The 243,793-nt window shown below is 37.4% G+C and overlaps 8 protein-coding genes and 2 long non-coding RNA genes across 13 annotated transcripts; 5 read left to right on the forward strand and 5 right to left on the reverse strand.

The window, feature by feature from the left end:
* Positions 1 to 506: 506 nt before the first annotated feature.
* drd2 (dopamine receptor D2) lies at positions 507 to 56,782 on the forward strand. Its single transcript, XM_005801055.2, has 8 exons — positions 507 to 884; positions 26,284 to 26,594; positions 39,737 to 39,846; positions 47,774 to 47,910; positions 48,645 to 48,853; positions 49,773 to 49,859; positions 50,603 to 50,987; positions 54,744 to 56,782. Exons 2-8 carry the CDS (start codon positions 26,316 to 26,318, stop codon positions 54,938 to 54,940), a joined length of 1,404 nt encoding a protein of 467 aa, XP_005801112.1. The 5' UTR covers positions 507 to 884; positions 26,284 to 26,315; the 3' UTR covers positions 54,941 to 56,782.
* Positions 56,783 to 80,303: 23,521 nt separating this feature from the next.
* ankk1 (ankyrin repeat and kinase domain containing 1) lies at positions 80,304 to 89,716 on the reverse strand. The gene is made up of 9 exons (XM_014469518.2): positions 89,430 to 89,716; positions 88,702 to 88,984; positions 88,474 to 88,625; positions 88,075 to 88,124; positions 86,711 to 86,866; positions 85,988 to 86,112; positions 85,373 to 85,406; positions 83,241 to 83,481; positions 80,304 to 81,755 (listed from the first exon to the last, which is right to left on the reverse strand). The coding sequence occupies exons 1-9, from the start codon at positions 89,612 to 89,614 to the stop codon at positions 80,708 to 80,710; spliced, it is 2,274 nt and encodes a 757-aa protein (XP_014325004.1). The 5' UTR covers positions 89,615 to 89,716; the 3' UTR covers positions 80,304 to 80,707.
* Positions 89,717 to 96,424: 6,708 nt separating this feature from the next.
* LOC111612057 lies at positions 96,425 to 105,276 on the reverse strand. The gene is made up of 4 exons (XR_002754381.1): positions 105,195 to 105,276; positions 101,492 to 101,717; positions 97,299 to 97,428; positions 96,425 to 97,035 (listed from the first exon to the last, which is right to left on the reverse strand). It is a non-coding gene; the product is annotated as an uncharacterized LOC111612057 (long non-coding RNA).
* Positions 105,277 to 112,866: 7,590 nt separating this feature from the next.
* ttc12 (tetratricopeptide repeat domain 12) lies at positions 112,867 to 133,654 on the reverse strand. Its single transcript, XM_023351009.1, has 21 exons — positions 133,514 to 133,654; positions 132,312 to 132,466; positions 132,049 to 132,070; positions 131,194 to 131,271; positions 130,972 to 131,093; positions 130,130 to 130,189; positions 129,473 to 129,544; positions 129,003 to 129,063; positions 127,542 to 127,730; positions 126,375 to 126,444; positions 125,525 to 125,613; positions 124,436 to 124,607; positions 123,934 to 124,029; positions 123,002 to 123,065; positions 122,785 to 122,919; positions 122,535 to 122,627; positions 121,968 to 122,036; positions 118,896 to 118,997; positions 117,659 to 117,758; positions 116,227 to 116,455; positions 112,867 to 113,136 (listed from the first exon to the last, which is right to left on the reverse strand). Exons 1-21 carry the CDS (start codon positions 133,566 to 133,568, stop codon positions 113,058 to 113,060), a joined length of 2,112 nt encoding a protein of 703 aa, XP_023206777.1. The 5' UTR covers positions 133,569 to 133,654; the 3' UTR covers positions 112,867 to 113,057.
* A 6,646-nt stretch (positions 133,655 to 140,300) lies between these two features.
* Positions 140,301 to 141,154, forward strand: LOC111611944. Its single transcript, XR_002754312.1, has 2 exons — positions 140,301 to 140,468; positions 140,784 to 141,154. It is a non-coding gene; the product is annotated as an uncharacterized LOC111611944 (long non-coding RNA).
* A 2,174-nt stretch (positions 141,155 to 143,328) lies between these two features.
* Positions 143,329 to 165,864, reverse strand: LOC102224940. The gene is made up of 34 exons (XM_023351711.1): positions 165,548 to 165,864; positions 165,277 to 165,464; positions 163,923 to 164,084; positions 163,363 to 163,542; positions 162,978 to 163,098; positions 162,764 to 162,844; positions 162,433 to 162,649; positions 162,182 to 162,344; positions 161,715 to 161,903; positions 161,453 to 161,627; positions 160,255 to 160,394; positions 159,319 to 159,495; positions 158,214 to 158,344; positions 157,956 to 158,113; positions 157,404 to 157,631; positions 154,252 to 154,590; positions 154,026 to 154,174; positions 153,367 to 153,625; positions 152,531 to 152,725; positions 152,294 to 152,451; positions 152,017 to 152,157; positions 151,654 to 151,795; positions 151,400 to 151,551; positions 151,111 to 151,236; positions 150,717 to 150,906; positions 150,500 to 150,574; positions 148,584 to 148,694; positions 147,298 to 147,357; positions 147,063 to 147,179; positions 146,738 to 146,889; positions 146,410 to 146,496; positions 144,158 to 144,304; positions 143,838 to 144,020; positions 143,329 to 143,658 (listed from the first exon to the last, which is right to left on the reverse strand). Exons 1-34 carry the CDS (start codon positions 165,648 to 165,650, stop codon positions 143,542 to 143,544), a joined length of 5,313 nt encoding a protein of 1,770 aa, XP_023207479.1. The 5' UTR covers positions 165,651 to 165,864; the 3' UTR covers positions 143,329 to 143,541.
* Positions 165,865 to 168,066: 2,202 nt separating this feature from the next.
* LOC102225199 lies at positions 168,067 to 171,118 on the forward strand. The gene is made up of 4 exons (XM_014470667.2): positions 168,067 to 168,176; positions 168,268 to 168,326; positions 168,415 to 168,508; positions 169,497 to 171,118. The coding sequence occupies exons 2-4, from the start codon at positions 168,278 to 168,280 to the stop codon at positions 170,347 to 170,349; spliced, it is 996 nt and encodes a 331-aa protein (XP_014326153.1). The 5' UTR covers positions 168,067 to 168,176; positions 168,268 to 168,277; the 3' UTR covers positions 170,350 to 171,118.
* Positions 171,119 to 171,284: 166 nt separating this feature from the next.
* On the reverse strand, positions 171,285 to 175,343 carry LOC102225459 (zona pellucida-like domain-containing protein 1). Of its 2 annotated transcripts, none has more exons than XM_023350720.1 (11): positions 175,236 to 175,343; positions 174,828 to 174,954; positions 173,799 to 174,025; positions 173,520 to 173,710; positions 173,355 to 173,427; positions 173,189 to 173,286; positions 173,008 to 173,091; positions 172,746 to 172,917; positions 172,045 to 172,144; positions 171,928 to 171,951; positions 171,285 to 171,830 (listed from the first exon to the last, which is right to left on the reverse strand). In XM_023350720.1, exons 2-11 carry the CDS (start codon positions 174,919 to 174,921, stop codon positions 171,715 to 171,717), a joined length of 1,179 nt encoding a protein of 392 aa, XP_023206488.1. In that variant the 5' UTR covers positions 174,922 to 174,954; positions 175,236 to 175,343; the 3' UTR covers positions 171,285 to 171,714. The 2 variants fall into 2 exon arrangements, with proteins under 2 accessions (XP_023206488.1, XP_005804194.2); XM_005804137.3 differs by having other exon boundaries at positions 171,285 to 171,833.
* A 6,982-nt stretch (positions 175,344 to 182,325) lies between these two features.
* Positions 182,326 to 188,628, forward strand: LOC102225720 (chondrolectin-like). Its single transcript, XM_023352114.1, has 7 exons — positions 182,326 to 182,587; positions 184,756 to 185,062; positions 185,156 to 185,313; positions 186,162 to 186,206; positions 186,723 to 186,794; positions 186,911 to 187,031; positions 187,205 to 188,628. Exons 1-7 carry the CDS (start codon positions 182,515 to 182,517, stop codon positions 187,521 to 187,523), a joined length of 1,095 nt encoding a protein of 364 aa, XP_023207882.1. The 5' UTR covers positions 182,326 to 182,514; the 3' UTR covers positions 187,524 to 188,628.
* Positions 188,629 to 191,260: 2,632 nt separating this feature from the next.
* Positions 191,261 to 242,459, forward strand: sik2 (salt inducible kinase 2). Of its 3 annotated transcripts, XM_023351414.1 has the most exons (16): positions 191,687 to 191,770; positions 191,853 to 192,048; positions 197,263 to 197,379; positions 203,188 to 203,251; positions 216,346 to 216,507; positions 222,023 to 222,147; positions 223,407 to 223,530; positions 227,113 to 227,339; positions 228,714 to 228,866; positions 230,145 to 230,303; positions 232,524 to 232,755; positions 232,833 to 233,126; positions 236,092 to 236,249; positions 236,969 to 237,082; positions 237,299 to 237,390; positions 238,338 to 242,459. In XM_023351414.1, exons 3-16 carry the CDS (start codon positions 197,338 to 197,340, stop codon positions 238,978 to 238,980), a joined length of 2,589 nt encoding a protein of 862 aa, XP_023207182.1. In that variant the 5' UTR covers positions 191,687 to 191,770; positions 191,853 to 192,048; positions 197,263 to 197,337; the 3' UTR covers positions 238,981 to 242,459. The 3 variants fall into 3 exon arrangements, with proteins under 3 accessions (XP_014326143.1, XP_023207181.1, XP_023207182.1); XM_014470657.2 differs by lacking the exon at positions 191,853 to 192,048 and having other exon boundaries at positions 191,261 to 191,770; XM_023351413.1 differs by lacking the exon at positions 191,853 to 192,048 and having other exon boundaries at positions 191,261 to 191,770; positions 237,302 to 237,390.
* Positions 242,460 to 243,793: the final 1,334 nt, after the last annotated feature.

The following is a 243,793-nucleotide window of genomic DNA, read 5'->3' on the forward strand; positions in this document are numbered from 1 at the left end:
CTGATTCAGTCTTATATGAAATGCTGTTTTCATTTGATGTAAGAGTCAAATCCTCACAAAAGGAATGAAGATTTGAAAATTATGTAGATGTAATTAATCTATGCAACTGAACTGCTGAAATAAATGAACTTTTCAAAAATATTTGAATATACTGAACATGGCTGGATATCCTTCTTTGAAGGACTTAGAAGTTGACATGCTGTGCTGATCTGTCTAATTGTGACCCTGATGAGGAGCTTTTTCCTCACACCATCAGCACAAGTAAGAATCTATCGAAAAAGAAAATGCTTTTAATACATGCTGGAATTTCTCATCTATAAAGAGTAAAGGTGGTGCTCACTCCAGCTTGGAGAGTCTGAAACAAACATTAGGGACTGAGTCTCACACGACGGTGACATTCACAGAAGCATGATTCCCCGCGGTGGATTAAACAGATGTAACCCCGCCTTGATTTTTCCACACTTCTTCACAGTCGCCGCGCCTCCCGCCTCCATCAGTACCGAAGGTAACTCCGCTGCGTGCGTAAAGCTCCTGGACACTCACGCATCGCGCTCACAGTTTCAACGTCTGCTCTACTTCTTCCGAGATTTAAGAAAACCAATCTTCGGCTGATATTAGACTTACGTAACAAAAGAGAGAGACCAATTTTCCAGCATTTTGAAAACATTGTCGGCAGCGCATTTTTTTTGGGGGGGGGGCACATTTTCGGATCAGCTTGAACTAAATGCATCGCACTCCAACTGACGCACTACCGATCCGGGTCGTTCAAGTTGAGAGTAAAAATGTGTAAAGCAAATAGAAGATACAGCGGGAGCTAACTGGACTTCTTTGGATTTATTTGTCGGTGCCTTTATAAGGGATTCAATCAAACTTATGGCGTGAAGGTAAGATAGTTTTCTTGTTTTTTCTTGTGTCCCAAAGGTTATTGTCGCTACAAAACTTTTAAAAAACATACCTTTAACAAAGGCTACTTTGATGAACCGTTCATCTGACTCTTGCAAAATTCCATTTTCTGTGGATGAGTGAGCGCACTGACGGTTCAGGTGAGAATTTGTATGAAAGTGCTGCTTCAAAGATAGATTCTTGCTGGATGCGATACTGAGAGGAAACATTTAGGTTATTTCCTGTGATGATCCAGGACTTCGAGTGTTTTTTTCTTCTTCGTTTCTTTCAGTTCTAAGCCTGCCTCCCCACTCTCTGCTTGTTCCCAGCTGGCAATCAGAGCTGGACTCTTATTACAGGGGTAGCGGGTCCTTAGCGCCGCAGAGACAGAGAGACTCTGCGGCGGGCAGGTGGGAGCTGCTCTGACTGCGCAACCTCCCCCCCCTGGTGCCCACTCTGAGCCGAGGGCAGGTTTTAACAAGCAGGTGGCAGAAGGCTACATAAATGTGAAGGAAATAAATTGATATTTTAATTTTGCAGCTCCCTCAGAACAACTTGTGATTGCTTTCAAGATTATACAAGTTGGGTTTTTTTAAAAACTGATTTCATTTGAGCATTTTTTTTTATTGCATGGAAAACTACATCCAGCTTTTTCTCTTAACAGCAAATATAGCTCTTATGTTTGATATTTTTCTATAATTATTCCATCCTCTTGAAGGCACTAATCATATCCCCCATTTCCTCCTTTAAACTGGAATGTTCTTTTGAACAGCATTTGCCCATTACCAGTATTCTGGTCTGCACAGTTTAGGTTGAAATAGAACCAGTTTGGGAAACTGGTGCAGAAAAAAAAGACTTTTCTTCCCCCAATAAATTAGCAAAATCATAATTTCAATGCTTTCTGAACACAGGAAATTTATCTTCTAATCTCAGCGAATGCATTTTCAGGTAAGTATCAGGGGATAAGCTGAGACTGGCTACGTGCGTCTTATGTGTAGGCGTGTGTGTGTGCGTTGTGTGTGTTCAGTGTTTATCTGGTGACAGCGCCCAGACAAATATTGAATTCTACATACTCCTGTCTCTTATCTGTTACTCTCCTTTGCGAACAAAACAGCTTCAACTGAGCAGCCTGATGCAGTTCTTGTCAAGACATGAATGCTTTCAAGAAGTGCCCTCTTAGAAAGAAACATTAAAGAAAGGGTAACAATTCCGTTTCTCTTTGCGTTGTTAATAAATTACTATCCCTATGAAGGATTTACGTTTTCAAACAGGTGCCAATTACAAAAGTACTTTTAATCCATGTAAAATAATATTATAAAAGATGCCCTATTACATATTTCTTCTGTTTTTGTACACAATTTAGTGTCTGAAAAGAGTAATAGGAAGCTAATCAAAAGTACAATTTTTAAATGATGATTAATTTCTTAAGTGAAACAAGCTGTCCGCACCAACTTGCCCTTATGCAGAAAAAAAATAATTGTCTCCCTTGATAAATTATGAGGTAACTGTGATTAACCACAATGTTTGGCTTAATTTTAGGTCAGGCTTGATTACCTGTTAACCGGTGAAATCACTAAGCCACTTAAATACAAATTATCTGGTAGCGTGAAGTTGCCTAAAATATTTTTAAAAAGCATCACATCACATCCTGATTGAAAGAAATTCCAGAACAAATGAAAAACAAAAGCATTGTCCTGTGTGATTCTGGAATGGGTTAGAAAGGCATTTCTAAAGCTTTGGGATTTCCAGCAAACCACAGTGACAAGCTATTTTTCCTAAAAGTGGCCAGCTCATTGAAAAGAAAAAAACAAAACACAACAAAAAAAAAAAACTAGATGTTTGTTTAAAAGGCTTTTGGTTTTTAACACAGCTTTAATATTTAAATTGACACATGAACAGCTTCATGTACATCACAAATGGACTTGACAAACAGTTGTGTATGATAGAAATTGGGTCAGGTTTGTGCTAGTACAAGTAAAGATTTTAAAGCTGAGACATACAAGCCTTCGAGGATCAAATAGTCCAGAAAGCTTGCCTGGCATCACTAGACAATTCAAAATTAGCTTAGACGTCCTCTGTCTTAATTTTCAATTTCCAGCAGATGATATCTGCTGCAAACTAAAATGTCTTTGGACACAAATGAAAAGACCTGCAGTCAATCAGAGTAACAACGTGTGCGATGAAGCGCAGGATTATTTGCTTCAGCACTGCTTCAATGTACAGCGTTATCTTTTCAAGCCCCCCCCCCCCCCCCTCAAGTATTAGATAAACAGCCATGATTGCTTGCCCAGCACAAAGCGGAAATCTGTCTGAACCGAGTGAGGGCCAGCTGCAGTCTGCCAGAACAAATAAAATATGTATTCAGATTTGCCTGTTTTTTGAGTTAACAGAAAGCTGCCTAAGCCCGTTCTGTCACCAGTGACATGACATCACACTGTTTTGTTCAAACTACTTTAGCTAAAAGATGTCTCACTACAAAAACGCTTTACTGATTAATATTCTCTTTGCAAGGCATGCCACTAAAGGTGGACAGTTATCTTTTGGTTTGCAGTTTTTTCAGTCTCTTTTAATTATCGGATGATGGACTTCGTAGAAATCTGCACGGTGGTGCAGCTGCTAGTACTATTGCGTTGTTTTGAGAAGGTTCTTGGTTCAAATCCTGACCCGGTGTCTTCCTTCATGAAGTTTGTATTGCATGCTTGCTCCCAGGATTCTTTGCACAACACTTTGACAGTGAATGGCTAGATAAAAAAGCCAGTGGATTTATGAGCTGGTTATGTGAAGGTGAGGAAAGTTGACTTTTCTATTTTATAATAAGTATCTTATGTTGCTCTTTTTAGTGAAAAAAAGCCTTTGCCACCTTAGGAGTGTTCAAGATTGATTTTATGTTACTGTTAAAGTGTTTTTTGCTCTTGTTCTTACAATTCTGCACTTTTTGTGGAGCATATGTTGCTAGATATAATTTATCACAACAGTTCCTCAGTGTGATACACACATGTGTGAAACAGAGTAACCATTAAAACAGATAAAAATAACTTTTATCACAACAGTGCGCTACCGGAGTGAAAAAACAATAACATGAAAAAACAATAACATAAACAGCCCACTGGTATCCATCATTTAAAATTCAGTTAAAACTCAAGGTGCTTAACAATAGACCTGCCCACAACTCTCCATTGTAACAGTTCTCTGCAAAGGTTAACACTGGTATCCACCCAATCTTCTCATGAGAGGTGTGAAAATGTTTGACAGTCAAGTGTCTCTGTTAGTGCACATCACAGCTTTTACTGTGATCATATTTGCACGTGTGTATTAAATACAGAAACACAATGCCGACACGGGAAAGCTCAAAATGCCCTAATTGGCTGTAGACGCACAAGAGCTTCATATAAATTCAGAGTTGATGTCTTAAAAACTCGTCCGAGGTCACCACCGGGGGAATTGCTTAAATGAACAATCTGGACCAATAAAAAGAGACGTATTGTTGTGGAAGTGTCGAGATGACTATTAAACAGAGGCGATGGAATGAGGATTAATAGCAAAGCTAGAGAGAAAGAACAGAAATTCCCAGGAGAGTAAAAATCCTTCCCTGTTATCTTGCTGTTGTGTGTTGGCTCCGAATGCCTTGAAACATGAAGACATTGACATTCAACACTTTATCTGAATAGCTTAAAAACAATATTACCAGCAGATCCCTAACATCTGAACTCCATAAGAGGATACCCAATACGTAATCCCTTTAAGCGAGTGTTTACATGTAGAAATTGCCACTCAAAAGTTCATTAGAAGTGTCACTTTACATACTCATGGTCATGAATAGTCGTCATAAATTAGTTTTTAGCTTTTTGCTCACCCAGTGTTGAATGATCATACAGTAAACTGACTGACTTCAAAAACAATAATGGAATGCACAAGCATAAATTAATTTGGCATTTTCTATTCTTTACAAGGTCAAAGTTATTCATACAGGCTCACAGTACCACAGAGAAATAAATGGACTTTTATACATTTGTTTGGTTTTGCTTTTTCATTTGACATTTTAATGTTTCTGAGCATTAGGAAAGTTGTTATATCAATAACAAATAAACACATTTCATCTGTGTGGAGGAATTTTGGTTCAGGTTTTTTCACAGAAGTAGTTTTATTTAACCAAATTGCAAATGTTGTCAGTTGTTTCCATCATGGGTGAAACAACCAGGCAATACCTTTAGAAGGCTATTACTTTGGCACATTGGGCCATGTTGTTTGAAATAGTCTTACTATGATTATTAGAAAGCTGTTGTTTTTTTTTTTGTTTACTTAGGTCGCCTGGTATTAAAATAAGTTTGATCGTCAGTTTCTACTCAAGTGTGAAAAAAGCAAAAACAGTAAAAAACATTTAAATAAAATAAACAAACATCTACAAGGGAAAAATACTTTCTGTTACTTCTGTTACATCTCCAACAATTTTTGATGAAAAGTTGCTAGCGGCAGCAGAAAGCTGCTGCTAGCAAGCTTTAGCATAATTCTGACTGTGTTTTTGACATCCCTTTCTGGCACTCTTGGTGGATTTACTTTAAAGTGTTTGGTTTTAGGAAAGTTAATATTAATGGCTGCCCATGTCCAGCAGCCATTGAGCAGGAGATGGGCTACAATGTGGACAAGTTGCCAGTCCATCACAGGGTCAAAAATCAAACGATTAATTTAAGGAGGGTGGTCAAATAGTGACCACCTTTCTGGATGGTGATGAGTCAGATTTCATAGGGGCGTGACAACAAACATGCATCACAATGAAAAATGTTCTCCTCTCAAGCACTGTGAAATGATAATAAAGAAAAAACAGCCCCTTCCGTGACATTTTCCCTAACCGCCTGTGACTGTCATGTCTTAAGAGCAATCCAAGATCCTATATGACCTTTTGGTCCAAGCTTTAATAAATTATTGTCTCAACATATCCTTCTGTATCTGCTTCACTAATGGCTGAATATAGCCAAGCTTTTAACAGAACCACAATCAATCACAATCAGGAAAACCACTTTTGATATATTTTATCAAGTCGATCAGTCCTGCTTACAGAGGTAGCTTCGATCTCTTTGAAAAATAACCAATCTTCTGCTTTCATGCTTGGCACAGCCTAAACGTATTGCTTTGTCTGTCTAATATAGATTTCATGGTTTCTGACCGAATTAGTGAGAGAGCAGATAAGGAAGGGACACATGGCTGCTTCAGAAGATGAGCAAACATCTAGATATATATATTGTCTTCCAAACAATTAGAACTGTAATAAATATTTCAGTTTGCAAAAACTAAAAGTGTGCAAAATTGGACATTTTACTCTAACATGTTTGTTAGTGGGTTGTTTCATCATAGAAATAGAAAGGTTCATTATGCACTTGAGTGGTTCATAAAAATATATATTTTTAGCTTGCTGTAGTTTATTCCTAAAATAGTTATCTCTGGTGGCTTTAGAGACAATGACAAATAAATTCTCAGGTGATCTTATTAGCCTGGCAACCTAAAAACTGAGCTTTTCCTCCTGGTAGAGGTAATAAAATAGAGGGAAAACAGCTGTTTTAGCTCATTGTCAGTTTATTTCTTGCAAAAATTAATTTTGTAGTGACAAAAAAACAAAACATTTGTGCATCTCAATAAGCTAGAGAGTAATCAAAGAAATTATATATTCTTGTAATTTATTCATATTCATCTAGTTCATTCATTACATAGAGTCATCAAAGAGAGAGTGATACATTTCAAACATTTATTTTTATATTTCTGAGTATGGCTTACAGCTAATGCATACCCAAAATTCAGTTTTATAGAAAATTAGATTACCAATAATTAGAAATAAAGTGATTGTATATTATGGCCAAAATAATGGGGACAATATTAATTTGATAGTTGTCCTGACACACAGATATATCAAAAACAGTTGTTAAATTCTGTGTTTAGCTACTCCTGAGCTAGAAACAAGATCAGAAATGTTTAATATGCCATGTGAACAAAATTATTGAAATAATTATATTTTCCTGAAATTGTGCTGCCCTAATAGAATTCAAGCTGCTTGAGAACAAGTGTGAGGTTTCCACAGTCATTGATGCTTTATGGAGCCATGTCAGCAGCTGGTGTTCGTCCACTGTGTATTTCTTTTTCTTTTCATGTCCAAAGTCACGTAGTCATATGCCAGGAAATCTGTGTTCACTTCATGGTTCTCCTGACAAGCCCTATGAAAATTATCATTTCAATTTCCAGCAGGACTTGGTATTGGCTAACACTGCCATAAGATCTGCATTAATGACCAGGATGGATGATGTGTCCCTAAGTTGTTACTCTAAGATGGATCTTTCATAACATTTTATTATGAAAATGGTTTTTAACATGTTTTATGTACATCCTACTTGGTCAAACCAAATGGAAATTGACATGTATTGGATTATGCCTTGCCTTTGACTCTTTACATCAAACTGTTTGTCAGTGGGCTTATTCACTCAAAGCAACCTGAGGTTAATTCTGATTGCGTACATGCAATAATACATTCACAATGTAATTCTTCCAAAAAGATCCCCTAACACTAGGCGCATATACTGTACAGTATATTGATATATACACATTACATTTCTGTATATAACAGGTTTTATGTAATACTCAGTTGTTCTGATTGATTCTGAATTTTAAAATTTTGATTGGATTTAAGGCCAGAATAACTCAATTAAAGAGAAATAAACATTTGAAAAAATAAAAATACACAAACTGACAAACAGGCAGACCCAAACCTATGCTTGAGCTGCAGATTTTGTGACTCAATGCTTTGTATTTGAGAAACATTTATGTGTTTACCTCGGCAAGCAATAGGATTTATTTAAAGACTTGTTGCTTGATTTCATAAACTTTAAAGATGATATTATTATTATTTAAAATATTTCTCATCCACATCCCAGTTGTTGTTGCTTTATCTACTTTATGTCTGAGTTTTCTTGTTGTTGTAAGCTTGGATAGGCACATCTGTCTTACCTGCCCTCTTCGTCTCCTTGTCAACCATCATTGTGTCTGGCTGGTTTGCCCTCAGCTACTTGTCAGTCTGGAAGATGAACTCTCTTAGGGTTTTAAGCTCTGTTGTTGTCAGCTAATTTGTGGCGTGCTCCTATTGGGACTTGTGGGACTTCCAAGCCATACTAGGCCCTCATATCCCTGCACACTATTCAAGCTACTTGGTTGTGCCTGTCAGAATGCACTATCTCGGTGTTTGACTTACACCTTACTACAGTGTGATGGGAAGACTAAGGGTGATCCTTGCATGGCCCACTCTTTGGGCAATGTCGGCTGCAGCAGACATTTCCCAATCCTACCTTGATAATATGGTTCTAAGGGTCTATTCTTTCTGCTGCTATGATAGTAGTCTTTGCACTGTCCTCCAGGTCTGCCACCTCTTATGAGTGCTAAGATTCCTCAGCCCACACCTCTTGCATCCCTAGTTCTACTTTGAAACTTTGGCAAGCTGCTTCCCATGTGAGTAGTCTAAAACGGCGTTTCCCAATTCCGGTCCTCAGGCCTCCCTGCCCTGCATGTTTTAGGTGTTTCCCTTCTGCTACACACCTGGATTGAATATATGGGTGATCAACAGGTTTCTGCAGCACTTGATGGTCATGCAATCATTTGAATCAGCTGCTCTGGAATAGAGGCACATCTAAAACATGCAGAGCAGGGAGGCCTGAGGACCGGAATTGGGAAACGCTGGTCTAAAACATCCCAAATCAACAAGATTATTGTTCTTCTAATATAACATACAGTAGTTTCACAATGTCAAGAAAATTATTACAGATTTTGCCATCTTGTAAAACTTGTAACCAATATGGAAATTTACATAAGTGATTAACATATATTTTTCTCTAATGTAGTTTACAGATTCATTCTGAAATGGTTGATATATTTCGAGCTTTTGCTTTAGCCAATTTTAATGATTATGGTTTACAACTAATAAAAACTCCAAATTTAATTCTCAGGATTAGAACTTTACAATAGGCCAATAGGAGCACAATTTTAAAACAGTATTTTATTTTATTATCATAGCTTAGCCCACAAAATTATTGGTAGATTGTTGACTGGACTGTTGTCCAGAACATAATCAGAGACTCTTAGTAAGGGTGATAAGCCATGAAAAATGATAGCTTTTCACTCTTGGTTACACAGTTCTTTATTCAAGAATCCTAATGGGCATGAAAGCAGTAAAGCACACTACGGTCATAAAGCTGCTGGCATAGTTAGCAACAATAGTCAGGTAGGCTGTGGCATTGATGCAATGCTCATTTGGTAATAAGGGGTACAATTGTTTTCCATAGACTTTACTTGTCCCTTCGAGAAAATTACCCATAACAGCATCATCTCCATTTTATAGATATTATAAAATTTTAGAATTATAGATACCAATTTTAACCCACATAGAGCACCTGCCCAGAAACAGTTTCTAAAAGACTGAGATGATTCCGTCTGGTAGCAACGAACATGGTGAGTTCAGTCGCTTAAATCAGAAGTTTTCTTCACCAGATATACACAACGAGTCACTGCCTTGTGATCGGTGAACTCCTGGTATGTATTGACAAACAACTGAATAGGTTTTCCATAATAAAGTAATAAATTAGTGCATGAGTTTCAATATTTGGAGATATTTAATGACATAAATTCAGTTTTCTGATATGTTTTATTTTATTGACATGATCCAGATATCTGAAGGTTAGTAATGGCAGATCTCTATCCGGTACAGTAAAACAGTGCTAAATTGACTTAAAAGATTTCCTTTTCTAAATACAGACATAAATGTACTGAATTCTAGAATTATTTGATAACTCTGCAGCAGTACAGCACACTTAAATGCACCTATAGCTTCATAAGCTAGGTCAAACATAAAACCATCACAATTCTAATCTGGCTGTTATATTCCTAATTGCACTGACAGAACAATGTAAAGTAAAAAATGATAAAGAAACTTAAACTGACAAAAACAGAAGGTTGACTACCCTGGTCAAATGTAAAAAAATAAACTGCAACAAACCTTCTTTCAAATGGTTAAGAAAGTTCAATTATTAATTCTAAATATAATTTAAATAAATAATACTGCATGACATTGCTCAGAGCACAAAGCATAGAATTAGAGTGAACAGATCTGCCCTTATGGATTGGACACATTGACATCGACACCCAATCCAGAAATGCTTCCAATATTGGGATTGATGCAGGTCAATCCATCTCCATCACGTCGTTTGTTAAACTACATTAGACTGAAATTATTTATGCATAAAAAAACAAATTGTTGGTATATTGACAATTACTGAATAATATTCAATACAGAGAGGAGTGTGAAGCTTAATCTCCTCTTTCTTGACATTTGCTTAAGCTAAGTGTGATTCTTTTTCCTCCATATCTTTCATCCTGCCATGATCAAGCTACGGTTGGGATTCTTGCAAGATTATAAACTGCCTGATTTGACTGCGAATTAAGTTGAGACACAGATAAAAAAGCTAGAAACCTACTTTTATTTACTTATTCTGTACACAAGACAGTCGCAGCCAAACAGATAGCGTGAGAGCTAAAGAAGCAACTGATTTATCAGAGGCTTATGAGTCTCTTCTGAGTATTGAGGAAAAAGCAGAGGCAGAGCCACTGTGCATGCTGATTTACTTTTTCCACACACCTGCATGCATTGCTTGCCTGTATGTCTTTTGTGGATCACAATGTGCAATGGAAAACTGGCAAGGGGTTTGTCTGAGTGTGTGAATGTGTGTGTTTGCCTGTTTGTTTAGGTCCTATGCACAAGAGACAAACCTAGTTGTTTAGTTGGAGATTCTCTAGAACCTAATGAGGTCAATGGAGGTTTGTTACAAACATCTCTGTCCTCTCTTTCCACTGGGTGAATGTCCAACAATTTATATCCTAATGGGTGGATTTTTATTGCAACTGTTAAGACAAGAGTCCGTCCTGATGTGGTCTTGATTCAGACTTTAAGTCAGACTTTTATTTTCTTCCATCCATTTTTTTGTCTTCATGTGGGCTGTGGTTGGCCGCAATTTAATCCTGTTTCCACCATTTCCTGTCTGCATTCCAATGTAACGGCTCCAATGTATGTGTCAAATGTGTACATTAAATTCAAATTCTGAGGTGTAGGTTTAGGAATATATCATTTAAGGGGGAGGGCATTATGTATTTTCCTGGCACATAGTGCCATTTTATAGCACAATCAAGTAACTATTTTACCTTCAGTTATAAAAATGCTGCGTACATCAAAGACAAAAGAAATTAGATTGTACAATTTTACGCCTTGAAATTGGCCTCTGTCTCTTTGAGAAGTTGTTGGTCTTTTCCGATGCTGCGCCTTTAGCATGTCATCACTACAATGTTCCTCCATTATGCCATTTGCAGTTGTTCTTAGGAGTGAGAAATAGTTTGTAAGCTCAGCAGATGTGCAGTTTTGCCAGGTTTTTGGTAATTGTTGCTGTTGCTAGTCTGGAGGAGCTGTTTGGGAAGGCCAAGAGGAGCGGTTCTGTTGCTTGAGACCTCAGCTCTAGAAAGGAGCTTTGTGTGGTCAAGCATTTACGCACCCCCAAATGTTTGCCATGCTATTCAAAATACAGAAACTGCACAAAATGTTAAGTTCTTTTAAGAGCAGTACAAAAAAATTGAGTACCCTTGGTATTTTCTATGGTTCAGGACACACAGCCTTTAGTTTTAAATGCCAGATTTATAGTTAGAAATAGATTATAACAATAAAACATTATTGTACAAAAACAGCAATACCTCTAGGGGGTAAATGCTGTGACTCTTTCCTGCATAATGAAACTATCCTGAAACCTTTTTAATTTACAAGTTCCACATAGAGTGCTCTTTGAAGATGCCTGGGAGAGCTTTACTTAGTTCGTCCTGATACAAAGCTGTTCTATTAGGTTGAAAAAATATCCCCAAAATTTAACTCACAAAGGAAATTATAAGATATAAGAGCAACCAGCTCTCTGTAAAATCTGTAAATCAGTGGAACATGCTGCCAGATAATGCCAAGAGACGGAGAAGTTTTATTGTTTCCATAAAATCTAATCTGAAATATCCACCAAAGATTGCTCCGCTTAGTGTTATGGTCAATGGCTAGCATGAGTCCTGAACATCCAGAAATTTGCTGAGAAAAACACTGCAAATTGCATTCTTACCCTCGGTTGAAAATAATAAAATATGGAATGCAACTCAAGAAAAGAAAGCGTAAAGTCAGTAAGCTCATTTTCCTCAACTGCTATTTCTAATTTAACCTTAATATAGATCCAAACCATCCTATTGTTTTTGATGCGAGACAAAACATCGAACTAACCTTAAAATTTTCAATTGAATTAGTCTGGCTGTTTTCTATTATTCTGCCTGGCCCCAGAGAAAAGCAGCTATTTGCCAAGCAAGTGCAGTGGGCTTTTAGAGTCATTGATATGTTGGCGGTTAAAACAGAAAGTACTGACTGCGCTGTTTGTAAACTAGCTCCTGACACTGTGGTGGAAAAATTTCCTGTAAGGGAATTGTTTCTATGGAGTCCAGCTCATGGGAACAAGGAAATAAATAAGATCTCTGTGGAGATCCAGTCTTTCACTATATCCTATGTTATTGGTAGGTTTGTGTGTACAGTTGACCAAATAAACACATACACAGGCAGTAATTTGTTGAAGAATATGTAAAAAAAGAATTTTTTTTTTAGAGTTTTGGCTTTGAACTTAGATGGTAAATGAGATATTTTTTAAACACAAACCCACATCCTACAATAAAAAAAGATGGTAAGCCCTATTGTTAGGGGAAAAAATATATCTGAGCTAGAGCAATACATTTTTAGCTCTATGAGATGTTTTTGCAAGACAAAAATAAAAAATCTTTAAGACATGTATAATTGTCCAGTTGATTCTACGTAAAACAGAAACGCACCACATTCCCACTGCCACAGAAATAATATGCAACACTGATTACTGTAATTCTAATTTTGTTATTTCCAACAAGTTATAAGAAGACAGTTGGGTCCCTGGTCTGTGCAACAACCTTCTTCTACTTCTTCTAGCTGAAGAAGTCTTACCTCCCACTTTCACTTTAAACATTTCCCACATATTTCCCACATAACACTTTCTGTTCCCCTTTTCCATCTCTGTGTCAATCACATTTCATCATTGTACATTTTAGTACAATAAACCCAAAGCTAATTCTGAGAAATCCTCTCCTGGCTGTTCAGATAAATACAAACATTCATATGCAAGCTACTGTCCACGAGTATCCATACGAAATAACATCCCATTTACCTATTTAATAAAGATATTGCATAGGAAACAAATGCTTTTTAATTATTATTTTTCATTTTATTTCCTAAGTGTGACATTTCCAGACCAGGCGATGATGGAAAATGTTAAATCAGTTCTAAAGAGACTTTTCTTGTCTACACTAAAAACCTGCAACTTAACAACAGTCAGTGGAGGCTCTTTTTAAAGTGAAAGTCACCCCCAAATCAACTCTTTTTGCTGATATAAGGTCTAAATAAGTCATTTGGGGGTTTATTTTTATCTTTCTGTGCAAATTTTGATGTTTTTGACCAATTCTTTTGGTTTTGCATTATTTTGCCTAAAACCATCTCACCATCTAGCGTCTTCGGTCAAACGGTTCTTAGGCAATTGAATTTTCCTGTTGGTTGCAGCGATACAGCTTGGCACAACTTCATCACTTCGGGTATAGAATTACAGTGATCCTCCTGACCATCCGATGACGTGTCAGGGCTTGGCATAGTGAGCATTGTTGTGGCGACTGGCGAGCATTAATCGCCGAAGAAGCTAATGATGGCTAATGGCTGGCTGCTCGCTAAGACAGGCAGCTTGCACCCGAGCTGCAGAGCATTGTCGCCATAAGAGTCTCAAACAACACAGAAAAAGAGTCGTTAGTCTTATCATGAGTTGTTTTGAAAAAAGGTCACTAGAGGAGTATGAAAAATCGATAAATATAGCAACAAAGTGAGTAAGTTGACCACAGTGCTTCTTTCATCCTAATCACAGCCACATTCAATACCTCCGCTCATCCCCACAATTGGCCGTGTTGCTTGGCTCCGCCCACTTTGCAACATTTGCTTGAGGCATTGCTTAGCTTTCAGATGGGGGTTAATTACACTTTAAAGGCAGATATTTACAACGCTGTAAACTTACTGTACATCTTATAGCAGTTCCAAAGTATTTATATTCTTCCACAATCCCATTGTTTACACTGTTAATTTTGATTTCCAATGGAGGAGAAGCCTTTGTTTTCTGCATTGTTGAAGTATAGCTAGGCTTCATCACACCATTTGATAAGGTCCCCCACCACAGAGCAGTGCTTGTCCTCATTACCATTCAGCAGACTAACTATAACTGTATCATCTGCAAATTTAAGGACTTGCCTGTAGTCATGGAAACTCCTGCAACAATCAGTGTAAAGGATGTACAACAAGGATGACAGAAAATATCCTTAGGGAGAGGCAGTGGGTCTGGAGTTCATCAAAATACCAGTTAAAACATGCAAAAACCTGCATGGCTTGGTTTCAAAACTATTACTGTGTTTTATGATTGTTTTGAAAAATAGATGTCTTATTTCCTGTCAGAAAAAAAAACCGTCTTAGTTCAACAGGAATAATTTTGGAACTTAATCTGGCACAGTTATGAATTATTTTGGTCTCAACTGTGCATTTGTATTAACTTGTAGCTCAATGCCATCTTCCTCTCTCTCTCTCACTCACACACACACACCCCACCCCCTACACACAGAGACTTCCTCTGCTGCCAGCTCTGCGATGCAGTAGTGTTAGATCACTTAACCCTCTTCATTTTACCTTAGTTATATACAAAATTACACTAAACCATTTTTCAGGCCAGTTTTCAAAGTATCAGGTGCTTTGGGCTAGCAACTTTATTATTATTCATCCAAGCCACAGGAAACATTGTTTTAGATAAAATCTGGTTGTAGCTCATTTAAACTTTTTTGTGGGAGAAAAGTAGTAAAAGGAACAGATAGTTCCTAATCCAAAAACAAGCAGTTTTGCATTTTCAGAATCAGGGTGATAAAGGACTAAACATTTAAAATATTTTACAATCATATAGTTTTTAACAGATTAATCTCAAAAACAGTCAAATAAAACTGTGATCGTTGCATGTTCCTTTCAAACAAAAAAAAAATCATCACTTTGAAAATATAATTAACAGAGATTCATTTTCCATTTAAAGCTAAATGCACCTTGATGGGTTTTACTTGGGGGAGGAGGGGGGACACCTTCATGATGTTGAGTGCAGAGAAAAGCGCCCATAATTGCAGTGGCAGGATAATGACACAGTAATTGGTACACTGAATGAGCAGGTTTATTTTCGGCTCTGTAAAAGTCATAGCAGCCACCTCCTACACAGCTAGCCAGTAGACAGGGACTTTACACTTTTACATTGATTTTTGTCTGGTTCTCTAGGACCATATCTCTGTGACAGAAGGTAGGACATCGGACAGTCATTGACTTTGACCAAAATCAGTCATTCTTACCTGGGTGCTGAGATTCTGACTGATAGTAAAACAGATGAGGGAGAAAGCTGTCATGCTGTCATAGGGTAAAATTAAATATTATTGACTCAATTATATCAGTGTCAGAGACATTGTACTTCAACTCTTTAATGATATGATTGTATATGTTTTACAGAAAGTGAAACTTCTCCAAAACGTCTAGTGGTCTTCTAATTAAGCATCTTGTTCTGAATGGCTGAATTCACAGGTGATTCTACCCAACTTCCATTCAGAAGAAACATGTTGGTAAAATTAAAATATTACTTTCAAACTAAAACTGCCAAAAGTATGAAAAAGGCATTTATATAAATATAATCATTTATAAATGTTGTACGGCATACAATGTAAATAGTTGTACAACTTCTTGTGCTTTACCAAAGGAAATTCTACCTGAAATAAGGTAATACCTGAAGGCCAATCTGTTAATTGTGGGGGTTTTATTGTGGTGGTTTAATAAATTGACAAAGCAGTGCCATCTGTACTCTGGAGCAAGCAGACACATTGGTAATTGGTTTTCTCTGGCTTTTATCAGTCCACGACTCCTACATATATGCTGAATCGGATGGCAATTTAACTGGTAGATTGATCAATGAAGAGATTAATCAAAATTTGTGATAATCTCCTTTCCATAATCTAGCTCAATTTAACAAAAAAAACCGATGAAAGCATTTTTTTTAAGTTAACTGGGATTAATTAGTGGAGCTACAGAGAAAACAAAACATCTTTATTTTCCAAGAACGGATTATGAACTGATTAAGGTTGATGTGTTTAGATAATAGATAGTTATAATTGCTGGATAAATTAAAATCTGTTTTGAACCACTGTAGCAGAATAATTGCACCTTGTAATTGTTTTTTAAGTGCTCTCCTAATTTTATTAAAGTCTCTTTTGGTTATGATCTCACACAGTAACTTGGGAGTTATTTCTGTCATGATTTGGGTGGTGAGGCAGCAGACCCAGGGTAAGATGAATAAGATGGTTTAATAATGAAAAAAGTCCAGAAATCCAAAAACATACAAAGTCCAGGCAGCACAAAGGAGCGGATGCAGAAGCTCGCAGATAGTGACAACAGGTACTGGACAAACACGACAAGGACCCGACGAGGAACACAGATGGGGTTAAATACACAGAAGGTAATCAAGGAGACAAGAAACACCTGGGAACAATCAAGGGGACACAGGACAACACAGAAACTCAAAATAAACACAGAAAAGGAACAGATCCTGACAATTTCAGGTGATAGAGCACAGTTCCCACTTTACAAGACATGCCATGATTGTACATAAAGCAAAAATGCTATTTTTAATGTAAATATTTTTTAAACTGCCTCTCATTTAAGGGCTCAAGGGTGGTCGCTCCACACTCTGCAGAGAAAAGACTTGTCATCCAGTATAGCATGATAACACCCTCCTTGCTCTCGTAGATCAGTGCTGGGGTCGACCGGTAATAAAAATATGCAGTAAGATGTGAGAGCAGGATTGTAGGTAGGAGGAGCACTCAGGCTATTTAAGTATTTTGTCCAGGAGAGGTCAACTGCTCATGATCCAGGGGTCATCGGCTGGGGTATTGTGCCATTTAACCCGTTTAATGATGAGAGGTGGCTACGCTGTGGCTGCTGCTCTGTGATCCGCATCTTTAATAATGTAAAGCTTGCTCTACAATTGTTATTATGTAGGAGGAATGTCTCATAGTTGAACATCTCTTAGGTTGTAATATGAAATCTTTGCAGGTCTCTGTGGACAGTAGCTGCACGGTCTGAGAGAAAAGAAACAAAAGGACATTTGCTTGCTTTGCATATAAATTTAAAGGTTTGAAGCAATTCCATTAAAATAGACAATAGAGAGGATCCAGCCTTAACCATTTCTTTATCCTTATTCCAGTCTTTCAGCTACATTATGCCAAGCATCTTTTCACTCTCACACAACGTTCTTCCTTGGGCTTCTTTGGTGCATTTTGTTAAATGCTAAGCAAGAGAATGAATTCTACATTGCGGAGTGAGTCTGTAGTAGTTTAAGGAGGCTAACCTATACGGATGGTTGATCCCTTTCATCCCATTGTGCCCAAATGGCACAGATTCAAAAGCAATGCAGAATTTGGCTGCAAAATGTTTTTTGAACAGCTGTGTATTTTTTCAGGATTTGCAGACTCCAAACTGACTATATGTCTGAGCCCACTCATTATCGATCTGCTGATTCAGGCTCCGTGGTCTTGTGTTGCTGCAGGTGATACTTTTGGCTCATTTTACTCCTGAAATGATAGGAATACAGTCCTCTTCCATGGTCACTTGTGTATAAAATCCAGCACATGGGCATGCACACTACTTCTGCAAACATTGGAAGAACAGGTTGCTCTCAGGAGCTCAGTAAATACCAATGGGCAACTGTAATTGGATGCCACTTGTTCAATGTCCACAGCTAAAATTTTCTTGCTGCCAAATATACCACAATCAATTGTTAGTTGGTGAGCTGTGCTTCCATTCCACTTCATTATAAAACCCAATATGATGGGTAACTTTAAACATGCAGATTGTGATTCCAGTTGGATCTTTGGTAACTTCTGGGGGCTTTTGGTATTTTTCTATATTATTGTTTATTTGGCATAAACAATATGCCAAATATTGTTTTTTTGGCATATTGTTTTGTATAACAATATTTGGCATATTGTTATATTATTAAGTCATGAATATAAATAAATACATTTAAAAATGTTAATCATTATAGTCATAAATGTAAAAAAGGTTAGAATGAATCCAATTTAATAAGTCTACCTATGTTTCCAACAAAATGCAACAAAAAAAGAAAAAAATAAGAAAATGTAAATTTGGGGTGATTTCATTAATTGGATTGGAGTAAAAGTCCAAAAGTAACCGCTGTTTCAGAGAACAAAGTTTGGAGTGAGAGTATTTAAACCCTGTAACAGGTTTTAATTGATTTATTATTTACTGTAATTGAAAGAAGATTATTTTCACTCATGAACAAACCCTTTTGCATACTTAATCCAGGGAGAAAATATTTGCGTTGCTGGCCACTGCCAGGAAGGAAGTATATGTATATGGCCTGTAGATAGGAATTTATGGGAAATGCCAGAAGATGGTCATTTCATAACCTGCAGCTTGCCTAATGAAGTTTGTATAGCAATCAGAAGTAATAAAAGGAATTGAGTGAATTCTAACTGGATGAAAGTCCAAACTGTTTGCCTAATCAATTTTGGTACACTTAGCACTGTTCACTACTAAGGAAGGAGGGCAATAAGTCAACAAATGACTGGAGGGCTGGAAACGCATGAAGGTGTGAAAGAAACACTGGTTTTGTACTGGCAGAGAGTAGCACAGGTGAGGCAGGGAGACAATTAGACCTGGCACAGGTGGGCTGAATGAGGCTGATTAGAGAAGAGGGATTTGGCAGAAATATGCATGGGAAAAAATGTGAATCATTATAGCGAAAATACATTCAGGTTTGGGGTTATAACAAAGCCAAATGTGGAAAGGTGAGGGACTTTACACTTTTACATGTAAATCTACAAAGTTCAAAGTGTGCATTCCTATACGGCCTATTTTAAGGCCTCAATATCTTACAGATAAAGATACTTCACACTTCATAACTCAGACAGTAATAACTTACATAACTGGTGCAATAGTTTCGCATAATTCCATCAACAATGCTCCACTTGGTTTCGTCATAGCTTTCACATTTAGTTTGCTGAAATAAATGTGAAACTTTATTTACTGGTTGCTAGGTTTGCATAGATGAAAATGGAAAATACCTCCAGGCTACTTCAGTTTTTATCAGGGAAGTTATAGTTGTACCCTGGTCACTCTTAGTTTATGTGTGTTTTCCTACCAAAAACCATATTTACTATTTTAGTTATTTGTGCTTTTCAAATACCTAGCAGCTCCTGAGATGAGGGGAGTAAAACACAATACAGAGGACTATAATACCCATAATGGGTATCTTCTGCCGCCTGCTGTGCCTTCAAATGGGCAGGATAAAAAAAGAAAAAAAAAATCATTCAAGTGTCAAAGAAGAGAAGCAAAAAGGTGGTAATTGCTGCTGCACCTTAAAGGATTAAATATCATAAAAGCTGCCAAAAATAATGGTCCGTGACAAGGTTAGCTGCTTTTGAAACCTCCATTTTCTTTGTTTGAGAATCACAATGTGATTCTTGTTGAAAGGAAACAGGGAAAATATGAAAGGTGTTGTGCAAGCAGGAAATGGTGGTGCAGCAAAAATGATTACAGAGAAACTGGTATCGATTAGACACACATTGAAGCCTTTGCAGATATGAGATGGAGGAGAACTTCTGTTTGTTAAAACTCTGACAATATTGCTTTAATTTGTAAGTTACATTAATAACAGTAATAATGTAGTAACCAGTGTTGAAAGGTATAATTCAACATGTAATACCTTTCATTACTTTTGTTCATAATAAATATTCTGTTTCAGAATTAAATGTACTTTGCATTTTTTTAAATTTATTTTTAGACCTATTTGGCTGCTGATCTTCCAAGTTGACTTGTTACCTAATTAAGAATAAACTGCAAATAAAATTTGGTTTAGTTCAATTTAATTTGTATCCTTAGGGATGCCGATAATTATGGCACTGGCAATCAAACTTTTCTTCTAGCCTTGGATAATTTCCCCCATAAAATGAACGTGCAAATATTTGCTAGTACAATAAATTTTAAGGCGTGCCTTTACTATGAGTGTCAATAAATGTGAAGTGCACTACATTAATAAAAGGATTATCACAGACAAAGTCCAGGTGGCAGCCTGGTGTTATGAAGATGCAGAATGTAATTTAGTTCTTTTCACACGCCTTAGACTGATTTACGGTGCTGCTCAATGTCATTTCAACTACACAGTGGTTAACAGTAAATCTGAATTGCATAAACATCTTCTTAGAAAATATGGTTGCATTGATTAAAAATATTTAATAAACAACTGTGCTATTTTACTTAATGGTTGAGCTGTGCGGCTTTAAAACTTTGGCTCCCAAGTTCAAGGTGTAAGCTCCCCAGCTTTTCACTGTCTTTCCGTTAGAGAAATACAGCACAAAGTTGGGAAAGTTTACAGAGACGGCAGATAAATCTTAAATCTGTCATCAGTGCTTAGGTGTTTGCACAGCATTTCCAAGACCTTTAGCTCATTTAGTAAATTCAGAGAAACAGCAATGCTTGTCCGAATGTTTGACTTCTGGCTGAAGCCCAATACTCTGGATTTCAGAGGTCACTTGGAGGGTCACTGTGGCTGGCTTGAGGCATTAGATGCTAGTCTGAAAATCAAAGCTTTAGATTTCCTGTAACCACAGTCCATACGGTGAAGTGGTGTTTTAAGGAAGATGGATAACCCTATATTATCTCTAGTACTGCATTCATAGACAGAAAAAGAAATACATTTGAGTGAGAAAAAGTGACTGTGGAAGACAAGAAATGCTCTAAATAGATGTAGGAAAGAGAAGAAAATGATTTTCCTTCTATGTTCAGTTCAAGGAATTTTAGTTATGACGTTTAATCTGAGTAAAAAGCAAAACATTGTAAAGCCTCTTAATCTCACTAGTAAAAACAATGCCAAGACTACTGGCATTTGAAAAAGGAGCATTGAAAGATCAGTCTTAGTGTTCAACATGTATGTTAGAAACTGTGCGTGCAAAAAAGCTTTTCCCGTTTAGACGACTTACCCTAACTTCTGATTTGTCCCTCAGATTGGTCTGTCCCTGATACAAGCATACAAGTCTTCAAAGACAATAAATAAGAAACGATAAAGTCACGGCACAATGAAAATAACCATCTGTCTGTCTTAAGGCACAAAATTACATAATTTTTCACAGGTTTAGAAATTATTTACATCTATCTTCAACCAGACAAAACAGATTTTGCCATGTTATAATTTATTAAATAAATAAGAAAATGGGGCATAACATTAGGACCACCTGCTTGATTCTAAGCTCATTGTTTTGCATCTCAAACCCTGCCAGAACCATTTATGCTGAAAGAGTCCATGGCAATCAGGGAATATTATTTTTAAAGAAATGGTGTACCAGGAAAGCTGCAATGCTCAGGTTAGTGGTATGTGGCATCAACATGAATGACAGTACCCAAGGTTTCCCAGAAGAATGTTTTGCAACAAAATCAATGCACTGCCTCTTCCCATTAACCTTTTATCCTTTAGTTTTTTCAGTAAGTCAGGCACATTTGGTAAACTATCCTTGTCATGTGAAAGAAAGCGTGAGTCATGTCACATCCATCTCTGCTCTGAACAATTTTAGTGGACAGTGATCAGCATTAGCATCCTAACTGGTCTGCAGCAGTTTGATCAATGTCAGATCGTCTCCTGGTATTGTAAATATTGATAAATCTAACATAGACTTCCAAAAATAAATATTATAAAAAAGTAACACATTCTGTAGTTAGAGTTGCACAAACTTTTCTTCTGCAACCAACTGGTGAAGACAGGCAGAATTAATCCACTGTTAACAAGATCTGCAGTGAATGGCAAGCTTGCCTATTTTTCCTGCTTCATCAACTATTAGAGCAAACTATAATTTTTTTTACCTTATTAATACCACCAACCAATTCGTGTAGCGCTGATGAGATATTCAGTGTTCCTCCCTTCGCTCATCAGTGGTAGTAGTGGTATTCCTTATCTAAATACTTAAAATCCTAGGGAGTGTTCTGTCTTCTTTGCTGTACTCTGCAGAGATTCAAGACATTAGAAAAAAACCAATGATGTTTGTTCAGGAAAGCACTACCTACCAGGTCAGCAGTGAGAGATATTTCAAATATTGCAACGAAGGAAGTAGATTGAGCAAACAAATAAGATTAGACAGCGCAGAGCATCTGCAGGGCACACACACACAGGCAGCTGCCTCAGAGCATTGCTTACATGTCCTAACGGGAACATGCTTTTTCCCTACTCCAATTCCCTTTCCTTCTTCTACTGCCCCTCACTTAATCCTTCTTCATCCCCCTGAGACTTTTTTAACCTTCGATAGCAGCTCCTGCATGGAGCTAAATAATACGTTTTCAAAGAGAGTTGGTTGAATAAATGAACTTTTAACTCTAACACAGTTTTCCTTAATTCATCAGTTATACTCAAGGCCAAACACATCATAATAACATCTTAAAAATGTGAATAATTTCATCAGTTCTGCTGTGGATTAGATGTACCAGACACTATTAGGAACTATCTGTCCTTTGTAATGCTGTGATCAATGGAGATTTTCAAGGACCTTAAAAATAAAAACAAAGGGTGCTTGTATTATGGCTGCAAAGGTCACACAAGAATACATAAAGGTCTGGCCTTTACAAGTCAGTGGTTCACAGCAATGAAGCTCAGGTCAGTTACCAATCTCCCTACAACTTACAAGATAATTCAGAGAAGTGAAATGAATAAAATATGTTTAACAATGACACCACAAACACATAAAGCTGAGTTTTTGTTTGGGTTTTTTTGTGCATATCTCTGGGCATTGAGGTTGTAACCCCCCTTGTGGTGATTTAAGGATGTTACAACTTCAACAAAAGCAGAGTATTCGTGTTCAAAGATGTTTACACAAGATGCTATCTGTTAAATGCTATTGATGAGAAACCATGTCCTCTTCTGACTCATCTGTTTACACTTACCTTAATGCAAATAGTACATTACAGCAAATTGCTTCATGCATTTCAGATGCAAGCAGTTTGAAATGCTTTTCAATTGTTGTGGGATAGCTTATGCTTTGCTTATTGTATTTTGCAACAACTTTGTATACAATTATTGAAGTAAGTATGTAAAATGTTTGGTGATGTTGTCCCAAAGACGAGAGCTTTAACTTTTGGTTGCCACCCTCATATAAGTTTCTCTACTAGCAAGTTTTTTGCAGCTGTGAAACTCTACTGCAATAGTGTTGGGCCAGTTAGGAGAAATGCAAAGTAGAAGATTTGAGTATTCCTCAAACAGCGGCTTAGGAGTATTGAAACCAATGCAGATAGATGTGAAGAGAGATACAATAGTAAAAAGGATTTATGCTGGGGAGATTGCTAAACACGTCACAATTCATAAGTTCAAGAAAAGATTTCTGAAAGGAAATTTTTCTAAATATTTGACGTTATTTGTTTTGGACTAAAAAGAATCTATAAAAAAATCTCCAAAAAAGGTTTTGCCGTAAATTCTTATTTTTGTAATTGATAAATGATGTTCCACAATCATTTCAAGTTCAAAAAGAACACTTAAAAAACATAAACATGCCAAACGTGATGTCCATGTCAGTGTTGAGTGTGTGTAAGCTTTTCACTGGAATGTGTATTTGAACAAGAGCTATCCCTAAAACTAGAGTGCATACAAGGTTGTGCTGAAGTAGGAATAAAAGAATGGTAATACAAGAACTAAGTAGCTTTTTGTTTAATAAAACCTCAACTGGGAAAACCTTGATGTTTATTTACAGTCATTTTCCAAATGACTGTAAATCAAACATTTGATGCATGAAATAAAAAATCATTCACTCACACATGAAGGAAATATGAAGAAACATTGCTATTTTAAGTTCTTTTTAAGTAAAACTTTATGTAACAAAAAGGCTTTGTTTTTCCACCTATTTTTTTAAAGCAAACCCAGATCAAATATGCTCAACATTTAGAAGAGATTTCTAATTAGAATTATTATGAATTATGTAAAAACACACATTGTAAAAACAGAATTTTTATTTACTTAGCCAAACAGATTCTGCTGTTTGCTATCTTTACAGGGGAAATGAATACAATTATCTATAACAGTTATATCTTGCCATAATGAAACTGCAGGAACACTTTCACAAGTAATACAATTATTTTTTAGCTATGAAATCATTTAAATTTGCTAAGCTAAAATGGCTTGGTTCTAGTTGAGGATGGAAAATCATTTTGCTTCTTCCTCCGCGTCAGACTACAAATCTGTTTTTCCAATCAAAGTGCCGATAAGGGGTGAAGAACAGATTTAGTTGAAAAAAGCGTAGCATGTCATAAAGCATGCATCTTCACAGACACAAGGGAAGTTTATGACTCTTTATTTTTATTCAAGTTTATTACAAAACAATGTCATACACCTTTGATAGGCTTGCAGGGAAAGGAGTGTCCCAGCAGCAGTGTCACTTTGATCCAGTAACAAATAAAGCAAAGCACACATCAAGGTAAACTGACTTTTTCTATAGCCCATAACCATCTGGTATGTGTCAGATCCCAGTCAGTGAACAAGCAGTAAAGCGGTTTTGTTTACATCAAAAGCTCAGAAAATCTGTCCCAGGGAAAAATAAGATAAGAAAACAGAAGCGATTGTCATGAGGTTATTCTTGGGGGCTCTGAGATTCCATGCAATGCAGTTTTTGGTGGCTGGTCTTTGATACAGATCTCAGGCACCAAGTCATATTTTGTACGACTATTATCTTCTTTAGAATACTGTAGTATCTCGAATATTTAAGATCGCTTTTGTTTTAAGTAAAAGATCAATCTAATTTGGTGCAAGTTATGAATGAAATTTTATTGTAACACATTGACTTACCAATATCATCCATTTCAACGTTTCTTAAAATATTGTAATTAATTCAGCAGCTGTGTTTAATTAATCCATTAATTTTTATTTTCATGTGTTCCAATTTCAAAGTAATCATGACTTTGTGTTGCTTGTTGCTTAGAGCCGACAGAGGAAAACTGAAGGCCACCTCTTGATTGTTGTTGCTAGATTTAATGTGTGGGATGCACTGATGACTGGCTGTTTAGTTTACACACGGACCATTAAGGCAAAAACATCCTGCAGACGAGCACTGATGTGATATGAGCAGTCAGTCAATATAAACTGATCGGCCTCGGTGTTAAAACTACCAACAGGGAAAATGACAAGTATTGACAATGTCATTGAAATGTTCCGCTCTGCCGGGAAACCTTGTGTCTTGGCATGCTTCAGGCTCTCCAGCAGACTACTATGGCTTTATTTGTCTGCAAACATGCTTTAAAATGATCAAGCCTCAATCACTCATAGCAGGCATCTGATTCATTCAGTAGAAAAATATCAAGAGGGGAGCAGAAAACCTGCATGAACAGTAGAGACAGAACAAAAGCAAGCTCAACCTGCATGGGAGTTGTAGTTATTAAAAGAGTTGTGCTGTTAGCTGCATTTAAATAGTTGCAGAACTGCAGACGTCCAAGAGGTGACGTGATTGGTCAATGGTTTAACACATTCCGCGTGTCCAGTTGTGTAATTCTGTATGTAACTTTTTTTTTTTTTTAAAGTATGTCACATATTAAAACTATCACTATATGCAACAGATAATCTGTGAAAAAATTGAGCTCCTTTGCCTTCTATCTATGACTCTGCTGCCATCTACAGAAATACAGAAAAAAACAAACATCAGAGCCAGAAGGAGGGTCTTCATCCTGTCAATCGGCACACTTGCAATAACTTTTTACTTTTGTGACGTACAGCTGACCACCAAAAAGTGGTACATATAAAGAAATATTTTAGTGGCTGTTTGTTTCACATGCTGTGTAAATATACACATGAAAATATGAGTGTGCATTAATAAGCACATGAGTCAAACTACTAATATTGATATATGTCACATTTTCCTGTGAGGAATGCAAACCTTTACTCAAAGCCACATCTATAATCTCTTAATTGTCTACTTTGTTGTCACTTTAACTTTATTGAACCTGTCATGGTTTTGATTCCAATCTCCACCACAATTTGAAATCAAGTCCAATCTCATTACTGGGCTCAGCAGGGTTTAAAAGATCAATCGAGAAAATGCTTTTGTTCTGCATTTACTAAAGGATTAAAGATTATCTAGGGACTGTCTTCCTGTTTGCAAACAATTCGCTGAATTCAACATTGAAATACTGTCTCACCTGTTTTGCAGGGCCACTTCCTGGCCTCCATCACTCACAGCTAATGGATGTCTTTGGCCAGTATGCCTACAATGACAGTTTCAACGATAACGGAACATGGCACTTCAACGAAACAGAGCAAGAACAGAGGCATCCTTACAACTACTATGCCATGCTTCTCACGCTACTCATCTTTGTCATCGTCTTTGGCAACGTTCTGGTGTGCATGGCTGTGTCGAGGGAAAAGGCTCTGCAGACCACTACCAACTACCTGATCGTCAGCCTGGCTGTTGCTGATCTTCTGGTGGCCACATTGGTTATGCCCTGGGTTGTCTACCTGGAGGTAGGATGATAGAAATGCACAAACACAAACATACACACAGCCACAAAAACAAACACATTTCACCCATATTTCTTTGGAATGAGACATAAAACGTGACATTTCGTATCCCAGAGACATTCTCTCTCTCTTCCCTGTACATTTTATACTTTTTCTCTCTGTGTATTACATCTGTAAAAAACAACAACAAAAGAATAAAAAGAGTAATGGTTAGAAAACTGAGGCATCTGCAGCAGAGCAATACCCCTGCAACAACTATGTTTATTTCCAGTGTTATAAGTGACTGAAACACTTGGACAGCACTGAAATGATGAAGATCCAAACACAACACATAATTTAAAAGACAAAATTCACAACTGGAGGGTAAAACATGTCAGAGCAGATAATGGATTTAGATTAAATATAGTTCTGGTGAAACTCTGGCGATAAAAGGCTTCGATAAAGCGAGCTGCACACTGCAGCTGCATCGTCAGGTCACAGGAACAAGGTAAAACAAGAGTGAAGGTTAACATGTTCACATCAGTCTTGTAAACAGGAGCCATGCAGTGGTCAGAGGCCTGTGATTTAGCAGATATGTGACAACAGCAAAATGTCAGACTAACCATTTTTATTAGAGGTCGTTGGTTTATGAATAAATCTTCCTGGGTGCCTTTAATCCAGTGTAGCTCAATTAATATCTATTTTTTTAAGATTCCTAAAAGCCCACAAAAAATGTTTGCTATAGCGTAAAATGATCTAATCAGTGATCAATGGGAGTTTATGTTGTTTGAAAACCTCTATGTTTGCTTGTACTGTGATGTGCAGTTGTTTTTTTAAGTCATTGGCAAGTTTCAATGCCTGGAAGCTTTTACAGAAACCAAGACCATTTTTAGAGCCATTATTTTTTTCTTATAAAATCTACCAGATATATATTTGGGTATCTGGGTTGACGTGTACTCTCAATAAGACTCTTGAAGTGAGGTGGTACTTGAAGATTTGTTCTCAGTCACAGAGAAAATGCAGTGGTGCAAAAATGTGAAGCTTAAATTGTTATAATAGGTAAAAAATTTCTATGTATCAAAAATGTTGGAACCACTCCAAATTAACATGAAAAACCCAGTCAAATTTGTTTTCACTTTCTAGAAAGTGAGGAAAATAATTATTCAAGAAAATATGCTTGCATTTTTTCTAGTACTGTATATTGATTTCCATTTTTATTATTTGAGATCTGTCTTTGCTCATCAGCTTATAGTGGCATTGGACAACAACAATTTTTAACTTGACTGTACTCACAGCCCATTAGGCCATGAGTAACCAGGCAGTTTTTTAGTGCGTTTACTCTTTTTCGGTTGCTTGGGGTTTTTACTATATTAGTTTATTCATCTCTGTCTCAGTAAGATTTCACCTAATTAGTTAATTCCTTGTCTTTACCCTCTTTTAAAAATTTTGTTATGTTTATGCATTTAGTTTATATTTTTTTGAATTAGTGTTAGAGAGGTTTCCCTTTGTGTCTATTATAGCTCCCTCCATCTTACCTGTGTTTATTATTATTAGTCTCTCTCTCTTTCCCTGCCTTGTTCTCTCCCACAGCTGTTTGACCTCCCCTGATTAGACTCACTTGGTTCCCATTTCACTGAAGCCATTTCTGTCTGCATTTGTTGACAACTGGTTTCTTCAACATACATATGATCTATTCCTGTCCTGTCCTCCTCGTCCTTGAGTATTTTGTCTGCACTCTGCTCCAGCTACAACCTTTGAACTTATAACAGACATGGTACAAGGGATTAGAGGAATTAGACGAGATGAGATTTATTTATTTTTTTTGACGAAATTCATTATGAGCCTGATTAAAAAGCAGCTTGACAAAAAAATTGTTTTTTTTAGTTTTGTTATTTTTCCCAAGCTATAACTATTCTGTAGTAGGAGCAGCGACTTTTCCAGCAGACACAATTTACTTAAACTGCACAGTTTTGTACACCACAATAGAAAAGACACAGAAGCGATGTTCAAGATAAAACAGAGGTCTCCAGGAAATTAAGCCCTGGGGGGAAAATTTTTTGAGTCACATAGTTGGGCATAGACAACATTAGAAACACACCTATCAGACTCTTTTTTTTTGTTCTCCATGATCCATTAGAACAGCTCTTAACTACCTTTTAGTGATTGCTGTGAGCCGTAATACAGAGCAGAGTGTTCATACCTTGTTTTTATCAAAATTATTTACTTCTTTCTCTGTTGTTGTGGGCAGCTAGCTTCTCACAGAGGGGGCCACATCAAAGCATGCCATAGAAGTTGGAGCTGATTTGCTGCCGGACGCATTTCAAAGCACCAAATGACACCATAACACTTTCTCAATAGAAAATTGTATTTGATGGCATACCAAAGACTCAAAGGAGAGTCTTTGAAGGTGTAAAGTGGTTTAATTGCATGTAGGTGTTCAAAACTAGCTTTGTTTGTTTAAGGATGGCACTTTGGAGTGTGCTAAAAGCAATCACTTTGAAATATTTATCAAATACAAGTAACAGCAAGCTTTTGGCTATAGGTTTGACAAGCATAAATCCTATATAGACAGCATCAAATTACAAGAATGCTCAATATATCCTCAAGGTCTCTGTCCTTTTTGTGCCAATTTTGTTTCTCTGCTGGCAGGATCATAAAAACCTTGTTATGTCAGTTTAATGAAACTTGAAGAGCTGGAGTATGTGTAGGGGGAGATAAGGGACAGCTCATTAAAAATTAAATATCTGCAACCCAAAACACTGCAGTTATTATAGTGGGTCAGAGTTGTCCTTTTGACTACACTTTAAGCATATTCCCTGTCTTTACAACTTCTCAATTCACAACTATTCAGTCCATAGTTGTTACATTGGCCACTACATGAAGGGTACAGCTAATTGCTTTTCCGTCTATTTTCAGGACACAGCCAATTAACCAGACAAGATGGATAGCAGTACTAGGATCCAAAACAAACACATAAGAGCAAAAGTTCCAAAAAATATTCTAGAGTAATTCAAGTTGCAGCTAACAAGATACGATAAAATGCGAACAAAATACTTAAGATTTGTTTGCTCTGCCTTTTTAGCATGATATAACGATATATACCATTACAACCTGAGAAAGTAAACGCTGAGTTGAAAGTTTACATTGAGTGTGCACGAGTCGAGCAAACAGTGTGACTTTGTCACTTTGACTGGCGGAGGCTCAGTGTTTAAAAGGAGACTTAGCAAGAAAAGTAAGTCAAAGTGAATTTATTAAAGAAATGCAGATTTGCACCAACACCATTACAGAGTGACAGAAAGAAGCTGGCTTTTATATCTTGAGTAATTTCAGCAGACATACATACAAAAAAGAAATAAACATTAGTTACACAAACCTAACACCAAAACGATAAATGGTACCAATAAATATTTATATGCATTACAGTAAGCTAATCTGAGGTCAATCCCTCTGCTGCTTCACTCTGCTGATGAGACACACCAAGAAAGGTAAGTGCTCATTCAAACAATTGTTGAACTTACACCAATAGAACCAATAGAAGAGCTAAGAAACAGATTGACACATTTATGTCAGTCTGTACAAGAAGGATAACCAGTCCCTCTGCCTACAAGAATGCTCAACTAAATATCAAAATACAACGGAAATAAATAATTGAAACAAGAAACATTAGGTTTCTTGTTCAGGGGTCGTCCTGCCCGAAGTGGATGAGTTTAAATATCTCAGGATCTTGTTCACAAATGAGGGAAGAAGAGAGCGGGAGATCGACAGGCAGATTGGCGCAGCGTCTGCAGTGAAGCATGCGCTGTACCGGTCTGTCTTGGTGAAGAGAGAGCTGAGTCAAAAAGCGAAGCTCTCGATTTACCTACCCTCATCTATGGTCATGAGCTTAGGGTCATGACTGACAAAACAGTCGGTCGAAATGGGTTTTCTCCATAGGGTGTCTGGGCTTTCCCTTAGAGATAGGGTGAGAAGCTCAGTCATCCAGGAGGGACTCAGAGTAGAGCCTCAACTGTCGAGAGGAGCCAGTTGAGGTGGCTGAGGCATCTGGTCAGGATGCCTGCTGGATGTCTCCCTGGCGAGGTGATCCGGGTCCCCTCTCACCAGGAGGAGGCCCTGGGGAAGACTTGGCTGGAGGGACTATGTCTCTCGGCTGGCCTGGGAACGCCTTGGGATTCCCCCGGAGGAGCTGGAACAAGTGGCTGGGGAGAGGGAAGTCTGGGCCTCACTACTGAAGCTGCTACCCCTGCAACCTGACCCCAGATAAGAGATAGATAGATAGATAGATAGATAGATAGATAGATAGATAGATAGATAGATAGATAGATAGATAGATAGATAGATAGATAGATAGATAGATAGATAGATAGATAGATAGATAGATAGATAGATAGATAGATAGATAGATAGATAGATAGATAGATAGATAGATAGATAGATAGATAGATAGATGATCTTTCAGTTTCATTAATAAGGAAAGACAGGTTTGGTTAAATTGATTTATTTTTATCGTTTGAATATTCTGCATTGCTGAATTAAGCTTCACTCACCCCAGGCAAGGCATTAATAATTAAAGAACCATATATAATTGTAGAGAAATGAGAAAGACAGTTAATGGGTGTGGACTGTGTTGACTGTGGGGCTACTCAGTCTGACTAATGTATAGAAAGAAGAGTGGTGAGGCACTCAGATGTGGGTCATCAGAGGCCAAGAACACCTGAATAAACCAAAACTAATTGGAAAAACATACTGGTAGATAGTACAAGCCATTTAAAATGTACCATGATAAATTTATTGGAATCATGTCACTAAATTTACAACTGGAAACTATGAGTAGATGATCCAAAATTACTTTAAATCTCTGGCATGGACTTTTTCATGTCAGTAAAGGCAGAATACTAAATGACCAAATCTAAAAAAGCTTTGGAGAGGTGAAAAAGGCAAAATGATACACACTCAAACTGAAACCAGTTTAGGAGACACATTACATGCATATGAATAAAACACAGACCCTAGGGTGGATTTCCTTCTCTTCTGAAAAATAAAAACCTTTTCATCACTGAAGTGGACAGTTATATTAAATAAACTAGAATATATATTAAAATGAGGCTTGTCTGTCTGTGTTAAGCATACTTTTCATTAAGCCTACATTTTAGATTTTTTTTTTATTGGGCTGATGTAATATTCTAATGCTAAATGCAATGTTTTCATTGGATACAAACTCATTTCCACTTATATGTAAGTAGAAACTCATAATTAAGAGAAATAAAAGCTTTAAAACATCAGTTTGTGAGTTAAAGGCCAGTTAATTAAGTGCATTTAATTAGCACTTAAATGCTAATTAAATGTATTTAAGTGCACTGGCTCGTACTTTTCTTAATTATGTCCATGAAAGTGGTTTGGTTTTTGTTTACAAAGTAGTTTGTGTTTAGATTTAATTTATGATATGATTACATTTAGATAGCAAACCACCATCATGTTCATCATGTCTGAACATAACCTCACTGAAATCTTCAAGGTGAATATGCCAACAAAGTAGAATAAAAGGAACTAAAAAAGCTTAAAAGTTCAAAGTTCAATACATTACAATTAAATTAATGTTTTTTCCCTCAACAGTCTGAACTAAATTCCGACATAAAACATGAAATAATTCTTGAACCATTTTTTGTTCATTGCCATCCAAATCCATAAAGCATCGGTTTAATTAAGTACTCTTCACTTTGCTCCATTAAACTTTATTTTTTTTAATGTGGCAAAATTCCCAATAAATAATATTGTCATTCTCATATTTCCAGCTTTAGTCTACTAGTAGTCTTCCAGCTGTAACACTTCATCTGACTGTACAAGGTTGGTGCTTAATTAAAAACCAAACCTTTAATATCTTGTTGAAGTACATCAGTTAACAAATATTAGACACAAAAGATAAAAATATTTGTAGTGGTTTTTGTTTTTTTTGGTTCTACCTTTGATATGATCAAACAAAAATGTTTGATTTTTGAGAATGTGCAGAATGCAGCTTCCTTTTCCAGCTCTTCTCTGCTGTACCAGAATGGAGACTCATAGTCAACACCGAAAACTAGGGATGAGACATTTCCTCTTTTCAAAGATTTTGCTTTGGATCCGTTAGAAAAGTGAAGAGTTTTGAAATGGCTCTTTATTCTGCATCATTCCCACTGGCTTGTAGGTGCTATGAAGTTTTTTTTTTTTTGTGCTGGTAGGTCAATAAAATTTTTTATTGCATCTTTTGTTTTTTGTTTATTTGAAAACTTGAAATACTTTATACTATTGAACATTTTAATCAAACTATTCACCAGAAAACTGAAGATAGAAACAAACGTGTGATCTAGTTTGTTGCTGCCCTCGCCCTGATGTATATTTTGATAATTTAATAATCTGCTCTCAGTTTTACTGCCTTCAATATCAGTGAAATACATCCAGATGCTACCACTTTTTCTCAGCTCTCAGATGCTAGCTTTTAAATCCATCTACCTATTGTTCTATTGCTCTTTGTACCTGGCCCCGAACACCACACTCTTTCACATCCCTTTTCTTTTTTTTCACATCATGGTTTGCCTATCGATGGGGTGGTGTACGTAATTTGAAGGTGAGACAGAGACAAGCACTCTCCACACAAAGCCAACAACACACATCCCAGCCAACCTCAAGTATTCAACTACTACAGTTCAATGAGTGTTTACCACCTTGGACATCTCTTTGCCTTTTTGTCACATTTAAATGTTTCAAATGACTTATGTCTTCTTAATCCGCTTTAGGCTGACAGATTTTAATAGTTGTTTTTTTTTCCATTTGTTCTTGTTGTAATTTTGATTAAAGAATAATGTTTTACTTTTTTAATCTTTTTAACGTACGTGGTTTAACAAGACTGATTCTGTTTTACTTATTTCTTGCATCTATCAGAATGGCAAGTGGAACTGGTCAATTATAGCTACAAATTAAAAATAATAATTTCTGCATATGGTCAGGTTGTTTTTTTATAACTTTTTCTTTTTCGTTACATTTTCAGAACATTTTACACTAGCTTTTATTGTTTTCGTTAGTATGTCTTGGATATAATATAATATTATGTGAATGTATGGAAAATAGAAAAAAATGACAAAATGGAAAAGGGAAAATGTGTATAGAGCTCTGCATGTGTAGTATAGAGGTATACAGTGTATCTGCAATAACAAAAACAACAACAAAGACAGACACTGTTTTGGTAGATGGTCAAGATCTACCAACACCACACCTTCTTCCAGTAAATGTTGTTTTTGATTTCATCTGTCACTGTCCATTATTGTTGGGGCTTAATGTATTTGACATTAAGCTCAAATTTTTTAGAGTATCTGGTAACTCCTGGAGCATAGACCAGATTTTTTTTTATCATTCACCTGTATTTTTTTAAATTCTGGTGTCACTGACCATGTCTGTGACCAAGGCTCTTGTGTTAATAATGTTTTAGCAAATCTTAGTCACAGAGGGTGGGCAGAGCATTCAACTTGCCCTTTATTATTAAATGCTAGATTTGCATTAATTACCACCGTTTTTGCTTTTTTTCCATGTGTGACTGATTTTTGGAGCCCATGGAAGGAAAATTATGCGTGATCTGAATTGGTGGAAAGACACTTAGAATAAATGTTAATTATCATCTGCTACAGCACACATGCTTAAGCAGCAGTGCAGCTTTTATGTAAGTTCCTGGAAAAAGTAAAAACTAATTTACACTCACATTTCTATTATAACTTATTATTATAAGGCAAATTGTTTCACATGTAACATTCACTGTGTGCCATTTACAAAAGCCCAAATTTATGTTACAATATATTTCCAACTGTGATTTCAGTTTCAGTGTATTTGTCATGCATGTTTTTCAGTTTCATTTTTGCAAGGCTTCCTTTTTGCTTTGTTGTTTTCTCTTAGAAGTCTCTATCCTTGCTGCACCTGATGAGCAGTAAATGTTCATTATCATGTAGAACCTTATTATAATCTTCAATTCTTCAAGTATAGAAAATTCTGTTTCTCACCCTTATTGATAGTGGGGAACTGCTTCAGCAGCTGAACACAGATTAAACTGGTCTTCTTTTTAACAAAACAATTAAGTAGATAATATATCAAACATATCATTTTGGTTGCTCCTCTTATCTTGTATAAACTTGCTTTCATATCACTGTTGACTTTTTTGAGATATATTATTTTTGAGTTCAGAACAGCCGTATGATTGTAATTTAGAAAACAGTGTTACATTGTTTGAACGCAGAGTGATATTCATTCACACTCTATGAAATAATATAGCATAATCAGCTTTAACCTGCCATGTGTCCATTGGCAAGGATCTATTGAAAAACAAACCAAGGTAAATTTGTATGTTTACACTTTTAAATCAAATGGGATAAAGAATGACAAATGATTTTAGAATAACTTCCCTTATCTTATATGAGCGTTCTTTGTCCTATGTGTAAAAATTAAGCTACAACTTGCACTAGTGATGACAGCATTGCAACAAAACACTCTAAACATATTTTTTTATTGCTGTAATATTCATGAACATAACAGCAGGATGTGTTTATATCCAGAGCCATCAATCTGCTCTATCAACCACCTCCCAATTGCAAATTGAAATTCTAATTGCATATCAATCATGGATTCTGACAGCAATAGCTATAGCCCTTAAGTGACCATGTTATGAATGACCTTAGATACCAACAGCAAACTTCCCTTTCTACATTTGAGAAAATTACCAGATCTTAGTAGGAGACAGCGAAACAACCAGTTCTTACTTTTGTTCTATTTTTGTTTTGTTTGTTTGTGCTTTTGTTTCGTTTTCTTTTTCCTCCATGTCGCAAATGGTGTTGTGGTATTGTGTCTGAATTCACATTGTTCGTTGTTAATGTGAAAGCAGGAGATTACACTTTTCTGTTCTCTCTCACAAGTGTTTGTGCAAAGGTTGTAATCCCAGATGTGGTTTGTAGTGTGAGGGAAACAGAAGAGCTGGATTTGGCACGTTGCCTAATTTTTCCTCACAGGCCTTATGTTGTAAAACAAGAATGTTCTTACTTTTCCGCATAGATCAAAAGGTAGACCTTATGAAGCTATTGTATTACAAGAGACACATCTGACTGCAAGCAGGTTTTTTTTTTTTTGATATACATGGAAGTTTATGATCCTTAAATCCTAGAAAAGCCTGTACAAGCCTAGTTTTGTGTTGCAAAATGCAATATGAAGTTGACAGGCAGAGTTTTAAGTGGACAACAAACGGTGTGGATGTGCAGTGGACTGTAACATCTAAAGCTTAGCTCAAACCCAAAACAGTTTTTTCTGGCTTTAGAGCGTAGCAAGCAATTTTTATATAAGTGAGAAACCACCATCTTTACCCATCAGTTTCTAAAGTACATTCTAAAGTAAAGAAGAACTCTCGATATATATAATTTCCTTCCTTCATGCATATTTGAATAACGTTTTGAAATTAGTGTTCAAAGACGGAGAACTACAGTGACTGTTTGCTTAAAAGCAGCCTGCCGTACATCACAAGTATGGACGACTGAATAGATTTCCTTTTAAAGTCTCATTTACATGTCTCTTTCTGCCAGCTGGCTAGCTGAACAAGCAGTTGGACGAACATTTACAAAGAAAAAGTGCACTGCTAAAGTCAGTCTGAATTCACAATACCTAATTAGTAAACTTATACTTTACTGAAGAGGGTAAAATCGTTTATACTACCAATGACATCTAAGTAACTAACAGGGCACAACCATTACTAATCCTCAAGGTGACTAAGTCAAAAATTTTTACTTTCTTTTATATTTTTTGAATGATTAGAAAGTAAGTACAAAAAACTGAGAGAAATAAATAACTTTTAGTAACTGTAAATGTATTTAAAATTAAAAAAGATTATTTTTGTGAATTTAGGTGACTTCTAATTTTGGTTTTCCAGTGGTCAAATTCATTTACAGTATTGTCCATGTTTATTGACACCCTGATAAAGATGTGTGTGCATTTTGAAGAATGGTTAACAAAATTAGGCTTCTGTAGTCTGAGATTTAAACTTTACAATTTATTAATAGTCAAAACTGCCATGACATACAGTACTTCCAGTGAGTAAATGCAAGCTGCCATTTTTTATGTAGCAAAACAAGTCGCCAGTGACTATACAGTACACTGTAGGCAGTTTAATAATAACAATTCGATAAAATGAAAAATGCAGTTTTTTTCGCAGTTTATTACCCATTACCATAAATGACGTGATGCTTAAATTAAAAACATCCATATAAATCCAAAAGATTTATATGCATGGGTTTGTAGAACACACTTTATGTCAGGTATGTGCTGCCTCTGCCGATTTCTTAAGAAATTGAGGTGCACACCTTTATGGTTCTTTTATCCAGCTTCAACATGGACAGACATTATTTATAAATGATCCTCATGATCATGAACATTTTTTAAGTTTTAGACCTCACTTTATGATTTTTCTCTGACTGAAGTATTTACATAACATTGTTGGCTAGATCATTATTTGAATATCATTTTCTCAATGGGTTTGCATAAGGTTTTCCCTTTCATTTTGCTTTAGATTGTTCAATTTTATTTAGCAAAGTGACACACTTTGTAGAGATTAAACATCAATTGTCAGCTTTATTGGAGCTGGCAAGCCTAAAAAACACAGTTGACATTTAATTTACTGACAAATATCTATGATGAAATTTTTGCCCTGTTAGCCTCTCTGTTATGTAGCAGGTAACACCTTTTTACCTGTGCAGAGCTGCTATTTTACCATCATCCATAATCAGATATGATAATCTTGTTTTTTATTTACTTACATTTTCAAAATAAGATAATCCTGAAGACCCTGACAACTTGCCAACCATCTTTATTTAATAAAATTTAATAAAATTAAATAATGACTGGTAAATTTAGAACAAGTTCTACTTATCACAAAATATGTTTCCCTGGAAATGCAACATCAATGTCTGCCATTTTAGTTTCCTTTTCTTGAGCAATTAGTGCTGTGAAATGCCACTTAATTTACCTTTCTAAACCACGTGCTGTATGCTCTTCTGAACTTCTTTGATTTTAAATATCCATATTGTTTTGTGCTCTAAGACTACTGAGAATTCAAGATTAAACAGCTGCGTTGAAGGGGTTTTGAGAAAAGTGTATCCTCATATATCTGCTTACTGCTGTTCCAGAGTAGGAAGCCAGGTGATGACAGAAAAGAGCGCACGCTCAATCAATGCAGAGGGCATTATAATTGTTTTGAGATGCAGAGGAGGGAAATGTCAAGTGCAAACGGTTTGTGTAATGTTAGAGCGTAAAAGAGCCTTTGAGATGTGAGGCAGTCATGGCTTGGTTAGATGGTTCTCCGTAGTCTAATCCCACCCGCATCAACGTACAGCTTTTAAATGATGGATCTTAATTTTCTGAAAACAGATCACTGAGACAAAGATAAATTTTCAACAGGGAGGCAGGAGGTGCCCCGTGACACTTACATCCCCCTTACCCTTTACACAGCTGTGGGAGGAAGCAGGTAGGATTTTGTGCCAGCTGGGGTGGGCGTAATCCGAGCTGTCAGCGCATCACCGGTGAGGTTGGTTTCATCATTTGACCAAACCATGGCGACCAACTCTGGTATAGATATAAATAGGTTGCAATGTTGTTCGTGAGAGGAGGCTATACAAATTGTAATGTATGTTGTAGGATTTTTAGCTCACGAGCATTTAAGATATGCAAAAATTTGTTACAAGGGAGTTCTTTAAAGCCTTTTATGACAAGCCAATGTTTGAAATAAATCTGTTTGTTATAAACATTACATTACAAATTATCAGTTTACTTTTCAGAAAATGACAAAATGGAGAGGGAGGGGTGTAGATTGGATCCCATCAAGAGATTGTTTAGGGTGCATTCACACAAGACTTGTTTAGTCTGCTTTAATCAAACTGATGCGGACCAAAAATGCAAACTCTGGTCCGCCTAAAAACGTAGGTCTCGGTTCAGTTGCAGTGAACTTTGGCGCGGTTCAAATGCAGGTGAACGTGGACCGGAGACCGCTCCAAAAGCAGGAAGAAACGGCTCATTTTCTTCTGAAGGTGCTCATTGTCTGGCACCTTCAGACATTTTCGTGTTACACTGTCATACTTGGCATCATCAGTTGTAAGGACTTTGTGAACTGGTGTCAGCAGAACCACCTCCTGATCAATGGAGGAGAAAGCAAGAAGTGGTGGATTTCTGAAGGCACAGACCCACCCCACTGACACCGGTGAACTTCCAGGGAGTCGACATTGAAATAATGGATACTTATAAATATCTGGAAGTTCACATAAAAAAATAAATAAATCAGAGTTGACTCATAATATTGATGCCCTTGCAGGAAGAGTCAGATTAGACTTTGTAGAGTTAAAAAATAATTCTACTTCATTGCACATTCCTTGGATCAGAATACACTATTTTACATAACTGGACAGATTTTTATGTTATCTTGTGATTACAATGACATGTTTTAAAATGTTTTTGTGTATTCTGTACAATACCTGGGTCCTCTGGTAATTTAAAGTGCTTTGTACATTAAGCTAGATTGGATTGGAAACCTGTTCTTTATTGATCCACCATATTGAGGGACAAAATATTCAGCTCAGGGCATACCTTATAAAAACTGATCCCTGCATGTATTAAATGTGTTTATGAGCATGTAGAAGTTGAGCATGTTGTTATTAAGGTCCAAAAATAAAAATTATAGAGTTTTTTGTTCTTGGAAGTGGCAAAGATAAAAGAAAATTGTTTCAAAATTAGTTGATTTTGATAGTAACTTGAAATACTCTAAGACTCTGGAGTTGTCCACACAAAAATTATCTCAATTTTCCAAAGGCTTTACTTTAATCAACCCTGCTTTATAATTATGCCCCCTTTTTTTTTTTTTTTTAACTTTTTTGCTTTTTCAAGAAACCATGCTTGGGTTGTACTTCAGCAGAAATAAAAATTCAAAATGTTAACTGTTCACCAATACTTGATTTTGGTCCTTTTTCACTTACCAGGGAGGAAATAACATGTCAACAAATGTACGAATGCTTAACAATTGCTTCTTTTGAAGATAAAGAGATTATAATATTGGTGTTAGAGATTTGTGTAGATGTATTTTGCTGACATTCAGTAAACTGCAAATGCTTCATGTCTTTTTTCACTAGGTAGTGGGAGAGTGGCGCTTCAGCAAGATCCACTGTGACATATTTGTCACCCTTGATGTGATGATGTGTACAGCAAGCATCCTCAATCTATGTGCCATCAGCATTGATCGGTAAGTCTGATGTTGTAGATTTGCCAAGTGTGGTCACTCATGATTGCAACATGGAAATCAATGGAAATATTTAGCTTTTGAATAATAAAAAAATAAATCCCTACCTCTTGGTGCATGACTCGCCAGGCCGTTGTGCCTATTTACAGAGTAAATGGCCTTTTCAGACATGAATTTCACTCTGCACACAGTCTGAAAATGAAACATTTGCTTTTAATTAGGGACCGCCAGATGTCCTACAGATATAACATGAATAGACCTTTTTTTTAAAAAAAAAAGCTTTTTCAATTATGAAGAGAGCATAAGCCAATGAAAATGTCAGGTATCACAAAGTATCTACCAGTAAATTTAAAAGCATTTTTTACAAAAATGATCTTATATTGTAGACAAAATCATGTGAAGGAGTTCAAACTTTGGAAAAGGAAAAAAAAAAATTAATACACGATTTTTAGTTCAGCTGTTTTTCAGTTTGAAACATTGTCAGGCAATCACAACTATCAAAACCTAAATCAGAATCTTTTGGTATTGAAATCAAAAGTCACACCCAGAGCTTTAGAAAACAAGACACTGACTAAAACATAGATCATAATACAAAATTTTGTTTTTTACAAGCAGAACTGTAAATTAGGGCTTATAAAATAAATTCTGACCAAAAATCTAAGGCAAACAATCTAGATAGCTACAAACCAGCAACATAAAAAATAAAATCCAAACAAACAAAATAAAAATAAAAATTTAATCTAAAACCTGGGTCACTTTAAAGCTACCAAGCCAACAAACAAAACACAGCAGAACAACACAGGCCATAAAATGCCACGCCACGTCAAAGCTACCACAACACCAGCACTAAAACAAGGCTAACAATTTTCAGACTTTGACACATTAAAGTCTCGCTTTCTACTCCTTTATTTTTCACATGTACACTGCTCTTATTGCCTCGTGTAGAAAAGCTACAATTACATTTATTTCTTGTGTATGCCCTTTTCTGTGCTAAATATCAGATTCATTAATTCACTGGTACAGTATACTGCCCATTTTATAGTAGTGTTTAAGATTTCATTGCTTGATTTGAAAAGACTTTTAATTCAAGGGCAGCTCTTTACATGACTGAACCTTCAAAGTCCCACATTCTCACCAGAACACAGTGGATGAAAAATCTATTTCTGATTTTTGTGGATTCAGGCTGAAAGGTAGAGGTGGCAAAATCCTTTCTGTGGTGGCCTTTAATCTGAGCACCTGCCTTCCCTTTTAAACGAGAGCTAGTCAGACCATTTAAAACCAATTTCTTCTCTCCCTCATTTAATCCTAGCAGAGCAGTATATGTAGGCTTTTATTGTGCATATTCATTGTTTTTTGCTTAGGTGATGCTTTGTTTATTGCAGTAATGTGTTTTCACTTATTTGGAATTTGTCTATACTATATTTCACACAACAAACCATGTTGTGTTTGGCTGGAGCTGCTTTAAAATTTGATTTTGAAAATCTCTTTTATGGGGTCGATCAATAATTATTTGCAATAAACAAAAGGTAAGTGTGGTAGGGTGTGAACAGCTGGCATGATTTTGTGTAATTTTGTGCTAAATTTACACTATTTCTACTTGGCAGAGCTTTAGCCAGATGGCCTTAAAAAATTCAGTCATTAAATAGTCTGGTCCTGCTCAACTGTTTCATGCAAGTTGCATCAATAATTGCATCAGTACACATTCTATGATTTCCAATTACCTAATCCCAGAGCGTACAACTCTTTTACATGCTCAAAATCTAAGAAAAGGAGACAAAATGAAAATTAATGTATTTTTCTTTTGCTGAATTCTACTGTAGGGATACAGATTAAAAACATAAAATAGCATAAAACAGCTTAATACTTTGAAGCCATCATACAGACTCATTAAGTAAATTTGAATATTACTGAAAAACCTGTTTAGTTCAAGAACGTTATCACTAAGTGAAACACATTGTAGAGATTAATTACACATAAATGGATGTTTGAAACCCATGTATATGTTAATTATAACAATTTTACACTTAAATGTAAAGAAAACGTGACATTTAAAATTAGAATATTACATTAGACCATTAAAAAACATATTTAAAATAGAAATGTGGGCTTACTGCAGTTAAGCAAGCAAAGTATGTTTAATACTAGATCTTAAGCATATTTTATTAATAATAAGTATGTGTAAAAGCAATCTCAAAGGTTATTATTATCATCAAAAGGTGCTTTTAGTATGACATTCTAATTAAAATGATATCACAGTATGTCAATAAAACTAAGAAACCTCCTTATTGATTATATTAGACTTAATATAATTATTCATTTTGAAATTTCCAAACAGCATGGACTATTTTCTTCAGGATCAATCTGAGAGAGCAATTTTTTAAATGTGGACACTGTTGGGCAGGTGAAAGAAGGACGTCCTAGAAACTTGCTTTATTTGCATGTTAAAGGACGTAGCCTGGTCAAAATAACTAGTGTTCCCTTACAGTGGCTTCAGATGGTCATATCAGTCATTATTGGTAGCATAATATACCACCTATCCTCTTAATTAATATTATTCAACTAATCATCTTAAAATACTCAAAAATGTTATCATTTGATTAAAAAATACATGGTTCTGAAGTAAACAAAATAACTGATGACATTTCACTCTTATTCATTGTGGGCACATTGAAATTGTATCACTGAGGGAGTATTTTGATTTTTCTCCTTAGTCATAATAAAGCGTAGTACAAACTTCCTTCAGCCCCAGTAAAGCATCCCCAGAATTAAAAGTGTCATGGTTTTTAATTCTTAAAATCTGAGAATTCATCCAGAAATTCAGATTAAGACCTGAGTGGATGCTAAAAATGTCCCCCTTTCCCCCACGTTTTATTTCAATAAAACAAACTAAGAGAAACTCTCAACTATAGATTGTTGCTGGCAATTCTCCTGAGTTAGTGGTTCAAGATAGCTCAAAACCAGGTTGACACAACCAATTTTGTGTAAGAAAGAGAATCAGAAATATAATGATGAATTTCTAGTGATTAATAAATTACATTAAAGATTCTTTTGCTCTTCAAGTAGAAGAAAAGCAATTTAATAATATAATAATTTTCTCCCGTTGTGCTGATTTTTGATTCATTTATTCTAAGCTGTCGGGGATCAGATATGGTCTCAGTGAGGTTTTTTAGTGGATGGCAGGAGTGAAGAAATAGCAGAGATGTGTGTAAGATTAAGACTCTTTCTCAGTTTTAACGGTAGGTTGACATCCTTCAGAGAAATACTAAAATATATACAAAATATACGATGTAGTGGGAAGCTCACAAAGGTGGAACTCACATTACAGCCATGATTTATTAAAAAAATGATTTATTGCAGTAACTTGGTTCAGCAATTCAAACATGATATAGATTAATTACACTGAGACCAATGTTTTCAAGCAGTTCTTTCTGCTAAAGATGTAGATTTCCTGCTTTTGGGTGATGAAGCTAAGACAGGTTTATTTGTGCAGCACATTTCCTCAACAGGGTAATTCAAAATGCTTTACATGATGAAAACAAAGGAAATCAGACAAACATTACTTTGGAGAGGCATAATAGAGAAAAGTAATAGAAAATTGGAATACAGGAAAAAAATAATGTAGTAAAGAATATCAAGCTCAAGGTGCCCAGCAAAATCCCAAGTTTAAATCTAAAATATAATAGTACTAAAATAAAAAGTGTACTCTTTAAAATAAGGAATATGGTGGCACACCAATTTGTGGTTAGGTTGCTGCTGTTCCAAATCTCTTCCCCTTTGTTGTAATTTCCCTAAAACTAACACACATTTAGCTGTGAGAAGATTGAAGAACTGGATTTGTTGCGCAGGAGGAAACTCACCACAGCACCATGTAGAAATCCACTGAGCTCCGGAGAGTGATCCATTCTTTCACAAATATTTGCATAAGCAGCTTGTCAAGGTGCTGGATTTCTTTCCCCTGTAGACATGGAGATAGTTTGTAAACCTAATTTCCATTTAGATGTTCAACTGTGAATATTAACTAGCTGATTTTAGCCTGGGTGAATTAAATTTAGAGCTTGAACAATACTGATTATAGCAGTTCTTAAAGTACATTTTCTACCTTGGTTAACAGTAACACTCTACTTTAAGTCCTAACTGTGTCAGTACAAGTGAAAAGAAAAGGAAGATCTTGTACCTCAAAGTGTTTGAGCTCTTCGGACTAAAGATCTTGGTCTTCGTTTTGATTCTTTGCCAGAGTAAGGTTGCCACTTACCACATTTTCTACTGCGATGTAGGATATTTGTATCTAAACCAGGAGTGTCTGAGGACATAACCGAAACACATTGTAACATAAGTGGGAGGATTCTTTTGTCTTTTTTTGATTTTCTATGCTGAAACAGGGAAATATTACTCATGTACCAACATGGTCATTTCATTTTCTGAACTGGATTCAACCTGATTGATAAAGGCTCGTCTAGCTAGAGAGTAGCGATAGTTGCCATGGCTTTGTCTCGACGTACAGACTTATTGTCTCTGAAAAATTAGCAGTTGCAGTTGTTAAGCATCTTTGGCTGGATGTGTTTTAATATAATGGTTGTCTCAAATAACAGCTTCAAAGCCATTAAAAAACTGAGTGTGTGCGGTCCTTAGATTCTGTTCAGCAACAATACCCGATGTGTTGTTGCAAATTATCCAATTTAATTAAATAGTGCCAGTAAATTAAAGCAGATCACAAGCAGCAGGAGCCTGCACGTTTCAAGCTGGACGTTTTAGGAATAAATCTGCGTTGTCATTTTGCTAAGTTAACTTCCAGAATATGTATTACAATTCCAAGTGCAAGACAGCCCCCATATTTTCTTTTTATAGATTTCCGCCCTGCTTAATTTTACATTATTTTCTGCTTGGCTGCATGTTGGAGTCCACATGGCAAAAAAAAAAATTCTAGCATGGTCACACATGGAGACTGTTCCGGCTCTTATTGAAAGCATTGAATAAGAATGAAGGATGACTCCCGCATTTGGAGGAAGATCTGGTTGATCTGAATAATATGGTTGATTCCTATTTGTGCATATTGTAAGCTAGTGTCCAAACATGCAAGAGGACAATGGCTTCAGCATTTACGTGTTCAGTATTCCACTTAACTGCATAAGCTTACTGCATATTTGTGAATACACAGAAGAAGGAGAAGAAGAAGAGGGATGAGTGTGAGTTGATCTAAAGTTTCCTTTCCTTGCTTCAGTATATTTCTGTTTCCACCCATATGAGACTGATTTGTGAAAGTCCAGATAATAGTTTGGGATAAATAGGTGTGCTTTTATCAGTTTAACGGCTCTGGGAAGCAATGAGACGTGTTCACCGAAACACTGTTTGCTGCTATATCTTCTGTGAATGCAATCATAAAAAGGATGAGGACATTAGTGGGGAATTGAGTCTTTGCTTTCTAACAATGACCAGTCACTTATTTAGAAACCGAAGATGAAACTGTCTGAATGTAGGAGGTGATAAGAGGACACACACACAGAAAGTGTGATTCATGATAAGACTAATTAATGTTTTGGTGGTGTTTTTATCCTTTTTTCTGTTGCTACAAAATAGATAGGACAAATTTATGACTTAATACTGAACTTTCAGAAGAGAAAGTTCAGTACAAGTTCATTTATAATTTTTTTTTTCTTTTTAAATTGTATACACACTCAAAAATATTTTAATAGGCATTCAGCCTTTTCTTCTTTGCATTACCGGGACATATTTATAATCTTGTTTGCCTTTAAAAACCATATATTATATTAGTATAAATCTATAAAAAGTCCCTTACTGTAGATGAAAATGTCTATTTTCTTGTTATCAGTCATAAATTAAATTTAAAAAACAAACAAGCAACCAAAAATTCTCAAATAGCATGCTGATCTTTAATCAAAGAATGTTATGTTATAAATGTACTTAAAAGGCCTAAAAATATCTAAACTGATATGTGTATGTAGACGAGTATTTAATGGTTGCTTATGTCAAAATGTTACAAGGTAGCTGTGGCTACAGTGTAGTAGCGTGTGAATGTGTGCATAAATGGTTGAATGACTGAAGCTCCAACGAGCTTTGGAGTCCTCTGGGCTAGATGAAGCGCTGTACAAGTTCAGGACATGTGCCATTTTAACATTTAAGGGGAAGAGTGGGGGACGGGAATGTGTGCTAAAAGTATATAAGTTGATACAATGAAAGGCAATTACCAACAAAAAAAGTACTTTAAAAACCATATCATGACGTTTTCCTTCTCATGTCACCTTATATACGTATGTTCAAAATCAATCTTAAATTTCAACTTGTCACATCAATTAAAACCTAATGTAGTTTTGATGTTACACATAAGCATTTAATAACATTTTAGTCTTACTAGAGGGGTCGGTAGCTTTTAAAAACCAAACAGAATTCCCAAAAATCAGAGATTAAGGAACTATAATACATTTGTTAGCAATAACAACCCAACTTTATTGAGCCTAAATGCATTTTTTTACTTTAGATTTAATGCATTGCTATTCTAAGAATGTATTCTTGTCAATCTCATGTTGTATAATTATTTTTTGCTAAATTGGATAAAATCTATTCTTTCAAGTTACATCCTTTACACCTCTAATTTGGGAAGTTAATCAGATTTTTTTGTAGATGTCAGGATTCCAGATGGGTGTATGTCTGCATTGGATTAGTGAAGACCCTGTCATTTTTATAAACTCCCACATGCTGTCAGAAAGGAGCCGATATTGATGCTTTTAAAACACTCATATTCTTTTATATTTGAGTTAACAAACGATGGGTCTGAATTTGTTGGAGAAATGAATAGACTCGTTTACTGGACTGTTTTTTTTTTCACCATCTTTAGGTGGAATGTGGTCTGGCCTGTTGGCTGATAAGTAATATTGAAGCTATATTTCTCCTTTCATTTTATTAAGTGTGCATAATCTTAAAATGTGTGTTATTATCTTACTATATCATTTATCGTATAAAAAATTAATCAATAAAAACATTTATTTCATATTAATAGGAATATATTTTGTCTTATTCAATTTCTAATGGTATTACCCATGAAACATTGTTATATTGTTGCATTTTTAGTTCATTATTTATCTATGAAAGTAGGAAATGTTTATTTATTTTATGTAACAGCATCCTTTTATTTTATGTATCACATCAATGGTATTTAGTCTCCAAAAAAGCCCAAGCTACTTGAGTTTATGCATGACGAATCTCTCTATTTGGTAAACAAATCAATGAATGACACATACTAAAATGCTGTTCATTTCCTGATATTTACAACAAGTACACTAATAAGGTCAAATAACGGGGCAAGGTTAAATGATGAGGTCTTTCTTCCAACATGAAAAAACAAATTTGTGCTTTACAGTTTCTCATTCTGATGTGAACTGAAGCCTGCAGCACAAGACTGTTTCCAAAGGGCCAGTCCGACATCCAAAAGGATCTGATCACAAATGACAGGCAACATTTTAAGTTTAACCCACTTGTGGACTTCATGTTCTCTACTGCGCTTCAGGCAAAAAAATCCCACCAAGTGAAAAAATACAAAAAATAAAAACAAGCAGGTAGCAGAAGGGTGAACATAATAAAATAATAATAATAAAAATAATACAAAGAATTTCAGATTTCAGATTACATGCACAAACAAGAAATTTAACTTTAGTTTCAGTTTTACCTTAGATGACTTACAATAAAGGATAAGAGGAAGAGCAAGGTTATGGAAGTGTGTGTGTACAAACATTTTGTTTTTCTATAAAGAATAGAAAAAAGGGGGCTTGTTGTGGTAGTGCATATGCATACTTTGTTTTGCAGCAAAGCAGCTGACTACTACTAACTTTCCCCACAGGCTACTAATGTTGTTGTACTGTAAAAAGGTGTCTGGCTACACAATAATATGGTGTTTTTTTAAACTTTGCTTTCATCTTAGATACACAGCAGTGGCAATGCCAATGCTGTACAACACGCGCTACAGCTCCAGGAGACGAGTCACCGTAATGATCTCTGTTGTCTGGGTTCTCTCCTTTGCTATATCATGTCCCCTGCTGTTTGGCCTCAATAACACAGGTAAGAGGGAGTTGAATACAAATCTTCTCTACGGTCACTGTCATATATTTTGTGTATTTGTCTGACTTTTACACAGGCAGCAATAGTTCTACATGGCTTCAGGTATAAACATTTTCACTCTACAAACTAATGTCAGTGCTGGGCAGCCATTTATAAAAACACTAATGTAATTTTTTAACAAGCTTTTACTTGCAAGATTCGCCTTGTGTAGTATAAGCCTTGGTCCTTCGGGTTGGTTCATATTTAGTTGCAGTCAGTCAAACCTTTGTTTCACCAGGCTAAACGTTAAGTTATTTACAATAAGTCTGAAAGTGCTGAATGTTTAGCACTTTTTTTCTCACATCCATTACTGGATCCTAACTATAGATAATTATGTAACTCTGTTTACACATGCTGGACATTTTGCTGGCAAAACCCTGGACAGCAATGAAATTGGCCATTCAGCAGTGGCAGCAAGCTCGATGCAATACAAACCTAAAACCTACGTAAAGTTTTCTGAGAAAATTTAGGGAAACAACCTGTATATGTGCTTGGTCTCTCCACTGCTTTGAGCAACAACTAAGCTCAAAGCTGCAACAATTTTAAGCTGTAGCGTCTTTGCAGTGAGTGAGACAAGTGTTTAAAAAGTAATTAGATTTTCAAAACCAAAACAACCCCCAGTTTGCAAATATGTCTTCCTCTATTCAGAACATGCAGCGTGAAGTTTTCCATTCGCCTTGCGCTTATCTCCACAGCAACCCGCGATGCGTCTCTCTGTGTCATCGCCAACCCTGCCTTCGTGGTGTACTCCTCCATCGTGTCCTTCTACGTACCCTTCATCATTACTCTGCTGGTTTATGTGCAAATTTATGTGGTCCTGAGGAAGCGCAGAAAACGTGTGAACACAAAGCCAAAGCGACGTGTGTGTCAGCCTGCTGACACCGATGTAGCAACTTCACTGAGGGTGAGCAGCTTCAAAATTACGGCTCCTGTTTACAGCTTGGCAGCTTTATTGATTCAATATAAATGAGTTACCTCTTTGTTACGCGAGAGCCTCTTTATTTTTATGTGATTTTTTACCGCTTTAAAATAACAGTTTCTCCACACATTATTTAATGTAAACATGTGGGTACAGACAATATCCTGTATTTGAAATTTATATGCCGCTGCAAATCAATAATCTTTTCAGCTCAATTGCATCTGACAGTTTTAAAACAGGCTGTGTCTACAGTTGGCATTTACTTTAAAAAAAAAAAAAAAAAAATTAAAAAAAAAACATGAAGTGGAACCAGATAGATTTTTTTTTTTACATCTAACCTACATTTTCAACAATAGTTGTACTACAGTTGATAGTATTTTATGCATATGAGGATGCAATGCTAAATGTGCCTTAGCTGCTACATTTCATGGTTAGTTATTAAAATGCATTAAATGTAATGTACCTTAGACGACCTTTTCATTTAGTGCCTATTGATTTTCTCAACATGAAGAAACTTGCAGGAACTTTTGTTTCAAACCAAACTTTTAATCAGATTCTTATTATGCGCAGCCTCATACTGGTCTGCCAATCAAATATAGATAATACATATGCATATAAGATATAATAAAAGGTTAATTAACATGTTTTATTACTAGATAAAATAATATTTATTAAACAGTTTATTACTTTTCTGTGACGTTTAATTTCTCCAAATCAATTGAAAGATCCTATTGTTGCGAAACAACACCTTCCCTTTCCCACTCACCCCCCAAAAAACAAAAAAATCTCATCATATCTGACCTCACATCCACTATTATTTGTCTGTCTGTTCTTAGACAGCCCCTTTAGTCGGGGTTTTGACGTCGTACCCTCTCCTGGCCTCACACAGCTGTTTCTGTTGCAGGATAAGTGCACTCATCCAGAAGATGTAAGGTTGTGCACCATGATTGTGAAGTCCAATGGAAGCTTACCTGCCAACAAGAAAAGAGTGGTATCTTCTCTTTTTCTGTCACTTTTTCAAATTGTTTGAGTCTCATTTCTGTTCAAGTTTCTTCTTTTTGAAAAAAGCACTAGACTTGCAACTAATGCTGTTGCGAGAGTTCACCAATTCATCAATATGTTTCTAATTAGTCAGCTGTTTTTTAAAAGCCAACTCTACTTTCTAAAGGCCTACCTGTTGTATGAAACATGTTTAAATTTTTCATTTGCATTCCTGTCACTGAACCTACTGTCTATATATAAAGACAATATTGTGTTCACAGCTTCCAGTGCATTGCAAACATTACCCATCAATTATCTGTGGTCAATATTGTCATTTATGTCAACAAACATTTGCAAACCTAGTGGGCACAGATAAAGTATGTCCACTATTATACAAAACTTTTTAAAATAACCCAAAAATCCAATTCTTAAGAGCTGCCTTCGATTCATAATGACTACGTTATTGATTCCTTCTTGTCTTCATTCTATTATTTGATAATGATTATTTAGATATAATTTGTCTAAATGTAATGTTTGTTGCTTTTTTGCTGTTGTCAACATATTTGATTATTATCTTTTGTTTTTATTGTGTAACACACTTTGAAGTACCTCTCTGATTAAATGTCAAATACATATAAACTTGACTTAAATGACACCACACCTTTGTACAAAGCAGTTACCCTGGAATTACCCTTTTCTTCAAATGATAAGTGACCTGATTTATCATCCTGCTTTGCTTGTCTTGAACTTCAGATTTTCATCAAAGAAGCTGCCACTGACGGGGATGACTTGGAGCTGGATGAGCTGAACAACAGCGGCAGCAGCCACAGGCAAAGACATCAGACACACAGCGCCCTTGGAGACACTCCGGCCACTAGTCACCAGCAGCTAATGCCCAACAAGGCCAATGCTAGCCCCACCTCCACGCCTCCCACACCCCCCGAGGACGGCCACAAAGCAGAAAAAAATGGCGAGCCCAAGGAGGCCCTGGCTGACCCAGCACCAGTTGTAGCCAAAGCCTTCCAGACACAGGCGCTACCTAATGGCAAGACTCAAACCTCTGTCAAAAACATGAGCAAGAGGAAGATCTCCCAACAAAAAGAGAAGAAAGCCACTCAGATGTTAGCCATTGTCCTCGGTATGCTTCATCTACTTAATGTTTCTTTTATTTTTTTGTTTATTTTGGGCTAACATGCTCAGTTTTTGTGTAGGGCTATCAGAGTTTTCAGCAATGAGCACAAATTAATAACAATCGTGTCCATTTTAGAGGAAACAACTCTTGTTTACAGCTTTCTGTTTTATTGGTAAATAATTTTGTTAACCCATTTAAACCCAAATTTTTCCCAAACATGAAAATAATAAAATCAGATGTCATTTATAGCCCTTTGAACTAATCAAGGGGAAATAATTTTTACAATTGTGGAAAAATATATGAAATAGTGTGTTTTATGATCGGTCACAATTGTAACCGGTGGGATAATATGGTGCTCTTACTAAAATGAGCTAAAAGTGCTTTATCCAAATAGAAAAGATCATAAAAGGTGAACATTGTTTCTTTATTTGAATGTCTCTTTCCACAGCATTACTTTAGTGCAACTTTTGCTCTGTAAAGTACAAATTTGACTATCTGTATATTCTAAACCAAGGTAAATTTGAGTGTTTGAGTGTTTATGCATAATTATATAGTAGAACTTCAGTCTGTTGTTGTGTTATCCATTAACATAGATCATAAAGATAACATCTATAGTAGATGCCTTCATTTATATTATTGAAAATCATGAACATCTGTCAGTCTCACTGTCATACAGTAATAAACTTAGTCCAGGGGCCTCCAACTCCAGGGATTGAGGGCCGGTGTCAGGCATCTTTTCCATCCGTCTCTGCTTCAATACACCTGAATCAGGTGATCAGCAGGACTCTGGAGAACTGGATGAGATGATCCATTTAATTCAGGTGCGTTGGACCAGAGACACACCTGAAAGTTACAGGATACTGGACCCCAAGGCCTGGAATCAAAGGCCAGTTGTATGGCTCCTTCTCACCATTTGGTGACTGGTATTCTTCAATTTTGGGTTATTTCCCTGGCACCACCGGGTCCTCTGACTACCACCGGCAGGCATGGCGGGTGAATTGTTCTCTTGATCAAGGTCACAACGACTACCACAGACAAAGTGGGGGTTCCAGCAGGCAACCCACCAGTTACAAGATAAACTCCAACCTCTTAAGCTACCATCACCCTATTTACAGGTGCACTTTTAAGATGGGCCACCACCACTTCTTGGACCTGATCATGACTCTGTACCTTGAGGGGTTTAGGTCATGAAGGTCTACACCTCTCATGTGCTCATTGATCTATTTGACATCAGTCTCTGTGTAGTTCTTTCTACTATGAAAATATTGTTGTCTTTCTAGTGGACCAGCGGTTTCTCCAAATGAGGTTCTCAGAGCCTCATTTTAGTTTTAAAGGGTACATCAAAGAGACAGTTATCTTTTCATCATAAAATTTTGCAGGTGGTAACAGAGTGCCACATGACTGGGAAAGGGGAGATCATCCTCTTTTCCCATGAACTTATCATATGCATTCAAAATTAGGCATGGGAAACTGCCTCTTTTCCCCTTATAGTCCATGTCTAAGCCACCACAACCAAAATCAGTAAGGATTACATTTTTCTCACAACTACATTGTATGTTTTGTCTGGCCTTCACTAAGTCTAACAGATCAAGAACCACACTCAAATTTAATATTAAAAAGGAAGAAGTTTGGAATTGGAAGAATATGGTATGTATTTATATAAGCGCACCTAGGTCAAATGTATTGTCCCACCGGTCACTATTGTGACTGTCAACATGTTTACACATCTTGCTCACACACCAAACCAATTTTTGTAAATGCAACGGTGTATATCATAACTACACACTTTAAAGATGATGTGCACCAAAAATCTTTGTTGTATGTTTATTTAAACCTACATTGCTAGCTTCTTCTTTGGGAGGTTTATGGCAGTCTTCTTCGCACCAAGGTGCAACCAAGATATAAACAGCTCTGGCCATGTGATAATTTACTCTAAAAATGTGACACTGCATCAGTATTATCAAAACACTCTAAACTTTCAATATTTGCTGAACATCAACTGAAAATTTAATCAGTAAGCTTTTTGGAGTCCTTGAAAGTGAAATAAATTTCTTGGTCACTATTGTGACCGGTGGGTTTTAAATGGGTTAAAGTTATTGAATCTAATGTTAAGTAGCCTTGCTGTCATGATCATTTGTTAATTAGATTAGATCCAACAAGAGTGTCATACTGTGTGTGAGAAATCAGTTTGTACAGCTCTGCAGTTACATAGATTTTTCAAAACAAATCACTCTAGCATTTTCTATTAGTGTTAATAGAACCTCCCATGCGTAATTAGCATGGTTGAGCTTACCAACAATAGCCTCTGTGTACGGAGAGACTATTTAACTTTAACTGAGATTTCTGAAACACTGCCAGTAGAATCCAACTTGTGCTGTTCACACTGTCATGACAAGATCAGATACAGGTCGCATTACGTCAATCATATCGGAATTGGATCTCCTCAGGTTGCAGTGTGAACACAGCCTCAGTGAGAGCAAAGAGGAGCATGAGCAGAAGTACAAACTTTCAGTAGCAGATATCTACAGACCTTGAAAACCCAGGTGTCCTTCAGGCAGGGGAGAAATTGGACAAATCATAGCTATCTGTCTGGCAATCCATTGGTCAAGTTTATTGGGTTTGGTAGTTGCGCTGCCCCTTGTCTGAGCTTTGGTGCAGGGCAGGTTATATTGTGGCGCATACCTTGACATTTTGGACAGTTTAAATGTAAATCGCTAGTGGTTCAACTTTGAGGGGACAGTTTAGAGATGGCCCATTCCCGTAACAACATGTCTGCAAACAATGTACATAAAGACATGGACGTCAGACATGGACTGTACTTAACTGGCCTTCACAAAGTCCTGACCACAACCTGATTGAACAGTTTTGGTATGAAGTAGAGCAGACTGACCTTACAATGCACTTGGCTAAAAGTTTAAAAATGTCCTTAAACATCTTTCTAGAGCTTCTGTGAAGCCTTCTTGAAGAAATTTACCTGGACATGATGTGGTGACATAGCAAACCCAATAGATTAAATGTGTCTGTGAATGCAGATTCATTTGATTAAAATGCAGGATTCTTTATTAATGAAACTAAATTTAGTGCAAATTTGTTTGTTTGATTGAAATAATTAAGTCATGTTAACTTATTTCAATCATATTATTTATTTGACATTTTACATAAGTTTTTTTAAATTATGACAACATTTTAAAATTCAGATTGTGGAATGGCACAATTGCTAATTTAACTATTGAATTTTAAAAAATGATTTATCAGTTATCTTCTCTTATCCAAATATTCAATGTACCTTCGATTAGACGGTATCTTGTTAAACTTCATATTTAAGGTTGTTTAGTGATCTTTAAGCATAACATTGTTTTGATGAGTCATCGTGATTTCAGTATTAAGCAAAAATAATGGTGACTACATGTTCTTTTAGAATCAAGCCGTTCTAATCAAACCACTTAGGGAACACAGCTTGAAACTGATAGCTAAATTGTTATTTAGGTTCTAATTAGCAACAGGGCATTCTGTCACTGAGCTGTTCTACATTTTTTATCTAAGACTCCAACATGTAATTGGCTGCCTGGGTGAGAATGTTGTAGAATAATACAAAAAGAAAAAGAAAAAAAAAGAAATCAAACTGATGCAAGAAACCGTAATGATTTCTGTGGTCTGAGAGCAACTTTTGTTTGCAAACCCATTTTCAGGTCTAATATACAGCAAGGGCTTGACTTTGTTTTCTCTCTCACTTACATTGTTTCTCTCTTACTATCTCCTCAGGTGTATTCATCATATGTTGGCTGCCATTTTTCATCACCCATATCTTGAACACCCACTGCACCAAATGCAAAGTTCCCGCTGAGATGTACAACGCTTTCACTTGGCTGGGCTACGTGAACAGTGCTGTAAATCCCATCATATACACCACCTTTAATATCGAGTTCAGGAAGGCGTTCATTAAAATCCTGCACTGCTAAGCTGCTGCATCCCTTACAGATCAGACTGAGGGAAAGGGCACAAATAAAGGGTCTGGCAATTACCTCATCCTGTGACAGGAAAATGCACCACATTGAGAAAAAAAACTGAAAAGTTACTAAAAAACTGGCAGTGTCTTTTTGGAAGGCGCGTTGACTATGTGTGTGTGAGTTGTTTGTGGAGTCCTGTTCTCCAGAAAACTGAATGTAAAACAAGAAAAGTCTGTAACAATGATCTGTTCATGGAGAAAAAAAAACTAACACTATTCTCTAAAATCATTGTGTGTGTTATGTAAGGAGCCATATGTGTATACCACACACATGCAAGTAGCATACTGCTATTTATTATGTGCGTACTCCATGTTTCCATGATGGAAAAGCTACGACGTCAGTGTTCATTGCAGTGTTGATATCGATGCATCCAATCTTACTCTTGAAATCTCTTACGGGTTGGGAATGTGTAGGGAAGGGAAGATTTACTTACTGTACAATGTGACGATGCCAATATTTGCAATTTTGCATTTTATAAATAATCTAATATCGTATCTTAATGAATCAAAATATCGTTGAGAAATTAATTTCTTTCATTAATTCAATTCTATAAGTGAAACTCATAAATTCATTACATGCTGAGTAATATATTTTCTTCTGATCATTTTAATTATTATGGTTTGCAACTGATAAAAACCTAAAATTCACTTTCTAAGAATTGTGGTTTACTAAAAAAGTAGCGTGTGGAAAGTCCACAATACTTTATTTGAGCTACTACACAGTTACTCTGTTTAGTTTAAGTCAGGTTTAACTCAATAAAATACAGTGATACCATATCCATTTTTATTAAAACAGTTTGGTCTAACATCAGGAGATGACATGGCTCCTACTAAATCGTTACTGTGGAAACTTTACTCAGGATCTGACGCAACTTGAATTATTTGTCTCTCCACCCTTTTGTCCAGACTGGTGGACTTATTAAATTAAAATGCTAAATATACTTTCATCTTAAAAGAGGGCAATCGTGGGGTGTTACATGGTACAGTGGTTAGAGTGGGTTACACCCATTCTGAGTTCAACTCCTGTTCTCGGTTGCTTTGCCGCTTGTTTTTTTTTACTTTCAAATAAAGGCCTCTAGTGCCAAAAATAATTCTTAAAAGAAAAAGTGCTTTGGATCAAGGAGGACCTAGTCCAGTCCTCTTTCTACTAATCCCTCACAAGACACTCTTGGGAACAGCTTAAGACAAGGAGTGCACCTGTAACAAGTTTGTATGTAGCTGCTCTTCAACCAACTTGGTTAGACCCTGGCTCTGAAAGTTAGATTTTTGCTACACACTTTCTCCTCTCCTTCTACTCAACTTTCCCTCCGTTTGCTAGGATATAACACTATATGGTCAATCTTCAATATTTTGTAGAACAAAATGTTGGGTTTTCATCAGCTGTAAGCCATAATCATCTTAATTAACAGAAATAAATGTTGGAGTTATATTACTCTTTTCTGTAATGACTATAGTTCAGTCTCACTTTTTGAATTTATATTTTGACAGAATTAATCTTTTGATAATATTTTATTTATTGAGATGCATGTATTATTATTATTATTATTATTATTATTATTTTCATTTTCTGTATTGTATATAGTTTTCATAACACATTATCTGTGAATATATGCCTGCAATGGAAAAGTGATGCATGCTACACTGCTCCTCTACTTGACTTTTCATGAAATGTATGTTACAAAAATAGCAAAAGCTCTCCAATAAATGAAAATAAAATGCATAGTTAAGTGCCACACAAATGTCACTGTTTGTTGTATGTGTCAATACAAGCTAAATTATAACTTAAAACTGTTAATGTTTGGTAGTCTTTGTTTGATTAATGTAGCTGGCTCTGCTTTGCTGCAGTTGAGTTGTTTTATGGCAAACTAATGATCTGTATGTGGAGTTTGCAGCTTCCAGGTTTAATTATTTGGATGTGTATAAACCCCAAAGTGGCCCCCCAGGGGTTCTGCAAGTGAGAATGAGGTTAGGTCAATGCAGCAGAAACAAAAGCTGCTGCAATAAATCACTGAAAGCTGTTTGAAGTGACACATTTTCAATATATTCAGTACAGTCTTAAAGACATTATCAATAAGAGCCAGTATGTATATAAGTATCCGTATGCTAAGAGAGGTGGCAGCATTTAAGATGATGTGATTTTACAGCATTTTATACAGAAGTATGAACATGAGTTTTCCATTAAAAACTGTAAATGCCAATTTAATTTTCTTTTCTGGTCAACACCCAACTTCAAGAATTGATATAGCAACTATAGTTTCCCGTAAAAATCCCAGAATACTTTCCCAAATATTATCTAGAATAATAAACATATCAATGATCCTAGATTAAATTATTTTTTAAGGAAAAATGTTATTTGCAATTTGAAACAATAATAGGAGTACCAACTAGAAAACTTCTTAAGAAATTTAACCAGAGCCCGCCAAAGTGTGCCCGTCGGTTGGAGCCAAGCGTTCTGATGCTAAAAATTAGCATCAATGCTAAAGTAAGCTGCAATGTAATCAATAGCATGTGGAGAGTCACAAGCACGTTGAGCAACATGGACTTACTCCATTCAGTGTGCTAAACATGGCTAATAAATAAACTAAATAGCTAAAAGCTTATTTTGGGGAAAAGGCTAATGTGGGCACTACATTAGCAACGTTTGTGCTAATGTTAATGCACTGCCCTGTGGTGTTTACTTTTGGAAAAATAAAATTCAGATGTTTACTTTGTGACACTTGGTTACCGGAAAACGCACTTGTCTCTTAGCAACAGATTAACAACAAATATTGTTATTGTTCAAAAAACATAAGATTTCTTCTGTTCTTTTGAAATATTACTTACCTTATATCACTTACTACTTAACAAGAATTGTGCAGTTGGTGAGTTTTGCAGAAAAGTGATTTTTTTTATTTTCTTCCTGTCATTGGTGATGAATATATTATAAAACAGACATTCAACACAAAAGTAAAAATCTGCTTTATACGTCATGACAGTTCGTTACCAGAAAAAAAACCGCTCATCTCTTAAAACCAAATTAATAATTGTTTATAAAACATTATTCTTTTGAAATACTGCTTATCTGCTTAGATACAGGAAATTTACAATTGGTAAATTTTGCAAAAGTAAAAATCAGATCTTTACTTTTTGGCCCTTGGTTACCAGAAAACAGTTCGTCTCTTAGTAACAAATATTGTTATTGTTCAAAACACATAAGATTTCTTCTGCTCTTTATAAATATAACTTGCCTTACTTGTTATTTAACAAGAATTGTGCATTTGGTGAATTTTGCACAAAAGTGAAAGTGTTTTTTTTGTTTGTTTTTCATTGGTGATGAATATATTGTAAAACAAACAGACATTCAACACAAAAGTAAAATTATGATTTGTATTTTGTGGCAGTTCATTACCAGAAAAAAAAAGTTCATCTCTTAACAACAAATTAATAACAAGTAACATTATTGTTTATAAAAACTTAAGCTCTTTTGAAATACTGCACATCTGCACAAGGAATTCACATTTGGTAAATTTTGCAAAAGTAAAAACCAGATGTTTACTTTGTGGCACTTGGTTACCAGAAAACACGATCGTCTCTTAGCAACAGATTAACAACAAATGTTGTTGTTGTTCAAAAAACATAAGATTTCTAATGATTTTTCAGAATGCTACTTGTCCTATACTACTTAACAAGAATTGTGCAGTTGGTGAACTTGGCAAAAAAGTTAATGTTTTTTTCCTTTTTTTGTCAATAGTGGTAAATATATTATCAAACGGACATTCAACACAAAAGTAAAAATCTGAGTTTTACAACATGGCAGTTTTTATTACGTTACTGCGCCCTGTCCTGCGCACGCGGGACACTTTCAGGTCGTTTGCCCGTTCATACAGGAGAACACGTGGAGGTTGCATACATTTGGAAGTGTGAATTGCCAAGGCAAAAGAAATCAGAATTGGGTCACTTCAGGCTGCAGTGTGAACGCAGCCTAAAGATAAGTAATATTTCAAAAGAGCATAAGAAATCTTATGCTTTTTGATAACAATATTTGTTGGTAATCTGTTGCTAAGATATGAGCGTGTTTTCATATCAAGTGTCACAAAGTAAATATCTGATTTTTACTTTTGCAGAAGTAAAAATCAGAGGGCAGTGCATTACCATTAGCACAAACATTAGCAGTGCATTGACCCCCAACTTTTCCCTAAAATGAGCTGTTTAGCTATTTTTTTTATTTATTAGCCATGTTTAGCACACTGAATGGAGGAAGTCAATGTAAGACAACATGCTAGTTCGCAAGGCATTTCAATGTTCTCCTATGCTTTACTATGGCAGGCCCCAATTATAAAAATGCATATTGATATTCTATTAAAGAATGCTAAAAATATTTCTATCTTTATGTTATAAAACATATAAAGCTAAAATTTAAAAATTATAAAATGTTAACATTTCATCAAGAAATTACCAAAATATTCTCAGTGCATTGGTTTTAGTCTGTGATGCAGGGCTGGTGCGAGGTGGTATGCTTTGACTCAGAAGCAGAAAAATTACAGCCTTATGCACAACTATCAAGGATGCAGCAAGCAGTTTCTGAGTGGCAAGTCGACAACAAAACACTTGTCTTTTCCAGCAGCCATTGCACAGTGCATACAGTGGTTAAACCTGCTAACCGACTGTGGCATTTTTGTTTGGGAAGTTTTTGAAACAGATAATTTTGCAAGCACCAAAAACATTAACTTTTTGTCAGATTTTCTTACAATAGATTTGTCAGACTTTCTTAGCATTTGCACCTGTTCAAGAAGCAGAACCAAATAGAAGTACAAAGTACCATAGTACTGGTGGTTTAGTGTAACCACCAGTACTATGTGAGTGACACCTAAAAGCAGTTTACACTGACAAAACCAGACAGGCAACACATATATTGTATAGTCATATTCATAAAATTAGAAAATGCATTCTGTTGCATTAACAATACATTTTGAAAATAAAAGACTTTGATATAGTATTAAAAATACTTTGCATTAAGCCAACATTTCTGTATATATGTTTGTACTGGTCTGATATAATATTGTAATTTTATCTTATTAGTGAAAAATCATTAAAATTAACAAATGTAAAGACACTACAGTATGTAAGAAATGTATTTAATCTATATAATGTGTTTCATTTAGTGAACTGAGATAATGAAACAATTTAACTTTTCAATAATATTCTAGTGTATTGAATATAAGCCTATAATTTTAGTTAGGTTAAGCGATTGCTCTTTACAACTTATTGAAGTTGTAATAGAAGTACAATTATTTTCTGCTAATTTTTCTTCTGTCTATCAACAGTCTTGTTGTTGACGCCTCTGTTGTTGCTGCTGCCGCAGTGCTGGCCATGCTTCTGATTGAATTTCTGATCATATTAGGGGAAACGTTAGAACGTTGGCAATTCAGTTCCAGGCATCAGTTCCCCTTAAGCCCTCAGGGCTCCAGTTAAAGGATTACTAAAGCTTCTTTCTTCTTGTTTTTTAGCTACAGTGCTCACACCTCCTCTTTTTGGACCCTATGTGTCCCAAATATAGTTTTAAATGCTGCATGCTGAAATGACACATGACCTGGCTGTGATACTTTTCTTTACAACATTTATGATGTTGCACTCTGCATCGCTGGGTCTACTGAGCAGAATATCAAAGACAGGGTGAAGAAACAAGGATGGAAGAGTTGGCAGTCTGCTGTGAATGAAGTAAGAGGCTGCAGCATGAAACATGGGGTCCATATGAAAGCCTTTGTTATGTCAATCATCTGTTTTCCTTCTGCCTTTAGTCTCCAGTCAGTGTTTTTCCCTCATCCCCACAGTACATTTCATACTGTGAGACACGTCAAGAAAAACTGCTGGGAGTCTGAGTAGGATAAAGGCTTTTGTTAACTCTGTACATTTAGGTAACAATAATTAAGTAATTTTACATGCTTTAAAAAAGGCTGATAGCTTTCAAACAATGTTCAGCACAGACTCTGAAGAACATCACTGTGAGCTGTGTTAAAATGCTCATAGACTACTCACTTTATAGGGTTTGCAAAAGGTCTTGCTGATATTTTACATGATAAGAAAAGAGAAAATAATAGAAAATAAGTTAAGTGTGTGTTTTGAATCTTTACAACTTGATCTGGCTAAACATAGTATCTCTTTGCCATCATGTTTGCTTATGTGATTGTAATTAATTGTATTTATGTCTGATCTGAATTTTTCCCATTTTTTGTTCTCAACTTTCTGATCCAACAAGAAATAAACGCAATATGAGATTCTGAGAAATTAATTCATATTAGAGTACTCAGAAACAAACAAACAAAAAACTAAAGCAGGTGAAATCTTTTAAAAAACAAAACAGAAAAGCTTTATGATGTTTGAGAAACTAATTTAGATTTAGACAGATTTTAAGAAAGTAAAAGTTACAACAAGAGGAATTTTGTAAGGAAACTGCACCAGGAGACAGAAATATACTGAACACACACTGCAAGAAAAGTGGTGTTTTTCACCCTGTATACTGGCGCGAGCGCAGCTCGTGAGCGACAGCTATCGACAGCTAGCAGGACAGTGCATTGTCACTCGCGGGAGTCAAATACTGTCGAATGCGGAATCTGTACAGAGAGTGAGATTGTGGAAGAAGCCGAGAGCTTAAAAAAATGCAAGACAAGTCATTTCTTGTGTAACAATAAAGTGCTGCTCAACTCAACTCAGCAATTTCATGACAGCTGTATGGCAAAATGCATTTTCCTTTTGTGTGATCTTTTTGCATTACTTTGTAATAACTTTGCCTAGCCTCGCATTAAATTGTATCCATTCACAAGATTTTTTAAAATTATCCCAGTCAATGTCAAAAGCTTTTGCACTGGTCCATCCCCGTTACATAACCTAGTCTCTGTTTAGGGAAAAGGTCTGAAGCTGCACAAGAGGATAGATAATGTGACACTTCAGAATAATGCTTTTAATACTCCTTTCGAAAAGGTCAGGCTCTAACAGTATACGACCACAGGCTCAGAGTAGCACTTCTTTCTTGCGGTGGTCAGTAATGTAGTGGTGAGTGCAGCCTTATTGCTTGCAATGTAACTGTGTTTATTTGTTGAATCTCTTTGTTCTTGAATTTTTCTACAGCAGAATTGCTTTATTTGTTTTATACTCTAGAGATAGACAGCTTTTAAAGTGTTTACAGTGTGATGAAAATAGTATTTGCACCCTTTCAAGTTTCTTTTGGCTTTTTCTTCACAATTAGATATTTTTAATTATACTAATTCAAATAGTTGGCACAGATACACTCAGTAAACACAAATATCGGTTTACAAATAGTGATTTAATTTACTAAGAGACAAAAACAATATCTGAAAATATAATTGTCCCATAAACTTGATACCTGCTTGTGCCAGACAGGAATATTTTAATGTACGTAGCTGTGTAAAAATTGTCCCTCTCCTCTTCATTGAATTGTTTTAGTGTAACTGCGTTGCATGATGTAACAACCATAGCTTGTATGGTATGCCATAAGGTCACCTCTGATAGTTTTAATGATTCCATCAATTACAGCATGTACTGAGCCCTAAAGGAGCCTAAAAGCATCATGGTAACACTGGCTTGTTACGTAATCAGTTTAATGTTTTTTTTATTAAATGTTGTATGATTTAATGCCACATATTGTAGGAGACACACTGCTCCTATTAAAGAGTTTCATTTTTGATCTAATGTGCCCACAAAACTTTTCCCAAAAAGTCCAGATATTGTTTTGCCAAACGTGCGGCATGTCTTTGTATTCTTTTCATTATGCAACAATGTGCATAAGCTAAAACATACCATACAGAAAAGTGAGAAGCTTTACTGCATTCTTAGTTAAATGCTGAACAAAATTCTAAATATTAACAACAATCTAATAATTGCTGATTTTATTCACAGAAAGTGTTTCTTATTGTTCAACTGATATATTTAGAACAAACAGCAACTCTTTCTAAATGACATTTCCATATTGTTGAGAAAAGTTAAAAATAAACTATTAAGAATGAATCAGCTTCACCTGTCATTCGTAACGTCTGTGAAGAATCAAATATATGCTAAAGGCAAGTTAAAAGTGTCAAACATCTAAGTAGTGCTTTCAAACTTTTTCAAAGTGTCTGAGGGAGGAAACATTGTAAGATAAGAAATAAATTGCAACAAACTTGATTGATTTTATGCATTTCATGCCTTGTAAATTCTCTGACTCCAGAGCTGAATTTCACAAGAGGCTCACAGAAAACTACAAAGATGTTCAACTTTTTTTGCAGTTTTCTATACTGTTCTGCTAAAGAGCAGAAGCACAAAAAGAGTATAATGGGAGTCCCACGACATTGGTAATTATTTATTCCCCAAGGCAGAGTATCAACCTAAATCTTAACACAATCCATCAGGTTAGAATCTTGAGGACAGTGTTTGAGCAGCAGGGTGGGTTCCTAATTGGGCTCAGAGTGAAACTGGGAGACTGAAGAACGGCTCTCAAGTAGCAGAGCGGAGTTATAATCACATTCTTGGAGAAATTGGTCATCTCTTCTCTCTGTATTCACTTCTCACTTTTATGTAATGTGCTCCTTTTTTTTTTTTTTTTGCACGTTACTCTTCCCAGTTCCCAGGCAAGACGTTACAGGATTGTACCTGACCACCAGAAACAGACAGGATTTTGTAAAAAAAAAAATAAAAAAAGAGAAGAAAAAAACTTACATCTGGTAGCGTTAGTTATGCATCAGGATTTTGTAAAGCGGGAGTATCAGAGAAAGTTTGTTGATACAGAACATTCTTAAGTGAACTAGACTGTAGCTGTCTCTAGTTACTAAATCAAACATTTCTCCACTTCCTAAATGAATTTGGCCACTGCCAAAACATTTGTTGCATTCCTTACTAATGTGTAAAAGATGGAGGAGGTGAGAAAACAGATTGCACTGTGGTGCTAAATCCTATATTAGATTTATTCTGTATTGATGGTGATAAGAGTGAATTTGGATAGATGGCCCTGTCTCCAAAAAGTTTTATTACCAAATGTTTTTTTCTAGTATTTCAGCCAGCAGAATGATACAGTAATAATCACAGGTTCAGAAATACATAAGGTGCTGTCAAGTGTTTTCCCCTTTCCAGACTTTCCAGTTTTTACCTTCTTATTATGCTAGCATGTTTCAGATGACCAACCAACTTTAAAAATCAAAGACACCCTGAATATATATAAAAAGAAATGTCAAACAATTGATTTATTTAATAAATAAAAAAGCTATCCAAACCTACATGTCTCTATGCGTAAAGAGTAATTGTTTTATAAACCTAGTCATTGGGTTTCGTCAGTTTTAGTGGCAGCAACTCCAAACAAGCGTTGATGTAACTTTTACATCACTGTTGAGGAATTTTTCCCAATCTTCTTTGCAGAAGAGTTTTATTTCAACCACACTGTGGAACCAATTTAAGATCATAGCAAAGCATTACAAAAGGATTTAAGTCAGTACTTTGATTAAGCTACTCCAAAGCCTAATTTTTGTACTTTCTGATTAGCACTTCAGAGGTGAACATGCTGGTAAGATTATAATGTTTGTCCTACTTAGTGACCGAGGTTGAGAGTCAATGACCTGACATCGCAAATATGCTTCCTTCAAAGTGAGCACCGGCGATAGGGCGGAAATTTTGTACACAAGCGCTTAGGGGCAGTTGTCATTCAAAAAGAGGGAATTGCTTTTTTTTCTATTTTTTGCTTAGGCAGTTTTCGGGTTTTGGGTGCAATACACCTTCAGAATAGATCCTACGCAACGTTTATAAATCAGAACGCAGAAGTATTCGAATGTTTCAGTGTATGTAATGTGAAGGTCATGACCACAGTTTCAAAATGACATATTTTAGGATTTTTTTTATTACTCTTTTCATAGAGCTCCAGCTTCTTAGACACACTATGTGAGCGTTTGGTCTGTTGTCAGTTATTGACCCACGAGACCACATCAAGGTCCTTGTAGCCAAGCCTTCACAGAAAAAGCCTGACAGTTATTAAGGAGGTGGGATTTACCGAGACATAAATGTCACCTAGTGATGTGAGCAAGTGACATCTTGATACAAAAGAGAGATAATATAGAAGCACATATTATCTTAGGACTTTCTAGGGTTCTTTTCTGCAAAGACAATGTTTAAACTCTCCAATAAAGTATTGATGGACTACTATGTCATCACAGATTTTCTCTTTAATCTGAACTTGCTCTCAAAAAGCTTGACACATTTTCTGAGATAACCAAACTTAAACTCAGATTTTTTTATATATATATTTCCCTATCTATCCATGTCTATGTATCTATATATCACATGAAGTTGTGACCTTACATGTTTCCCATCTCCTCTTCAGTCTGGAGCCTTTTAATACAATCCTGGAGTTTCATTTTGTCCCAGATTATTGATGGTGGTATGAAGACTCATGTGAATGTTTTCTGAGAAACAAGGAACAAGCTGATGTTTTACTGGTAAGACAATTGTTTGAAAACAGGAGTGAACAACCTGTAGAGAAGGGGGACTGCTGGCTGAGTTTTTCCTCTCCACTGTCACTATATGCTCAGTATGAGGAATTGCTGTAAAGTCAAAGACAACTGCAAGTGATTTTCTACGGACGCTACATGCTTGTTCAGGAGGAAGGATTGCTGCAAGTCAATGACTCAATGCAACCTGCCGGGTTTCCACAGATAGAAAACGTTTAAACTAATTTGAATTATAAACTGATCTTAATACACTGATTGATAACTGATATCAATTGGAAAGTATCTGATTGAACTGCAGTTACTTTTTTTGTGAAGTGCCTTGAGATTACATTTCCTGTGAACTGATGCTATGCAAATAAACTGAGTTGAAATAAATTTTGTTGTGGGATATTTAAATAATCACTGAGAAGAGACAGTACGCTCTCTGTATTTTAATGTTAAAAATTTTTCTTACCATCAAATCTTGGTGTTTTACCCTTTATCTTTCATCAAGCATATCAAAAGTGAGACTAACTCCAGAGTTTAAAACACTCAAGAAATTTTGGGGATGATAACCACAATAGCCTCATTCATCCAGCTGTATAGGTTTATGATCTGGTTTATGATCAGATATGTGTAAGAGCTCAGGAGCCACAAAATCCATTCCTAACCCTCTGTGGCATGACTTTTTATTTTTTGAGGGAAATTTTTTTTCCTGCATTCTTTGGGAGCTTGGTGGTCCCTAATTACATATCAATCATAAAATCGGACCCTCCCAGAACCAGATTTGGGTTTGCTGCCTCAGGGCAACATTGTGCTACCAGGGATCTAGAACACCAAGGTTGAAGCTCAGCCAACGAGCCGAAGCCGATGAACGGCTAAACCTTATCAAGGGAGAGACGCTTGATGAATGGAGGAGGAGACCATCACCGATAGATTGGAATCGAGGCGCATGGCGACATCTTTGGTTGGGCAGGTGAGATGAATAGAGTTTTCCCGTTTGAATTTACACCTAGGCTTCATTAACTACTATAAAGCCATATGTTTCTCAAATGATTTAATGTGGTTTACAATTTTTTATCATCTAAATGTGATTCCTTGCCCCCACAACATCGAGCCAAAGCACATTTTATGCAAATTAGTTTCCCCCCCAATAATCAGACGAACACTATATCTCCTGATGGCAGAGGCAATACTGTTTCAGTCCCCCTGAACAGCGTTTAGTGTTAATAATGAGCAGAGTCCTAACATGTCCGCATTTAAAAATGACAAGCTTAATCAACTCAGCAAGCCTTGGCAAGAATGTTATGAAAACTGTCCTAATCCATCATTAAAAGGAGTGAGAGCACAACGTGAGAGGCTGAACAGCAACCGTGTCAGCAACATTTTATTTTTCATGAAGGCTGAAAAAAATTGCTTAATAAATTTGTATCAAGAAATGAACAAGCTAGTCAGAAAAATTGTAATTAGTATGTCTTAAAGTGAGATCTGTAAAGTTAAAAGATTTCTAACTAGATTCACAAGGCCCATAAATACAGAGTAATGTGAAAGAAAGTGCTTTCATGTTTTTTATCTGTTGAAATCAGTAACATAAATGGAAAAATGACATGATGGACTTTGAATAATTAGATGTGATTTTTAAAGACTATAATAAAGACTAAAACCCTGGCTGTTCCTTCTGCTCATGAAATAAGAAAATGAACTGGTCCTTACAAAGCTGCAAACATACTAAATAGTCATCAGTTTATTAAAGGTTTTTTAGTATTTTATCCAAATCCAAAGTCTCAAATTTATGTCCATTTAATAGTAGAAATAACTAATGCAGGAGTCTATTTCTGAATGTTAAAATATTCCATTTTAATACACTAAACTCTGAACCAAAACCAAGGACTTTCTTTATTAGCAAAGTATTTATTTATTTTTTTATTTAACCTCTTGCCTTGATATTATTAATCTGCTGTAACTTCCAATTGCACAATATTCTAAACCCAGATCTAAAAATATTTAATGTTTTCCCTCACATGCACAAGCTAAGCATTGCTAGTGTTTTAGTGTTTAGTGTTTTAGAGAGTAACGATCTGGTTCCCCTCACACAACAAGCACGCCTACTCTGTCAAAGCCCGTTAAAGTTATATCATTGATACATACACTATACAGTGCTTCAGTCCAGGGTTAACAATCCTATCAACACCAGAAAAATTTATAATTTATTTTGATCTTAGTGCACTATTCTCTAATTTACCTTTTAATTGGCTGTTGGTGTACCTTAATTACTCCACTGTAGGATACTATTCTATTTTATTCTATTCTATTTATCATTGTAATATTTAATCCTAATTTAGCATTGCTATTTTTTAAACATTCACTTTAAATTGTGCCCATTTCTTCAAAGTTATGAATTTGAAACATTAGTTGAAGCTCACGGCTGTCATAAACACTTCCACACAATCTACTGTCTGGAAAAACAACACTTTGGAATCCTGGGGTGTTTTCTCTTCACGTTACATGCTTCAACAGACAAATTAATCCTTCTAATAATCCAACTACACTCAAAATGCAGGCAAACGTGTTTTCATTTAAATGCTAAACAAGCAGTTAGATAAAGTACCTTAGATTCAATAGAATAAACAAAAATCACTGCTACAGCAGAGAGTAGGACAATATCCCTTAAGATAAACAATAAAAGTGAGGCAATAAATAATCCTAAAAAGGCAAAACAAAGATAAGAAAGTGACAAAAGTTTGTTTAAATTGTTCTTTTGGGGAAAAGTGAATAGACAGGAATGGCAAGAACAAAAAAAAGCGTACTCTAGGATCACATAAGCAGGAGCGAAGAACTACAAAAACAAAGAAATTAAACAGATCTGAGAGTCAATCGATGTGACGTGGTTTCTCTCCTCCAGGCAGCTTGTCAAATCAGACATATGTATATTATTGTTGCAATACATCTAAATGATGCAGGATCATTAGCAATGTTTTTAAAGTGCTTTATTCAAACTGACATATTCCTCCTTGACTGCTCTCTTTTCATTTCTGTCATTTAGGTGATTATTGTTTTTTTTTTTTTGCAAAAGTCTTTAGCACCACAGCAATCGCTCATTTTATGCCATGGAATTACAAACAACTGCTTTATAAACTGAAATAAGATTAGCATGGCAAAAACCTTTATACACTACGAGATCTCAAGTGTCAAAATAATGTTTTATTTAATCAATTTATGAATTATGTGTTTTATTTAAGTTTTTATTTAAGAAAATCAATGACTTAGATTTTCAACGTTTGTCACCAATAACTCAGTAGTTTTTATTATTAAATTAAATACTTTGGCAGATATCAGTTTTTGCACTTTCTTCGTGATTATGATTCTCTGTCCCTGATTTTCAGAAACTTCTTCGAATATGCTGACTTTTCTTTAAATGTACACAGACCTAGCTATTTTCTTGAAAATTCAGCATTAATCTGCCCTTATGGTATGAAAATGCAAAGTGGAAGCGTTGTGAACTCAACAGACCTGAACAAGGGGAATAGTTAAAGTCAATTGCAGATGCAAATAGAATATTTAAAAAAAAAATATATATATATATAGACCACCATCACAGTGTCCTTCTGTCAGATTAATGAATTCCTCCTCTCTCTTTGTGGTTTATTGTTCTTGTGCTGCTATGGAGTAACTAAATGCTCATATGTATTTCCTCGTCTGGCTTTTATAATTTTCTTTATGTGTGTATGCATGCCTTTTCAGCTACACACCTAAGTTGTTTATGTTTCCCCCTTTTGCAATTATATTTTTCAATTTCACAATGTCTCTATTTTCTTGTTATGCCAAGCACTTTTACCTTTGGACTTGCTACTCTTTTTAGACAGCTTTGTCTCCACAGTTTGATTGCACTGTTTTCCTATTTTCAAGTGGATTAAATGGATAGCTAGGTGTTTTTTTTTGGGGTTTTTTAAAGTGGCTTTCTGTGAAGTACTTATCTGTACTCAGCACCTCACCCATTTTAGACTGATGCTTTATCAAAGTTGGGAAAGATGGGGGAATTCTCTTGCAGGAGGAATGCTAATGACTACAGGAGACAAAACTCAAATGTTTTTTACCCCTGGATGTCTATACTAGCCCATATTAATGAATTCCATTCACTTTTGTATGAAACTGTTGAATACAGAGCTGCTGGTTTCTCAGCCAGAAGTCTCAGTTGGCTCTGAGTTGGTGAAGAGTTCGGCGATCTTAGGAATCAAACCTCAGGAATTTGTATTTGCATATGGGTAATGAAAAATTATCATTTGACAAACAAGACTTTTATCATAAAGAAATCTTGTCATGCTGGTTGACAGGGGCACTTTAAGACTAACAGTAATTTTAATGTTATTTTATCTTTAAGAAAAGGCTTCACAATAACAAAGTGATACAAAAGTGGGTTTTTTTCCCCATTTGTTTATTTCTGAATAGTGCTGAATTCATAGAAGTGTAAATAGGTTTTGTCACAGCCATCCTTACAATCTTATAACAACAAACTGAGTCATTTCTTTTGTCCTGCTGATGACAAAGCAGGAAGTCTGCTTAGTTTTTGACATAAATTACATTCTAAAGTGCACCCTCTTGCATTTTAAATACTAGATTATGGGCATACAAATAATGCTTTTAAATGGCTTTGCTGTGACAGAATATCTCCTCGGGGGCGTATATTAGGAAGCAGAAATAATGACTCAGCCAGCTATGCTGAGCCAAATGTCAGCATTTTCACAAAGGTGTTACTTTTTAACCTGGTTAGATCACTGAGGTAGAATACACTGAACATTTTACCTCATTTAGAGCAGTTTATGTTGAGTAATCTTTCATAAGGCTCACTGATGTTTCTCAAAACAACAAACAGAAAAGTTTACATTTTGTCGATGATATCTAAAATTGTAGCCGGAATATTAAAATCAGTCCAGCAAGCCTGGAACAACAGAGAAATTCAGGAATTAAGATGTTATCTAGAAAGTCAGCCAGCAAATGACTTTTTTATGTTTTCATTTCTATAAAAGGTTGCCCACTACCAGTTGTTATTCTTATCTGATCTTATTTGTGGAGTTTTTCATAAAAATATTAGTAGAAACACATTTTCCTTTTCAAAATTAGCACTCCTGTTAAATCGTCCAATTTCTTTTTTCCTCACACAAATAATATTCATTAACTAGCCTCTGTTTGTCTCTGAATGACCCACACCTCCTCAGAGTAAAAAGTTATTTTCAAAATATACTTAGCATGAAGTCTACTCAAGCCCTTCTAAACTTTGCCTTTTCTCTTGTTGCTATTCCCTGGATCTCCAACTGAGCACATGGACCAAGTTTCTTCAGTTATTCATACGTTTATCATTTTCAATAAAAACACCGTTGTTATTCACGTCAATACATTTGTTCATCTACTATTCTTGCATTAGAATAAGCAAAACAAATAAATATTACAGACATTTGGAGATCTGCTTATCTTATTTTTTAAATTCTGGTCAGGTTCAAACTTATTTATTGATTTGACAACATGCTTCCTATGCTTTGTTCCTTTTTTATCCTCTGCAGTTTGGAAAGATTTTGAATCACAGATGATCATGCAGCAAACAAGGAGCTGCACATTTCATATTGAAGAGTTGTACTTGTTTTTATTTTTGTACAAGCCCTTTTAAATAGTAAATTAAATCTGTAACACAGAGCATTGCGGACTCATTTAAATGTGTTCTGAAGAAGAAAGAAGCAAAAGAGTGGCTAAAAGCATCCATTGAATTTTCTCTAATTTGCACAAATTGCACCTTTCAAAACCATTCAAAGCCTTAAAACACAGCCTTACGGTTGCTAATTGTGTTGCAAAAAGATAGTTCTGAAGGCTGTTCTTCATTTTTTATACATTTATTGAAGTATTTAAAATAATCAATATATCTGTTACCTTTCAAAAACATTCATGTTCTACAAACTCTTCAACCAGCTGGTTACCAGCTCACCTCAAAGCATTTCTTTTGGATTATTTTTCATAGTCCAGCACAATGTTATGCACATTTGCAAAGTGGTAGGAAAGTAATAAAGGGTTTTCACTTTTTTTTTTACATTTTACAAAATATGGCATGCAAATGTATTAAACCCTAGATTAAACCCCTGAATTTTTTCCAGTCCAGTGCAAACAACACCCCAAGACTTGGGATGTTATTTGATAGTGTTAGAGCACTGAGCATTGTCAAGAAATACGGCACAGCACAACTGCATCTCTGTAGACAACCCAACATTTATTTGCGTATTTCATAAATCCGGTCTTTATGTAAACGAGTCAATAAAAATTACATACTATAGCAAACCCTGTGTACTGTGTGCCATAAGGTGTCATGGCTCATCTTATGGCCATGTCATAAGATGAGTCACCTCAATGCTCACCTTATGACATTGAGACATTGACAGAAGCAGGAATGTGACTCCAAGGTCTGAAACTGGCAGTTTTTATGATCAGCATCGCTAAATGTGTTCATGGTGTTCATGGTGAAGAAAACACCATGAACACAAAAACAGGGTGAATGTTTTACTTCAACAGGGACAGGATATGGTCTGAAGACTGGCGTAGGATCCAGAAAAAAAATTACATCTGGGAGGTACAGAAAAACAATGAATTAGTGTGAGCAAGGAAACATAAACAGATTCAGGCTAGATAAGCGTTCTGGTCAGACACCAGCAGACTGTGGCTTGATTCTACACAGAAAGGATTAACATCAGGTAACAAGTGATCATCCAGCTGAGCTTCTTAAAACCCCAACAGGTGATTAGATAATCACAGTCAGGTGTAGCAGCTGCAGCAGGTTAACCACGTCTTGCAGCACAGATCCTCTGTTCAGAGGTCTCACCAGCACTCAAAAACACAAACCAGGAACCCGACAGAGTTACAGTGATTGATCTAGAACAAGGGTCTCCAACCAAAGTCCCAGAGAGATACTGATCTTCAAGTTTTGGATGCATCCTACTCCAACACATCTGAATCAAAGTAATAGCACTTATAATAATAGCACCAGTCCTTTGCCAAACTTGACGGCACGTTGAAGAAGTAATTCAATAATTTCATTGGAGAACCAGGAAGTTCTACAAAGCTCTGCACCGTTTTGTGTTGGTCTGTCTGATGAAATCCAAATAAAATCCTGTATTTTTGGATGTTTTCTGCTGGTAACATAAAACCTGGAAACGTCCAACTAGCATTAATCCTCGTTCAAGGCCACGTATTTTTAGTACAGAGCTTTGGACAAAACCAATGTCATTCATTTACTTGAAAGGGTTGGCAAGATCATTTCCTGCCTGAAACACAAAAAAGCGTAAGCTCAATTCTCTAACAAACCTGATCTGTGGGTGGAAGATGATGCTATGCAACAAACTGTCTATAGAGTATTGAAATAGTGCATAGTAAAAGAGTGTTGAAGAGTTTCTGTTCTGTGTTAGATAGCAGCGTGATCCGCCATTAATCATCTTACGACTGCATGACAACACCAAGGAGAGGAAGCTGAAAGAATAATAAGAATGCACAAGGGAACAGAAGGCCAATAGTTCAATAGTTACGGAGCAGTTTTTCTTCTTTAAGTAAGTCACTTATTCAAAGTCTTTATGTGACTAGAAAGTAATTAACAACACAATTCATTGAGCTAACAAAAAACTTTAGGTCTGAATGGCTCAGTGAAAATTGCAGAGCCATCATCGGCCCTGTGGGGACGGAGAGAGACTGGCCCTGCTGTTTGCTCTCTGTTATAGAGAAGAGTGATAGATCACCAAAATATTTCCCATGTCATGAAATCCTCCCCCAGGAACCAGAAGGGATCACTCAGTCAATTATAGTAGCCATGACAGGAGACTTCTACCTCGATACTTGCTTGGAGCCACGGAGGCTGCACACCTGGACCAAAAGCATCAGCTGCATCAGTCACAACTGCAGCTGCTCAACAGTGCTGAGCTTTATGATGTGTGTTACGAGAGGGGCCTTGCGAGAGTCTCTCTTCTGAGATGCTAAACAACCAGATTACATCCTTTCCATCACAATGAGTGGTGTGACTATCAGAGAGCCACTCTGCATCATCTGGATCTTCATGCCTGTGCATGATGACTTAAGTGAGATGCAAGGGATATATTTAAGCTGTGGGTAGCAAACACAAACTCCAATGCTACCTTGTAGGTAACACTATGTTGTTTTTATGTTACCAAGATGTTGCTGAAAAATCAGCCGCAACTATTTATGTGACCCTATAGAATCTAGATGGCATATTGATACATAATCAAAACTCACTGTGTATTTAGCAATTTAGTTGTAAAAACATAAATTTGTTCTTATGAAGATAAGTGCCAGGCAATCATTTAAAGCAATACAAGTCACCGATGCCAAACAGGTCTGTAAGCACACAAATGTAACCACTACTAAATTTAATTAGCAATAAATTCAGTAGGAAAGTTACTTTTGTTCTAGGGTCACACAGGAGGATGATAAGCATACAAGTTTTAACAACTCAAGTTTATTTTTCTTTCCCCACAAAAAAATAATAATCCAGGTAACACTAATTACCTTAATAAAATTAAGGTATAAAACTTAAATTGTCTACCCTTATATACAAATATCAAATTAATATATAGAAAATTGAGGGTAGATTTTTTTAAACAGTAGCTTTAAAGCTTATTGCAACAAAATAAATTACATATTCCAGTTAGTCCTTCAGTATAACAGTTCAGTCAGTCAGTTCAGTCAATGTGCACATAAGTTGTCCGTTATGAAAATGTTCATGAACAAATAGTTTGTGGAATAAAAAAAAAGATTTTTGGCCCCCCTTTTTGTTCAATAAGCTTATCTGTTGTCCACGCAAAACATCCAGCAGCACCAGAACCTCCAGTCCCTCCGTCTTTCCAGGCTTCAGTCCGAGTCACAAAGATGGCGGCGGATCCCTCCTGGTTCTGGAACCACTGGCTCGTTCAGGTATCGGTCGTCCAAAAAAAAAAAAAACCCCAACCTGCATGCAGAGCGTTAACCGATCATGCAGGTATACGGAAATCATAGAAATCTTTCAATTACTTCTCAGTGAAAATCAAATTAGCGTTTAAAATAAACCAAAAACGCTCAGTAATAAAGAAATTACTTAATAAACTAATAATACTTAAAAACTTAATAAATTAATAATAAACTTCACCATAAACAGTCTCATTTCACAGAGCTATGCTGCTTACAGAGAGACACTTTAAACTCCGGTTGGTTTTTTTTCCAGTTCGAAAAAAACACTGAGCAACGTTAGCTCCCGCTAGGTAGCCATTCTGCGTAAGTAAGCAGCTGAAAATAAAACAGACTCACCGGAGAAATCTCAGAACAGAATGTACATTATCCAGTTCAAAATAAACAGATTTCTTTCATATCACAGCAGCACTTATGCTTAGTAACTTCTCTACTTCTGCTGAAATGTGCATAGTCTGCATAGTCTGCCATTTCTTTTTTCTTCTTCCCTCTTCTTCTCGTACCGACACAGGAGAAATGTGGGTCTAGTGCCCTCTACAGGACATTCTAAGAACTAACAAACAAACACATTAAACATACAGACAGATCAGCATAGTTTATGGGGGTTACACAAAGAAGAGCTATAAGGTTATTTGTTGGATTTAGTAAACATTACGCAACTTCTGTCAGATTCTGACATGGACTGCAAATCTTTTGTTACATATTCTGATGGACTTTTTGAAAATCCTGTCAGACAGATGTAGTGTTCCAGCTGCAAGGGATTCAGCCTTATAGGTTTGAGCCATAAGTTGAATTTGGCAATGATGGGCACTTATGCTGATGTTAACGATCATTTTCAGAACTTTCAGAAATATTTTTAAGTCACAATTCAACTTTTTTTATCTGATTCATTTCCATATCTGTTTGTTGCTGATGAACCATTTTTTTGCGAGCCTCACCCTATCTGGTTCTGTGACATTCCAGCTCAGTAGTTCGTTGTATGACTGTGCACAAGTGAATCAGAATCTATGTTTGCTAACCTCACCCCTCATGGCATAATTAATATTGTACCATGGGTCATGTTGGGCCTCCCTTCTGAAGCTGATACCCCCGCGACCCGACCCCGGATAAGCGGAAGAAAATGGATGGATGGATGGATGGATGGATGGATGGATGGATGGATGGATGGGTCATGTTCAATGGTTAGACAAAAAGAAATCTTTTGGTAACTTCTTCCCACTGTTGTTAGCAGGAACAGGTGGAAGCATGGTGGTGCTAATTTGTCCAACTGGATCCATCATCATGCTTTCTTCTTTCCATTTTTGGCAGTCATTGCACACGACGCAGCAATATGCAAATCCTGGCAAAGTATGTTGTTGGACCTTGAAAGTCAAACGAGCCTGTTCAGGTTGTTCTGGGCGTCTTTAAAAAGTGCTACCACAAATTCCTGCTGCCAAATTATCTTGAAGCATATGCAGTGTTTTCGCACGACTCATGAGCTTTGCTGTAGCCATAGAGAATATCAACAAACACTTTGGGAGGCTAAATGTGAATAAAACCATTGATGGCAGAACAAGTAGTCAGACTTTGAGTTCAAACATGCACAAAACATCATTATGCAAACTAAAACCTTCTGAGATGTCTTGGATCTCATTAATGCAGTAATGCATTCTGAATACAGACGTTTGTGTGTTGAAGAGGTCAATTTTTATGCAGTTAAATAAGAATTTATAAAGACTCAAAAAATAAAGCAAAAACTTACTGCAGCAAAAGTTTAACTTTGTAGCTTAGTGATTTTGTTCAGGGTTTTTGATGCATTTTCATGATACAAACAGTACAAATCCAGGGACATCAAACTCATTTTCATTTCAGATCATTAATGTCTTCAAATGGCTGGTTGTGGCACCAAACCACTTTTTGACAAACTGTTAAAATGTCCACATGTTCAATTTGTAATTCTTAAAATGTAAAAAATGTTTGCATCTTTTCACATTGATGTAAATTGGTCCTATAAAAATGAAAATTGATTTGATTTGACCGATAAAATAACACTTAAGCACAACTTAAAGTTAACAATTGTGACCTAAAACAACTATTTGGGTCTAAACTATTTAGGTGACCAGATAAGTAGTTATGGGGGACTGGATTTTTTTTCTCCTAGACCTTGAGTTGTTATCAAAAACAACCCACAATGAGGAATAAAAAGAGGTTCAGTGGTTTACCCAAGGATTATTTGAGGGCAAACTAGAACCAAAGCAGCAAATTCTGACTGTAAAGCAATCATTATAACTCCAGAAACACAGCTCTGGTAAAATTATCATTCTAAATATAATAAGTAAAGTCAAAATTATTTAATTAAGAGAGAATATAACAGGAGACACCATGACCATTAAATTTAAAGGCCACTGCTTTGCACTCCCTGTCTTTGTTTTGCTTTGTTTGTTTGTGGTAACAACAACTTACATGACATTATCTTCTTCCTGCTTGTCTCCCTATTAGGAAATAAAATTAGTTTAGGTGCCTGAAAACCCAATTACTGGTTGAGATAGAACCTATCCGATGTGTCGTTGCATGTCTGTGTAAAAAGGTTGAGGCAAAACCATTGATTTAAGTGGCTCTGATTGGACAAAGGTGGGAAAGTCAGTGTATTGTTTATTTCCTGAAACTGATCCAACAGCTTTGGTATGAGGAAAAAGAAAAGATGGGTTTCAAAAGATTGGTCTAACAAAATATGTTGTTAGATCAATCGCACAGTGACACAGCAGTGCATTTCACAGAAACGTGTCATCAAATAACAAAAAAAAAAACCCAGATAAAAACTGGTTTGGTTCCAATCTTAAGGTGACATAGCTCAGCAGTAGGATGGGAACAGTAAGTCATACTTACACCCTCATGCCCCACACAGAAACAACGACACACAACTCTCCTAAAACAACTAAAATAGGTAATTAATATACAACTAAAGTTATTAAGCTGTATGCATTATGAAGAACTTTTAGTACCATAAATAGATTTAAAAGATGTCTTGACAGTGACATTTATTTATACAGCTTGCATCGGCATGTCTGCTCATACATTATCTGATCTGGAGGATTAAGACCCAACACTTTCTTCTAGGTCTTCTCAATATTTATTAAAGTCGGATACATATGTACTCTAGGGTAGTACAATATAAGTTGAATAAAATTTATATATAAAAGCCACAAATTTGCTGCATCCCAATTAGGTGATATTTCAAAACAGATGTAATATGTAGTAAACAGAGTAAAATCAAATTAATTTATTTGCTATTGGTACCCAAATGCAAGTTTTTAATCAAAACATATCTCTGGAATGAATTTAATGTTTTTATTTTTGTATATCAGTATCTGCATAGGGTACCCACTATCTGGGTATTACGAAAACACAGACAACAACAATATATGCTTTGGTATTTGTAATTTAATTACAATTGATATGATTACCAGGACTTTTCCCATTGTATTTGGCCACAACAGACAACACTGAATTTTAATTACAACAGCAAATTAAACAAAGATTGTTAATCTAATGTATAGATTTCTGAATGCTGGACTGTTGGATTCGTTTTTCTCTGGTTCCCTGCCTGATTTGATAAGTGTTGTTATGTTCAGCAGCATTTAAATCCTGGTGGTCCAGTGTTGTCCAGAAAACAAGGTATGTCATAACAACCATTACTGAGAACTTTGGTACAAAACCTGTTCTGATTAGCAGAGAGGGCATGCACTTCAATTTGGATGGAGCAACCAGGGTCACCACCATGCAAGACCCTACATTGAAATGAGTACTAAATGTTTTTTTTTTTTCCCCAAAAGCACAAGCTGCCCCAACACAAGATGCCACTATAAACAATGAGTCACATCACCATTATCCAAAATGGCCACTAACTCGTTTATTACATGATACTCTTTTTGATGGTCTTGACAAAATGTAGTGACAGCAGCATATACAAATTAAAAATTTTGGCTACAATTTACATTATTTAGCTACAAAAGAGGCTGTTGTAGCTTCTTTTGGCTACAAAAGCCAAAGAGGCTACAAAAAAGCCTCTTTTAGCTACAAAAAGGGCTTTTGTAGCAAAATAATCTGGGGTGGGCAGGATCTGTAATTGGTACATGATTAATCACATTTAAGATATCAAATGGGGCTGCACAGTGGTGCAGTTGGTAGCACTGTTGCATTGCAGCAAGAAGGTCCTGGGTTCGATTCCCGCCCCACGGTCTTTCAGCATGGAGTTTGCATGTTCTCCCTGAGCATGCGGGGGTTCTCTCCGGGTACTCCAGTTTCCTCCCACAGTCCAAAAACATGGCTGTTAGGTAAATCGGTCTCTCTAAATTCTCCCTATGTTTGAGTGTGGTTGTTTGTCCTGTCTGTCTCTGTGTTGCCCTGCAACACTCGCCCGGACGGTTACCTAGAGATAAGCACCAGCACTCCTCCTAAGGGTGTACATAAAATGGATGGATGGATGAAGACATCTCCACCCGTCTCTGTCATGTCCTTGGGCAATACACTCCACCCACCATATCTGCTGGTGTTGGTCAGAAGGGCCAATGGTGCAATTCAGTGACCTTTTTTCTGTCCAGGGCAGCTATGGCTACTATCCATTAGCTTGTCATCATTACCGTGTGAATGGAAATTACCTACTGTAAAGTGTCTTTGCATGTCCTAATAAAGCACTATATAAGTTTGATGTAATTTCATTAAGACGGAAAAATTAAAACAAATGTTCTGCTGGATTCTGAAACTATGTGGCTTCTCTATTGATCAAGGTTATGGGAAATGTTTTATAATGTTGCATTTAATGTGATAACCAACACTTTGGTTTGAGACAAATGTCTTGTTTATAACACAAATGTATTAAGAGATTACAAATGGGGCAAGGAAACAATATTCAATTACTTTCCTACCATAACAGTATAAAGAGGCTTAATGATTTCATGTTGTTTTGTTTTTTGTTCTTTTAGTCACAATCATTCAAAACTGCATGAAAGAGTAATCAACCAACCTGAAAGAACCTAAATTACATGGAGGTCAATCACAGCAAAGAGGAGGGAAAGATTATTTTCTTCTGAAATGTCATGCTTAACACATCACTGTTACTTGGCAGCGCAGGATAAAAAAAATCTGATCCCATTTTATGTCTATTAATAGTCATGTGGTTAGTTTGAACTCTTAGTTCTCCATCCGGACATTTGAATCTTGCAGTTGCAGGATAAGCCCTGTGAAAGAATAGTGTAGGTCATTGATGCTCCCGAATACAGGCATTTCATTTCATTTTAATAAGATGTCAGTCTGGTAACTGAACATGGCGCAAGCTGTGTAGCACTCCCATTGCTATGTTGGAATTGCCTTATAATTATCTTATCCTATCATTAGCCACACAGTGGATTGTTTTTTATGAAAAATACTTTACAATACAATTTTTATTTAGCCAGATTTTTGAATGAAAATTTTGTCTACATGAAATGAGGGTGTGTAGAAGTTCTTACAGCCACTCTCCTTTTGTTAGTTTTTTTTTCTCCCAATGACAAGAATAATGCACCTTGAATCCCATATTTAAACTCTCTGTCATGTTTCACTGTACCGTTGATGTCAGATTTAACAAGTGTGAAAGCAATTCTCTTAAATTTACACACGTGCTTTGGGAATAGTGACAGTACCATTTTAGACAGTGCTGGTTTTTTTAGCTCGTCATTCGCACCGAGGTAACAGGATTGTTTGACAAATGTAATAAAAATAGGTTTCTCGTGTAACCAAAACAACATTTGTATATGAAATACATCTATGCTGGATGTTTGTGATATGGCTGACCACTCAGGTCACCACACCATGGTGAGGCGCCTTCTGATGCTCAGCAAACAAAATAAACACAAAAAAACGCTCCCCCACAGCATGTGGTGTTGTTCACAGGCTTCATTATGGCCTCATGTTTATTGGTTATATAAATATGATCTGCTGGATAGCCAACTAGTTTTACCATGCGCTTAAAAAGAAAAAACAGAGTACTTTGTGAAAAGCCAATCATGAGACCAGACCTATTTAGTTGCCTGAGCAAAATCTAAGTCAGCCTCAATATATATTTACATATTTGTACTTGGATGTTGGACAAACAAAATGTTAAAAGTCTTTAAATGTCCACTTCTAATCCACTTTGTAAAAATATTCTTGCCATAACAAAAACGACAAAACTTAACAAAAACCTTCAACATCCTGGTTTAAAATGTCACACCAAAGTCCCAATGACCTGGTCAACAATACTGCACTGTGGTCAATTTTCAAAAAACATTTTTTGCTGTAATTTACACTTCACATTCATTTTTCAGTAGCTCCACAATTTCCCATTTTTCACACCTCTGGGCTACATTCAGAGCTGTGGATCCAGAAGAGTCCATCAGCGTCTTGTCTGCTCCATTTAGCAGCAGACCTTTAACAATGGGCACGCAGCCATGTTGGCAAGCCATGTGTAAAGGTGTTGCCTTTCCTGAGTTTAATGCATTGACATCTGCCTGATGGGATATTAAGTGGAGGACACATGGAAAGCCAAGACTGGCACAGGCGAGGTGCAGGGGTGTCCATCCGTCACTTTCCTCTTTGACGTTTGGGTCAGCTTTTGCTGCCAGAAGCTTCACCACTACCTCCGATTCACTCTGGTTGCAGGCCAGGTGCAGTGGAGTCCATCCTTTCTGGCCTTTTGCATTCACTGAACCGCCCTTATTCTCCAGAAGGACCACCACAGCCTCATGTCCTCTTAGGGCTGCCAGGTGCATGGGAGTCCACTCTTGATCGGTCTTGCAGTTCGGGTTGGCCCCGTTGGAAAGCAACTGTCTGCAAATGCCTGCATGACCCTTCAGAGCAGCCAGATGAAGTGGTGTGTATCTCTTGATGTCTGAAATGTCAGTTTTGACCTCCTTAGTCAACAAGAGTCTGACTACACGATTATGGCCTTGCTCGGCTGCCAGATGGAGAGCGGTGGAGAAAGAGTAGTCCATAGCGTTCGGATCCACACCACGACCAATGAGAAGTTTGGCGATGTTGACATGCCCGTAGGAACATGCAATGTGGAGCGGTGTTCTACCTTCCTCCTCCACCTGATTTACAATGGCGTCCTCTGACATCCGCGAAAGCAGCAGGCGTACAACTGTCTCATGGCCGTTCTGGCACGCCAGGTGGAGAGGCATCCAACCGGCTTTGTCTCGCACGTCGGCCGCAGCTCCTTTTTCCAGTAGGAGACGGATGGTTCTGTCATCACCATTCTGTGCTGCAAAATGCAGTGGCGTCCACTGGTCTTTGTCTCCTTGCATTGTAGATGCTCCATGGTCCAGCAGCAAACAGATGATGTCATAAAACCTGTGAAAAAAAGATATAATTTGACACAATTTTCTTCTGCTTAATATCACTCTTAATAGAATAGAAAAAAATTGCCACACCAAGGCAATTGTATTTAACCAATCATGTGTTGAAGGTCAACATTTATCTTAATATCACCCTTCTCAAAAAGAATATGACAAAGTCAGTAGGACAAAAACAGTTCCTACAAAACAAAACATTAAACAAGCAGGATTAGGGATGTAGAATTTGCAGCTGGATAATTTACAGTTAAGATTAAAATTATTCATATCCCTGGCAGGTTAAAATCTAAATTGATATACAGTCATCCAAGAATTTTATTTTGGATGAAATAGAAAATGAGACCAACATCTTTCAGAGATAATAAAATAATGTATGCAGTTTTGACAAATAAATTTAAATGGCATGTTGAAAATTACTGGTACTTTTTTACAATGGATATCTTTATATCATTACAGGACTCAAACCTTTCTTTCTAAGCTTTTTCAGCATTATGCACCCACACACAATGGGCTGCCCTTAGGGCCCAAAGTTTTTGATGTTTTGCAGGAGCGACAATGGACTGAATATAATATGAAACTGCTAGTGTTTTATAAAAATATAAGCTCAAAAAGGTCTATTTTACATAATATCCCTCCTTTAAGAGGTGCCTTGGTTGGTTCATCTGCAAAATTATATTAAGAAGAATCACATTGTGTACACATATACATGTAACTGTTTGTATGGGCACAAATGCTCAAAAAAGTACCAGTTCGGGTCAGAAAATGCAATGCGTTAACAGTCATGCCTTAGTTTTATACCTTATTGTGACTAAAATGAGATTAAAATAGTGTGGTAGTCATTTCCTGCCCTAAATACACTTATATCTCTGACAGATTGCACTTGATCCACAGTGTGCCATAATTGGTCTGTGTTCTAAATAGGACCTCCACTGACACACGTCATTATCAATTTTAATTTTCTACACAGCACGCACTGAGAGAATCTTCTCTGTGAGCATGCCTTTGTGAAAGCACGAACAGATAAGCTGGCCAGAGTTTTATCTCCTGAATGCTTGACCCAGCTGGTTGTGTTTATCTAAACCATTAACTCACAGGAGATTTTTCACATATTTCTGTCTTCTTAAACTGGCACTTAGAAAAGTATTCGTATCCCTGTAAAGGACCTCCCACCCTGTTGAATGATCATTTTCGACCTCAACAATCCCTCCTTTCACATCTTTTAAAAGTGAAAATCAGTTTGTGTCCGACATTTCCCTTTTTGTTTCTTTTGGTCATTTTGTTTAAGTAAGAATCTCTTCTACTGCTCATATCTGAATAAGAGCGGCATTATTCTTCTCTCCGAGCTCCAAAGAGAACAAAATGTGTATCACATAAAAAGTTCATCAGTGTTCTTCACAAAATGTTAATATATTCAAGCTCCAACATCAACAACTCTGCCTTGCTCCACTCAAAGAACACTTTGTGCCCAGATTTTCATACAGACCTTTGCAAAACAGCGATGATAAGGGGAGTGTAACCTCTGGCAGTTGTACAGTTCACTTCAGCACCCAGACTCAGGACATGCTTGACACTTTCTGCATCACCGCTGGCTACCGTGAAGTGAAGGAGGCTCTTTTGGCCCGAAAACTGCATGTACACGTCATCTCCTTTCACAGACTGCCTGAAACTACTAAAGTCCTTTTTGGCCAGCATAGAGAGAATGCTGTTCTCACCGTGTTGGTCATCTGTAGAAGGAAAACAAAGGACAGAAATGCTGATCACTCCATAGTAAAATTAAATTGTGAGGGTTTTTTATTTATTTTTATTAAAGACAACTTTTCTGTTGTTGTTACATAACTGCAGGCTTTGAAATGTTACAGCACAGGTTTCAAACTCAAGTCCTCAAGGGTCATTGTCCTGCAGTTTTTAGATGTGCCACAGGTACAAAACACTGGAATGAAATGGCTTAATTACCTCCTCCTTGTGTAGATCTTCTTCTTCTTCTTCTTCTTCTTGTTTTTTTTTTTATGGCGGTTGGCAAACAACTTTTAGGTGCATTACCGCCACCTTCTAGACTGGAGTATGGATCAGATGTAAAGTCACTATAATCTTCCCATAATACCTGTTCTCCTTAGAAAATTAAAAATACTATTAAAAACTACGTCCCCCGATGATCTTTGAAGCAAACTTCTAATATCTAATTTATTTTTATTCCTATTTAAATTTCTAATTAACTCCTCCCTTTCTCGAACATACTTACTACATTCTAAAAAAAAATGTTGTATTGTTTCTAATTTCCCACAATAACTACAGAAACCTGTATCATGTTTCCTTGTGTAGATCAGTTCTCCAGAGCCTTGTTAATGACCTAATTATTCTGTTCAGGAGTGGTGCAGCAGAGGCACATCTAAAAGTTGCAGGACACCGGCCCTCGAGGACTGGAGTTTAACACCCTTGTGCTACCGGCAGGGATCTCAAACTCCAGTCCTCGAGGGCCGCAGTCCTGCAACTTTTAGATGTGCCTCTGCTGCACCACACCTGAACAGAATAATTAGGTCATTACGGCTCTGGAAAACTGATTTACACAAGGAGGAGGTCATTAAGCCATTTCATCCCAGTATTTTGTACCTGTGGCACATCTAAAAACTGCAGGACAGCGGCCCTTGAGGCCTGGAGTTTGAGACCCCTGTGCTACAGGGTTTGTCTTTCTGGTGAAAGGGGAGCTTAAGGTCAGTCACATTAAGGTGTGAAATGTTTGCATTTTGATTTTGAGACCATGTGTGTTCATATATACTTGTTTAACTTAGTCATACAGAAACAAGTGAAAGAGAATAACTCCTTTAATCAATACTACTGAAATATTTTACACATTTTACTAACAAATGATGATGATGATACTTCCAGTCACTTTCTTGACTCTAGCAATATTTTTAAAGAACAGCAAATGTTTAGCTCATTTTTAAGTTCAAACCTTTATGCATACGTGTTTCTATGTCAGAGTAACTAAACTAATTTGTAACATGGACAATGTGAAGTGACCTATATAAATCTGAAAAGTGTGGGATTCATTTATATCCAGCCTCCTTTACCTTGATACTCTTAAAATAAACTTTTTGACTTTCTGGAAATAAAAATGATCCTTTAGCTCTAGAAACCACCCCCTTGGAAAAAGGTGTCAGTGGCAGCATCATGCTTTCTTCAGCAGGACCAGAAAAGCAGCTTGTGACACCACATTTTGCAATTTTTTAAATTAGCCAACTCAGTTCCTCTTGACTGGAGTACATTATAACTACATGGTTTATTATGTAAAAATCTTACCCTTACTGTGCATTACTTTTAGTTTTTTATTCTGTTCTCTATATGTTATATTTTGTCTTTGAGTGACTATTTGTTGTTATTGCCTGCCACCTTGCTGCTGTTGCACAGAGATTTCCCCACTGCAGGATATTTCTATTCTATTCCTTTTTATTTCAGAATATAGATGCTTTTGCTAGCTAAAACTCTAGCATTTTAACTTTCTGAATAAAATACTCTACAGGTCAGAGAAATGCAGGTATAATACCACATTTGAAGAGTTAGTAAACAGCCAAAATCCAGTTGTGTCCCAGCTGTGTATGTGAATCCACCGGGACTTACCTGAAAGTGTTTCAGACATCTCAGGTAAGCTGACCTAAAGGGGAAAAGACAAATGTAAAAAAAATACCACAGATTATTGTAAATTTGAGGTTATGTTTATCTCATTACAAAGCCAACTAGTGGGTGGTTATAGTTTTAAAAAGCTTAACAGAGCCTGTACCTTTTTAAGGCATTCAGTTATTCACACTGGTAAATAACTGAATAACCTAGAAACCAAGGGGTGGTTTCTAGAGCTTAAGTATACACAAAGTCACTGTCTACATATACAGTGACTTTGTATATTAAATTTTGCTATATTTTTCTAACAACCTACACTGCATTTAAAACAACATGCAGCTTCATAGGCCAATTCTGTATTAAACAAGTTATACAACTAGATTCTCACAGCTGTGATCAGAGGACAGAAAACATTACTGACAGCCATAGGTCAAGCAGGCATACAAACGAAAAAAAAAAGCTGAAATGAGAAAAGAGGAGAAATCACAAATAAAGCCCAGAACAGGTAATTAATAGCAACTGAGAAGTTTGAGGTGAGCACAAAGCAACGCTAACAGAGAAAAATACAAAAGAATACATTAGATGCAAAGCTCAGTGAGTGCATCAGAGTGAACTAACTTTGTGTACTGGCGAGAACATCCAGGGATACTTTGATTCCTCCTCAGTTTTGCCTTTCCTTTGACCAGTTATTGTTCCTGGGATCTTCAGGACTTCGTTCAGAGTCTCTGTTTTCCTCACAGTGTCTGCAAACAAAAAGCAGGAAACCACTAAGACTATATTAAAGACAAAAATCATGTTGAACAAAAAAAATTACTGTTGACAGCACAAAGGTGTTGACTAAATTGTAGCTCCAAAACCCAGTGGGATTGTCTAAAATTTGCTGTGGTATGGAATGTTCATGCATGGCTTAGCACTAAATTCAGTCACAGATGTGGTAATACAAGCTGTGAAATGGGGGATAATTACAAATTGGCAGATGAGGTTTTTATAAATAAACATGACACTGATTTGTATTCACCAAAACAATTCCTGCATGTACTCCCATGTACTTGTAAAAACCTTGTGGGAATGATTAAATCTAATTTTACCGGTGTAGTTTTCAGTCACACTCATGAGAGGATTCTCGAAAAACCTATTCTTCTCTCGGGTTTTCATATTGAGACGAAGGGAAAGCACATACAGTTTTGATAAATGTACAAACTTGCAAGACCAGCACAAGAAAGGTGTCACCTTCTTATTTGTTGAAGCTTCACTGGCATAAATTGGATAAATGAATGTAAAACACAAGATCCTAAAACTTATTTTTTAAAATTTTTTTTTAATTATATTTGATGTTGGAACCTGCGAATAGGGGCCTCATCTGGGGATTCTTGTCCCAGCACTGTTGCATGATGCAGATCAACTCGTCACACTCCTCGGGCCTCTTCTCAGGAATCATCTCCAAACAGGGCCTCTTCCCTTTTGATACCTGCAGCAGCACTTTGGTCACACTGCACCCTGCGACGACAAGATATGTCTGTCAGTTCAATTCACTTTATCTATTATACACAAAAGTACTTCTCAGAATATTTTACATCAATTGAAACCAAATGGACCAAGACACATGAAACGGCTGCAGAAAAGTTCAAAAGCTTTTCATCTTCAGCAGTTAAATGTGTACTTCCTCATTGGACTAACTAAAGAAACTTAGTACAACTTTTGTCTATTATCTTTGAATATTTTTTGTGCTGTAATTAAACTATTTAGGTCCTTGAATTTCATAGCTTATAATTTTATAAATGGTGTTGATTTCTGTCATGTTTGTCATTAACCAATAACTTTTCTTCTGCTGCATGTGATATATGAATATTAATTTTGCATGAGTTTCCCCTAGACCTGTACACCTAAACTCAAATGTAGTAAAATGAAGTGATTTTCTCTCTGTACAAGTCTTTTGGGGTATGTCTCTGTTGTTTTTGCACATCTAAAGACTCACAGTTTTGCACATACTTCTTTGCAACGGAGCTTAAGCTTAGTCAGATTGGTCGGAGAGCACATTTGAACCTCCGTTTTCAATTCCTTCCACAGATTATACATTGGACTTAGGTTTTGAACTGTAACACAAGGATTCACTTTAATCTGAAATATCTGATTGTAGCTCTAGCTGTATGTTTAAATTGTTGTCATGCTGAAAGGTGAACTTTTACTACAGTCTCTAATCCTGTTCAGGTTAATGTGCAGTAACTTTCTCTAATCCTCAGCATCGTTTTTGGAGTGCATGAAGAGCCGCTATTGTCTCACTGGAGAAGTGAAATTTTTACAGCTTCCCCAGAGTAAACAAAAGCCTGTTGTCTGCTTCTCTTAAGTCGTGCTCTTCTTGCCCAAAATGTTAGTGTCACTAGATGCTTTGGGAATGTCATAGTAAGGGGGTTAAATACAAATGCACAACTTTTAGATTCTTATCTGTAAAAGCATCAAAAAGGAGAGATCATGTTTAAATTGTCTTGTGTTGGTGTTAGTTGACAAATAATAAATAAAACTGGCTTTCTATGAATACATGGCATAGGACCGACTTAATTTCTAATGCAGCAGTAAGATCTTTGAAGCCTCAGAGAATTTTAGTTTAAGAAACACGTTTTGACCTTGTTAAATGTTACATGACTCTTTGCTAAAGTAAGAGTAATAAATCTGTTTGATGTGATTCATTTCAAATAATTAATTCCTACCTGTGTAGGGTTTCTGCTGTGTCAGTATCTCCCAAATTACTATCCCAAAGCTGCGGATCAAAGCAGGAAAAGGATTTTCAATAATAAATGTATGATTTTACATTATGTGCATTCAGGAAACTTTGTGACTTATGCTCTTTCACACAAAGGGCACTGAGAACTTTCCTTGTTCTTCTTTCAGACATCCAATAAAATATTGAGAGAAAAAAAGGGGCAAGAGAGAGTGAGTCAGATGGGAGCAAAATGTTCAATGTCGCTTTGGCTGGAAAACATCAGAAACATCCAGAATACAGAAGAGAAGAAGGTTATACTGTGTGAATTTTGGATTGTGCACTGAATCAAACAAAAAAATGCAGAGATTCTGATTGTGCACACTGAAGGCAGCCCCTAGCAGGTCACCTGTAAACATCAAAAGCAGTTCCTGGTGAGTCGGAGCATTCGGTGAAGACCTCAGGAGGAATGTAGTTTATGTTGCCTCTTGCTGTCAGGCGCTCCATGAACGTCGCCTTGCACATGCCATCCTCCCAGTGGACGAGACCAAAATCTGAAACCTTAGGCAAGAAGAGTTGAAGTAACTCATCATCATACATCGCTAATGAATATTATCTGGAAAGGTGCTTCACTGACCTTAACATGAAGATGATCGTCCAGTAGGATATTGGAAGTCTTGAGGTTAAGATGAAGCAGAGGAGGTTTTGTGCTGTGAAGGAAATTCATGGCCATAGAAATCTCATGGATCATCTGGAACTTCTTTTGCCACATGAAGTTGTGACTGGCTAGGAGATTGTTTAGGGATCCATTACTCATGTACTCCATGACAACAGCTGTAGCGTCGCTGCACACGCCGTAGATGGACAAAATGTATTTAAACTTTAGCTTGGCTATGTTGGACAATACATCTTTTGTTTTCCTGTGAAGTAAAATAATAGAAATAAGAAAACAATGAGGAAATATTTGTAGTTTTGACTTTATAAAGAATATTAAAATATATAGAGAGTGGTCCAAAAGTCCACATCCCTTTAAGAAACAAAACTTCTTTTTAAATTTAATTCATTGATTTTAATTCAATTTGCTCTGTTCTTTGCCTCAGTTTGGGCTCTGGGACGTAGCTCAAACTGAGATGTTAAACTTTGAAAAGTTTAACATCTACCAGACTCATCCACTCCAAAACCAGTGTGTGTTTGGGAATATCATAAGCTGGAGGATTGTGGAACACCAAAGTAATTGAAATCAAATGTATGCACCCAGTTCCTTTTTTTAAAATCCTTGTTGTCCATATTGTGTGACCATTCCACCTGAATAAAATAATTGTTCAATATAAAAAAACCTTCCAGAGAGTTTAATGTACTTCATACCTGTAAAAGTTGTTGGCAGACAAGGTTTCATCAAAGGTTTTCAGAGCACATTTTTCCCGCCAGAGCTTGACTTTGACTTGGTACACATGACCAAATCTACCTTCGGCCACCTTAATCCATTCAGCCTCAAAGTCATCCCTCTTGAAGTCCCTGAATTGTCCAGGTGATGTGTCACAGCAATCCATGAGTACAAGGATCCTCAGGCCACCGTTAGAGTCCAGTCCTAAACTGAAACAGCTTTTATCCTACAGATCCATCTCACCCAGCCGATTTGCGGGAACTTGTTACTCATTCAGGTAAACAGGAAAATTCACAGCATACACATAGAGTTCTGCCCTTTGTGGGCGGAGCTGAAGTGCAGAGCTGGTTTGTGTTATGTTGGTCAACCAGTTTTCCAACATTCATGGTTTCTTACGGAACAACTCTGTAATCTAAGCAATGCAATCTAAACTTACAATTGCTCCACTTCAATGGTAAGGTAACATAAATTTTTAATTTAACAACAGAGTATCAATTATTCTGGCTGAAATTGTACCTACGCACATAGTGATTGAAGTCTATATTTACAGTGACTTAACACCCTAATAAACCGTCTATCTATATCATTGTAGTTTAACAAGACATTTATTTAATCCCAAATTTATTTAATCAGTGGAAGGACTCAGTGCTGTCTTTGAAATCGGGTTGATGACCATTGGAAATAGCGAAATGTTCCCAGACAGCTGACAGTAATCCAAGCTTATTTCAGGCTCGTCTCAAAATATACTGTATATGTTACTAAGATCTCCGCTTGTTTTCAAATCAAACTTAGAGACTTTATCCGTCTTCCTACCATAACCTACATATAACACTGGGACATGAGTGACATCTGTCTTTCTGTGTAAACTGTTCAGCAGGACTTTATTCTCCCAGCTTCCTGAACCCTGTGTTTTCCATTATCCTATAACAGCTTTGTTTGTGGACATCTTTTCGCAGATAGCTTTCTGTATTCTCTTCACGAATTGAACAATAACCTCAAAGCACAGCTGTTTTCTTTCAGATTAGAGAAACTATCAAAGCTTTCCCCAATTGGTGTGCATTCAAAGTGACTCTGTTGCTATCACACAAGGTTGGGTAAGGAGAGGAAGCTGTTGTATCGTTTGTATCATTTTTTAAAAAACATTTAATGACACAATTATTGATTACTTTTTAATTATGCATATTGACAATGAAATGATTCTGGGTACTTATTATTAAGAGTGTGTAAAATTTTTCACATTAAATGTAAAGTCTAATTACTTAAAAGCACAGTTGGGCAATTTGCTTTAAGCATCTGAGACAGAAAGACAAAATGTTAGCATTTGTGCCTTAAGGACTTTTACATTTACTGCCTCAAACTGTTTGGTTGTTTTTCAATCTTAATGATTTTTTGTTTATTCTCTTAAGAAACTTGCTGTGCAACTACGCAAGGCCTAAATTCTTTTATGGTAAAAAAACAAAAAAGCAAATAAAAAAATTATTAAATTAAGCTTTTCTGAAAGCAGAGAGTAAGTGTGTTGCCCTAAAGAAAAGAGACTGCAATGAGTGACTCTCATTTGAGCTTTTATTGCATATCATTTACCACATTATCATATGCAGCTTTGCAACAATATTAACTTTGTTCAACTTTTCCATTTTTTACACATGTAATGACACACAAAACTCAGTGTGTTTAATTGAGATTTTATGTGTCGGGCCAACAGAAAGCCTTGAGGTAAACATGTGAAAAGTCTATTGTCTGGTTGTGTTTTGCCATGTTGTAGGTTGGTTGATGAAGGAGGACCCAAATGCAGAGAAACAATGGCAGCTTATAGGTGAGGAATGTTTTTATGCAAAAATCCTAGGAAAACTTACAAAAAAACAGCAGCAAAATTAGTACATGAATTGCCAATGTTATAACATGAGGAACCAGCAAGAAGCGTGAGAAGGGGTTAAATACTGTGAGGGTGAATAACAAAAGACCTGGGCTGATTAGCTAACACCTCACACCTGCATGGAGATTGCAGGTGTGAAGGGAGAGAGAGGGAGAAAGTGCACAGGGGGCGAGAGAGAGTACACAGGTGACTAGGATGTGAATGCAACAGTAAAGCAAAACTAAAAATAGGAACCATCATTAAACTAGAATAGCTTAGAACAGACACAAGAACTGAAGTAGAATCACTAAACAAAGGACAGAAGGAAAAACAGAAATAAGACCTATCTTACCAAAATTAACTAAGGAACCCAATAATAATGGAACTTGAATGAAATATCAAAACACAAAAACAGCTCAAGATCCTCACGTTTAAGATTGTTTCCATGATTGATGGTTAATCTCACTTGCATCTCAAGTCTTTTGTATTTTTCTGCTCTGCATGTATTAGGTCACTCTATCTTCCCATCTACTCTCACCAGATTTCTTTGACCCTACTGAAGAAATGCATGGGGATGGTGCGTTCAAGGTCATGGGGAAAGTTAGCTTAATCTCTCATTCTCATTTTCAGGTCTGCTACACATTTCCTGCATCTTCTGTATTGCTTGTGGCAACTTGCAAGTAGAGTGTCTTATGGCTTTCTTTCAACAATGGCAGTCTCATAAAGACTAGACTTATGGCGTACATGTGGTTGCTTTGTCTACAGCTTTTCCCAATTTTCAAATATAGATTTCAGTGGATTGCTAAACAATTACAGAATTACCTCTTGGCTGCTTTGCTCAGTAATGCTCTACATGTCCTGTCTGTTAATTTGGGTGGATGGTGAGTTCTGCATTATGGATGCATTATTGCATCATTATTGATGCAATAAACTTAAATGTATTTTTATTTTGCATTTTTTTGTGTGTTAGACAATTTTGGAAGTAGTGAATATAAGAAATGTTTCGCATATATTTCTATGGATGCACCTTTATTCTGACAAACTTGACTGAAGTCAACTAATTAGTAAATACTGTTCCCTTGGTGATAAAGTCTTCTCAGTATAAATACACTTATTGTATTATTGTGTTTATTGTGTAGCCTAAGAACAATAACAACCAGACAGTATCATGATGACAAAGGAAGGGGAGAAACCTAGAGGAGCCTGAAGAACGGTTCGGTCATAAAGCATCAATAATGATGATTAATTATTGATGATTTGCCATAATTGATGCATCAACTATTGATGCATCAATAATGCATTATTGATGCAAATATTGAAGCATTATTAATGGATTATTGACACATGTTGCATCAATAAAGGTAAAGCATCAACAATTATTGATGCTTCATGACAGTACTGAGAATACTTTATTACCAAGGGAACTGTATTAGCTAACTAGTTGACTTCTAAAGTCAAGTTTGTCAGAATAAAGGCCGAATTGCCGAATTTTCCTAATCTACTTTCACAATTGTCTATCACAAAAAGTGCCAAATAAAAACACATTTAAGTTTGTTGATATAATGTTCAGACAAGACTAACAGGTTTTTAACACTTTTTGAAGCGGCTTAGTGACACCGTGCATTTCATCACCCTGAATCATTCATGAAACCTGTTGTTTGACAGCAAAGCTTTAAACTGTCAGCTTTATATGAAGGGAGTGTCTTTAAAGAAAATGAGAAAACAAAGATGTTCTGTGTTACCCTTTCCTTTTATTCCCGCCTGCTGCTCCGGTTTATATCACACCACTATTCAGGTCCATTTAAAACCTGATTATGTGGAGACATCAGGTCATGTTGCAGGCGTAAAATAAAAAAACCACATAGGTACATCAAAAAATAAGCATTTCCTGAAGGCCTCTTGGCATTCATGGAGACATTTGGCCCACAGGTTTCTGTATTCCTAGCAAATCTAAATTCAATATGCCCCCTGCTGAGCATATAATGCAAATCTTTTGTCCTATGCTCTAAATTGTGAGCAACCCACTTACACAGCGCAACACCTCATCACATCTTTTTGTCTCCTTCCAACTGTCATATGGTGGCGAGGCAAATGTGATTCATTAGGATTTTTGTTCATGGCGTAAGACTCATAAGAGCACAGCTACATGTCAGGATTGTTTTCTAATTTCTTCCTCTTTTTAATATGCTGTGAGCTTCCTCTTTGTTTATACCTCAATTTTAAAAACACCGTTAGTTGTGATTATGAAGTCAACTTCAATACTGTCCTTTACATAAGACTTTTTCTTTTTAAAATATGCTACTGGGAGAGAGTTTGGATCTTTGAGATTATGGCCCAGATATCGCTGTGCAATGCCAGCCACACCTAGAACCCAAAAGGTTAGAAATTAATCACTGTTTGGCTTTTGTTGATTAGAGATTAGCAACTGTACCAACAGACTGTGGAACAAATAATGGGAATCGGAAAGTGTCACCCCAGAAGAAAAAAACCCCCACAAACTTCCCATTTGAGAGTCAACTCTGGTCAAAGTAATGAACTCTTAAACACAAAACCTTTCAACTCGCCTTATGCATGCGGTAGGGGGGTGAAAGATGAATTTAACATTCTCTGACAGCCATAGTTTCATGCTTCACTAACGCCCACTATTATTTAGGACAGACCCATGGATTGATGTTCCAATGAAGACCAGGCAGTCGTGATCAGATTTCTGATAGGCTACCTGAGGGGAGAAGTCTGTCTTCACTGGTGGAAGCCACATCTAGCAGGGTCAGCCAATCGCATTAGCAGGCTCCACCACACTAGCTAAGCTGACTGGGTAGAGCTAAAGGCTTTTTCCATCGCCCCTCATGTCCTCTAATAGTTTAACTCGAGACTCTCCGGTCCATATGCTCAGAGCGTAGATGTTGGCAAACATAACCAAATGAAGAGAAATGTTAAAAGGGTTATGAGTTTTGTGTTTTATGTGTATAAGTGTGTAGCGTGACTAGGACTTTAGGGCTTGTTGGCTTTTTTGTAACTCTCAACAGCATGACATATTTAAAAAAAATAAATCTTTGCTAGGAAAAACAGTAAAATGCGGTCAATGAAGCTGCTGTGTGATTTACATTCAGTCAGAATGGAAAAATCCTAACAGCATATAGATAATCACAACTGTGTGCCTTCACATCACCCCTAATTTGTTATTACCTGATTTGATTGTTTCTTTACTGTTTTTCAACATCTTGCCATTTTTATACTTGTTCAGGTATTCTCATTGTTTGTGTTTAGATATGGTTCATTAGATTGGTATTTATTTCTATGTGCGATTCAGGTATTCTTTTCACTTCCATTCCCTTTGCTTCAGTTTGTTTTTCACCTCACCTCAGCCTACCAGTCTGCGCTCCGCCTCAGCTGTTGATCATTTCCTTATTTGTCCCTATCAGCTCCTTCCCCACCTACATCTATTTGCCTGTAGTTGCTTGTCCTGGTTCTTTAGTCATTTCCACACCCTCCTCTTTATATAAAAGTTTCCCTGGCTTGCTTTGTTCTTCACTGGTTGTTTCTGTTACAACCTGTAACTAATCTATACTCATAACTCAAACTTGCTCCTGTTTTTTGTAAGTTTTCTGTTTGTTTATATTCATTTGCAACTCCAATCTACATTTTGGTTTTACCGCAAAACCACTAAAAATGACACAAGTAGTAAATAGATCCCCCCTTTGTGAAAGCCTCAAACATTAATGAACACACAGCATCATTAAGACCAGGCGAGGTACACCCTGGACAGGTCAGCAGTCCATCATGGGGCAACACAATGAGTGGGAAGAGGACGGAGTACCTGGAAAGAATCCATGCATGCACATGGAGAACATGCTAATTCTATGCAGGAAAATTCCTAGTTGGGATTTGAACCTGAAAGCAACACTGTGCAGCCCCCACAATCCAATCCATTATCTGAACATAAAAAATAGTATGTTACAAGTATAAACACAAGTATACCTGAGATCTGGTCCTCCACCTGAACTGAACAGGCTGGAGAAATGATTTGAAAAGCAGCCAAATGCTCAATTGTAACTCTGGAGAAGTGACAGAAATCCGTAATTCAGGCAGGAAAATCTTTATACATTGTAAACCACACATTGGGTTGTTATGGAAGAGCAATATGATGAAATGCCTTGTTTAAAGAGTCATAAAATGTTGCATTTGTAGTTTCCTACAAGCCACATAACTAGTAGAAGACACAGCAAACATGCGGAAGAAGGTTCTCTGAGTTTTGAATGTAGAATTCTTTGTCCTACATTTAAAATGCTACGTGTCGTAAAAAAACCCAATTAAAATAGCATTGTGCATAACCCTAAACCTAACATCCCTATAGTGGGATTACTCTCCTTCAGCAGGGATGGAGATGCCGGTCGCATGATCCAGAACTAGAGTGAAACGGCTTAAATCTAAGCATATTAATTTATTGGAATGACTTGATCGAGGTTCTGAGTTCCAGTGCTAATTTTGGTAGGGCTCTCTGCCCAGGGTGCCACAACTTTTGGAGTTTTGCATTTCTGTGTCTCATATCCACATGTCCATCTTATTGGCCTAAGCAGTTTAGTTCTGGTTTTGCATTTGTTTAGTTTTTTGGACTGCAAATTTGTGATTTGGTAATCTTTGAGATTTTCAAACACCCTTTGTTGTTCTTGTGATAATGAAAAATATATTATCCATCTGTCTTTCTAATCAGTATGATTAGTTCCTGATTGCTCTTTACATTAACTGTCATTTATTTATTTTTCTTTTCAGAACAGGCTTTACTTTTGCGTTTCTGCCTGGTGGGTGGTTGTGGTTAGGTGCACTAATGAAAAGCTTTTCTAGCCTTTCATTGGTGCAAGAACTGCTGAAACATAAAAATACCAAAAAATGAAAATAAACATCACTAAAAAAAGATTATTTCAAACCATAATATTTTAAATGTTAGTTTTAAGGATTCGGATTAAGGACCTGGTTACTTGTTGCAAGTGTACACAATCAACACAAGCCATCCACGTCACTTACTGTATTACATATTGTGACATAACATTATGTATTATGTTGCAAAGCAAACACTACTGAAGCATTGCAGTAACAGCGAAGTTGAAAGTGACATTTTCCCATAATGATTTGTCAAAGAAACTCAATAACGACTTTAAACCACAAATGCATACATCATATCAAATTATTATTTCTAAGTTATCCATCCATCCATGTGTTATAGGCAGGCCTATTGATTTCCACCCAGTGAGAGAAGGGATCAGAGAAGCTTTTCTATTTAGGGCTGGTGTTTATTTTCAGCAGATGATAATAGACTTTTCATGGTTAAGTGTGAAATTTGACTGCAACAGCTGTGTCACCTGTGCGAGGAGGTGTGAATTGGATTGCACCTCATTGTGTATTCTGTCCTACGCCGGGCAGTGAGACCGGCCGCTTCTGCTCTGCACCTAATATGATTGACTGCCCCTCTGTCTGTTGACTAATGTAATTGTTTGCAGCTATTTTGGGGGGGGGGACTTGATCAGCATAATTGGCAGCAGTTCCTCCTTGGTCACGGTGAGATAAGTCGCCTCCCGGGCGTAGGCAGCCGCAACAGGCTTGCGACGGAGCTGCAGAGTGGAGAAGCCAGATGGCCTGCCGATGGTAGGCTAGCCACACCAGCAGCAGCAACAAAGAGATGAGGGAGAAGCCAATCACCAGGCTGACAAAGACCAAAACCAGATCCAGTTGTGATGGATCTGAAAAATCCCACAGAAAAATAAACAAAAAGTATTTCTTGGTGAGCTCATAAAGGGCCAAATACACAGTATATATTTCGACACACAGAGCCACTTAACAATATGGCTCCATTCTTAACACTCTTGTTGACAAATGGCATAGTCATCTCTCATTTCCCGTCCTGGAGCATCTCCAGTCTATGCTGTGTTATCTCAGATTGATTGTCTTTTTTGTTGTTGTTGTTTATTGGTTTTTGGGTTTTTTGCACTCAGCTAATAATTACCTATCTCCAGGGGGAAGGTTGAATATTTTGCTTGTTTCAACACCGGCCCAAAAGATATGCGATTTCGAAGATTGACCGTGACAGTGTCTGCACCTTCAGAAGGAAACACACTCCGCTGCTGAAGGCATTGCTGCAGAAAGAATAAAAAAACATATATAAGAGTAGGAGATATGTTAGAATAGCTGGAACCCACGAAGAAGGAAGGTTTTATTGACTGCCAATTACAGAAGAAATGCAATAACAATCTATGTAAATATTTATCAGTGTATATTTTAAAACATTTCAGTAGGGTATTTGTTGAAGCCTCTATTTGATAGACAGCATGGAAAAAAGAGTTCACCTTTCAAGGTGGTGCTTTCTTTTAATCATGTTGTGAAATTATAAATAGAAGGGTTATTTTATTAAAAAGAATCAATAGGAACACACAATTTTAAAGAAACAATGTAAAAATAAAAAAGAATATTTCTTTGTTCACACCTGCAGGTTGTTGGTTTTGCATCATTTCCCAAATAACCTTCACCTCAAGTTTGCTGATGATCAGACTTTCTGTAGAAAAGAAAGTGGTACAGTTCCAGCAACTGCAAGTTCTCATATGTTATGTCTGTGTATACCATATGTGGAAGGACCCACCTTCCACCTCTACTAGTACTGTAAAATGTGTTATTTTTGCTTTTTGAGATATTTTACAATCTTTCATGTTGTCAGACAGAAGCAGTTTAAATATTAACTTGATTCTAGCATTCTGCCTGGACTTTTGCTTAATCACAAAGAATGTAGTTAATCAAAGATTAAGCAATTATCTTTTTACGCAGTCCCAGGCTGGTGTGGATAGATATTTCACTTTAATAAACAAAAGATCAAGTTATCTTTGTTTCATAAAATTTGTTTTATGATGTGAACATAAACCGCTGCATAAGGTAGTAAGAAACAAAAATGCACACATTTAAAACTGACTGCTAAACATGAAAAAAAAAACACGCAGGGCTCTTGGCGTGACACTGTCAATGCAACAAATGAATTTTTTTTTTCAAAGTGACATGTATAAAAGTGCAGTGAGGATGTTTGTGTCTGAGAAATGCAAGTGATCTATTCACACAGAAAATGACAGAAATAGAAATAGATATTGAACAAAAACTGAAATTAACAACAAGATTGAAAGAATCTTGCCAGTTTCTTGCCAGTTTCTCTCTGTATAATTTCTAAGAATGTATTGTTTATTTTACTCTGTTCATTTTAGAAATGTATCTCTGACTCGTTGTGTCTTACCTTTTTTGAGGTGAGGTAAGACTTTGGGACTTTATGAAAAGAATAAAATCTGGCATTTTTTGGCACAGCCTGAGTAGGATCACAGGCCTGAGGCCAGAATGCGAACAGAGTCTGCTTCGGGAATGACCTTTTTTTGGTTTAAATTATATACTCATTTGTACTCTTAGGATTTGTACCCTCTGCACAATACTCTGTTGTACAAGTCAAAAATCTAACTTAATTTGTTTACTTGTTTTCCACAAATAAGTTTTTGATCTTCTTATGATTTCAGAACCAAAAATAGAAAGTCTCTAAATTTTTGCTTTATCAGGTCCATCTTCACACAGCTGTGCTCACATATCAGTTCTTACAGCACTACGCAGCTAAATATTCCAGTAGACGATAGGCTTATTCACATGTATAAAATTGTCCATGTTATCTCTATCAATCTGTTTCTTGTTTATTTATCTCAGGGGGACTTAAAGGAAAACAGGTTTAGGACAGAAACACACCTCTCTCTCTCTCTACTTCTCACACATAATTCTGGGGTATCCCAAATCATTAAAAATGCACAGAGCATTTCATCTATCTACACATTTTGTGCTCCATCTTTCATTGAATGACACAAGAGGAAACTTGGCACTGCTCTACTTGAGGAAGATACTAAACCCCAGAGAGAGCAGTCCACCTTTTTTCCCTCTTGAGAAAAGGAGCTGACTAATGTTTGCTGCTTCACACTAGACTGCAACTCAGCTAACATCATGCTTAAAGACAATAATGGAGCCAGATCATCTGCAAAAAAAGTAAAATGAGACCGTCAGGATCCCGGAACAGATTCCATCCCCTCAGAACTATCCCTTGAGACTCTGTTGATAAATAACCCACCAAGATTGGAGATAAATGGCAAAGTCCAATCCACACGGGTAAAAAACTCAGCTATGTACACGACTTTAGATAACCAAGTGGATGGAAAAATCCCATAGAAAATTATCTTAAAGGGGGACTTTGGCTTGCGTGGATGTTCAGACATGCACATGTAGAATTATGTGTATGCAAATCTGTGTATTCAGATTTAATGCATCTGGAAATTTTGTGTGCGTTTTTAAGAATGTCTAAATGTTTAAAAGAGTGAAAGTGATTTAAACAGCTATTCAAACCAGAAAAATAAATAACTAACCATCAAATTCACACTGAGACCATAGCAGTATTCAAGACTTGGCTGTTCTGAGATCTTTAGAAGTGCTCTTTAAAAATAGACCTCTGAATGAGTCTCCAGAGTTTTTCACCCGGCTTCACATTCAGGCTGAAAGACGTGCTTGTCAGATGATTCACAGTTTTCTATTAAATCAGAGTCACTGCAACAACACTGAGTTATAGAAGTTGGTATCAAAGCATCCGCATCTTTTGCTACTGATAAAAAAAAGTGTTTCTGTTACTTTGCAAAGCTCTCTTTCATCTTAATGTCATGTTTTAAACTGAGTCCTTGGCTGTCAGTCAGAACGTTAACAGACTCTGCTAAACGTTTTGAAAATCAGCTTCCAGAGAATTGCTATGACAAGATTTCTTTATACTAACTACATATTTTATTTCATTTTTGATTTACAAAAAGCAATTCAACTTTGCGTATTTTAGCACATATCAACCCACCTTTGTCTCCCCTCCTTTCTCTCTTTCTTATTTATTCCCCAAAGCCAGTTCATTCTCCATCTGTCATTCTCCACGCTTCATAGCGCCACACTTTAGCCTGTTACATTTAAATCACTCTCAGCTCATTCTTTCATTCCCCTACATTCATTGCACTGCAGTGCTCTGTGAACCCACTGCAATCTTACCCTTTCACAGTCAGAGTGGTTCCTCAGACAGACACTGAGATCACAGTGTAGGTACACCACTGAGTAATTAATCATTTGGAAGAGACTGATGGTAAAACTGGCACTGGTTGACAAGGTGCTGGGCAGCAGCATGATCCTCTCCTGGTCTGAGAGAGTAGCAGAAATGGATTTTATAAACTTGGTTGAGACGTTCCTCTTGAAATCAAACGAAGGCTCTGTCGTTTCCAGAAGCCAAAGCCGCACTGATTAGCAGACATGAAGGCGGCAATAGAGTGCAAAAAATGATCAATATTTAATATTGGTGAGAGGCTTAATAGAAACAAATCATATCAGGCAAAGGTCAGCGTTAGAGTTATAATGCTTTGACATTGGTATAATCACATTTACTAAGGATACTAATAGTAATACTGGAAAATATTATTGAATCTTATACTTGAGTTGGGTTTCTTACAATCCAACTCAAGTTCTTACAATCCAAGAGTTACTCTTAACCCTTAAGAGTAACTTAAGGGTTACTCTTAAGTACTGATTAAGTGGCTTAATCAGTACTTAAGAGTAACCCTAAAATGAAAGATCAAAATTACTTTTCCAAGAGAAAATTTTGTAAACCTGTTGTTTTCTTGTTTAAACAAATATGAACCCTTTGTTTATTGGCACGTTGACACACTAGTTTGTGCATTTAAACGACAATGGGTCTGAGTCTCCAGGATAGCAATAAATTTCTATCTCTTTTTCCATGCTGGCACGAGACAACATCAAGCTGCTCATGTTTATTAAAAATATTTAGCTATTAAAATATGTTGTTGATGTTTTCTTAAGTGATTTACCTTATGAAATATCACTTCTTTTGTAAATAAGCAAAATTTCTCGTGTTCTAATAACCAACAAAAATCAAACCACCTATGTCTAGTTCATATATATACATACAGTATGTACTGTAAAATTGTGTGTGTATATATATATATATATATATATATATATATATATATATATATATATACACAATTTTTGCCTAAAATGTTGCAGTTTATCTTTACTTTCAATGAGCTTTTCAGGTCACAGAAAAACCCAACACAAAATCTTTTCATTTGCCATTTTTGGCTCATTCCAGTTTACCTGAAAAAAAAGCAGCAGGTAGGGTTGTTGAAGTCCAGCTGACGTGTTGGTGACAGGCAACAGACGGTGACGCCAAGGTTTATCTGACTGTTGTTTGTCTTCAGATTGATAATCACTCTGAGGTTCCCTCGGGTTGGCACCACATCACCAGGCTCCACACTTGTTCCCATCTTCAGCCTCATTTCTGCGGTGTAGTTTCCACTGCCACAGATGTCATCTGAAATTTCTGTCACACCAGTAGTGGATCAATATTTCATTATTGTTCGCAATTTGTAATGGGATTTATTGTCTATTTTAAGTGATATTTATGTGAAATCTTAAAAACAATTTCATTTATTCTCACCTTTTTCATAATTATATCTTGCCATATTCCCTTTCAAACAGCAAAATTTGACTTTACAGATAAAGCATCATGCAATCCATCACCATAGACGCCCTTATAGGACTAATGGTAATCTTGAAGTGTATGAATTTAAAATTTGTTGCTGCTGTAATCACAAAAAAGCCTTTTTGCAGAAAGAAACAACCAACTGCCTGCTGGCAGCCTTCTACATAAACCACAGACTCTGGTACTTTAACGCAAATTGCGATGTCATTAAGCTAACATGCTAACACTAATAATATTTAGCAGTTGTTTTTTCTTCATCGTCATAATTAAACAATGACCAGAGAGACAACAACTCGTGAGAAATAAGAACAAAATGTCATAATGTCCAATGAATCCTTATAAAAATGACTGTTTCGATTTCTGAGATGAATGGCAAGAATTATTACACTTTTATACAGTGTTAACATTTTTTGAGATGCACTAGTACATGGCAGATGCTGAAATACTTTGATGTACACAATTTCACAGCACGGTTTCTACTCTCTTATATAATGTTTGTTGTGAAGCTCCAGCAGAGTTTCCTGTGGCGTGCCAGTTATTTCAACACAGAAATTACCTGTCTTATTGACTGCATTCTTGTGTTTGCCCTTGAGAGATGTACCAGAAGATAAAAGAATAAGTGAGCAGAGAATAAATAAAAGATGGATAATGCATTGTCATTAGGATTGTGTCAGCAGGAAGTTTGTTTCAGACAAAAAAAGAGTCGCTGTTTGATAAACAAATGAAAACAATTGATGCTGAAATCATTAAAAACTAAATGCAGAATCCATATAAGATTATCTACACCATTTTGCACCAGTATTTACTTTGTAATTCCCTTTAAATAGATTTTATTTATTATTTGTAGTTGGTTGTATCAATTAGTCACTGTACGGTTGCGAGAGGAGTGGGAACATTTAAGGTAAATGCATTTACTTTGTCACTTTGCATTCAGTGGTTAAAATGATTTATGATAGTAATTTATAGAATAGTCAACAGCTCAGCTCTGTTCCAAATGTTTACCAAGCACTCAGTGCAGTCTGACCAAAATCCATTTCAAAAGTTCAAATATTTCAACCCCTCAAGGTAAACCTAGGGAGGATCCACAGAGAGCTGTTTTATTTTGTTTCATTTTTTTACTTTCACAGAGATGCTCACAGAGGAAATGAAAACATCTGTGATGGACTTGTGTCTGTATTCAGAGATATTTGATACAATAACGGCAGAATTTTCCACCTGCTGAATTTAGCAGCAGTTTGTTAAAATCATTGAAAAAATAAATAAAACTACAGCCAAATTTTGCATTTTTAGGTGAAGGTTCAATAAAAAAAAAAAAATTAACTAAAAATGTGTTTAATTGAGTAGTTCAATTTCCATCCATCCATCCATTTTCTTCCGCTTTATCCGGGGTCGGGTCGCGGGGGTGGCATTTTCAGAAGGGAGGCCCAGACTTCCCTCTCCCCAGCCACTTGTTCCAACTCCTCAGGGGGAATCCCAAGGCGTTCCCAGGCCAGCCGAGAGACATAGTCCCTCCCCTGTCCTGGGTCTTCCCCGGGGCCTCCTCCCGGTGGGCTTCCCCAGAACACCTCACCAGGGAGGCGTCCAGGAGGCATCCTGACCAGATGCCCGAGCCACCTCAACTGTCTCCTCTCGACGTGAAGGAGCAGCGGCTCTACTCTGAGTCCCTTCCGGACTGAGCTTCTCACCCTATCTCTAAGGGAGAGCCCAGACACCCTACGGAGAAAACCCATTTCGGCCGCTTGTATCCGCAATCTTGTTCTTTCGGTCATGATCCAAAGCTCATGACCATAGATGAGGGTGGAAACGTAGATTGACCGCGAAATCAAGAGCTTCGCTTTTTGACTCAGCTCTCTCTTCACCACGACAGACCGGTATAGCGCCCACTTCACAGCAGATGCTGCACCAATCCGCCTGTCGATCTCCCGCTCCCTTCTTTCCTCATTCGTGAACAAGATCCCGAGATACTTGAACTCTTCCACTTGGGGCAGGACACCCCCCCGACCCAGAGAAAGCACTCTACCCTTTTCCGGCTCAAGACCACGGCCTCGGATTTGGAGGCACTGATCCTCATCCCGGCCGCTTTACACTCGGCTGCGAACCGCTCCAGCGAGAGCTGCAGATCACGACCTGATGAAGCCAATAGGACCACATCATCCGCAAAAAGCAGAGATGCTATCCTAAGGCCACCAAAACGGATCCCCTCAACACCTTGGCTGCGCCTAGAAATTCTGTCCATGAAATTAATGAACAGAATTGGTGACAAAGGACAGCCCTGGCGGAGTCCAACTCTTATCGGAAACTAGCCCGACTTACTGCCGACAATGCAGACCAGACTCTGACACCGGTCATCCTTTGATACAGCCCGTATCAAAGGGCCCAGTACCCCATACTCCCGGAGGACCCCCCACAGGACTCCCCAAGGGACATGGTCGAACGCCTTCTCCAAGTCCACAAAACACATGTAGACCGGTTGGGCAAACTCCCATTTTCAATTTAAAAATTGTAAATATATCAACGACTTATTTCTCTTAATCTTAGTAATTTTGGCTTACAGTTAAAGAGAATCCAGAATGTTTTTTTTTTATGCAGGAATATTGTGTTATAGCCATATCATGGGGAAGAGTGCTTGCTTGACAGTTCTCCTGACTCACTGACTCCCTCCACAAGCATGGTAAACCACAAAACAAGCCCATAGCTAATGGACCTTTGTATCCAGGCACATTCATTGAACATTTAGTAGTTGGTAAAATCATGACATGAAAAGATGAAAACGCAACACAGTTACCTCAGCCTTAAAACTATTGTGACAGAATTAATCTGGTCAGTGTGGTCCTCATTCCAAGTAAAAGTAAATGTTGCATTGGATTTGGAAAGTAAAGTCTCAGACTATGGAGAAATAATGGAGATGAAGTGATGGGACGCTATGCCATCTGCTGACATTGGTCCACTGCTGTACAGTGCATCAAAAATACTTTTTGAGAAGCCTTTTTTTGTAAATAGAATTTTGTTCAATTTTATATTTGAGCTATGTGAGAAACATTTTTAAATGAGCAATTATTAATAATCAAAATAAAGATGAACATGTAAAATGTGTTACTGTGCACATTTTAATTCACACCTTGCTTTCAAAATTACTATAATAAGTAATTTTTTGGACAATACTGTAATTTCTACAGATGCAGCTGTAAATGAAATTCAATGAATCAGTGGGCTGCGTTAGAATATCTGGCATACTTATTATAAAATGCCCCTCTACCTTTCTTTAATCTGTTACCAGGTTAATAATAGAAATGATAGAAGACGTAATAACATTACCCAGAGACATACTGATGAGGTGATGTCCTTCTCCTTTGGTTCAGCCTTGGGAGCTCTGATTTAGTCTGCGGCTCTGACACTAACAGCCTGCTCCCAGACTCTGGGCTTGCCGTCTCGTCCTTAGCATGGGCACGCAGTGACCTACTGACATTTTGTTCTGCCAGCATCCTGGCTCTGCCTGCTCTTCTGTCTAATTGTGTTTTGGTGTTTCCTTCAACAGGCAGCGTCTTCTCAGTGGACTTTATTGTGGTTTCCACAGCAGCTGCTCCAGACTCAGACAGTGTGCCCTCTGTTGCAATAACTCCAAAGGTATTCTGAAAGCATCTTTGTGTTGTTTTCGTCACAAACCGAGTCCACTGAGGTGTTTTTTTGTTTTCCAAATGAACAGTTTCATCTGATGTACTTTTGGCCTTTTTTGACACTGTGTCATCACTGGTGTAGTCCTGTTCCCATTTACTGGTGACTGATAAATGCAACACTTTTTTGATTTTCCACTTGATTTTCCAGGTACAGAGCGATGAAAGCTCCAGTTGCGTCCGGACTTGGTTTTATTAGCATTTTGGGCCCGGAAATTATTTTTTTCTGGGAATCAAGTTTTGAAGATTTCCTTTGTAGGATCAATCACGACTGCCTCAGTAGTTTCATCAGACTTTGTACAGCCATTGCTGCCACAACTGATTTTGTTAATAAACTCTGTGGGTGAGATCTCTGCATGAGGTACAAAATCTGTCACATGTCCAAAGACTGCGTGGCTTATTGAAGTTCTTTTAGGCAACATGTGCTTCTTATGTTTTCTACCCAATCTTGTGAGTGCTCTCTATAAATATTCACAGGTAGAGGAAATGATGTAATCCCTTAAAGTGATAAATAGCTCATTTGTTCAGAAGCTGCAGGTGTTTGGACATATGACTCTTTGGCTCTGTGGGCCATCTCTGAAAAGTCAGACTCTGCTATATTAATAACATGTGATAATGCAGTCATAGAAAGCAGGGCATGCTGGCCTTGTTCGGCAGCTCGTACAAGAATCTCCTCCTCTGGCTGCTCCTGCACACTATGTGTTTCCATTGTTTTTATTCTCGAAGCAGCGGGGGTGAGCTTGTCAAAAGTGTGAGCTATGGGAAGCTCTCTCTGAGTCAAAGGATTGGTATGAGCGTAGGGCCGAGATCTGTGCTCAGCTGCCTTCTGAGTTGACTTCTTACTGTCTGGCAGAGTCCCACTCGTGGCCAGCAGAGATTTAAAACCTCTGAACTCAGCGGGAGTCTCTGTGAGAGAGACAAAGTCAGCGGTTTTATTTGCGTTTATATGAAATTGAGAAATAATGTGTCTTGCTTGGTCAAAAGTCTGGTGTGTTATTTTGTGAATTGCACGGTCAGTGCTTGAATTCATATTTGTAATCATGTCTGAGTTGTTACTCTCACTCTGCTGTGACAGAGACTGGCTGTCGTGCCTTATATTCGTCTTTGCCAACTCAACATCAAACAATGAGTTAGGCTCATCATCAGATTGTATTTTAGGCCTTTCGGGAAGATTATCTGTCTGGAAAATCGTGGTGGTGCCAACTCGATCAATTGTGTCAGCATAATTTGTGTCGTGCCCAAATTTCCCATTTGTAGCCATTACAGTGTAAGGCATGGCTTTTTCTAACTCAAAGCGATGATGATGCTTTGCAGTCATAATTATATTGTTTGCTTCATCTTTGCCACCAGCAGTAGAAAGGTCATTCTGTTTAGTCTCATTCTTAGTCTGAAGGGAAGTGGAGTTGAATTCATCAGTGTCATTAGCAACATGTTTACTCCTAACAGTCGTATGTTGATCCCCTGTGACTCCATTTGAATGTTTCACAACGGAGGTCATCATGAACATAGCATTCCCTTTCTTTTTTCTTTGACTTGTCTCACCAGTGGCCGCTAACAAGGACTCTCTGCTTTTGGATCCAGGGACAAAGTGGGCCAGCTGTGAACTAGTTAGCTTCTGCAATCTGTAGGTTACAGTCAACCTGTCACCACTTAACGTCCTCAGTTTCATCATCGGTGACATGCTTTCGGGAGAAAAACGATTGATTCCTGTTGCAGGGATCACTGACGACGTCCGTGCCTGTGGAAATCTTTGCTTGTTTTCCACAGCGGGAGTATGTAAAGTGTCTGGATGCGATGCCTGCTCTGACACCCTGGAGAGACATGTCTGGCCTGGAGTTATGTTAGGGCATGAGGAGGAGGAGTGACTCCTCTGAGTAGCAGACTGCCCTCGGTGAGGCTGAAATGGGCCCACAGAGATGCGGGGTTTAAATGACAAGACTGTGACTGTGGGTGTCTTTGTAGATGAATCATCATACCTCTGCTGGTGTATGGATGGCGTAGTATATTCTGCCTGCCCTTGCTCATTCGCTGTATGTAAAACTGGTTCGGCCCTCAGAACAGAATAGTTCAATTTATGCTTATGATCTGTGTTGCTCTGAATAATTGATATATTGAGAGAACTGCTCACAGTAAAGTGGGACTTGGCTCTCTGAAATCGGGTTGTGAGTGAAGGCTGTTTAGCTGTGTTAGCAGCACTCCTGCTTGGGGAAATAAGTGGCGTAAACATAGAAATAAATCCAGATATTTTTGACACTGCAGCAGCAGGAAATTTAACCTCAAACTCTTGAGAACTTGTTTCCTTCAGTGGTAACATAATGTCTTCTTTTGGAAGCTACTCTTCCCTTAGATCTGGTGCCTGGGATCTTACAGATGGGTGTGGCAGCTGGAAATTGCTTGTCACCTCAAAAGAAAATGACTTATTTGTTAGGTCTCTTATTTGTGAAGCATTTTCACCCAGATGAATACCCTTGTGCTCAGAGCCGTCCAACTCTTTAATCAAACCATGATAGGAAGACAGCTTTTCAACAATGCTCTCTTTGTCTCCGTTAAGTTCTTTCCAATTTGTTGCCAGTTCAGGGGGAACATTTGTCACATCCTCCTTCCCAATATCCTTGTTAAATTTTCTGTCCTCCCCACTTCCAGCCTTTTTCCTCCAAAAATTGTCTCTGCTTTCCAGCAGTATCCAGGGTTGAATTCTGCATATTTATTTTAGTCACACCTTCTCTTTTGGCGCCTCTCTCATCGTTGACTTCACCATGTTGTGTATTTTTGTCATGTCTCAGAAGTACATGCTCTTCTCTGCTTGTCTTGGTGATGAACTCTTTCATTTCTCCACCCTCTCTGTATGTGGTTTGGTTTATCTCTGCTGCTTGTTTTTCAATTTCAGGATCATCTAATCTTAATAATTCCTACCTTTTGTTTTCCAGGATTTCATCATCTTTGAGAAACATTTTTGTAATTTCTCTGCTGTGGTTGCTGTTGGACTGAAGTGTGTCTTTGTCCTTGTTTTCAGTAACTACACTCAAAACGCTTTCCTGCTCATCTCCAAGTGTCAGATTGTGAATGTTGTGTAAGTCTATTAATTTGCTATCAGGACTGTTGCCTTCAGAATTCCTCCCCTCAGTGATTTTTGATTGGGCTTCTTTCTGTTTCTTATTGAAAGACATACTTCTTAGTCCAGTTAATGCCGACTGAGAGACGTCAAAGTCAAAGACCTTCAAGCTAACTTTTCTTGTAGCAAAAGTTGAAGTTTGTACTCTGGTCATAGCTGTCGCACTCACTGTTGTTTGGAGATTAGCAGGAGACTGTTTATGAGTGACAGTTGCAAGCCTAATTGTTAAATCCTTCGGTAACAAAGTCAATATCGACTGTTTGGTCTGAGATGTAGGTTTAGGTTTTGTTTGGCTGTTTGATACAGAGATGAAAGTCCCATCTTTTCCTGTCAGAAAACAAGACTTGAGATTTTTGACTGTGGAAACAGTTGGCCTGCAAAGGGTGAAGGGTCTTATTGCAGCAAGAGCTTCAATCGAGTTCATTCTTGTAGGATGTGAAGCAGTGCCATGAGCGTGACCTTTTGGGAGAGTACTGTTAAAACTGCTGAGGGGAGCAATGAAAGGTGCATTGCTCACTGGCCCAGTGCTGATGTCCTGATTTTTCAAGCTTGTTGAGAGACTGTGGGAAGCCTTTCCTTCCTCTGAGTGAAAGGCATTGGATTTGGCTGAGGCTCCCACATGGAGACATTTTTGTTAAATATCTCTTGATGTCCATGTGTCACTGGTTTCTCACCGGTGTAAGAAGGCTTTGATGAGGGATATTGCGCTATGGATGTTAACTTTGGACTTGCTGTGGAAAAAGTTTTGCTGGGATAGGTACGACTTGGAGGTAGTGTTGTGAATTTGTGTTTTTCTGTTGATAGTTCAGCAGCAATATGAGAGAAAAAAGAAACAGTTTTTCTCTCAGTCTTATTATGGGTAAAAGGAAGAGATGTGCGGTTGTAATTTATTGCATTTTTGAAATTGTTGCTCTCTTTGGCCTGTTTGCTTTCCCCAGTTGAAGAAGAATGGAAACTGTTTAATGAAGTCAAACTAAGAGAACCTAAAGAAATATAAGGTGAAGCAGTAGGGCTGGCTGCAAATTTCTCACTGGACATTGCTTTTCAATCTTTCAGACAGGTCAAACACAAGTCGGTCACATCATTTCCTTTCATTGAATTTTTTGTTGGATCAGCCTGGAGGATGAATTGCATTGTACTAGACAGATCCACATTTTCTCCTAGGTTTGTTATGCTCTTCTCTTGAGGTCGTAAATCATCACTGTCATTAAGCAACTCCGTCAGGTTATCAATTACATGAGGACGAGATGCAGATGGGATTGGAAGTAAAAGTCCTGGATCAGCAGATGTGGGAATAACAGAGTTGGCATTTCTGTGAATCCTGATTGCATACGGCACAGAAAACCAAGGAGGGGCTTTGACTGCCATGGCAGACAAATGGACATGTTGCTCAAAGGTATCATTCAACACCCGTGCAGCATGTGTGGAAGACGAAACACTCTTTGCATAATCAGACTTCAGAGGGACTTTTGATTCTGAATGGAAAGCTGTCGATGATTGTAGAGAGTTTTGCACATTACTGGAGAGAATATTTCCCATGCTTTGTAAAGTAGTAGCTAACGATGTGGTTGGCATCCCCTCATTAGTTGGCTTTAGTTTTGTGTCAAACACGTTTGCTTTTGGAAACTCAGCAGTCGGCTCCTCCTCGGTGCCTCGGTGTGTCGTCTGTGAAGGTACTGCTTCTGTGCCACGAACAATTGTGATTGTTTTCTCCAAAAGCCAATACTTTGTGACAGCAGTGCCTTTTGTTTGTTCTGGGAGGTAACTTTGGAAATCTTCTCGCTCTCCCCCAACTACTGAAAAATAACAAAACATGTCAATCAAATTTTATCCTCAAAGGATGTTTTTTTTTTACTACTCGTAGTAGGAATAGTAGTAATAGCAGTATCAAATAAAAATGAAACCCAAATAAAAGAAAGAGCTGATGCAGGCAAAAACATATTATGAAATACTGTATGTTATCAAAATAGGTGAGCTATATGCAAACATGGGTAGCAGAGGGGGAATATCTTCAGTGTTGGTTTACTACATTTAATCATACAAATTCCCAGTGGCAATCACTTGCACTTTATGCATTTTTAATCACTGAGCACATGAATTTAATGGTTCCTACAACCTCCATGCATTGGAGCTGTAAATAAAATAAAATAAAACACTGTGAAACATGAATATAATGATTTCCTTAAAATGACACATTTGTTAATATTTGACGTTACATTTTATTGGTTTACATTCAAGGGCCTTGACGACATATTAAATCATTTAAATCCTAGCGTGGCTGAAATTAATTTAATGAACTGGTGACAGATACTAGATGATGTGTGACTGATTAGCTAATTATTAAATGTCTGGTGATTTATCTATTAATTGTAATGCTAGCAGTAGGCGGTTTTGTGATTACATTACATTTTGTTGTTACACATTACACTGTAAATTAGATGAAAGTCAATCTCTACATTAATACATAAATGCATAAATTTTAACATTGTTGACATTTATTTCTGTTCCTGATGTTTACAAAGTTACAGTGTGATAGTTTCTTAATAACTTTATATTGCCATTTTTAGGAAGAGACAAGTGAAAATAATAAATCATAGGTCCGTTTTTAACCTAAGAACTAGATCTGCCAAATAAAACAGTCAACAACCATCAACAAACCTGCAACACCAACCAACTTACTATTTAACAAAGGCTAAAAAAATCATTTGGAAGGTCATTTTGTTCTATTTTCACCCCAAATTAATTCCAAAAATATTACACACCTGTAAGTAGGAAAACAGCAAGTGGAAAGGAGTTAAACTTCCACATTTCTGTTCTTGTCTTTTAACAGTCACTATAAACCCAAGTGAGTAAAAGCTCTTGGTGTTTTTTTGTGCTGTGTAGCACAGGGTTTCAGCTGTTTGCAGATATATCCGCATGGACCCTGATAGTGTCGTCACTTGCAAGGTGGCTGTCCTTTGAACGTCATTATCACAAAGATCACATTTCTCTGTAGCTTTTTTTTTTTCAGTTACATGGATCTACAGCGTCAATGAATTCAGAAAATATTGATCAAAAGTAACTGATCAAGAACTATAACAAATGTTTATTAGAAAAATGATTGCAATGTGTGGCATTTGAGTGACTGATCAACGTGTCGTTAGCATGATGGTCATTCATTTGTCCACTGCAATATACTTTTTAACCATTTCCTGAGGTAAAATGTCCATACAGCTTAAGTGATTTTTAAAAGTAGACATTTTGTGACACTAGTTTGAATTTATAGTGGATTTTCCGTAATTCATATAATCAGACATTCTCCCATAAAATATTAATAAATGTCTTTTTTTTTTTATTGCATACAAGCACCAAATTATTTTTGCCATTAACAAGGTTCTGACATCCTTCTTGCTAGACAAATTTTAATTGGGTGGTCTGGCACTGAACTGAGTTTCCGGCATGGTTTATAATTTTTTAAAAAGGGGTGGAGGGCCCAACCTGAAACCTTAATTTAGCTTCTTTATTGATTCTATAATCAGTTTCACAGCCCAGAGTCAAGTGAGCTCTACATCATCATCCCCCGATGGGAGTATGAAAGTATGAAAGATCCAGACAGAATTAAAGTGACTTTAGAAAAGATAAAGCCAAATAGGATTGAGCTTCAGGAAAGACCCTGATTTAAAATGTATAACCTATACTTGGCCTTGCCAGATAGCCTGCCAATTTAAATTTTCTCTACATTTTCTAAACAATTGTAATCAAACGTTCAGAATCATCTACCACAAATGCTGTTGATGGGGTAAAACAAGTGTGTAATCTGTCTACAATTAGTGAAGGAAATAAAACTGATTTCACATTTTTCAATCCAATTCTTGTTTTTAGAGTTTAATTTGAATGTAAATATAATCATTCCAAAACTTGAAAGTTTAATTTGGTGCAGCATCAAATTAATATAAAATTCAAGATTACGGTACTGTCATAGCAGACACATGACTGCAAATGCCTGACGTTGTATCCATCTTTTTATTAAGATAGAGCCTCCAAACAAACAAACGGTTATTCTGCAAAAATGCAAAATAGCATTTTTTGCTCCCTAGGTAAAGACATTACATTTATTTTAAAAAATGCAAAATATGTCTAATTAGTCAGAAATGTCATGAAACAAAGAGCATTGCTAATGGACGTGACATTGTTAATGTAGACAGAAAGATAGATGAAGATATTCTTAATCAATTTTATGTTTAATTCTTTAGGTCACAAATAAATACCTTTACATCAGAATCATTAATGAGAAAACATCTTCAATGCAGTTTTATTCGAATAAGTATGAATGAGTTTTTAAAAAAATGCTTTTCTATGCTGAGCACAAGAAAACAAGAGATTTTGCTGCATATCAAAACATTTCAGATTGTATTTTTACTGCTCTGTATTGATGAGTTTCACACAGGAGTGTAGAATCTCAAGGCCATGAAGCTCTCGAAGTTTGTGCACATGTCTGAAAAAATGAAGAAAAAAAAGGGTTTTTTTTAAAAGAAAATATTATGACACAATGTCCAGTGTGCTGACATTCAATTTAAACACTTGTGTGACCTTCGCTACAGAGCAATCAACTCATCCTCAACAAAGTCCAAGCCTATCAGCCCCAAGGTGCATTTAGGGCCTTCAAAAAGGACACTGACGTAAGAACACTTACAACAGATTAGAGCATTTATTACAGAATGACACACAGTTGTGCTTCGTGTTGGCTGCTCTCAAATATCAAGCGATGCTCTTGTGCCATTAAAGCAAGTCTGACAGTTTGTCCCTGAGCCTTGTGATTCACAACATTTGACTAAGTGTACACAATAGGAAGAGAGACTCTTTCTCAGCTGAAATGGGACAACGGTTTGCATGCAGAGGTCAAAGGCAGGCCAATTCAGAAGCAACGTGTTAGGAGGCAGAAAGAAAAGACTTTGACCCAGTTAAAGGTTTTGCCGATTCAACAAAGAAATCCTTTTAGCCAAGATATCTATACCTGTTTATCATTTATAACAGCATGACACTGAAGTTGACTTTTTTTTCTAAAAGGGTTTGTAATAGCTTGGAACTGTAACCTGAGCGTCCCCGAAAGTTTGGAGGAATTCACTAACACACATTCATCTCCTGGAAAGAGAACCTCTCTTTTCCTGAACATATGTGAATATTCTCATGCTGTTTATACTTCCCAAATTGTCCAATTAAAATTATCCAGATTTTAATGTCTGTGTAATGGAACACAATGTTGATCCAATTGCAACATAATTCAGGTGAAATTTAATAATTCAACTCATGCAAGCATGCATAACCTTATCTGTGTGATCAGCAAACAGATCAGATAAGACCCACTGATGCAATATATAAGAGAAATAAGTTAGAAAAAAGTATGAGACTACATTGTTATGCACAGTGCCTTTTCCTTTGATTGCAAGGATGAAAACTCTTTTTGCCAGATCTGCAAACTAGAGAATTGGTTGCATTGATATTCCAAAGACAACACTACACCGTGATTTTAGCTAGACCAAGAATTTACTGCAGGCCATTGTGTGTGATGAGCTTCCAATGGGAGTTGCTGAGACATGGTTAATGTATGCAAACTGCACTTGGTCTGCATCTGATGTTTGCTACGACACTCCAGAGTGAGCTAAATAACCACGAAATGGTATCAGGTTCGTCTCCTGTGCTTGGATGGGTAATAAACAACATACCCACCGAAACATGTGTGTAATGTTTGACAGGTAAAATCCTGGAGAAGAAAAGGAACAACAGGAGAATGCAAAATTGGTTGTAGCTAGGCCAACTTGGGATGTGTCGCTATGCAGACAAGACTTCATTTACTACCAGTTCCAGCTGTTTACTTGCATTTGCAGCATCTGGCATATGATCATTATATGGTCATATATCAGAAACTTGTTCCAAGATTATCGTAAGCAACAGGATCATTATACTGATTAACTTGGTATGGTCGATCACTAACGGCAAGTGGTCTGGTAAAGCTGTTTATTATCAAAAAATAGTGTTTCCTCTGAAATTACCAATGCAATCAAAAGTTTAATGGTCACTAAACGAGGTTTCAATGTCGATTTCAGGTTAAGCTGTTAAAACTAAGCATAGAAAATTATAACACAGTAGACAAATAACACTATTTTATCCGTAATAGAGGACTACAATTGGATCTGCATGTAAATATCTGGTGTTGGTTATTACTTATGTAGAAGAAAAGACAACTGCTCAGCAGACACCTTTGTGATTACACATTGTGATAACAAAACAACATTTTTTTTTTTAAGCAAAAACAGAAATTAGACTTTGTTGGTCAAACATAAAAACTGCAAATCCAAACCAAAAAGTCATTACATAAGCAATGACAAGTTTTATCTCAAAAAGACACCTGCAAGTATCAGAAAGTGATAACAGAAACAAAACAACTTTTGAGACTGTAATAGGTATCAGGATACATTTAAGCAACATTTGCATAGAAGCAGAGATGCTCTACAGCAGTCAAAACGAAGACAATTTAAACAATTCTCTCTTGCATTATAACTAATATTAAACATTTTCAATTGTTTTTGAAAGGACAAGAAAACATTTGAGCTGCTTTTTTTGAGTAAGAGGCTGGTTACTCGCTAGGTTAAGATCACAATGACTCCTGCTAACTGTAGATAAGACACTGACCACTCAGAAGTACTCAGCAGGAGCCCCACTTCAAATAAACAAGAAATCGTTTCAAAGCCAAGACAAAAGCCTCTGTGACATTTTGACATGGCGGGTTGTGGTTTAAGCCTAGCAGTAGACACAAGAGACATGGGGAAATAATCCAGGGAACAGAGGCAGAGGAGACTAATTACAAAACTAATGCAGAATTTTTAATTGATCTCATTCCCCCTCTTTATTCAGTAGCCTGCTGGGATTTGGAAAGGGAGAAACAAACTGCAGCTGCCAGCCAGTTGTGCTAACCAGCAGTAATAAATTGTTGCTATTTTTTTCCTTTTTCAAAAAGCACAAGAAAACATTTCCACATTTTGAGATTAGGTGGGTTGCCATCCAAGGAAACGAAATGATTGCTTGCCTCTGTGAACATTTTAACTCAGCTGCGTTGTAGTAGTAAGCACGGTAATTAAAGATCTCCCTTTTGTCTTAAACCCGCTTTTATTTTTAAAAACGCTGATGAAATTGTTATTTGATTGACTATATTTAGTAAAACAAATAAACTAATGTACTTTAGGAATCCAGAGAAAGCCCTACTAATGTATCTTTACTCTGCATTTTAATCATTACAAGATGGGTTTTATAGAATCAAGCTGCAAGATCTAAAAATATGCACAGTTCAAACACACCTACCGTACTCATTATTCATGAAAAGAGATGTGTGTTAAGTCTTGACAATTCCGAATATTAAAGAGACATGCACTCAGAAAGTAGTAATAGCTCAAAATTACAGATTAGTTTTATGTTTAGTTTCTTCAGCCAGAGCTCCATCGTCACTTTGAGACCATTCCAAACTTTAATAACATTAGCTTTCAGAATGTAAATCATATTTGGTGATCTGTGAGGTGAGGTGAGGTGTTACCTGGGCTCAGATCGACATAGTTTGCTGAGAGCAATGGCTGCATTTTGCTGCACAGCTGTCTTCTTAGGCTCCCCCGCAGCGAGCCGCAGTAGAAGCAGCACAATATCAGTACCCAGCAGGTGGGTGGCAACTCCTTCCAGCTCAAAGCAATGGGCCAAGCACAAAGCTGCATTTCCTGAAATCACCTCATCGCTGTTGGAACGCAGCAAACGACGTAAATTGGAGAGTTCTGCGCAAAATAACAGGTGGAAACCAAATCAGGAAAACATACAATGATGAAAGTCACAACCATTCATAAACAGATGCAGGGAAATCAGGGGAAACCTTTCCTTTTTTAGGTGAGCTAGAATGTGCTTTTTTTTCTTTTAGAATTTCTTTAAACTGGTTTCCATGTCAGAAAATTTATTGCATTTTCTCAGTACTTGGCTTCTACATTTTTGCCTTGGGTCAAATGTTTAGGGACTCTTTCAAGCTTCCTGGAACAGTTTGCTGGAATTTTTGCCCAATCATGAGAACATAACTAATTCATTTGGGAGTATTCTCAGGTAAATTTTTCGTTTGAAAGATCTAGCTAAACCCAAGCTTCAATTTTCAGACTGATGTCTTCAAATTTTGTTTCAATATTTTCGCACATTATTCTTTTCTGTCTTCTGTCTAAGTTTTTGTTGTTGTTCTGAATGTAATACACACATTATTCACAAACAAACAATCTCCGGGTCACAGAACCTTTCTTCTTATTGAACCTTAAAATGGCTGGACATTTTTCCATGCTCTTTACAAATTTGGAAACTTCAAGCAAATAGAAATTTTACCCAAGGGTGAATTAGACTCATGGATGTCCCCAGTTTTTTTTCTGATATCTGGTCAGATTTCTTTTGATTTTTCTTTAATGAAACACAACAAAGCAGTACGTCTGAGATGTTACGTGATGATATTACTGTTGCATTTCCAGTTATCTTCAATATGATTGAATTAACTGATCAGATGCTTGCAACTTTCTGCTCTCCCAAATTGTTTAAAGTCATAGGAATCTTAGAGTATGTAAACTTTTGAGAATTAAAAATCTCTCTTGCTTTGTTTTTTTAATTAATAAAACTTATTGTTTGAATTCTAAAAAACCTAAAACTGGAAACTGTTTTAGATTTCCAGTTTTAATCAGACCGATATTTAATCAGTCTGATTAAATATCAGACCGATATTTAATCGGTCTGATATTTAATCGGTCTGATTAAATATCACACCAAGAAAAAAAATAGATTGTGTGCATTTTCATACATTTCATGTAAAAATCTGATTTCAGCTCTATAACTGAACTCACACGTTAATTAACAAGTGTTTATTTCAGTTCTGACTCAGAGATCAACCCTTTAGTACTGCAGTGTTCACACTAATGAAAGAGCCTATTAATGCTAACACGTCAATCATTCCTCACTTTTATCAGACTTCACCAGCTCTTCCCTTGCCGCGTCGCTGACTGCAGTGCAGAGCGTCAATGTCTTCATGGCAAATTTGGTGGCAGTCTGACCTTTTCCCTTCATAAACAAACACACACACAAATTAATAAGCAAGCAGGATGTTTTCTATACTGACTCTAGATAAAAAGTCAGATGTCATGAACAACAAAATGAATTAAATTATTTTTCATCTTACATATATCAAACAGCTATTATATAAATGCTAATGATGACAGTTCTTCAATATATGTTATTGTTTAGCTATTTCTCTGTAAATCGATTTAACTAGTTTTTTGTCTTTTTATTCTAATTTGACCTTCAGTGTTATATTCATATTAGGTACCACTTGAAAAAAAAAGAGTCAAAGCTGTCTGTGGGGAGATTGCATAATTTTCTGCATCTTTTGGCAATCAAATGAACACAAATGAGAGAGAGGTAGAGTACAGGTTCTGTGTGCGCAGCTCTTTCATGAGTAGAATAAGGGAAGCGTGACTAAGCCATTTCTTTTTCACCATCTTCTTGTTTTATTTATTCAAGGTTCTTTTTCTGAACCTAGATAGTTTTTCCCATAATAGGTAGCAAAACATCACATGTAACTTTCACCCAAACTTCTTGTCTCCCGTCTCGCGACTTCTTCTTGGGAAACTACAGTAAAGGGGGCAAGAGCGCCACCTCTTGACATCCCCAAATAGAACAACTGTAATAGGCAGAATTTACATACAAGATCAATTAATATATCAGTCTAGGTTGATATCATGACAACCATTTAGTCTCAGGAAGAATTTTGGACACTTTTGATTGTCTCTCTTCTCTACTCGAGTTTTTAAGTATAAAAAGTAGCATATCAAATGTATCACTGATGCAGTCCTTGAGAGCCGTTGCATAATAACGGCTCTCAAGTACTGGACTTGTTGATCCCTGAACTAGGCACTGTTTTCCATTCTAATGTTAAACCCCTGCTGTCTGCTAGTACATCAGTAAACAAAATGTAAGCAACATAGAAAATGATGTGAAAGTCTGAAGTGAAGTTCATTTTCTTTAAGTCAGCTGTGTCTTTGTTATACTTGTACAAACAGTATAACAGAAATCACAGATTTCTAGAATATGTGTCTAAGTGTATGTGTTAAAAATGTGTTATCTCAAGATTTGAAAGTCTTATTAAGCTATTCCAAGTAATTAAAAAAAACAAACTTAACTGTCTATACAGTTAAATACCTTCAGCAGCCAGCATATGGTGTGAATGACTTTCCTTCGAACAGCATGCTGAACAGCTTCAGAGGACTGAGGGAGGACAGTGCTCAACACACCCATGGCTCTCTGGAGAGTAAAGAGTGTTGATATTAGAAAAGAAACTCCTAGAAGATTAAGAAAGAGAAAGGCAAAGCAAACATAAAGGCGATAGAAAAGGGAATGGGAAATAAGACCAACCAAGAACATAACCCCAGGTTGAAGCAGCTAACTTCAATGTATTTAATTGAGACCTGATGTAACAGGCCAAAAACAGAGCAGTGCTCTGTTCTTAGTGTGAGAACATATTTTGCAGTTTTGATATATTTTTATTTACATAGAAAATCTGAATTTACAGTGCATTAATACAGATCACTTTACTTGGATACTCCAAAACCAAACCTGTTCCTCAAAACAAGTCACCTCAATGCAATCCAACCTCAATATTAAGAAAACTGTTTTGTAAAGATCTCAGAGGCTGTTTTATTAGTGAGCAGTCGCATGAGGACTTTGCTGTAGAAATGAAAGAAATTAATTTTGTATAATCAGAAGTACTTAATAGAAAGACATAGTCGATTAAATGTTGAAAGAAATTTAACCACAAAGACACAGTAAACTAATAAGTCTTGTCTTATTACTGGTGTCCACAAGCTTGTGATTTTTCTCTCCGCCTATTAAAAAGGTGTCAAGTAGTCACTGTGTTGTTAAATGAGAAAATATGTAAAAGGCTTAAAGAGGGCATTTGAACGATACAGTCAACGTGTAGCATCAACTTTTATTTTGGAGCCATTTGTGTAATAAAGTGTATCATGCAAATGAACCTGTCCAATAACAATTTCTTCACTCTAAAACCCGAGTCCCTAACAAATAAAATGTCTTACATTTTTCATTTCAAATTGATTATTTTAGTGAAAATGTAGACTTTATTCTCAGAAACAGAGGCTTAGACAAGTCAAATGGACAATCTGACTTGAACTGTTAAAATAAAGGACATTCTCAATACTGATGACTTAATAAAAATAATGTGGTGTAAAAATAAAGCCTCTAAATCCATCCATTTTCTAACACCCTTGTCCCTGGTGCCTATCTCCAGCGAATGTTCCGGGTGAGAGGCGAGGTACACCCTGGACAGGTCACCAGTCTGTCGCAGGGCAACACAGAGACAGACCACAAGGGACAAACAACCATGCACACACACTCACGGGTAGGAAGAATTTAGAGAGACCAATTAACCTAACAGTCATGTTTTTGGACTGTGGGAGGAAGCCGGAGAACCCGGAGAGAACCCACGCATGCACAGGGAGAACATGCAAACTCTGTGCAGAAAGACCCCGGGCCGGGAATCGAACCCAGGACCTTCTTGCTGCAAGGCAACAGTGCTGCCAACTGCAGCCCTGCCTCTAAATCCTTCTACCATAATTACTTTTGGAAAAACTTTGATTTATTATACAAAAGAAAACATCTTTCTTATGAGAAACCAGAGACAGAGTTCCAGTGACGTGATAAAGTTACCTCATGTTTATCAGATTTCATGGTAATTCAACTGTAACCTGTTAAAGTAATCCTTATTCTTATGACAGTAGGAAGATATGTTATCAGCTAGTTTTGCAGGGTTAGAGTAGTGTTAATGCTTTTTTAAAACGCTTTGAGTCGTGTTCAGATCCGTTACAGTGACACCATATTTTTTGACACTTCTTATCTCATGCATACACACACGCTTTTTAGATTCTTCTCATCAAAGCTATCTCCTTAATGTAGCAGACAGGGGGAAAACAGCTCTGCTGTGCTTTCATGATAAACCTTCTTGGGAAATCAAAGAGAAAAGAAGGTAAATAAAGAGCTGCTCCAGCAGAGGGAGAAGAAATAATGGTGTAAAAAAAATATGTAGGACATTTTTAATTCATTCTCACTACTCTACAAGAGCTAAAGTAACACTTTTGTCAAAGGGGGAGGACATTGTCAGATAGTTAAACAGGACCACAGGAGAAAAAAAAAATATTTGAGAAAACTTTCTATCTCTGATCCACACTAAAATTAAACCCAGCTAATCATCACAAATGAATGGGTGTCACTGGATGAATATTGCTCTGGAGTTATATGGTGAAAAAGTGCTAAATGCAGTAATGTCAGACAACATGCCTTTAATAAAAAATAACATTCCTGTAATGAATGAACACCAAAACTGAGACACATGGGTTACCCGAATGAAGGTGAATTACAGAAGTAGGTACTTTAAAAAAATCCAAAGTCCAGTCAGAGGCTTAAATACACAAATTGTAGGAATGAATGCTATTAAATTAGGATTTTAAATATGCATTTCAGCCGTTCTTGTATATGGCCATTTACAATTTTCTAGCCACATTTTAATTATTTTTGATATTTTTTTGTCATCCATACAGTTTTAACATGATGGCTTTATATAAATTTGTACATTGACCCTCACTAATATTTGGTCAAACAGGTAACTTGAGAAGTTGCAAAAATGACTGCCATCGTTCTGCCTGAATATTTGATCAGTTTTGTCAGAATGGTGCTTTCCTGACACCGTCCAGACTTTTGAAGAAAGTCAACGTTAACCTGCTTTACCTGTTTCAAAAACAGTACTTACAATATGTGGCTGAGTAGATAATCTGTTTCTGTTTCAAGTTGTAACATACAGTCATTACAGTATGTGTGCTTGAGATAACTGCCCAACTCTATCAATGTATTACTAATTTGACACACACTTTTTATTCTGATGAATAGAAATGTGTTAGGATTTTGAAGAACAACCCAGGAACCACTAACTCATCTTTAATTATAAGGTGCTTGGACACCAATGTTACTGTACAGAAATGCCATCCCTGCATCAACACTGGCTGAGAGGCACCAATCAGGAAAGAGGTGCTTCCTCTTTCCTGACTCACACCTCAAGCACAACTAAAACTTGCATCTGTTACTTGGACAAATTCACCTAACCTAATTTTTATTTTTCAAATGTATTCAAGTTATATGTTGTACTATCATGTCAATCCGAGAAAACACAATTTTGGGAAAGATGCTCATGTAATTTTTCCTTACAGTCACAATTCCTTCGTCAGCGCTTTCCAGCAAGTCGAGACAGCAGTCAGAGAGAGAAACAGCATGCGCCTTTAAAAGAGGACAAATTCATTTTCACACACTGCACCTTTAAATGACTGAAGTCACACATTACACATTTTATACACAGCACGATCTCTGACTTAAGAATCAATTTCAGTTATGTGTTAAGATACACGAATTGGACAACTGAATGTGATGCTGTAAAATGTCTTTTTAGAGGTTTATTTTCACTCAGGTGAAAGACGCAGCTAGTTTAAAGGACTAAATATTTGTTGGGTTTTGGTTAGTTGTACTCTGATTTTGAGATTTTGAGATAGCCTGGATGTAATTAGATAAATTACAGAAGTATCTTCAACTCTTGGAAGTGGCTTCAACTTTCTAAATGATTTAGAAAGTTGATTTAGAATGTGCTGTATGTTTAGACTACACTTGCTTCATTGGTCCAATAGCTTTTTGCACAAAAATGAAACAAAGTCCTTCATGCTCCTCAATAAGTTATAACAACATTGTTTCTCAAATAAATATCTCTCAAGTTAACTGTCTTACCTGTATAGTCAAGGATATGACTGTTGATAGGTTGATAATCAAGCCCAGCATAAGGTGAATAACGTCGTTGTATTCAGATGAACCACACTGCTTCTGCAGAGAAGCAAAGCATAGCCTAAAATAACTTTAAAAACACTCACATTAACACTTTGCTGATTTGTTAGATTCTTTAAAAGATCTAAACCTAGCACAGTGAATAGCAATTTACACTTCTCCAACCAATGTTAACAGACTGCAGCTGTGTGCTTACAATAGCAGTGAGGAAGGCTTCCCAACATTCTCGCTGATGAGCGAGGTTTTGACAAATTACTTCATCTTTTGTCAGAAAGCCGATGGCTGATATGAGTAATGTAAGGACCTGTTGATTAGATTTGCTGATACTTCCCTGTAAAAGAATTAGGTAATCCCATTTAATTTTTACTCAGATAACTATATATAAAATTAAATTTAAGACTGCAACATCTTACCAGTATTGTCTTGAGTGGAATAACAACAAAATCTGTCGACATATTTCTCAGCTTCAACCGAAATCTGCAACAAAAATAAGAACATTTCTAGCAATGATCTTTTTCTGACAATGGCTGTCTTTGTCATTGTGAAGTCTTCTCCATGACTTTGAAAGCCATCATCATGGCCATAACAGCACATTTTTCTATTGGTCTTTTATGGTATCCTAATATTTAGACAGTTTTTAATAATATATTACTCTGTTTGTAGTGAATCTGCAATAGTTAGTGACTTTCGCTGTTTGAACTGAATTACTGAACTTAGCAAGTCTAATTAATGAGATGTACCTGTAAACCTAATTCCCTAAACAACTGCCTATGTTAAAATCTTTATAAATAAGAACTCTATTGCATAAAGATCACCATTCGAATAGAAAGTGTTCTGTTTTTCTTTTCTTTTTTTTTTCGATAAGTTTTCTCCACAACAAAAACCATCGACAAAATACCTACATTGACTCAGCTCAGGTTCTGCAATGGAGGGGACATTTCTTTGGATACACATTTTATTAAAACCCTCTCTGAGCTACAGAGAAGGAAAATTGATCCACCCATTTTACGGCGTGACAGCTCGACTTATTTCCTGCTGTGTTTGAGAGGCTGAGATGTCCTTTCATGTCTGTTTCCAGCAGATCCCAGAGAGAGAAACAAGTTGAGAATGGCTTCTGTCTTTATGTGACATTAACACTTAGATGGCACTTGTTGATTTATTAAAAATGCCACACACTGTGTTCCTTTAAGGACTGCTTCCTTCAGCGAAACAATTTTAAAATGCAGCACAAGGATATAGTTTGTGCAGCAAAACAGCTGACTCTGCTTTTTCTAAGTATCTGAGATTGAATTGTCAGTATGAGAATTAAGCCAGAGACATCTGATGAGATGTGTAGCATTATTACCCATCTTCAGCAGCAAAGGTTTCCAGAATACAGCCTGCTGTGATCCCCTGCTGCCGCTTTGGTTCAGAGATGCACCTCATGAGGTTTCTCACTAACCTTTAAAGAGATAAAGAGACAGGGGAGCATACCAAATAATATCTATCCGATATGCAGTTCTCCATAATTAATGTAAAGGGAATTTGCAGCTAATTTTAATGATTGTGAATTTAAATAAAAGTTCAACTAATTATTCCTCCTTCTTTGAAAATCTAATTAGATGGCAAAGTACATACAATGAAAAACCAATAAACAACCAAGCACTGTTATTAAAGAAACAAAAGAAAACTTCTTGGAAGGGTAGGAAGTATGCAGTACAAAAGCTGGCAATGGTGAACATGTAGCCCAAGGCGAACCTTAATTTCCTTTCACAGACATCTGAACTGCCCTGCACTCCATCTTTGTTTTGTATACAACAAACACCGTGGAGAGAGGTGTCAACTGATAACAAAAACAAAAGTCTTACATGTGCAGGTCTAGGTTGTCGATGGCCAAACGTCTGCCATACAAAGTGTTTGAGTACAAACTCAGTAATTCCAGGCATTCCTTCACAACTTCAGCATGGTCTGACATTAACAGCTGCACAACAGACTGTCTAGCAAGTGGACATTTCATCAGGATCTTCTGGTTTTCTTGAACTGTCAAGAGAAATAAAAATAAAAAAAACCTGGATGAGAAATGAGTTTGCCAAAACTGACACTTTCTGAATTCGGTTGCATAAACATGATAACGCAGCTACATCGGGTGTGCTTCACTTGGAGCAAACCAATCACATTATTTTGTCTCAGTTATCTCTCAGGCTAAACTTTTCAGTTTTGAAAACTTTAAATTGTATGAAATATTTATAGTATAATAATTATTTAGTTCTGCAAACATAATATCATGTAAAATATCACATGGTTTACATTCAATAAACTTGAAGCAGAATCCTCTGGGAAACATAAAATAAATAGATGAAAAAAATTGCCGACTTCCACTTTCAGGGTTTGTGCATGCAGAATTGGACTTAAACAATTCTGCATGCACATGCCATTTTAAAGATATAAAAGGGTAATGTTATAATGCCACTTTAACATTTTTAAATTCTGAGATGGAAAGTAAAGCCACCACAATATCCAGGAATAGGGGACAGGTCATAACTATTGAACATCTATGGATCATTACAATTCTCTGAGACCCCTCAGCTAGAAATCATTTCATTTAATCTTTATATAAAATCAGTGTGGATTTAATCAAAAGTTATGGGTGCACATCTTTAGTTTGTAATCTTAACTTACAGTGGAAATACTGTAAAGTAGACAGAAAAAGTAAGGTTCCAGGAAAATAGTTCTGGAAACATGTGACCTCACATAGCTGAAATGTGGCTTCAATTATTCATTGGCATTGACATGCCAACATGCATATAAATAGCCAAACTGAGTACAAAACAGGAAGCACCACATAGAAACAAATAATGACTTCACTAAACACAGAAAAGCTGAGAAATCACAGCAAATTACATAATAATATTTGTATTTCCAATTTATTTAGAGCAATGGAAACTTTGGGCACCTACCATTTTCATGACAAACGATCCTCCAAAGTCTCAATACTGAAATACACAACTCTTGGCTGAGTAGATCATCTGTTTCCTGCAACAAGCAGCTGTGAAGAAGACAACTAATATTTCAAGTATTCCTTCTTATGATTAAATTAGCTAATAAAAATTACTTTCAGTCTGGGAAACTCTTACAGGAAGAGTTTTCCAAACTGGAAAACTGTTCTGGAAACATGTGACCTCAATGTGAAACACCGCCAATGAAACTTAAGTTACTGTACCAGTTTCCACTGAATATCTAATCATTGTGGACATTTTTAACATTATGGCAGTGACAGATCATGGTATAGCTGGAAAAATATTGAATGTGGCCTCATTTGTTATGTTTTGATTGGTTTTGACTGGTGTATCTCCCTCACATCAGCATTCTCCCTGACAAATTGAAGCTAAAATTAACCCGACATTGTTTGTATTTTTTGCGCTTTCTACCGCTTTGTACTTCCCGGACACTGTGTTCCAACGTGATTCATGACAGTGCTAATAATGACAACATGGAGAGCAGTGACAAGTTAATAATATCCTTAGTGATCTGTCATGAGGGACTAATAATTCTTATCTTGTCCAAAACACTCCCACTTTCTAGGACAAAAACACGTGGCCTTTCCTCAGTGCAGCACTCAGCTCCATCTCCTGAGTGATCATCTTTTATTTTTCAGGCTATTACACAAACAGCTGGAAAGAGACAGAGGGGAAGGTGAATGATCTTTCTAGTTTAGGCCATCATTGTTTCTGTATGTCCCCATCGCTCTGTCCATCTGTCAAAGCTCCAATGAGAATTGAGGGTTACCTCTCCCAGTGGTCTCCTTACCACTTCAGCACGTCATTGCTGCTGATGATACTAAAGCCATTGTTCAGTCTGAAGAGAGTCTTTCCTGTACCTGTTAGAAGAGAAGAGCAGATAGCAAAGGAAGACAGAAAACCATTCATTAGCCAGAGGTAGAGAGGCTTTACAGAAACACAACACTTTTCTCCTTGTTCGGTTTACCTTGCTCACTGGATGAGATTCAGTGGAGGAAAAGAAAAGGAGTATGTAAATTGTGTGCAGTATACAACTAGTGTCCAAAAAGTAGAGGACAGAGCACTTCAATGGGAAAACTTGTGAGCTGCAGAAGCATTTTGATGATAGTGAGTCACATGGTTTGATATATTAATGTCAGCAATGATTAAAAGAGAGAATTCAGATAAAAAATGGCTAGCCCCACTTACAGCAAGACCTCAAGGTTATAATAATTTAACCAAAAAAGAGGGTCTGCTTTTGCCAGCGTTCAAGGGTTTGCTCATTAAAAAGATACAAGCGTTCCTCTTTAAAAAAAAAAGAAAAATGTGCTTTGTTCAGGAATTTAAAATGTGAAGATTCAACAAACATTACAATCAATGAGTTTGCTTTGGCCATTGGTGCTTTGGTCAATTATTGATCACGCCTCTATCATATTTAAAAACGGCTTTCTTTTAACCATTCAAGGTCACAGTTTCAAGAGCTGAATATAATTTGTTGTTTATCTTTTTATTCAGCTGACAGCCTAAAGTTATTGTTCAACAAAAAACATAATTTATCTAAAGATGAGCAGGAATTTTAAAAATGAAACGCAGTCTGCCTGTTAATGTTTCCAGTTACCTACACACTTAAAATCAACTAAATGATATTGAAAATTAAAATATTACACCAGAACAATAAAGTGTAGCAGAATACAAAAACATTATGAAAAGTATGTTTAATACCCGCTTAAAGGTTGTGATTGTTAAAAGTTGCATTTAATCAAATTAAGGACATATTTCAATGTTCTTCTTATTCAGTTTTTTCCTTTGTGTCTTTTTAACTGGCTGGTAAGATTTTACACCTCCTTTTCTGCTATTATTTTAGGCTAAAAGAAACAGCAAATGGATTGAACCATTTAAGCAGGTTAATGAGCAGAAGGTATAGGCTCAATAAGATTAGAGGGAAAACAGACTTGCACAAAGCCAGAGGAGCACTCACAGTCAGTAACTGCCTGTGACAGGCTCTCCAATCCTCCACAGTAATAGAGGGGCATCTGGCCGGGCCTAGACAGCTTCTCCAGCAGCTGGGGAACCGCTGTGGCCTTTCTCTCTCCTTCGTCAAGTTGTTTCTTTGCATCCGTCTCCTGGCTATCTTTTTCCTCTTCTAAATCTACCAGGTCCAAATATTCTACAAAGGGGGATAAAAAGACAGAGGAAAGAGAAAGTTATACATCAATTATGATGGTAGTTGCACTATTACATTTATACACATCTTCTCTTATTGGAGGATATAGTCATCGATTTTCAAGTTCTTTGAAACGTTTCGCATTTAACATGACAGTGAGATGAAATGTAGTCCCGGAGAAAACTTTGTATTTGCTCATCTCACTAGTTTGAAATCCACACTGGGTCAAAAGATGCATAGAAATTCAAATAAATGCATGCATCCCCAATTATAGTTAGTTAAATTTCTTATCAGAAATGCTAATAATTTAATTGAATTGGCTGACCTCCAGCCACAGAACCAGCCTTTAAGAATGAACCACACTTGAAACCGTGGCCATTCCAGGAGATAAGTCTTAGCTGCTTCATGCAATCCAAAGGGGCTGTTTTAGATGTGTGGGATTATTGCCTCATTGGAATTCTCATTGTGTTCAGGTTTCAACAGTTGGACCCTTAGATAAAAAGGAACTGGTTGTAATGTCTAGGACCAACAAAGGAATCAAGAAATTTGTCTCAATTTAGAAAGCTAAACATTCAATACTGACTAAAATTTGCAGGTTTTAAAGTGGACAACCCAGTTGTACATTTCTACCTCCCCAGAAAGAAATAAAGTCTGATTAGAGATGCCAACATGAGTTAATTAAACTAAAGAAAACTGTCCAGCATGGTGGTTAGAGCACCAGGCTATGGGGCTTTTTCACTGCTATTAAGAGGGGCAGCAAAAAACCCAGAAACTGTAAATGACCTTTCAATAAACCTGATTGAAAATTTCAGAAACTTTGCCTAAAACATCAGTCATTGCCCAACTAATTTTAAAGAAAAGCCATATTCGTGCCAAAAACTTGTTGACAGCAACAAAACAACTTCCAGAGGAAACTTATTCCAAGATGTATGTTTAATTTGTCTTAGTATGTATATTTTTGATTCTGTGTAGTTTGGAAAAATCTTCTTGCCTTAAGGTTATTGATATTATTCACTTCATCCATAAAGCCATAAAGTTCTTGATATTCATACCAATGATCAATGTAAGAAACATTTCATTTAGTTGACCACTAAATATTGCTTATTCAATGTATTTGTGAGCTAGATGACTTACTAATTTTCAGGACTTAGTAAGATTATTGAATGAAAGGTGAACAAACTTTCAAAACTAATTTCAGTTTAGAGCTATCTTCTATTTAAGCTTCTATTTTATAAAGTAGATTTTACCTATTTAATTTAAAACAATTGTTATTACCTTTTACCACGTTTTCCTTTCCAGGTTCAATCTCCAGTATCTTTTCAAAGCAGCTTCTTGCCTGGAACAAAGGAAAATCTCATAATTAAATATATCTTGTCCTCAAGACATCTCAGCAAGACTGGCACAGGGTAAAGAGACAAAATAGTCACAATTATCTTCCAAATAGGTCATGTACATTTTTCACATTGTTAAAATTAGATATCAGCTTTTTTGGTAATGAAGGGATAAAATGATTACGACATTAGATGCCAGAGAAGATATTGACTAAATTAAAATCAGATAGAACTCAGGTTACATACAATGTTTTCATTCTTGGGAATTTTTATGAAAATGATTTTCTTACTTGAGGCATTCAACGACTACAACTTGGCCTTGTCACTGGTATGTCTGCATGACATATGTCTACTTAGAGCAACTATTAAAGTGATGGGATGTGACTGGATGTAATGAGGGATAATTATGCTCACCTCATTATATTTCTTCAAACCCAGGTATGCTTTCCCCATATGTACATAAGCCTTTATGCATCTTTCATTACACTGAGGTGGCAGAGAAAATTATCATTAGAGGTTATTCATCGGAAACATATGAACAATTCATGTTTGAACACCAATAGCTCTACCATAAAATAGCAATATATCCACATTCAGATTTGACAATAAAAATAATGGATTAATGTAACATATACTTATCTGTTTATTGGAATGAAATTGTTTTTGAAAAGTAGTACAGCACAGTCTTAAAGAATCCATCAATTCAATTTAGTTTTATTCATAAAGCTCCAATTTACAACAAATGTCATCTCAAGAAATGTACCAAAAAAAAGTCATTTCAATTCAATCACACATATATTCAAATTAATCATACTTATCAAACAGTGCATTAAGCTCAGTTTGTTATTATAAATAGCTCAAAAAGGTTTTCTGTCTAAGGAAACCCAGCAGATTCCATTGAGTCATTGACTTGCAGCATTCACTCTTCCTCGACTGAGTGCCAATTATATGTTATTTAACATTTTCTTTTTTTGTTTAACATTATTAGTTTGCAGTTTTTGTATAAACAGGTATTAAATACCTGTGAAAAACCAAAGCATAACATGTCTGAATTTCTTGCCATAATTATACCTTCAAGGCCCACTCGCAGTCCACGATGGCTTCTTTATATCTTTCAAGCTTGATGTAAGCCTGGAGAAATCACAACATTGAGAAGGCGGCAAATGAAAAACCAAAACGCACAAAAACAGAGACGGTTATTGTCGTCGCAGTGTTTGGTCAGAAACAGAGCATCATTTTCAAAGTTGTTAATCTTGAGAAGCTGCTTTGTCGTTAAAACATGTACTTCCAATGAAAATGTAAAATAGCAGAAGTTGTATAAGTTTTCTAACTATTTTTGTCCTTACTTTTGCTTCTTTTTTTTTTTTTTTATCTTATGTGGTGCCAAATTCCAGACATCAATGCCTGAGAGTCAGGGGACATCATGGACAGGTTGCCAATCCATCAAAGATACTCAGATTCAAACCTAAGTGCAATTTGGAGATGCCAATTAACCTAATAAGACTATTTCTAGAGTATGAAAGGAAGCCAGGGGAAAAAAAATAACTCCATGCAGAAAGCCCCCTGGTCAGAATTAGACCCCTTATCCAGCTTGCTGCAATATAACAGTATTAAGGTAACTTCATAATCCCACAGCCAGTTCTGCTAACATAGGAAAAACAACTTTGAACATGCTCAGAAGACTTCTTTGACATAATCCTCTATCTTTGTGATAGAGGATAGATAGAAGACCCAAACACTGGGTCAACAACAGTGCCCCAGTTGGTTGGATTAGAGAACGATCCTCATCTTTCTTGACATCTCCCACAGGAGAGGAAATAAGAAAAGGTTGGAAGTTGAAATTACCCAGAACAATTATCAATGGGCTGTGTTAGCTTATATGCAGAAGATATATTTTAAGGCTTAATACTTACTTGTGCTCTGTTGGTGTAGAGTGGCTGCATGTCTCTAAGTACAGCCAATCCATCACTGTAACACTTCACTGCGGTTTCATAATCTTCTTGGGCATAAGCTTCATTCCCCTTATTTTTTAGAGCTGCAGTAATTCAAGCAGAGAAACATTAATAAAGACGTTACAGTAAGCTCAAAAGAGTGACAACAAGACAACACCAGATGTAGGGAGGACAAAAACATACCAGTTGCCTCCTTCAGTTTAACCATTCTCTTTCTTCCCCTCTCTTCGGCATCTCTCGCCATAATCTTCATGAAATGTTCTTAATAGAAAGAGCAACGTAAAAGACAATTCAAATATTAGATGGTTTTGTTCAGGTTTAAAGAAAAACTTGCAACGGTGATAAATACAGCCAGCACACACATTTTGACTGAACCAAATCGAGTTATATGCTAAGGCTCTCAGTTACTTTAAGAGAGACTGAAAAGAACAGCTGGTGAACAAAGATATTCATTGTGTTTTTCACTTTAAACACATCAGGCTGTTTTAATACTGCAAAGAAAGAGTTCAGATGTGGCGTCTTTGCCGGCTCCAGTATAGAATCTGTATTTTCTTTCTTATCATGAATTCAGAGTACAGTGGGTTCACTCCTTAAATTACATTCATTGAAGAGTTTTCCTTTGCTGAGACTAAATGCAAACTTCTAATGCAAAGTTAATTTAACAGTGTTACCTCGGTGATATATTTTTTTCTAAGCTGGTGTGGTTCTCCACAACAGCTTAGAGAAGATCTGCAATTCCATTTTTCTGAATTTGTGTTTTTGTTTCTTGGTTTATCTAGTTTCTAGTTAAAATAACTTTTGACCCAAACTACCCAAAATAAATTTCAAAATTGGACACTGTCTCCAACTGTTGAATAATGTACAGCTTTCTTCTGTCTAATGCTCAATGTTGAATTGGTAGCTTTAACACCTTGCTCTCACGATTCCACAATTATTGACTTTATTTATCTACAATGATACCAGCTTAGAAAAATGAGAATATTGCATTCAGTGTTTTTCAAAGAAAACTTCCAGTGCTCATAATGTTTTGTTACTCACCTTGACTGCTAGTATTTGAACTCTGAAGAAAAAAAGAACAAAAAATGATTAGTAAAATTAAAATATAGTTTTACCATTATATTTTCTAAAATGAAAGATACTTGGTAGGCAGCTTAACACAACAATTGTGCATGGTATTTTGATGCTTGAGAAACACCGAAAACAAGTAAAAATAAAGACAGAGACACTCAGTGACAAAAAATAAAACAGAAAAGGAGGGGGAGTGAAATTCTGACTTTGTGGTAGAGATATTTCTTTTTTACCGTAGAAGGCTGAATGAGTGGGCTTGTGTTGACTGTAGTCTTGTTGACTTTTGTCCTGCAAGGTTCATCCAAGGTAGTAATTAAGGTATCTGCTTTTGCTACGGCTTTTTGCTGCACTCCAATGTCAGAGGACTGGAAATCTTCCAATAACTGACCTAAAAAAGAAAACACTTTTAATCATTTACTTTTTTCAACCCTTTATATCCTACCATTATGAAGTGCATGTGCCTGAGCTTTGTTTTTACATTTTTCGATGCTGCAGAGCCATTTTTTGGAGCATTTCAATGATCAATACATCAGTACAATCCTTATATCCAGATCTTTCACAATTTCTGTTATTAATCCAGAACAACTAAATAAAATGCTAAAAACTGCAAAAAATCACTAAAACATTTTATTTGTTTTATAATGTTTTAATTTTAGCTTGTAATATTTATGAAAATGAAATCATCTAATATGCTTTTTGTACCAAGAAATGTCGTACGGATTAAGATTTGCACTTACATAATAGCACAAAATCACATCAGCCAAAGATCATCCCAAGAGCTTTTACTTTTGGCACAGAAGGTCTCCATGTAAAATAGGCAAGGGGCAATTAAAAAATAATTAAGGGGCACAATGTAAAAAGAGTAAATACAAAAAAATGAGCTAGTTACATGGAAATCTAACCCATATATTTCTATTCTGCGTGAGTGCACTTTCACAATTTCAATGATTTTCTTCATACTTTATTGTTATTCTACCAAACAATAACTTTGTGGTGATAAGAAATTTAGATGAGCATAATAGCCCTTTATCTTAACATGGAGTCATGTGCTGCGACTCAGTTAACTTCAGGGTCATTACCCACCCTACTACATTTGTTTAGAAAGCTACTTACAGTTAAAATGAATATAATGGTTATTAAAATATGAAAATGCCGATTTCAGGATGGGGGGAGAATGAGCTAGGTTTTGATTTTTTTTAGATTTAAACCTAAAAAATGATCAATATAAGCATACAGCTCTAAAATAGTCGAATAGTGGTTATTAAACTTAGAATGCAAGAAAGTCGAACAATTGGAAAACTCATGAAAGAACCATTACACTGGTATATTGTTTCCACGTTTTTGTTAATATTTCCATATTTTTGTTAAAGTTACCATCGTGGTAAACGTGAACTAACAGTCCTTCATAAAAGGAGGTTTTAGGAGCTGTGCGTACCTATTTTGTCAACGTTGCTCAGAAATCTGTCCAGGTCCTCGGAATTCTCCATCATTGTCTTGGACTTTAAACCCTGTTTTTTAATAGGCTATATTATTAAGTACTATTTTTGCATCGAAGCGGCGAACACACAACTTCAGGTTTTAGCATTGGGTTACCATAGTGACGCGGAGGCGTTTACGGTCATCCGTTACTTTAGCTCTATCTGTTGTAGCAAACAATTCGTAGTAATGGCTATGAAGATTGAGCAAGCAACATTTTATCATTATTTCTCATAAATAAAAAGATAATATGTCAAAAAATATATTTTTATCTTCTATATCGCTGAATGTTTATATAAGACGAACATCATCGAAATCCATTTCTTGTTTTTCTTGTTCTGTACTGCCACCTTGTGGTTAAAAGCGCATCATCCATGCAAATTATGAGAACTTGCATTTTGTTTTATTATAAACGGACATTGAGAGTTGCTATTCTATTGATATTTTCATCTTCAGCACGCTGTTTTTTTGTTTGTTTGTTTTGTTTTGTTCTCACTGCATAATTGGATACGTTTGCAAAAAAAGTGTGAAAACTTAGGTCTGCTTCTTTTGAAAGGATATTTATTTCACAAAATTTTCAAATCCAAATTTCTATGTGACATGAATCCAACCAGATTCTAATTTTTAAAAAACATCAATTATTTCAAAAAAGTTATTCTGAATAACTGAAAAGTTATATTCAGTGTCTAAATTTAGACACTGAAACTCAGCTAACTATTTCTTTTCTTTGGTAATTTAAATCTAGTATTTATTTATTTACTTGTAGTGCTAAGTGAAAGTTGTAGATATTTTTTGTTTGTTTTAAATTAAAAGTATAATAGTGATTCAAATATCATCACACATAGCTGCATAATAAATATATTTTTAAAAACGTATAAATGACATAAGGTTTTGTAGTTTACACTGGGTGCACTGAGAGAGGCAGAGGAGCCTGATTTTTTTCCACAGGTTATCTGTCTCATATCTTGTCGTGAAGTGGTGACAGTTTCAACAAATATGTAAAAGAATATTTTTTGTTAAAGTTACATACTGCAGCTTCCATGTGAACTCATGTTTCATCATAAGGTCTCCAGCTCATCATCTGGCAGACAGTCTGATCTCCTCTCCCCTGGAGACTTTCCAAACCAGTTATCAGAAATTCATCAGAATAATTATAATGAATAATTGATATTAATAATTATTATTAAACTTAGAATAACCTCTATTCTAAGTGGTTATTCTAAGTTTGTCCACCTGAGAAAGTCTCAAATGGATGAGAAGGTATCAGGTGGAGAGTAAGTCACTTAAGTTCACTGACACCTTATTAATTCTTTATGTTGTGTACAGTGACCAGATCTATCAACAGAGTTTCAACACATTGTGCAATTATGAAAACTTTGTTTAATCTTATCTCTAAAACCGTATCCTGTCCCCCTGAAACCATCCATCCTGAGTTGAAGGAACAGCTGCGACCAAACTCTTATGGTTATGGTGTTGCCACCAAAATGAATAAGGACCTTCTTGTGTCAAGGACATCCAGAGCTCTTTTTTTTTAGGATACTTTAAGAAATTAATAATTACTGTAATCTTTATATCTATGGAAATTTGAAAGAGGTATTGCTTGTGCATCTCGAAGATTCTGCCACGTTCCAGGAAGAGGAACGATGACGCATCTTTTATGGCTTAAGCCTTATGGTCAATAGACACAGAGGGTATTAAATAATTTTCTCTCTTAGTATTGATACACGTCCCTTTAGAACACACCCCCAGGAATCTCATGGATAAAAGGATGTGGATCGTGTCCTGCGCCAGCCATCGCATCTAGATATCAACGAACCAACCAGGACAGAGGAACTTACCAAACAGACAGAAAAAATGGAAACTGGTCAGACTCTCAGAGCGCCAAGTGCTAACTCTGCTGCTCCATCCTACTTTGGATGGTCCATTTTTAACACTGTGGGCTGCTGTGTGCCTCTTGGGGTTGCTGCTCTTATTTACTCTAACAAGGTAGGAAACTTTTCACTAGAATAACTCTTTAATTTGTTCAGACGTTTTTGCTTTCAAATACAAAACAAACACAAAAACTATTCTGAATAGCATAACATATGTTGCAGCACAGATTACATTTATTACACCACAGAGTAAACTCATTTCATGGTTGATCCTGTATCTCTGTCACATAACCAGTATATGTTATTACAGTTAGACATTATATTACTGTTTACAATTTGCAGATTCAATGTCTTTCAGTGCTAAATCAAATTATTAAATTTTTTTTTCAAATGACACTAATTATAGCAATTGTTTCATAAAGGTAACAGAAGCCACTGCTGCTGGAGACACAGTTACTGCTGCTAACGCATCCAGGACAGCCAAGATCTTGAACATATCCTCAACTGTCATTACACTAATCATTATCACTGTGGTGACTGTAAATCTTATTATCTTCTTAAGTTGATCAAGAACTGATTAACTAGATGGTTATGCTTAGGGTATAGCCTAACCTAAGCATAACCTTCCTTCTCTTCTTCACAACCACAGCAAAATGGAATAAACAGATGAGTTCAAAGATTCAAATGTCTGTATGTACTCATTTTAATCATTCATGTGCTTTTTGCTGAATGCGTCTTTGAAACAAACTTCCAGAAAACTGTAATACAGCTGAAACACTGACTTTCTTTAAATCTTGACTAAAAACCCACCTGTTTAGGATTGTATTTGAAATGTAATCAATTACAAATGTAATGATGGAACTTTACTTAATGTTGTGTTTTGATTGTTGATTCTATGTTGCATTGTGTTTCTGTGTTTGATATGATGTAAAGCACTGTGAAATGCCTTGCTGCTGAAATGTGCTATACAAATAAAATTTGATTGATTGATTGATTGACAAATCATTAAAACAAGAAAAATATATGTATTATCCAAAAAGCAGAGAAAAATATTGAAGTAAAGCTAGAATTCAGATTAAATGCATTTTGCAATAAACAATCTCAAAATACATTAAAAAAAACATTAAAAGACCGTATAAAAGACTTCACTGGGATATTAAAATCATCCTGGTTTGATTAAACGTATATTTAAGACTCAGTTTAGAGTTCATATACACCTATGGGAATGGGTGTTTTGAGCTTTTTAGAACCCATCCAAACTTTCTCTTTGAAAAAAAGAATAAAGCATACATAGTTCATATTTTTATAAAAATCAAGTTTCTTTTTTAATTTTCCTACTGGGACTGTTATTTGTGTCCAAATATTATCCATCTCACCCAAATATTTGCACTCAGATTCAATTAAACTGGTTATTATTAAACAAGAACATGCTGAAACATCAATGGCACTGTCCACAATAAAGGCAGTCCTTTGTTCAAATTAAGTTAAAACTTGCAGCTCTTAATTTCAAGATTTATAAATTTTTCATTCCTAATACACAAGGTTAAATCATTTTTTTTCTTGCATTAGACAAAACTCACACCAGGTTAAAACATATGAACTATTGACATAGAGTCACTTGCAGGTCTAAGAATATTGTCTATTTTGAAGGTAAATGTTACTGACAAATAAATAAAAAGTTAAGTTAATCTATCCACAAAGACTGGAAGTATGTTTGGAGGAGTTAAAGTAACACTTTAACTATTATTGCTTTTGAACCAAAAGAGTGAAATAATAAAGAATCTTTCATCACTTTAAACTAATCTGTACATAGCTGGACATATTTGGCTATTCTAACAGAACAATAACCTCAAACGCCAATAGAAATCAGCTTTGGAAAAGAGCCTATAAAGAAAATATGTACAATGTTTAAAAGTTAGATCTGTATTAGACAACCAAATAATTAAAATGACAGCTACCATTTATGACATGAACAATCTTCATATTCAGGCAGTATATTGTTAATAGCAACAAAACCTGCATGGCTTCTCTGAAAATTGGTGAAAGAAATTCACAGTAGAGTTGTACTTTGTATATTTCAGTCTATATTAATAACTTGAGTTTGTATAAATAAGAAAAAAAATCACTTGTTATTGTTCATTTAAATGATCAGTACCCTTAATTACTAGCCTTGTGTAGTCCACACCAAACATCCCAATACATGCTGATAATGAGAATGTGTACATTTCTGACAGGAATTGTATCTTTACTCTAACTGGCCAATAAAAACAATTAGTAAACAGTTTTTTTTAATATGTTTGTTCCAACTTAATTAACAAAAACATATTGATATTTGTTATGTAAATAAGTTCTCTTAGTTTTATGATACAAATGGAAACAGTACAACTGACATGAGTAACCCTGGTAAAGTGTAATTTAGGTTGATCAAACAAGTAATAAAATGCAATCCTTTCCTAATCCCACTTTATTTTTAAAGCACATTTACAAACAGCAGAGTCGAACCAAAGTGCTGTAGAATATGACCGTTAATAAGAAGGAACACAGACGTAGAACACACAGAGCAGAAGACTCCAGAACAAAAGCTGTGAGATTGAAAAGGCTATAACAGGTAGAAGTCCAAGAATAAAAAATGCCAGTGGCAAGTAGATAAATGAAATTAAGTTCATTACAGGACATATCGATCCTGTGTAATTGACCTAGGTTTAAACAATATGATTAGCTGAATAAAAGTGAAATACCTGTGAGGAACTGTTTTTGCCTTTCAGAAATATATTCATGTTAGTATGAGACATTTGGTTGTGATTTTACATTCAGCCAAATGAAGTGTAACAATCACTATCATTAAACTGTATATAATCTTTAGCTTGTTGGGTTTACAAAATTAGCTCAAACTGAAATGTGGATGAAGTCAACAAAGAGTCCTCTAGCATCTTCAGTGGGATTTCCTGTTCCTGAAGCCAAACAAGGTAACATTGTCTAACATAAACCACATCATGCAGGAATCACTTGTGGAGACTGAGGCCCTGTTTACATGACAATGATCCGATGAAAATTAATTTTTTGTTTCGTTTCTGTTAACACATTTACATGAAAACGTTCTAGTTACAATCTTTGTTTACACAATAACGGTACACATCAAAAAGGTGTAATGCTCTCGCCACGCCACTAGTCGGTGCTAGGTTCTAAACTAACTAAGTGCGCATGTGTTTTAAAAAAATAAAATTCGCGTTTCCCCATCAGATAATATACAAGAGGTAATCAGGGAACACGAGCTGGGAGCAATCAGGACAGACAAGACGACACAGAAACTAACTACATTAGTTTGCACTAATCCACAGTTTTTAAGCCTGGAGCTGAGGGCTAAAGGGGGCCAGACAAGGCACATGTGTTTATTCTGGACTTCAATAGCAAAAATGTCTCCACCTGCTTTTTGAAAGAGTCAATAGTTTCAGTACAGTGCAAGGACAACAGAAGAGAGCTGCCTGAAATACCAGAACCAAGTGTGTGGGGTTACCAACTGATTGTGACCATTTGACCTTAGTGCATAGGAAGAATGGAGTTTCAGCATATCAGCAATATTTTTGAGGGATTGTTTAAGTAGGCCCACAAGCGTGAAGACTACAATTTTAAAATTAATTCTGAAATTTACTGGAATCCATGGAAAAGAAGCCAACATTCAAATAATATCCAATCTTCTACTGGTAAAAGTTTTGCTGCAGCATTTTGCATGGTCTGAAGGTGATCCAAAGCTGATTAAAACAGCATATGGAAAAATTAAGAGATAAAACCATTGACAATCATCTCAAGTTCTGCTTTTGACAGGCAGAACTTGAACTCGCTCTGACATCGAACTAGCACAAAGGACACTCAAATTTCTGAAATTTGGTTTATCAGAAAAGCCTAAAAAGTTGACATTTGAAATCACTTCCCATCACCACTCTCCAGCAATCTTGGGATTTGTTTTGAGTCCACCCGATCCTTTGATTACCATATCAACCATCACAACAACATGCTAAAAGTTCAGAAAATAGACTTTGGCTCATCAGCCATTCAGCAGTTTTCCACATAACATAGCCAATAAGATAATGATCGCATGTTTCTATTACAGTGCCCAGAAAATGTATTCAGTTTTTTGACAAACATGTTCTGCACCCTGTGGGAGATCAATTCACACCTCCACCCACAGGAGAGACTGAGCAGCACTGCTTTAGCCACAGCAAAGAGAGTTTAAGTAGGGCAATGTGTGAGTAACACAGACCTGTGCATTTACTCTAAGTAAGGACAGTTATTTATGGCATTTTTCTGTTTTTTGAGTGTTTCATCCTGACTACATGTTGAGGGATGAAGTACTTATCAAATAAAGAAAATTCTAATTGTAACGTAAAAAGGTGAACATTTAGCTATTTCTTTACTACGCTGGATGAAAATATAGTTTGTGGGACATTTTTAGAAACTGAACGGGTTGTGGTGGAATTTTTGTATTGACAGCCCATAAGACAACAGTATCCCTTAAATTTAAAATATGCTTTTCTAGCAGAGATGTTTTGAAGATGGTGCTTAAAAGATGTGTCAAATATTGATTATTGATACTGGGCAATAAAAAAACAGCATGGTTAAGTAATGTTGATACTGAGTAAAACATTTTAAATGGATTTTAATCATTTAGGAACTCTAAATGTTGCAAATTACTTTCCAAAAGGCATTGAAGTTGTCAGGGGGTGTGTGTATTTTAGAGCTTTCCTCCACATCTGCTACCATACGGAGGGGTGCGGGGGGGGGGGGGTGTCTTGTCACATAACCAAAGTAAGTTCCTGTTCTTATTTAACCACACCCATAAAGCATAAAAGCACCAGCACCACCTCCTCAAATGACAGATTTAAAATATAAGCCAATATATCACACCTGCAGAATCCACTGAAAGGCCAAGCAATCATGCCAGAATCTCAGACCAGTGTTGCCCCAACCTACCGTGGTTGGTCTATTTTCAACATTATATGCTGCTGTTGGCCTCTTGGAGCTTGTGCACTATATTACTCCGGTAAGGTAGGTAATCCTTCAACAGCATCAAAATGAATGTTGCTCAAACCTTTGTCCTTTTTACCTCTACCTTTAAGACAATTATTTACATCTTATGTAATATCTTTTAAATTATATGTTTCTCACTGATGATGGAACGTCTCCTTTATTGTAGTCATAAGTCATACAGTTTATATGAATGCCAATGCATTGATGATTTTGTATCTAAATGTGACACGACTGGTGCAAATAGCAAAGATTTCACATTATTTTTTATCTCCTCTTCATTGATGCAATTATCCATGAATATGTAAGTGATTGTAATCACTGTTGATTCCTAAGGTAAAAACTGCAAATGAAGCTGGAGACACCGTTGCAGCTCAGGACGCATCAAAAACGGCAATGACCCTGAATATCATCGCCCTCATCTGTGGACTTATTCTCATCCCTATCGTCCTCTATTACCAATTCCAAAATCTGAAGCATCACTAACTTGTCACTGCAAATGTCTTCCTCTCCTCCACCGGCAGTTGAAAGCAACATACGTAAATGACTGATCTTATCTACATCTGTCAACCTGAATGCTGTCAAAAATATTCTTTGGTACATTGTTTCACCCTCAATTGTAAAATCATTTAAAGTTTGTTAACACAGAAAACAGCATCGTTTAACTTTGTTCGGTGCTGGTTAAAAATAAAGAAAACTTGAAACGGCGTTGAGTTGTGCAACTTTTGTTTTCAGGGTTCTCTGTCAAACTTGGGTTATTAGCAAAAATCAGCTGAAATAAAACCGGGATTCAAGCAGTAAATAAATATACACAGTTCCTCCAAAATGCATTTTCCTTCTTGAAGATTTGTTAATTTCTTTGTTGTCAAATTTAAATTTTTCAAATAATCAAACTAACTGTAATATGAGACAGGAAAAATCTGAGTGAACAAATAAATGAGTTTTTAAAAATGTTTTTATTTAAAAGGAGAAAAAAACAGTCAAAATAAACCTGATAAATTGTGAATAAATTGTGAAGCTGATTTCCATCTTGAACACATGCCCATGTTTTTTTTTTAAACAAGCCACTAGAACAAATAACTTGAATAGTACCTGTTTGACAAAATAAAAATAAGCTAAAATACCTTACGAAGCAGCGCATCTTGGCCAAATTCAGAGAAATTACTGTGGAACAATGTCTTCCAGCCAGGATTAAATTCCAAAACATTACAGGACTTTCATTTTAACAGAACGGCACCGGAAACTCAGCTGAAGTGGAGGATGTATCAGAAACAGCCAAGAAACTAAACTTCCCCCGCTTCTTACCTTCTTTACTCACAAGCCTGGCAACAGCAGAATTACTATAGAATAAATTAGTGGAGTGGCCTCTATTTATTTATTTTTACATAATTCACAATATCGGTGAAGGAGGTGGAGTGGATTCCATTTTTTACAGATTTATTGAGCAGTGTTAGAATTACAGTTCAACTCTCAGGTTTTTCCATATCAATGTAAAACAAGAATAACTTGTTCTGTACATTCCAACTTTATTACTTACATACAGTATATATTAACCGTGTTTAACACATTCCTTTCATTACAGCATTGCATTTAAATGTGTATTACAAACAGCTTCTCTGGGTCGAGTTCCTCACACTCTGAGAACTGAAGCGTGTTCTCCTAACCCACACATTAGAAGTAAAATAAATAAATGTACTTAATCTTGTCAAACATTCAGCAACATTCAGCAGTTTTGCAGTGTAAAATAAGGGTAATAATATATACTTCTAAATAATATACAAACATGGAAAATGTATACGTCAGTCTGTGAGGTGTTGATTCATACTTCCTCCCACAAGAGTTACAGAGAAGCAAGGAAAAAAAATTTTTTAACCACAACTAAGAAGATTTAAGTAGAGCAAAGTTAGTGTGAAAAAAATGACTCTTGCATTTGCTTTCAGAAATATACAGTATTCAACATTGGCTCACTATTACTGCCATACTATGAGTTTTTATTTGGATCTCCAAACAAATACATGAGCCTTGTTAAAAATAAATTGTGGACTTTTTGTCCTATTTTTTTGTTCTGTTGATTTAGCTGAATATAACAATATCTTTTAAAGTATATTGTAGATTTTCTAACAGGAAGCATTTTCTATGTTTGAGCAAACATAATGCGTTTCTATTATTATAAATGACAAATATCAAGATTCAAGGTCAGATTTTGATTTAAGTGACCGACACATGATGCTAAGTATAAAACTAGACAAAGAAATGTGATTACAGAGTAAAATTGGTGCTATGAGTTACAAGTTAGAAGAAGGGTATCAAAACTATCCATCCATTTTCTAACACCCTCGTCCTAAGTGGGGTCGTAAGGAGTGCTGGTGCCTATCTCCAGCGAACGTTTTGGGCGAAAGGCGGGGTCACCCTGGACAGGTCGCCAGTCTGTCGCAGGGCAACACAGAGACAGATAGGGAAAAACAACCATGCACACACACACACTCACACCTAGGGAGAATTTTTAGAAACCAATTAAAAGCTGGAGTACCCGGAGAGAACCCATGCATGCACAGGAAGAACATGCAAACACCATGCAGAAAGAACCCAGGCTGGGAATCAAACCCAGGACCTTCTTCCTGCAAGGCAACAGTGCTACCAACTGCGCCACTGTGCAGCCTGGTACCTAAAACAAATAAAATGCAAAGAAAAAAAGTCCAGCAAAATTGTCATTTTGGTCTGGCTGCTTTTTATTCACTTGAATTGAGGATCCTGCCTTTCAGAACCAAGTATGCGTTTTTTTGTTGTTTTTTTTTATCTTAAAAGCTTAGGTTCCTGGTTGCACAAAAGAGAAGAAATTATATAATCATTGACATAAATTTTAATTTAATGTGTTAAACTTTTAAATGTAGTTTGGGGGTGGGGGAGTCATTTTTACACAAAACTCAAAACCTGAAAGTTTTGAGTTTTATCTGATAGTGATAGGAATCAAACCTTTTATTTTGTTCATATGGCCTCCATCTGAACTCATCTGTTGATTCTTACTTTTATCAGCATGATCTCTTAACGTAATGTAGGGTCTATACAAGAATATTTGATAATGATGGTTGTTGGTTCAGCCACTCTGGTCCTCCTGTCCCTCTTTGGCTTCAGAGCTTCTCTCTCTCAGAAATCCTCCAAGATGTGATAACAGAGATGCTTCTCTGTGCTTCACCAGCATTTTCTCTACCTCCTGGTAGGACACAAATCAGCAAACACACAACACATGGAAGAAACTGGTTAGACTTAAAAGTCTGTAAATCCACATTTAGACTGCCAGTAAGCAGATTATCAGATCTGAACAGAAAAGCAAAAGTAGAGCCACATACTATGCCTTTAGGTTCATACAGAGAGGGAATTTCCAGTTCTTACATCTTCAGACAGTAGTCCTCTGCTTGGTTTATGAAGCCTATGTAGCAGTGAGACAACATGGGGCTCTGACAGCGCCTCCTTTAGGTCACCCTGCTCCTGAAACCCAACACACAAACTTGGTTCCAGTCCAGAACGGATGCTCAGTCTGGCCTGAAAGAGCTCTTGCAAACAATCCTGTAGAGTCTGGCAGGAAGTGAACAAAAAAAATAAATTAGACAAATGCTCCTTTGAAAGCACTTACAACTTCAACCTTCAGTTATATAGCATTTAAAATGCAGGCGTTATTTAGATTTCTTCAAATCTTATAGATTTTCATTCACCTTGAAGAAAAGTCTCTGGAAGGCTGGACTAAAGTCGGCGCTCATGTCATTGGTTTTAATGTGTGAGAGACAGTGAAGGAGCATGAGAGAGAACCCACCGACACACTGCAGCCTCTGACGGCGGATAAAGAGTATCTCCTCTGCTTCCTGAGCATATGCAAAATAAAGTTAGTCATGAATCACTTAAACATCTTGCAGATGGACTAAAACACAACATGCATGACCCATTACTAAAATAATTTCAGCAGACTGCATTTTGTTATGTTTAAAATATGGATTTGATGAATTACATTAACTGTATTATGTCAGTCAGAAAACTTTAAGGTCTGCAGCCCTTGTTTGTCTAAGACTGGAGCAGTTTGAACTTTGAAGCTGATTCTGAAACTAACCAGAGACCACAACCTGGGTCAATGAAAATTACAGTTCCACCACAGGTTTTATTTACAAGAAATCAAGAAATCTGCTTTGGTTTGGCCTTATTATTTCAGCTCTCTGTTCCCGCAACAGAAAAAAAAAAAAAAAAAAATATATATATATATATATATATATATATATATATATATATATATATATTTCTAAAGAACTGAAAAAAGTTGAGCAAGTGCTGTTTTATTCCAGTTTTAATACCAATTTTGTGAAATATTAGCAATAAGGCTATTTTTCTTAAAACAATTTTGATGAGATGAGTTTGCTGGCAATCCAGCACAGTAACACCATGTGGTCACTGACTCATCACAGACTGTGTAAACTTCACTCTGAAGTTTAGGCAGCATAGATTGTGTCCCCCCTCCTCTCTTTCTACAGACTTTGGGACCTTGATTTCCAATTTAAATGCAAATTCAACTTTCATCTGAAAAGAGGACTTGGAACCACAGAGCAACAATCTTGTTCTATTTCTCCTTTTGTCCAAATAGTTTTTGATGCAGTGTCTCCAACCTTTTGCTTGACAATCATCTCAAGGCTATGGCCATCCTGGCTAATGGTGAACCTTTTCCAACCACAATTTGTCCTTCCACTCAACTTTCTATGACAATCACTCCTGCTGCATTCTACAGCATTCTGTGAACAGGCAGCTTCTTTAGCATCGACATTCTATGGGTTACTCTCCTCGTGGAGGCTGCTGCTGAGTGTTTTCTTTACAGTGTGTCTGTCAAATGAGCTGTCTTCCTCCTGATGGATTAGCCTACTCACCCAGACTAAGAGATCATTTAATCACAGGTGTCAAACTCCAGTCCTCGAGGGCCGCAGTCCTGCAGTTTTTAGATGTGCCACAGATACAAAATGCTGGAATGAAATGACTTAATTACCTCCTCCTTGTGTAGATCAGTTCTCCAGAGCCTTGCTAATGACTTAATTATTCTGTTCAGGTGTGGTGCAGCAGAGGCACATCTAAAAGTTGCAGGACAGCAGCCCTCGAGGCCTGGAGTTTGACCCCCCTTAGAGGCTCAGGAAACTTGTCCATGTGTCAGTGAATTGGATGATTAGAGTGACACCCTGAGTGTCCAATCATGAGCAGCTGCATTTTGGGATATCATTATCGGTAAGCCATAATAGTTATAATAAAGACTTGACATACTTCACTCAATGTCTAGCAACTCAGGGTAATGAGTTTTACTTTCTGAAATGTAACTTTTTAATTTTTTATGACTAACAGATTTTTAATTTTTTGAGACTAATTGATTTTTTATTTAAAGTGAAGGGGCAGAGTGTTTCCTCAGAAGAATAAGAAGTTCAGTTCTTAACATGGGGCTACAGTAAAAAGATGCAAAACAACTGGACGTAATTCTGGTTTGTTTACCTTTTTTCAGTTGTCACCTGCGTAAATGTGTTACATACAGCTAGGAGAGATTGCTCTTTAGATCAAGATGGCTGTGTGGAAATCGAAAGTCTTTGAGACGTAGTCTGAGGTTGAAAGAGAAAGTTGTGTTTTGGAGACATTTCAAGTATAGACGCTGTAGCTACGTGATCTATTGGGGTGTAATTTTGTTGAAGGCAAGAGAAGAAGGTGTTGGTGTAAAGGAGACCCAGCTTTGATAACTTTAGCAATAAATAAAGCGCACAGTGAATTCTATTAAAACCATTTATTTTTCCAAACCATGGGACAATGTTTAGTAAATTGTGTAGTTTAAGAATTTTTTTTTAAACTAGAGTGATGATGCTGGTCCAGTCAGGAAGCAGCAAAATTATTATAACTGTATAAGTAACTTGAAAATAAATCTTGGCATATATACCGTCATAAAGCAGTACTTTACCTGATAAAAGAAAGAGTTCCTGAAGGCGTTGTTTACATAGTTGTTGTTTGGCAGGCTCACAGCTATCTGAAGTGAAACAGCTGGAGTCTGTAACAAAGGAAGAAAAACTCTAAGGTATTTTCATTTATCTGAAGTTTTATGGAAACCAGCAAGGTAAACGTCCCTTTCACTAGTTGCACTTTGAAAGGACATAGACAAAACTTATTAATAGAATATTCTATGATTTTCTCACAGCATAAATCTTTAAAAAAAAAAGCTAAATATCAACAATTGTGTTTCAATGCTTATTAATTCATGATTCCTGTCAAAGTGAAACCTGAGCACCAACCAGTTTTAGATTATGCAGCATGTCAATCAGGAATAATCCATGCTGGTAGACCAGGAACTCTCTGGGGTTTAGGACTGAAAGGTCCAAAGGGATCAGCTCTCCTTCGCATTCCCACTGGGCATCCAGGACATCCACAAAACCGTTTTCTCTGTCTAGATAAAGTATGAGATTACTCAAAATTAAATTATATAAATTGTGTTCTTTTTTTTTCTCCTCCAGATGGTAGTTTGACTCCTTGCAGTAGTGGACACCAACTAAAACAGAAGGTATTTGTACATTTGACCAAACATCTCCAGTGTTCATGGATGAAAATTTCTGAACTCACTACTAAGTTCTTGTCCAAGTAAACCAGCCTTCCCAGCCCAGGCCTTCAGCCGCAGTTCCAAATCCCTTAAAAACCGGAAGAGAGGAGAGACCTCCACCAGCCTCTTCCACTGCTCCTCTGAGGGGCACAAATAAGTTCATGAGATGTCTATTCCATAAATGCATCCTTGTTTTGATGTTAGTAAATGTACAGTTTTGGACTAAAGTCCTAATAAGACTTATATTATAAGGAATACCTGGAGTAGTAGTGACGGCTGTATGTGTAGACTGAGCAGGGTCCTTTGTCTGCTGACTCTCTGTAAAGAAACCAAGACCATCATGTGGATAGATCCTGGGCTTAGGTAGACGTGCATGACAGAAAAAACACAAACAGCAAAAATCTGAGCGTAGATAAATTTAGTAACCCTAAAGCTGTGACAGACGACTCTTTAGATCACATTTAGGCTGGAACTGAGGTGAGGACAGTATTTGGAAAATATAATTTGAAAGTTGGAGATGAGCTTATGTCACTTAAAACGGTCGAGGGCTTTTCCAAGGCCATAATCAGAAAAATTGTAAAATAACTCACAACTACACAGCATTTATTTACACTTGAAAGTCCTAAAATATAAAGTCAGGTGCACCTAATGAGAAATTCATTACTTTAAAGGAATTTTGCTCTTTTTAGACATCAGACATTTAATTTGAAGTGATCCTAACTGTGGAAGTGAGAGTGGAAGCATTAAAACAGCTTTAAAACGCCTTTAGAAAGGAAACTCTAGCGGCATCTGAGTCTTGTAAGGGGCTTAGAAATGTCTCAAGATTATTTCAAATGGGCCATTCCAATGTTTTGAATGACCTCCACTTGTAGACTATGTTCCAGACATCTGCTGATATGTCCAGGTCTGGCCATTCAAGCAAGCTCACCCTTAAGACAGGCTGCTTTAAGTAACTTATTTACCATAAGTATTAAAGTGTTATATTCTGAGAAGTGAAAATCATTTTTGTCACATCTTATATGAATTTTGATTTAGATTAGCTTGATGCTGTTAAAACCTGTCGCTTTTGGAGTTTCTTTCCATCCCTTTGGGCTTTGTGTTTCTATGTTGGTTTGCAATTCTGGTTATTTTAGTCTTTGCTCATGTTCTGTCATTGATTGTCATCTGTTCTGTGTTTCCTGGTTCACTCAGAATTTTTACTCAGCGCCTCGACCCCCCGTCCTCCGTCAGTCGTCGATGAACAACTCACATTAACCTTCAATCATGAGAAAGGCACAAATACACAATACACTTCTGTTTTGGCAGCTGAAACTTAAAGAGAGGAAGGTTTCATGCTGCTTCTAACCATTGTTCACTGTACAGCCTGAATTCTGAGTTTTTTGTATGCTACCGCTTTCTGGAACAGACTGAACAGCAGCTAACCACATTTTGCTTCACCACATGTTATAAGAACCACGTACATCTACCATTTACAGAAAGAACTACTACAGAGTGCACAGCATTTCCCACAGGAGAGTTAGATGAGGGCGGTTGTTAAATCTCACCCTGCGAGTGAACACCAGACGATGCAGTCTGTCCTTGTGAGCAGGTCCGGAGGATGCCGTCCTGGGTTTCAGCAACATTTACAGGTTCTCTCAGATACTGGGTTGAGTTCCCTTTTGACACATAAGGGAGACATTTACTCTGCTTTAAACAAGTGAGGAATCAATTTAAGGGATTCACTGCAAATAAGAGACATGGATGTTGAATTCAGGGTGTTTGGTGCCTATCTCCAATGAGCGTGATGAGTGAGAGACAGGGTGAAACCTGGACTTTAGTCCATCAAGAATCACACCTAATGTTTGTGTGTTAGTATTACTTTTAAATGTTAACACTGAGATTTCTTTATCGTTCACAAACTTTGTTTGAATGTTATTTTCTATCGGCAGGGCAAATTGGGCCATTTAGATAGAAAAGTGGTATAGTAAACACTACGTATCGTCACTGAAAGTACTTTGCCATGTTCTAACATCTAAAAATTATTTACTTATATTTGTGTCTGATTGTATTACCTTTAAATGTTACATCTGATGTTCTGTCTAGTTATTCAATACTTGATCAGTCTTTATATGAAATACTTTTTTATTCTTAATTGAGTAATTTCTTGGACAGCTATTTTTTAACTTTTGTTGACGTGGTGATGTCCTACTTGGATACAGTTTTTGGATACTCTAACCATCTCCAGTTTTAAATAATTTATGTCTTATGGCATAATGTCTTCCAACAACCCTCAAGTGACAGATTCACACGCAGTAATGTGACAGGGTTTAGTAAGAGAGGAGTAACAAGAAGAAAACATATTCAAAATCAAAAGGCAAATAGAATAATTTTAAAAAAAGTCTGCAAAACAGAAAAAAATGCTTATTTTGGGGGGGAAATAATTGTAATTTGCAGTACAGAATTCTGTGTACTCTATTTAAAACTATACTCACGAATAATGCAGATGAAAGTGTCCAAATGTGGGTTTTTACTGATGTCTAAATGTTCAAAGGTTGGGACTTTTAATGTCTTTCTTTTGGTTAAATGAGGAAAGGATTTTTTTTTATCAGTGTAACCTTCTGGCCTGCATAAAGGCGAAGACTGACATAACTGAAACACCTGGATGTCCGGTAATTTCTGGGAAGAGAGTGATAATAAAGCTAACTGGAAGTTGCTGAGATCTGTTTACAAAACAAACTGATGTAACTGAATTTTTCCACTTCCTTATATCAGATCCTTCCTTTGATCTGCTCTGAGGAAACCGCAGAGCTGTGCAACCTCAGCACACAACCTCAGTCTGAATTACATTCTCAACAATGTGAAACGGTTTGAGCATACTTTTAGCCAGCTGATAGGGCATTGTTATGCAGCAGACTCCAACATTTAGAGAGTAAAATTAATTGACGTGAAAGTTAATTTCACATGGGCTCCTGTGCTACACATGAGGTTTGACAGACTGAGTGCATTCAAGTTCTCAAAAAATACTGAACCTGTTCTCAGGGCCACGGTCAGGTCTACAGAGCGAATCATAAGGTTGACCTTCCAGCAAACAGGGACTTGAACAGATCTAGGGTCCGGAAAATGGGAGCAAAAATCTCAGCTGACCCCACACATCCTGGATCCACATTGTTTAGACTCAGGTCAGCACAACAGAGAGCTGATTAGAAAAACACCCATCAATGAGGTTGTTTCTTCACCCCAGGCTGTCTCTCTGATGAACACCTAACAATTCCAGATTGCCCACATAGATACTGTACATAGTTCCACAAATTGTCTTGTAAATTGTTTATTTGTCATGTATTTATACTATTTTACATAGTTTTATTCTTTTAGAAAGGCCCGTTTCCTTTTTGATCGCAAACAAATCTCTTGGTTGAATGAAAATCAACCTACAACGAGCATGAATAGGTTCGGGCCTAACTATATCTAACAAAGAACATACCTTTCACCACTGGAACAGAGGTTGTCCACACTCTGGATGGGATCTCCAAGCAAAACTCCTGCTTTCTTGACAAGCCTAAGACATGCCAGAAAACAGACTTTCACAGTAAACAACCTGTAAACCTTTTCTTTGTCCTCAGTAATTCCACGAGTAAAGACCAGCACTGGTGTTTTTAATGTGAGATATGTGATGATGCAGTTGATTAATGCTCCTCTACCGGAGATTTGCTGGTTGCACATGTTGGAGAACAGGTCTGTTGAAGGTTTTTCTTCCAGGATCACACTCAATCTTTCAAGCAGAGGAACAACCCTCTGTTGGAGCAGAGCCATCATGGTGATGTTTGACTTATATTCACTACATTGGACCAGGCCATAGTCTTTGAACCAAAACTGTCCACCAAGTACTGCCTAAACAGCCACACAGAAAATGGGAACGTTACAAGAGTTAACAATTGAAGTTGCACCTCAGTGATGATTAATTGCATCTACAGAGATGCAATTAATCCATCTCTGTATGTGATGTGTTACATACAATATTTAGCTTTTTAAAAACATATATCCATTTGTAGATAACATGTCTTGTAAATCTTATAAGGTCTTCTGTGTTTTCACCTGGGCTGTGTTGGCACGCAGCCGAGAAACAAGTCTGACAAAATGGAGCGACGTGAGAGCAGAATCCACCGCTGTCTGTGTGGAACAACACTGCTCCCTCAATTCTCTGTGCCTGAGCTCTCTGTCCTGAAAACCCAATGATTTTATACTGTTACTATCTTATGGTCAAAAGTGCTATTGTTGAGAACAAACCTAGACTTGCTGAAGCATTTTTTAAAATAACTATTTCAGGCCAAAAAAAAGCCCCCGCCGTGATGTCAGAAATAAGCCTAGAAACAATTGTTCTTACCATCGCATGGAGGTTTGTAAACCAGTCTCCTGGCTGGGACGTCCATTTCTCATTGTCTTGTTGCAGCTGATCCATGCACACATCCAGCTTATCAAGGCCAGACATAAGGGCTGAGTGCCAACCACACTGCTGGTCCCATTCCTCTTCATCGCCTACAATCAGCCATGAATATTCATACCTTATTGTGCTGCAATGCAAATAAAACACTGCAAAGTGGCATTATGCTTAATCCGGCATCTTGGAAGTGATATTACCGCACGTAAGGATAGGTAAGATATGTGGGGGCAGGACCAGAGCCAAGAATGAGTGCTGAGCTGCTCTTCTCTGGACCTCAGTTTGTGCAGTATCCTGCAGCTCGACAGCTGCCTCTTTCAACTGCTTCCCTGACCACCGCACCTACAGGAATATACAAACTATTCATTCAAGCTCGAATAAAGCATACAGACACACACACACACATCCTCTTGCAAAGCTCAAAGAGCAAAGATGCCGTTAAAAAAAATATTTCATCTGTTTTTATTTCTACACATTCAAAAGCTTGAAAAGTCTTGAATTGCTTCCTCTATGAATGCACAAAGCTCTTCTTTAAAAACAGCATAAAAACTCTCCCTGCTGACCTGATGAGAATTTGCATCTGTGACACTGGAGAGATGCTGGCATAAAGCTGAGTCCAGATCGATGAGGATGTCTTCCTCACGCTGCCTCTGCTGCTGCCAGTAAGAGTTTCTCACACACATTTCTCTCTGCAGCGCCTCCACCTGACACAGAACAGAAAAAAAATAATAAACTGAGCAAGATCCAGCTCAGTTATCTGCCTTATTCCTACATGAAATATCATCCACGTGTCTTCATTTACTACATTATAACTTTTGATTTAGGGATTTGTGCACCTACTTGCACACCATCAGTTTGCTCTGTCATCATCAGCCAGAATGAAGATGTCATAGGCACAATGTTTTTGCTGGGCACATCCAACCTTGCTCCAACTACTGGGGCCAACAGCCCAGTCACTGGATCCACAGCCTGAGCTCCATAACGGATCGCCACCAAGCCTGTCAGGTGCAAGCACATGCTTGACTCACTGATACAAATATCTTGCATTATTCTAAAATGAATAAAATGAAGAATTGCAGGTTCTTGTTATTATCAACATGCCTTTTCCTTTTGGGTCCTCCATGGTTCCTGCCAGAGGAATTGCATTTCCAGAGACAGGATCCCTCTGGCACCCAAGCACAGGAACACTCAGACCAGATCCCATAGGGTCAAGATACTCCATCCCCAAGAGAGCTGGCAGACACATATCTGAAGCTGGCAGAGGCATTTCGCCTGATTCATACCACAAATATGAGTAAATTAAATAAACTTAATTAAAAATAAAGATCATATAAAATCAGGTAACATAAGGCAGAACAAGATTCTTACTAAAAAGAAAGACTACCAGTACAATCAGACATTGTTGTTTTCTTAGCCTCAGACGCTTGCTAATGGCATTATAGAACTTTACATCAACCTTAAAAAGCAGATCTAGCACAAAATAAGTAAAGATGTTTTTTGTTCTACATGGTATTTCAAGTCATTTCTCCATTAAAATGAAAACTAATAGTGTAAAGGTTAAATTTAGGCTTATAAGAGAAACTGGTCACATGCTTAGTTCTATAAAGGGTAGCTGTCTGTGATATGTAAAGGTCAAGTGAAAAGACTTTGGGTTAGGAAATGTGTGTTCCTCTTAGGCTACTGACTTTCTTAAATGTCAGAAGTAAAAAAATAAAGACGCTTTTGTCTGCACATGTGTGCTCACTGCTCATTGGCCGGCTCTGTCTCAGTTTCAAAACAAATATGGTGGATAAGTTGAGTGTTCCACTTTCACCGAGACAGCTTATGAAGGCTGCCACTTTCATAGGCCAAAGTGGCAGCCTCACTTCTATCAGACTGTCCCAGATGGGTGTTTTTTCATGAGGATTCCTTACCCAGTGTCCCACCATCCTGCTGCAGATGCAGAGTCCAGTCCAGCAGCATCTCAAACCTGGTCCACAGCTGCAGCCCACAGTGCAGACTCCTTTCCCAGGCCTGCTCAAGCTCCTTGCTTGCAGCTAGAAGATCAACCAGTCGACCGCTTATATTCTCGTTGCCTGGATGGCTCTGCATATTTTGTAGAGTCGGGTCTGAACCCCAGTCATCAGTTAGCGGTTTCAGGAGGTCCAGTGTTTTAAGCATCTCAGCCAGAACCTGAACCAAATAAACATCTCTGTCACTCAGGTAATGTATTATAGAATAGAATAGAATAGAATAGAATAGAATAGAATAGAATAGAATAGAATAGAATAGAATTACTTTATTCATCCCAGCAGGGAAATTATTTCGCAGTTACAGCAGCATAGAGACAAGACATGCTGCTGTAATTGCTTTACGAAGCAACTTTGCAAATTTACAGTTTTAGCGTTGCTGGTTTACTCTCAAAGTCTGTGGTTGTATTATTTATTACACGTTTCATAAAACATAGCTCACCAGGAAATGAGAAGGGAAAACTAGACACTTTCCTCACAGCTTGGTAGTTTCCTGTACTGGTATCGTGAAAAGTATTGAACATCAAGTCATATTTTTACTGGAGTTGGAGTTAATCAAGCACCTTGTTGTCTAATAATGCTTGATATCCTCCTGCATGAGGCACCAGCTGTCCGGCCCTGATGGTGACTCCTCCTACTCTCACCATCTGCCCACTCAGAGGTTCGGTGAAGACCTCACCGAGTAGCGCTCCACCTACTGGTTGTACATCTCCTACAGGACAAGCAGAGTAAGTCCAAATGACAAAAGAGCTGTAATTTATGTATTAACAGACATCTAGCAACACTCACCTGTTACCAGATCTAAATGGACCCCAACAGTGAGCACAATGTTCCCTGTCCTGGAGTCCAGCATGGGATAACCAATTTGTATTGGCTGAAGCAGGCGGGAGAGTGGGCAGGTATGCAGCCTTCCCAGGGGGTAAACTAATCCAGTCTGTGGGTGGATAGTTACTGCCAGGGTGGGTACGGGAATGCCTGTGTCTGGATCTGCCACGGGCATGCCCAATTTTAACCTATGACCTGGTTTCAGGCCTTTGAGACGAATGCAAGGCAGGGGCAGCTCTGAGGGGCAGGAGGTGGGAAAAGGAAGAAATGGAAGGAGGGGACGGTCCAACTTTCTGATATCACCTGATGCAATGAAAAGCACACAAGATATTTTTTTCACATTACAATCGAGGAAGACAGTTTATTCAACTGGTGAACTGAAAGGAAAATGGTTTCAAATTGTTTAATGAGTAAAAGTCAGAAAAATTTGACATACCTCTGTATTTACTCCCAGCAGTCAAAACGTTTTAGAACCACAGTTAATTATTTTACAATTAGCCTCCATCTGTTTTGCACATCTGTATACTGAATTTTTTACCCCTTGTTCTTTGCAATAAAGCTTGAGCTTACGCACACTGGATAAAGGGAGCATATGTGATTATAATTTTTAAGTAATGCCTTGATTTAATGACTGTCTTAATTACTTTTTGCCACTGTTCTAGGAGTAATGTCACTTCAGTTCAGTTTATTGCATTTATATAAAGCTAATACACAAATATCATCTCAAGGCACTATTACATACAAAAAAACCTATTGTATATACAGAAACATAAAGCCAAATCATTCCAATAACATGAACAAATTATAAGTCAATGACATACATTCCAATTCCATCCTAGCTCACAATACTGTCACATCCAGATTATTATGCCAACTGGTAAAAACTAACTCACTGAGTAAGTGACCTTGCAGCAATCCCTGCTACTGAACAAGCAGGTGGCGATAGTGGGCAGCTGATGACATTAAGTTGTGAAATCCCTTGTAATGTGTTTGTAGGGAGCATGTTGTTTTACCTAAATCCTTCCAAAACTTCTCCATTAATGTTATCCCTGACCTGCCTGCTATGTTCCTTGGTCTTTCTGCAGTCTGTTCTCTATCTCTAAAAACCTCTAAACATTCACAGAACAGCAGTATTAATATTGTAGACATACACTCAAATGGACTCTATTAATGATGTATCTCCTGAAGGATTCAATTTCACATTCATTTCATTTCACAAGTATTAACATTAATGGAAATGTCCAGCCACCCCACCACTGAAGAAGTTTTGTGTCCCAGAGTGTCATGATTTGCGGTGAAGGTGGTGAGGCAGATGAGGCAGACGCAGGTTGAAATGAAGAAACTTATGATTTTAATGATGAAGTCAGCGATACAAAATCCAAAGTCCAGGCAGCACAGAATGAGCAGAAGGCTAATAGTTCACAACTGGTAGAGCAAAAGACAACGAGAGCAAACAAGACAGCTAGAGAAGTACCCACCAAAGTACAAGGAACACAGGTGGGTTTAAATACACAGGGAGACAATCAGAGGAAACAAGGAGCAGGTGTAACTAATCAAGTGGTAGATGGGACAGACTCCACAGAACACAGGAATCTAAATAAACACACAGAAAAACTCAAATCCTCACACAGAGATGAATATATGATGGTGTGCAATGTGTGTATCAACCTCCAAAAAAAAGCACAAGAACTTCTGAAAATGCTGGCTGAAGGTGGTAAGAGAGCGTCATTATCGCCAGTAAAATGGGCCATGTATTTACATGGGCTAAAATTGCTAAAAAACAGGCAATTACTCCAATTACTTAGAAAACAGCCAGACTCCAGCTTGCAAAGGCACTGAAGGACAAAACACCTATTTGTTAGAGGCATGTCCTGGGCTTTAATGAAATTGAAATTGAAGTATTTGATCATAGTGACCATCACAGAGAAAGCCTGAGAAAGCCATCCCAGATGTTGCTGCAAAAGAGACTGGTACACTTCACAAAATAGATGGCATCCTGGGGAAAGAACATTTCATGTATATATTGAAGCAACATTTCAAATCTTTAGCCAAGAGGTTCAATCTTGGCTGAAGAAACTTGGGTAGAGTTGGGTTTTCCTAATAGTCAATGTGTTAAAAAGTGGTTTAAGAACAACAAAGTCAATGTTCTGGAGTTGTCTTCAAAAACACTGATCCGGGTCTCATAGAAAATGAGTGGGCAGGGCTGAAAATGTTGAAAGGTTTCCAGCAAACTATTGGGTGAAGCTTGTGGAAGAACACCCAGAAGATTTGACCCAAGTCATACGGTTTAAAAGCCAATTCTACCAAATACTGAACCATTCACATTGTATTTTAACTTCAAAATCTAAAAAATAAAAGAGTTACTTAGCTATCTATCAACATAGTTATTTACGTATTTAGTAAGCTAAAATCATTGAGGTAATTCTTTTCTGACCCAAAACAGGAAAATTTAGTCTGATTTATTGTCAGGCATTGGAAAGAAACACCTGGTAACCTGTTTACTTCACTACATGTCATATATTTTCAATTATTTCATCGTTTTACATTTGTATGTAATTGTTTCATTATAAAACACCTCAATATAAAGGATTTTTATGTACCTTTAGGATGCATAATTGTTGCTGAGTTTATTTTTATTACCAGCAGTAGATCCTTCCTCTTTGCAACTGTAAGACATTACTGTATAGCCATATCTGCTCCAAACAAACCCATTAAGCCCTAACAGCTTTGCTGTAACTGACACATCCCTGTTTGCTCAGCTTGTAAATAGTCTGTCGTTTTATATGTGCACATTTATTGATGCACATTTTGTACATTTTCCTTCTCTAAAGACTAATCTACTCAGTTGCACATTACTTTCAGTTTGAGTATGCAATTTCTTTGAATACCTGTACAGCATCATTTTTATTGTAAATGTTTGCTTACCTTACCGTCCATTATTCTTATTTTTGTGATTTTTACCTTTGTGTGAGTATGCATGTCCCACTTACCTTAACTTGCTGCTGTGACACCTGAATTACCTCTATATTTCTATTGTATTTAGTATTCTCTCTGTCTTACACATGGCGTTTTATTTCATCACTATATGTGTGGTAGGATAGAACCGGCAGTGTTACCTGTACAGAGGTCCGTAGTAAACACTAATGTAGAACTGACAGGATCATAGGCCACATTGCCAACGATGGGTAAAACTCTGCCAGTCTGTGGGTGAATGAAATAATCAGGTGGCACTGCCATGGTGTGACCGCTGCTCAGCAACATGTGGCTTTGAGAGTTTGGCTTTATGAGCCCGGTGACTGGATCACAATGAACTGCAGCAGGGACACGCAGAGACCCGTCAGGACCTGAGAGGAGGCAGAGGTTGGACATTTTTTAAATCTTTATCTAAAAATCCTGATAATACTACAAATTAACAAATCTAACTTGTAAAAAGGTATTTTGGAATAAAAAAGGGATTTATTTAAATAATTTTCCTTCTTGATAGAGGCTATATGTTTTTGCAATTTTTTATTCATTTTTTAAAGTTTTGTTTTCTTTGTTGCAGCACAAGTTTTTAGCAGTAGATGGTGCTGTTTCTCCAACATTCAAGAAGTCCTTCATAGTATCGTAGTACTACACAGAAACTACTGAAGATTTTTTTTCTTCTTTTTCAGGGCTTATTGACTCACCAAAGATGTCGTCTTTGGTCAGGACGGTTCCCGTGTCGGGACAGAGCAGCTTGGCCCCGGTACCTTCACCCAACAGTCCCCACGCTCCCTGACGGTGGCACTCTGCTGCCACCAGCTCCCCCATTTCATCCACAAGGCACGTCAGCTTTTGGGTCAAACTTAACATTGATGGAAAACATATTTAAAAGTTCATAGTATTTATTTCAGATCTCTTTGATCCATTTGACTCTTTAGAATAATACTTGACAAATCTTTTACATTTGTTGGTGAAGCTCACAAGAGGCCTGATTGTTGTTGGAAATCTTGGACAGCAGTCTGGTGCACTCTCTGCATCGAGTCGTGAATACACTGTAGACCCGCTGCTTGGCCTGCTGATCTTGTCTCAAAACCTAGAAGGAACCAGTTACATCTATTTCAGTTATCCTTTTGGGAAGGTTGATCATTTTAGTTGTTTGTTTCTAAGATTTACAGTGTTTGGCATTTCTTTGCTGCCTGTTAAACTGTCAGAGAGGATGTATTATTAAATGCACCTTGTTCTTGATTATTTCAGTTTAATTACCTTGGCAGAGAAGCACCACAAAATTCAAGGAACAAGCATGTTTAGTTAGATTTATCAATCTGACAAACCTTTATTTATGATTTTACTTTGCCTTAAAAATGTATTCATACTTGTCAATGTTCAGTTTCAGTTCTACAGCTAAAATCTTCAAGATATTTTTGGAGATTTTATGTGATGGGGGAAAAAAACTGTGGTAAAGGGTGAATCTTTTAACAGTCAAAAACCAAATGGAGCCCAATTTAGTCTGACTCCTCGCTGCCACCCCAAAAAATTAATAAATTCATAACAAATCACTTTTGCAGTTGGTCAAAAACCATGCCGGGTCAAATCAAACAGGTGGAAGATGGCGTTCTGGTCAGATGACACTACAATATGTCTGGTGAAAAATTAAATATGGAATCCAAACATAAAGCCAGAGTTACAATGGACTGTTTTAGATACACTCATTGTGTAGATGGCCCAGTCAACATCCAGATCAAAATACATTTGAGGACCTACAGCAAGATTTAACGTTGGTATTTACAGATGGTCTCCATCCAAACTGAGATCAAAAGACCAATTTTATTGTAGTCTAAATGTGCCAAACTGTCAGAGATTTTAACCTCAAATACTAAAGTAGTAGCAAATGTTGCAGCTCAGAGGTGCATATTAAATCTGGAGGCGCTACAGCAAACACGGTACATTAATTATATTTCCTCACAATTATAATCCCACTAAAACATATTGAAATTTATAATCCTAACACGAGAATATGTGGAAAAGATCAGAATGTAAGAGCACTGCATAATGAGACTTGTATAGTACCTCAAGCTGATTGTCAAGCAAAGTTCGCAGCTGGGAGGCCAAAGACCTCCGCCGCCCCACTTCTTTCTCCATCTCTTTTCTCATCCTCTCATAACCTTCCCCCACCCTCTCCTCGGCAATCATGCCTGGGTGGAGTAGTTGTAGTTTCCCAAGGACTCCCTGATACATCTCTTTTACCTGGACAAACACAAAAACACATTAGGAACAAAATCATCATAAAACTGTTGTAATCTGAGCCTACAATCATGCAGCCTTAGCAAACATCTCCAATCCTCAGGAGACATAAGCATTTATGCAGCATCATCTCTTCTTACATCTTTATCACTACACTTCTTCGGGGCTGTAACACTAATCTGTTCTCTAAGCTGCATCCAACCAATTAAATAGGAAGGACACAGGACAAAGAGTAGTGCACATAAGAAAACAGAGATTTTCGTAAGTGATATTTAGCCTGTTTAAATGAACCTGAATGATCTCTGAAATATGAGGAGGGACAGCAGATAGTGAAAGAGAAGCTGTGCCCAATCTTTCAGGGCTTTTATAAAATCAAATTAGAGGTCAAGAAGTGAATGTAAAGATGTACTTCATTAGAATGTTCTTTAATTTTTTATGAGAAGACTCCAGCCTCAGGGCTAAGCTAAAAAAAAAAGTTAATTAAATTAATTCCACAAGAAATTACTGAAAATTTACTTTGTAAAGTTTTTTCTCACATCAAACTCCAAGACAAAAAAAATCACCAACAATATTCCCGGTTACTAAAAGAAATATATTTAATACATAAATTGGCAAATTAATAAGAGACAAAGTCCCAAGTGGATTTGTTGTTGCTGAACAGTTCTGCTTCACTGAAGCAACAGTGTGTGAAGGATAAAAGAGGGAATTAGTGTCAGTTCTCTTGTTGCCAGTTTACTTTGCGAATAATCCGGAGGTTTCTACCTCTGTTGTGAGCTGCCCCAGCCTGGTAGTGACAGACAGGCTTTGTTTAAGCAGGAGGCTGTAGAAAGTGTTGCTGCTGAAAGCCTCCAAATCCACCTGGTGCTCATAATCCCAAAACTCATCCAAAACATCCGGGCAGGCTGCTTTTCACAAAGACAGTACAAAACAGGGAGAAATAGGGATAAAAAACTTGAATAAATGTATTTCAGATCACATCAGAAAATTATTTTTGTAGTACATGTACTACAAAAGCAAATACTTTCAGGAAAAGTATTTACATTAATTAAGGTTTTCGTGACATTGCAACAATAAACTGTAATATAGTGTTTCAGGGTATTTCAACCTATTTTATTGAGTGAATGTGAAAAATAGAAAATCACTACATATTTGGAGAAATGCGTGGAATTCTTAATTCCTGTATTTAGCCCCTCAGATCACAACTTTATTGAACTACCTTTTGTCACATTTACATCTGAGAGACTTTTGGTGTAAGTCTTTACCAACTTTGGACACTGGGAGATATTTATTTTTCTCCCCTTCTTTCAGAAATAGCTCAAGCTGAATCATACCATCAATTCTTTCTTTTTATAGCTAGCTGTAAATGTCACCCTTCTATTACCACCAGTGTATGTTCCTAGTTCACAATTTGTCATAATCATTTGTTGATCTATTTCATTGAGTTTCTGTAAGTTTGTGGCTGGTGTGTTAAATAACATGGACAAATTTAAGGTCTGCAAATACTTTTACAAGGGCCCTTGTAATAAGCTGCATTAAAAGTTCATTAAAAGCTGTTGTTCGTGTGTGTGTGTTTTGGAACATCTACTCCGATGTAAAGTTCTGCTTGGTTCTTCGTAGTAATGACATCAAAAGCTGTACAATAGTAAACTGAGGAAAGGGCCCCATTGATAAGATGCTTGTTTTCCTTTTTGCTGTTGGTCACCATACACGTGCCATCAGCTTCGTGACGTCAGTCTTTTTAACAGTAACTGGTCGGATGGGCGCACCACCCAAAGGTCAGTGTCAGTGTTGCGTAAGAAGTCACTGGGGTCTTCAAAGGCCCAGTGTTTGGACAGAACGTGAGGTCGGTGCACGTTGCAGGTGCATTTGTCTAAAGTTGCCTATCACATTTGAATGTAAGTTGGGAAACAAATGATCTCCAAGGCTTCTAAGGAATGAGTAAATAATTGGAGTATTCCACCTGGCTGAATGGAGTCCTTCATTAGCCTAGCTTGTTGATTCCGATGGGTCTTCCTAATTGTGAAAACTCTTGAGCCTTTTGATGCATAGTCATCCATTTGATAGGCCAGCTGCAACGAACGATACCTCGTTGTGATTGGCTTCTTTTCCGGCCACCCATATTCCTGGAACATAATCTACATACACAAAAAACACAAATGTTTTAAAGTTACTTTATAAGATTAGTGAACATCTGAAATGCTTGTGTGCCTAAAAAGACGAACCAGCAATGCAACACATAAGCAGAGAACAACCACAGCTCCTAACAACAGTCCGCCGGCGACCAGCCAATCAGGTCGAAGCAACAGATCACGTCTTCTGCTGATTCCCATTTGGGTCAGATGTCGAGGAATGGTTGGGAAGAAGGGTCCAGGCTCATAACACTGGCCCCCTGCAGGCATCACTCGCACATACTGAAAGGCATTGGCATCCGTAGTTAGTGACACTTTACCATTTATAGCTTATGTCACAAATTGCATTAGCCATCTGCTAACTTTTTTTATGTGTTGTTCTTAGTATTGATCATAACATCCTTAGACAATTCAATCCAAACATAAACGAGATTAAAAAAATAGAGTCAAAACAGCAAAAAATAATATATCAGCCATTGAAATTATATGTTTTTATAATCATTTAAAAAAAAAAAATTACGATGTAACAAAGTAGCTTTGATTTTTTAATTGAAATTTACCATGTGCTTATGCTGATTGCTGCTAAGTGTGAAGACGTAAACCCCCTGGTGGCTAAAGACCAGCGAAAATAAGGTAGGAGGAGTCCAGGAAAGGGCCAGCTCCTCTTCCAGCAGCCTGAGCGCACCCCAGTCAAAATCACTGTTTGTGTTGTAGAGATTGTCACTGAAACAAGTGCAGAGATGATGAACAAAAATGTCAAAACAAAAGTAGCAAAATGCTCAAACCTGGAAGAATTCACCATGTGACTTACATGTCATAGAGCGGGTAATGTCGTGTGCTGACGGTGAACAGTAAAACATCCCCCAGTTGGAGACATGTTGTTGGATTGAGGACTCCAGTTATACTCAACACGCTGTGATCTGCAACATCACTCAGGTCTTTGTTCCACTGTCTGAAATTAGGTTCTCTTTTTGCATCACTGATATTTTCCACACCGCTGATCTCATCTAAAACTTCATAGTTTTCGTCTGTAAATCAGTCATGCAGAACAACAATCTCAATAACGCAATAATTCAGTTTGCAGGTGTTGACCATTTCCGTGCGTTCATTGTTATTTCGATTGGTGTGCAGCAGTGACAAACCGGCTGAGCTCTGTGTGCGGTCTGGAAACAGTTGCTGAATTTCCTCTGGGAGACCGCTGAGGAGGCCAAAGAGTCCTGCCTCTAGCAGTCGTGATACAGATGAAGAAGAAAAAGGAGGTCATGAGTGTGACAGGGAACCACAAAAGAAATCAGCTGCTGGATAGAAAAACCCTATTGTGTATGTGTCTGTGATTGTTTGAAAGTGCGTCTCCACCTGTTGTCTGAACAATGTAGACAGGACGTGAGGGTTTGTGATGGCTGTGACACTGCAGAGTCCCCTGGGCATCCCACCTTTCAAAAACCGTTTCTAGCACACTGCCTGAGACGCTTGACACCTGCAGGCACACAATGACAATCTTTACCATTAATAGGTCAATGCAACACAAGAGATGAGGCTGCAGTTTCACAATGAAGATGACAATACATGCCTGTATGCATTATCGAAACAGGCTTAATTGTCTATTGTGTTTTATTCAATAGAAATACAACATGAATATGAGTGTAACAATTGGGGGAAAAAACATTGAATACTTAAAATATAAGATAATATTCAGTCTTTTGGTACATTTTATCAGTACGGATGTTAATCTATTGTCCACCTGACTTTCATGGCTCCATGTCAGAGCCATATCCTGATTATATCTGCACTGGAGCTTCAGATGTGTAGCTGGCTTCTGCCTGCATAGGCCTCCACATGCAGCTCTGCCAGGAGGCTCTCTGCACACACACAGACCCAGCTCCCTGTCATAACCACGGTAGTCCTCTGGTGTTTGGCACACCTGCAGAAAAACAGCCAATGCAACTCTTGTGACATGTACGTTTTCTAATTAATTCCTCTGAATCAACACAACTATGAAATCATTGCTGAGCAAAAGTCACAGGAAGCAGTTTATGGTTAAATATTAATTGGGTTTATGAAGCTTGGAGGCTTGTCAGGTTCATGGGGTAAAGGGCAAAGACATCCAGGTTGTGCTCATTCCCCTCAGTGATTGTGGGCTGTGTGCTTACTCGATACGTTCTTTAAACAGGTCATAGTTGTTGCATATCTTCTGTATGAGTTTCCTGTCTCATATCATTGTGAACAAGATAAACCAAAGACCTTTCCCCTGGTTTTTCCTTAGTGTATGTGAAGGGCCATATCGTAAGTGCAAGCATTTACCTTATCCTTGCAGTGAAGAGACCACTGGTGCTGGTCCAAGCAGTCCCCATATTGTGTGCGAGACTTTCCATTTCTGCAGATGCTGTACAGCTGTTGCACACACATTTCTCCATCACTGCTGGGCTGGTATCCGATTGTACAGAAGCAACGACCATTAGTTCTCTATGGAAATAAAAGGAGAAATAAAAGGTCTAAGACATGATATGTGATTGGTTGAAATGACAAAGACAAAGATTTAATCCAAAGACAAAAACATAATATTTTCAACTATAGCAACTTCCGTTATTTATCAGGTTATTCACTTATGGTTTCTGCTCTTTTTCTCTTCCTTAGGGGTGCTGCTGGGATGCTACTAACAACTAAGCATTTATCCAATCTCTCTGAGTACCCGATTTGAGCGTTTGCCTACAAACTGCGTGCAACACATGAGCTGTATGTTCAAACCTGTAACGCTCCACAAAGTTTTGTCTCCCTGGGGAATGTAGAAGATTGTCAGACTGAGAACACAGCAGGAAATTCTTTCTGCTTCTCCAGTGTTGCCATAGACACAGCTCTTGACTGCCCCAGTAGACTAGTTTCCGTCTTTCTTTCTATTTTTGTTTCAGTTTTTTAACCTCGCAGTAGTCTTGTATTTTTTCTATTGAATGCTGTTTTCACATTGTTGTTTATAAATATTGCTGTGGAATTGATTTTTGCACTCTTCCCTTGATTTATACCTTTGTACAACAAAATTCATTTGTTCTATCATATCTCTGGCCAAAGGTTGCAAGTGTGTAAGCTTATTTATATATCATAAATATAACAATAATATAATAAAGGAGAAGAAAGATTTAAAAGGATTTATAAAGGTTTTCTATCTTGCGTCAGAAAACTCACATTTAACAGAGATGTTTGCAATCTCTGATCCACTTTAAGTACACAGTAAGTCCTCAATTTCTAAGGTTTTGCGACCATATTTCTACACACAAGTGTTGTCCCACAGACAACCAGGGCCAAATCTCATTCCCTTGATCCTGAGCTGATGAGAAGAGAGGTCAACACCTATGCAACTGCAGCCACATGGGGAAACTAGATCCTTCTGTAAAGTAATACTATCTGGAACTCCCTTGGCTTGAAGCTACAGATTGTTTATCGTCTAATATTTCTGAGTGACAGTCAGGAAGCTACTCCTTTCACTGTATTTGTGAAGAAAGAGCAACAAGACGAAAAAGAAACCATAAGCACACTTGGAGCAGATGCTTCTTCACTCTGTAGGAATTGCTGTGCTGATCTTTATGCCCTGTAAAAACACCTGAACAACAAACATGGGAAGAAACACCTGAAAACTCTGTCCATTTCCTGAGCAAATACAAACATCCTGGCCAGACAAAGGCTGCACAGCCATAGGACCACAGGCCAGGGGGGAGAGCAGGCCTGGTCGAGGGCAGTAGTGTTGTGGAGGACACTTTAGGCAGCTTTCTTGGGACACAGCTCCAGCATTTGGCCCATATGTGCCTCTAGGACAGGGGACCGGACTGAAGCTGGCTGGAGGACAGTAGAAACCTAATATGTGCAAAAACATGTCAATCTGTCTTACGTTTTGATGTTGCAGTCATAAGAAAATAAAATCTGTTGGAAAAGCTTACCTGGCTGGCAATTCAGATTTTCCTTGTTTTGTTGACTGATGTTTCTCTCTTGGGCCATTGCACTCAGCAGCACTGCAAAATGCCAAACCACATCCATCTCCATGTTTGCATAGTTTTTTCAAATACTGACTTGCTGACCAACATTTCCCATGAACTCCTCTGCTTTACACACAAACTCTTGAAGTGATTCATCCACGGTCCATGTTTTGAAGAAAAAAATCAAATGTAATACTCTGTGAGTGTAGTCCATTGACAAAATTCTGTACTCCGACGTTCTCCACAAATGATTATGCACCAGGCTAGTTAGTCTGCGTGGCTTTCAGTGGGGAGCTGAATGATTTATAAGGCCAGTGAGGTTAGGTGACAGTGACAGTAAAGCGTCTGCTCAGAGGAAAGCAGCAGGTGGAAAGAAAGAGCACCTGCCTGTTGCTGAAGGATCACCTTACTCTATTTGTTCTTTTCAATCCTACCATGACACTGATTATTGATTTGGCGCTCTATGTGAGTGAACACTGCTTTCCTTTGCTTGATGACTGTTTTACCAGAAGGTTCGCTCAGACCTATTCATGACCTCAGTTGAGCCTAGTTTTATTCAGGTCTGTTTATTTATTGGGGTAATTCTCTTTTGTTTCAAAGCATTTTCCAAAACAACATAGTGGCTGTAGTCAGAGAGTACTTTCTATTGGATAAAACAGAAGACATTACTATGTGTGAATTGTTTGTTGATGGCAAATGTTTGCATTCAGGAAGGAGACTCTGTTTATTCTGTTCTACATACGTTTCAAAAGAGTTCATTGTCATGTTCCGTGTTTTTCTGTGTATTTATTTATTGTTTTCTGTGTCCTTGAGTCTCTTCGTTGTCCTGTTCTCCCCTTGATTGTTCCCAGGTGTGTCTCGTTTCTGTGATTACCCTCCCGTGTATTTAATGCCACCTGTGTGTCTGCGTCTCTGTCGGGTCCTTGTCTATGCGCACTCAGTCTTTCGTGTTCCAGTCTTGTTAACGGTTGCTACCGGCGTCGAGCCCTGGCTTCCGCTCGGCCGTGCTGCCCGTTGGTTGGACTGTTTTCTGGACATTCATCATTAAAACCATTTATTTATCACATCCTGGGTCTACAGCGTCTGCCTCACCACCTCAACACCACACCGTTTCTTGACATTCGTATGTGTTCAATTCAAACTGAGCAATGTGTTCACCCACGACTCATTTCAGAAACTTAAGTTTGTCTGCAGATAACTCCAAAGTAAAGTAAAGATCACCGTAGTCGTTGCTGATAGCCGACATGCCCGTTTTGTGAGAAACACTTATTGAGTGAGTGAACTAGTTCTCTTTAAATGCACTGTAATCAAAACTATTCAAACAAAGACATATTCCATCGGTTACCGATATGGACTGTTTGGTTTAATCATTGCAAACCTTCAATTGGTAGTTCCTTTGACCCTAATATCTTCATGTTTGTTCAATAATCAGTGTCAAAGGATTGCCCTTTGCTCCATAGTAAAATCACACAAAAAAAGCTTTGCTTATTGATATGAAGCACTGTCAGCTGACTGGTCGTTTGAACACAAGAGTTAAATAACATAATTATGTAACATTTTACTTATAAGCACTGTCATTTGCATTCAGAGTACCACATTTGTGTGCATGTCTTTTTTTTCCTGACTAAATCTCGATGATAAATCTTGACTTGGCCGAAAACAAACTCGGAGGTGCAGAAAACAGTCAACAGGCCTGTTTTCATGTTCAGTATTCAAGGTCTTAAACTGTTATTGTAGTGGAATAAATGTGAGACTTTGGATACCTGGAATAACCTACATAGGGGATTTCATCACGATAGCCATGGACCTTGACCCCGCAGTGACGACTTGCAGCTTATCTAACTGAGCTGGACTCAACCTTCACCCATATCTCCAAGTCGGCTGTGACAAAACCACGTAGAAATAAACAGGGTGAATGATCCGAAATATAAATATAATTCATCTTTTTAGTGAAAGAGACAAACATGATCACCAATTCTGTTCTGGTGAGCAGATAACACAAGACATGACGATGAGAACTGTTCAGAGCATGTCCAAAGCTCGAAAACACAGACTGCTGCTCAGCTTAAAAACCATAAAACAAAAAGCATAATGCTTTACATCTTCAACCTCCACCAGTGGAAAAATAAAGAGTAACATTTGAATCTTTTCTTTGAGTTGGTTCTCTGTTCTCTTATTGGCTGCTGTTCAGTGCAATCATCATAAAGTACAAATATTGGAATCCAGTATCTGTCTTACTAAAAATAGTTGCATCACCGTCTGTGATTTTAAAAGTGCTTCATCCTCACTAATGCTCACGATAATCTAAAGTGAGTTTAGCCAACAGTTCTCTGAAATTAAGTTTTATGACGATTGAGCAGTAGGTAGTATCACTGTGACCTCACACAGTGTGTTTGTGGGAGTGTGTATATTGTGTTTGATAATCACTGTGACCCTCCACGTGTTGACTATTGACATAGGCAGGGTTTGGGCAGCCTCTTTGATAACAAGGACCTTTATAAGTCAGAGCAGAAGAGAAGTCAGTCCACAAACCCCTGATCCTTGGATAAAGAACCTGCTTCTCTGTTGTGCACTGATCTTCCTCTTGTTCTAAGTAAGGGATATGTGAAACAAGTAGTATGGCTTCCAAATGTGTTTGTTGTCTTTTGTTATTCTTATCAGTTTCCCTTATTTCACTTTTACAGAGAGATAAACATGATTTGGGAATTAATGGTCGTCACCCTGTCACTCTCTACAGCTTTAGGTATTTTTTTTCATATTTTACATCTCTGCTTTTTTTTGGTTATGGTTTTTGTTTTGTGTTTTGCTTACAAATTTGTTTTTGTCTGCAGCCCATCCTCTGCACAGTGACTCAAGGGAGGCAGCCTGGGTTGACTCAAAGGCTAACCACGTGTTTGACAAGACAGACCTCTCAAAAGACACCCAGTAAGTTGACCGAACAGAACAAGCAGCTATTGATGAAGACAACTAAAAAAAAAATTCTCCAGTGTCTTGTGAAATTATTTATACCCTTTGAACAATGGGCAATGTGCATTTGTGATCAGTGCCCTTGAGTCAATATATTATAAAACTATGGTACCTTTTGTTGCAATTGCAGTTTTTTTTTTTTTTTGAACTTTTGACACCAACAGCTTCATTGGTGTGAACTTTAACCAGGCCATTCTAATAATGAATATTCTTTCTTCTTTGTCCTTCCATTGAAACTCTGGGTGTATATTCAGTGTGACTGTCCTGCAGGAACAAAAGATTTTGGATGTTGGCAAAAGAGTTCAATTTCTTTCACATATTTGGCACTTACAAATGACTTTGAAGTAAACATATATTCTCCCACATAAGCAGTAGATTTCTGCAGGTCCTCCAGTGATACCGTGGGTATCTTGGTTGAACCTCTGCATTATTGTCTTATCAATTTAAAAGCATGGTAATGTCTTCAATGGTCAGCAGATGTGCCATTTTCTTTCCAAATTATTTAGGGTGCAGAAATATTACACTTTTTTAGATTTAGAAAATTTGAAACATGAATTTCTTTTCTTTTCTCTTATGATACTGAATTAATTTGGGCAAATAAAAGATCCTAATAAAAAACATCTAAAGTAAATTAAAGGGGTACCAATAACTTCTTAAGGCACTGTGATATGTTTGATTGAAAGTGGAATATGTATAAATAATTATAGATGATGTAAACTATATACCAGAATGTGTATTTATGATGGGTTAGACAGTTAGAGTTTTATAAGCATTTTTCTTCCTCTTTTTCAAAAAGAGATGATGGTATTTCTTTTTCACATTTGTATATTTTATCTCAGTTAGACAAATTAGCTGACATTATTTCAAAGGATGGATTTTGTTTAGACTTGTTCATTCATTCCTTTAGTGATACATTTACATGAACTGTTTCTCTTTCTGTGCTTAGTGGGATCTACAAGAGCGTCATCGACAGCAGTGGTCTTTACACCCTTGAAAGTGATGACCTGAAGCATCCCCTTGCAGAGGAAATGCAGCGCAAACTCACCTTAGAGTCAGAGCGTCTGCGCGTCCGTCTGCGCCAGGAGCTGGCCGAGCTGCGGGAGAGGTTGTCTCCATCCCCAGCACAACTCAACGCCATCCTGGACAGCATGAAGGAGCGCTTGAGTCCGCTCACCCAGCAGCTACAGGACTCCTTGAGCAGCAATACCCAGGATCTGTGCAGCCAGCTCAGGCTGTACCTGCAGGGCCTGGAGAAAACGGTGGCTCAGGCGGAGGCCAGTCCTGCTTTCTACCAAGAAGCTTTCCAGTGGATTAGTCAAAACCTGGAGCTCAGCAGCGGCCAGCTATCCAGCCTCATCAGTGACTTCCAAACCTCAGCAAGTGGTGTGATTGAACACCTGAAGCAGAAAAGCGATGCTGAAGAGGACACGGTTGGCTCAGAGGTCTGGCAGGCAGTGGTCTCCAAGCTGGGGCAGGAAGTGAGTTCACTGAGGGAAGAGGTGCAGAGCCGGGTGGGAGTTTTTAGAGCGCAGCTGGCAGCTCTGCTGGAGTCTGCTCATCCTCCTCAGACTAACGTTGCAGATGGTTTGGAGCAATTCTGCCACAACGCAGCTCTGCAGAGTCAGGCGCTGCAGGCCCGGATGGAGAGACTGTTTATTGCCGTGGAGGAGGAGGTCGGAGGCGCCTCCACCGTGTCTCAGCCTCTTTCTTCATCGATGCAGGAAGGTGCATCTTTGCGGGAGGACTTCTCAGTTAGACTATCTGCTCTGATCCAGGACATTATGCACTCTGTGCAGTAACTAAAACACGCACTTAACAAAAAATATCTAAGCATCCATCTTCTTTGTTTTGCCATTGTATCAGTATGGAAAACTTCTTGTAAATATGACCAAATAGAAAATGTTCAGTTGACTCTTTTTTTATCAATAAGCAAAAGATAGAGAAAGTATCTCCTTTTTTATAAGTTGCTGCCTTTGTAAAGTATTTTGTTGTATAAGTGTAAAAGCATGTGTTTTGTTTTATTTGCTGTTTGTCTTTTCAGTAATTTGAGAGTGCAGAACTAAAATTACTTGATTCATCCTTATTTTAGAAAGATTATCCATATTTAAATAAGCCTTTTCAACCACTATGTGCAAGAGAGTTGAAAGAAAATGTTGGAAGTGGACACGATGTGTGGCAGGAAGGTTTGCCATGTCAAAAGGAAAATTACAAAATAAACATTCCAGTTCAATTCAGTTATTTAATCCAGGGTATGTGTATTTTGCTCTATGCACTTAGACAAACAAACATCTGAAGTGACCTGCTCTGATCAGTTTTCCCTCCCAGAATTCCTGCTTGTTTGTTTGTCTCTTTGCCAGAGTGGAAAAGTGGTTGTAAATATGTCTAAATGATTGAAGACAATTAGATGATATTGTGTATGTGAGTAAATATTGTCTCTTTTAGTGGCGTGTAAACATAGTTGTTGCCTGTCAAACGTGTTCTGTCTGAGTTCAAACCCATGATGATACTGTTGTTTTGAGTTTTATTTATGAAAGGTTATCTATATTTAAATAAAAATCCATTGAACAATTTTGTGTGAAATTTCTAAATCAATTTCTGTCTGCCTTTCTAACTTTTTGTTATCACTTTTTCGCTCCTGACAGAATGACGCTCTGGGTTGTGAGCCATGTTCATATCATAAGCTTCCATAGTTTATGAGATTCAAGAGTGCAGAACCAAGATAAACAAATAAACATTTGTTTTTCACATATGTTTATTAAAGAAAGATAATCTATATTTGAATAAAAGTCATTTTGTTTTGTGCAAGATTCTATTGTACAACAAGGCAGTAGAGATTTTACAAGCATGTGAAAGGAAATGATCATGCGGGTTAAAATCTTGAGATTTATTTTTCACAGTTCAGCTTTTCTATTCCTTCGTAATCATTAAAGACAATAGCAATGCAAGAGTGCAAATAGAAAAAGTTACATAAGATCCCACAACATTTGATTGGACTATCTGCTCACTTGCGGTTAAGACAAAAAAAAAAAAAAAAACATTTTAACATAAACCTGAAGATACAATCTGATTAAAAGATATAGAGTAGTGATAATTTGTAGAGGCTGTTTGATCAGTTGGTCAAATTTGATGTTTCCACGTTAGTCCTCCAGCCAAAGGATGACTTTTCAAGACAAACCAGTCACCGTGTCAGGAAGCAGGGCAGCAACAACCGACCCTAACATGAGCCACACCACTAGGCTGCTTGCATCCACACCAGCACTTCCTGATGCTACAGTGTCGCCTGCTAAACACAGTAAACAACATTTCAGTTTGTTCAGAGTGTTGATATACATTAATGGACATGTAATGTAAGATTATTACAATTTAAAAATACTTACTAGAGCCAGCAGTCACAGGCACATCTTTGGTGGGACAAGATTAAAGAAATGATCAGGCACAGAATTTACCTTAATGCTGAAGGAATAGTAAGAAAAGGGCATTTATATTTCATAGACCTGTTGCGGCGGTGTAGAGAGGTCCAACTGAGACGGTGGCAGAGTTGCTGCTTTCTTCTCCGAAAGGAGTCAGAGATCTTTTTCTTCTAGCATTACAAGCCTGACAAAATGCAGATAAAGGTTTCACCCATCATTTAATTATTTATATACTGTTACAGTTTTCACCCCCGTTGAATGTTTCCCATTTTTTGAGGTACAACCACAAACTTTAAAGTGTTACATTGGGATTTTATGTGATTGAACAACTCAAACCACTGCATTATTTTCAAGTGTGAAATACGCGATAGGTGTACTACATTGTCATAATAAATAGAAATTAAATTAATTAGCATTTATAATGTGAAAAGTTAAAGGAACATGAATGCAGTTAAAAACTTTTTCTACTTTTTGCACCATTTCCTTCTAAGCATTCTACCTCTCTCTTAATTGGTTAATGTGGTAAAGATTACATGAAATAAAGCAGCACACACTTTGAGATTCACTTTGGACAAACTTAGCAAATAATTCTTATGCATTTTGAAATATTATTGTATCATTTCACAGCATTGTCTACAATTTCTTTACAGAGTACTATTTGTTAGCAAAGGCGGCAAGGCAGCCTTGCCTGCCTTCAACCAACCTATTTACCTTCCATTCTTTTCCGTGTACTACTGCTTTCAGATCTTTGTAGTTAAAAAGTTTTGTTGCTTTAGTCGACTTACATTCAGCAGCTCTTGACATTTGGTGGGCTCACACAGTCTCAGGATGCAGTGCAGGTAGATGGTGGACTTCTCCTGGTTTCTGTGCTGAACAAAGCGGAAGGCCTCAAAGTTGAACCGTGCCACGTTGGAAAGGCCGTTGCTTGTTATAATTGTCCTTGTTGACACCTGGCAGCTGGTGAAGAGCAAAAATACTTTTGATGCTTTTTTTTGTTTGTTTGTTAGATGTCAACTTTAAGATTGGGTTTTATCCCGACTTTTCTACCCAGTGAAGAAGTTGTACTGATCCGTCTGAGTCATGTTGTAAGGACTGGGAGTCGCAAAGCAGTGATCGAGGAGGACATGGAAACTGGAAACAGGGTTACCAAAGAGAAAATTCTTACATTTTAGCCCTTTATCTATCACTTTGAGCCAGTCAGAGTGAAAATATAGCAGGATTCACTCACTTTCCTGTGAGGTTAACAGCCTTCACCTCCACATAGACTTTGGTTCGCAGCTCAAGACCTGATGACGGAACCGTCAATGGATACCTGTAGTCTGTGTCCTGAGGAAATAAGGCTTATTAAACAGGAGCAGTGACAAATCTCTTTCATTGAGTGGAATTGCACTTACATTAAAGACACCCATTTTTAGTGTATCAATGAAGCTCCCATTATTATTGGTGGTTGCCACAGACACTGAGGAGCTAAAGAAAATCAGAAAGTATAGAAGTTTTTATGAATGAATTTTGGTAATAATAATAATTTTTATAATAAATCAACAGTCACTGCTACTCACGCTACAATCTGTGTGTTGTTGATGAGATACTCCAGAGGGTAGCTGCAGGAGAAGTAATAATGCAGATCTGTGGAGTAGCTGATGATCCCTGAATCTGTTTTTGGGGTATCGATGTACGATGAGATGATAACTGTCTGAATACTTGAGAAACTACTGAAGGGACCAGAGGGGTCTGGAATTTCATCCACGATCTGAACATGAAAGCACAACATACATTCAGTTCACCCTTAAATCCGACAGGTAAGTATGCTCCAACGTGCTCCAAGCGTCATGCTTTACATGCACAGACTGGCGGCAGGAGTTGTCCACGCTGTTGTTTACAGGCAGGTAGTAACGGATGATCGGAGGCTCCACGCTGTCATCGATGGAGCCCAGGCAGGCGGTGTTGTTGTGGTTCCCATTGAGAGCCAGGTTGGAGGCGTTGAAGCCTGCCCACAGCGCCGTGCACAGGTTGACCTCTATGGTTATCATGGTGGTGCTGCATTCAATTGTCAGATCTGAGTTCTCTAAAAATGATGAATCAAAAATACTTTCACTGATTTTTGTCACTCATTTTAAATATCAATGTTACACAATAACTTCACATCATTTCACATTCATATCAGGAAAAAGAAAAGTTTTTCTTTGTGGTGGTTCTAACTACGCTAGCCTATTTTGTATTACTACAACGATTAGTGAACTTTCATGCAAGTTTGAATTTAATGCAGATTTTTTGTTTAATTGCATTGATTTTAATTTGTCTATACAAGTGGACTGATTTGGTGATGTAAGTCTATACATAAATTGAGTCTGTCTGCAACTGTAACATGCAGCTTTAGAACTAAATTGAATTTAATTGAATATTTTTTACTTAAATGTATTTTCAATGTAGTTCAGTCTCTTTTGTTCTTTCATTCTCCCTTTCTTCATTGCTTTCTTTATATCTTTTCCCCTCTTTCTTTTATGATGTAATATTTATTATAATATTTAGTATATATTTTTATTTAACTAATTTTATTTCAACTCAGTGATTAAATAACTTGTTTACTGTCTCTCCATTGACACTAAAACAAATTGGTTTCCTCAGTAAGTGAAAATCATATCTTCTCTACTATTCATGTATTTCTATATATTTTTTCAGGTTTTTTGTTAGTTTTTTCTATGTTTTGTCTTGTTTAGTTCAGTAGGATTTTTGTAATTCACTTTGCATTTCCCCTTGCTATTTTTTCTTTTTGGTAAAGTACATTGTGTTGCTTTGTAAGTAAAGATAGATAAGTTCTTTCGTTTTAAAAAACTCTCCTAAATATTAATATGCTGATAGATCCTTACCTGGTGTCCGCTCATACATCTTGGAGCAGTTGTACACACACAGGGCCGGCTGGAGGAACAGGGCCAGCAGAGGGAGACAAAGGAAAAGATCCATGCTCTCTGGAGGAAACTATCAGTTTGATTTTAGCTGAAAATGAGAACATGGTGACAAAACAGCATGGGAATCCATCCACCTTTGCTAGCTTTAACAGATTTAGTCAGTTAAATGCACCATTAACAACATGTTAAGTTTTTGTTTTGTTTCCTCAGATTTCTATCAATGAGTAGAATCACCAAAACACTGCAGCGTTCTTCACAATCTTCTGACTGATTTTGCACAATAAAACCAAACTCACTATGTCGGCTATAAACACGATCCGGTTCAAAGTTTAGTTAAAGAGAAGCATGATGAGCTGAAGAGAGTCTTACCTTGCTGATAGCTGTGCAGATGTTTGTACCAGAGGTAGCTGAAGGATGCAGCCTTTATAGGACATGTAAAACCACTGCAGCATCACTCCTCAGCCCTCCCTTTGACTAATTATATATGGTGCACAGACACAAATACTCGCTTTCTGCATCTGCCCATGCCGTGACCTTTCAGTAAAACACCAATAGCTCCTGGCATGGTTTATTGTCAGATGTTCTTCCAGCAGATTATTGTGTCAGTAGGTTTTGATATAGATCCCTCAGGTTAAACCGTACGTGCTGTCTCAGGTGTTTGTCCTTAAGAAATGGTTGCTAAACACCTGATGATACAAAGATACTTTATAAAAGTCATAACTGACTACAGTGTCATCCGCACTCCTTTCTACCTGACGATATGTAAAAGGAAAACTGAGATTTTTTTTATTATTATTATTTGATACAAGTTTTTGAGCTTTTAATTAGTAATCCCTGACTAACTGTTGATCGGGAATAAAAACATGATGCGACACTTAGCCACTCATCAGAATGTAAAAGACAAGCGAACATGACCTTCAAGAAATCCACTACTAACCTATATTTACAGTCGGAGCAATACCATAAAAATAAAACCACTGGAGCTGTTGTAATCCAGACTTAGCAAGGACCAAAGTTTATCTTTCCACCATCTCCGAAGAGATGGTAAGGGAGGTACAATAACAAAAATAAAGGTAAAGAACCACAACAGAGGGGGAAAGGCTGGGGTCACCACGTTATGGCAACTATTTATGAAAAGATACATAACTTTATAAGACAAAGATCTTTCTTCTCTGCAACAACACTTTACTATACACAAAAAAATCTAAAGAACCTCATGCTCACTGTTATGTATGATGAGAGAACTGTGATGCTGACGACCTTTCTCTTTCAATGTCTGGGGAACATTGTTCAGGTGCATCACATCTGTTTGTATTGAGATTTCACAATAAGGTAAGCAAAAATCTGATTGAGTCTGCATTTTAGCAGAATCATGATTCAAAATACATCACCAAATCAATGCAAAAATGACTCACCAGAGACATATTTAACCTTCGTCCATGTATATCTCAGTGCTCAAACACACAGTAGATCCCTATAGAGAAGACACCGTAAGACAGGACCCAGAACTCTGGAAGAAGTATAAGAGGTATGATTATTCCTCTCTATATATCCTCTAATCCAAAACTGTTATAGAACAAGATGAAAGACTGTTCCCTTAGTAAAAACAGTGTTTCTCAAAGTATTCACACCAGGATATGTAACAAATGTGGAAAAGATTTAAAGTTATTTTTATTCAGCCAAGAAGTTTGTTTTGATAGAAAGTGATGGTCTCATCTTCCAGAATCTTTTTTTTAAATTAATTAAATGTTCTCTTTTTATTTCCATTGTATCATAAAATGACAAAGTGAAAATGATTTCTCTTTTCTGAAATATAAATCTTCTTCTAATTGCAGAGCAGCTTTGTGCATTTTCTGGTATTTAAAAAGTTTATCTTTGATGATGAGCTCCAGGTCTTTGAGGATGAATGCCTCCTTGCCATCACTCATGATATGATTAGATAAATAAATAAACAAATAAATAAATAAATAAATTACAGTAATATCAGTGGACAGTGGACAATATTATTACTTGTGACATATTTTCATCTGTCAGTCATGTGATAGAATGATACTTAAAAAATGCATTATGCGCAGATTTTCCGATTTCACAAACTGCACAAACAACTTATCTCCATTTTTGCAAAGACCACCGAATCTGTATGTCAGAACAGTAACCAGGGACAACAACTACATGCCTTTCAGGCCAGTAGAGATTTCCTGTCTTAAATTGTGGATTCATGTCTAGAGAACAAAGCTTGAAAGTTGATCACAGCTGCCATGAGGGAGAAAATGCAGCTACAGGCCACAACTGCTGTTCAACTGAGGACATTCTTTGTTCATCTGAAGCACAGAGAGAAAAGGAGTGCTGGCACTTCTGCCAAAATCCTCATGGTGACAGAAATTGTTTGTCACATTATCTATAGATGTGCCATTCTTTTGTGACCTTACTAACCCAATCTGACTTCATGCTGGTGTTTAGAAACAGGTGCCTTTGTCACTCTTTATGCCAATGAGTCATGGCTTCTTCTTTATTTTTAATTGGTCACTCTGCCTGCAGGGTCAAATGGAGAATATGATATGAATAAGAGTTTGTGGGCATAAATAAAAGGATCACCGTCAACAACCTACAATCCAGAAATGACGGTGTGTTTTTTTAGCTTTCTTCATGTTGTCAGACCGACTCTATTTAAGGGATTTCTTGACTATACACTGGGAGTACTATGAGTAATCAAAAGAATAAATATTATACTTCTCTGTATAAATGTATATAGTTTTTGAGAATTTTTTTAAAAATATGACACATTTCTAACTTAGGGAAGTTTAATGTGAGACTGAATGGATTTTATAAGACCTGTCAGTTATCAGAGAGCCTGTAATCCTTTTCTTTGATAATATGTGCAAGCAGACAGAACCATGGTTGCAATATGCTGCAGTTATGTGAGCAACTGTCATGAGTTGTGGTTTTTGAAGGTTTTGGTGGTGAGGTAGACACGGTGGACCCAGATTATGGTGAATAGTTAAAGTTTAATGACGAACAACGAGGAGCACAGAGAAGTCCAGGCAGCACAGGTGAGCATAAAGGCAAGGAACTCAAACGCCAACACTCAGTGGTAGCATTGATAGTAAACAACACAATGGAAGACAACTAACAGAATAGACAAGGATCAGGGAACACAGGAGGGATTAAATACACAAGGGGTAATCAGGGAACAGGAGACACAGCTGGGAACAATTAAGGTTAAGCCGAGACAACAGATTAACTAAATTGACACAGAAAAAACCAAATCCTCACAGTATCCCCTCTCGCCCTCAACAACACAACCAGAGTGGGTGGAGGGGTGCTGGACAGAGGGCCAGAGTCCAAAGAAAACACAAGAAAAAGAAACTAGGTCCACAACAAAAAACAACCCAACAAAGTTGGGCGGAGGGGCGCCGGACGGGGGGCCAGAGTCCAAAGAAAACATAAGGAAAGCAAAATAAATTCAGTCCCCCAGAAATCAACACAGGTAGGAAGGGGCCTGTTGTGAAAGGGTTCTTTGAACCTAACGGCGGTGACGTCATATCCACATGAGCAAAATGCGGCTCTCTTGCTTCCGCTTTAAGTTACTATGACAGCTAGAAAAGACAAAGTCCTATTTCAGAAGCAAATAAAGCATTACCATGAACATTACTGTCTTCCTAATATAATGGGCTTTTAAGTTTTCATGGATTTCCAAGCGAACCTGAATTAAGAAGACGGTGGCTTGTAAATATTCGTTCCTACCAGGTGAAGCTAACGCCGCACAGCAAAGTTTGTATCCTTCATTCACTCCGGATCAGCTTCTTCAGTTTAAAACTACTGGGGAGAGACGGATGGTAAATAAAGGAGCTGTCCTGTGTCATTTCCATGGAACAACTTCTGTATTCAGCCTGAAAGAGCAAGTGTATGGGAACGAGTGAGCCGACCAGAGCTAGATTACTGAGCAACTGATCCGCCTATACACACTGTTTAGATACTTAAATAGCACATTATTATAAGAAAAATGTCTGAGAATATTGCCTACTAGCATAATCTAAAGCTAATGTTAGCCACAAAGTTTCAAGAAAGTAAAACTCACCTTCGTATCTGTGAATGTAAACAAGGCGAACATCTAAAGACATTTCTCTAGCTACTTGTTGGGGCTTTGGATCGATGTACATCACTAGACTAGGTTATTCTGCTCTAATAGTAGAATATTTACAACCATGTTTGGGATTTGTGGAACTTCAATAAAGGTTGATTTCACCACTTTTTGTGAATCTCTGTCATAGTAGAACTGCTCCAGCTATAAACTACAACACCTAGACACTTCAAACTTGGACTGGATTATTCTGCTCTAATAGCAGAACAATTTAATCCATGTTGGGGATTTGTGAAACCTTTATTTGATTTGTGAAACTTCACTTCACTTCACAGACGGCTGCAGAAGATCTTTCCTTCCTACAGCCACCACAATCTACAATAACTCTTTGAAGAATTAATGAGTTACAGCAACATTTAATTTCCCTTTGTAATTAATAAAGTGGTTTTGAATTAGAATTGAATAAAAAGAAAACTGCATGGAACAAGTGTGAATAGTAATCTGAACTTTAGTGAAGTTTCACAAATCGCATAAAGGTTTCACAAATCCCAAACATGGATTAAAATATTCTGATATTAGAGCAGAATAATCCAGTCCAGGTTTGAAGTGTCTGGGTGTTGTAGTTTTGAAATTTGAGCAGTTCTAGTGTGACCAAGATTGACAAATTGTTCTTTATTGAAGTTTCATAAATCAGAAAAAAATTCACAAATCCCAAACATGGTTTTAAATATTCTGCTATTAGAGCAGAATAATCCAGTCCGAGTTTGATGTGCCTAGGTGGTGTCGTTTTTTAACTAGAGTAGATTAAAGATGAGGAACGTAGTAAAAAATTAGGTGAAATCCCCCTTTAGCCATTCCCCGAATCGGAAGCTGGAATTGGAAACCAACTTCAGCTTCGTCGTTAGTGAAGCCATTTTTTGTGTCTTAAGAGAGCAGCACACAAGTGCAACAAAGGTTTTAAACGTGTAAAGTTTTCTAGCCTGAGATAAGTTTCAAATAAAACTATCTCAAATGACTTGAGCAGATATATAACATTACCGACACAACAAAGAGAAATGTTCCTTAAAAGTCTTTATCTGCGTGAGTAATAGGGTCAAATTGAGAATATCATGTGTATAGATATTGCATTATTCCCACCAGTTTAGCCTCTGTATGTGTACGAGTCATATTAGTAGTGGGAGTTATTGTTGAGTTTGACGCCCTCTGCTGGACCAAGTTAACAAGTGTTCAAATGTCTTGTTTTTTGGGTACGATTATGACTCTACAGCACGGTGGAAAACAAATCTGTTCCATTCTACCACCAGACTCAGTTGGTCAGGCTATATTTGGAGAGAAGTTAGAGATTTTATGAGTGTGAGAGTAACTTTTTGAAGAGAGATTCAGGGAAAGAGGGAATGCTCTATAGAGAATTAGACTCCTGCAAAAATATTCCTCATGTACTAAACGGGTAAAATACCCTATTTCTCCCAATCTAACTACAGTTTAATGCTTGAAATGCTGTTATCACACACATGCTAAATTTTAATTGATAAGACTCTTTTTCTTTGCTTTGGGAACTTTTTTAATGACATAAAAATAGCTGTCAAAGTAACGTGTCATCATGGAATGCACTCAGGGTGATCCCATTCTTCTTTCTCCCTCAAACAAAATCAATTGCAGGTTGTTTTTGCAATTGGTTTTGCAATTGTTGTTATTGATACAATGACAACTAACAAGTATTTTAAAGTCTAATCTCTCTAACATTTTATCTCCAGCTATTCTATTTCGTGTTAGTTTGTTGTTTTCATACACAATTAAGACTGAACATTGTTTTTTTTTTTACATTTATTGAACTGCCATAATCAGGGGCCCAGTCCTTTGAACCTGAGTATGTTCATTTTAATAACTGCAGATTATCATTATTTTGTTGTTTTGTAAAATGAAGTACAGAAAAGCTGTTATTTAATCTTCTTTTGGATTTTTTTGCTGTTACATTTACAGAGAAGCTTCAGTCAGCCACACTCTGGAAATGGAAACTGAACCAAAGCAATGGACAGGAAGTGAAGTCCTAAAAAAATACTGTCCTCTTCCTCCTCTGTTTCCTTTCCTGTTCAGAGGCAATCCCTCTTTTCTATCCCTATAACTCTCTGTATTTATCTCACTATGTGTCCTTGCTTTTCATCTTTTTACCAGAAGCTTTTGTTTTCACAGTGAAGTCTGACTCATATCCTCTTCCTATAAAGCTCCAGTAATTTTCTTCTCAACAGACTCCATTTACATGTGGGCAGAATATTTAAATATGACATACGATAAGGTTACTCCACTTGCAAACAAATCTATTGACAAAACTAACTTAGAGGCACTTCTCAATAAATGATTTAATAGAAAAAAGTTGATTTATTACAGTTAATTGATTCCTCAAGTGAAATTTTAGTCAATAAAAGCCCAAACATCTGTCTCTAAAAAAAAAAAAACACAATATCATAAAATACCAATAAAACTACTTTACTGCAGAAATATCATTTTAATACTGATGCAGTCATAGAGAAGACTGTTGACTTCATAGCTATCCAGTAGACAGTTTTGTTTTGTTTTTAATTAAGCTCCATTAGTAGAATCAAATCTATTATTACTGGGATCCAACAGAATTAGAGTTAATGTTAGAAAACAAAGGAACACATTTCATACGTAGAGTGTTTTATCCTATCGTATTATTGGGAAGTTGAGTGGAAGGAAAAAGTGTTATACAAAAATGCCTGTCAATGTTTATAGAGCCACCACACCGAGACTTACTAAGGTTATGGCCTACGGAGCTAAATGATTACACTGTTGCTTCAGTCAAAGTCTTTTACTGAAAGTAAATTATGCACAGCTTTTCAAAATCAAGGTTCCAGTACCTGGAAACTAACTATGATTAAAGGCTTGTATTCATATTTATTGATCCTGTATAATTTATTTTCAAAAAATAAAACTTAATGAAAAATTAACTGAAATCAACTCTTAAAACACATCCCTTTATGAGATAAATTTGTAAGACATCTCACTTTTACAATCTTATTGAAATAATTTTTTCATGCTATTTTATTGAGACACATTTCTTTGTTTATCTATTCCACATACAGTGTGCTGCTTCCACATACATATTTGTATACGTCTGAGCGTTTGTGTGTGTGTGAAGCAGGGAGGACACAAATTTGTAGCTCTCTTTAACACAGTCCACATGACAGAATACAGACAAAGAACTCCATTCAGGTCATTATTGCAATGCTTTACGTAAAAAACAGGATTTAGAAAAGCTTATTTGTTGCATAATGAGCGTAAATGCAAGAATTAAACTTAAATACAAAAAACCCCACTAATAGTTAAGTGTTTCTGTAGTTTTAGACTGTTTTTTTTTCTTGATGCTTTTTTTTAATCAGACGCCATATGCACGCCTTCAGGACGCGACCCCCTTTTTTCCTGAACAGACTACTCGTCTTTTCCCATTCCCATTATTGCAGTTTTTGAATCACCGGGTTTGGGAGTGAAGTTTAGTTTCTCCCAGTTTTTGAACAGCAGCTGGGCAGAACATCGAGTGAACATGTAGACATGGATTTTATGAGGCTTTTTGGCACCGTTATCGCCGTATTGTTTCACCCTGGATCCGCTTCGAAAATAAATGGTAAGAATTTGCATCGGGGGCGAAAAAAAAAAAAAAGGCAGAAACTAGTTTCATTTATATTTAAAGACCTTCATATGAAAAAAGACAATGCTTTCTTTAAAAGAAAAAAAATCGAGCAAGTCTCAACATTTTTTAACACGTAAATGAAACGTTTTTCGGGGTTTACTTGAGTGGCGCAGGGAAACGAGTCTTGAAAGCAGCACCGCTGCTGAAAAAGTCCAAAGCAAGCAGCAGTCTGCGTGTTTCATAACAATATCGACGCAACAAACTTCTTGAAACATGTAAACAACCGTTTCTGCCCGGGTCAGAGAGTCGCTGCTGTAATTTGACTGTGCTAGACCAGTGGATATCGCTGACTCTTGATTATAAGCAAAACGGAGACAGGAAAACGCTTACATAAGCACTCCTTCATCTACATTCTGTTTAATCGGCAATTAAGTCGGATTTTTCAGCCAGTAAGCATCTTATTACCGAATGCGCAGTAATCCTGAATTATTATTTGCAATTAATCATGAACAAATCGAAAGTTCCACTTTTAAGTGGGATGCAGTGACTCAGTTAATAGTCACTGCATTAATAGGGAAAGCAACTTTATTTGAAAACTACACTTCAAAAACTGCTGGGTTAAAAAAAAAAACAAGTTAATCGGTGTTATTTTTGCTTAAACTGTCCTGGGTCAAACGTGACTGATGCCTTAACAAAGCAAAACTGGATTATGAATTTGAGATACTGTGTTAGGTTTCAACCCCACAAAATGTGAGTTAAAAAGAAAAACATTAAGGCGTCCAGCGGGTTGGAAAAAATAATGGAGGAAGTAAACAAGAAATTTGGGTTGAAAGTTATTTTCTGTTTATACATCACTGAAAATCACAACTTAACAAACTGAAGGCAACATCTTTATAAAGTGCTATAAGACTTTTATTGACTGTTGTGTCAATTTTTCTGGTCAAATTGAGATTGTGGAGCCTAGGTAGCGCAACCGTTCAGCTTCCGGATTAGCTGGTAAAATGCTAATAGAGAGTAAACTGAACTTCAGTCACCATTACGTCCCACTGACATTGATACATCGTACCAGCAGGATGAACAAATTGCTTGAATAAAATTTGTCCAACAAAATGAAGTAAGCTAAAAGTTCTCTAAAAAGCAATGCATTAACTGAAGAATTTCAAGAATAGATGATAAACAAAGACACTTTTGTCTAGGAAGAGTAAAAATCCATTTTTAAGGCTTGGGGATTTCAGAAAACCATAATTAGAGCCATTATCAACAAAGGAAGAAAACAGCAAATCAATGACACATACCGGAAGTCACAAAACAAACCAAAACAACATCTGCAGCTCTCATTTGCCTGCAGCTATGGTCTCATTTTGGCCACTTGTGTCTCCAATATCATTCTTTCCATCTCTACCCAGAGTTTATGACCATAAATCAGGGTAAGAACGTAGATAGACCGTTAAATCGAGAGCTGTGCCTTTTGACTCAGCTCTCTCTTTACCACGACAGAGCGGTACAGAGGCCGCATCACTGCAGACGTGGTCACCAATCCTCCATTTTTCCCTCATTCGTGAACATGACCCTGACATACTTAAATTCCTCCATGTGGGGCAGGACCTCCTCCCTGACCCGTAGAAAGCAGTCTACCCTTTTACAGCTCAAGAGCATAGGCTCGGATTTGGAGAGCCTGATCTTCATCTCTTCTGCTTCACACTCCGCTTCGAACTGCTCCAGCGAAAGCTGTAGGACACGGTCAGATGAAGCCAGTAGGACCACATCGTCTTCAAAAAGCAGAGACGAAATCCTAAGGCCAAAAAATGAATCCCCTCAAAAACTTTTTCTGCACCCAGAAGTTCTGTCCATAGAAGTTATGAACAAGATCGGCAACAAAGGGTGACCAAGGCAGAGTCCAGCTCCCATCGAAAATGACCTATTTGCCGGGCCGGCAATGTGGACCAAGCTCTGACGCCGGTCACACAGGGACTTTTAAATAACATGGAAGTGGAAAGTGGAATAAAATTCCTTCAAAGAGATATAACAATTTTTTCACTCTCTAGGGTTATATTTTTTATATTATAGTGCCTGTGTTGGATAGTGCTGTCTTTTTTGATGCATGTCTATTTTATGGTACATAGTTATAAAAAAATGGATTTTTCTGTCCCCTTCATGTTTAGGCCAGAAAATCTGCCGACGCGGGACTGAGCGGCCATGCTATAAGGCATCCTACATCCAGGACAGCAGGCGGAGGCTGACATTTGAGGATGCCAGGCAGTCCTGCAGGTCAGAGGGAGGCGAGCTGCTCAGCATTGAGACAGAGAGTGAGCAGCGGTTGATAGAGAGCTTCATACAAAAGCTGAAGGTTGGAGATGGCGATTTCTGGATTGGGCTCCGTCGTAGCCCCCCGCATCACCGGACAGGGAATAATAACCCAGGATGCCCCTCGCAGTACTATTGGGTTGATGGAAGCAAGGCCAAGTACAGGTTCTCCTGATTATTTTTACTACTACTTCTGTGAAATTAATCAAACTAGAAAAATACTGTTAAATGTTAATGTTTACATTTTACTTATTGCAGGAACTGGAACTGGGATGAGCCGTCATGTGGTTCTGAAATGTGTGTGGTGTTGTACCACCAGCCCTCTGCACCAGCTGACGAAGAAGGCCATTTCCTGTTTAAGTGGAATGATGACAATTGCAGCTGCAAAAACAATTTTGTCTGCAAATACAAGGAAGGTGAGTTAGTGGAGCTGCTACCAACATAGCTCCATCAATTTTATTTTCTGGCAATTTATAAAAAGTGTTAGCCAAATTCACTGGGTAGAATTAAGCACATGATTGTAGTTTTAATATCTGCTTTATTTATGATTATTACATTTCTTTTCTTTTTAGCAATCTTCGAAAGTATATAACTATTTTGAAGCCATTTTTATACCTACGCTGAATGTATAACGTTTTCAGACATCTTTTAAAATACCAAGATTTTGTGACAAAAAATTAGACCATGATAAATCCTTTTAAAACAATTTCTATATTTGCATAAGAAAATAAAAAGTAAAAAAAGCTGCAAAAACCTGATTGCATAACACCACACCCTAAAACTAATCCTTAGAAGAAGTACGTTTTGATTCAGTTTCAGCGTTCAGTTTTCAATCATAGCAGTCTATGATTGCTATGATCATAGCAATCATAGACAGGCAGGATCTCCCTCATAAAAGTTCTTCAAATCTATTAGATTATGATGCTGTTAAAAATCTGTCTTTACCTTTCTACCAGACACCTGAAAAGTTAGGGTGAAAACTAGCACATGGAACAGGTAATGATTTCATCCACTTTGACCAGAAAGCCCAATTTCAACAGGGAAAAGTAGGAGAAGTAACCTGACATCATGATGCTACCACCAACATGTGTCACTGTAGATTTGGTGTTCTTATGCTGAGATGTAAAGCTGTTTTTTTGTTAAGATCAAATTTTTAGAATGGTGCCCAAAAGCTCATTGAATATTTGTGTTTGGATAAAGTTAAACGTTCTTTTTTAATTTATTGGAATGTTACAGATTTACTAATTTTCTTCATCCTCTGCAGAGAAAATGCCAATATTTACAGGGGACAGGATCATAGTAGAACCAGGTACACATTACTCTTGTTTAATATAAAATCTCCTTTTGTCAAAGTCTAAGAAGGTTTGATTTATGTTCTTTGTGTCACATATATGTGATAAATTTGTTACTAAGTTTAAATAGCTGGAACTGATAAATAAAGCTGAATAAAGCACCAGGTTTATCTGGACATCACTCAAATGGTAAATAAAAGTGATATGTTTGGGTAACTAAATCTCCTTACCAACCACTACATGTTGTTGATAAGCCAAACCCTTAGCCCTTGTTTGGGAAGCATACCAAGAAAAGATTGTGAGAGTTTTCTAACTACTTCTGAATCTGCATGGAATCATAAGCAAACCTCAGTCTACAGGCCCAAATCTTTTGCCACATGTAGTTAGGTGATTGAACCTGAACATTTGACCATGCTAAATTTAGTTGTACAAAATGCTGACATTCTAAACAATTTTTTAATAATTATGAATCCGTTAAAATATGCCACATATTTGTAGTTTTTTTTAAATCATGACCTTTGTCGTTTTTGTAGTTCCATCTATGAGGCCAAACATATCCAAAGAAGGAGATGTCAGAATAACTATTGGATTACCTGAGTCATCAGGTAAAATAAATACTTTCTCGGTTATATTTTTAATTATAAGAATCTTGTCATACTTATGAATATTTGGAGGCTGTGTTTTAATGCAGCTAGGCTTCATAACATGCATTTTCTTGCAGTGTCTTTCTCAGACAACAGCCTCGACGTTTCCTACATTCTCTATGCCACTATTCCAGCTATGCTGCTGCTGCTGCTGTTAGCAGCTGCTGGGTTTTTCTGCTACAGACAGCATGCAAAAAGGTAAAAAGAGAGAGTGTTAAAAATAATCGCATGAATCATTTTTCAGAGTACATTTAAAAGCTCTGTGTTTAAATCAGTTATTAGATTAGTGTGTGTGTGTGTGTTCCAGCTGAAAGTCAGCTCTGGCAGTTAGTGTTCTCACCGTGAATTTGATCCTTTCTACTTATATTCAGGAGGAAGACGGAGAGTTTCCCCGGCAGATCGAAACAGCTGCCAACAGCACCTTCGGTTTCCTCCATTCAAGGACCTTACGCCTTCAGTGACATCACTAAACTTCCTCAAGCTGCTCTGGACTACAGGACGCAGGCAGAAATCATGACAAAGTACTCCTGCCCATATTCACATGACGCCCAGTATCCTGATTATGAGAATGTGACGTGTTCAGAGAAGGAGACCGGCTTTGTGACGAACGATATCTATGAGACTGCCAGAACTCAGAGTCGGCGGTGCCGTAGTCAGGATGGATGGGTGGAAAATGAGATCTATGGCTAATATTGTTTATGTCGATGTGAGCGCCAGAAACGTCTGTGAACTTGTAATTGTTAAAGGAACCTTATTAAGCTAGAAAGAGGAACATATACTGGTCTATTTCTCTTTCTTTCTACATATCTTGCTAGATTACCAGTGAGGTACGCAGTCTCAACATACATAATTGAGTTTGAATGGTTTTACGTGGACTGATTTCAGAGTGTGAATATATTTCTTGTGTATATGTCGTCGCTTTACATCTATGTTTTGGTCAGTTATAACGCTATATTTAGGACGTTATCATATCTGTCAAACCATATTAAATAAATGCTGATATTAATCAGAACAAAAGACATGTTTAAATCATTTTTGGTTTTATGGATTTTTCCATGATGACAGAAGGACTTTTACAGTCCTTGTATATTTTTTGCAATTTGCGACGTTACAACAAATAACCTCAATATTTTGGGGAGATTTTACGTGATAAGAAACACAAACAATGGTCCTTATCTATCATGGTGTGAGCATTCTTGCCCACAGCTCTCATTAAAGGAATCTACAGTTTTATTGTTAAATTCATTTATGAAATTTAATTAGACCATTCAAAAGCTGCTATTTTCCTCTCTATTGGCTCCTTGACCAGTTGTCTTTTCAATAGTTTTGTAGAAACAACCAGCTTTTGTTTTATTGCTACTTTCTTCAGTTGTTGACCATTGTCTCTTTTCTCCCATAGCTTAAATAGAATGCTGGATAACTTTTGCACCCTTCTCCTGACTGATGCCTTTGTGAAATCAAATATTTGACAGCAGAACTTTATATGAGGTTATTGGCATTAACTATAACTGACGGCAGGTAAAAGCTAAAGACTAAACACTGAATCTAAATCAGAAGAATATTGAGAAAAGCAGTAGTTAAATGTGTGCATGCTTATGCAACTGTGTTAATGCCATTTTTCCCTATTTGACAGATTTGTTTTTCATTTGAATTGTATCTGATAAATGCCCCACCTGTAAAAAACAAAACTGATTTATCAGGTTCTCCCAAAACCTGACAATTTAGAAGACATAAAACGTGAAGGTTACCAGTCATCTTTATAAGCATGTCAGTCTGATTAAAGGTTATTGAGATATTGTGTTCATTTGACAAAATTGCCAACATGACAAGAACAGTAATAAAGAAAGAAAATAGATATCGCTTATCCTAATGCGACTGTTTTCTGATGTTTATAATTTTTATTTTGTCTGAATATTCAAAATTACATTTATTTATAGATTAACTGATTCAGCATTTCTTTGCCCACTTCCAGGAATCATGTTTTATTGTTTCTTTAAGAGGAAGTAGTATGATTAAATGCATTTGAAGTAGTAATTAGGTACAGTACATACAATAATGATATGCACTGGTCACCCTGAATATACTGTTCTTGAAAGCTTTGGTTAATCCCAAATGAATCTTCTTGAGCATTAGTATATAGTTTCGCAACATTTGTTGAGATAATAAAATACATCCGTGTGGTGCACTGTAAAAATGAACTTTCCATTTCGGGACTGTTTCAACCCCTTCGTATGAAATCAAAACTGTCATCACAGTACAAAGCTTCCTGTTTGGCTGCTGATGTCAGGGAACAGGTCAGGACATGAGGAAAGACAGATGACCGATAACTGACAAAAAGCTTTTTTTTATTTTTGATAGTAAGAGTTTCTCTTCAGGTATGACTAGATTACAATATGTTATGAAAAACTGCATCAGTTTTACTCTGTATAATCTGTTCCTCTGTAGTAAATTTGAAAAGACAACACAAAAGCCTATTTCTGAAAACAAATGCCTGTGTTTTCTCTGAGTACATGCTGTGTGGGCTGCCTTGGTTAGTGATTTGGAAAGATGTAGCTGAGCCCAGTAAGGAGAGGCTGAGTGTGTTCTTGGAGAAAGTTAGACAGGAAATGCCAAAAGCACATCTGGAACTCTTACATTCAGGAAGTCTGTTTGTGACAGCAGAGGCCTTCGGAGCATTGCTCTGGCTTTCTGCTTCAGCAGTCTGCTGTGCTCTGCAAGGCTGTCACTGCATGGCATGAAGCGAACCATCCATGGATGTGAATTTGGACTGTGGATGTATTATAGAGTCATGAAAAATTATTTCCCCTTTACAGATTTCTGTTCCTTTTGCTTTTCTTGTTTTGCTTTGTTATATATTCCACATCACCAAACAAATGCAATATCAGATAAATATACATTTGAAAATTATGATTTCATTGATTAAAGTAAAAAGGAAAAAGAAGAAGCTATTTAAATTATTTGCCCCTATGTGAAATTTGATATTTGCCCATCTTTGTAAATCATAAAATATTGTGATCAAACATTTATTTATTTATTTATTTGGAAAGCTAGATTCTAGACACAGTTAGAATCCAGAAATTAAATATGTCTGGTTTCAAGAAATTTAAAAGCAGATGACAAAAATCATAAATATCCGTGTGGGGATGTTACACCACCATTTGAAAAGCTTTGAGCCACAAGGAAAATTGAGCATAAATATGGTTTACAAAATGAAGGTGTTGGAGAGGCCTGGTTATATTATGATCTTACATCTGATTGAAATGTTGTGGCATGTTATGGAGAATTCCTGTTCAGAAATCAGTTTTATTGCTGAATTTAAGTAATTTTGCAATAAAACATGGGCAAAATTCTACATAATTATGTATTACTATTATTTGCAATTTCAGAAACTGATTTTGTGTTTACTCAGGCTAACAAAAGATTAATGTGACTACACACACACATGAAAAATTGTCCCACAAGTTACTACGACAAACAATAATATTGTTGTTTTGAGACCATTTTCAAGTAATGTAATGGTAATGGCATAATAATGAGAGAACACATTCTCTCAAAAAGAGAGAATGTGTTCTCTCTTTTTGAAATCAAAAAACTTTAAATTCTATGAACACTTAACACTGGAACTGAAAGACATTTAAATACCCAAGTAAATAAACAAAACAACCAAAATAACAAACAAATTTAATTATGATGTCTCTGTAAACAAAATTGTCCTTCAGAAAAGGGGTTATTTGAGAAAAGAGAAAAACGCAAAATAATGCAAGTGGAAATTATTGAACTCATTTTAATCTATCATGTGATTAATTAATTTATATATATAACATAGTCAGATCAATAATATAATATTATAAACAGCATTTATAACATTTATATTGACAGATTTTTTTTTCTGTCACTGCAGCCGCTTTATACAATTAAGGTCTCTTTAGAGACCGTGTCAGTTGCATACTTTTACCAAAAGATGTCGCTGTGCTGTAGGTGAACAAAGTGTCTTCTTCGATCAAATAACTTCCTTTCATAAATGCTATAAATGCTTTTATAAAAGCATTGTTTAAAATAAAGCATGCATACTATATGATGCGTCCGTATAACCAAATATGCTGCTTTGCACAAATGTGCTTGTTCATTTATTTCCCATTTAGTTTTGCTGAGTAATTTCTCTGACCAAGTAAAAGGAAGTGATGTAGAATCTTCACTTAATGCATTTTAGCCGCAGTGCCAGCAAAGCACCTGCAGGGCCGAACTTCAAAGTTACCTATGCGTGCAATCAAGAAGGGCAGGCGAGCAAACAGATTTCAGAATAGCAATTTTACCGGCTGACGTAAGAGGTGGGTCTGGTTGTCCTGACAACCAATTGGCACTGAAGTGTGGAGCCGCTCTGAGGCCCCGCCCCCTGTACAAATACCCCCATGGCTTTGACGTCAATGTACGTCAACTCGAGAATATGATGCCTCTTAGCGAGTCAACTCGTGTGCTCTGTAGCTGATAGAGGCACCTCAACCTGAAATATTATCGCTCTATTGTACCCGGGGAACGTGGCGTGAAAGCCCTGTGGTTTAGCGAGTGGCTCGCCGCGTATGAAGGAGAGTCAGCGCCACAGTGGCGTTTTTTTTAAGCCGGTAGGGGCGACACAGAAATCAACTTTGTCTATTTTTAATGGACACGCTCGGGGCGGCGATAGAAGCGGCGGCGGCGGCGGGCGGTTTGTTTTCCTTTCGTCTTTATCTCTAGCTGCTCAAGCAAGCCTGCCTGAATCCCCCCCCCCTACCTCTTTCACAAGCAGTCCCATTTAGAACAGCATGGTCATGGCCGACAGTGTCCAAAAACCGCTGCTCCGGGGTCCGGTCCGAGTGGGTTTCTACGACATCGAGCGCACTTTAGGAAAAGGCAATTTCGCTGTCGTGAAGCTGGCCAGACACCGCATAACCAAGACCGAGGTGAGTTCACGGGTGAACTTGTTAGCCTGGAAAGCTAACTTGGGCTGCTGTTCTGCTGAGTTATATAACTTTTATGCACTAGTTGACACCCCAGCAACCATTGAAGCGCTGATCCAGACCCGGGTCATGCAGCTGCCCGTGGACACATGACTTGCAGTGCTGGTGCATTTGAACTATGCAGGTAGAGGAGCTGAGCCTGTCTGCACGTTCTTGCCCCTCTCAGGAGTATCAGTGCCAGGAAGAGGTCTGACCACCACTGCTACTGGGAAATACAAACTGTAAACATGCACACACTACTCTCTTTTTTTTCTTCTTCTTCTTTGCATCATACACCTGCTCTCATTTTGGTATCATGACCCCACTCAAAGCCACAGTGGGGCAACATAAAAGAGTCTAGCCCGTGTAAACTTACAATTTGCTCTGTATCAAGGGGGATGCAGCGTAGGTTGGTGGTCCCATTATGTAATCTAACTAATGATGTGATTTAGCTATTTCTTGTCCCAGCAGTGCAGTGAGCTTTGTGTGGATCCTCTGCTTATGTCTTTCTAATGGGAAAGTATAGAGTTTTGCAGACTTGCTTGCAGACAGCAACTCTGTGACACTAGCTCCGGGGTCTTCATAGTTTGGAAAGGGTTTGGCTCTGCAAACACTCCAATCTCCAGAGCGGTGCAGCATACAGTGCCCCTCAGAAATATTCGTAACATTTAAACCTTCTACACGTTTTTTTTTTTTTGCTACAAGCACAACAATTTTCTGTGCTCAACAAAGAAGATGCATGATTGCAAACTTCTTTTACAATTAAAAAAAAAAATTGCTTTACAATTTTACTCTGCTGTCCCTCAGTTTTGACTTTGTGGAACCACTTTTTGCTGCAAACAGTTTGGGGTGTGTCTCTACCAGCTTTGCACATCTAAGCTGAAATTATTACTCCATTTGCTTTGCAAAATAAATCCAGCTCATTCAAATTTTATGAAGAGCATCTTTGAACATCACTTATTGCTGCAGATGCTCAATTTGATTTAGATCTAAACTTTGACTGGGCCATTCTAACACATGCATATGCTTTAATCTAAAGCACTCCACTATTCCACTATGTTTAGGGTATCATCCTGCTGGAAGGTGAACGTCTGTCCTGTCTTGGCTGTGTTCAAAAACTGAAACTGTTATTGAAATTTTTGTTTTTACTATTTTCTCCATATTAGCATAAATAAAGTTGCAATTATAATTAAATGCATTTGTTGTGATACATTCCCCATTTATGTGACTGGTGTCTTGAAGAAGCCTATTTCAGACAGGTATGTTTTTTTATGATTAGTATTTGTGTTTATGGGACTATTTCAGTACTGCAGTCACACTCACACAGTTACCTAAAAAGTAGTTGTAAATAGTTTTTTACAGTCACCTTTATCAATATTACAACAGTACGTTAACATATGGTGCTAAAATTTTAAGTCCATATTACCCACCCCTTTCAATGTCTACTTAATGTTGCTGTTCCAAATAAAATGCATTAACGTTTGTAGTTGTAATGTGATAAAATGCATATCAATTTGGGTTCCTTTGCAACAGACTGAATGCACATCAGAAACCTTTGAGATTAGTCGGAGCTAATTTGCAACTTTCTGCCTGCTCATTCCCTGTATGCAGAAAAATCCTTACTCAAGCAGTACCATGGAGTGCCATGACTCTCTGTTGTAATGATAGAGACAGGGACTTTACTGTAAACAGTGCCCAGAGTGCATAGAGAGTCTCTGCTGTGAGACGAGTGGGCGTGATTAGACCATATTCCAGGAGATTTGTAAAAACATTTATCTTTGATCTGCGCAGCTTGTTTGTTGGTGAACGTGAGCGATTAAAGTGTAAAAGAAAATAAAAGATTTGCGTCACCCAGTTTAGATCCTTCAAAGGTTTAATGGATAACAGGGCAAGGATATGTCCTGTGTGATGCTCTTTTTATGGTAATCTGGTTATTTAGGCCTGTGAAGTGGCTGAGCGTTAATCTAGCCAGGTAGGCTACATCATTATAATACGGAGAGTGGTTGTTTACAGGCCATCCATTTGGTAGAGGAGATCACTTAAACAAAGTTAGCCAGAAAGGCAGGCAATAAACTTTTATGCATCATCATCTGACGTGAGATGATACCAGGAGACATTGGTCTGCCTGGTTCTTGTTTGTACAGTAAACCACAGTTTAACAGTACATGAAACAGCAGATCTGGCATGTTTGTGCACACATGTTTACACGTCCCTAGGTAGGTGCAACTCCTGTGTGTGTAACCTACTTTTTTCATTTGACCTATTTGTCTCATTTTGGTGTATATGTTTCTGCTTGTGGGTGTCTTGCCCACTCCCACGTGGCCCTGTCTATCAACTCAGCCGACCCTACATTCATTCGAAAGAAAGCTTTGGCACATCCGACACTTTCTCTGCCATCTCACTGAAAACAATTTACCCCAAAAATAATTTGCTCATACATATCTTTGTTTTTATTTTAGGTTTACCTTGAACTTGTAATTGGCTTATTCCTGTCTTGGCTGAAATAAGCCAAGACAGGCTTTTTACTTGAATGATTAATATTAATTGTTGAACAATTTATTATAATACACTGCTGTGAAGTAGTTAAACATGTAGCTGTAGCACTCCACCTGCTTAACTCGGAGCATTAACTCGGAGCACTTCCCACACGTAGACAGGAGTCCATATGCATGACAAGCTGGACCTGGAAACTTCAGGCTCTGTAGACGAATCTGGCTGAGGTCTTTTTGCAGAGTGAGATGAGTTGCTGCACATATTTTACCTCCGTATAGGATCTGGTGTCCTCTTTTATGCTGCCGTGTGTTAGGGGCTGCAGCCACACGGATAAAAAGCTGGTGCTTGGCAGGTATTCAGACTCATTAAAATCTGTGATGGAGTGAACTAGGTGCTATCATGGACCACAGTGGACAAGTGGCAGAAGGCTCATTTTGTGACTGTCGTTTAGCAGGTCTTCTTCCCCTATAAATCATGGTATCTAGCTTTTGAAAATGTATAGATTCAATTAAGCTTTCTGACATTTTGCTCCTATGGTTTGAAGTTCATTCAAAGAGTTTTCATCAGCTTTAAGGAGTGTAGAGTAATGGATCGCTGCTCTTTTCCCACTGGTTGATGCCTCCTACCTGTCAGTGGGTTGAAAGAAGACTTTTGCTCTCTATTTTTTTCCCCTTATGAGAAAAATTATTTCAGCTGTTCAACTTGAACTCTTTCGTTTGCTGTATTCTCTACCTTTTTGCTTAAACCTACTATATACTTCAAGTGAAGATTCTTGTGCAATGTTACTTTAACACCAAATATATTGGACAAATGTCTGGACAGAAATATGTGGAATATAGGAGGTTGTTGTGGAATGACAAACATAATTAGAACTTGGTTCTTCAGTGTTGCCGTCTGCGCTCTTGGTATTTTTCCTGAACAGTTTTTCTTGCGTCTTTTCATCAGTTTTGGGGAAATATCCAATTTTAATGTGCAACTGTTCCCTGTTTTTCTCCAATTATTGGTGGCTACCTTTACTTCTCACTGGTCTGTGTGAGGATATAACCTTGTTGGGAATTTGTTTACCCTTTTCCTGTCCTCCTTATACAGTGAGATTATGTTGATCCTTCCTAGCCTGGCAGCAAATTTTGGCTTTATTTCAAGGAAGAAAATTAGCAAAGTTAGTCGGATTCACTATCATTTTAATTTTTACCAAAGACTGGAACTGAAAAAAATTGAACAAATCAGAACTTTAGAGGTCTGCATATTTAAGCTATGGGGATATTGTAACTTTCCCTCCTTTCCTTAAAAATAATTTGGTTTTCAATTAAAGTGTCTAATTGTTTTACCACACAAACCTGGTGTTTTACTTGGGTATGTAGGCCTTGTGATAAAATAACAAATAATCAATAAATAAATGTCACTTAGGAAACAGTAAGAATAATTGTTGCTTTTCCTTTCTAAGTAAAAGTAAGAACATCATGATAAACCTATAGCTCAGAAGTTCTTGGATACCACAAACTGTTATCTTTTTTCCTTTAACACTTTCTACCATCTACCACAATCATCTTTTTATCCATGTTTACACTTCTACATTTAACTGTCATTTATTAACTCTCTTTTATTCAATTTTGTAATTATATCTTATGTAGAATCCATGCTCTTTAATTTAATGAGCCACTTTATATTTAAATCTCCCCCTGGAGCAAAATAAAGTATTTATCCCATCTATCTCTCTGTTTTAGAGGTCTCAGTTTGAAGCTGGAGTGCTGTTACAAGATTTAGATTTCTTTATGGGATTTAATCCCACGATGCATGTCTGCTTGTGTTGTGGCAAGGGACTCGATAATGGAGTGTTAAACCTATTAAACACTCCCTTGACTCCTCCTAGTTGGCTACAAACTTGCCAAAAGAAGTTTAAAACTGCTGCCAAAACTACAAAAACAGGCTAAAATTAAACAGAAGACCATGTTTGTGCTTCCATGACCACTATGTAAAAAAGAAATTTTAAAAAATGGAGTCCTACTATTTTCTGTTGTGGTTCAAGGTAAAGACATAAATGCATCTCAGCTGATCTGTTGCTTGCTTCATCTATAGACAGTGTACTGCAGTTATCCTGCACATTCCTTTGTAATGAGACGAGAGAGTGAAGCTGCTGGTAATCTTTGCATGAAGATGGAGGATAAAATGAGTGCCTCGCTGATAAGCAGGCAGGAGACAATCTTCTGGCAGTTTTTCAAATTGCTGCACAGTATTGTACAATTTGATACACCTTCTAAACACTGGACTTTGTTGCTGACCAAAAATACAGAATTTTCTGCTTTTAATTTTTTTCCCCATTTTATTCAAACGTTCAACTCCTGCCTTTCTTTTTTGTTTTTATTTTAAAAGGTAAAAGACTTTAACTGCTCATTAAAACTTCCCAACTGACTTTGATCTCAGTTGTTTAGCTTCACCTAACAGTTGTGTGATGGCAGAGACCCAGAGTTTCCTGTTGTTTACCTCACCTCACTGGCTCACAGATGCTTGGAGCACTTCAGGTCACTCTGATGAATTTGTGTTTATGAGAGAGTTCGGAGGAAAGATGTTATTATTGCCTCGTTACCTACCCTCGCTCTGTTATTGAAAGCTTGGGATGTTTACATTTGGAGCATGCACTTTGCGCGCATGTGTGTAAGATGTAAGACTGAATTGTATTCTCATATTTGATTATATCTTAAAAGTTAAAGGATGATTTTAAATGCTTTTCTTTAAAAAAAAAAAGCAAATTGCCATATGAGGAAAAATAGCTAAGTTTGAGCACTTTGCTAGTTTTTTTCTACTTGTTAGATATCAGATTGCTGGCTGCAGTAGAGCTTGTGGGGTGGTGTTTGTTTTACAGTCCATCAAATCTGATGGGGGTCTAAATGAGATCCTTTCAATTGTTTATCTGAAATCTGACTTCTTAGTTCCACTTTTGATGCTCATGTTTGATTTCTCTGCAGGTGGCCATTAAAATCATTGACAAGACCCAACTGGATGATGTCAACCTGGAGAAGATCTACAGGGAAGTTCAGATCATGAAAATGCTGGACCACCCCCACATCATCAAGCTATACCAGGTTAGTGTCTGCACCAAGACCTGAAGTCTACAAATGGATAATTTTCTTGAATTTATCATCTTTATTAGGTGTTATCGTCTCACACCGTAATGTATGCATCATGCATTTTTTAAAATGTTACTTTTAGGATATTTGTTTAAGAGTTTTTTGTTTTCCGTATTTCTACTCCTGCTCATATTAATTTCTGTAAAGCTTTGGAGAAGTTCAGAAAATAGTTCGTTATAGGTGGTTGATGCATTTACAGAAAAAAAAGGTGAGAGGTTTTGGTTGTGTTGCATTTGATAAATAGGCATATTTGACCTGCAGACGAGCTGTCCTGAAAAAGTTGGTTGGATCTGATCACAGACTGACACCTTCAAAATTGTGGACTTCAATGCCTTTTGATGCAATAAAGATAAATGCAATATAAACTATATATATGTACTGTCAATCTGTGGTGGCAACAAGTCTCTTCTGGTGTTATTTTAGCCATCTGAAGTAGAATTGTTTGGCCATCACTGATCTGTATAAGTCTTTAAGGCTGTTATCATTGCTTTATGTCTAATCCTGGTTTTACAAGAATATTTTAGAACAGCCTAAATTGCCTCTAAATTACTTGTATTTTTTATGGATGGTATGTAAGTCAATTGAACACAAATAGCCAGATATTGTTTGAATTATTTTTAGCCTGAGCATGTAGCCACCCTCCCCTCAGGTAAGGACTATTGTTCTGTCCTATCTTTTGTAATTACGCTCGTATTTTGCCATGTGTTATCTCCAAGGGAGTGGCATGATTATCTCAAATTAAGAAGATGAAAAGCAGGACTTTGCTCCACAAGATATCTAGATGAAATGACCTGCACTGGCTCATTAGCAAATACCTAACACCCCCTGAGAGGAGATAAATGCTCTTCTTTGTCTCTGGATATCACAAGGTCTCTACTGAAGTCCTCCTTTGAATAGACTGTGAAGTTTTATATTTGAAAGCCTGTTTAGAAGATGGGGAGTGATCTCAGTTGTGACCAAATAAAGTTTTTATTGTTCTATAAAGCAACATCTCCAGGTCAGTAGCAAAAGAAAGCAATAAATCCAAACTTAGGCCGAACATGTTATGATGTGGAAGAATTATTGTGGAAAAAGACATACTGTAGAAGGAAAAGTATATGGATGTCATAAGCTAACACTCCTACTTTTAAGACAAGTTTTTCCAAATCAGGCTTTTAATGAGAGAGATTAGACATTTTTGATATTTCTGTATTTGAAAATCAAATCAAATTTTATTTGTATAGCACATTTCAGCAGCAAGGCATTTCAAAGTGCTTTACATCATATCAAACACAGAAACACAATGCAACATAGAATCAACAATCAAAACATGACATTAAGTCAAGTTCCATCATTAAATTTGTAATTGATTACGTTTCAAATACAATCCTAAACAGGTGGGTTTTTAGTCGAGATTTAAAAGAAGTCAGTGTTTCAGCTGTTTTACAGTTTTCTTGAAGTTTGTTCCAAATTTGTGGTGCATAGATGCTGAAAGCTGCTTCTCCTCGTTTGGTTCTGGTTCTGGGGATGCAGAGCAGATCACTGCTGAAGTGTATTTAATTAAGAACATCTTATTTGGACAAGACACAAGTTGACTTTTAAAAAAGACTTTACATGTTCTGTAAACATGAACTCTATCAGATCAGAACCTAATGGCAGAAAGTCTGAAGATCTCTAATGTTTCCATGGATGAATGTCCACAAATGTCTCAAGTCTGATTGTTCGTGTGATCTAAGCAAAGTCAAAGTCTGTCTCTGTGCAGCCCGCTTGTGTCTGCCCGTCAGAGCTCAGGGGTCACAGAGTAATATGTAACGCTTGTTACAGACTCAATATAACACGTGTTTTAGTAGACGTGGGCGGGTGGGGGGATACAGAGTGAAAAAGTCAGCTTTGAGAAGTAGAATCTACCGCTGCTTCTTGTTGATCTTCTTTTTTTGGGTAAGCAGCCCGGGGTGTTGAAGCGCATGACCAATCCGGGTCATGTTCTAATACGTAAGCAAACAGATGCTGCCGAGCAGAACCTGCCTCTGCTGGATAGTTACAGAATATAGTTAATGACTGACTCTCAGGGCTGTTTGCGTCTTGCTGGGGAGTGAGCGAAGGCAAAACACTCATATCATTAGTTGGTCGAGATAATATGAATTAAATCTTCTAAAATGTCACATTTCGGCTTTATTTATTCCATCAGGGATCCACCCTTTGATTTACTGGGACTTCTGAAATGAGTATCATTTGGAAGGACGATGTAAACTATGAAGTTAAACATGGGAGCAGTGTAATTTTTGGCTGGAAGTTGTCACTAGATGTAGGCTGGAAGGAATTTCTCACATTAGGTTTAATAAGAATACTTATTGCTTTCCCAGTATTTTTGGATACAGCTTGGAACCTGAAAACAAATGGCCTAGTAAGTTATTTATATTTATTTATTTTATTATTTTTTTAATATTATTTTTATTCATTTTAGATTCGTTACAATATAAAGAACAAAGAAACATGTGCCGTTATTTTATTTTTTAAGAAAAACAAAAAAAACATTTTGAATTGTGGAGTTTAGTGAATTTGTCTTTTTTATGACTGAAGTCCAATATTTTGAGTTTTCTTCCACAAGATTCTTGCAATACTCTGGTAGAATTGTGGCCCGTTCCTCCTGACAGAGTGGATATAATGGAGTAAGGTTTGTAAGCAGCCTTGCTTGCACATGTTTTTTCAGCTCTACCCACTAATTTTCATTGAGATTCAGATCAGGGCTTTGTGATAATCACCCCAAATAATTGACTTTGTTGTCCTTAAGCCACATCAACTATAGTTTTAGCAGACCATAGGACAGGCCTCCAAAATGTCTTTTAACCTGTATTTCTTCTGAAGCTGTGGTCTCTTCTTGTTCGTGGGTTTACAGGCAATGTCGGTACTGAACGTTTCACTGTGGATTGTGAAAGCATTTTCACAATACCTTTTTCTTTTTGTGTGGGGATGATGTAGACATTTTGTGCCAGACACATTTAACCCCTGAGACCCGGTACTCCAAATAGTATCATGGCCTGGACATTCCTCGGGCATCTGAAAATTGTGAACGACCCTGACCAGTGGAGGTCCACAAAGTGGGCTAGAATGGGTTTAAGGTGTTGCATTAAAATGCACAGAAATCATTTTTTGCTATTGAAACTGACCTAAAGCTGGAAAAGTTTACTCTGATTTTTATGACGGACAGAGGACAAAATAAGGTACATCTCTATTTATTTTGTTTCAATCTTAAAACCTTTTGAGGTTCTTTTTTTGTTTTTTTTTAGATGTAAACTGTAGTGGGTAAACATGTTAATGTTGTGACAATTTAAAGGTGGAAAATAATTAATTTAAAAGCCATTAGGTAATTAGCAGTGTAGTTTTTATTTTTGCATCTTTTCATAAAAATTGAGAGAAGAGATTTTTCATAAATTAACAGTTTCAAAAGTTGCCAAGTTTCCATTACAGACCAATTGTTCTTGATTGTACACTTTTCTTGTATGTTCTGTGAAGAAGACTTATTTACTCACCATTGTCACTCCAGTGTCTGGTGTTTGTCACAAAATAGTTCCCTGCAATAACCCCCCCACATTCCCCAAAACATGTTACATAAATGGCCGGGTCTTGCTCTTTTCTTTTAGAGAATGTAAATAAAAGTTCATTATCATCTCACAACCGTGTGACAATGCTCTAGCTTTGTATTGTGTTATTTTAATGTGTATCATTATTCCATTTTTTTTTGTGTACCAGGCCCCATCCGTCCAATCAGCTCAGCTCAATTAGTTTGTCCCCTTCCCGTCTCAAAAACCCGGGCTGACCCCAGTGCCCCGAGGAAAGCCTATCTAATGAAGACTCACAAAGGACACAAATAAACTGGGGACCCCTCTCTTTTTTTTCATGTGTTAATGGCCTCTTCTTTGACCCCGTTCGGCCATTATTTTCTGTCTTTCATTCTCTTCTCACTTGTCCTCAGACTCTCCTGGGTGTTCCACGTTGCGCTTTCTGGGTCCTTGGGTTTGGCGACTAACTATGACTATAATAGATCCGGGAGTCTACATACTTTTCCCCAAAATCAAACCCAGTGTTAAACCCATTACATGGACTGCTTTAATTAAAAGTACATTTGTGTGTAAACAGATAAAGAGTACAGGCTTATAAAGCACTCGATTAACCACAGGATGTACTGCTGCTCTCGCTTGTGACAGCATAATTAGGGGAAGTCAAAAATTAATGTTAATGTGGTCCAAAAATAGTTTAACTCCCAAGTTTCCCTTTTCACATTACAGTTATTTCCTTTGCTACAGACCAAAATATTTCTAACACACAAAGCTTATTAAATGTCCTGTTTTTGTTGCTTCTCGTCTTATTGGAGGTTTTCATGGAGAATATTTTTTTTGTGGTTTTGTTTTTTTGTTTAAAATACATAAACTTATCAAATGTTTGTATCAAACATGTTTGGACTTCTGCTTTTGTTATCTGCTTTCACCGTCAGAAACAGCTGTTATGTGTCAATGTGTCTTCACGTTGAGGCAAACAAATGGGTGTTGTCTTTGACAAATAATAAACCACAAGGAACTAGTTAACTGACATTTGACCTAAACATGCATTTAAATGAATTAAGAAACATAACTTTTAGTAATTTTAAAATGTTTAAATAATTTAATAATTTTAGAAATGAAATGGGTAACACAACACAAGCAAAATTATTTATGGTAAATGATGAGAGAAATCTGAAATCAAATGAAAACGACGGGACTTGCATTTGGTTTGGGATTTGAAGTCATATTCAGGTTAGAAAAATGAGAGAATGAAAAAATATATATCCATCCATTTTTTTCACCATTCATCAATTCTATCTTTACATTCATTCTATCATCCGTTCATTAATCTATTCCTCTATCCATTATTAATATGTCCCTACATTTACCCATCTTCCAACCATTTTTCTCTTACCATCTGTCTGTTGTCTTCCTATTAGTATATTTTGTCCGTAGTTTAAATATAAACAGTCTGACATCTTTATCTTCCACTCAGAATAAAGTTCTGTCTTTTACAGTTTAGTTTTAGTAACAATCCTGGAGCTTTGACACGATTCCACCCTGGCAGTGAAAACTGTACAGTATGTTCCAGTTCAGTCGCTGTGCTGGCTCTCGCTTTGTATGACCAGTGAAGCTTAAATAACCAATCAGTTGTTTGTTACAGGGGGGGTAAATAGGTTTACTGAACAACCCACCATTTTTTTAATTTCCCAAATCTGTGAATTGGTCAGCGCAACAGATGGAAAAATGATCTCAAACAAAGCGCGTGGGATTTCTAGTGTGAATGTCTGGCTCGCAGTGTCTGATTCATCCCACCATCTCCATCTGATTCTCCACTCGCCGGTTTAATTCTATTCATCTCCTGAGTGTTTCTGCTTCTAAATCGGTCCTCCTCCTACACAACCCAGCACCATGTCAGGACTGAAAGGTTTTAAGTACCATTCAGATACACTCAGCAACACCAACCGTCCACCTCCGTTCTCTTACATGATTGCCATATTTAGAGCCTGTTGCCATTCATGTATTTTGTTTGTTTGGGATTTTATTTTGTGAATGCCACTGGAGTTTAGCTACACAGTGAGCCCTTGGGTTTATTTTGCATCACTTTTGGCTCTCTTGACTCTCAAGTGTTTATTCTTGTAGGTTTTCAGATAAAATTGCTCATGAAACTGTTTTTATGTATGTTCACTCACTTTTTTTCCTTCTCTTTTTTGCTCCCCATTCCTTCATCATCTCCTTCCCTCAGGTGATGGAGACGAAGAACATGCTGTACTTAGTCACAGAGTATGCCAAGAATGGCGAAATCTTCGGTGAGTCTTTGTTTTTGTGTTTTATTTTGTTTTGTTTCTTTTTAATCTAACACTCATAAAACTGTCAATATTCTCTTTTCCGTTCACATTCTTCCGCTAAGTTTAATAGAAAACTGCTTTCCTGCGTCAGCGAGACTTCTGACAAACATGGAAGTGTCAAAGTCTCATTGAACTTACGTTGGTTTCGCAGTTTTCGAAATCCCAAAGGTCATGTGGTTGAGATGGAAATCAGAGAACAATGCCCTCATGCAACTGTCCTCTTTACCTGCTTGTAACTCTTCCAATGGTGCTGAAGTTGTACTTCTATAAATGACATCACCAAATGCCTATTAAGGCCTCAGAAGGGCAATCTCAAAGAAATAAAGGTTAATTAATTACTATAAGTGCTGCACCTTCACTGTCACCTGACAAGTTTATTGTTGGGTGTCAAGATATTACTTTCTACTATCTGCCTTGCAATTCCTCCTCCAGAGTAAAATTTCACTTAACTCACATTTGAATAATGTCAAGTCTTTGTCGGGACTGAATTCACAGGACTATTTGTTTTGCGTTTGAACAGACAAGGCTGTTGGTTTTAGCTTATCTCTGTTTGCACTATTCAAGCAATTTTGTATCAAGTAACAGGAAATAAACATGTGACAGGAGAGGCAAAGAAACTCTAAGCTTTCTGAATATACCTTCCATTAAACTTTAAATTTATAAAAAGGGAGAAAATCTGCTTATGCTGTTAAACCTTAAGGTAAGGTGTCAGTCTTTTTCATTTAGGGCCACGTTAAGATCACAAATCTCCTGACAGGACCGGTTGTGGCAGAATGTACTAATGAAACCCCTTAACTAATTGTTTAAAATATTACAGCTTTCTCTGCATTCAGTGAGGACTGCTTAAAATTAAATTATATTTAACATCTTTTCACATTGATGTAATTTGGACCTATACAAATTACTGATTTGATTTTACTACTGTATTAATATTTAAGCACACAACTGCCATCTTAAAGTTCAATATATGGGACTCTAAATAAAACATTGTCCATTGATCCAATTTGAAGTATTAGTTTGACCAACTTACTTTTTTCTAATGCATGACAAGTAATATATTTTCTTTATCTTGATTAGATCAATGATGTTTCTGTAATTCAATGTATTTTAATCAGTTGGATAATTAATTTACCTTGTGCAATTCACTTATTTATAATACTGTTTTGAGCACCGTGACTCGGAATGACAACGCACTTTGATGCGATGACCTTCTCAATTATTCTAGGTCATTTTGCATCATACATAAAATGTTTAGACATTTTGTGGTGAATTTTTAGTTACATATTCTTAAATATATATATATTTTAGCTGATTTAATTTAGGTACATTAAATGGTACTAAAATATGTTATCTTTTAGAAGAGCTGTCGCCTTTTATTCCTTTTTCTTTTTGAGTGTAATGTCCAGAGGCAGTACAAGTGGTTGTGGCGGGTTGGATTTGGCCCACAGGCCTTGAGTTTGACGTATGTACTTTAAGGCCGTAAGGGTAATAACAGGATAAACCAGATCTTGTTTTTACTTCAATAGCTTGAATGACTAAAATTTAAATATTTATGTGAATGTGTGATTGGTTTAAAAAAAAAAACTCTCACTGCAATGCAAATAAATTTAGAAATTTTGTCTTTAAGAAGCTTTTTTTTAAAAATAAAATAAAACATCAGTGCAGTAAAATTTGTTTACTGTCTATAAACAAATTTATACTGTTAAGTGTCTCAAATACCTGCAGCAGTCCTCAACAAAGCCAACTGAATAAAATGTATATCATAAATACATGTCATATAATTCAAGCATATACTGTACATGTAATTAGTTCCTATTTTTTAAAAAATACTTATTACAGCCAAATTGACAATTTTTGTCTTGGTTGATATCCTGAGCATCTTTTCCAACTAGCATATTACCTACTAATTTTTGGTAAAAAAAAAAAAAAAAAAAGTGTATGAGCTGTAAGTTTTTTTTTAATTTTGAATTAACAAAGACTACCTGCTGTAACAATATTACAGACAAATCAAAGTGTTTAAAATATTTAGAGTTTTAATGAACCTAGTCCGTAGTCAATGGTAGAACTTTGGTCTGACAAGTCTGAACATAGCAAAAATAGTAAGCTAAGATAGCAACTTATCTTGTTCTCCCATAACTCTCTTGTGCACCCTATCGCTGTGACACATGCACAGCACATGCACAGTTTGTATAATATGCAATCTTCAATCCAGTCTGTTGGACGTGAGCCCATAGAAATTGCTGGAGAAATCCAAATGTTTGCTCTTACTAAATGCTAGTTTTAGTTTTACATTTAAATTTGTTCAATGTAGGTTATGCATCTTCAGAGAATAAATGTAGGAGGAAGCAAAATAAAGTTTGCTTTACAAATGAGTTTGCATATTAATTTGATAGAAATAATAAATCCTAATCAGCTTTTAATCAATGGATTTTTTTAATTTATTTTTTTACATTTTCAAAAAGTAAAACTTGTGCATTCTCTTAAAGTATCTCTTATAACATCCAGTGTAAGTAAAAAACAATCCTTGTAATTATTTATTTAGCAAGTGACCACACTAACATAGCAGGAGAATAAATGCCATTTTATACAGTTAGAAAACATATTTTGTTAATAGTAAAGGAAAGCTAAAAATGGGGGAGCTTGAATGGCTTATGGTCATATACAAACATCCAAAGTCCAAAATAAAATGTTTTTTCATTGTTTTGGGTGGCCCGCACTTTCCCCTATTCAAATTATAATTGAAAAAACATCACCATACCTTACAATGACAACAGGAAATATCGCTACTCCTAGGTAGGACATGGAGCTCCTCAAACTTTAAAAAATATTTGTCACAAAATTCTTACTAAATAAGTTGCACAAACTTGTTCTTTGCATCCTTTTGTAAAACTTGAATGAGGTCATGCCTGACTCGGTCTGCTACTTTACCCACTAAGACCTCATTGACACATGGATATCAGCTCCCATTCCTACAATAGGATAAATAATAAAAAACTGCAAATGAATTGACCAAATCTTTAAGAACTTTGCCACATTTACATAATATAATTTACATAAATAAAATTAGACCCTTTTGGGGTCGAATAGCTTCATTGATACCTCACCTGTGACGCAGACAGTGTCTGTAGCGTAACCTACTTCCAGGCAGAGAAGCTTGGAGGATTACTCAAGCCATATGCTGCGTCTGTCATCATGTATGCATGCGTCTCTGCCTGAGTCCAGTGCTCCACTTGTGACGTTGACTAAGCAGCAGCATCTCCTGTGACCCACAGAAAGCTCTCTAAGTCTCAACCTTCTACATTTTAGTCACATATACAGTTCTATATATTCTAATAAATACAAAATGCAGTTTTCACTTGATTTTATTTTGTATGGGAGAACTTTGGTATTTCTGCTTCACCTCGTCTGAAATTACCTTCTAAAAAGGCAAAATCTGCCATCAAGCACCTGTGGCATCAATGTGAAGGAATTTTGCCCCCCTCTTTGCAGCTTGTTGTTTCAATCATGAAATGGTTTACATATTGCCAAAGTATCTCAGTTGGATTACTTCTAAGTCTGGACTTTTACTAGACCACTTCAAAGTTGTCTGTTTTTTTCTATTAGTGATGTGCTTTGAATCTTCTCACTTTCCTCTTATTGTTTTGAAAGAGAGCCTGCATTATATTTCAAACTATTTCAGCAAGTCGTCCAGGTTTAAAGCACTACAGGAGCCCCAGATCATCATACTACCACCACTATGTTTAACTGAAAGCATAATGTTATTTTTCAGAATATCAGTCAAATTAAGAGTAGAATAATGTTGGGAGATTTTTATCAAGCCCAAAGTTGCCACACATTTCCAGGAAATATTGAAGCATGTCAATATGCTTCAACTCCTCCATGAAGTTTTACTGCTGCAGTAAAACTTCATGAAGGAGTGGATTTCATTTTCTAGTGAGACTTTACACCTTTCCACACATCCAAACACACCTGATCTAAACCTCATAGAGAATCTATAGGGGATTGTCAAAAGGAAAATGTGAAACCAGATCCAGTAAAGCTACAACTTGGACTTCTGGTAAACCTCAGCAATGCAACAAGCTAATGAGTTCCAAGTCACGCAACACTGATGCACATTATGCAAAAGGAGGCCCGATCAGCTATGTACTATATAGACATACATTTCTGTACTCGCATCATAACCTAACAATAAAGAAATCTAATTTATTTCAGAGGGACAATGCACATTAATAAACCTTTCTGTAAATGTGCCAGAATTAGCAAAAAGGCTCTTTTTCATCTGTCGTCCCTGACCAATTAGTAATTTGTTTTTCTAAAAACAAAGGTTATAAAAACAAGATAAAAATGACTTTAAATACAAAGAATTTTGTCAATAAATACAATGAGTACAAAAAGTAAATACTTATTTATGTACTTATTAATCTTATAAAAGAAAAAGTCCAACATTCCATCAAAATGTACAATGACATAACTTCATTTTCCCATAATAATCTACTTTTTTGAGATGCATCTTTATTGCTTCATAGAAATAGTTTATTTATCCACCCAACCCAGTTTTGTTCTACCCAAAGAGCCCCATGTTCCACCAAATACTGGGATCTGTTACTTATTTTTTTTATAAATCCACAAATTCTAATCATTTTATCCCTACACATTATGAAACTATTGTGTCCTGATTCCTCAGACCCCTCTGCTTTGATTGCACAATGAGATGAAGTTATGTAAGGTATTCATATGTCGACATCAACTGCAGCAACAGCAGCTTTGACAAATAAAATTGTAGTTGGGGTATTACAGCATTCAATGTCACAAAAGTGAACTATCGCTTTTGACTCAGAAATATACTTTTCTGCCAGTGGTTCGAGTTGTTGAGTCAGGAGGGCTGAGGAAAACGGATTAGCTGCCAGGGCAGATCTCGGCTTGCTGCTCTCACCGTCTCTCCCTGGAAAGATTCTTCTATTTTCCTGACATGAAGGATCTTTCAGGTCTGCTCCTGACCAAAGGTAGCAAAGACTAAAGAGTATGACCTGTAGTATGGTTATGAAGTAAACCAGGTAGACTTGCTGGTAGAGGTGGGGGGCACATGTGTTTGAAATTGAAAGACAAACATTTTGGTTTAGTGCCAGGAGTCAGAGAACGGATGGGTTTGCTCCTGCCAAACGGTGCTTGGGCAATGTGACGCACACGTTTAGAGACACCGATGCCAGTTTGCTGATGTGCCTTTTGTGTCTGTCAGTTAGGCTTGTCTCTCCGCCGTCTGCCGTAGCACTACAAGACGGATCAAACCCGGAAACTGGGTCAGCTGCAAATACGTTGAGCGGCAAGTGGCAGCGGCGGGAGGGGAGACGAAGGAAAACAGAGGCGCAAGCAGGGGGGGGACATCCTTTTGAATTTGAGAGGCGGTGGGGAAATGTAGGGCATGCATATTTAAGAAACCACTGCTGGAGAGAGGGGAGCGTAGTAGCTGGCAGTGAGTGAAATCACTCGAGCAGATCTCTTATCTCACCAGTCGAGAGGCTGTTTCCTTCAAGGGGGCTCTCGGGCTATTTATGATGTGTGTTTTAGTTTAGATGCAGACGATTATTTCTGTCCATACATCGTTTTTAATATTCTTTAGACAATTTGCTCCTGGTCTTTCAAGCATCAGGGTGTGGCAGCTTCAACTCGGATGAACTCAGCAGCATAACTGATGATGAATCATTTGGACAATTGTTTGGTATCACAGAACATGTCACCAAGGCTTTAGGGTTCTTTGTTTTAAAGAAGTGAGTCAAACCTCTGGAGAAACGAGATGCATTTGTGATGAGAAACTGATTTGGCTTTGTTTAAATTACAGAATTAGACCAAGAATTTGGAAGCTTCTAAGGTGGATCAACTTTATATGGAGACATAAACTACTTATTAGTTTTCTCACTTAGCTTTATGTGCCATGTAAGCAGGGATCTACGGTGTAACCAATGTTTTCATTTTTCTACTTCCTGACTGCTTCAGAGCAATTATTACTGTATAACTCTTAAATGAAACTAATTTCTACCTTCATGCAGACATGCTGAGAGGCGATTTTCTCTTTGAAATGTACGACATGCTTTTAGATGAATGAAGGGCACAATTTTTACATCAGCTTTAAATAATCCACTGCTGTATGTCAAAAATATGCTGAGGTTAATGTGTCAAATTAACCTCACGTTTGTTAATTTTTTTTAATTTTTTTTTTCATTTCAAAAATGAACTGTGGTAAATTGTTCCCATCTTCAGTAACTGGTGACACATGAGAACAGTGCAGGGTTTCACATAAAACCTAAAAACCCTTGATTTTTAGGTTAACAGTGTTTGCCAGATGTTGAGTTGGAGAAAAACGATTAAATATTATGGCTCATTATCTTTCCTGCATATTCTTCTTAAGATGTGCATTATTATGAGTCATACTTGTTTGTTTTCTGTTTATTATGTTAAAAACCACATGCTTATATGTGTTTCATTGGAATTTATGTGACCAAAATCAAGTTGTGCATAAACATGTGATGTGAAGAAAAATGATGCACAGTATTATTTTTTTTTCTTTGACAAAAAAGTGTGTGTCTCATTTGGAATCACCATCCTTTAATAATCCCTCAATAATCCCTTTAATAAATTGCAGTTGCCTTCAGGAGTCACTTAATTTGCAAGTGGGATCCATCTTTGTGTACCGTATTTTCCGCACTATAAGGCGCAGCTAAAAACCTTCAGTTCTCAAAAGCCGACAGTGCACCTTATAATCCGGTGCGCCTTATATATGGACCAATATTGAGCCACAACAGGTCCGGCAAGTACGGTAAGCAGCCGCTGACTTCATTTTCCCCCGTGGAAGAAGAAACGGGAAAGCAGATGCCGATGCAGCCAGCGGTGCAAGCTGGGTTTTGTGTAAAGACCCCAAAATGGCTCCTATTAAGAGACACGCTTACAACGCAGAGTTTAAGCTCAAGGCGATCAGTCACACAGTAGAACACGGGAATGGGCTCTTTGCACCTGCTGCGCTGACGTCACAACCGCATGCCCAAATGCCGCTCTCTTTTTTCGCTTTGAGTTACCATGACAGCTAGAAAAGACAAAGTCTTATTTCAGACGCAAATAAAACAATATTATGAACATTGTTGTCTTCCTAATATAATGGGCTTTTAAGTTTTCATGGATTTCCAAGCGGTCCTGAATTAAGAAGACGATGGCTTGTAAATATTCGTCGCTACCAGTTAAAGCTAACGCCGCACAGCAAAGTTTACAGCCTTCACTTCACAATGGATCAACTTCTTCAGCCTAAAGAAGAAGGTAAAGGAGCCTCCTGTGTTATTTCCATTGAATCACTTCTGTATTCAGCCTGAAAGAGTTTATGGGAACCAGAGACCAGAGCCAGGCAGCTGAGCTACTGATCCGCCTGTACAAACCGCTGTAAACACCGTCCTGCTTCACAAGAAGCATGCAAAACTAATAAAGTGAAATAACACGGAGACATTAATAAAGCGAAATAACACGGAGACATTAAGGAAAACGGCCATATTTTTCTAAAAGCAACAACTCTGAACCTGAACCGTCAGCTGAACTAGAACTCCGACACCAGAGCTGCTTTGCTGTTAAGCTATGGGCTTGTTGTTCCTCAGGCTTCAGAAGCAAAAAGCCTGAACCGTAAAATCCCCGTTACTTGGTCTCTGACACTAATGACAATAAACGCACGTAATATACTTGAACATAAGGTAAAAACATTGTCCGTTAGAATGGATGAAAAATGTTTAGACACTTAAATAGCACATTTTTACAAGAAAAATGTCTAGCATAAGCTAAAGCTAATGTTAGCCACAAAGTTTAAAGAAAGTAAAACTCACCTTCGTATCTGTGTATAACGAGGCGAACATCTTAAAACCTTTCTCCAGCTTATTGTCGGGGCTTCGGATCGATGTTCATCATTAAGCTGAGGTGCAAAGAGCCCATAGAGCAGCAGAGAGAGAATTTAACATGAACAATCAATGGTGCGGAAGTGGAGGAAACAACAGCTGTTCATTTTGGGAATGAACGGAGTTTTCAGAACGCTGGTTTGTAATCTATTAATAAAGTTTGACTGACCTATCTGACTATTTTGTCGACATTCCCTTTATCGCAGTTCCATCTAATGAATGCATAACGTAACCCCAGCCTCTACTGTAGCATCTATTCTATGCGCCTTATAATGCGGTGCGCCTTATATATGAAAAAAGTTTTAAAATAGGCTATTCATTGAAGGTGCGCCTTATAGTGCGGAAAATACGGTAATTTAATCTTAGTGTGCATACAGCTGTTGTGTGAAGGCCTCAAAGGTTTTTTAGACAGAGATGACTAAACAGGATAATGAAGACTTTGTTTGGTAATGGAAAAAGTATGCCCCACCTGCAAACCTATGAAGAAATGGTCGTCCACCAGACCTAAGAGGCCAGGCAAGGAGCGCATTAATCAGAGAAGCAGAGATGGGTATAAGGTAAATGTTGAAGAGCTATAGAGACCAACAACTCTATTGACAGGACAACTATTAGTTTTCTACACCTCGAATCTGGCCTTCATGGAGAACAGATACATTGTGGGAAAAAAAGCTGCTGAAAGTCATTTACTTCAGATGTTGTTCACATGAGAATCAAATCCTGCTTTCAAGTATTTGCACAAAATTCTGTGACAAAAACCCAATATTCCAATATCACCATGAATACAACAGCCCTATTGTGAAATAGGGGAGGCTCTTTGCTTCAACATGGACTGGGAAGATGGTCATAGGTGGTTGTCGAAAGACTTCAATCAGGGAAGCTGAATGCCTCACTTTTCATTTTTTTATGTAAAAAGAAACTATAAAATTGGTATAATTTTTATTCAACTTCAAGCAAAATCCTTAAGAAAAACCCTCCAGAAATGTGTGGTTTAAATGTGGTTAAATGATGCAAAAATTGAGAAATGCAACTTGCATGACACTGCAGAGTTGATCCTTTTGATGGGTTTTCAATGAATGAAAATATCAATGGTGAGCTCATTCTGGCTGCGGTCCATTTCAACCTCTTGGCCTGTCCATAATAAATCAGCACTGATGTCTATCAACATTCATATAGATGTGACTTTAATGAGGCTGCTGATTTTAGTGGCTAGGAGCATCAGTTACTGTTGTGGAAACAGAGTGTGTGTTAACAAGCTATCCACTCTCTCTGCCTGCTCCACAAAGTTATCAGAAGTGTTGCCAGAGCTCAGTCCAATAAGCCAGTTTGTACCCACGATGCCTGTCCCGTCCAAACCTGAGCAGCTGTTAAGAGACGTATCTTCTCGCCTCGGTATGCGCAGAAGTGGAACACGCCGGCCGTCGAGCTGTTCCCTGATGCCCCTATGATTCATGCCTGTTCTGTTCCCTTTCCCAGAATGCAGCTCTGCATGCCTCACTGTGCCTAGGCTCTCACCAACATCAGTATCACTCATCGATCAACCAGAGTGACATCTTGCGTTCTGCGTTGGGTGTTGATCACCCAAGCTGTAATAGGTTGCCATCCAAGTGCAACAGCGGCAACACAAAGCCGCTTCTCGTTCTTGCAGAGTTCAGACATGACGTTAAAGTTGCAGTGTTAAAAATCTGCAGTCAATGAAAAGGGATTTAACAGATGTTAGGGGTTTTTTAACAACTGAAACAGAATTTCTTAGGTTATTTAAAATGATCATCGATCACTGTTTGAGACCGTTTTGTTCTAAAGAAAAAGACTTGTTGACCATAATTCTCATCCAGTTATTTTTGTGTTCTGACTTTTTCTTTGAGGCAAAAATCCTGTTTAGAAGCTTTGGTTTTTCATATCAAGGTTTAGAAATTAGATTTAGGCTCCACTTTTGCCTACAAAATATCTGACATTTTCTTTATTGATGAAGTAACCTATAATATCTCTATGTAAACTATATAACTTAGATACATTTCATGGCAGTAAATGATGGTAATCATTGCAATTCTATAAAATAAATACAACTGAAGCATTTTTTATTATTTATTTATTTTATTTATTATTTTAAAAAGTATCTATGTATTTTCTTAAGTCACTCTGTGTGACTTAAGAGTGGCGAGGTTAAAGATTTGATTAATCTGGGATATGAATATGTCTTAATAGTAAGGGCTTTCGTCTATGCCACTCTTCAAAATGGGAAATGCAAGAGAACAGTCCATCCAAGTAAGATGTATTTTTATTGCTCTTTAGAATTCAAGAATATATAACCACTTGGTCAAATTTACCCAAATCTGCAGTGAGATCAATAATTCATATGAAGAATAAAGAAGAATTTAAAAAACTAAGCTTTCAGGAAGAAAATTGTTGTGATTTTGTTAATTTAATTTATAACTCTTTTCCCATCTTGACCTGGTAAGTAAGCTATGAATTGTCCTATACATATCGAAAACCTTTTTTGATGGCTGGTAAAGACGGAGCAGTAACTGGGAGTGGCTCAATGATCCAGAATATGACACAATTTTCAGTGTAAATTGAGATTGTGCAAACTGTTTGTATCATAAACAGATGGAACTAACTCAGCAATCGCTTACTTGTGTCGTCATGGTCGTCATCTTGGATAGATAGATTTTTTTTTTCATAGATTGTCTGCTCTGATTCTCATTTTATCCTCGATTATAGTTATTATTGCCACAAACAAATCTGTTTAGGGACAAGATATGATATGACCACTATGGCATCTGGGAGTTTTTAAAGCAATTAGAGGAACACCTGAATTACATTACCTTGAAGCCGTGAGATGTATGTTCACTTGAATCACAATTTATTCAGAGTGCGTTCAAGACCGTCTTCTATATAATTATTGAAGCCCTGTTTGATCATTAAATTGTTACACCTTCAGAGTCGTGTGGCTGATCCAGGAACATTCTCGGACATTCTCGACACATTCCTCTCCACCGTGTGTTTTTTTGATTAGCATTGTTGTTTGAAAGCTGCTATGGTCACTGGAGATCCCGTCTATGAAATTCACCAGCTATGATCTAATCAGCTGTTTTCAGTCTGTCAGATGGCAGCTATTTATCAACCTTTCCGTTTCAATCCAGGGCCAAATTACAACAAACATCTCATGGCAGAATCTAGTTAAGTCCAAATTCTGTTCAGATTAATGCAATTTCTTAAAAATGTGTTCAGATTGTACAGATGGTCACTTGTAATGCTAATCATAGTACAGTACCATTAAAATTAATTAATCAGTAAATGGAAAAAAGATGTCTTATCTCAGGAAGCCCAGCTGATTGCATCGGGTCATTTACTTTCTAGGAATCACTCATTTCTTTCCTTTAAAAAGGCTTGTTGAAGTTTTATGAATAGATGTACCAAAGTCTACTTGGAGTAACAGTCACGTACGTCTTTGGTTTTATTCAACTTGACTTTGGAATAAGAGCAGAAAATGTGGTAAACAAAAGATAGTACTTTTATATTGTAACATTTTAAGAAGATTTTAACTTGTCTACAACTTTTGGAAGACCAGGTAGCCTTACAAAAAGTAATTTTAAAAAAAAGTAACCATCAGCATCCAACTTGTATTATTCTTAGACTGTGGTTGTGGGCCCCACAAAATAAATCTCAATGCCCTCTAAGGGTTACACTTTAAAGACCCCTGACATAAACAATCAGGATGCTAGATTTTGGTAAATAACAGATCAGGTTTAATGTGAAATTATTTGTTACACGAGTAGGAATAATCTGGCAGTCCCTTCATGAAGTAAAGTACTAGTTTTGGATTCAAAACTACTATCTCCATCAAGGTATCTGCAGCACATTTATGTTTTTATTTTACATTAACTGTTGAATTTAGTTTAACCAATTAGTTTAAATTAGTTATTCTTTTTAGAGTGAATTGGAGTCAAGAATCGGGCCATAAAAGAAGCCCAAATTGGTATTGGTAAAAGTTTGATAAGTGGATCTTTAATGTATAATGTTGGAGCTAAGTCATTTTAGTGTTTAGAGTTTGTTGTAACTCTTGTCCTAACTCTTTGCTGAACCTTCAACTGAGGAAATGCAGAACACAGGAGGTGCTTAGTGTCTGAGGCAGCAGGACAAGTGTTGCTTTAACTTTAATATTTTTAATTTAGATCTAGAGGATAAACTGTCTGGTATGCTGCTGTGACACTTAAACCACAAGCATTAAGGGCATTTTTAGTATAGTGTTTATGCTTCTGTTTTTTGGGGGGGGGGTTTTCTGAAATTAGATTTCCTCTTTTTTAACGGACTTTGTTATGGTTGTGTGTTGGATTGTCGGGGTTGCTCAGTAGTCTGGGTCCATTCCAGCTGGACAGAAAGCCAGTGCAGAGTGTCCTGTCTTGTTTGCTGTTAAGTGTGAATGGAAAAGCTTGCAAGCCATCTAGACAGAGAAGTGTGAAGATGAACCATGCCGACAACAACAAACACCACACTTGTCAAAGTTCACAGAGTTGTTGAAATCAGTGCATCCCATTAAACAGTCTGTTAGTTCTCATTTGTTAAAAAAAAACAACAACAAAAAAAATAAATAAAAACAAGTGGTGAGAGATCGAGGTCAGGGATATGGACTCTTGGAAAAAGAAAATGGTAAAAATTTACTTCTCTGACCCCACAGGAACGGAATCGACTGTGTGTGGTTTTCTAATCAGCTGCAAACTGGATTTCTGCTGCTCTGTGTTCAGTAGATAAATAAATCAAATTACTTTATTACTCCCAGGACAAAAATATTTGTTCATACTTAGATTAGCTGTGTGCATGTGTAAACTTGGCAGACTCTGCCTACTCAAACATGCACCCAACACACAATTAGAGCAGGAGTTCTAAACAATAAAAACAAATCACACAGCCTAGTATTACCTTCACAGTAAACTATCCTCGTAATAACTATAATGATAAAGCAGAATTAAAAAAAAAAACTGTGAGGTGTTCTTTTTGGCTTTGAAGTTGTACTTTATTCTGTATTTGAAAGGCCTAGTGGAGACTAATGTTATGCAACTGGTGCAAAGTACCGTCTGCATGGGGTTCTAACATGACACGTCACATTTTTTCCAATGTCTGTTCCTCTGGCTGCAGACTACTTGGCAAAGCACGGCCGTCTCAGCGAGCTGGAGGCAAGGAGAAAGTTCTGGCAGATCCTGTCTGCAGTCGAGTACTGTCACAACCGAAACATCGTCCACAGAGACCTGAAGGCAGAGAACCTGCTGCTGGACGGCCACATGAACATCAAGATTGCAGGTACTTTAAAATCACAGTATGAAAGAGTGTAATATAGATATATGCTCGCGTGTGGGTGTGTGGGTGTATGCAGGGGTGTATGTGTTTATGTAAATATTTATAAATGTCTCCTGTAATATGGGTGCTGGCTGGAAGAATTCAAAAGCTTGTTCTGATTAATTGATTGATTTTTATTCAACAGACTCATGGTCCACAGACAGAAAAAAGGAACAAATACAGTATAGACCAAAAGTTTGGACACACCTTTTAATTCAATGAGTTTCCTTTATTTTCATGACTATTGACATTTTAGATTCACACTGAAGGCATCAAAACTATGAATAACATGTGGAAATATGCACTAAACAAAAAAGTGTAAAACAACTGAAAATACCCCTGATATTCTAGTTTCTTCAAAGTAGCAACTTTTTGCTGTGATTACTGCTTTGCACACACTCTGCATTTTCTTGATGAGCTTCAAGAGGTAGTCACCTGAAATGGTTTTCACTTCATAGGTCAACCTGCCCTGTCAGGTTAATAAGTGGGATTTCTTGCCTTTTAAATAGTCATGAAAATAAAGAAAACCCATTTTAATTAGAAGGTGTGTCCAAACGTTTGGTCTGCACTGTATATGATACACAACAACAACACATAACATGCTGGAGTAGATTAAGGTGTGTGTTAATAAACAAGCAGCATTTAAAGCTACACTTGCATCTCGAATAATTGGGATATTATTAAAAAATAAATTGATTTATTTCACTTCAGTTTCTAAAAAAAAAAAAAAGCGAAACGTGTAGGTTCAAATCACTACGAGTAATGCATTCGGAACATTTATTTCTGGCCATGTTGATAAACATAGCCTATAACTGAGACAAAAAGACAGTTTCTTAGAGAATTAGAATAATAAGTCACAATATTGTTATTTACTAAACAGAAATGTACAGTATATGCATTCATTACTAGGCTGTGCATAATTTTCCACCATACTTTTTCCTTCCGTTAAACTTTGCATTAATATGGCTTGGAAAAGAGCTCTGAGCTGCCATCTTCACCAACAATGCACTGTCAAGACAAGCTGTTGTAATTAGGGCTGCACAATATATTTCAAATTTATCCCCATCTCAGCATTGCTATATGCAATATGCATTTCATATAGAACTGTAATCACTGTTAGCTAACCTTTCCCATGCATTCATCGTTTTTGTGCATATAAAATGGTAAGAGTTGTTGCTTAAAGTAGTGTAAAATTGGTTTAGATGCCAGAAAGCCTGATTTCAATAAAACATTGTTTAGATAAAAAAAAAATGCATTTTATAACGGTGGTAGCTAGCTAGACCACTCATTATCTGGGAGCTATGTTTTCCATTAACCCAAAGCAGAAAGACATTAACACTGTTCAGCTGTTTGATTTTTTTTTTTTTTTAATCACAAGTCATAATTGTTTTCACAACATTGCCTAACATTATGACATGTTTTTCCACCTCTGATTGTATTATAACATAAACATAAAATGACACTTATGTATTAAAAATTCACATTTCTGAGAAACTGATCCACTTTTCAAACATATGGTTGACTAGTTGACCACTTTGGAGAAAGAGTAAAGGATGTAGCTAAGAAATTATAATCCCCATAAAAGTGGGTAAAAATATAGATGTCCAAGAACAACAGACTCTCTGTGTAACTTCATGTAACTCAGGGAAAATGACTTTTGTTCTTGAATGATTTCAGCCAAGTTGTGTCTTTTCCTGAAGGAAAACAACTGGGACCAATAACAGAGTGAAAAAGAAATTTGCTTTGCTAGTCACCCTATGTACATGTCAGACCTCAGTGCCTTTTAGTTCTTCTAATTGGAATAGAAGCTTTACTGGAGCTTTACTGATGAGCATTTCAGCTACGTAATTTGATTCAGTCTTTCTTTCTTTTTTTTTTTTCAACAATTTTTTAAAATGTTTTCTTGAGGATGAAAAACTGAATATGTAATTTGCCACAGCAATAATTTTCACAAACATGCCTAGTTCACAGCTTGTCTTTCCTGCACAGTAGATTAAATTTGAAGCAGCAAAACAATGAGCAGAACATTACCTGACTCATGATGAGACGAAGCATGTCTGGAGCAACAGAAGATTGTACATTTGGTGCTTTTTCTTAACCCTGAAACCTGCGATCATAAGTTAGGTTGGTGGTTCGTACAGTCGACATGTTGGATTCGTGCTGTGTATTACTGGAGTTGTTGCACACTTTTATCCTCTGAGTTACTTCCTTTCAGTTCTGACTTTCATTATTTGAACCCAGTACAATTTTGAATAAGTCTTGTCTTGAGCTCTAAGCCTAGACAAAGCGCCAGTGCTTCTGGGTTTCATGCTCTGCAGCCCTGTCAAGCCTCCGGACTTTCTAAAGGCCACCTCTGGTCCATCTGTATGAAGCTTAACTGGTGGTCAGTCAGAGGAAAGGTCATAGTCATGGCAGCTGCAGAGGAGAGCGCAACAGTAGCAGCAGGGAGTGCCCTTGATGTTTTCACTTCAAACATCCCCTTTTGGGTCAAGTTGACAGATTGAAGGCGATGGAAAAAAAGAAGTAGAGAAATGATTAATAAGTAAAGAGTGGCAGGATTAGAAGAAATAGCTGTTTAATAAATCATTATCATTATACGGTGTTTTTTAACTATCTAATTTGCAACTATCTAATATTCATCCCTTAGGAATAACAAAATGGTAGTGTTCTTCAGCTTGTAATTTCTTAGGTTCACATGATGAATAAAAAATAACACCACATTAACACTCTGCCACACGCTGGCCTTTATAGCTGTATTAAATCTCATTTAATTCTTATAATTTGAAACTATCCATACATGAATGTTGTTGACAGAGCCCTAAACCCTCGAGGTATTTTTCATGGCCAGTTAGGAGATGTGGACACCTCAAACATTCACCAGTGCACGTCAGCAAAACTAATTCGTCTGTGTTTTCGTATTTTATTACTGCAGTGGTGGGGAAAAGGAAATTAATCATGTTAAAGCTACTCTGTCGTTTTTAATTGAGATTAGTAAAGTAAAACTTTTACCTAATAGTCAGTTATAGTTTTCAGTTTTTATTAATCAAATTTAACAACTTTTATTTGCTTATTATTTTTTTCTTAAATATAGGAAAGAAATAGCTCAATAGCATCTCTTCATGCTTAGCAATATCTTTTTTTTTTAACATGGGTAAAATTTATTTGGCTTTTGGGTTGTTTAGATTTTGAAGTATTTACATTTTTTTTTGCATCAGAAAAGTTCCACTTGTTTTGATTTTGTAATATTTTCTTCAGCCTTTAGTCTTTTTGAGAGAAAAAAAAGTCACTATTGGAAAAAAACTGGTATTGAAAAATAGCTTTATTGGAGCTTCTTGGTCTGTGATTTGCCTAAAATAAGTGAAAAAGCACCATACATCCAAAGACAACCTGTCAGCTGTCCTGTGTTTAAAGGGCTGCTCCAAAAGTATAAAGTGCTAAAAGAAATGTTAATTATCTGTACACAAAACTTGCCGTTAGTCAGGGAGCCCAGTCTAGACCCGTACATAGGGTTTAATCTTTTACACAAACATGGTTACCAAAGATGAAGAAGAATTCTTTAAATTCATCTAGCAAACAGAAAAAATTAAGTTTTATTTTTTCCAAAGTGCTGTTTCTTGCTTTTCAACTGTTTTGTGCAAAGGTTTTCATGTGGTGCTGGATGCATACCGATTATAAAACCCCGCTGCTACAGTAGATGGTTTTATGTCCATGTCAGAAACAGGCCTGAAGCTGATTTAAACCTGCTAATGTGCATCTAGGGAGAAGCATTGCGGTTTGAAACAGGGAATGTGCAGGATGAGTCGGGAGAGGAAGTGGCTAAAGTTATAGGTATTTCAACAATGTGAAGAGAAAAAGGACAACCTGTTGTTAATGTAGTTACTATGGTCCACTGCCATCCAAACTCTATTACCATTGTAATTAAATCTGCAACTTCAGTAATCTGGCCTGTAACAGCAGCATGACGTAAGGTGAACTATATTTCCAGTGCAACCTGTCTGATATTATGCTAATGCTGCTGTGTTCAACACCAAGACATCCCTCCTCTCCTCCATCCGCCCCAACTACCACCCACCCTTCCTGTAGAGCTGAGACTGCTGTTGGTAGCCTGCAGCGAGTGTTTGACGTCAACTCGTCTGCTCAGTATTCAGCTCCATGAAATGGGTCACAGCTTCTGACGATAAACCAGCTGCAGCTCTCCACTCTGCCTTCATCTCCCAGCTCACCTCTGCAGCAGCATCTGACTGTCAGCATATCTGTAGTAAACTCAACATGTCACACTACTTTCCCCTTCATGTCACACCTGGTGCCACCTGCATTGCAATCGCTAAATGCTCTGATTTGACTCTCATCTGCAGCAGTTTGATAATCTCTCAAATCGGATTCTAACATGTATTTGTTCTTGAACCTTCTGCATCTTTTCCAGGAAAGAAAAGGTTTGCAATCCGGATTTATTGCTATCATCCCCTTTGAAACTTAAAAAAAAATCTATTTTTTTGTTTGTTTGAACTCGGAAGAGGAAGAGATTATGAAAGACACAGTAAATGGCTTTGGGGACGAGTTTTATATCTATAGACCCCCACATAAGATTAAACATGCTGTCTCAGACTCTATAACATTGCATATTGAGCATGAACCCACACCACCTCTAACCCCATTATGTAAGGCAGATTTGTTCTTTTTTTAATCTGTTATTTATTTGTTTTTCAGTGCATTTTTCTGTTTATGTAACTGGTGAAGATTATGGAAAAAACAGAGGGGGTGGAAACTAAAGTGCACATGTCTGGTCCCCTGACAGCTTCCATTGATAATGGATTGCTAAGCAAGGGGGTTTTGTCTCTTTTTTTTCTGCTGGGTGTCATAAATCATAAAATACGACTAGCTGTGTCTGTTAAAAGGGATTAATTATATTATTAATGAGAACAGGTCTATAGAATATCTAATTTGCATAAATAAGAGAAAAATACAAAAGTGGAAAATCTGACAAAAAGATGACAAATGCTTTGCTTGAATGATTTCCCATTCCAATGTCGGTGCAGAGGGATTTGTATAGTTTGACTGGATTTTATTAAAAGGCAGACATGACTTTAATAGTATGTTTGTAATAGTTCCCAACGCCTCTCTCCTCTTAAGATGAAAATCAAAGTTGGATTCATTCTGCACACAACCAATAGAAGCCCACATGAGTGACCTAATGTCAGTCTCAAGGGGAGGTTGCCTCATACAAAGGCCCATTTCCTCAATGTGCAAAAATGTGGATTGCAAACTGCATTACGCAAAACCTCCTCACAGATACTTGATGTTTAAGCAACTTTGTTCTGCATGTTGGTTTTTTTGCAATAGATGTTCAGGGTGCTTCATCTTCTTACAATTTTTCGCAGGCAAAGTTTTTTTTGCACTTTATTTGTTGCTGTATCGACTAAATGCGGGTGTTTTGAAATTATCTCTAATCTTCTTGACGTTGCTCTTTGACCCCTTTTAGATTTTGGATTTGCGAACTTCTTCCAGCCCGGGGAACCTCTGGCCACATGGTGCGGCAGCCCGCCTTATGCTGCCCCAGAAGTCTTTGAAGGACAACAGTATGAGGGACCGCAGCTGGACATCTGGGTAAGATGACAGATTACATAACAGAAGATGGTGGTGTCACTTTGCTCTCTAATTCTTTAATTTATTATGGGGACATCAAAAATCTCAGCTGACTTGGAGAATTGATATATTTAATGTTTTTTTTGTTTTGTTTTTTATTTTACCGTGTCGATTATATTAAAGATGTGTTCAAATAATTTAGATAAATTCATCCTACGAAAATAAAACCCAGTCTGCAGTGTTAAATTTAGTCATCTTGTGAAAAAAAAATCCCATCTTTCAAAATGATCATTAACAAAATCCTTTGTGGCACAATTATTGAAATGTCAAAAAGTCTTGCATAAACAGATCTGAGCTAAATGATTTTACTTTAGTTAATTGTCTGTAGGGTCAAGGGCCATGCGGTTAAGTAACAATTTTCTGCTTAACATCATTTTTAAAATGACGTAATAAAGAGGCCCACGTTTTTAAAATGGAAACCATCCATTTTCAAGTAAGCCAGATGTTCAGTGATCAATTAGTTACTTGCCCAAGTTTTACCTTACCTACCCTCTGAGTAATAAGTAAAATTTTAAATAACTAGCATTGTGACACTCAAGGTTGAACAAGCACTCGTATTCATCTCGTCACCTTGCATGGTGAGAAGGTTGTTCCATCTGCCTACATGGCAACCAGTTATTTAGGAAGCAGAAACAGTCATTTTCTGACCTACCATCACAAATGTAAACATCCAGACTTTGCTGCTCTCTACTGTTGCTTTTGCTTTAGTCAGATGGGACTTGAGTTCTTCAGCAACACACATTCTAGATTGGTTTTGGTGAAAAACGGAAGATGAATATTGGGGAAAAGTATCTCAAAGCCCTCTGTAAAGTGAAGTGGTGGCTCTGTAATGCTGTGGGCCTGATGGCCTGCACAAGGAAACTGAAAATATGTCTTCATTAGTTGTTTTACAGAGATAATGATCCTAAACAAGTGAACAAATCAAGACGGCAATGATTCACTGAACACAGTCACTTCCCACAATGATGTCACTCCCCATAACTAATTCCTACGTTCTTTTCATGTTGGGCAAAGTATTACCAGCAACGGTGTTGGTTTGTCACTGGTTTTCTTAAAAACATTTGTTAATAAAGGATTTATCAACCCTCTTTAATAAATGTGTTCAGATTAAAAGTTGTTTTCTGAGGTGTAAACAATGCTAAGAGGATTTCAGTACCTCATATCTCTATTTGATCCTCCTGTTTGTTCCTAAGCTCACCTTGCTCCGTCTTGTTTTGCAGAGCATGGGGGTGGTGCTGTATGTGCTGGTTTGTGGTGCATTGCCGTTTGATGGGCCCACTCTGCCTGTGCTGCGACAGAGAGTCCTCGAAGGAAGGTTTCGAATCCCCTACTTCATGACTGAAGGTGAGAAGCAACAGCTGACATATTCTTTGAGGCAGGAGAATATGTCTGTAGTAGAGTTTGGAAATGCAGCATGAAGTCAAGGAAATTTCCATCTATCAGCTACAGTAGTCAGGAGGATGTTTTGTTATATTAATTTGAAGGGGATTCAGTATGGGGCAGTCGGGGAGTGTTGAGGGTTATGTGTGCGTGCCGGCTTTGCAGTGAGTCAGGCTGTCTCAGAACAGCCCTGCTGTTAACGGCTGTGCTAGCTCGCTGGCTGCAGATTAAGTCCAGAGCCGGAGCTGTTTATGTAACGTGGGGAAGAGCCAGTGAAGCCCTCCAGCAACTCACAGGAGACTTCGCGTGTTGGTTTGAGTCACCCTCCCGTCCCGTGAGTCGTCTTCCTGTCCGTCCGAGTTCCCTTGTATCTGATCTGAGAGGCTGGCGTCGCCAATAGGGACTTTTTCTTTCTGTTCTGCTTCTTTCAAGACATGGAGGGAATGTAGGAGTGAAAATCTCACCTCATGGGCCAAATTGAAACTCAAACCCGCCTTCTTACCCTCAGTCCAACCCCCCCGTTCCCCTAACAGAGGGGAACAGCGTGTGCTGATTACTTCATCGAGAAACAGTCCATCTTGTTTTGCTGTCTCTGACTAACGCCATGGTGTGCGGTACAGCTCGGTGCTGTAAACTCTCACCAGAACACATCAGAGCTCTGCGAATATAGAGGACTCATCAACCACACGTCTCCTTACTGAACAGGACCTTTGAGTACTTAGCATTAATATGTTAGTTAAAGATCATTAATGTGTTTTAAATACAACCAATATCAGTACTACTAGCAGGATTCCTACGCAGTCTGGAATTTAATTGCAATCCTTTCCAGGTGTGGATAAGTATGAAAAAATAAAATAAGAGTATGGAGAAACATTTGTATTTCCAGACTTGAGCTCCTTTCTCATTGTGTAAATGTTGTGTTCTTTCTTCTCTCTTTTTTTCCTTCCTGGTATACATCATTTTGTCCTTGAGTTCTTTCCTACTCTCTTTCCCTTTTTTATTCCATCCTCGCTTCAGTCTTTCCTTTTTCCCTCCTTGTATTTCATTCATAATTTCCTTTCCATTCTTAAGTCCTATCTTCTTATTTTACTTCTTCCTTGTTCCTTCATTCCTTTCTTCCTCTATACATATGTGTTTGCCCTAATTTTACAAAGAGCTTCAATAGTTTAAGCTATAAAATGAATGTGAAGAACTGAGAATCCTGGAAACATCTGAAGCTTTTACCTGAACAACATGTTGGTTTTGCCTCCCCCTCGTCTCCCCTCACTGCAGCTCTGTCCCACTCGGGCATTCAAGTGTTAAATTGGATGGCTTTGTGGTTAGGTCATGATGGTGCGATGTTCCATCTTAGAATGGTGCGTCAGTCAATCAGCCATGCAGCCCCGTGGATTTTCAGTGGCAACAAGTTTACAGTTTTACCTGCCCTTGGGTGAAGCAAAAGCTCTGGTATTAACTGTCACCTCAAACATGGCTGCAGTTTCTGGGTCAAACAAATATAACATTGTGAATTTGTTTTAAAGCAGGTCGCAATTGATGATCTTCTGAAAGGCGGGAGTTTAATGTAAAACTGGAGTGAAGGTCACACTGTTTATGTGTCAAGTGGGAGAATAAATTTAACTTGGCTGACCTACCGAGGTGGAAAACATGTGTTGAATGGAGACTTTAGTAGATCAGCAGGTTGAATGAGGAGAATGTGCAACAGGGAGTTAATGTGGGCCAGCAGCTCCTTAGGCTTTCTAATGTGTTCTTAAGGGAAGATGGGATTTATGGCCTGATCCTTACTTAAAAAAAAGATCCAAAAAAAGGCTGTATGGGTTAAATATTTTGAAATTGCAACCAAAAATAGTCTTGAAAAGTCTGAATTTACGGAATACTGTCAGTTTGGAAATTGGCCTGAAGTTTGCTATGTAAAGCAGCTTTTCTTCATATTTTCCAAGACAAATAATGAATACATTTCTAATTATGCAATGCTTTTTTTTTTTTACACTAGCTGCATATTTAAATGATATTTTATTTTACTTTTAGCACATCTCTCAGCAATCAGTTACTTCCTGGAATGTAAACTGAACAAAAATAAAAAAAACTGGGCCATCGAACTGCTTATTTTCCTCTATTTAACTTTATACAAGGGTCATAAACCGCACTTCTAAATCTGCATCTAGTTAAGTGTTCGACAGTCTAACGGTGTAACAGTTTCAAAGTAGAGATGCGCTTAAATAAAGAATTATAAAGTCAATTTGTGACCTTTAACCTGACAATACAGATTACAGTCAAATTCAATTTCTACTTAAGCACGATAATATAAAACATGAGAACAGCTTGAAAGTAATTCTGGCCTTCCTGCTGATAGTCGTCTGTTTTATTATCTGGTGTGTGTCATCCAAATAAAACATATTTGGATGAAGACTGTGTTAGACGTTAGTGCACTGAGTTGTATATGAGAAGAGAACTGATCCTTACCTTAAAGCTGCAAGTAGGTGACGTTTATAAAAATATGATTATACCCATATTTTAAAAATGACTATGTCCTATCAGTTAAATATGAGACAGATAACGTGGTCCTATTGCCATCTGCAGAAATACACCGTTCAGTCAGAAACAACCAATCAGAGCCAGAAGGAGGATTTTAGTGCTGTCAATCGTCCTCGTGTATGTGCTGCAGCTTTGCTAAGAGAAGCCACTTACTGTTAAAGGAAAAACTGTTCATTGTCAGCCATGCTAATTACCCTTAGCATTCAAGGCTGGTTCTGGTGAGGTGGAGGAGCAATGGCACAGAAGAGAGAACGTGTTTTTAATAGTTTTTGGAACAGAACTCCTCTAAATTGGTCCAGATGCCTAGAAATCCCTCGATAAGATGCAAACTCCAGTCTCATCTTGTTACATTGGACATTCGGATCATTAAAAATGAAAAGTGTTCAAGAAATTCTATGTTGAAATTTTTGCATTCACGTGTGTAGAATAATGCTTCAGAATAAATTGTACATGTTAATGTCTTGAAAAGCATAATCTTAATTAAAGGTGTTTTAACAAATGACAAATCCAATAATCTTAAGTTGTGAGGTTTTCAGATGCATTTCAAGAAAAAAAAAATATTCCAACTGATGCAAATAAGACTTGGCAGCGGAAGAATGATTGCAGCGATTTTACTTATGAGTCCACCGGTTCTGATTCAAGAAAAGAATGGTGGAAGTAAATGTTGGAAGGATGCTGAGTGGCAGGCAGGAATGCAGGGTGCAGCCAAGGGAACCGTAATCCTGTTAACAGTCCAGCTGTGTCTGACGTCAAACTCATCATGCCACCAAATGGAGGTGAGGAGCTCTCATTAGGAGGGAAGGAAAGTGGAAAATCTTGAGAGCAACTAAGAAAAGAATATAGCTGATTTTTCTTGAACCGTCATTTTCACCTCACTTCATCAGGGCTGCTTGTGGCAGTTATTCTTGTTTATTATGACTTGTAAAAATGGTTCTTTCATTTGATAATACAGTGGTCTTAAAATACAGAAAAACTTTTTGTGCTCTTTATAATTTCTCCATCCCCTCCTTTTAGACTGTGAGCACCTGATCCGCAGGATGCTGGTACTGGACCCATCCAAGCGTCTGTCTTTGGCCCAGATCAAGGAGCACAAGTGGATGACTCTTGACGTTCCTGTACAGAGGCCGGTTCTGTACCAGCAGCCGCTGTCTGCAGAGGGCGAGGCCGGCGTCGGAGAGTACAGCGAGCAGGTCCTCCGCCTCATGCACAGCCTTGGCATCGATCAACATAAGACCATAGAGGTAAGGGCCAGGCGTGACGTCGTTCTGCACATGTTAATGCAGCACAGTAACTTTTTTTCCAACAATGTTTTTTGTAAAAGATGAAATCTTTACCTGATTGTGTTCTTTTTCTCATTATTTCTGTAAAATTAAAGAAAAAATTGCCAATGTCATCGGTGTATTTTTTATAACTGTCATAAATCAGTGTTTATGCAAGTAATTGGGGCCAGGATTATAGGATTATTATTATTAGTGAACTGATCAACAGTGTAATTCATTTTTGCAAAAAATCAACCCTTTGCTCAGTCAGGAACATCTTTGTAAAGTTAGGTGCACTGTTGCCATGGATGGATGCTTTAGCTCAGAAGGTAGATGTTAAAAACGACACAAAAACACTGACTGAACCTGCATAGTGGAAATAGTGAAAATTCAGTGTGTAAGCATGTCCAATGACCAAACCATGTTATCAATATTGACTAAAAATAATTGTGATTATGGTGGGGTTTTTTTAATTATTATTAAAGCAGCCTTATCTCAGCTCAGTAGTGTGAGCTCTATGATTCAGACTCAAAACACAGCTTTCAGAACCTTTGTAGCGGCAACCAGTGATCATTTTAAGAACCTACTTTTTTTTTTTTACATAAATGCCCATTTTAACTGCTACAATTTTAAAACTTTGTTAAATCTGCTCATTCTCCCTGGTGTTTAGGCATTTTTTTGTCACAATAACAGTTTATTAAATTTTTGTTCCAGCAAATAATCTTGACATGATTGTCATTTGTATGTGATTTGTTGATATTTGTGCAGTTTGTGGAAGATTTTGTCTCTAAACCAAAATTATCTTTGACTTGACAAAATGAAAGAAAGATAATTTATGATCCAATGCGTGCCAAACATGTTTTTAAGCATGGAGAAGGTAGTGTTATGGTGGGATTTCTGGCTGACAAGAGCTGTATGCATTGAATCCAAAGTACACAGTAGGAGAAATGCACAAGCATAAGGAAAAATGTAATAATATAAAAATAGGAAGAATGGTGTGAACATCACTGAATTACAGTCTGAATTATTCTGCACCAAGCAACTGACTGTCTAACCTGTCAGGATTATCTGAACCTGTATGCTGTTCTCAGTTTGTTCTATCCAGACTGTAATTTATGCATACTCTGGGTTTTTCATCATGCTCCTTTAACACACAGTCTGTGGGCTGTATTTTTATCTTCCCTCTGCTTTCCATCTTCTGCAATAACCCAGTTTCACACGGGGATGATTAAAGAATAATCTCATCAGATGTTAGAAGCTGTCAAATTTAAGTCATCTTTTAAAAAAAAAAAAAAAAAACAGGAGTATGAACTTCAGATGCAGACTCCAGCACTTATCCTGTCTGTCATCCTCCAGTCTCTGCAGAACAAAAGCTACAACCACTTTGCTGCTATTTACTACCTACTGGTGGAGCGGCTCAAGGCACATCGCTGCAGCTTCCCTGTTGAACAGAGGCTCGACGCTCGCCAGCGGCGCCCCAGCACCATCGCTGAACAAACCGTCATCAAGGTAACAGCAGAGCTTCAGAGCATCTGAATAATGCGTGCTGATTAGTATCCCTGCCTCTCTGATCAAAGCTGCGTTATTCACACCTGCACCCTGGAACAAATGGACAGAGACGGCCCAATAATTTATTTATCCATCTCTTCTGTGCTCTCTCTCAGCCTTGATCTTAATGCGTTACCCTCGATTACATTATTCATTATTTTCCTGTCTGTGAACACTTCTCACATCCCAGGGAAACTTGTCTTTAATTTGCCTCACCATCTAGGATGCAGTACTTCCTTGTATGAACCTCTAACATTAAATCTACTGCAATGGTTTTGTGTGCATAACACTATACTTCCTGGCTGTAAATTATATACAGAACTACTGAGAATTATAGCACGTATGATGATTTATATACAACATTGCCTTGGTTTTGGTCATTTTAACATTTGGAACAGTAATATGAGGCTCTCAAAATTGTTTATGGTTACAAATTTAGTTTCTCTTAAAGTTTCATCAACATTTACCACAAGGCTAATGATTTATTTAAATTGTCCATTACTAAAAGCGACATTATTCTCTAAATTAGTGTGAATTTAATTTATTGATATCAAAGCCTTTCTTTAAATTTATCATGTCTCTTTCTTCTGCTTTGAGAACCCATGGCAAACCTTTGCTTAATTAGTTTTAAGTTGTATCATCAGCAAATAAAATGAACTTTAGACTGTGATCCATTGCAAATATATTTTTTACTGATCAGGCTTTTACTGGCACATGCTTTTTCTAGTTTTCTTTGTCGTCTGACCTACTGATTTAGTTTTTTTTTATTTATGAATACCATAAACAAGAGAGAAAAAGGTGCTACAGGTTTGGTTGAGGTTGTAGCTCTACGTCCCATAGAAAATGAGGGAATTATAAATTGCTGTTGTGATGTATTAGTTCTTAGCCGGATTTTGGTAGTGCTTGGTGTGAATTTAATGAACGGGGAAAAAAGTTCAATCTGTGACCAATTGTTTGGTAAATTTCCATTTTTGATTGATATAAAAAGTTTAGGGTTGAGCACAGATTTTTGTGGTACACCACAGGTAACCTTCATTAAGTCAAAATCTGCTTTAATTATCTGATCATTCTGATATCTGTTCTTAGACTAACTTTTATTAAAGAATGTGTGATTCCTATATTACTATATCTCTCCTGCTTTTTCAGCAACAGTTCCTGGTTTACCTTAGTGTTGTCATAAAAATTGTTAAAAACATTACTGACACATCTTTCTGTCTTTGCATTTCTTCCACCTCACAGTCCACTAGCGGTTCAGCACAGGTGGGGCTGCCCCTGCAGGGTGTACGCTTGTTGCGTCCCCCCACGGTTCCCCAATCCACCTCTGACGCCTGCAACTTCCCTCAGACCGCATCTCCTCTGGAGCAGAATTTCATGATGGAGGACATCAGCACGCCCAAAGTAGGTCCAAGGGAGTGTATGAGGGTGTGTTTTTGTTTGCGTCTCTGCCTCCATGTCACGTCTAATTCACACTTGTTTTTAAGTATTAGTTAGAACAGTCATTATCAGCTTGTGACTTACTTTGATAGCTGTGTTCATTTGGGGTGAACCAGACTTGCGTGCGGGCGTGTGTGTGTGTGTGCACCAGACTCCTTTGAGGTTTGGAGCGTCGACCTGCCTGAGTGCAGCTGACATGTCCTCTTATGTAAGCACTCAGCCACATTCACATCAGACAGGACAGCTGCCCGTCCTGCACGGCTCCGCACACACTGTGCTCTCCTTTTCATCAATGCCAACCAGCGACCTTTACCTCCAGGCCTGCTGTTTCCCTGACCTCCTGTTACAGAACATAGACGCTGTTCATCTGTCGCGACGGTTTCACACACCTTCAGGCTTGCACCGAATGTTCAAGCTTTCTTTTCCATCTTACCCCCCTTTTCACAGCTTCAATAAAGAATGACTTGTAAATTGCTCCGCCTGTGTGCGCGTGTGTGTGTGTGTGTGTGTGTGTGTGTGTGTGGGCTTGAGGGCGTGTGTGTGCGTGTGTTTGGTAAGCAGAACGAAGCGGTAAGTAAGGGGGCATGTTATCTGCGTGAATGGAGTCTGGTTATGTAAGCGGTCCTGTGATGATGATGGGACCTAATGCGGAGCCGAGTGAACACACATGGACAGGAAGCCGCTGCGCTACCCTCCGCGATCTCGCCGCCCAGACTTCCCGCCCCTCAGCCAACAAATCATTTTTTTTCTTCCTCGCCATTGGGCAATCTTCCTCCTCCTGTTTCTTTTTTTTAACTGCCCCCTCACTTTTCATTCAGTTTCGTCCTTCTCCACTCCTTTCGATCGTTTCACCTCTGTATCTCCTTGACCTACCGCTTCTTTGTGTCTCAGCTCTCAATGTGTGTTTTTTTTTATGCGATGTGAGTCTGTTAGATAACAGCATTCCTATCTCGGCACACTAAAGAAAGCAGATGTGGATTTGGGCAAAGCTGCTCTTTCTAGATCAACACCAGGCTTTGTTGTTACTGCAGCAGTCAATATAGATGATCTATGTGTGTGACTGCATACTGGCTTGCAAAATTACTCATAACCATTGAACTGTTTCATGTTTTATCACATTAACAACCACAAAGCTCAATGTATTTTATGATTCATCAACTCAACGCAATAAAAAGGATACTTGTATTATTATTATTTATTTATTTTTTTGCAGATGCAAATCTAAAAAGATCTCGTGGAGCATATTTCAGTACATCATGTGAACAACTACTAAGACCTGGCTGTCAACTTACAGGGTTCAAATGGGTTCTTGAAATCCTTGAAAATAGTTGAATTTCAATTAGATGTTCTCAAGGTTTGGAAAATTCTTCATATTCAGACTGCGCAGTTTTGCAATAAACCTCATCTAATGTTTGAATAACATTTGGAAACATTATTTACAATTGAGCAAACATTACAAAAAGAATCTTGAAAAATTTTTACGTTTTCTGGCATTTAGGGAGTGGAAATCATTTGGATATTTTTAACTGACCTAAAGCAAGAGAAGTTTGATCAAATTTAACTTCAGACTGTGAGGAAAAAAAACTTATTTTTTGTCTTGTTAGCTGTATGTAAGCATCTGGTTTCAAATTTATATTGTGTTTAAACATTTAATTTGAGCAGGAAGGTCATGACCTTAACACGCAATGCTTAGATTGAGAGAATGGGAATAATATTGATCTGTTTAATTGAAACATAAGTTCTTATATTTTATATTTTAAAGTTATTGAAATTATGGGACTTGCTTTGTTAAATTTGTTTTTTGTGTAGGAAGCGCTGCATGTAGCTTACTTCAGGTGCTTTGGTCTGTTGAGAGCAAACTAGAATGTTTTAGCGTATATATAAATTGATATGCGTTCATAACACACCATCCCCACCCTTCAACATGGTGGTGACAGCATCATGCTATGGGGATTGGTTTCTTCATCTTTCTTGTGGTCAGAATTGATGGGAAAGATGGATGGAGTTGACCACAGCAGTACTAGAATAAAACCTTTGATAAAATGTGAAAAAGATCAAGAAGTATTAAGACTTTTGCAGGATGTTATTTAATCTTTTCAAACCCTTTATTTTTTTGTTCCCATATTTTGTGGCCCACAGTTTTAGCCCTGAAGCCATTCTTCCGTTTCTCTTTCTCCATCTTAGGTGAACGGCTGTCTCCTAGACCCCCTCCCTCCCACCACTGTCCTCCGCAAATCCTCTACCTCATCGCCCAGCAACATGATGGAGACATCGATTGATGAGGGCATTGAGACTGAGGAGCCGGATGCAGAGGACGACCCCGCCCACCTGCTGTCAGCCTATCAGACGGCTCGATTCGGCCAGCGGCGGCACACTCTGTCTGAGGTCACCAACCAGCCAGGACCTTCAAATCAAGGTTTGACGTCACGCTCATATCTAATCACAGAAACAAAGTGTCCATCAGGATCCCTGATCTCACTGGGATCTGCTCAGGTAAATTGTTCAGTCTGGGGCACAACCCATCCATGGGAAGCGTCGACTCAGATATTGGCTACGACATGGGCTCAATGCACAGTGACCTCGGCCTGCTGGAGGACTCCCCGTCCCTCAGCGAAGGGATGCCGGCCAGCAGCTCCGCCGCCGGCTGCAGCCCTGCACCGTTCATGATGGCGAGACCCCCGAACCCAGCAATGGCTGCCCTGACGTCCCAGCACAGGGAGACGCACAACCGCTCCCCGATCAGCTTCAGAGAAGGACGCCGCGCATCCGATACCTCCCTCACGCAAGGTCAGAGCCTACAGGGTTCAGTTATTTCCTCAAATTGTTTCTGAGATTTAAAAGTAGGCCTTAATTTAAGACAGAAGTCTCATATCCATCCTCTAGGGTTGCTGTCCTGCTTTTTTAGTTTTTCTCTGGTCCTGCACACCTAAATCAATTGGTTGGATTAAGTCCTCGGGTTGTGAGTAGGTTTACAAATGACCCAAACTGGTTCTGAAGTATGAGTCTGAAACCCTTCACTGATTTACCAATTTTGCTGTCCATATCTAATGTTTATATTGCACCTTTAAAAATTTTTATCTTAAGAGAGTGTTTAGTTGTTTAATAATCCCATGCAAACATTGAAAACAGTATAAAGGTTTATAGAATAGTGAAATGGAGGTGTCTTAAGAATAAAGAAATTTTCACCTCCCTTTTCAACACTTTTGAGATATGAAAGTCAGAACCACCTCCTTTTATCCCATAACAATGCAAAACATTCCTTGCAGTTATACAAACGAATCAAATTCAATAGAGAAAAGCTTGTCTAATTACATTGTGCCGAAGGCATTGAGCAAAGAGTCAAGGAACTTTATTTAAACAAACCAGACCTGCTTCATCGTAATGAACCAAGTACAGAGTGAACTCCAGATTTAAAGGCAGCTAATTAAAGTTATGGGAGTTGGCTTTACCTCGATTTATTCTCTGAGCTGCAGAAAAGATCATTTTTCCATTAGTTATGTATTAATTTGTAAGGCAAAACAAGGTAGCTAACACTAATTGGGAGATCCACTCTATTTTTTACTAGCCAGATTAATTTAAATCTAATTGAAACTGAGCTTTACTCTGCTAGCTCACAGTGTCTTGTGAAAGTATTGCAACTTTTCACATTTTCTCATGTCAGGCATCAACACTTTGATGGATTTCATTTAATTTTTAGACCAACAAACGACCCCGAAAGACTTGCAGCTGTAGCAGCAAAGAGCTATTGTACAAAGTACTGACTTGGGATTGAATACAAATGGACCAACTTTGTGTTGGTCTGTTACCTAAAATCCCAAAACGATGCGCTGAAGTTTGTGATGGTAACGGGACAAAATGTGACTGTAGCTTCCTACAATTTTAAAGCATCTCAACATGAACTAGAGCGGAATCTGTCTCTTGGAGAACAATGTGAAGTGCAAGTGAGTTCACTTTGATTATTCAAGTCTCAAAGTTAAGATGAAGGAACTTTGATCCTAATAAAGACACTCCTACAGCTCCTCCCTTAGCCCTTCACACTTTCAGACGCGCACATGTATGTTTTATGTATTTAAAATCCCGTATATGTGTTTATGTTGTTAGACCGTCTGAGTGACACTCCCCTCCTCTTTCACATGCCTTTTTTTCCCTGCTCCCTCTTCCCGTCTCTCATCCTCTCGGTTTCTCTTGACGACGACAACGGCGATGATTCACCTTGTGAATCAGATGCACATTTGAAGGTTTCAGCCCACATATTTCTCTCTTTCTCTCCCCCAACCCCTCCCAATGCCTCCATTCTTCTTTTAACTCACTTTCTGCTGCTTATTCCCTCTCTTTCCAAAAGCTGCAGTCTCTAGATTTCTTTCTTCTGCACATCAGAGGGAAATAGAAGCCAAAACACAAGGAGGGGGTTTGCTGAACAACCTCCATCTACCTTTCAGTTTTTATAGTTTTTTTTTTAACTTAATTGTGTGCCTGCTGGTTGTAAATCACCTGTATTAAGGCCAAGTGGAGCCGATTTTACTCTGAGTTAAAAATATGGATCTTCCCTGGCTTAGCTCTGACAGGCTGCAGTGTGCACTCCCAGTTGGTGTTTGTAGTTATTAATTTATTTTCCATAATCTTCTTTGGAGGGTGTTGATGCTGCGGATTCTTTTGCGTCAGACTGCCGACTCCGGTTTTAAATAACTCCCACCATTTCAGTGAGTCAGGTCCCATCGTTCACAGCCCAGGCTCGTCACCACTGGATGGAACTTATCAGAGCTGTTTGCTGTTTCAAGCAAACACACACACACATACTGTCTCGTGTATATATATATATGTATATATATGTACACACACACAGCTGACGTCCATCCAGTGTCAGTAAGATCGACAAAGCCTCAACAGTCTGACGTCAGGGAGGATTAGGCCTGTTTCTGTAAAAGGATGGAGCCAGAGCTGGAGATTCAAGTCACAGTTGAGTTTATAGAAACAAAGACTCTAGACTTGATTTAGACTCAGGTTCATTCATCTTTTAGTCATGTAATCAGTGGTGAAATTAAACCAGTATGTAAGCCACATTCTGCCATTTTGAAAGGTGTGTTTGATTTTGATTTTTTTGGCCAGAGGCTGTGGATAGTTTCTAACCATATTTTTATGCTTCAGTGTAACAGAGACATATTTGTCTTTCCCAATTAACTCTGCATCCGATGAGTATGGGACATTTCAAAATCTGCTCAGACATTTTATTTTCTACCTTTTAAGCAGCCATTATTGCAAAACCTTACAGGTCGTACCTCTTTATTCTGAAATGTTACAGAATCCTTTTTTTTGTTGTTAACAGAATCCCATTGTTGGCATATATTAGTCTGTGTAACAAATCTATATAATGTGAGTTTCACTTACTGAATTTAATTACTATGGAGCTAAATGGAGTACATTTTTACACTTTACAGTTATTTTGGGGTTTTTTTTAAGCATTTTATAACAGATTTTGCATTTTAATAGAAAATTAGGAAACTAATAGATAGATGATTAAGAAGCTAATAATAATCCTCTGGATAAACAGTAGATCATTTGAGTTCATAACGTGCATCATTACTATTGTAGGCAGATTAGATGCCATGCGTCTAATGAAACAATGTTTATGTCAATCTTTGGAGCTGAGATTTGACTCGAAGTTGCAAAAATGCTTGTGGGTATTTCTGAATGGAGTTTCTCTTGTTGAAAATTGTCATTGTTTTAAACAGTTCTATTTGGTTTCTGCTTTCAGGTCTGGTGGCGTTCCGGCAGCACCTCCAAAACCTGGCGAGGACCAAAGGCATCTTAGAGCTGAACAAAGTCCAGATGCTGGTGGAGCAGATGGGCTCTGGAGACGGGGCCGTCTCCGGTCTCCTGGGACCACAGCATCATTTGCACAACCTGCTGGAGGTTGGTTCTGGGTCTTTATTTTATTCCCCAATAACCAGTTCTCAGATTCACCCCTGCATCCCTCTTGATTTAATATTGTACATAAAATAATAATCGCACACAAACAGCCGGGCTGTTGTGTAACCCCGGGAGAGGCAGCCAACTCCAGCTTGTTTACTGTCTCCCGTCCCCCTGGAGCTCTAAGTCCCGGCCAAAATGAATGCAGCCATTGTTGAAATGCGTCGGACTCGCCCATAGAAATGACAAGAACTACAATCACACTCACAAAAAACCCCAGTCAAACACACTTATACACACGCAACAAAACAGGAACCGTCCGAGAAACGGAACTGTTGCTATCTTCTAAACAAAACCCCAAATGAGCACAAACAATATCTTCTTGTTTTGTTTTTTCTTTCTTGTTTGTTTATTTTTTTTGTCCATTTTCATTATGCAATAAAGCTTCTCTTTGTTGGTTATGACCCTTGAAGCCCCATCATCCTTTTAATTAGCTTTCATTCCATTTACCTAATGTGAAATCCCTCTGGTACACACCATTTAGGGAAAGGCATCAGGCCGATGAGTCGCCACGCAGGCATCTGTGCAGGACAAAGCAAAGCTAACTCATTGAAGCTACATGAAGCGTTCAGACCCTGACACTGCTTTTATTATTTGACGGAGGTGGGCAGGGAGGATCTGTGGGGATTTTTGTTTCCAATGCTTTATGTTTTTAATTAAAGGGCGAGGCCTGCAAGCAGCAGGAGGGCCTAGCTTTATACCCAGGTGAAGCCCAGCCGCCTCTCCTGTCCCGCAGACAGAGTTTGGAAACACAGTACCTCACACACAGGCTGCAGGTACAGTCACCATTACTCACTGACCGGTTTTACAAGCTCACACATGTTTATACTTGACGCCCAGCTGTAGCATTATGCTGCTTTACTGAGTAGTTGTTGATGTCATTCGCATACTAAGAAACTACATAAAAGAACTGAAGATTAGCATCACATTTTGCAATGATTATAGTCATAATTATTAGGTGAAATTTCAATTCTTTTTTCTTTTTTGCCCAGAAGGCCAACATCTTGGCAAACAGTCCTGCTAGCTGTCAGATTTTCTGTAAGGAGACTCCTCGAAGTTTAGAGCAGCAGCTGCAGGAACACAGGTAAAACAAAAAAGTCTCCTCTGAGCTCTCCTTCTTTTCTGAATCCCTAGTGATTTCTGTTCACAGAACCTTGCAAAAGTATTCAAATCCTTAAATCCTTTCACTAATTGTCTCATTATGACCACACAAAATCTGCTGCTAGTACAAATGTTAGCTTTGCCCTCCACGAATCTGCAAGACGGACAAGAATAAAGTCAGTGTTAGAAAAAATAAGGAGGGAAATATGCTCTACTGTATATAAAGCTTACAGTAATACAAAATGTTTTGTGTAATGGAAAACTAACTCTGCATATCACCCTGAACACACCATCATACCCAAGGTCAAACATGGTGATTGAAGGTTTATGCTGTTCATGCTGGAAAACACATTCTTTAACAGAGACAGAGATGCGGGGAAATCCTGTCAGATGCTTTAAAATACTTGAAACATTACGGTTCCAGTCAAAGTGGACATCAAATCTGGTGTAAGACTTGAAAATCATCCAGAATTACAGTATCTAGCGAAACAGACCTGTCAGAATTGTGAAAACGTGTAGAAATGCTTTAGCCTGGCGTTTCTGCAGGAAGCCAAGCAGCCACAGTGACCCAGCCTGGTGAACGGACTGATGCTCCATTTTGTTCAGCTATGCTGATTTCATGCCGAGCATTTTTTTTTTCTTTGCCTCTCATGTGATTCTAATGAGCAGAGCCGCTTTAAGTAGGCTGCTTTGTTTCAGTCCCATGAACATTTTTAACACATTTCTATGAACTGTTTCATTCATATAAAGGCTTTCCCAACTCTATAGCTATAGCTCTCCATCCTTCTTTGCATTAGATTCAATTTTTTTCTTGTAAAAACACACAAGCAGCGGTTTAGTGATTTAGACATTTAGTTCCCCTTTTCCTACATTTTCTGATTGTTTTTTTTATTTAAAATGCTTTTGTGCTAATTTAATGCCTCCTTCCAGACTGAACCAGAAGAGGATGTACCTGCAGCAGCAGTCGCAAGGAATGGGCCTGCAGACCTACTTCAACCAGATGCAGATAGCTGAAGGCTCCTACCCTCCGGTGGGCCCCGCTATGGACCCCACAGCGCCTCCGGGCCCCCCGCAGGCCCCCACCATGCCAGCGGGCAGCCAGCAGCCGCCGCAGCAGCAAGGCAGCTCTCAGGCCGCCCCTTTTGGCCACGCCCTCAGCCTGAGCCCCTTACTGGAGCCGGGGGAAGGCGTGGTTTACGACCCCTACATGAGCCATCACCACTACACCCAACATCTGCCTCACGGAGCCCACCTCCACCCCCAGCTCCACCACCAGCTGCCTCAAGATGCTTCCAGCTGCGGCCTGGGCTTCAGCTTCCCTCCTGGCTGCGAACAGCCCGTCCTCGGGCCCCCTCCCGAGGCTCTTGCACCAGACCAGTACGAGTTGTCCATGAACCCCCCCTCGCTGCTGCATCCTGCTCCAGGAGAGGCGGAGGCCAGGGCCGCACCCGGGATTTTGGGCGGGCCGGCCCAGTCGGACAGCCTGGGAATGAGCGAGCTGCCCGCTTCTCTGCTGGACAGCGAGATGATGGAGACCGTGGACTCCCAGCAGGGCTTCGTACTGGTCAACTGAACCCAGCCGAGGAGTTTATTGTTGTTCTTAGAGAGCGGTGTTAAACAGGAACGCAGCATTAAGAGCAGGGAGAATGGAGATGTCAGCGGAGGTCATAAGCGTAGCAGCAGGGAAGGAAGTGTTCACTTTTGTGCAACTAATAGAAACTTCATTTCTTAGTTGTAAGAAGCCTCAACATTTGTACCAAAATCCTCCCTCAACCTACCTCCCTTTCTCCTTATGCACCCCCTGTTGTAGTTCTCATCTGCCCTCGCAAGGCGGCAAGAAGGCCTGTCGCCGTGCCGACGCGGCGAGGCTGCCGTCGCCGCGTGCGCTGAGCCGTTTAATGAGACCGGCGGAGGGGGATGCCGCAGCATTTCGTCTAGAAATGGTTTGAGAGTAAACTAATTTGGGGACTTGAAACTGAACGGCAACCAAAAGCACAAAGGCTGGTCGTGCTTTTTGTACTTCAAGTTACCGTTGACGACAACAAGGCGGGTTCTGAATGAGACTTCTGTGGATTTTTATTCAATTTGTTTGGAGAAGATGGGGTGAGGGGCAAACCAAGTGAGCAGGAGAAGATGGCCCTCATTTATCACAGTACCACAAATATTAAGGCAAATTCAAGTGATTCAAGCTGGTGTTTTGTGCAGTTATATTATAGTGGTCATAAACAGGTTTTAACACTATCACTTTGATACACAAAAATGTAACAAATACATGCTATGGTGTTACGTTTCTTAACCGTTAAGGACATCTTTTTTTTTTTTTTTTGTGACGTTTGATTCATAAATTCTAACTACTGATCTCAAGCTATTTCCAACACTACTGATTGCTGTCCCAGTTCCAGTTCACCCGTTACCATGATTACCAGTTCAGTGGAGGCGTGGGTCATGCCTTCGCCTGGTAAATGAGGGCTGATGTCGATTCAACGCAGAAAGTGGAGGGTTGGAGTTGAACGTATGTTTCTGTGGCAATACTGAAGCAATATTAATCCTGAATGTTGAGGGGCGGGGGTCGCGAACGGAAGCCTCTGATTGGTTCCCAGCCACCTCCAGGTCAGCGATGACGTCACTGGAGCGGATGATGTAAGCGGGAGATAATCTCACCTCTGTTCGTGCTAGAAAACGTTTCATGGAGGTTACTGTGGCGAAGTCACAGAAACTGTTTAGTTTTTCCCAATAATAATCATTTAGAGTATTAATTTAATCAAAATCTTCGTGAAAAATGGAAGAAACACTGTATTTGCCCTGCAAACATCAAAAGTTATTTTTTTAAGGTATTCTGTAAACAGAATTTTAATCAAATCAGAAACGGTGTTTTTAGATTTCTTAAACCTTTTGCACAGTCCTTGTTTTAGAGATTATTTCTGGTTTACTTCCTCTGCTCCAGTCATGCCTCTGCTGTTTTTTTGTGTGTGTGTGTTTTTTTTATTGTTTTTTTTAATAAATAACCCCCTTAAAGATTTCCTGAGTGGATTTTCCCCTTTGACGTTGTGGCTGCTCCGAGATGAAGCCCAGCATCCTTCAGCTAACAGGGGATCTTGATTGTTTCCTCACCCTATCTCAAGTTTTTTTTATTTTTTACTTTAACGGCACTCCGACTGTGTTCGATCTGCTAGATATAACTCTCAGATGATCAGTCGTCATGACAGCAGTTGAGATGAGATTATGGTACTGCGACCATCTGCCAGACCGTGCGGCTTGTGGTGGTTTGTGGTTAAACTGTAGGAAGGTTTGGAGTCGGATCCAGCAGCAGACCAAGGTGTTCGCTCAGATTTGTCTGACCTGGAGTTGAAACTGACAGTTGAACCGTCAACAAAAAGTGGTCTGACCTTGGTTATTGTCATGTGGGGAAAGTTTGAGTAAATCAACCCAATGATCCAAGTATTTCTTAGCTCATTTGTTTGACCAACATTTTTTTTTTATTAGGATTTATCGACCAAGAAAAGTAGCATGTAACTGTGAAGTGGAAAGAAACTGAGAAGTGGTTTTTAATCTGAACCACTTCATCATAGCGTCATCCATTTCCCATCAACTGGCCAGCTTTCTTGTCCCAGCTAAAGAGCAACGTCCTCACAGCATGATACTGCCACCAGTGGTTCTACTAGGGTTTTGAAGAAAATGTTGGATTTTTCAGGTTGTATGTCTTATTTTATTAACTAAAAAGATTTTTAAAAATGGCACACCAGATTTGAAGAGACTAGTAGTTTCCTATCAAGGTATCAGAGTAAAGGGGGCTGATTACAAAAGGTGGTGGCGACATCATGCTGTGGGATTGCAGGGACAAGAAACCTGGAACATTTCACAACTGTGTGCTGCTTTGTGTTGAAAATCTGTTGTTGGATTGTGATTTGAAACCTTTTGTAAGGTTGACTGAACAGTAGCTCTTTGGCTTGTTTGGTCACTTACTTGGTTGTTAATACCTTCAACAAACTCAGTTGACCAGAATGAATTGCAGATCTGTTGCAATATTCACCTCGTAGTCGCATTAACAGTTCCACCCTTCAATTTACAAACTCAGCATGTTGCTCTTATCGTAATCCAGCCATAGTTTTGACGGGAAAAAAGCTCACACCCAGTTTGTGGGTTTAAATGTCCATTAGATAGAAATAAGGCCTGAAGCAAAATATTTGAGGCTTGGCATAGGAGAGGGAGGGGAGTTGCCTTTGTCAATGGTCAGACTGAAAGATCTACTGGAGGATCTTGGGAGGTTGAACACTGGAGCACTTTCACTACAGGGAAGAAGAGATGGAGGAGAAAAAGGTGGGAAAGGTTTGCGGCTTCCTCGCGGACGAAGCGTCCTCCGGTCGGGAGGGAAACGCCTTTCTCCTCTCTCTTCCCCAACAATAATGGACACAAAACCCATTTTCTTTCGAGGAAAGACCAGACCGAGCGTGACACTTTATGTGACTGTCGATCTGAATCTGAGAAAAAGCAACACTTATTATGTTTATTATGATGAGTGTTCTTTGTGTGGCTGTAGTGAATCCTCGCCCGGGGGAGTTGTGTTGAATAGTGTTCAGTGTGCCTTTTTACTTCTTTTCAATCTAAATATGAATGATTATTCCTGGTTTGGCTCCTGTGTCTTTTACTTTACTATTACTTCCTCTGTGTTTTTATGATTTTTTTGTTTTTTTTTCCTGAATATAAGTAGAGCCAGGTTTTCCAAAGGTACCAAAGTCCCTCAGAAGTTTCCCTGTACAACCCACCATGTGGAGTTTTGGAGCTTCTTTATTTTCTTCTCTGTTGTCTTTATTTTTTTTTCTAGCTGGTCAATCTGTGTATGCCATTTAAAAGTATTATAGCAATATTTCTCTAGTTGAAGACTAAAGTCATGAAGATTCTAGTGGATGTGTTTCCAGGTATCATAATTTCACCTCCTGCTGATTTAAAAACAAAAGTCAATCAATAGAAATCCAGTTTTATATTTACCTTCATTGATGTTGACCACACATAAGCTAACTTGCTGTTGAGATTAAAAAGGTTTATTGAACAGAATCGGGTGTCTTTCTTTCATGTTTGTGTTTGTCTTGGTTAATCAGTGGGATAAAGGACTGATCCTGCTCCGATTAGGGTTCCTGCTTAGGTCATCCATCTATTGATCTGTCCACTATCAGTCATTCAGTGACTAAATCTTAATGTATCTATCCATTTACTCATTCATTTATCTTAAAATCCTGGTATTCATGTTCCAATCCATGCATCATTCCATCTATTATTCTGCCCATTCACTTATGAATCTCTTCTTTTTCAAAAGTCAATCTTCCCGTTGTCATGCCATTCTCCCATCTTTTCCCATCTTCATTTGTCAATCAATCTATTTGCCTGAAGGCCTTAATTTGTGGTATTTTTTTCCGTTTTATAGCACATTCAAGTAACTTTGTTGCCTTCTATTATAAAAATGCTGCACATATCATACATAACCTAAAAAGGTTGATGCCTTGAAATTGGGCCTCTGTCTCTTTAAGAAGCTCCTACTCGTTCCGACACGCTTTCAGCACATCATCACAATGTTTCCCCACAACGTCGTTGACTTCTGTTCTTAGGAGCATTGGACTGCTGCTGCTAGTCTGGACTAACTGAATGGAGAACCTGAAATGGAGTGGTGTGTATTTACGTAATACCCCCTCCTCGATTAAAAATGTATCGCAACAAAATGGCATTTTGTTCAAAATACAACAATGAGACTGACCAGGATTCAGGTGGAACCACCTCAACCTTGTGATATGGACTCAGCTCCTTTTTGGTGTACAAGTACCAGACATCTAAAAGTATCCCCAAAAGAAAAGTCCACCTATAACAATCTTAGATATCAGATTGGGCATTTCTTTCAATGCTGCTCTTCTTTTGTTGCACAAGTAGCTGTGAAACTGCAACGTTTTGCAGAGCTCTTTTAGTAATGAGTGTTAACCTGCAGGAGGCGGAGAATAATTTATCAGCAGAGATGAGAGCTGCAGCTCTGACCTGTGGCTGAGCTCTCCACCTTGACACCGAACTGAATCCTTCCTCACGGAAACGTATCTGGCAATACATGGGGAACTGCAGGGAATTCAAATACCACTTCTTTCTCGTTGTAAAATAGGCGAAACTCTAATTGGGCTCCACAGAAACAGCAGGTTTCAGTCAAAATGTCCTTAGAGCAAACTACGCTCCCATTGAGTGGAGGGAGGGAGTGCTCAGGGTCATGAGAAAAACACGGGTAATGTGTGTGGAAGGGCTCATGTAGAGGGAACACGTCAATCCAATCAGCCCACTCAGACAGAGGACAGCTAATCCTACTAATACACCAACAGAGGTAGTTGGGGGTGGATGCAAGGAAGGGGGTCAGTCTG

The sequence above is a fragment of the Xiphophorus maculatus genome, chromosome 18, assembly GCF_002775205.1.
Source record: "Xiphophorus maculatus strain JP 163 A chromosome 18, X_maculatus-5.0-male, whole genome shotgun sequence".
Classification (NCBI taxonomy): Eukaryota; Metazoa; Chordata; class Actinopteri; order Cyprinodontiformes; family Poeciliidae; genus Xiphophorus; species Xiphophorus maculatus.

What these genes read in the sequence shown, in the direction of transcription:
- drd2 (XM_005801055.2), top strand. Translation starts at nt 26,316, where the DNA reads ATGGATGTCTTTGGCCAGTATGCCTACAATGACAGTTTCAACGATAAC. An exon ending in CTGCCAACAAGAAAAGAGTG is followed by an intron (nt 49,860 to 50,602) that starts GTATCTTCTCTT and finishes CTTGAACTTCAG; the next exon opens with ATTTTCATCAAAGAAGCTGC. An exon ending in GATGTTAGCCATTGTCCTCG is followed by an intron (nt 50,988 to 54,743) that starts GTATGCTTCATC and finishes CTATCTCCTCAG; the next exon opens with GTGTATTCATCATATGTTGG.
- ankk1 (XM_014469518.2), bottom strand. Translation starts at nt 89,614, where the DNA reads ATGGATTGCTGTGACACATCACCTGGACAATTCAGGGACTTCAAGAGG. An exon ending in ACGATCATCTTCATGTTAAG is followed by an intron (nt 88,626 to 88,701) that starts GTCAGTGAAGCA and finishes TTCTTGCCTAAG; the next exon opens with GTTTCAGATTTTGGTCTCGT. An exon ending in GATGAGGCCCCTATTCGCAG is followed by an intron (nt 86,113 to 86,710) that starts GTTCCAACATCA and finishes TTTTGTTTGCAG; the next exon opens with ACACTGTGAGGAAAACAGAG.
- ttc12 (XM_023351009.1), bottom strand. Translation starts at nt 133,568, where the DNA reads ATGATGGAGAATTCCGAGGACCTGGACAGATTTCTGAGCAACGTTGAC. An exon ending in CACTCATTCAGCCTTCTACG is followed by an intron (nt 132,071 to 132,311) that starts GTAAAAAAGAAA and finishes TTTTTTCTTCAG; the next exon opens with AGTTCAAATACTAGCAGTCA. An exon ending in GACAACCTAGACCTGCACAT is followed by an intron (nt 124,030 to 124,435) that starts GTAAGACTTTTG and finishes ATCTCTTTAAAG; the next exon opens with GTTAGTGAGAAACCTCATGA.
- LOC102224940 (XM_023351711.1), bottom strand. Translation starts at nt 165,650, where the DNA reads ATGGAGATGGATGTGGTTTGGCATTTTGCAGTGCTGCTGAGTGCAATG. An exon ending in TGGGGCAGCTCACAACAGAG is followed by an intron (nt 159,496 to 160,254) that starts GTAGAAACCTCC and finishes GTGTTTGTCCAG; the next exon opens with GTAAAAGAGATGTATCAGGG. An exon ending in CTCTGTTCCAGTGGTGAAAG is followed by an intron (nt 148,695 to 150,499) that starts GTATGTTCTTTG and finishes ATGTGTCAAAAG; the next exon opens with GGAACTCAACCCAGTATCTG.
- LOC102225199 (XM_014470667.2), top strand. Translation starts at nt 168,278, where the DNA reads ATGATTTGGGAATTAATGGTCGTCACCCTGTCACTCTCTACAGCTTTA. An exon ending in GTCACTCTCTACAGCTTTAG is followed by an intron (nt 168,327 to 168,414) that starts GTATTTTTTTTC and finishes TTTTGTCTGCAG; the next exon opens with CCCATCCTCTGCACAGTGAC. An exon ending in GACCTCTCAAAAGACACCCA is followed by an intron (nt 168,509 to 169,496) that starts GTAAGTTGACCG and finishes TTCTGTGCTTAG; the next exon opens with TGGGATCTACAAGAGCGTCA.
- LOC102225459 (XM_005804137.3), bottom strand. Translation starts at nt 174,921, where the DNA reads ATGGATCTTTTCCTTTGTCTCCCTCTGCTGGCCCTGTTCCTCCAGCCG. An exon ending in AACAACACACAGATTGTAGC is followed by an intron (nt 173,428 to 173,519) that starts GTGAGTAGCAGT and finishes GATTTTCTTTAG; the next exon opens with CTCCTCAGTGTCTGTGGCAA. An exon ending in CAGTACAACTTCTTCACTGG is followed by an intron (nt 172,918 to 173,007) that starts GTAGAAAAGTCG and finishes GCTCTTCACCAG; the next exon opens with CTGCCAGGTGTCAACAAGGA.
- LOC102225720 (XM_023352114.1), top strand. Translation starts at nt 182,515, where the DNA reads ATGGATTTTATGAGGCTTTTTGGCACCGTTATCGCCGTATTGTTTCAC. An exon ending in TGTCTGCAAATACAAGGAAG is followed by an intron (nt 185,314 to 186,161) that starts GTGAGTTAGTGG and finishes CATCCTCTGCAG; the next exon opens with AGAAAATGCCAATATTTACA. An exon ending in CAGGATCATAGTAGAACCAG is followed by an intron (nt 186,207 to 186,722) that starts GTACACATTACT and finishes TCGTTTTTGTAG; the next exon opens with TTCCATCTATGAGGCCAAAC.
- sik2 (XM_014470657.2), top strand. Translation starts at nt 191,633, where the DNA reads ATGGTCATGGCCGACAGTGTCCAAAAACCGCTGCTCCGGGGTCCGGTC. An exon ending in CTGAACAAACCGTCATCAAG is followed by an intron (nt 228,867 to 230,144) that starts GTAACAGCAGAG and finishes TCCACCTCACAG; the next exon opens with TCCACTAGCGGTTCAGCACA. An exon ending in CGATACCTCCCTCACGCAAG is followed by an intron (nt 233,127 to 236,091) that starts GTCAGAGCCTAC and finishes TTCTGCTTTCAG; the next exon opens with GTCTGGTGGCGTTCCGGCAG.